This window comes from Netta rufina (genome assembly GCF_964035555.1).
Source record: "Netta rufina genome assembly, chromosome: 6".
NCBI lineage: Eukaryota > Metazoa > Chordata > Aves > Anseriformes > Anatidae > Netta > Netta rufina.
Genome location: NC_140129.1, coordinates 26,232,157 through 26,498,347, shown reverse-complemented (window position 1 = coordinate 26,498,347; position 266,191 = coordinate 26,232,157). Strand labels below are relative to the sequence as shown.

Below are 266,191 nucleotides of genomic sequence, written 5' to 3'. Positions count from 1 at the left end.
CCCCAAATTCTCTCTCCCCTCACCTGAGGTATTGTTTTTTTTTTTTCTATTTGATTAAAAGCAATAAAGATTGCACTTTGGGGAAGAAGCTTTTCTGATTACAGCCTCTCCAGCAGTCCTCAGAAGCAGCTGCCCCCCTTTTGAGGCCATGCACAGACAAAGGGGGGTGGTGGGAGCTTCCCTCGCCACATCTTCACCTAGGGCAAAACAAGGAGTTCCTGGGTCCTGGACAAGTTCCCAGGACCACATCCAGCTGTCCGAGAGCACGGTGGGATGCCCTGGACCTCCTCACCCCCAGCCTTCCTCAGAGCCACCAAACTGCCGCCAGCATCAACCTGGAGGGAACAGAGGTGGGTGGGAGCAAGACTTGGGCTTTTCCTTCTTGCTGGATCAGCAGCCAAACATTTTTCTTGGTGCAGAACAAAAAATAGGAATATTTATTCAGAAGTATACAAGCCCCTTGTGGCCAGCAAGTAAAGCTGACCCTGATCCCTATTCCAGGGGAAAAACAGCTTCGGGATGCGAGCAGCACCAGCAGGTGGAGCTGCGGGATCAGGAGTGGGGACGGGAGGTGCCTGCTGCAGCTCGGAGGGCAAGGCACGTTTGGTTTTGACGGGGAGCTGCAAAGTCTCGGCTCAGTGTGGCCTTCTGAAGCACCCCTCAACACCACAAATTTGAGAAAGGAAACGTTTGTTTCAAGCGCAGGAGGAGAGGCGGGGAAGGGGGAGAGCCTGCTGCTTCCTGCAGAGAAGAGGGATGCTCCGAGGGGGAGGATGTTGAATGGCATTCGGCTGCCAGTCCTGGTGCCACCGCAGGCTTCACATGCAGCCTTGCCCATACTGCTTGGAGACATCTGAAATGGTGTTTCACCATTTTCCAGGTAATTCAGGCGATTTCCAACCAAATGGACCCAGGAGCATCTTTCAGTCCCTGTCCTCCCTCTTTCTCTGGCAGCCCCTTGAAATGCCCTCTGTCCTAAAGCACCTGTAACAGCTTTCATTGACAGGTAATATCAATGTTTGGCTCCTGTTTGTAGCCAAAAAGACAGAGCAACATCTAAAGATCTATGTGACCTGAGCAAGGAAAGGCAGATGGGGGGGCTCCTCCAGCTCCCCAACACATGCTCAGCACACTGGTGCCTCAAGTTGCATGAGATTTTATAAAAGAAATAAAGCAATAACTTCAGCATAGCAAGCTCCCAACACAGTCCTCCTCAGCTTAATTTTTAACTGTGAGGGTGACAACCAACCAGCAGACCAGCTTCCATAGGGAGCAAGCAGATGTGCCATCCCCAACAGACCATAGAGGTGTCCTCCTCTGGGGATTTGCAGTGGTGGCAACCTCCCTTTTTGGGCAGGCCTGCCTGACACCCTGACATCTGACATGGATGTGCTCAGAAGAGTTTTCAAAGAAATACATTTAAGGAAAAGCTGTAGCAATGCTGCTAGATTTCACTTACTGCTTGCTGCAGCTGAGCTATTACACCATCCTGCGAGCCTGCACCAGTGCTGAGCACAGGGCTGGACCTGCTCTGAAGACACAGCAGCTCTGCAAGACCCTGAGAAGTTTGGATAATGCCATTCTGCAGGCCGGATCCAGCCTATCCCAATTATCATCTCATTTATGGGCTCAGGGCAGCTGAAACAGGAGGAGTTCTTTGCTTAGGGAACATGGGAGCCAACATACAACTGCAACAACTTCTCCTCGCTTTCCCATCTCTGGAGCGCTTCTGCCACATGGTAACAGTGGGGAATGAGCTATTTGCTCCACAAGCATAACCACAGCCTAACACTGCACGAAACACGTAGGAACAAAAATAAAAGCATGTTCAAACCATGTTGCAGCTATTGTTCTTCAGCAGGATTTTCATCTCACGGCAATTTCTGAGGGAGTTGAAGTCTTTGTGGTTTCTTGCATTTGGGGGGAAAACAAGAAAAAGAAAATAAAAGATCTAAGCACAATACCCTTGGAGATCTGGCCTGGATGACACTGTCCCCAGATCACTCGGTGGCATGTGACATTATAGCCTGCAAAACAAGCTTTTTACAGGGGAAGATGTAGCTTGGTGCTGGCTGCTCCACCACAGCACCAAGCTGCAGGATGAGGTCCCATCCCTCAAGACCTCTGTCCCACTGTGTGCTGGTACCACCTCGTGTGGGACAGCCAGCCCCTTCACAGCCCAGCTCGGTTCAGACATGCCAAGGAGCAGACATTAAGACATTTACTTGAAGGAAAACCACCTCAGAGCACACAAGCTGGCAGAGTGGATGCCCCACAGCACCCAGCCACCTCTGGGGCCTACACGCCCTGCATGAACCCAGCAGCCATACTGCCAGCACAGGGCAGCAGGGCACATGTGGCCAAGGAGCTGTTCAGCCCTATGAGGCAGGGGGCACAGAGGAGCTTTGTGCCTCAAAATGTCTCCAGCACACCCACCTGCCTGCTCAGCTGCCCCGTGCTCACCTGCAAGCCCCCAGGCAACCTGACTTAGGGTAAATTGAGCCCTCATTTGAGCAGGGAGTTGGATCTGAGACCTCCTGCGGTCCAACCAGCCTAAAGTCTGCCACGATGTGCATAATGTTTGCCATGGGAGGTCATCCCAAGCTGCCGCTATCTCTTCCTTGGTCAAGCATTGGAACGGGCTGCCAGGGAAGCAGTGGAGTCCCCATCTCTGAAATTATTTAAGAGATGTGTGAACAGGGCACTAATGGACATGGCAGCTCACATTGATGGTTGAACTTGGTGATTTTTAAGATATTAGAACATTTTATTCCTATGCACCTCCTATAGAGGCCAAATCATCCAGCTCTCCAAGACCTCATGCAGCAGATCTGCAGCCAGATCTCTCCTGGTATTTAGCTTATCCCTTCTGTCAACCCAGCTGGTACAGATCATTGTCCAAGGTGGATGCAGAAAGCCCAGGACTCAGCTCTTAAAGCCCTATTAAGTTCATAGGGCTGGAGCCTCAGGGAAAAGAGCAAAACCCTTCCAAGGGCAGCCCCAAGATGCAAATCAGAACTTTAAGCTTGGGAACTTTGGTCCCTTTGGTAAATAACCAGGCAGGGATTGGGAGACTGCAGAAAGAGTCCTTTAATATCCTGGTTGCCAGTAAAAAAAGAAAGAATAGGCTGTACATTTAATAACTTTGCATGTTTTATGACATTATTGTCTGTAAACCTTCTTAGTTTCCCCAGTAATCAGAAAACCGACTCCTTTAATAGAAAACATGGTGTACTCACCACAAGAGCTGAGAAGGAAAATTGGTCTCTTATGCAAATAGTTGAATTATAATCAAACACAAACACAGAAAAAGGTCAGGTTCCCAAAAGGATGTCTATTTACATTATAAATAAGGAACTGGGAAACAGGAACAACATGACAGTTTTACTGCTACTGAGTTGTGCCTTGCTAAGGTAAGTGGCAATTTTGTGAGTGGATGAGTGCTCCTGGGAGAGCGAGCTGGAGGCAGCATGGACATCTGTCTGTCTGTTCATCTGTCCTGTGGCTCCTTCCTGCCAGGTCCCTGCCACTGGGTCCCCACAACCAGGCAGAGCAGAGACTACTCCCTGGTGCAACCCAGGATGGTATTATGGCTTTTTTCTTTTTGTAGAGAACTGTAAAAAGGTTTATTCTGTTCACAAAACCAAGAGGCTGATCCCTGGATAAGTCAGCAGGGTTTCCTATTTGGTGTTTGGCTAGATGATCTGAAATCAGTGCAAACAGCTCTGAAGAAAGCAAAATTTGTCACTTAAACTCTTCACTGAAGATAAAACAATTTCTAACATTAATCAAAATCCTCGTGGACAAGAAGAAATTGGTTCCTCTTTATTATTAACACCTTTTGGTTCCCAGTCATAAACTGTTAGCACATTCTGACTAAGACATTGGAGCTTTTTCAGAATAAGAAAACCAAAACCAATAAATATTTTACTATTTATAAGTAATCTGTTACTGGTGAGTAATGTACTCCTACTATAGCTTTGAATTAATGTATAACTTAAATAATGACCAGCCTAGTGCTGTTGTGTTGGTTTACATCCGGGAAGGCTTTAGGCAAAAGTAGGACCTGATGGGGATGGTTGAATAATAGAATATAGAGACAGGGAGCCTAACACAAGGAGAAAAGCAAGCCCAGTATAGGGGAATATAAATACAAGACAGGAAATATAAACCTAAGAAAGCTTTTTATAAGAGAAAGGAAAATATTCCCTTTGTCACTTCCCAGGAGGTGCTTCAAGTTTTTTGGGCTGCAGGCCGAGCCCATAAAACACATCCTGACCCCCACCTGTGTGAAGTGGTCAAGGCTGGAGATGATCTGCAATGAATACTACCTGGGTGTAAAACATTCAGCTGAAGAAACATTCAAATAAGACAGAGAGCCCAGCAATAAGCCAAGGCTACTACAGCACTGCAAATGCAAGAATGACACTGGCATAGCCATCTACGTCCACTTGGAAAGGACGCTCTCAGACAGAAGGTGTAATCTCACACCTCGAGACTCACAACAGCTTCAGGTGAAAAGGCATTCAGGTACACATTCAGCTGGATAAAATAGGAATAAAAATATCATGGAAAAACTGTTGTACAGATGTGTATAACCTCTATCAAGTGACAGAAGGAAACCACTTGAGTCTATGCCTCTAATTCCTGAACCAACTCCTTCATCCCTAATTAATCAGGATAATCTGCAGGCTTTCAGTTCATTAAAATTACATCAACTTTTGCAAAGTTTTCTGAGCACTCCCAGAATTGGACATCATTCCCACTTCCAAACAAGTGCAATAAAACACGCTGCCTAAGACCAAGCTTCTGACAGTGCCCAAAATAGACAGGGTATTTTAGGCTGGAGGGGAAGTTTGGCCCAGATCTGTCTCTGCTCCCTAGTGCAGCCTGTAGCCTGCAGTGACTGCAGAAGGGCACAGGTAGCCGTATGCCAGCAAGAATCTGCACCTGCCCCATCTCCCGCGTTGTTGCACAGCACTGAGGATCCTGCTCTGTCTCTGGCACATCAGACCAAATTGGTCCTTGGCCCAGATGAAAACTTCAGGAAGAGAGGGAGCACACAGCCCCAGGCTGATTTATTGGGAACATGGGGCAGTAAGAAGGACCTGCAAATAACCAAAAATCCAAGCTCTGAAAGATGAAGAAAGGGGTGTCCTGAGGCACTGAGTAATAAGGTGTCTTTCCTCCTATGAGTCTGAAGGAGATCAAACAATCAGTGAGAGACAAATAACCCTGCTCCAACAGAAAGAGGGATTAGGGACTGCTTCCAAGTGGAGAACCCACCAATAAATTCAAAGTGAGATTCAGCAAGAACTGTGGAGACAGGTCTAGGTGACAGCAGTTGTGCCCATACAGACTTCAGCAGGACTCTGCTTTCTTCTCTTCCTCCTACATGTTAAATATTGCACAGCAACAGTAGGTAACAGCTACAGTCCCACATCCCTAGAGGTGACCGCACACCAGCAGGTGAATGTGTGCATATAGCACATTAAACACACACATCCCCCAGGCTAGTCTCTGTCTATACATTAACTATTTGTCCAGGCTGGCTGCATGACCGCATCTGTACAACACTCAGCATCAGTGCTGTACAACCATTTTAAAAGCTGGAGAAAAAAAAAAAAAAAGAAAAAAGAAAAAAAAAGAAAAGCACATAAGCTTTCCAAAATCCTGCAGGATATTTTCACTGTTACCAACAGCTGGACAGGGTTTTGCATGGTAGTATCACAGCAGTCCATAATGCAAAAGAAAAGGAAGAGCAGGGGCCTGAGCTGAGCCACCGGCATTCCAGCATGAAAAGTTATTTCATTAAGGGGCACAAATGCAGATGCTGTTTCTAAGCAGAGCAGAATCCCGGCCCACCAGTGCCCACTGCAGTCACTTGGTGTCAGGATGTCCCTAGCCCATGGTGTGCACTCCACCATCCAGAGTGGTGGAGCTGTTGGAGTCAGGATCCAACCGGGACGCCCAGGACGTGGAACCCATTGTATGTCTGTTAAAACCACAGGCATTCACAAGCAGCAAAGCTATTCTGCAGGTGCTAAGGTTGCTTTCACAAACACTCTACCTCTCTCCATCACAAAGTTAAAGGCTTGCCAAGATCAGCATAATTGCTGAAACGAACCAAGATCTGAAAGAACTTCCTTCCAGCCACACAATATTAGCAGAACCAAAGTGACCCCCCTTGATCAGGTCTTCAGTATTCAGGGGAATGTGCAACGCTCTGCAGTTGTACCCAGGGAAGACATTACAAGAGGAAGAAACGTACTTTGAGCACTGCAAGCTTATATTGTTGCATTACCATAGATGCTACCAACTTTTTTCCACCACCACAGGCAGTGTCCTCACTGGGATCGGCACTGTGGAAATATGGCAGCAAAGACTAATTCATTACCAATTCTGAGGTAAAAGCTATCTCACATGAAAGGTTCTGGAGGGCCACCCCGATTCCTATGGAGCATAGTACTAAATAGCCTGCATTCCTCATCACTAATCCATAACATGGTTATGCATAGCCAGAGCATGAGGATCCACCCAGCAGTGCTGCTTCTCTCGCTATGCCACATCTCTGAGATTTGGCCCACTGTCCAAAGTGCTTCTACTCTCTGTTTTGATTGAGGAAAATGCAGAGAGTGCCTCAGGCTCCATTTGTACCAACCTGCAAAGTGATTTAGTTATAGTTTAACTCCCTCTTGAAAACGAGGTCAAGAGGTGAAGCGAACAAGCTAAGGAGAAGTCCTCCAGCAGGCATGTGGTTATTGGGTGCACTGCATAAAATCAGCTACGCCATCTCTAAGCATAATCTTATGATTCATCATGCACAGAAGCCTTTGGAACCTGGTGAGGACAACTGTTGTCCCTAGAAGTACTGGCTAACTTGGGTAAGAATGCCAAGAGTTCTGTTTTACTGTTAGGTGTCTTCCCCCACCAGATGTGGCACCAGACAACCTGTTCTGCCCCAGAAGAGGCTGAACTGGCAACTTGAAGGTTGCAAGAATTTGTATCCTCTCAGTTCCAAAGCATTGCACATTTTCACTCTGCCAGGGCTTCTGCAACTCTAAACACTTTTCCAGGTATCTGAGATAAAATTTAACAGGCTGTGACATCCCTCCTGGTTCACTACATGCAGGGAAAGCCCTGTTGCTTCATGTAGGTGCCAGAATGTGTTACTCATCCTGAAACGCACAGAAGGCATTGAAAAAGCAGGGGCTTAACCAGTGAGCCTCCTGCTCATGCAATCCTTGTCTGTCGAAGGGGCAAAGAAACTACAAGCCACATTTTCTAAAGCAAGAGAAAAAAAGAAATAAACACAGTACCTACTATGTGGCAAGAGGAAAAGCAGGGCAATCAGATTTGGTGGAACTTCTGAAGAACACTTTCCTGCAAGGGATGTGTGCTGCCCTCCCTCAGCTATGGCTAAGAATAGGACATCAACATTCCTGAAGTTGTGAGGTTCGAGGCTTTCTTTTTTTTCCTCTATCTGATCTCACACTCTGTCACCTTGGTACCTTAGTCCAATCTCAAGCTTTTCTAAGTAAACATTTCCACAGAGCACCAATGGCACGTGTTAGCTCTTTTCATTTGCCCTTTGTATTTCCCAGGGTTGCATGCAATCTCCCATTCAGCAAGGATGAGGAGGCTTCAGTGAAGAGGCAAGGGGAAGCTTCTCAGAGGATATGACCAAGCAAAGTATGTTTTCCATCCCCTTTTCCCTGCAGTGATGGTTCTGCCCTTCCCTTCCTACAGCCCAGTTAGACAAGTCAGTCTCTAATCTGACCTTCCTCTGCCTCCCTCAACCCTGCATATTTCCTGCTAACATTCACCATAGCATGAGAAAAATGCATGGCTCCAGTCAGAAGTCTCTGCCTGACCCACACCTGCCCACGGATCCTTCTCAGATCCTGTTCTCAGAATTGATTTTCTGTAAACATAGGTATTTCAGAAGGCTTACAGCTTTCATGTGGCCTTCACCCATGTCACTGCAGAATTAGTCTATAATCCTTTCCACTTCCTAGGATCCCTGAAAAATGATGGGGATTTGACATTTATATCTGGATGGCTTACAGGATACTTCTGCATCTCTGAAGAGCTATTGAGCTGGGGAAGCAATTGTCAATGTAAATTACGTGTAACTGGAAGATTTCTCCATCCACCCTTCTCTGAACATCTGGGCAGACCTTCAGCTGGTGTAAATCAGTGTAGCTGTGCTGTTACTCCAGCTGAGTATCTGGCACATGTGTCTTATAGCTCTTCCAATATTAAAAACACATTTGCTTTTTACGTGAGTTCAAATATTTATATAATATTCTTTGGACAATTTTACTTTTTGGTGGAGATTAGTCTCCCACACAGAGATGGGTGTAAGTAAAATGGCTGCAGCATTTAGCATGTACTTAGCTCTTGCTTAGTGTCCCTTCTGAATGTTGTTTGCATCACTGTTTTTATGATGTGACACATGTACATGAAAAAAATCCACGTCAGAAAGAACTGACAGGGGACCAGAAGCTGCTCACAGACAAGATTCAAAATATTTAATGAGTTTAATGCCCAGTTAACTAAAATAACGTCATTTGAGTTATACAGGTGCCATTCTAGAGTTTAAGAAAAGAATCTGTACATTTCTAAACTGTGTGCCAGGTCATTGTATGAGAATACCTCCATTACCATCAGTAATGATCTATGTTCCCTTACATCAGGGGATGAGCTGGCCACCTATGGAAGTGTATTAATGGGATTAGACAAAGTTGATCTTCAGTCTTAGGCTACACAAAATTCAATTTAGAAGCTCTGTTTCACAGTAATATCTCAGCTCCTCTGAAGAAAAGATCCAAGCTCTGATGGTCTCCTGCAGCAGCCCTGTCCCCATAGCCATGCAGGGAATTTGGGGAAGCTTTTTTCCCCGACTGTGAACTTCTGTATCAGAAGATTTTTCTCCTGACTTTCACTGCTTTCTACATTACTTGATGACCATCCTTTGAGCACTAGGGCAGACTTGCGTGATGGCTTCTGAATTTTGACTGCAGTTCATCACTGTTTTTCACAATGGTTGCTGAAACAGCTCCATGTTAACTACTACATAAATCTCCCATTTCCCCCGAATGCAGACAGTTTGGAATCCTCTGCTGTGTGACTATAGAGTTTTTTCTTCTCATCAGTCACACTAGAAAAGTTATTAAAAACAGGGTTTTTAATAAACCCCAGAAAGTTATGTATTTCCTGTACATGCCTGGCTAGCAAGAGAGAGACTCCTTTTCAAAACTGCCATATGCAAAGCTTATATCATCCGCCAAGGAAGCTATACCTAAACTCAGAGCAGCAGAAGTGAACTGAAAGAAGAACCTGTGCATATTTCCTTTACCAACCAACCCCCAGCTGCTTCAGACAAATGACTAGGATTGAGATTTCTGCACATCTTTAAAGCCCACAGGATTCCTCTGTCAGCACTAGAAAGAATCCTATTGCAAAACCCCTCTCCATCTTGTCTTGTCTGCCTACAGAATGAGCTGGCTAAGAAGCATGGCTTTCTTGGTCTGTCACAACATCTGGAAGTCATATTAACACATCCAAGCAGATGAGAGCCGGAGACCAGCGAGTTATGTAAAGAATGAACGTGTCTGCCCAACCCTCTTCCCAGACACCACATTATCGTGAGGGGAAATAAATGGAGCCCAATGGGGGAATGCAGGTGCGAGAAAAGGATGGCATTTGTACACATCTCTACATCACCTTCATCACGTCTAAGACCCTACCTTTAATTTGTGTTCAGAAGGACAACTGAAATTTCATACTACTCAATGTGTACGTTCCCCTGCAGCAGGCCAAGGGAGATAGAGGGAAATGCAATTATAAACAACTGGTGGGGCAATAACTCCCAATCTTCATTTTTAGCTCAGCAGCTGAGATAAAGAGTGGTCTACACTACAGAAAGAGTTCACTACCCTGATAGCTGTGGCTGCACTGAAGTTGCTGGTAGCAGCATCGTGCCTTGCAAATAGAGCCCTGTCTGTTGGAAGAAGTATTTCTTCCACAGTGGCTACTGACTGGCAAAATTTCCATGTTTTCCATACTGCCTATTTTCACCACACTGCAGACAGACACTCCAATGTGAACTGCTTATCATCAGTGCTCATTTGTTGTTAATATTTCATCTTTTAGGTCACCAAAGAAGTGTTGCCAGCCTTGTCCTACTGCTTGCATTTGCAGACCACCAGAGCAGCACTGATCACAACTGCCAGGCCTGGGACTGTGACATGCTCTGAAATATCCTATAAATTCTAGCCCACCATCTGATGTGCAGTTTGACGAACAGATGGCACTGATGAAATATCTCTCGAATGCACCAAATATTTGTCAATAGAAAGTCCATGCCTCAGAGCCATCCAACAAACTGGTATATGCTATTGCTTTGCTGACCTTTAACTGGTGTGAAGTTGAATGCCACATTGTTCTGATACTCCACACGACAACCACTGGAAATGCATGATGGGTCTGCTGCTGTAGTTTTGCAGCTCTCCACTAAATGTGCCATTTGCCACTGCCCTGCCACCTAGCAGTGCCTGAGTGACATCTCTGGAGGTTGGTGGCTGCTCAGAGCGAGGAGAGTTGGCTGGTGAAGGCAGCAGATGCCGATCTGGTTACTTGCGTCACATCTCCACTGGCATGATGGAGGTGGTGAAGACCAAGGGCACACAACCTGCAGGACTGGCCATGGAGAAGGGGAGGCTCTGCCAGTTGAACAAGACTGGGACATCTGCCCTGGCACTGACACTGCAATTTTGAGTCCATATGGGAATGCTGAAAAAAAATAAATGTGTAACAATGTCCTCAAAGTTGTCCTTTATTTGTTTAAATAAAAATAATTTAAAAAATTAAAATGAAACAGAGCCCTGCAATACTAGTTGCGTTCTTTAAAATACTATCTTCTGACTAAGGATAGTTTAGGGTTCAGGTTATTCATCAATGGCTTTTAGAGGATTAGAGGGACATGATAACATGCAAGTCTGGGACATCCTACCCCCTGAATTGCTATCTCTGAAACAGAACTGAGAGCAGCATTTGGACTATGTAGCAGCCATGAGATTTCCTTGGAAAAAGCACATTAAATTGATTGACTAACAGCACAAAGATATTTCCCCATGCAGCTGCAGTCACAGAAAAGGGAAATACCTTATTCCACAGATCTCACAGAGAGCTGACTGCTGTTCATGAAGAGCCCTTGCATATTGACTGCTAAGGCAAGTGGCAGACAGGGCAGCCTGGCCATGGTGTGGACAAATGGTTCTGCCCTTCAGTAGGATGTGTCATCCCACATCTTGAGGTCTCTTCCAACCTAGAAATTCTGTGATTCTGTGATTTGTCCAAAACCACTATAATCTAGTAGAGGGATAATTTAAATTCTTCCTATCTGAAGGAATCAAGGAGTTACTTCAAACACATATCTGCCCCCCCCAGCCATGATCCAAAAATGTGAAATGGAAGAATTTTAAAGGCGTCACTCAATGGCAGCTACCCACACCTAGTTACTGCAAGGGATTCAGCTCAGGCACCCACCTAAAAGGAATGAGGGCCAGAACTTCAACCTGTACCTGAAAGATCAGAGATGAAAGAGCAGCCGCTGCATAAAACTCTATAAATTCCTTCAGTCAGATGAGGGACAGGTTGGTCTTGGTTTGACACAAACAGTTGTAGAGCTTTGTTGCAAACTACAACCACACAGGTATTTCATTTGTTTTTACCCTTGGCTGTTATCATCTCCCCAGAGCTGGCTCAGGCAGAAACAGGTCAGTTGGTTCCAGTCAAACCTCTGGGGAGGAGAAGGAGGAGGGACCACTTATTTGCACTGCTAAGCAAAGCCAATCTTTCTATCACCATCTGCCCTGCTCTGTTGCTAGATGGGTTTAAAAAAATGCATAGCTAGGAAGAACAAAAATACGTACCCCACCCAGCCTCCCTCCACTATATAGCTGCCCTAATCGAAGGTTAAAAATGAACTCGGGCCAATGAGATGGAAATAAAGAATAAACATGCAGAAGCATCTGAGATTTACTACTCAGATATGACTATTTTCCATGGGATTTGACTAAGAATTCCTGGCAGAGGAATGGAAAGCAAATCTCACTCTGTCCTTTGAATGGAATGGGGATTTTCAGGTCTTTCTCTGGCTGAGTAAGTGCAGGCATGTGCAGCTTTCTGTGGATGTTAGCAGATGTAAATACCATGTTCAGCAGTCAAAGGTCCGGCACAAGCTTGCTGCTTTCAGAGGATATGAGGTTTAAAAAAAAGCCTGTAAAGACAGCAGGAGCCTTCCTTGTCTCAAATGCCTGACCAAAGCCCACTGAACCAGCAAGTTATCTGAATATGGACAGTTTGCTTGTTCTGAGCACGAGGATTTTTTGCTGAATTTGGTTATGAAGCTTGCAGGGAGCATTAGAATAATTGGGGATAAAAGATGAGTCTCCCCCGCTTCTCCTTCGTTTCAGCTACACAACTCCAGGCCTTAGCAAATTTCTTTCAGCTCTACAGCTGAAACACACAAGAGATGTCTCAGCAGCCGTAGATGTGTATAGCTCTCAGAATATGCCAAAACAAGATCTATGTAGGATCCGTTGTTAGAGCAATAAACCTTTCCCAGTCTGGGAACACCACATCCTAACTGACATGTCACACAGACAGTACATCCTTAATTAAACCCCTTATAATTAACCGGGCTTCTCATGCCACTCCTGGCACCTGAGCCAGTATCTCCACAAGGTGCCACACAAAGAGGCATGGATGCACCAGCCTGCTTCAGAAACCCCAGCCCAGCAAGCCTGATCTCAATTCCCACACACATTCAGAGGAAAGGCAACTCAGCCAACCACATACAGAACAATCCCAAAAAGAGACAAAGGGATAGTGTTCAACATCCCTTCTTCCCATAAAATACTGCTTCTAGTGCAATCTTCTGCTTTCCTGCACCTTTCAGCACCCCTACAGCAGAAGAGTGGGGCTCCTGCTGAGAATGGGGATGCAGGTCCTGGTGTGGTGCTGATGATGAGACAACACCTCCCTTTCCTGGGTCAGGGCAGGGTGCTGGGACTCCCCCAACTCCACTGTCCCTCCTGGTTTTGTACACCTGTGAATGATCCATGTTGTTTTGCTGTACTGGAAGGACTGAGGAGAATCACTCCCACCAGTTAAGAGTGGCACAGAAAAGTCACATTGCAGCATGGAGATGTTTGCTCCATAAGTTATTACAGAAAATATCTGCCTTTGGAGAGAAAACACTAAATGGCCAAGAGAAAGCACTGCATCCAAAGCTGACTGCATTAAGCTTGAAACCCAGAGACCCAAGTCCTCAACTGGTGTAAACTAGCAAGTTCCAGTTACATCACCCGTATATCTAACCAAATTCAGTATATTCCCTGAGACTGCATCGTGCTTGGCAATAGCCTGCTATTCTATATGTGCTCTCAACTAGCACGACCCACGTTCAAAGGATGAGATTTCCAGCCAGATCACTGTCTGAAGGTTGGGATTTGGAGGTGGCTCAGCAAGTGAAACATACCACATGACTTCAGATCACAGCAGTGGTCAGAAGCGGAGCCATGCACTCTGGCTGTGCCTGAGGAAATCCAGAGCAAACAGAGCAAGCAGGCCAGACCTTGCTGAGATCAGCAAAGTGAGGCTGCAGCTCTGTCTCTTACAGCACACTTAATACGTGGCCATCTGGGTACTTCATGAAAGGAGAGAGGGAAGGGAGAGAGACCGCTTAGCCGCTTTTGCTTGAGCCATGAGAAATCTTCCACTCTTTACCTCCTTCCCCAAATTTAAAACCTTAACATAGCTGGTGCTATCAAATTGCTAGTTCTACTGAAGAGATGTTGGACAGTTGCATCTCAGATTCACAATGTGATCTAAAAACTGTTCAAGCTTCTAATTTTACCAGGGCACACAGATTTCTATTAGGAGCCTAAATAGCGTTGTAAAGTTTATTTCAAATTATCTATTTTCAGACCTGTTGAGACAAATATAGAACTAAATATCCCTTTCAGCCTGTGTTCAGATGGTTTATCTCTCAGTTGTGGTGGAACTATTTAGTTTTGATGGGGCATAGAGGGAAATTCAGGCAGTAGCTCTGATCTTGCCACATCTGGGATTCCTGCACAAAGTCCTCACCTGCAGCGAACTCTGTTTGGATTTCCACTGGAAGCATAAAATCATCCAGGTGCTACAAAAAACAAACTGAGCAACAAGCCTGCCACACCTCCCACTGCCCATCTGCCAGCTTTCACAGACAACAAATTTGCTTGGGACAACAAAGATAGCTCAGGAAGCAATCAAACGGGCCTCCTTCAGCCTTTGGGTTCAAATCACCATAATTCTGTAAATGTACGGACTGAGTTCAGGCAGGGTGTGGTCTGAAAGCAACTGAGATTCAGCTTCAATGTTTTTATAAATTATCTGGATACAGGACTCAAATGCATACTAAGTAAGCTTGCATATGACACTAAACTGGGAGGACCTGTTGACTCACTCAAGGGTGGAGAGGCCTTGCAGAGAGATCTGGACAAACTAAAGGGCTGGGCAATCACCAACCACATGAAATTTAACAAGAGCAGATTCTGCACCTGGGACAGAGCCATCACAGAAATGCATAGGCTGGAGGAGGATAGGTTTGAGAGCAACCCCACAGAAAGGGATCTGGTTGACAGAAATTTGAACATAAGTCATCAGTGTGCCCTGGCAGCCAAAAGGGTCAGACATGCACTGGGATGCCTCAGGCACAGCACGGCTAGTAGGTCAAGGGAAGGGATTGTCCTGCTCTGGCTGGTCCTGTGGTCTCACCTCAAGGACTGTGTGCAGTATTAAGCACCACAATATAAGAATGATATAAAGCTACTAGAGTGACCAAAGGAGGGCTACAAAGATGGTGAAGGGTCTAAAGGGGAAGACATAAGGATCAGCTGAGGTCCCTTAGTCTGTTCAGCCCAGAGCAGAGCAGGCAGAGGGGAGGCCTCATGGCTCCCTCACAAGGGGAGCAGAGGGGCAGGTGCTGAGCTCTGCTCTCTGGGGACAACGACAGGACCCAAGTGAACAGCATGGAGCTGGGACAGGGGAGGGTCAGGCTGGGTGTTAGGGAAAGGTTCTGCACCCAGAGGGTGGTCAGGCACTGGAACAGGCTCCCCAGGGCAGTGGCCACAGCACTGAGCCTGCCAGAGTTCAAGAAGCATTTGGACAACTCTCAGACACATGGTTTGATTTTTGGGTGGTCCTGTGTGGAACCAGGAGTGGGACTTGATGATATGTGTGGGTCCCTCCCAACTCAGGGCATTCCACGATTCTATGACTCAATGGACACATCAGGACAAAATTCACTTCCCGCAATCCTTACTGGGAACCATTCCTCAGCTCATATGCAAGAGACAGCCCTGGGTCACTCAAAGGAGCTGACACCCTAATTCTGCTCCCTCTCTTCCTCCACACCAGCAGTTCTAGCAGCTCTTCACACTCTGGCTCAAACTGGTCCCATTCAGTGTCATGGTCACCTCTCCCAGTTTAATTCACTTTGACAAAAAGCAATGTTACTCCTAATGACAGTTTAGGATTAGGATTTTCTAATAATTTAAATAAAGAACTAACCCAGGTTCTACTCTTCCTTCCCCAGAATTAGAAACATCAGACAACGTGGAGCTGAACAAAGGAAAAGAACACAAAATTCAGACTGGTTTATTATAAAGAGCTGATAGAATGTTTTGACAGAACTTTAGAAGTTATTTTAAATACAATAACTAGATAAATCCCTGGTTGTGCTCATTGATATTAAGTTTATTGACACCAGCCAGGTCACAAGACAGTTGGAGCATCAGTCCTCAATTGTTCCTGTTGGCATCCAGCTTCTGCTTAGGTCTGTGTCCTCAGGGACACCTTTGTCTTACTTCGTAGTGGGTTTACCCTGAAGTAAGGAACTTTTGTCCTCATCTGGATTGTTATTGGGTACATCTGTTTGCTGTACCCAATAACAATCTTCTTCCACCACTACTTTCTTTGTGATGTTTGTAACATAAATTCAGTATTAGTAGGTGTTATGAAAACAGATGTGAATGAAAACAAAGATGCAAAAAGCACTATGGTTACAGGTACAATGAAAAAGCAATACCTGGAGAATCTTGTTCAGTTTTAATGTGGAATAAATCTTGAAGTTTTCATGGACATGCAAGGCTTTGTATAGCCCAGACAAGCAATGCTTTTGGGTTGCACTAGAGCAGATAGAAATGTTTGTACACACTGAGGTGTAGCACCCCATCTACAACACCTACTCCGTAGAAGATAGATATTACAGAATTCTAAGACCGCAGGCTTTGGATAGACACAGCCTACCCTTCTGATCCCTGACAGTACTTTTTTTACTGTCATCCCAGAAGAGCCAAATACATCTTTACTGCTAGGATTCCTGAAAGAAGAAAAAAATCCCTTCAGTATATGACAGAATTCCTTAATATAGGATGTCAGTATCATGATTACCGCTTGACAGACAGGAAAACTGAGAAAGAGAGGTCCATGTTTGAAAGAGGAGGTTTGAGCAGTACAGGCTCCTACTTGCTTGCCTGCGCTACCTGTAGCAAGCCCAGCTGTCCTTGCCTGAGGGCACAATGAGCTGCTGTGTGTACCTAGGTGGATGGGAACACGCATGCCCTGGAAGATGCCTAAGGCATGGCTCACCAGATAGATGTACAGCAATGAGGATGGCCTCAAGGCAGACATTGCAAAGCAGATAGCCCATAGATATCTGACAGGCCAGTTCTGAGCTAAGAGATGGACTTCAGCCTCCTGGTTCTGTTCTGACTGTATCCTTCTGTCTTACATTTCACAGGCAATTAAAATATCCCCCCCCAGCTAACTTAGAGCAATTGTCTTTTTAAGATACTGATATTCACTCTGAAGATAATGGTTCTTTATCAGCTAAGAGGTGGATCAGAGTATCCAGTGCCTGTGGTAGCCATATTTTCAACCAACTGAATGACAGAGAACAAAGCAAGGGATGGTTGCTAAGAGCATCTCATCCTCTGTACAACCAAGTCTCATAATGGGTGTATCATGGAAGAGAACTTAAAGACTACGCTGTACCATGTTATGATGCATTTTTAAGTGGGATAAGAAAGTTTTTATTTGTTGTTTTCTAATGACATCATACCTAACATTGTGGAGTGTGCTACAGTACATGGTGACAAAAACTGGGCCATTTACAGTACAGAGTTCAACAAGTGCTTCACACCATTTTAGCCCATAGACTGCAAAGATGTGAAGAGAAGTTAAAGAGCTCTGATTGACATACAATATATACCATTATCCACATGCAAAATCTAAAGTCCTATTACGTAAAGATTCATTGAAGCTTCTTCAAGCAGCATCCAGTGCTGGGTTTGAAGAAGATTGAGGTTTTCTATATAAGATAAAGATGGAGGAAACCCATGACAACTGTAATCTGCTCACATTGCTGTGCTGTAGAATGGGTTTACCCATGCACCGTGAAGATGGTACTCATACATATCATGAGCAGGCTGGAATAAACAGAATCATCTGCCTGCCTCTGAGCTCACAAGGATCATACTCCCATTGGGCTTTATAACATCTGTTGGTAGTGAAACTGCTAAAAACTGTCACCATATGAACCACTTCAGAAAGACTAGGTATCAAAATGCCAGCTAGCAGGAACAAAGACATCTGTAAAAGGTGGAGTTTGATGTTTAAACAGCAGAAGGCTTTCTAGATATTTTTAGATATTCTGAAAGAAATTCTGCTGGTGGAAAAGAGTCAAATAACATACTCATTTCAGCTCCAAGCAATGCTCTTTACGTAAGTCCCTGCTGGATAAGCTACAAGGAATTGCTCATAATTGACTATGGGTTTGCTCTGGAGGCATTGAAGGCACAAAAGAAATCAAACTTTACCAGACTTCAGTCCTACCTGTGTTAATGCATGGAACAAGGACTCCAGTGCTACTAAGAAACTAATACTATTGAGAAACAGACATTTCATGCAAGTTGCCAGTCCTATTTCCTCGATATAAAGTGCTAGAAATGCGTGCATAACACAGATGTCAAACGTGCTACAGGGCTTGAAAGTTCATCTGGTGTCAACAACACTCATTCCTTGGATGTGTTTTCTCCTTGGATGAATCATCCTGGACACAAAGTCCTAATTATCCACCCCAAATCAGATAATGGTCTTCACCTGGCTGCAACAATGTACTAGCTCTTTCCCACATTGAACTCATCAAATTACCAGTGATTCACTCACTACTGTATCTGGTGCAAGTTCAAGTGTAGAGGTTACTCTGAATCAATTCAGTGTTCAAGAAAATTAAAGAAGAAAATTACTCCTGAATTGGAAGGACAGTTATCACAATAGTATTCACTTAATTAGGACAAAAACAGTTACATTTTACTGCAAGAAGTTAGTCTTCTTGCTCCTACACATCTACTTTACCAGCTTGACCTTCACTATTTCATCCGCAAAGATGCCAGCTTTTATATTACTTTGGGTGAATTTCAGAAGGTTGGGTTATACAATCCAAAAAAATTGGAAAGCTTGGACAAGCTACTTGACTTTCTTAAGTCTGCAAGGCCTGATACTAAGTACTCAGTCATTTACATTTCCAGCCAAAAGCAAAAGCACATAGACCTATACAGACAAAAAACAAATGTGGAGGAGGGACTGCAATGGTTACTGGAATTGGTTATGGCCAGCCACCACCATTACTTGTAACAATCAAAGTGGGATTTGCACACTGAAAGACATGGGTGTGACTGCTACCCAAGTCAAAGGGCTTTTCCAGTTGGTTTTTGCCCCAGCTTTCTTTTCCAAGCCAACTCCTTCTTTTTCGGAAATTGCTCACAACTTTCTTCAAGGATTCCTTTGGGAGGTGAAGTTTTCTAGGCTAAGATTCAACCCAAAAGGTTTTAATTTTAGCCAAATTGATTTGACCATTTTTGAGCAGTGAAGGAATGGAAGAAAATACTTTTCCCATATGTTCCAGTCAGTGGAATATGCTTGCAGAGAAAAAAAGAATCCTTGAGGAGACCGAGGGGGAGAGGGGCTAAATATCTCTAAAGGATAAAAATATTCCCAGACACAACACCACCATGAGCTAAGCCCCAACCTTACGTCAAAGAACACAGCAGCAATGGCATTTACATTTACACCAGCTGAGTATCTGGCCCATAGGAATAGAGAAGAAAGCTTTCTATTAAAATTTTGGATAGAACTCATCAGAATCTAAACAACATGGAAAAAGCTTTCTATGTTAACTCCCTTCTTGTTATTTTTTCAAGATCAAGAGATAGCACAATCCTATGCATGGAGAAGCATTGCTGCAAGCCCTGCCTGAACACAATGAGTCCCCACAGCAAGACACCTCTGCTCAGACCTTCAGCAACAGTCAGAAGCTCCCCAAAGAATCTAAGCTAATTAGCCATGAGGGCTCATTAATGGCTGTGTGTTCCCACATGATACGTCTGGCACCTCAGCTGGTCAACCTCTCAGTCAGACCAAGCTTCCTCCATCTCCATCTGTGGAGGCTGCATTGGCTCTTAGCTGTATTGAAAAAACATGAAGTCCAGGAAGAAAATGAATAAAGTCAAACAATTTTCACAACTAGAGTTGCCCAAACCTTAGCACTTCGAGTACCTGGAGAAGATGAATCTCAAAACTGAGGGTTTCTACTTCTGACCATGGAAACTCAAGGATCTATGCTGACAGATAACCTGCTCCACAGTGCTGCTTAAGGCAGAGCTCACAAAGCTTGAAACATCCCACAGCAAAGAGATCTGGGTCTCACAAGAGACCAACTGCAGAGTGTAGCAGTTACCTAGAAATTCAAAAACATAGTAGATTTCTTACCTTACTCTTGATAGAGCTTCCAGGGTTTCCCAGATTCTTAGTTTCTCTTGTCAGGCTCAAGACATTCCAGTTTCTTCAGCATCCATGATGTTTTCATTATGTTACCTCGAAGCTGTATACAAAAAAGCCCCAGAGTCACGAGCAGCACACTCATTTTTATTTAATAATATCATTATTACTATTAAATACCTACACCATAGCTATGTGCAGAAGATCTCAAGAAGATTGCGAGGCATTTTCTGAAATGCTAAGTTGTCTGCCTCAAACAGCGTACAATATATAAAAGTGAATATCAAATAAAGAATAAGTTAGGCAGTAATATAAACAGAGCTACATAATTTTATATCATTTTGCTGTTTAAAAAACTATATTCATGCTATCTATTACTTTTGAATTAACTCCTTCAGTACCTCCATTCAGCTATTTCTAATCTGCTGGTTCTTAATCTTTGCATTTAATACAGACACAAACCTTGGAGGGAAAATAATCCTTTTCACATTCTACTTCTTACACTGTCCTTTGAGCACCTGCCAAAGAGCTCTAGTGGACACAGGCCCCTTATAAGTGCTTCAGTACAGGTGGAGGACACTGAGAATGATTGGTAAGCATTTGATAGGACACAGGTGAGTTGGGAGGACAGAGAAAGAAAAGAAAATAAAAGAAAAAGAAAAAAGAAAGAAAAAAAAAAGAAAAAGAAAAAAAGCAGCAAACAAGTTGTGTAAAAGCAATCCTGTGACCCTCACACTTGGTGCAGATATAGAGACAGGAGCAATAACAGGAAAGAAATGCAAACGGACATAACACCAACACTCTAAATCAGCAGATTTTTCTAGCAGTGATCCAGCTTCCATATCTTTAGCAGTTGTAGTCTGTGGAAGGTTAAATTAGAAAAGGAAAGATATCAGGAGGCTGAAAAGGACCAGGAAGATGAGAAATTACAAAAGTAGAAGGGAGGGCACTTTGAAAATAATAAAAATTTCATTGGGGAAAAAGCTGTGAGTTTTGTTAGAGATTATTTGTGTGTAGCAGGAAAGACAAAAGTATCACATAAGCTGAGAAGTAGTTTTTTAGTAGTCAAGAAGATGGTAGAAAACCAATAGGTTGGTACTTTAATTCCCAGGAAGTCTTAGCTGTAGGTCAAGGATGATGAATAACCTATTTATATTCCACACCACAGACCCCTAGAGACATGAGAGTCTGTAGGAAGAGGAGGTTAGTCTATACTCCAAATATTTCTCTGATGGAACTATATCTCCAAGGAGAAACTAATGATGACAGGTTACCAAAACAAAAAAACAAAAACCCCTCTTGCTGGGACAGTTTAGCCTGAGTGATATAACCTAACCAAACAAAAGGATTTTTTACTGTCTTGCTTTTTACACAGTAACATTTGCTAGCACAACTCCATTGGATTTGAACATTTTACCCTTCTGTCAAATCCCTATTTTTTGTTCACTACATAGGTAGGTTCTTGCAAAATATACCTGTCCCAGGTCCCAACCCTGCAACAAGATCAGCAAAGTGACATTCTAGGAAAGGTTTCCTGTATTGCAACCTGCTAATTTACCTGCTGTTGTCAAGTCTCAGTGATCAAAGGCCTGAGTCATGCCCTGCAAAAGCTATATGTTTAGGTTAAACATGATGGGGTTTAACACAATGTTAGGTAATAAACATTGGGTTTCTTTTTAACTGCCTTTTGTTTAGGGTTGCCCATTGTACAGGTAAGAACTCTGATTACAAATAAAGCTGATTTTTTTTCACCCTGGGAACTGCAGAGCTCCACCCAGCCAGGGATTAGCTCTGCATGTCCCTGGAGCAGAGGTGCTGCGATGTGCACCTAAGGCAGCACCTACAGCCTGGCCGACCAGGCAGCCCTCCAAGCCCAGCTGGGACAGTGGTACTGGCCACACAAGGGAGAGACCCCGAAGCTGAGAGCGGTAGGGTCCTTTTTCCCAAACAATTAGAGAATTCTTGTGACTGGCTCAAGGGGTGATGGCTCCAGAGAGGACCTGGAGCTCCCTCTGTGACCTTAGCTTCTTATAGACCCTACAGTGTTGTGTCTCTGTGTTGGAGTTCCCTATCCACCAAAGGGGATGATGATTCTACCCAGGTCCTCACTGGTCTCTTTCAACTACTCAGAGCAGCTGAATAGTACATAAAACAGGTTAGGGTAAGAGCTTCATGTGTAAATACCATTCAAACATGATTATAAGTGCTCTTTCATTTAATCTGACAGTATATTTAATTTTTGTCTAGAGTAAGCACACTGACAAAGCAGCCAGTACTAAATGTGCAATAGGCAGTACTTGGTTACTTTAAATGTCCTTATGTCTTGTGAGGCATAACCTGTCTCTATATGAACTGTTATAACTGTGATCCGTACTATGACACATCCTCTGAAGGCCTCAAAAGTCTCTAAAATATATATATATATAGGCTACCATGAAGCTTTGTGGATATCCCCCTGAAGAGGAAGCAGAAATGGAACCCATGAGTGGTTCAACTTGCTGATAGGGCACACGCAGCATGCCCCATATTTCTTAAACTACCATATGTCAAGGACTGTGTTGACCATAGAGCTGCTGAGATTTGCAACCCTAATATCAAACAGATGTGGAGAAAATCTGGTCTGGATTTCAAGACTTCACCAGAAGGGAGCAGGAGAGGCCTGCAGAAGAGCTCCAAGCAATGTATGCACTGTGGACAGTGTTGTCCTGCACAGAGCCTGGCTTTGCTGTAGGTGCATCACAGCCAGGCTCCCAACAGATATGACAACTGAGAGAGCAAGAAACCTGAACAACATCATTTTGTGACCTGGGAAATTGTACCTTTGCATTTTTCCCTATTTGTGCAAGGAGTTTGCCTATAAACATGGTCTGATGAGGACAGTAAAAGTTTTCCCCTTCCTTTCCCTCTGCTAGTGTAGTTACAGTTTATAAATGCACATATGCCAGTAGAGTTCAATCTTATGTAAAAGGAACATAAATTAAGTCCAGTTTCACATACTTCTATAAATATATAACTGTACCTATGCTAACTGGTAGGACAGGTTAAGACCAAAATAGAATTCTATCCTTTTCCTACTGACATGGTTATATTGGTCCTCATAGCAAATTTGCAGTTGAAGACTGAGAAACCAAGTCTTAACTGATCCCATGTAAAGAATAGTAAGAAAGAATCTAGTTTTAATAGTACCTAGTTAGGAGCAATGTTTCAGAACATGTTAGAAAAAAAAAAAATAAAAAGCAAGTATGGAAAATGAAACTTTTCCCAAGTACTGAACAGTTTCCTAGACAGCAGTTCATGAACCCCTGCCCTGAACACAAGGCTCCAGCTGCTGGCTGGCTCACAGTTGCAGAAGCAGCCCTGCAGCAAATTTTGCAACTGGTTTCTTGAAGACCAACATTAGCAAAATATGCAATGCAAGTATACCGGTCCTTACCTGCTTGGAGTCCTCTTACCTACCCTCATCTGGCAGCAGCCCTCCTCAGAACATGTGCAGGGCTATCTGCTGGAGAATAAGTGTCCTACATGTGACACTGAAAAAGTTGTGACAGAATTAAGAAAGGTCTCTGATTTTACATCTGGCCTAAATTCAGGGTCACAGTTTGTGGGAAGGCTAAGGACCAGGCACTTTTCCACAAATTCTCATATCACCACTAGTGGATGTAGCAGCCAAGAAACCTTGGACAACCAACCCAATTTGGTTGCACATAATCCACCCACACCTGTAGGAAGCCTGACATGGTGGACATGAAGAGTCCATTAAGCCCATCCTCTCCATGGGTGAAGGTTCAGGTTTCTAAGCTATCATGAATGATTTGACTCAAAACTTGGATTTCCTGGACATTTACCCATTTGCAAGCTGATAAAGGAGTTAAGTAGGAGAAATAGCTAACCAGGGTGCAGGTCTCTTCTCAAGTCCAAGAGCAACCGTCCCTGCTGGGTCCAGCAGGAGAAGCTGTGGACATTTACTGCCTGTCTGCCTGTCTTCAGTCCTTGGCTCAGCACTGGTGCTGCCAGAGTTCACCTGGAGCACGTGGATGCCCCTACCCTGCTCCAGTGCAAGACCAGCACACCACTGCCACCAGGCTGAGGGTGCCCAGAGGAGACAGAAGTCCATCCTCGGCCATGAGAGCCGACTTTGCACCAAAGTGGCTGAGGAGTGCCCACAAGTCCAAGCTCTGGTGTGGCAGGGGAGCCCACCCCCAGCAGAGCTGCAGGTCAGATGCACACAGGCAATGCCTAAAACCCCAGACATCTGCAGGAGCATGGGCTGGAGCTCTGTGGGCTAAGCAATGCATCCTGTTTGTCCCTTAAACTCAAAGCAGAGTTAAAGCTCATCAAGCTTTCCTAGCAGCTGGTTTATATACACAGAACACTGGGTGTTGATGTTTACAAGACCCAGAGCTCATTTCAGCTCTTTCCTATGTACAAAGAACAAAACATTTAGGTACTTTCCGTCTAAAATAACTTTGCCCTTGTCCTTTTGCCTCAGCCATCCAAGAACAAGGGCTGTGTGAGACCAGGAGAAGGGAAATGCTTAGAAATCCTGCTCGTTCGACTGCTGCTGTTCCTTGCTGACATTTAGCCCAGACAATACGAGCACCACCCTCAGCTACACCCAGCTGGGCTCAGTGACTTCACTGGGAAGCCATGGTGTGCCACGGCTGTAACCAACAGCAGAAACTGTCCAAATATTTCTGTGTGGAGCTTGAGATTGTTTGCTAGACTGAACTACTCTTTGTTCAGTATATTTTGACTGCTACATAAGTTGCTTTAACCTTGCTGCACCGTTCCTGGTCCCAGGGATATCAGGATGATAATCAGGACAGAGCAGATGAGCCAGGAACCTGGACTCCCCTCCTGGTGCTGCCCTGGGGACAGCTGTCACCTCTGCTCCTACCTTCTCCTTGAGAAGGAGTGACCTTCACACTGCTTTGTGGGACATGGGGACTAACAAAAGGAGCAAGGACTTGGACTGCTGCTCTGCTGATGAATCCATGTCATCTCAGTGCTGCAAATCTCCTTGTCTCTGAAATGAACCTGGATAGCTGAAATACTAACTCAAACCAAGACATGATGAATAACAAGACATGGCCCTAAGTGCGGGATGAAGTTGGAAGCAGGGGACACCTCCCCACCAACCACTTGTAGCCAGGACCAGGCTTAGAGAGCTCAAAGCCAGAGCGAACAAGCCACCAACCCATGCGCCACAGGAAGCAAACCCCATCCACGTTGTTAGCCCTGTGACCGCCCAAATCCCCACACTGCCCCAGCAAAGGTGTTCCTCCGAGGAACCTCACACCTTGGTGGGGGTTTGGATCACAGTGTGACAACCCAACTGCCCACATGCAGATGCCCAAGTCCTGGCCCTGTTTCCTTGATGGGCAAGGAAATTGCCCATCGCAAGGGCAGGTTCTTCGTGGTGAGAGCCAGCAGCACATCACAGCACGCACTGCCACGCACAGAGCACCTCTCAGCCAGCACCTCCAGACAGTAAAGCCAGAGCTCCTTGTGAGTAACAGCCAGTTTCACTTGCTTGGTCACTGAAGCCCTGCTTTCAGTTCTGGCCAGCCCTGTGTACACGGCGTGGTTCGTGTCGCAAACAGAAGGCACAGATTAGCCTGCGGTGCACGCCTGAGCACCAGGCCTCCGCACGCGTTCCAGCCCACCCGTCCAGCGAGCGCCTCCCCTCACAAAATACAGAAATAAATTTTAAAAAATTAGCAGCCAGAATGTCCCAGTTAATGATTAAGCGGTGACAGTTGCACAACTTCCCCGGGAATGTCTGTTTTGATGGCTGCGGTATGCTGGTGGGCAGGAATGGTAAAAAAAAAACGGATGGTGAGGAGAGGATGGGGCCTGGGTGTGACAGTGGCGGCAGCAAGGTCTGGCAGGAGACAAGCCATCCTTCTGTGGCAGGGGGATGGCGTCCCCATTAGCATGTTTTCAGCCCCAGGCTGCAGAGATTTGGGGCGCAGGGCTGCTGGCAGGTGGCCCCAGCAGGGTGGGGGAGCCCTACCATCAGCAGCAGGGGAGCACAGCGTCACTGCGTGCTTTACACAGCTGGTTCACTTGCAGGCATGGGTCAGTGCGAAGCAAATGCAAACCTCATGCCTCAGTGTCCTTATATATGCGTTTAAAAGCACACAGTACGCTCATAAAAGGGCTGAGTCTCCAGGGCTGACTTACAAGTGCCAGACAAAAATCTGTCAAGATTGATGAGCCTTTTTTTTTTTATGGCGTTCGGCACGTCCGACATTATGCTGGACTTTAAAAAGCTCTGCGGGAACAAGGGCCGTTAAACATCTAGAATAAATAGAGTCAGATAGAAGTTCAGGCACCCAGCTGTTCGTTTGCATGGGCAAGTCCCATACTTGGAAATGCAGTAATCTTTCAAGTCAAATTCCTGGAAAGATTAGCCTAATGCACAGCTCCCAGATCCCACAGCTCATTAGAAGAGACTCCAGTGCAACACCTTCCGAGAAGTCCATGTGTGCTCTGGCAAGGTGGCTTCTTGCAAGCAGTTGTTGGAGACAAAAATCTGCCTGGCCTGGCTGGCCATTGGGTCATTTGGGCTTCAGAGATGTCACCCAGCCACAGACAGCATCCACCCAGATCTTAGGGTGACCAGGAACAGGGAAACCTAATGCTCCCATTCAGAAATGGATCAATGAATTGATTCATAAAGGTGATGGTCCCTGACTGCCACTGAAAAGTTGGCTTGAAGCTGAGACAGGGAGATGGTCCCATGGGCAGCAGTTGGGAAGCACCATTTTCAGGCAGACTCAGACCTGCAAGCCCCAAAACTGACCAATTTTTCTTGTGCTGAAGAAAACACAGGTCTGTGGATGGATATTTGCTGTAAATAACCCATCTTGCACCATACAAACGCCTGACTACCTCACAACCCTTCTGCTTCACGTGGCAACTACAGTGCTGGATCTTACCTGTCAGCCAACAGCTCCCGTCAGTGGCAGAGCTGGTCTCTCCGATCCGTATGTGTCCACATGTGAATATTCCTTTCAGGATTTTGCAGAAAAACTTGCAAAATGTCCCTTGCATCTTCCTATATATTTATTTGATTTGCTAGGATGAGTGATGCCAGTGAAAGTCTTGGGCTGAGAACTCAGTTTCTGTATGTGGTTGTGCTGCCTGAGGTCTCCTTCCTGCTGCTGTCTCCTGGCACGTGGATCACAGAGGGTTGATCTGGTCTATCTGGTAGCTCCCCAGCACTCCAGGATGCTCTGGGCTGGTGTGAAGCCTGGCACATCTCCATGCGTACCCAGGAGTGATTTGGTTTCTAGTAAATTGACATTTGGTTTCTAGTAAATTGACATTACCATGTACAGGGCTTTCTGAATGGGGACATCCCTACCCCTCGTGAAAGGCCACAGTCTTTGGTCACCTCAGGAGCAGGGATGGTGCTGGGGGAGTTGCCAGGATAACTGCACTTTCCCTGAAGAGCAGAAACAGAGTGCCAAACCTCAACAAGAGTTGCAAGATTTGGGGATTCTCTCTAATTTTTCATTCAGGGAGCAGGTACTGCACCTCAGCCATGCCTTGGCCAGCCATCAGACCCTTCCTGACTGAGACTGCAAAAACACATCATAATTAAAAGCAATCATCATTCTGGTTTCCACATTTCTTTTCCAAGTGGCTTCTGCCTCCTCCATGTGGAAGCAATACTTGGAAAACCCTATCTTTGCACGCACTGCATGCCTTTATAACCCCACTTCCAACTGTTGTCTGTGCTGGGAGCCCCAGCTAACCGCCACTGCTGCAGCCTGCAGCACTGCACACCAGCTGCTCCTCTCTGTGGTCACAGGGTTGATGTCTGTGCTACCATTGCAAGGTCTGGTAGGTGTTGATGTCCACCACGAGAGCTGGTAGCATCTGTTCCATATGCTCTACTGCTGGCTGACTGATCTGGGACAGTGAGTGGCAAGCACCATTTGCATTCAGTAAAATGTTACCTCTTCATCTCAGGAGAGAATGATCAAAACTAGGATTTTCTTTCCATTCTTGTGAGTTCAGGGTTTACAGTACTTTTTAAGAGTGTAAAGTGACTCATCCAAGTGTTTGAAAAATACTTTTAACTTTTTTATTTAAAAAACAAAACAAAACTTTCCCATGTTTTGAGTATTAGGCAAAAAGGATTTCCCCTTTCATTTTTTTCTACCATCACAATTGTGATTTATTTTTTTAAACCAAAAGGAGGACTACTGAGTACATTTGCCAAGAGGTGGAGTACAAAAATTCTGTACATCTACAGCGTTAATACCCTGAGACTTCATTTTTGAGAAACATTCAGCCCTGTATTTGCAATGGGCTGATGTCTCATAGAAAGCTCAGGGGACAGTTCTCCATTGCATATCCCCATCCTCACTGCAAGGCACACTCTTCTCCCAAAGAGGGGAAAACAACAAAGGAAAACATGCATATGCACCTCTCTCCCCAGCGAGGATCAGAAAGGACCACCAAGGACAGAAATGTTTGGATATAATGAATAGTGTGGCCTAAGACCTGCAGAATATAGCAAAGGAATAAACTTCAAGCATCAAATTTCAAGCATCTGACCCACTATGTGCTTGGGTCTTTTCCCAGGACTGACCACTGGGCAAGGTATACTGAACTTCGTAAAAGGCATGGCTGAAGAAAAAAAAAAAAAGAAATAAAACAAAAAGCTAATGTCCTAGTGACTCAGATAAGTTAAAGCCAAAGAAGGAACTCTTTTGATTGTCAGTTCTTTTTTTTCATTTATTCAAGTGTTTTTTTCTGCTTAAAATAGTGCCTCAGTGTGACTAACACATACCTTTCAGCAGAGACCCCATCCAGTAGTTACAAAAACACAGGTAATCAACTACGTCAAATGGTAATTTGGTTAATCACCTTCCCAGCCAAAAGTTATGCTTTATTTTTAAGTTCCAGCGCCTCTCTTTGGCTGGCTGTGGGCACTTCGTGTTAACTGCTCTCTCCAGAAGAGATGGCATGCTGCTCTCGGTTCTGCTAGTATGTAGGTGATAAAGTCACCTCTGAGCCTGACTTACCGTAAGTTATAAATGTAGAGGGAGCTTCTTGCACTTCTTACAGTAAGGGGAGGCTTCTTGAATCCCAGTGACATTTTTTCATTACCCTTTTTTTTTCTTACTTTTAAAATGCTCTAGAGGTGAATGTACTCTGTCAGTATCAATCTTGCCAATGCCCAATGTAAGAAGCATAGTCCAGCTGAACAGACAAATGGGTGAAAGAATAAAAGCTACAAATCTACTGAAATTTTGTTCCCCCATTTGTCATTTCACCACCAGTGAAACGGTAGCAGCCAACTTCCAGAAGCACTACTGGTGCTCTAAAACTACACTTCAAATACACCTCTGGTTGTTTGGGCCGTGACAAAAAGAGCGCTATAAAGAGCATAGTAAAATATAGTATAACATAAGATAATAAAGTATAATTACTAGAATTGCAAAGATTAATAACCCACATTTAGAAGGACCCTTTTTGATCTTTGAGTGCCAACTCTTAATCTTTTAACAATCACTTAACTTTATGGTAGTGCCACTACGTCTATGCTACTGTGTGTGACTTAGTCTCTCATACAGCCATATACAAGAGATTATGTTTTGGTTACATTTTAACTGAAGTAAAAACACAAGTCATGCAGTTGTTTCATACCTGGTAGTGTCTCATTTGTGCAATGTCATCGGAGTGCCCCCTGTGAGCTCTCATGCCTGTTAAAGATATCTCTGATGAGCTCAGTATAACAGGACCACTGGTAACAAAGCAGCTATTAAAATTGTTGTGGATGTCTATAACACAAACCGCATTAGATCACAAAACCCCAAGAACAATCTTTTCTAGGTCATGGATACATACGTTTGAAATGACTGTTGGTTCTACCCTCAAAAATCTTTGCAAATTCTTGAAGTATCTCATAAAATCTGTATTTCTCCGACCACTCTGGCAGGGATTTCAAGTCTGCGCTTCATATCATCCCTGAGGAATTCATGAAAAGCATACTTCAAACTGCAAGTTTTTCACTCTCAGCCACACAGTATATGATCCAAATTCATTCTTTTTTTTCCCATGAGTACAGTATAGGAACCAAATCGAAATAATTCACAGCTTGCACTTAGATTAGAAATTAAAGGCAAGCAGGAGCAACAACCAGACTGACAACACACTAATCCCAACAAGACGATCTGACTGCATTACAGGTAAGGTTTCTCTGAAGGAACCTGCAGGAACATGCACTATTTCAGAAACTCTCTGCAGAAACTCCAGCCTTTGGCTTGGTGTTCAAAAGTCCCTATGTATAAAAATTGCTGTCAGCATGCATCGGTGATGAGCCGAAGTTGAGAACATCAGCTGCAGACCACCTTTGCTAGGAAAACAGATGGTTTTATACAGGCATGGGATCTTCATCACATGCACTCTGTGAGTTTCCCAAGTCACACACATGCTATCAGAAAACATGACCGGTCACCTCTGTAACCTGCTGTTGTTCATAGCTTCTCAGAGCAGCTTTGAGTCTCTTTGAATGTGACACATGAAAATCTGTTCATGAGGACTTAAAAACTTAAAACTAGGATAGAGGAGATGTATTTCATAGAGGATGTTTATGTTTATACTCTGATAGCAATTGCATATTGCAGAATAGACTTTCAAATGTAGATATTCTGTAATCTTTCAAAAATGAGTGCCAGCCCCTTGTACAATGAGCACTGTGATAAAGAAAAGATAACATTTTCCAGTCAGTGTCAGCACAGGCACACTGCATAAACTCAATCAAAAAATAAAACAGAAGAATTTCACCAATAAACTTCAGATTAGCATGTCTCTGAGTAGTTTCCAGCTTGTCACTGAAAGAGCAAACAAGGATATAACACAGATCAAATGATCAAAACATTAAAATGTGATTTTTCTGTAGATAATTCTTTGACTCTTGAAAAATAGTCAGGGTTGTTCACAGAGAGCTATATAAATGAAAGTAGCACGTATGTGTGTGCACACGGGTGTATGCATTATGTTCATTATGCACAAACATTCAGTATTTCCTCAGCCAAGTTGGTCTGAGTGTATGCCGCTCCCGTCTCACTATCTTTTCTAAAGAGCATTCCTTGGTTTCAAAACAGTAATAAGTTTTATGGAAAACTGGATGCAACCAGTTCAAACAGGTTGAAAATTACGTCCCTTCTATCAGCAATCAGTCTCTTGCAAGGAAAGCTAAAGGGAAATGATCCTTGAAACATAGCCACTCTGGGTGGCTATGGAAATCCTTTTAATTGCACGCTACTCCCAGCAGTGACAATAAGTAGATACTACTTGCCAATAACTTTGATTGCCATCAATTTGGGCTGCTACACTTTCACACATATAAACTGCATCTCAGAAAACCCATATATAAAAGCACGAGCAGTTGTAAACGTGTCCTCAGCTAACCTCAGTTGCAGCTACCTCCCAGAAAGCCAGAGGTGGAGGCAAGCTCAATGAAGTGGGACAGGTATGTGGGGTTCAGGCAGCACAGCCACGCAGCTTCCCCTCCTGTTACACACACTGCATGTCAGCCCTCCTACTGCAAAACCACAGGCACTTTTCCACAGCTGATACAGAGATTTACAGGTATGAAATCACTGTAATCATCCCATCAGGGCATTTTCTTTGTAATAGGCATGTACTCCATTTTATTTTTACTGGCATGTCACTACCTTGAAATACTGGTAGGAGAAGAATGAGGGTGTCTGACAGCATGCCTCAAGCTGGGCGCTCAAAATCCTCAATCACTTGCCAGTTTAGACCATTTCAGCTGAGCAGACACACTGGAGAAAACGAGGGAAATGCAGAAGTAGCCAACAGCACGCTGGTTCAGATGGTCACACCAGTGCCCACCGTCACCACGTGGCAGGGATCGCTGCACCACGCAGTGGGCAGGGAGTACCTACACACAGCCACAGTGACATGACAAAGCATCATGCCTGAAGGTTTCCAGCAAACCCTAAACTCTGCAGGCCAGTCCAAAGCCTGGCAGAAATCACACTGGTATTACCAGGACTTTTTCCAAAGGAGAATATTATATGCATGCATGTATGTATATAAAATATTACTAATTAAATTTAGGAACTAGGACCTGCCAGGTCAAACACTCCAATAGCCATCCACTATTTCTGCAAACTGCTTGAGATGAAACTAAAGGGAAAGACATTCATGTCCTCTCCCATCCTTTGCCAATTTACTTTGCTCAATACAGCAATAGCGTACAAACAAGCCAAGTTCTTACACTTCCCTGTGCAAAACAGCCCTCCTGTTGTTCTAGTTGTTCTGGGTGTGCTTCTCTGCTTCTGGGCTGCTTTTAGTTAATTTCTCTTGATTAGAAGTCACCAGAGACATCAACCAGAGCTACAGAGGATACCTCTGGAAGTTCATCTATAAATTATTTAATAAACAAGATTGGAAATCTCTGTCCTATAACATGAAACTCATGTGAGGTCTCCTCCTATTCTGATCTTTCTCTGCACCGAGGAAATGCCTCCTTTTGTGTTATTAGTGCCTTCATACCTACAATATTTCTAGAAGCAGTGTTGTATCCACACTTTTTTCAGCATGTAAGTGAAGTGAAGCACATTAAGCAAGGCAGTGTCATTTACTAAACCAGAAAATGAAGTCCATGTTCACTTGCTAAGAGTTTCATCGTTCTCCTCTTGAGTGGCCAAAGTACCTTCTTTCACTATTTATTTTGCTTTTGTTTGCAAAATCCAGCTCGGCTTGACTTTTGACAGTTCTCCCTCTATCCACTGACCTTCTGACCTCTCTGCTACATGTCTTAGCCAATCCATCCTTCCAGTCCTTGCAGGCTTTCTATTTACTGCCATGTAACTTGATTACAATAACCAAGGTGACGAACAATAAACCCATACGTTTACTTTGACTGGTAGATTGTATAGCATGACAGATTTTTTCCTAGCATGCGTGCGAGAGCCAGCTCTTCTGAAAGAAGGATCAAGAGGTCAAGGCTAAGCAAAATAAGAGGAAACAAATGACCAGTAAATTCATGATGAAAATCCAGTAAGTGCTGGTTCTCTTAGTGTCAGGTTTTACTAGATTGACAGCAAAGGTTGGACAGTCTAGAGGAAGTATTGCAGAGAACAACTAATTTTAGCAGCTGACTACAGGAAGAGGATCCAAAATATTTTCTTAGTAGTACAGCATCTGAGAACATCCCTTTCAGCAACACCTTGACGCTCAAGTCTAGACAAACAGTTCAGACCAGGTGAGACCAGTCACGTTTCCATGTCCCTCTTCACTGTTACTCATTTAAACCACTCAGCCCACTGATGCCAAGTGGCAAGCACTATCAGAGAAGCTTCACTCCAGTGGAGGAAACTAAACTGATGTTTCAAATCAAAGACTCCTGCAAAGCATCTCTGATTTTTAGCCAGTCATAAATTAATTGAAGAGTTGAGAATAATGTAAGAGATTTCTTTGCCACTAAGGTAACAATAAATGCTTGCCTTCCCTCCTTCTTCAGGCAAGGAAAGATTGCATCAAGGTGTGTTCACCACAGGCCTCTGTGCAGCTGCCAGTCCCTATGCTCTGTTGAGTTCTTCCTACCCCAGGTATTTCCTATGCCACATGCTGGCACTTTACTTATAAAGGTGCAGTCGAATTGCGTGCAGATAGCTTAACATCACCCAGTCTTTGCCAAATCCTCCCCTCCTGCTCCCTGTGGCCCTTCCAGCTCCCTGCAATCCTCCCACCCAGACCAAAGATAATGAAGGCACCATAAATTATGGGCTCCACGCTTCCCTGCCTGCTGCCAACAATGCAAACCGTGGTGACACGGGAGCTGCCTGAGCAGGCACGGGGAGAGACAGATCAACCCTACAGCAGGGGGTAGCACGCCACCTCTTCCAGTTGTGCTGCTTCTTCCTGTGCCAGCTGAAGCAGAGGAGATGGAGGTTAGACACCACTCCTCACTGCAGAAGGGACCAACAGGAGCTGGAAGACAGGATTGGATCCACTCTAACAATGGGAAGCAGAAATGCAATAATGATATATAGGAATGACATGAATGCCTCTTCCAAACATTTCTAATGGGCTTGGGGGATTTAGTGGGTGCATAGAGATGATGTGCTCATTCTTTAATTTAGAAGGTAACCAAAGAGATAAGGGGGAAGTATTCTTTTTTTTTTTTTTTTTTTTTTTTCCCTCCACAAGGTTTCAGTGAAATCAATAAAACTACAAACACATTTCCACTTCCTCTTGGCACGAAACTGTGGGATTCTGAGGCTGCACTTACTCCTTTGAACACCTGCAAATGATGCAAGAGCAGCAGTGCGGGGAAAGAAACATCACTAAAACAACTTATAGGTTCACAGGGGAGGAAATTTTGGTCCATGACAAGGATTTAAGAGGGAAGAGAGGAAAATTAACGAAGAGCAGTCCCTGCAGTGCTGGCTGCTGATCAGGCGGTCACTCTGGGACAGTTCTGCTGTGCAAAAGGCACCGCAGCATGGGGACATACTCTGTACCTGCGTGTTAATCCTTGCCATAAACCATCACATCTCAGAGGTTTTACTGGAGAATGCTTCTGTTTATGAGGCAATAACCATCTTCTGGCCCAAGTAAATTTGATAACCATAGGCAGAGGAGATTAATGGATAATGCTATTACTGAGCAAACAGAGAGCACTCCAGTCATTGTGGCTGTGGCTAGCTACTAAAAATATCATTTGCTCTGCTCTCAAACCATACACACATGCAGGTTAAGGGAAAAAAAGGCATGCAAGAAACAAAGGAGCTAGTGACACCTCCAGGTATCAGGAACCTATAAGTGTTTTCTCTTCCCAAGCCCTGGGGCACAGGGGAGGCATACAGTACAAAGGCATCTTCTGTTCAGCAGAGGCACTGCTCCAGGATCTGCCCTGACATTTCTGCAGCCATCTCAGATGTTTCTCAGCCTCTGCTTCCCAGCTGAGGCTGAGCGTGGGCACAGCTCACTGAGGTGTGCCCACACCTGCCGCAGGCTGCTGCTTGGCTCATGCTTGGCACTTGGTGTGCTTTACCAGAAGCCATTAGGTAATGTTTGATAGGGATTTTCTTTTGATTCTAGTTTGATTTAAGGAAAAGCCATCAAAGTGTTTGGAGGATACTGGAAGTTTTGAAAAGAGTACCAATGGACAAAGCAAAACTAGCAAAAAGAAGAACAGCATGATAATTCCAAGGTAAGCCCCAGGGAGAGAGAAGTAAGCATGGGATGAGGCAGTTTGGCTGCAAGCAGGATAATGCTGTCTTCAGCATGCCCACTGCAACAGGTAAGGAGGAATACAGGGAGTCCTGAATGTGATAAATGATGTAGGGAGATTGTGTGTCCAGAACAGGAAACCAAAATCTATTTTGTAAGTGTCTGGCAAACTGTGGAGACAAATCTGAAAGAGTCAGAGTTGACCAAGCACCAATCCTCCCGTAGAATGCACGAGTGCACAACCAAGATGTTCCCAGACACACAAAAATGAGACAACAGTTCAGTCCATTTGGAACAGCAGCAAAAGCAGAGACAAGTGATTTGTGTACCCACACTAATAAAAATAGTGTCACTGTGCTGAAATAAAGAAAGCAGCTTTGGCTTAGGGGTAAAAAAAACATTCCATCCTCATGTACAATACAATCCGCTGTTGGTGTATATTGTCAAGTACTGCCCCTAGTTCAGAACTATAGAGATTATGTGCTCTGCAAATTGAAGTCAAATGTGGGGTAGAGTGAGGGACTGAAGAACTTTCTGTATAGGGTTTGACAAAAATATAGGGGAGCAAAGACCGTATAACAGTTATATCAAGAAAAAAAAATAAAAATAAAAATAATAATAAATATATATATATATTATATGTCTGATCTCAGAACAAACAGTGACTGCAATTGCCAGAGATACTGCTGAGAACTCAACAGTAATTAAAACACAGTTGGGTCAGGTAGCATATTCACAACAGGTCAAGGTGGAGGTCACAGTAACAGGCAGGATTTTGTTGAAATCACCAACAAGATGCTCATTAACACATTATGGAAGAATACTGGTGAAAAAGTCCACACAGGTTATTTGAGAATTAGAACTTAAAGAGAAAGTCCCCAGACATTTTTATTGGCCTTAGCTGAGCAGTGATGTGGAGGACACACATCAAGTTTGCAGCATGGGCAAAGGCCTTGCACCAGTAGAATAAGGAAAGGCATTAGTATAGTGGAGCATGTGCAGTCCCTTAAAGATAACAAGAAATTCATCTATATTTATATTCTCATGGCCTTGGGCTGGAGATAACATAAGCAAAGTGATGATTGTGCATGACAGGTGTATTTTTGCTGGAGATGGTGGGATAGCAGCACCTTAGGCTGTAACTCTGATGAGTGGTAAAGACTTTAAGGTGTTTTTTAGACAAATAACCACTTCATTTCACTGCTAGCAATTCAATAAATCACTTTAAAACAATTTCAAAACAATGAAATGCCTCCTTAAAGTATTTGGGGTTTGACTGATGCATGTTTCTCTTCACAGAGAGGGTGGTTGCACACTGGAACAGGCTCCCCAGGGAAGTGGTCACTGCACCGAGCCTGTCTGAATTTAAGAAGAGATTGGACTGTGCACTTAGTCACATGGTCTGAACTTTTGGGTAGACCTGTGTGGTGTCAAGAGTTGGACTTGATGATCCTTAAGGGTCCCTTCCAACTCAGGATATTCTATGATTCTATGATTCTATGTTTAGCCCTGTTAAGGTGTCCCATTAAAACCTATAGACACATTGTGCAATAAAATAAAAATAAAAGATGCATGGAACAGCAGAAACTGAGACCAGAGGAAGATTTGTAAACATACCGAGAAAAGGATACATCAAGCTAAACAAAAAGCCCACCTGAAAGGAGGCTGCAGGAATGCTCCCACTTCACATTGCACATCTGTGCAATGAGCTCAGCCAGGCAGAGACACCCACAGCCTTTGCACAGAGGGACCTGTGTAAAGAGGACAGGAAAAGAGCAGGGTCATTTCCAGCTCCCAGAGAAGACAGGGACACACCAAGGGAGGACTAGACTCAGTTAATTTAATTTCCAGCCTTTGAAAGTCATCAGTATAAGCTGATCAACTAGGCTCCTTCTCCATATCAATGTAGAAAAAAAGAAAACTGATCTTTACTAACAAAAGTTAGGAATTAAATTGTTGTGAGGAATTTAAGTTCGATTATATATATGCTTATTGTTCCCTACCAGTTTTCAACCAGGGATTAGATCTGTACTCCTATAAAATGTAGCTCCTAGTCCAGACATGATGAATTCCTTAATCCTATGAGCAAAAACCTTCATACAGACATGAGCAGTGAGGCTTATTTGGGGTCCTGGCCCGAAGGCTGATGAATAGAACAGTCCATGTGGCTCTGCTGGCTTTGTGCCCATGCAGCTAAGCCCTCTGTCCTGGCATGCTGGGACTGGGCAGGCTGTCTCCTGGGAACAGACCTCGGTGCACGCTTTCTTCCAAACTGCCCCTGTGGCCCTTGCCTGGGATGGTGACACCAGGAGTGACTCAGGGACTGTGCCAGGGAGCGTGCTGAAGATTAGACAGCATGGACAACAGTAAGTCAGAGACTGAGACCAACCTTTGTTGCTGTTCGATTCACCAGGTTTAATCTTTCTTTACTGGTTAATATACATCTTCCTGCCAGCCAACATACCCAGGTATTCCTCTCAAAGAAATCTGATGGTCATGGGCTGGTGTCTGCTGAGATCTTACCTCCGCAAGGCATTGGAACACAACACCATCAGGCACGGGGTCTGGCAGTAACCCACAAACTACTTTTGGTCCCATGTTGCTCCAGAGGCACTACCTATTTTAAGCACTTCAGCTTCTCAGGCAATGGAAATAGCATTTTTCCGGGAAGACAGAGAACCACGTGAAGCTGCATTTCTGAATACAGAGGGCTTCTTTCAATCTCTTCTGTCCATGACGACTCCCAAGCCCCACTCAGCTAGTGAAAGTTATCATCTAAATACATCTAAAATATCTTAAATTCTCCCTCAAGGAAAAACTGCTTCTCAGTACTGACAGTCTCTGATAAATATCTCCCAGGAAATGCAGACTATAGTAAATCTCATAAAAACTAGGAGTTATGGACATTTAACAAGCCCAGATCTTCAGAAAAACACCGAGTTAAAATAGCGTGCTTAGTAACAGCATTACACTGTCACATCCAAGCAGATGCTGTTATCCACCAAAAGCAGTGTCTGTATTCCTGAGTCAAAGGACTGGCATGCATTGCTTTTTGAAGACATGAGGCTAATTCCTCATCCTTCCCAGCAGCCACTAATGTCTTCCCTAATATTAGAAGGTATCTTGTTCCCTTTGCACATGTCAGGCTACTCTCCCTTATTTTCCCCTCAGGAAGGCTTAGCTCCTTCTGTCTGTTGAGCTACTTTCCTTCCATAATTTCCATTGACAACAAAAGCACATCACTAGTTACTCTCATGCTAATAACTCAGAACCCGATCATTGTTTTGCCTATATAATGCTACAATATTTTGTTTCAGTGCTCAGGTCCTGTGATCAGCTTCACTGCTGGTAGGCTTTCCTTCTCTCATTACCTACGTCTTCGTGACCTTTTCTATTTCATTGCTTTCTGGAAGAAGCCGGGTTTCTTGGTCACAAATTTTCCTTCCTTGGAAGCTCTCCAACTGATATTTTTCTACTTCGTTGTGTCCTTGTGTTACGTTGAGCTGCCGTTCCTAAAGCAGTTTTACAGTATTTATTTCTTCCCCTCCCAGGATGAGAACACACAGTCCTTGTTCACATTGTCTTGAATACACTCTTAACAGCACTACATGCATTTTCAGCAGTTTCCTTCACCATAGCTCACTTGAATTGTCTGAGGATACATCCCATAACACTACACATTTTCCCCGTCTTTGTTGGTGGCTGTAGTAAATCCGTGAGACCAGAACTGGCACCCTAACTCTTGCTTACTATACAACATGCACAGACACAATTTATTACGCTAATGGATTTAGCATTCTGCGGTAGAAGATTTACATCCTCAGCCATGCCTGGTGTGCAGGGTTGGCAGCTCCGATTACATACCAGATTAGCAGACCTGAATGGCACAGCACATTCTCAGATCTAAACAAAGACCTTCTCTAAATCCCCCAAAATGAAGCTGTCAGAGGGCATAAATTATCACAGCTTGTGGAAGACAGTGGTACAGTTTCACCAGCTGGAGTTGAAGCTAACTTCATCAATTGATGAGGCCACTAATCCATGCAGTCATTTCTTCTGAAGTAGTTCTATCACTACTTTTTTGAATTTGTTTGCACTTCCAATTCTAATGTTGATCTTCAAGCTGTCAGCTGAACTGTTCTCACTAGTTTCAATATCATCAACAAACCATTTTTGGTAACAGCAATGATTTTTGTCTGCTGGTCTAGGTACTTGGCTTATGCCCTTTCACTAGTACCAAATTTAGCTTTACTGTTATGTTGCAATTGTTGGTTAATGCCATATGTTAACATTCCTTTCCAATTAGCTTCTCTTCTAAACACATGTGACAGAGAAATCTTATTTTCTAAGCACACACTGCCAGACAAAATTAACATACGGCATGGCCCTTGCCTCTTAAGTGAGCGTGGCATGTTTATGGCCAAAACACCAACAAAGTTATGACAACACAACCCAGGAGATTACAACTCAAAAGCTGCCTGCTGGTGCCATAGGTTGTGTTTTCTTTAAATTAGAATTCCCCCTGCCTTCTGAAATCAGGGAAAACCAAAACAAAACAAAAAGTGGAGAGAAAAACAAAGATAAAGGCAAGGACAAGAGAAGAATAGACAAAGGAAAGGGAGATGTGGTACAGTCCAGCATAGGTAAAGCCACTGACCCTGCACGTTCTCCTCCTTTGTTTAGAGATAATGAGATTGAAGGTCAAGGATCTCCTTCCCAACAGTCAGACAATCGAATGAGCCAGTGTCAGATGTGCCAGTGAGAACCGTACTCAGGACAGCTCATATATGTTACTAAAGCCCAGGTCACACCCAGCTCCTTGGCCTCATCCGACCCCAACACAGAGGAAGATAAGAAAAAACACAGCATCATAAAGAAAACTTCCTTCTCCACCCTCTTTTCTGTTCTGGAGTCCTGTAAGTTTACATTGGCCTTTTATAGTAGAAAAGCCTTCTAAAAAAAAAAAAAAATCTTCCCTCTGGAATGTCAGGGCTTTCATATAACTAGAAAACTTACTTTTGTGCAAATGATTTGTGCATCTTTGAATTGGAGTCTCCTATCCCAGGATAAATTGTGCCCAATCATAACTGTCTTCATGAATAAAATCTTGTAAATGAGGAAATGGTGGTTTTGAGGCCTTCAAGTTAACAAGTTACAATACATCCAAGTACTTTGCACCTATATGTTTCACGGGACAAAAAGGCATACATAAGAGGGGAGCACCACATGACTGTCTTTAATTGAATGCAGTGCCCGACTGCATTAGACAGATCCTGAGCATATACAGAAACCAGTGCACCTTTGAGGTCCATGCCCCCTTTCCTCCACCCAAACAGCACAAGAATGAAGAAAGGTACTTGAGCAGGTGACTCACCAGGTCACAGAAGTCCTACAAAGGATGAGTATTTTTGGTATCAAAATTTCCTCAGAGATTTCCTCAAGATTTTCCTCAGAGCCTGGAGTATCTCAAACAATTTCTGAAATTAGATGAGGCTGTGATTCGCTGCCATGATAAACCTGACCCGTTAAATCCCACCCAAACTACATATAAGATACCTACAGGCGTTGATTTTTTCCAAGTCTCCTATGCCCTTTGTCCCATCAGTTTCCCTTAACTCTGTAATGTTTTACAGAGACGAGAGCTGAGCTTTCAGGCTACAGAACTGGATTTTAGCAGCAGCCATAAACATAACACATAGCGCAACACGTCGATGCATCTGTAGCAAATTTTTTATTTGCTTCACGAAATCTCACATGTAATGGATTCAAGTTATCCAAATCTAAGTCATCATTTTAAGTAGCTGCTCATGACAATAAGAATTTAAAATTCAGCTTGTCATAAAATTAAAGGAAGAAATTTAGAGAATGAATAGTTCTCCCCTTTCACAACTGAAGCAGAAGAGACATCTTGATGCTTTGTTTACAGTCACCAAATGTCAGAGGGAGCTCCGTACATACAAAGCACTGTGTTGTTTTGCTGCACGGTCCTGTAACTGTCAGTGAGAAAGAGGCTGCTGGCCCTCTCCCTGAATTTCAGAGTTCAGCTTAATACCAGCAACCATGAGATTGCTCAAGTTATGTGCAGCCTTCTGCCACATCTGCAAGCCCTGTGAGCTAAGGACTCCCAGAAATTAGGGAGGATTCAGCCTGGGTGGAAATGGACTCGAGCTGCAAAATCTGGACACAATCCCGTGCAGACAGTGTCTCTCATGGATATATATGTCTTTTATTAGGAGTCGCATAAGGTGGCTAGACGAGACAGTCTGATTCCCACCTTTTTCAAATCCCGCAGTAGCTTCTTTGAGGCTTCATTACTGCTGCCTCTTGCACAACCCACGCTTTGCATGCTTTCTCCTGTCATGTAGGGCTGAGCTGTCTTCACACAACGCTCGCTACATGGCCCTGGCTTGTGGCCTGCTCCTGCCCCCTATTCACACAGAGCACCTTATATATTTTGGCCCAGGCGCAGACCCCTGAGGAGGCTGAGGAAGCCACAGACACAATGAAGCAGCCCCCAGCCCACCTGGAGGCCCCGGGCCCCATGGCAGTGCAGGAGGTGACCTCTCATCGGCGAAGCAGGCCACCAGCCACTACAAAATCAATCCTGAGATACTACAGTGATGAGCATGTGATGACTGGGTTAGAGGAGAAGGATGAGGAACCAGCAAGTCCAGCACACATGGTGAAAGTCTGCCACACTAGCATTGGTGTGTGTGCCAGGGCCAGTCAGAAACACTGACAAATGCCTGCTGGAAGGCAGACAAGTATTTTTAACATGAGTGTTAATAAAGGGTGAAGCAGAGGCACAAAGGTTAAACAGTTCACTTAAGCCAGGGAGCAGAGCCTAGCTAGGCATCCTGAAGCTGGGCTCAAGCCGCTGTTAGGCCAGCAGATTTCAAATAATCATTCCCACAAACTTCTTCTGTGGTGATATTTCTAAACAATACCAGGGAACATTCCTTCATAAATTGTGCTGTGTTCCAGTTTCCACATTATAGCTATGATGTAACTCAGTAACACTTTGTCCCATCAAGCCCAACAACAATAGATTTAATCTGAGCATTTGTCTCAGAGAGACAATGGGGAGTCCTGATTAATCTGGCACCTAACTCTGACAGTTGCCTATGAGGGATTTTTTTTATTTTTTATTTTTTTAAAGTGTGTAACCTTGGCGGCTCTTCTATGTGCAATATGCCAAGCCTGTGGGCTGCCAGGAGAGCTGCAAAAACACCCCATTGCCATTTGACATGCAAAGAACATACTTCATTTCAGAAATGTAACAGTTCTGCAGACGTACAGGGAGGAAGCTGCTGTTCGGCAGACCTCCCATCAATCAACCACATGAACATCAAGGACATTGCAGTCAGCCACAAAGGACCAGTCCCCTGAGAGGTCGCCAGTAGAAACCATACTGTGGTCACTGAGCACCCAAAAGAGGGGAGTGGGCAAGGGTAACACCGCTCCACTCCTCTGCGATGGGTTGGTTGGCTCCTTTCACACTTCTTTTGAAGCAACTTGGACCACAAAAATCCTATAGGATGATGCAGAGAGGAGAGGCCCCTGCACACAAAGTAGAAGGGGATGAGATTCCAGCTCAGAAGCCAAAGCATCTGTGTCCTTGAATACAGTGACTGATAGACATCAAAGACCCAAGAGCAGAAGCCCGGTGAGATCACAAATGAAGGCATGACCCAATTCTGTTTTTCCAGATGTTTCTGCAACAACTGGGGTTGTGACAGGACAGACTAATCAAGATGTGAAGTGGCCTTAACAACTTGCAAGGCTCTTGATTACACTGGCAGCAAGCTAAGCAGCAAGTGGCAGCAAGCAGTCCCCTTGGGTCTGAAGTATTTTTCAGCTGGGGCTTAGGAGAGATCCTGCATCATCTCCATCCACAGCCCACTCTGCTAACATACAAGCAGCTTGTTCCCGAGTTTGCAGGCAGGCAGCCTCCCATGTCACCTGTCTGTCTGTCCCACACACTGTGCTCACCACTAGTCCTGCTCACATCCCATGGCCAGCCTGGATCCCTGCATGCAGCTGCTTGCCCTGCAGCACTGCAGTCTCAAAAATCGTCTCATAAAGGCCAAGGCTCAGGCTTGTCTTTAAGGAGGATTACTGCCAGACAGTAATGCTTAAGCATTAACCCTAACACATTAATACTTAAAATCCTCAACAATTAAGAGTTGAAACTTTAATGGGAGTTTCTATCTCTAAACAGCCCTTGACATTTGCAATCTAAGAAAATTTGACATGAGGTGGGGAAAGGATAAAATAGAATGGGAGGGGAAGGGAAGAAGGGGAGAGAGAAAAAAGGAGGGTAGAGAAAAAAAAAAAAAAAAAAAAAAAAAAAAAACAGTGAATAAGAAATAAATATAGTAACCAAAGCCTGCAACCAGGTCCCAAAGCAATTATCAAACTCCAACTCTTGCTTCATCCACAGGGTCCTTCCACCTCCTGCTGTCACTGCTTTCACTGCAGTAGCACAAAGTAAAGGGGCTACTTCTGATACAGGGCTCAGAGGAATAAATAGGGCTTCCCCATTGCCCCCCATCAGAGGGAAAAAAATAAAACAAACAAACTTATAAATAGCACGCATCAGCATGGCATCTCCAGCAAATCCTCCTACCTTGGGGAAATAATAAAAAAACACACACACAGCTTTTCCGATATTGTGAAACCAGGTAAAATTCCAGGTTGCCTTGTTCCCACCAATACCCTCTTCCACTCTTATCATTTTGCCATGCTTACGCTCAATGCAAGGGGTACTTCTGTAACTGCAAAAATTTTTCTGTGTGTTGATGCTGGAGCTGAAGAAGCTTCCTCTGGATGAATCTAGTCAGCCAGAGAAGGAGCTTGAGGGGTATTATAAGCATATTACTCATCTTGGCCAGCCTCCGCCTCCCATTCATTTCAATAAAATGTTTATTTTGTTATAAATCTTGTTTTGATTTTTGGGAAGTAAAATGCCCACCTCTGCCAAGAAGAAATGGTACATTCTACATGTCACCACTATGTCTTCTTCTTCTTAAGAGCTAGATGTTGTGAAATAGAAAGATCAACTTATATTAAGCCCAGATTTTTATCAGGTCAACACTTGCAATGGAAGGAATTTTTGTATGGGAAATATATTAAAAATTACTGAAAGTTACTAAAAAAATGTCACTGCTCAGAGCATGTAAACCACCACCTTGTTTACTATATAATTTATCCAGAAATCCCTAACATTCTCTTGAATGTTAGGGATTGTTTTTGTTGTTGTTTCATCCACCACTGAAATACCATCCGGACTCTGACAGATCTGAAACCACACAGGCATATCTTTGGTATACAGCCAGAAATGAAGAAGACGAGTGAAAAAAATGCCTTCTCCTGAGCTTTTTTTTTTTTTTTTTTTTTTTTTAGGGCCTTAAGATATCAAGCAGGAACCTGTCTGGATTCTTAAAAGCCTGGTTCATCACAAGAATGAAATTCCTGCCTTGGAGATGTACAAATGTTTCCAGTCCTGAACTTTTGGAGCCATGTGATAATTAGAGTTTTTCATCCAAGTTCAGATGGATGGAAAATCCTGGAAATGCACAGGCTTAGAAGTCTTGCCCACATGGTTTCAGAGAGGTTTAGAAAGGTGTATTTAGGTTAGATTTCAAATGCCGCAGTTTGGGGGACATGCACTACGTAGACCCTGGGTCTACTTCTTCTAATGAAAGCAGACATACAGAAATGATGTTGAAGTTATAATAGCTCTTCACACAGGGGCTCTTACCTCCTGCAAGTTTGGTTGAGGCCTCAGCACAGTTTTTTCACTGAGCAAGGTGTGAACCACCGCAAGGGAACTATACAATGAAGTTGCTGCCTGCTGATGTAAGGGACCAAGCATTCCCAATGGATATGTCAGAGATCTGGAAAGAGGAACAAATTGGCATGACCTAAAACACAGATCCATTGAAGAGTCAGGAAAAGCTTACACAGTGCTCCTCTAAACAGACGTTGCTCCCAGAAACTATTTGCATCAGTGTCTGTACACACAGTTATCCAGTGCTCATCAGACACTTGCAAATAGCTATCACCTACAGAAAACCAGGGCCCAAAACAGTGATCCCCAGGTTAGTTCATCGCAGAATGTTATTTATTCACCCTTCACTCTCTTTAATATAAGACACTTGAAGTCCATCTTGAGATTTCTCCTTAGGATATGCATTTCTTTTGGAGTCTAGTAGGTTTAATTATTTCCAGACCTTACAAAGAGTGGAATGCTGAAAGAAACCTAAAACGTATGATTAGAACGTGTGTGTGTGGTTGTTTTTTTTTCCTTAAAATACAATGAATAATCCATTACAATTATTTATGTCTTTGGACTGAGTCAAAGTAAGTAAACAACTACGTCATAAGTGACATCTTGATATACCGCTGAGCTGCGTCAATGAAATGACTTTTAGCTTGTTCAGTTTAGGTTCCTGAGAAATCTTATCAGGATTGCTGTTGGACACAAGCCAAAGTTGATATTGTTTGCTTTTTTATGAGTTTCAAATTAAGGGAAATGCAAGAACTATTTTGGGCAGCTCTTGAAGATAACTGATTACTATCTTTGAGAAAACAGCAGTGGCTGGGATTGTCAAAAGACACTGGCAAGGCAGTATCTGTAGCGGGAAGATAGTATCCCTGAAGATGTCCTTTTGTTCCTGAAAGCCAACCTACTTTTTCCAGATGTGCTAATCAGTCTAACAGAAGATGTGGCCTCGAACTGACAAATCTTGCCATGTCTACCTTTATCCTACCTTCTACCTACAAACCTTCCTTTTCTTTCAGGGAATCCAGTTGCTTTAGGTCAAGTGGCATATGAATGAAATCAACTTATGACCTATTTTGCTTTAAGATGTGTGGTCTAACAGTAACCACAGCATATATAAATGCTGCGAGGCTTGCGATATTGAAAAGCATCACACTCCACAGCACATACCTTTCATCAATTTCATAGTCAGTAATTATTGGATTGGCTTGTCTTGATTTCAGCTTTGAGTTTGACATCATGGAATAACTCAAACTACTTTTTTCCCCCCTTACTGAAGAGCTCAATGATAGAGCACACTCCTAGTGAAAACTGGTTCCTAATCAGTTCTCATTCCACAGAACCACAGAATCATTAAGGTTGGAAAAGACCTCCAAGATCATCTGGTCCAACCATCCCCTTACTACCAATGTCACCCACTAAACCATGTCCCTAAGCACCACGTCCAACCTTTCCTTGAACACCCCCAGGAACAGTGAATACTCCTCCAGGAAAATATTCATTACATTCAGCAAATAATACTCTTATGTCAGCAAGAAAATCAGGGTAAATCTTTCAGGTGTGGGAGGCAATTACCCAAATCCAATGTGATTAGCTGTTTTCTGCTTCATTCCTGAAAACCTACAGTTTCCCCATTGCTTCTCTTTTTTTGTTTAGAGTTTGCAAGGATTGCCCCTGCAATCAGCATTTGGGCTTAAAGAGACCTACAAGTAGGCTAGAGCAAGCTAGTTCATTCTTTCATCAGAAATGGTCAGTACATGAAATAGTAAAATCAAAGGATAGTTCGCACTACACCAAGTTCAAAGCAAAGTGAGTCTATCTTCCCACGCATCAGCCACATTTCCTGAAGAAAGCAGCAGGATGGTGACTTCCTATTTTGCTGCACAAAACAGGCAGCAAGTGGGAATGCAGAAATCGGGATTAAAAAAAATGACTGTCCATGCTGCCTTGCAGAATGACAGGCACTCTGGACCATGCCATGTGAAAGCAGTTTTGCCACAGCAGGGCTACCTGTGACGCTGTGATGATTAACAAGCACACGCACTGAGTCTCCCGTGGTCATGCTGTCTTGCTAGAACTTCATGCTGTCATAACTCAACTTGAAAGGGCAGCTTTGATTCAAACCTTATGGAAGAAGACTCTCATAAGAAGTTGTGCAAAATTAGTGGTGCTAGCATTTGCGTGCCACTGCAGGTAAAAGACCATTCTACGCACGCCATGAACTTTACTAAAATGACACATTTGAATTCTTTAATGCGTTGTTTTTGGTTAAAAAAAAAAAAAAAATCCACAGCAAGCAGTTCTGCAGCTTTATTCTTAAAAGCTAATGACACAGTGTCTGTTGTTGCAGATAAAAATGAGAGCTGTGTTTGAGGTTTCCTGGTTTGAGCAATCCTAAACCTTTACGCAGTGTGATGTTTCAAGGGCTCTCGCAAAGTCATCGAGAGACACTGAGGGCTTTGACCATTTTGCAGCTTCCTTTCAAGAGAAAATGAGAAAAAGAGAGCATGAGTTTCTTTGTCTTTTAAGAAGCTGTACTTAGTGGAAGCATGAAAACAGGGAGGGCTTCACTGGGTGCTTGAATAATGGGGTATAGCCAGTAACAGCTCTGCTCACATTTCTCAAAGTGCAAGAATGAGGAGCTGGGGCTACACCACCTTGTGCTGCTCTGTACTTGCAGCAGGAAGCCCACAAGCCACTCTGGATCCATGCTACTGCCTGCCCCTCAATAGACTTTTGTTCTGTTTCTCTGTGGGCTTGTATTTTTAATTATTTATTTATTTATTAAATGTTGTCCGTACTAGTTAACTGCTTCATCCCTAGACGAGGACTTAATTCAGAACCTCAAGCAGTTTTCAACGCCTATACACAAACTGACTATAGAAAAACAGTCAAGATAAAGAAGGGAGTAGGAGACGGCAAGGGCAGTCAATGGTTTCTTCAGATGTCTATTGCCTTGGCCATAGACACCTGTGCCAGCACAACAGCACAGGAGGAAGCCAAAAGGACCACCTCCACCCCACAGTTCTTTTGCTTGATGCACCTCAGTCCTGCGATCCTCTGAACAGAAACAGAGGGCAAGCAGGAAGCCAGCCAGCCCCACTCCTGCTGGGAGCACCGTGCTCAGCTGCGTTGTGTAATGCTGAGCTAGCAGTTGCCTGGTGCTTTTCACCCCTGTGGTGAAAAGGGACTAGGAGGATGCAGCTTGGTCTTGCATACATTCTGGTACGGGGCAGTGTGTGCAGCAGCTCTCTGCTCTGCTTCTTTAACTTACAGAGATGCTTCTTGGAGAAAGATCCCATAGCAATGGAGCAATGATAAATGCTGTCTGCTTAGCAAGCTTCGACCTCTTTATGAAGAAGAAAAAAGAATCTCATTCAGGACATGGTAAATCTTCAGATCCAACCTTACTATCTTCCACAAAGTCAGCATTAAAGATTTGCATAGCCTAGTTTCTCTGTTCTGACATTTGAAGAACAAGATAGGTTCCCATTTTAATTAAAAGACACAGAGGGAAGACAAGAAGTTCCTATTTACAAGTCTTATTAGTCACAGAGATGGATAGTCCTTTTTCACTCATACTTGTTCTGAGAAATTCATTGTTGTGACTTCTGAAATGCCATAGGGCACTGTTTGTTAAGTCAGTGAAGGGGAAAAAGCATTCAGGAATACACAATCATGGCAAAAATACCTGGATCTTTGTTTTCAGATAGTTTCTATGCTAGCAAGCTCTAATTCTATTACACCATGGCCTATCATAGCCATTATGAGACTCATTAAGCTATGACAAGCACCACTTTGAATGGATCCACTACATTTCTGTTAATAGTCTCAACATGCTTTATAAAGTAGCAAGAAAAAATAGATTTTCTCTACTCTTGTTATCAGCTGCAGCAGAACAACTTGATCAGTGCTCTGACCTCCAAGACCTGCAGAGCCAGACACTGTTCTGCCCATTTCCACTCGTGTGCTGCACATTTGTAATAGCACATGGGGCTCAGACATATATAACAGTGCAGTTTTAAGCTTCTGAGGCCAACGTTTCAGAAGACAAAATCTTCAGCTGCCATGCTGGCTTCAAGCATTTACAGAGCCTTCCTCTTATTCTTCGCAGCATCCTTTGCCCTCCTGTTGTGGTTTGCCACTCCCTCAGTTATACGTTAATAAACCAATCAGGCAACTGATTCTGCTTCAAAAAATAAAATAAATCCTGCCTCCAAGTGATCCTCTTGATGAGGTTCAAGAACTAGAAGTTCAACTACCCCTTTCACAAAATAGCTTTAAAATAGCTTTACCACCAGCGGTATTAGAGATACCCTAAGTGATATAGGAAGATGCAGCGGGGCTGAGAGAGCAGTAACAGCCTTGTTGTTGTAGTGCAGTAAGAGTGGGGTGAAGTTAAACCATCACAGGGTTTACTGCAAGAGGCTGAAGGAGATACTGTCAAGGCTGATACGTGGAGATGTGGCCCCTCTTTCAAACTCCACTGGAAAAATACACCAGCTCCTCAGAGTGCAACGCAACTTTGTTGCTGACTGCTCTTGTCTTCAGTTGGACAAAGATACACATTTTTCATTCAAGGATGATACAGTTGTAATTGAATATGCATTTATTTTCCCAGCCACCTCAAACACACTGTCCTGGGCCAATATAACCAGTTTTGTAGCTAGGTAAAGAATCCTATCAGGAAAGCTTCCCAAGTCAAAGCCACTCATTTATTTGTAACCTAAAGCAGTCCCTGCACATGCACCAGCACGCAGCGCAGGCAGCACACCACAGCCCAGGCTGGAGCAGGACATTGGGCAAGAACATGTCCCAGGTCAGTGTGGCAGCAAAACTCTTCCTGGTGTAAGAGCCCATGCCAGGTAGCCCACAGACACCTCATCCTGAGCCAAGCAGGGCATGATCAACACTGGGAGCAGGGCAAACCAAGTGCATGAAAGCTGAAAGGAGAAGAAAACAGAATAAATATATATATATATATATATATATATATATATATATATATATATATGTATATATATGTATATATATACACATACACACACACACACTAGAAAAGAGAAAGCCTCTTTGGCAAGTTTTCTCTGATCTTACCTAGAAGTGTTTAGTGTCAGTGGTGTTGCATCGATGGTGAGTGTTTGACAACACAAAAGCTTGGCTGCAAATATTCACATCAATCATGGGACTGTCTGGCCAGACCACACCCTAACCAAGACAGTGCGATGCTCCCACGTTTGCAAGAGCAGGGAGGAGAAGGGCTTACTCTTATCTGCTAAGAGTGAAGAGGAGGCCCATAGTAAGATCTACACGTGGACTTTACCTCATGGCAGCTCATAAGCTTGCAAAGCCTCTCAAGACATGGGAGGGACAGGCTAGAAGTGTCACCAGCCGAGCTCCAGATGCCCACAGCTCCTTTTTCCCATGTGGAGGGCCCAGGCTGTGTGCTGTGATATGCTATAGCTGCTTGGTGCTCTGCCAGCATTTGTATGGCTTCTCTTCCAGAGCACTAACCTCCATGCATGACCGTCATCCAAATTCACTCTGTCCACCACACTTTTTATCTTCCCAGTCGGTAATTGCACCAAAGGAGGCTCTCAGATAGAGATCAGTAGTAACACTTTCTCCCTCCCTTACTATTGTTCTTGTGTGGTTCAAACAGCTTCAAGTGACAGGTTTGAAGAACAGCCAGGGCTGGTAAAGTGTGGGAATGGAAAGTTTCTGAATGCTGGCAAGTGCTTATCAACCCCTGCATTGTGATATCAGCAACCAAGTGGCACTAGAGCTGTGCCAAATTAGGTGGAAAAAGAGCGCACACAAAGAAAGATCGATAGATTTCAAGGCAGAATTGCTACAAACGCAAATGCTCCTGGATAAGTTCACCCACTATTGCTGCAGCAGGAGTTCCTCCTTGGTAGCATCTCTGAGTATTGCTCCAGTACCCCTTATGGAAGCTGACAGAAACATCCAAGCTTTCCTGATTCAGGACAGCATATACCTCAACTAAGGTGGTTACTGTACATGGGAACATCAAACACTGTACAGCCATGCACTCTGCATCTTTTGACTGAATTTCCATAAGAATTTTTCTGTGGAAATACCCTCCATTCAAACAAAAGAGAAAAGGTGGAGGAGAGGTAGGGAGGAAGATTTCTTTTGCAAGAACTAGGGTATTTTCACCAAGTAAGGCTGCCCCTCATGCAGTGAGAAAACCCAGCCTTGTCAATAGCAAATTTCCCCCCACCAGACATAACATCCTCCTAAGCTGTCTCAAAGGCACCCCATTAAAAGATATAAAAAATAAAACATCATAGACTAGTTAGTAAAGTCAGGGTTTAAACTTAATGCCAAGTTGCTGTTACACTTACAGATCTCCCAGGAAATCTCAACAGAGCTGTTCCCTGGGATGCTGCAACCATAGCCAGGGGGCACTCAGATGTATCCAACATAATCCTTCTCCAGTAGAATTATGCAAGGTTTCCGCACAAAGCCAGGTGCAGCCACAGCAAAGTCCACATTATGCAAGGGCAACCCTGCATACTCATCTCATTCCTCCTCAATGGGAAAGGCTTAAAATCTTGATCCAGGACTGGGCTTTAAGAAGTCCCCTCTACTTATGCCATATCTATGACATCCATATCTTTTGCCTCCAACTGCTGTTGTGTATTTAGTGCTGAGGGAATCGAGACTGGTGATTTATTGCCATGGGAATCAGGAGTTGCTGAATCTGGCAGAAAGACCTAAGCTGAACTGTGGGCACTAGCTAGGACTCAAGGGGCTGAGGACAAACGCCTGCTCTGCCACAGGCTTCATGCCATGGGTAAGGTGTTTCTCCCCAAATTCCAAGTAGTATCCAGGCACCAAACAACATGGAGGTAAGCCAGGTGCCAAGGAATTTAGAAAAATTAAGTCTTAAACTTCTTTGGGATTCTGGTTCCCTCACTGAACAAGGGGAAAGAGCACTTCCTTGCCACCCCAGGCTCTTGGGAAGAACCTGAGAGACGGGGAGAGATCACACAGCAATCTGGTGGTAGAGCAGCGAAGGAGCCATTTCACGATCAAGGACATGCAGAAAGGCAAGGGACAGGAAGAGACTGACAGGCCAAATTGCCTAGAGCTTAAGTAACAAAATGAGCAATGCTTGTTGTTTCTGTACCCTTCCTTTGCTGAAGACACAAGAGACAACACTACCCCTGCCCGAAAATACATCCTTCCTAGGCCAGGACTTATAGCATTGCAGCTGCTGCATGCCAGGAGGTGCTTCGGCCTAGCCACTGGGTGAGGGGCCTTTGAGGAAGACAGTTTGCATACTCCAAGCAGTGAGAACAAAGCGTACAGGCTAAATAACTTAATAATCAGAAATGTACCTTAGGCAATTGGTGTTCTACCCTGCTCTGCTGCCCTTCATTTGCTGAGGTGAACAATGAATTAAATTATGCTTAGCCGAGGGAAAAAAAAAAAAAAAATCTGGTGAATTGTGTGAGAACATCCCATCTTGGACATGAGGCAGGAGTATTTTTGAATAGCAAGCATAAGTTTACCATTGGTTGAGTCACAGTTTTGGAGTAGTACTTTCACCCTAAATATAGATTACTCAAGGGCTGGGGGACAGACTTACCAGATATGAAACAAAAACCTTTCCTTCCTCAAAAACCCTAGCAGACAGGTAAACTGTTTGAGGGAAGTTTAAAATGAAATTCCACGAGAACATATACTAATGAAACAGCGAAGGTGACACAAGAGGGGGAAAAAGAAAAAAAAAAAAAAGCTATACAACACTATTATTTACTCATTTTGGAAAACAAGCTGTTTACTAAGCATTTCAGAAGAGAAGACATTGACATTATTTCCATGTCAATGGACCAGATGCTCAATGCACTAGCTTAGGACCTCTGGACTAAGGTGAAGCAAGGTGATTCCTATCTGAAAGACCTCAGAATACCTAAAGGACATTTAAGTCCTCACTCTTACACAGCTGCTCAGGTTTATTCCTGCATGCAGCTCCTTGGAAGTCCCCATGACTTCATGACTGAGTCCTGCCCATTGTAGCCTCTCTCTTCAAATTAAAACACACCAAAGAGAAGTCTTGCACTTTAATTAACTTCAAGTCTGTAACTTAAGTGTTGGTTTCTCTTATCCACTAGCTCTGCTACCATTTCTCCTTTGACTGCATGTTTTACCATATACACGAAAAGGTGAATTAATGCACCTCCTCAGAGCTGGGTTACATGGGACACCAAAGCAAGTGAGCAGAGCTGGAAATTTAGATGTACAAGATCCTAGCTTAAACACTTCAAGCACTCACAGCATGGGTTGCTCAAAACACAGCAGGCACTACCTTGCACCACAGCACACGCAGGGCAGAATACATCCACACTGCAGCTTCACCCCCAGCTTAAAACCCACCTGAGCACCAACAATCCCATCTCACTGTGAAGCAGCTCTATGAGTTAAACTGGAGATTTGCATTTGCAATTAATATGTGTTCGGTTCCATTGTGACAAGTTATAATATTAGTTGGCAGCCATATCTCCACAAAGAACTGCCAGGCTTAGTAGAAAGTGGTTGTCAAGTTATTTTTTTATTTTTTTTATTTGCTGGGAAAAATTATTAAGTAAACAAATAGTCCCCAAGTCATTTTAAAAATAGTTATTCTTCGTGGATGAACTGAAAGCTAATTATGGCTTGGCATGCCTGTGTTATTTTACTTTCCTCCCACCCAATGCTGGAAAGACAAAAGCTTTTCTTAGTGGGTGCATTAATACATTATCTGAGGCAAAAATTGGGTATTATGATCTCTGGGTGGATTTCCTAGCTAGCGCTGGCCGCAGGCTTCCCCTTGCTGACCCTGCAGGATGCCGAGCAGCTTCTGGACTGGCCCTGCTTTCAGCAGCATCTGGACCACGTCACTTCCAGAGATTCCTTCCACTCTAAATTATTTTAGAAGTCTATGATTTTATAGCCTTTGTCACAATCACAGGTTGATGTCAGTCACACAATCTGGCAAGACACTGAAACCTGATATTAAGACCGGGAGCAAGTTTCATCCATATTGCCAGTTTTCAGAAGCAATTAAGTGCACCAGCTTGTAATTAGTTTAATTTCATCTTTGTGCCTTTCCCACCACTACAAAGCACCACACAACTTGCATGGGGCTGGTAATAGATCAAGGATGCACAGGTGAACCACATCAGGAGGGGCCAACACAGCACAGAGCAGTAGGCAATGCCACTGGATACCCCAAGACTTTGGCTTTGTGGTTTGGGGTCTAAAAGCTGTTCATTGGTGTGACCATGTTTTGCTCTGAATCCCTCAAAAGTTGTCTCATTTATGTAACCAGATACGCAAAACTTCAGGTCACACAGACCCTCAAGGGACAAGGCAGAAAGAGCACATGGAACATCATTCACTAGAAGGGGGCTATCAGGATCACTAGAGGATCCCATCACAAAACTTCTCCAAACTAAGCCATTAACTTAACTTCTAAGGAAGCAGCCCAAATTGCTATGGACCCAAATCCTTGTAGGACAGCCAGCACAGACCAGGCACTGCCTACCCCTAAGGAAATGAGAGGAGACAGCAAAAGAGAGGTAGAGAAAATGCTGCTAGAATTAGGAGAAAATGAAAGCAATAGGGAATTTCACACTGAGACCCTAGTACACCTGGGACTGACTTTCAAGGAGTATAGTAAAGCCGAGCACAAAGTGCAATACACACCAGCAGTTAACATCACACAGATTCAGTCACTCACCTGGGCTGAGGCCCAGCACTGCTGCCCCTGCAGCCACCTAGGAATGGAGGGCATCTGGGTTTACCAAGCCTGGTCTCCTGACCTGGTGCAGGGAGAGCTCTATCTCCATATCAGCAAGGCTGACCTCAGCACAGACCAACCTGATTTAACCTAAACTAACCTGAATTAGATATCCCAAGGGCACCTGCCAGCTTGTTTGCAATCACAAGGGATTTCCAGCCCTGGCTTCCTTCCAAGACCTTCCCAAAAAGTCACGTGTGTCAAGTGTAGGGAGAGAAGTGTCATTCTTAACTAAGGTCCATCATTTTCTTCCCCAAAACTTACTAACAAGAGGCTTCCCTGCCCTCAGCCCACTTGGTACCTGCTGATGGTGACAGGCAAGTGTGCTGAGAAGGGATATGACTCAGACTTGGGGGTTCAGAGCAATGCTGCGATGGGGTTTAGTGTCCTTGTACCAAAATGTCCTGTTAATTTTTTACTTAATTGTCCATCCTGGCTCCAGCTATAAATCTCCACAAAAAGAATCAAGTTAAAAATTGTCTTATGCATAGGGACACTCCCTGAATAGACACTGCAGGCAACACGTGTACTGTCACAATGGATCTGTATATTTAAGTCAATTATTAACTCAGTGATGCACATGAGTGCAGTGATAAACATGATGGAGTTTAAGGTCTTGCCATTCTTCCTGTGCTTACTGAGTGTTAAATAAGATTTTTATTTTTTTTTAATGCATGCCTTTTATATTTATTATGTCTTATTCCACACCTGAGCTCTTCTCCATACATATCCCCATATTCATTCAAACAGGATGGGTGGCAACCGGTCATAACTTTATCACGAGTCTGCTCATTTGGGGTTATCTGAGTTCTGCAATGCTGCTGTGTCATGGGGATTTCATTTTAAAAGCCTGTTTAAAAGGGCCCCTGATGGCCATTCCCTTCTGCCGATGGACCCTTCCCACAGGCCCTTGTGGACCTGGCAATTGGGCTAACTCTCCTCTATAGCCACTGAGCCCTGATGAACACAGAATTTGCTAAGGGACTTGTTCTCAGTTTGGGCTCCTTGTCTTTGCACCACTTGGGCTCATCGGCTTTGCATTTAACTGTGTTTTTAAGGACTTCTTCACTGACAGAGAAAAGAGGCATCACCTGTGGGTGTGGGAGCCTGAAAGGTAATGTATTAATGCTACTTGGTGGTGTTTGAAGGAGAGGAAAAAAAACGTTTCATTGCTTAAAGTGGGGGTTTCCAGGAATTAAAAGGGTTGTTTTCTCAAGTGCTTTGCTTATGTAGCTGTCCAGTATGTGACCATTATCATAAGAATTAGATCAAATCTTCAACTGTTGTATCAAGAATTGGAAAGTGGGAAAAAAAAAAAAAAATTGCATCACACACGTAGGACATAGCAGGATCCTGCTGAGCTGTGTGTGCTGGGCAGGACCACACTGGTTCCCCTCCCTCGGACTCCATGCAGCTCCCTGTGGCTTCTGCTCTGCAGGATGGGCATTGTGCTGCCTCAGAAACAACACAGGAGGATCAATGCTCTTTTTTTCTCACAGGTTGCTTGCTGAGTCATTTCTGGCAAATGAATTCTGAAGTGAGTCAACAGCTTGTTGCCACTTTGTCCTTGTGGTGTTAAAAGTGATTCACGCTGGGGTTTAGGTGGAAGCTAAGTTGCTTCCTTGCCATGCTGACTGTCAGCTAATGGTGACTACCAACTAATTGCTTGAATTTGCCTTGGAAAACCTTGGAGACCACTACTGGGGTTATATAAAACAGGAATAGAACACCCCAGCCCTGCTCCTACTGCTGCAATAACATGCATGTCCCCCCATGTGAACTCCCCATCATGGACAGTCTTCAAGGTCAAGCCAGACAGTTATCCACCATGAACATTGATAGACAACGCCATGATAATTTGGGGGCACATTTGCTACCATCATGGAGCAGAACAGCTACTCTGTCATGACTTTCTTTGCATGAGCAAGGACATCCTTAACCCAGCAGCTGCCTTAACCCACTCTCCAAACAATCCTGGAATAGATCAAGCAGTTACTTGTTTGGGGGAAGATGGGAGTAAAGAAGCAGCATCCAAAACAGTTTGTTGACTGATGATTTAAAATGTGCCCAAAGACAAACCTCTGTGGAACAATCCCACCACCCATCTTCAGCCATCATTTAATGCTGGTATTATGAAGTGGCCTGTGTTGTCCATAGGGAGACACTGTGTCCTCCAGAAACCCGTAAGAAGGGCCTAACTGGAAGGCTTGGGTTCCCTATGTCCAAGCACCCAAGCTAAGCTGAGGAGGCTAGTAACATAATAACTCTTTGTTACCAAACCTGTGGAGTTAATTTGCTCATTTAAACAGCTGCAGAGTAAGGTGTCCTCCTGAGCAGGCTGTCGGTAGGTTGTGCTGCTAAGCAAGGTGCTCAGGAGGGGGACACGTGTTTTTGATCAGTGACAGAGAAGTGTGCATATTTATTTGGCAACAGGTATGCCTCTTCTGCAAGTATGGCAGGGGTCAGCAGAGCCAGGAGGCCAAAGCTTTTTAAAAAGCAAGGCAGAATGCCTTTTCCTTTCCCCACTGGTTAACTTCAGCAGTAACCAAATTTATCCCCATGTTCTCACTTGGGCTTTCAGGCCACACGTGTGAGAGTACACAAATATGGCTGCCTCAGGAAACAAAAGTTGTGGCCACATAGGCCCCACCATGAAATGAGGTAAATATGTTGGAAACAGGAAACTGTGGGCGGTTCTGGAATAATTTTTTGCCCGGGACAATGTTCTTTGTCCTCAGGACAGCTGTGCCAGAGCATGCACTTGGCTTAATGTATGCAGTCTCCATGCTTTCACACTGAGCTTTCCTTCCCTGGGTTGCTGCAGCCACGCAGCCTCAGCCACTCTTTTCTTCCTGCAGAAAGTCACACGCTCGTTTTTCACTCAACTTTTCCCTGATTTTCCTCCCACGGGTTAAACTATTAAGTGATGTCATGGAGATCTTAATTCCCAAAGTGCTGCCAACCTTCCAGAAATGCTTCCTTCTGGGAGATGCTAAGCTTTGATAACACTTTCATGAAGAAATTCCTCCTGGTGTTGCATTTGCTCGAGGCCATCTTACATGTTTCTAGCACCTCTCTTCTCTAAAGCATAGTCATCATTTCACAGAATTTTCACCCTTGGAAAATGATTTCTCAGTCACTAATATTCTTTCTTCCAGCTGTGTTATACTTGCTTAGAACTTGTTATCAGTGAAATCACAATTGAGGCATTTCTAAGCTGCAAAATGGATAGAAGCACTGTTTGCAACAGGATTTTAGGATTAAGAATATATTGCAAAAGAAATTTTTTAGAAAGTGTATATATAAATAATATAAATATTCACAATAAGCAGCCCTTTTAACATGTCTACAGACATCCTCAGAGGAAAATGGAGGGATCGGGGCCCTGTGCCTCTACACCCACAGTGGTAAACAAGCAGATGCCAGTTTAAAAGTCCCAGTGTAAAGACACAGGTGAACTGGCACCTGGGGGGACCTTATCCAGGGTGGTGGTATACCATCTTTTATTGCTTCATTTTGCTTTATTTAAAACATTTTTTTTGTAGTTGTCCTTACTCAACAGACCCCCAAGTAGATTTTACTTTCTGCTATAACTTACCTGCATAGTGTAATATCGAGTATCATTCCCACTTATACCTGAGTCACATCACCACTCTCCATGATATGGAAGAAGAGACTTGGTGGGGTTCTTTGGTTGTGATTTTGTGTGTGAGTGATAGCCAGGACAGACACTACAGCCTGTCCTGCTTCCCTAGGCTCATTGTAGCACTTGGCACCTCAGTTCCTTCCTGAAACAGGGGAGGTTGGTGCATCCCAAAGCCCGAATCCCATCCCAAACCCCTGGCCATGCTTCTCTGGGGAGCTGAGCAGCCTTTTTTCATCAGAAATGCTAGTTTGACCAATGTGGGACAACTATTCTTTGCTGTAATATACTAAATAAATCATTGCAGGGTCAAATCTTTCCTTTCAAAGTAGCATTCAGCTTCTTTCACCAAATGAGCATGAGGGAAGGTATTTTCCTACCTGCTCCATAATTGTGACTAATCCTTTTCACTGAAAGACTGCATTGTTTCATAAATTGGAAAACTAATTCTGAAATGTTTGCTTGCTGTTGAAGATTTATATGAGATTATGCCACAGCTTTGGCTCAGCAGCTCGTGTTAGCCCTTGGCTCTCCTCACTCACGACCAGCTATTTTCAGCTCCTGTCCAGCCATAAACACGGCTGCTGCTGACTTCTGAGTGCGTTCCCAAGGAGATCTTTTCCTTATAAGCTGTATTGCTGTCTGTACCACAGTAATTAAAATGTGCAGCATTACCTCTTTCTCTGCCATTAAAGTCCCTTTATCAGGCAATTCTAGATAATCTTCTGACCATTTTTGCATTTAGCAATGCCTGCCAGCACATGGGTTAAGCTTACAGTAGAGGGACGATTTTGCATGGAGCTCAGTTGGAAGCACCCATGCCAGCAGCTGGTGTGTGCAATCGTCAGGTGCACCTCACGTGGGGTGTCAGGGAGGGATTCACCTCTGTAGTCCCACCATCCCTGGGGATGGCTCCTGCAGGGGATAGCCCTCCTGAAAAATACTCATCCACCTGCCTCTAGAACCATTGTCTTTGCTGTTACACTTCACATATGAACTTACATTACACAGAGGCACATGCTACATTTTCTAGTTTTGTGATTCAAATATTCCAGCAAAATAAAGGAGCCAAAATTTCTCTTGAAGTCAAGAAGCACCCTGATGTGGTAGAATATCCATTCCCTCTCCTTTAACTTAATGGCAAGTTTGGCTGCTGGAAGGTAACATTTTCCAGGTGGGCTCCATCTACTCCAAGTGGAGACAGCAGACATCTATCTCCATCTCTTGAACGTGTGTATTATTAGAGCTATGCCTTGCCCTTAGAGGATGCTGAAATGCTTTCACCCAAACCTCTGGGAATGTCCAGACCTCACTGCCTCTTCTCCGGCATATCTAACAGCTACTGAATAGCACAGAGCATTGCTATCAAGAAGGACATTTTGCTCATCTTTCCTGTCACCAAACACCAGTCTCTGAAATACCTGTGTCCTCTGCTTAGCAAGCCCACAGCCAGCTGCTACCTAACCTAGTTTGTGTTCTCTCTGTTGCTGCTTCAGTAAGAATTAGGCACTTCTCCCCATGCCCGGACTCAGATTAAATGTGATCTGCTCTCTGCATTGTGTTGCTGAGAAATGAATTCAGTCCCAATGAGAAGAGAATGGCTGCAGGACATTTGGCTGTTGCTGACATTCTCGCACCAGCACTTTGCAAACTGCACTCCCGCTGATTCTGAGAGGGCACTCAGCACCTTACAGCTGCCGATGCACGGCTCTCCTGCAGCCATCCATGCCGAGCAATGCAGAGATGAAACACACACGTCTTACAAACAGGTTTATTTGCATTTTGACTGGAGCACAGATTCTAGATACAGATTTCTTCTGCACAACAGTACAATAGCCAGTGCAAAATATGCTTCTTTTTTTTTTAATTCATGTACAAAAAAACGAACAAACAAAAAGACAAAAAGTGTGGCAGTATTTACTCACAACTGGTACGCCTCAGCCTCCAATCTACCCACCTCCACTCACCCTCGCCCATCACGCCAACTTCAGGGTCAGCATCGCCCATCTCGAATGGCTGCATTGTCAGTGAAGAGAGGTAACTCCCATAGCCCTTTGAAAGATAAACGCTCACCCCAAGCAAACTGGGAAAACAGCAGGCTACTTAAGAAAAAGTTAGGCACACCAGCTGCTTACCAACACATCCCCCCACAGGGAGCAGAATAATTTTGAGGGAATGGCCAAAAAAAAGAAAAAAAAGTACAAATCGGAAATGCACAAAAAGCTAGGCACCAGCTTAACCCCTTTTTTAAAGAGAGACAAGGATGTTAGCATACACCTCCAGTCTGCCTTCTGCTATTCACCTGCAGTAGCTATGATCAACACCAAACACACACTCCCCACTTTGAGTACCCTGTGCTGTCAAGCAGATTATAATCTTAAGAAAATATCTGTACTACTACCATAAAGTAAAACCATTTAATAATTGGAGGAGAAAGACAAGCTACAGTCTGAATACAAGTATTTCTCTGAGAACAGTCAAAAACAAAAACAGAGACAAAAAAAACCTGTCCCAGTCATCTACCAGATGATTGCTAGAATTACAGCCAATGCTTAAGCAATACAACATCAAGCTAGGAAAGTCACCGTATGGCTGTTCAGCTTAGGAAGTAGCTTTGACTAATTTACAAAGCTTTGAGCTATCTATTTCTCTTTAACTTATTTTCAGAAGCCGCACTATAGAGCTGCAGTGCTAATGCAAGAATATACTTGTCTTCACCAAGGCCTGGAATTTATATTGCAGAAGTTCATCAAATTTACATCACTCCAAGTGGACCATCTCCAAATCACCTAGAGCTGCTATTATGGACTTTTACATTTCTGCTCAAGGAATGACTGGGTTTCAAAGCTTGACCAACAAGAGTTCTTTACATTGAAATGCAATTAAACAAAGCAGAGTACCAATTAAAGCCAAAAGGACACAAGTACTCAGCACATATATGTGTTGATACAGTACAGTATGTATGTGTATATATATATATATGCATAAATATGTTTATGTTACATTACAAGGAGAGTGCCATTCAGGACTTCTCAACTGCAATAATCCTTTTACCACCTGCAATTCCTGAAAGTTCTGTCCATTAAATTTCACACCAAGACAATTAAGAATTTCAGTGTTTTCCAGATTGGATTATTATTTAGATTTTAGCCAATTAACCAAGCAGGGTGCTGAAAGAACAGGAGCATTAATTTTACAAACACCAGTCCTGCCACCTCAGGCACATGGCACAGGTTTCTATCACCAAATTATTTGTGCCTTTCCTCCCCTGCCCTGAGGTGACATACAATGGGCATTTCATTGTCATAGTCATACTAACTGATCTGTATCAATTTACTTAGTTTTCAGAGAAAATGTAACAATCAATGAAATAATTCCAAGGAGCCAGTATGGATCTGATAAGAACCCAGGCTTGGGCTTTGCAGCCCTGCTTGGAGTCATACTGCTTTTAATCATGTAACAATTCTCCTGCCATTTCATCCCCAGCAAGCCCACTTTTACTTGTAGGTTCTATGCACAATGACAGTTTGGGGTACCACACTACTTAAGTAAGGCTTAGTTAAGACTCCTAAAACCCAGAGCTGATAAAGGTCTGTCCTAAAAATTTAACATGCAGAGATAAAAAAAAAAAAAAGTCTAATTTAAATTACTTTGACAAGAAGGTTTCATTTGTTACTTAAAAAAAAAATAATAATAGGGAAAAAAAAGACATAAAATGTAACAGGCACTTAAGAGCAGTGTAAAAAAAGATCCTTCTGGGACATTCACATGGGGGGCGGGGGAGCTACTTACTTCCCTTGCCTTTAGTCCGTCTAGAACTTAGACATCTAGCCCAGATTACTCATTTGTGCTTGGAGAATGAAAAGCTTCTTCTGGAGGCTGTCAGATTTTCAAATAGGGTGAATGGGTTTCTCCAGGGACACCAGACCCTCTGTAATCACAGGGACAGCCTAAGCCATCAGGCAATCACCTACCACTTACACAGGTGAGACAAGCCACTCATCTGAAGTAAAGCCCTAACATCTGAAGGCTTCACCTGGTTTCTGTACGGACAAACTCACCATCTTCACTAGGCCAAGGGGCTGCTTTTGTGCTTTGGGAGGCAGAGAGGGAGGTTTGTCTGCAGCCCAGTCTCACACTAACATTGCTCTGACCAGTGCCACCACAAGCACTCCTCAGCCACAACGGTTCACGGTCAGTTTGCCCACATACAACAACCTGTTGGTTACACAGCATCATGCAAAACAGGGGCAAAGGGTGCAATGTGTTTTTTGAACACCCAGAGACAAGTGGAAGTAACTCATCATTCATCCAGACACCCAACTAGCTGGTGTCTAGATGTCCATGGGTACGTATGCTACTTCAGCATGAGCCTCCAAATTTCTGTTGGGACTACAGAGGTTCAACAAGGACTAGAACTACTTTGTCAAGTAGGTGTTAGCCTTACATACACATTACAGTTATACAGCTCAACAAACAAGCTAACATAGATAAAAACTGTAGAGCCCACCTAGTAGAACAATATTTATAATCTACATGATTGTTTACTCTGGTATACCTTCTTACAACATAGAAAGAAGAGCAAGATATACTGTCAGATTCATCCTTATATCAATATAAAATTACTCAATTTTTAAAATCTAAATATAACAAAGCCCTAACAGAGTTATTTTTGTTCAAAATTAATCAAGCAAGTGTTACAGAAATAGCATTAGGACTTCTGCATATACTTCTTTATGGGCAAGATTTGTTTCTAAAATAACCAAGAACAAGTTATACTTTGTAAAAATAAGCACATGGTTCTTAGTCCTTAACCACGACAGCAAAGCTGCCTCTATCCTTCCTTTGCAGTGCTGTGTTTATCTATTGCTGTGCCCCCTGAATTGCAGGGCTATCACGTGTGAGTGGATCAGGTACTGACTACACTCTATCTGGCAACCCCAATTTAAATCCCTCTCATCAAGCCAGATCCACCTCTCTCAGTTGCATGACAACAGCAGCAATGCCAGATAAGCAGTACCGGGCCAATATTACAAAATTACATGAAAAAGCGTAGCCAATGTACATCTTCCAAAGCATCTTCTACAACAGAAACCAGACAGCCAGCAGCTCCTGGCACACAGTGGCATGTAGGCCCCACCTATTCACAAACATTTTGGAAGGTAACTATAGCTGTGAGGCCACAACTGGGGCCAGGGGACTCCCCACTGCCCCCTGACACAGGCCGCAGAGCCAGGGGGTGACACAGCTGCCTCTCAGACAGAATAAACCTCTGCGACATCATTCAGCCTAGGCCAATAACCTTAACTTCTGTCATTGATGTACTTAGTTTTCCTCAGAGTGCAGCGACACAAAAGGGACACGAGGGAAACACGGATGTAGCTCAGCAGTGCCTGCAGTACTTGGTGGCAAGTAGCTGCAGGAGGAAGTGAAGCTTGTCCTCCCATCTTTTGGGGAGTTTTGAGCTGAGAGGGTGGCTGCAGGGAAGGAGCCTGCCTTCCACCATGACATGCCTCGGGGCTTACAAAGTTCCTAAGTGCCACAAAGGGCAGCAAGAACAACTCAGTCTGGGTGTGAGAACAGCATGGTTCAGCTGGAAACAACATTCAAAGATCATCAGGTCCGAGTTCCTGACCACTTCAAGGCTAACCAAAAGTTAAAGCGTATTAGTGAGGGCATTGTCCAAAAGTCTTTTGAACACTGACAGGCATGGGGCATCAACTACATCTATAGGAAGCCTGGTTCCAGTGTTTGACCAGAAATAAAGGTTTTGGTCAGTCACAAGCTCTCCTTCAGTGGCACTTTCACTTCAAGGCATGGTCAAGTTTCATGCGGCCTCATCTTCCTCAGAAAGATGGCATTTCCCATCTTCCAAAAAGGCATTTCTTCCCCCAAAGCTACTCCCAGCCTCTCTGTTTGGCACCACCTCACTCCAAGAGGCTAATCACAACTTTTCTCACCTACACAACCTGATCCTCAACCAAGCAGCCTCAAGCTCCTTCACTTCACAGGGTGGAAACTGCCATGTCCCAAACCCTGAAAGTCTCTTTTGGATAACTGCTATGATTCATGGAGCATCCGGGACAGCCAGTTGTGCAAGATCATGCCTAAGTATGCAATGTTAGTCAATTAGATGAGTTGGCTGCAGGTTTTCCCATTGTAACACAGTTTTTCTATTCTAGTATTATTTTTGGTTTAAAAAAAAATGGTGGGTGCTTTTTTTTTTTCTTTTTTTTTTTGTTGCTTTTCTTTTGGTAGCGGGGGGTTTGCACAAAAGTTCATGCTTTTAGTGGAAAAAAATGCTTTTCTCTGTACTTTGCTCTTTATTTCTGTTGGGAAAACTTGAAGCACATCGTTTTTGTCAGAAAAATTATCAGTCCACGTCTGTCCGAATTCCTCCGGTGTCAGCTGGGAGCTCTAATTCACGTTCTGCACATCCCCCTTTCCCAGAAGGCTGGGCTCCTGGGCACCCCTCCAGCCTTCATGACGCACTCCCCCTTTGACTAACCCGCGGTAAGTGCACCATGGGATCTGACATCCAGCCAAGGAGCTCGGCCCCAGGGGAGACATGGCGCACAAGGCACTTTAATGGTAATTTCTGAGGTCTGCGACAGTAGCTAAAACTGATGCTGCTTTAAGGGTCAAATGGATTTAATTAAACGTTTCCATTCCAAAACGCTAGAACGTTTTATTCAGCGTTTTCCAACTGACAATTTCTCTTTTTTTTTTTTTTTTTTTGAAAATTTCCATTCCAGGAAAATGTTGGTATTTCAGCTTTCTGTCTTAATTCAGGGAGAAATGAAATGTTCAAGCAGAAGAATTTGATGCTAGATAGCCATTCAGTTTGGGAGACAGCCTCATTAATTAGCTGCCAAAATCATCCATCCATGCAAGAAGGGTGTGATCCAGTTTGCCTTTGACATCAGCGAAAACCACTTTTTCAGCTTCATGGAGCCTGGATGGCATCCCAAGAGACCAGGGGAGGGGTGTGGGGGTTAACTGTAGTTGAGGCTATTTGAAACAGGAGTCCAGAGTGAAACAGCAAGAATATAAGAAGCAGCAACTAAGATGATCCATTACCTGGGCTCAATCTAAACTCAGTTTTACTTACTTTAATGATTTTCGCCTGCTGTTACTCACCAAGATCATAAAACCTAATTCCCAGTTACAGTAAAGACAGCAGTTAATTAACACTTTATAGAGTAGAATAAATCTGCAATATGAATTTGTCATGAGCTCTATGGCTTTCAATGTTTAAAACATTTCCTCCGAAAACCCTCTTATACTCTATGCAAGGAGACTACTCTAAAGCTAAAGATACAATACAGTACTGAACTGCTTGCTTCAGGTTGCCTGTCCTCCCTTGAACCCTGCAAAAATTGTTCTGTTGGATAAGCATTAAAGAAGCTCTGTCAGGTCAGACTAAGGTCTTGGGACTTCAAGCACATCTACAAATGGGAAGCAGCTAATTGCAGGCTTCCAGGGTTGACACTGTGGATGGGGACTGGGCACCAAATCCATCGTCTGCGTTGCTCAATCTGCTCCTGGATTTAGCCCTAAGCCCTCCACCTCAAAGAGTAAAAGAGGAGCCACAGGGAGCCTATGTCCATCAGCAATGGGGTGTGTGTTGAAAGCAAGAAACACTCAGAACTGTAAATAAAACAATTCATCCAACCATGAGGGGTCTAGAGAATTGGTTTTTGTTTATCTTTCATTTCCCTTTAGTACAAGGCAGATGTTTCTAAGCAGTAAGCAGAAACCTCAACAATTTTTAAGACTGGAGAGGAAGGGAGGAAGGAAGAAACATGTACAAGCTTTGAGGATGTTCTTAACTCCAGCTTCAAAGAAAAAAATGTATATCTGTAAAAGCAAGTTTTTCTTTAAGCTGTTTGGTAATTCTGAGTTCATAGGAGCATTTTATCCAGAAGGTTCTTCATGTTTCCAGTCTAGGTTGTAGCAATCTCAGTGAGGCACTAAACGTTAGGCTGTTAAAGTCTTTCTGTGCAGCACGGTCATTTTAAAATGATGTGGTAGCCATCATTGCTTTCAGCTGTAATAAAGAAACGCAAAACATTTTTTCATTGCTTTTAGAAAACAACACAAACAAACAACTCCAGGCTTTCTTAGGTAGTTTTCACTAGTTTGCACTCGTGTTCCACAACCCATTCATGACAATCAGATGTCAAAACATTTACAGAAAGATACAACATTGTAACCTTTTATCATTTTACCAGAAGGCCTTCTGCTCATTTATGTCAGTGGTATTTGAGTAATTATTTAAGTTTTATAACAGTGTAACAGAAGAAAACACAGATCAATCAGTAATTTGATGCATCTTCTTGACTTACATCAAATTGGATTAGTTTCCTCTTCGGGATACCAGCACTGAGTTTGTGATAAAGTTTAGTCCCATTGAAAGGAGAAAAATATCTTTAGAAACATGTAGTAGGAGCAGCAATGCTTACCTTTTAATGTGCTGATAACAAAACAAGATTCATCTTGGAAGTTCTGCACCATCTGAAGGGTAGAAGAAAAAAGCCAACACAAAATGTTTTTAGCAATTTAATTCAAGATTCTTTCAGTGTCAGTATTGCCTTTAAAGAAAAGTTATCAAATTCTGGTGTCTAGTCCTACATAGTTCTCAGTAACCCTGCCCATAGATCATTAAAAGTATATGAATGATTAATTAGGGTTCTTACAGCTACTAATGTGCTTAAGAGAAACTTACACTGAAGTGCTTGCCTGGAACTGATCTGGCTTGTTCAGCATTTTACCCATCCTCTTTGCAACTCTCGATCCTACAAGTTCTTACAACACTCTAGCTACCTGATTACAGATTATGCTCTTAATTGACTTGAATGGCACTATTCCATTTTAGGCTGGATAAACACAGACCCTCTCCTAAAATCTAGAAATAGTAATACACACACATATCCACGTATTATACACACACATTCAGCAGAACCATGAAGCTCAGCTGCTTTTATATTAGCATCTGGGATAATACGTAGAGATGGTCAGCCCTGAGGAATGAACGCCTTGTTGAATAAAGGAATGTTGCTAACAATGTCATTTCAGAAGTGTCCACCTGGTTATTTTGACCAGAGAGTACTAGAGATGCTGTGCATGCATCTACATTTACCCATTTGTACTGTGTTGAAGCACAGGCATTTTAATGAAACTGCTAAGAGACGAGGCAGATCATGGTAAGATTAGTATCTAAAGCTATCTGAGTTATTGGTGAGAAACTAGCTATTCAGAACATTTGCAGGATCTAGTGAGGCCCCTAACTAAAAGACTCATCTAACTTCAGAACCAAGCTGAACCATTCACTTAAGCTTCATCCACAGTTAATGCTTCATCCCATCCTAGAGCAGCTGTGTGGAAGAGAGGAAGTGAATTACCTTCTGGAGCTGTCTCCTACAGCTACAGCAGAGAGTGGACACCTAACTTCAGAGGGAAGGTGACCAGAACCTATGATCAGCCCAGAAAATCCAGCTTTAAGCAAAACCCTTTTCCTAGCTACTGAACATCATTCAGTACATGCAGTAGAGCTCTTCCAGCTCTAAGTTCTCACATCAAACACCCTTTTCACCAAGACTGATCTCCCTATTCTCTTTTGCCACCCCCTGCTCCTGCAAATCAAACTTGACTGGCCAGTCCATGTGTCCATGTCTAATGATGCATGAAGTACATTCATACAGTGCCTCACTCTTGCCACTATGCTACTAAAACAAGAAGAAAAAAAAAAACACACACACAAAAATAAAGCAATAGACATTGTTAATAATTGACTTAAGTAAATAGTTAAAGCCTTATACCCAAGCTGGTTAAGGCAATTCCCCTACCAAGAGTTGCCTCCAAGCACTTTACATCCATAAAGCATTAATGTTTCAGATTTAATCAGGCTGAAATAGCAAGGAGACTTTAGGAATATGCATTACAGACTTCAATTTAGGCCCCAGTTGAGACCCATGCTCTGCTTCATTTGTTTTAACAATGTTCCTTATATAGGAAGCTCCCTAAGTGATTCTGGTGCATGAATGAGTAAGTCACTTAGTGGGGGAAAAAAGAGGAAGGGCAACTCACTATTAACCTACAAGTTAATGGAATGGACTAAATTAAGCCAACATATAATGGGACACAAACAGCTAGCAGAGGTCCATGAAATCATAGTGTGCATTTACACAGTGCTAACTCTGACCCAGTAGCCAGTCAGTCATTATGTGGCTGTAGTCATTGGCTGAGATGTAAGACTAATTGCCCTACAGATTTTCAAACTTGCCTTCTTCAAAAAGCTTTCCTATTCATTTTTAAAGAAACTCACTTCAGTTCTTCATTTTGGAATTTGTTTAAGCAGCCAAAATGAAAAGGAAACAATCAATTATTTTTTTAATCTCTTCTACAAAGCAAAAATCTTAAAATCACACCAAAATTAATGTTATGAATGAATGATATGCTTTAAATTATTTGTTTCAAGTGTTTGTGATTAGTGACCTTGCAACATTTTCTTGAAAATTCATATCATACTTTAAAAGGTCATTCTAACTTCAAGAATGCAGACAACTGTTTTAGTTTGCTTTTATTTCTTACCTCATTGCTCACTAATACATGGATCCCTGTGGGTCCCTGCCGATAGATTCGATTTATCTGCTGTGGAGAAATGCTGTACAAGTTTGCAATCTTCTCAATTAATTCCAAGGTGGTCAATTCTTCCAAGAAAATTGCATGATATACTGCAACAAGTTGAAAGGAATTACAGTGTAATTATAGGATAGTAATGACAGGTAACACCAAGATGCTCAGTATCAACAACCGTATGGGTTTAAGATCAAGGTTCAAATCTTGACAGTAGATAAGCAAGCTTAGTACCTTCAGAGCAGGTACTAAGCAACTTGATGATTTGTAGACAAATACCTAACATTTGGGTACAGCAGGCAAATGGAACCCATGTCAGTTTTGCCCAGAGGAAATCATAAGGACTAATGACAACGTATAATAGGGTACAAAAAATAATAATCCCTTATAAGGATGTCATTATTCTTATATGATATACTTTACTACTTTTAAATTTTGACATTTTAAAGTAGCTCTGATTAAGCAGTAATACCCATGATAAGATGTTGCACAAAAGTAGTATTTTATTAGATACTTTCCCGTTGACACCATAGGCACAAACTAAAGACTTCAGCGAATCAGATAACTGTAGATGACAATATTTTTTAAATCTGATCCAAATGGTAGGAACAGACAGGTAGAAAAACTGTGTCTAGTTAAAACTATGTGCCAGAACTAAGTAGGATCTTCATTCTCATGTAATCCTACTTCTGGAGCGTGTTATGAGAGACAGTTCAGAGCAGTGAGTCCTCAAAAGCTTTGAAATTCCAAGAATTAGAACCCCACTTTAAGACATACCAGCCTTCCATTTCCTACAACACTTTCAAACAAGCCATATCTACAATCAAATTGTGGATAGGATGGCAGTTTTTAATGCTACAGTAATTGTTAAGAACAGAACAGAGCCCTTGTTATGTCATTGTTTGGATAGCTTGTGAATGTAGCCCTGTAACTAAGCTAACTAACCTAACAGTGTCAGAACAGGAATAAGTATGACCTCTCCAAACACACAATACCAAGCTGTGCCATGCAGAAGCTCAGGAAGAAAGCATATTTTCAGACAAGTGCTTAACAAAACCTATACATAAAAACTTACCGCAAAGACTGCCATCTCCATTTTCTCGTTTTTGGTGGAGGTGGGACCTGTTATGCTCTGGTTCTTGACAGACATAAATTGTCATCTTGGGCCTTACATTTCTATAGATTATTAAAAGACAGTAGTGAGTTATTTAGATCTAAAATTGTTATAGTCAGCCACCAAACAATGAAAGCTGGAATCATTCAGGCTGTGCATAAATAACCAACTAATTCTTGATGCTGGTGACTAAATGACTTAGGGAGGTCTACTAAGAGCCCCCTGGGAGGTGGTGGTAGACTGTAGAACACCTTAATCTCTTCAGGGCCAGATAAGAATAAACAGTATCCAACATTTGCAAAGCAGTTCATCATACTCTCGTTTACTGATTTAAATTCTAAGCAGCTGGAGAATTTACAATGTTATTGCCATCTAAATTAAGTTTTACAGTCATCTGAGACTCCGGGGTTGTTCTGTTTGTTACCTGTGATGGAGATACAAGATGAGGTACTGTAGGCAGCGTCACATATGAGGTACATGGAAACTATCATCTGGTAGCAAATAAATCACTGGAAATCCACATTATGCTGCTTCATTTTTAACTCAGGTGAGTTTGGCAGCATTTCTGATCTGCACTTGGATTTGAATACCGTTGTGATCTCCAGCCTTTAAGATGACCCTCTGAAGTGTTAAAAGGAAGTCTCAGTGCTACAGCTCTAGGATTAACTTCATGTTAACACTGAAAATATCAAGGGATGCTGCCATAACAAGAAAAATAGGAAGGAAGAAGTACAAACCTTCCTTTGATTGCATTAAAGAGCCGAATTCCATCAGCAGGCCCACAGATTTGAACAAAATCTTCTTTGGACATCTTCAGTAAGTCAGCACCTACGTATTTCAGATATTTTTTTTCAGAAGTTAAGCAAATCTTAGCTTCCAAATTTTGTGTATGGTAAGCAGGATAGGGGAGGGGGAGAGAATCCACAAAGCTAAATCAGACAGACTTGCCTGGAGAGGTTGCAAATTGAGAGAGGTGACACTGCAAATGAATCATTGTAAAATAGAGTGCTAGAAGAGCAGTGGTCCATAGGAAGATACTCTAGACAATACTGAAACAAGCTAGCTACTTCACACTCTCCACTACTAAATGTCCCAATTTTCTTTTGCTGCCATGTTCACCAGGTTATTTAAGCATAATACAAGCAAGTCAGAGAAAGGTTCCTCAAAGTTTCAACATCTTAAATACTTCTCTTCCACCATCTTAATGCTGTGTACAACTACTAATGGGAGGGTACAATAAAGTTGGAGCCAGGCTCTTCTTGAAGGTGCACAGTAACAGGGCAGGAGACAGCTAATAGAAGTTGAGAAAGATGGCAAATACTGAATAGGTAAAAGGAAGTAGCTTTTCATTGTGAGCATTGTCAAGTACTTGAAGAGGTTACCCAGAGAGATCATGGTTGGAGATACTCAGAACACAACTGCAAAAGGCGCTATGCAACCTGAGCTAATTGGACTTGTTTCAAGCTAATGAACTCAAGAAGTCCCTTCCAACTTCACTTATTTTCTTTATTTCTACAATTCATGTTTTGGTAAATGCTAACTAACCTAAGAACAAAGTAACAACCACACCAGATCCGACTAGTGATCCCATCAACAGTGGCCAGCAGCAGATGCTATTGATAGGAAGCATGAGCTGCACTTACAATTGAGAATAAAAACAAAATAATTGGACCATTCAAACTCACCCGAAAAACTTGAGAAGAGTCTACAGAATGGAGAGAACCTATTACGATGAAGCCACTGCTGGGCATCTTGAATAGAAGCAGAAGGAAGGAGATGCTACATTGCAAAAAGAATAAGAAGGTCTTGAAATGAACTGTTCACCAGTGTCCTAAAAAAGAAAAGCACCACATTAACATGATCTCAAATACTTACATCATTGCTGGGAGGCAGGAGCTCCACTTGGTGGGTTGGAGAACTGTTGCTAAAAAAAATTATATAAAGTTGGAAGAGAAAAAAACATTATTTTAAATTTTGCATTCAGTGCCCATCCTCCTCCCCCTTCTCTATTTGACTCAACTGTCACAAGTTACATATTGATTTGATTTTTTTCTCCATCAGATTTTTTAAAAGATTTCCAAAATCTGGACAAGTACAAAAAACAAGCAAACAAAAACTCCACAACTCTGCTTTTGTTGCTCAGTTGAGTTTCTGCTCAACATTGAGGAAAAACCCCGTTTACAGACCTCATTCAAGATTTTCCATACAGCTGACTTACTAATGTGACCCCATCTAACCAAGCAAGTTGTGACCTACAAGTGTGGCTAAACTCAACCATTCTGAGCCAGAAATCCCCTAACTAAATCCATTGTCTAATAGTGATTCTTCACAAAAACAGAATAATAAGGGACCTTCTAAATCAGCCCTGGTATTATTTTAAACATACTAAACTGTAGTTTATTACACAACATTTCTAATAGACCCTCCCTAAACACTGACGGGACTGATCTTAGGTATTTCATTTATTTCTTTATGATGGCAATATTAATGAATTAAATGTGCCTCCTGCTTATCCTTCATTCTTGAATGGCTTCTTAGAAACCTGACTGTTTTGCTCCAGACAGCTTCTTTAAAGCCCATTCAATTGGGAATTCAGCACACTGTCCCAAGCCATCTTAAGTCAGAAAAGATGGGAGAAATACCAACTCAGAGGCTTTCAGCATTCAGCATCTCTTCAAATGCTCTTGTTGGAAGATACTGAGAATTGCTGGAACAGGGCATAGTATGTTGCCTGACCCCCACAGAAAAGTAGGAGAACAAATTTATGGCCAGAATTGCCCATGTGGTTCTCTGATGCTCATCTCCCAGCCACCACATAATCAGTGGACATTCAGACCTCTGCACTACAAGGAATTCCTGCCTGTAAGGTCTTAAAACCTTTGCGGAAAATATCTTGCCCCTTCCAGGAAGGGTACTGAGAGGCTAACTGGTCCTTGACCTCTTTCAGGACATGAAATGCATGGATACACAAAACACACACACACAAGGGCTACTGAATCAACGGGAAAAACAGAGCATTTTATTTGTTACATACCCATCTCCAAGGTTGAAGCTGTTGGGAGAACTGTTGTAGCTTGGAGATGGAGCATTGTTCATTTGATAAGGCACATCTGGCCAGGGAGAGCACTGTTGGAAGAAAGGCAGCGGGGATACTTTCATGAGGTTGGAAATAAAGGATTTGATTCTCCTCTCATACCACATTCATGCTGTTGCCACGCCACTAACTTCAGCTCATCACTCCTGCTGGGAGGAGGAGACGGGCCATGGATCCTACGCTGCACTCCAAGCAGGCTGTCAGGGGGCCAGATTGATTCCAGTTGTGCATTCCACATTTCTCCCATTTCACAAAGCCTGTCCCCAAATAACACTGGGCCAAAGTGTGCACAGCTGTAAGTCAGAGCAACGCCAGTAAGTCAACTCAGACTGAAGGCAGCAATGATACAGAAATACCACTGGTCTCAATTATGAATCCCTAATTAAATCCAGGCAAGAGTGACAAATACGCTCCAGTGGCATTGCTTCAGGTTTATACCAGTGAAAAAGCAGAATTTGAACCAGCCTGTTAAAACCTCTGGCTATTAGTTGAGGAGCTCAAGTTATAAATGGATATTACATAGGGAAAATTTAAGACAAAACAGACATGAAACTACTAAAAGCCTTCACAAATACAAGTCAAACTCCATACTCCATCACAGTAGTATCAAGCCAGAGCAACTAGCTAGAATTTGTGACTTTGTTGTGAATTGATGCCACTGTAATCAGTAGAAGAAATCTAGCCCTGTGGAAGCCCCTGCCATCAAGAGCTCAAGAAAATGCTCTGTAGTATCCTTGTTTGCAATGATAAAAAGAAGACAAGCTGTAGCTTTGGAGTTTTATCATCTCCACATAGAGCACTAGCAAATATTTAACTCTTTAGCAACCCACATCTCCCTGTGCAATATGTCAAAGTGTATCAGAGCTAATAGCAAGAGTTTAGGATCTGCCAACTCAGGAGAATTAGGTCTGTGTATACAAGAGCCTTGTTAACAATCACCACGTTGAATTAGAAAACACACTGGTCACTCCTGGCACCTTAAGGAAAATTGAGTGGGGCAAGCTGGATCTCACAAATAGGAAGTTGATTTACTTTAAGGAAAAAAAAAATCCTCATTTTTAGAAGTCCAACAAGCCATTTCAAAAATAAAAAAATGAAAAATAAATCAAACTACAAAACATTCCCACAGGGAGATGGAACGGCACTTTTAAACTACTGTCTTGAGTCCGTTTGGCTTAGCAATTCTATGGCCTGGGGTGAGCTTATACATACATCTCAGCAATGAGGGGACTGAGTGTAGAAACACATGCATCTCTGTACCAGATGACAGTCATATCCACAGAACATAAGACATTCAGATATTCCTAGAGTACAAGCCAGAATATTCTGAGAGCTACCGTAATAGTAGCCTCAAAGGCACAATCACAGAAAAACAGATTGATAATTTAATCAGACAGCCTATTCATCTGTTGAACTGCCCCATCTCCAACATGAGCTTGTGCCAAATATTTCTGAAGAAAATACCTCATACAACTGGTGTCTAAGTATCATGACAAGTGCCCAGGAGCATGGCAGAAGATAGAGAAAACATTTCTTTTAAACATAGGCTGTTGAGGACTGGTTTATACTCTGAAACATAAGAAATTTTGGAAGCTTTTATAAACTTCAACAATGACAGACACGTTATAATTTCACTAAGCTCTCGATTTCAGTCAGATCTTGGCATTTGAGTCTCTACAAGAATCTCCAAGGATAGTTAGCAGTTAGACTGCATTTGCTCTGAAATCTGTTTCCCAATATGCTGAAGTAGTACAACATATGTCTAAAATATTTTACCTCTGTGAGAATAGTTGTCTCATAGGAAGGCTGATACTTCTCCTTCTCTTGGGTGGTCTTCTTCTCCATTTTTTCCCTGTCAGTCTTCTGTTTTCTGTCTGCTCCTTTAGGCTATAAGCACAAGCACAAGCTTTCCCTTATGCCAAGTATTACAAGTTTGGAGACAGAAGCCAACCAATTTTTTCTGATCTGTTCACAGAAGACTCCTTAAGATTTATGGGGACTCTACATATGAGGCAAGACCAGATCTACATTTTCCAGACAAAAAAATAATCTAACATCTCTACTGTTTCTATATCACCTCCCGTTAATGCCTACTGCAATTCCAAACGAGGCTGACCACAATCCTGAGATTTGGTACCAACAGATTTCAGACCACGAGCATACTGAATTATATACTTCAACTGGTATTTGCACCCTCTCTCCTGGAACAGGAAAGACACTGCTCACAGGAGCAAGAATTGGAGCGGCAGATCCTTCAAGACAATAACAACAAGGTTTTTGTAGGCTTAAGTTGCTCCAGGTCTGCCACACCCACATTAGAAGCTTTGGAGATGGACAGAATCATCTTTCTCTCCCCCAGGAATTCTGCAGCAACAAGCAAAGGTTATTTAAGATCTCCAGTTATGTTCACACTGTTCATGGAGGATTCAATCAAAGAAACTGGAGATGCCCATGCTGTCTTGATTGCCTAGACACAATGAAACACAGTAGATACCCTGAATATCATCATTGTAATAAGTTAACTTAAAATGACTTAAACCAGTATCCCATATATTCCTGAGAAAGTGGACCATATAGGTTTTTTTGTATGGTTTATAACACAACATCACCTTCAGGACACAAGCCAGTGAAGGGCACTGCCTTCTTGACACTACTTGTCTACATCACAGAGAAATTTAATTTTTGCAGTGACACCTATCCAATGGGTTTTCATTCCAACCAGTCAAGGCTTGAGTTGTTGGGTGGGTTTTTTTCCTCATTATTAAGACATCGAAACAGCCCAGATCTCAGCGTTTGTATACTGTTCAAGGTACAGTGGACTGGCATCAGTCTCAGTGTGGCTCTTGGGTCATTTGAATGTAACTAGAATTGCTGTGTAGTTCTGAGGTTATGCTGCGTTGTGTACAAGAGGCCTGTTTAAGATTTTAAGCATATCCAGTTAAAAGCCTTTGTTCTTTTATTCTGCAATTAGCACCACTCCTACACAATTTACAGACTGTGCATGTTCTTGTGTCTTCATCTAGTTGATGATAAAGCCAAAACTACTTCATACCTTGAACACCTTGATCTGGCAGCTTGCGGAGTGCAAGTGTTCTGTGTATTCACCATTTTCATTCTGCTTAAAGGTGTCGATTTGCACCCGGAAAGGAACCCCCTTCTCTCCTCCATGTTTCCGTGGAGTAAATTCTGTGCTGATACAATGTACCTGGCAAAACAAAAGCTGGGCTTATCTCTGGAGACTGTTTGAAGCTGTGCAAAACTGAGTTTAGACTCCCTGTATTTGCAGTGTGCCTTAACATGAGGTTTTAGCTCCTCCCTAGAAACTAAAAGAGTCAGAAGAGTTCAAAATATTTTCACTTCTGTTCCCCAAGACAAAACAATTAGAAGAACAAGAAGCCTACAGAGAAATAGGACATCAGGAAAAGCATCCTCTGACTTAAGTAAATCCCACACACAGATTAAAAACACATAGTTGGCATTTGGAACAAGAAACACTCATGAACAAGGAAAGCAAGCAAAACTAAAAGGTTGTGAATGGTTTCCTCCAGACAAAACTCATGCTTAGAAAGCAACATCAATGTGCTTGGGGTGGGGGGGTACTTTTTTTTTTTTTTTTTAATAACCCAGATAGAGCAGATATTGCTTCAAAACTAGCAAGTAAGTAACTAGCAAGTGTCGTATAAACTAGTTATACATAACTGATTTTTTCCTCTTCTTCACGTGCCATCTCTCTCTTCAGGTCTTTATAAGATACCTCACCTTTGTATTTACCATAGGAATATCACTTTTCTCTTACCTGAATGAATGCTGAGGCTCTCTTTGATGGATCCCACAGAAATTCAACAGTGTTCAGCTGTGTGGGGCTGGCCCTGGGATCCAAGATGCCAACTGACAGCGGAATATCTGTAGAAGAAAACCCCTAAAATTTTAAAAATATTAAATTGAAGAAGAGAAAGCATTTCCGTACAATTACAAGAAGCATGTGAAAAGCCAAGCCACCAATGATATCTGTTTGAATGAAATGGTATATCTAGGACCTATAGTCCTAGATCTCCTTTCCTCTCAAGGATATACAGATTTTTCTAAGAGAAGAGGATAAAAAAATAAATAAATAAACACACCATACACCATGCAGCACCTCACTTCCAAACACTACACAAGAGCCATAATGAAATAGTCTCACCTATATCAAGGATGCGGTCCCCAGGCCGACTCCACCTCCAGCCCTCCAGCTGCTGATGCTCTGTGTACTGCAGGCGTCGATCATGGAATACTACACGAATTATACTCTGTTAAGAAAAGATGACAAGGTGAACAATGTGACCTAGAAGCCCTTCTCTTGAGATGACTTTGGCTTTCCAGTGTAGGAGAAAAAGCTGATCTGTTCCTCCTACATGTTTCTGACCCCCATTCAAGAGGGAAGCAGAGGTTTCCCCTAGAGACCCATCACCATGTTTCTCAAATTCCTAAGGGACCCCTGAAGCACGACATCAGCACACTTTCCCCTTCACAGGGCACATTTATACGTCATAACATAGCCCTGTACAGCTTTCTGGGATTTGGTCTGGAAGCACTATAGCAATGTCCACCTAATCTTAGGTGTCATGCCAGGTAAACATCACTATATTGCTTCCACACCCAAAACAGCTCACATGGGGGGGAGTGACTGTATTTAATGTATCTGTACCATGCCCCAATCCCAGTATATCCCACTCTGATCAGAAAATGTGAAAGCCAGCTCACCTGTCCCTGCACTGGTGGAGCTGACATGCCCAGACACCTTGTCAGTGGGAATTAAACTTGATTCCAGCCATTAACCATCAGCCATTGACACTGAATTTGCCTTTAACTTGTGTTTATTTCAGTAAAAGCATGGATAGCAAGATGGAAAACTTGTAGTTAAGTATAGAATAGAAAAGCTACTGTAACAGGGGAACCTTGCATCTCTGGCCTGCAATGTTGCAGCCATGTCAATAACTGGAGACAAATGGCTGGAATAAAGGTAATCCCCATGGCAGACAAGTCCGAAGTATCCCTAATTAATAAATCCTGCATGAGTTAATAACCCCTTATCTCCTGGTTTCTCAATTCCCTGCTCCTACTGGGGACTTCCGTATCAAACGAATGAGCAATTTTTGCCAGTGAACCCGAGAAGGCCCAAATAAAACCCTAGCTCCAAAGCAAGCAAGCCACAGTAGGAATGCCTGCAAAATCAGAATCTAAATCTTTATGCTTCCTGAAATGGGCAAAAGCCAAATGTGCCTAAACTTGGGCAAAAGTTGAAGTCCAGATTGGAATCCAAATGTTGCAATTAAGTCCCAACGTCTCAAAAGAAATCCTATGGCAGAACAGCCAAGAATTTGGTAGAGGAAGGCCTGAAGGCTGGATCCAGAAACAAGATCTGGATCCAAGTTTTTGAATTTGAACTGAAACAACCAAGTTCTATATGTTCAAAATCATGTCTATTACTGAAGTAAACTGGAGCTATGCAGAACCTGTGTGGCAGAGCAATGTAAACACCAGGGTCCTCCGCATGACACGTAACAACACAGGCGTGTTGCTCGGGTTAAGAAGGGAGACAAGCCTGCCTCTCAGCAGTTTTGACCATGTTCACCTCTGAACTTTGGGATTCCCCCGAACCCAATATTCACAGTGAAACTCTGGGGTCAGGATCACAAACAGAACAAGGATTCCCTTGAAGCCCTGTAAAGCCAAGCTGCAGAGTCCCATGGAACTCCAGCACTCAGAGTAACTCCATCAACCCTGCTCCCATTAAAAACAATGGCCAAGTATCTTCCATTGCCTCAGTGTGAGCAAGGTCAGGCCCCCTTCATTAGAGGCTGTATGTAGTAGCAGGAAGAAAAGAAATCTATATTTCTCCTTACCTTTACATATTTTGTGTTTAAATCTTGAAACTCTCCCAATTTCCTATTCTCAAGTAGACGGATTTCATAAGACTGACCTAGAGTTTAAGGAAACATTTCCAAGGTGTTTAATATGTTGTAGCAATGAGAGAGTCATGCTGGCATTTACGTGGCTAATAAAGCATACGTCTGATCAGGGAAAGATCATTTTTGGTAACATAATGCATTTGCCCCAGTAATTGAGTAGGCAATAAAGCACAGCAGAAATCTGAGGGGAAGGTTTGTCTTTTGGCTGCTAAAAGCACTCAGTTAGGCAATCGCAGGCTGTCTCCAAGGGCTGCTCGGCCTTCTGGTCACCCTCCACAACGTCACTGAGGTGTTCAAGGCCTTCCCCCCACCCCGTGCCACACAGCTTTAACAGCACTGCCTTCATCCGCCCCTTCTACTGCAGCAAAGGTTGGGTGAAGAGCTGCTGCACAACAGGTCCAGGCACTGTTCTGCAAAGGATTGCAACGTGGGCCAAATCTCGCCTTCTTCAGAGCGCAGTCAGGTCTGCGAGGTGTTCCAGTGAACCAGCAATACCAGGCCTTAGGTGTGGCTGCCCACTGCACAAATACTCCTTCAGATGTGTGGAGCAGTAATGGATCTGACAGTATGTACAAGGACCAATCCTGACCACTGGAAGGGATTCAGACTCAGGCACCCCACCACCACCACCCCTCAGCGTAACGCTTTTAGTCTGTTCAGTAGAATTCGGCTAACTGGTTTGTGAAGCATCATCAAGTATCAAGGCTGACAGCAGACAAAGGAGATTGCTGTCCCAAAACCTTAGGCACAAATGGCTAAGACAGCCCAAAAACTCATTGAGTAGCACCAACTATACAATAAACCCACAGCTGGTACAGAGGCAGGACAGGAACATTAGGATTAACAAAGCATATATATACTTAATAGTTAGGATAGCTTTTCTTGTTCATCTTGCTATCCCCCCATTTACTGAAAAAAATGCACAGGTACAACAAGGCAGGCACCAAGAGGGCAATCAGTTTGGATCTTCTCGGTCAACCAGCATCTCCTCCAAACTGGCCCTGCAGAAAACTGCAAAGCAGATGTATCTCCCATTGAGTAGTTGCTATCAGCAGACAAAAATGCTACATTTCTGAACCTGGATCTAGAAATAAAAGACTTTTGGCAGCTGATGTATCAACAGGGCACTGCATTTCAGTCAGGTTCCCTTCTTCTGGGTGCTCGTGTGAGTGACCGTATCACTAGAGTACAGAGATACATGTGCATACTCGGCCGGCTGGGGCGGGGGGTTGGAGGACAAGAGGGGCTATGTTGGAGCCTCAAATGTTTGCACAACACTCCTACTGATGTCAATAGGAGTTCTGCAAACAGGAAATGACCCTTGAATCCAGCACGCAGCTTAGGGGATGTGGAGGAAAGAATAAACCATATGAAGTGCCAAATTAAGCACTGGAAACGCACACAGATCTTAACCCATCTCTTCACACATAAGTAAACCAAAGTAGAAAGTGACCTCCCTTTCAAGACTGCTGAACAACAGAAGTGGATGCTGTAAACCATAGCGCTGAAATTGAGGTCTTCTACACTAACTCAAGAAACTCTCTGATATTCCCTCTGATAGAGGTTATTATTCACTTGGCAATTTTAAGAGAGAAGTACATTATCTACCCACAAAATCAATACTACTGTATTAACGTAAAAAGATCAGGCTCAGGTTCACAAAATCAGTGATACAGTTCATTGCCTAAATGGATTTACACAGCCAAGAATCTCTTGCACTTGCAATTTGCTCCCAAGCAAACATCAGGCTAATTAAACATTACAGAAAATTAGTTTAGGATTCAAGACCATGAGCTTCCAAGAGACAGTAGAATACATCTATGACTGTACTCAGATGGTGTAAAAGGACAGAGAAATGCCATGAACTGCGCTGCAGAGGCAGGCAATGCTAGAGCCACAAGCACTTCCAGTCATTCAGTAAGCATCTCAGGACTTAGCAGTTTTTTGGGACAAGTTGATGCTCTGCTATACTCCTACTCTTTGGGCAACCTGATTTGCTTACTTGAAGTTCCTAGGAGACAGAAGAAAATAATCAGCATGAAAACATCGACCATATTCCCTTCAAACTAGCATCGAGCATTCAGAAACTCCTCAGCGTGCATCTTCCAAGCACTCACATGGGACGGGAGCAATTCTGCAACCCAGCGAACAACAAGCACCACACATCTCATTCTGACAGGAGTAGTTCTGCTTGGAATAAGTTAGAAACAGATTCTGCCCACTGGTAAGAAAGAAACTGTTGTGGAGACAGAGTTAATATTGAATGGAAAGCCAAATAGGAAGTAAAATGCTTTGATGAAAGATATATGGGTCATCTGATGTAAGCCCTGGAACTCAGTTTACACCATGAAAAGCCTCATTCAGAATGGTATTTCATGCTAACTGCTTTCCCTTTAGCATCCCAATGTTCAACTCCGGTTACAACACAGGACCGTTATCAAAACAACACAGCTCCCAGCTGAACTTTAAACAGTTTATTTCACTCTGTAGAACTCTGAGTGAGAATTTGGTCCTAATTCCTCATACTTCCTTCGTATAAAAATGTTCCAGTATTGATTTTGAAAAGCTCATTCTCCCTATAAATTATCCCAGCAAATTCATTGCTTCATGGCTAATGTTACCTGTAATTCATAACACTAAGCTGTTTGGGATTTTTTCATTAAAAGCACTTTCCAAACCTTCCAAAGCCTATGTTTCCGCCCCATTGCTACCAGCAAAACTCTTGAAATGGTAAAGTACAATGCCAGTCCTAAAACTGTAACAACTGCAGGGAAGGGAAAAAAAAAAAAAAAAAAAAAAAAAAAAAAAAAAAAACACTAAAGAATCAGTGCTTGGATTCTGGAGAACAAGATTGCTTTGCAAAATCAATGGAACAACAGTGACCTAACCTGAAGAAAGCTGAACAGAAGTTGCCCAAGGCTCTGGTACACAGATCATCCATGAATCCTGCACTACTGACTCTCCAGCCCTAACAAGCACAGGCTGACAGTCTGCACAAACTAAATCATTGTTACTTCAGTATCTAAATCTGTAAAGAAAAATGGATGCTAGCGTGACTAAAACCCCATCTTTTTGTCTTCAGTTCCAGACTGCAGCTGGCTAAGCTCAAAACATGGTGAGTTCCCCTATGCTGAATTTTTCCATCTGCCTCATTCATTAATACAGGTTAGACTAGATATTTCCAAGTCAAAGCTTGGTGGTAAAGCTGAAGTCAGGTGCTGATACTGAGACTTTGCAATGATTCAACTGAACAGTCTGACCTTGAGCAGGGCAGCAGCCAGTCCTCAGCCGACGAGGGTTTGGTATCCACTGTGCTCATGTGGTAGGAAGAACCCTAAGAAAATGTCTGTGGTGATGGAGAGCAGTGGTGGCAGTTTCACAGCAGTCCCCCTTTACCAGCATGATATTCAATACTGCTGAACATTCATCTTAAGCCCAGTGCTAAAGGCCAGCAACCTGCCGAAACCCTCTGTGCTCTCAACACTGGCCGGCCATAGCTGTGCCACCAAGAATTCACAATGGCCCCAGAGCTGGTGACCTACCTGGTCTCAGGCACCTAAAGCCTGGTATTGGTGTCTTTATCACTACCTGAAATGAAGAAGGTGTTTTGAAAGCAAATCCCCAGCACAAATGATGCCACAGCAGCCTCCTGCCTGCCTTCCTGCGCGACCTGGTGCGCCTCGCACAGAGCTTGCCACAACCCTTCTTCCCTACCTCAGGCAGGGAACAGAATGGTAATAAATATTTGGATAACCACATTACATTCCTGAGATGCAATTTGTCTCCTGGCTTCGCTGAAAGCTTTGGGGGCACCAATAAAAACCTGGGCGGGTGATGATACAGTGTAATTTGTATTTTGAGCAGACAGTCCCTGAGCAACAGCAAATTTATGCAATCACCTCCTATGCTAGATTTGAGCAACTCTGCTTCACAAACACGAGTAATATCCAGCAAAGTAGTAACCACCCAGGTCCACAGAGTTCCTGCCTGGTGATTCATAAAGCAATTGTATCTATTCTAAAGAGACTATTTATTCTATGCACTGCTTATTTTCTTCACTTCTATTGTCTGGCAATTAATGTACATTAAAAGCAGGTATGACCAATTAGTCTAGGAAGAACTGAAAGTCAACAATTTGCTGCAGCTGACAAATAATTTGGTTGAAAAAAGGAATGTTTTCACATTCTCAAAAGGTACAAGACATAACAGTTTCAGACATCAGCGACTCTGGTCAGCTTCTGACCTTAAAAGATTATCCTAATTTCAAGCTCAAAAGTTACATTTTGTTCAATGATTATTTGCTACACAACCACAATATCCTGCTTTCTTTTTGTGTGTTTTGGTGTTACGTTTCAAGAGTCACTTACACTATGCATTTTGCGGTTTTCTGCACAATACATCAGTACGATACACTAATTTTCTATTAGGCAGCTGATGTTCCAGACCAGTATGACTCAAGCCTTACTTAACCTAGCCAAGTAGTCTGCTTGTCTTTCCAGCAATTAATTAAAACCTAACCTTATACTAAGCAGTATCTGCGACAAAAGTCAGTGGACAGGAAAAAAAAGAAATTGTGAGTCCTCTTTCTCAGAACGGATCCACACAGCACTAGACAGAACCAGCCTGGAAACTGTTTGATTATTAAGCCAAGCTGACCAATAAAAATTCCATTTAGCAACTTTATATGGACATCCTAAACAGTGCACAGATAAAGGCAAAGGAATGCTGACAGCTGAATACAGCACACAGAAGGAGGGGGGAGGAAAAGGGAAAAAAAAAAAAAAAAGGAAAAAAAAAAGCTTTTCTCCTCCCAGACCAAAGCACATCCAGCAGGTAGGAGGATCACCTTTGAAACAACCAAATGCAAGTATTCAGGGCATCGGGAACACACAAAGATTCTTCTGACAAGAAAGATTAATGAATCCACAGAGTAAACAAGACAAGAGTGGCTGAGCTGGCGTGCTTGATTGCCCACACCTTCTTAGCCTGACAAAAGCAGAAATAAAACTTAGCCTAAGACTTGCCAAAGTGTCCCGTGTATGGACACTCAGCACGAGGAACAACAGCAGAATCCAGAATCCTCCCTTCCCTGGCCACAAATGGCGTTGGATATTCTGCAGTTGCTACAGCCTCCTTTGACAAGATGCTCTAGGAGATGTTTATCCAGAGGATATTGTGAATTCAGCAGCTACACAATAGGCCACCCTGAAAGCTCCCGCTATGCTAGGAGCATGGAAATCCTGCAGAGGAGGACCAACTGTGGGCCAGGCAAAGCAAAAGGAACATAAGAGTCATCCTGACACACCAGACCCATCTTGTCCCGCATCTCATCTTCAGCAGCAGGCAGTTATAAGGGCCCAGGGCTGGAGCAGGGTGAAGACAGCGAGCCTTTTCCTGGCCACAACTCCCCAGTTTCTGGTATCCAGTGTCCAGTTTGTATCCGTATCAAGCTGCCCAGTCAGACCAATGCTCACAAACTCCTCTTTTGCATGATCTCCATCTGAACTGGGGCTATAAAAAAATCACAGTACATATATGCCCTGCTTTAGTATTTGCAGTCTGACCCATCCCTTCACCTGCCTCCTGCTCATTCCTCTTTGCAGCAAAGCTACCGGGGCCCCACTGTGTTTCAGTACCCGTGCGAGTCCAACACCAAAGAGACTTGCCCTACTTGCCATTGCCACTAGAGCAACGTAACAGCCCAGTCCAACAACGCTTCTGGTTCCAATACCACACCACAGAGCTGCACTGCCATCATGCCTTTTCCTGGGGTTCTCCTTTTACAATCTACCCCCAGCTCGGGTGTGTGTGGGGGGGTTCTTCGTCCCCTTCTTTTCTCTTTCTGTGCCTCTTTCTTGTGGGAAAGCCCAACACATGCCTCAGAGCCGAGTTTGCTGGAGGAAAACTTCAGTGCTCGTTTACTATATGAACATTTGGCTGAGCCCTCGTCTTCCCAGACTTTTGAAGATGGTCCATTTTACAGTGGTGACACTTCATAGCTAACAGGCATTAGAAGAAACACTCTTCATTTAGAGTGGTTTCCAAAGAGCGGGATGTATATTTAATTCCTCCAAGACTAGTCTAACTTGAATCAAGGACGCAAAACCAGACAATGAACACAGAAACACTCCGAGTTTCTAAATTCATTGTGTGTGCTTGGTCTTCTCTTGCACAGACCTCACCTACTTTGCTGGAGCTTGGCAACTCACCCCACCTAATCAAAGCCATGGTACATGTTGAGATTTTTAATACTTATTAATTGGTGAAGGAATGACAGACAAACTTCTGAGAGAAAATGGAAAAAAAAATCTGTGTTGTGAACATAATTTCTTCCTGTATTTCAACTTCTCTAGCATGTACTTGAAACACCCGGGACTATCTGGGTCACATCTGTCCAGCTCAGAAATCCCCATCCCCCTCTGTGTAAGTAAAAAAGGCAGGCTTTTTCTGGTTTCAACCTGTTCTGAGTCAATTTGGACAACAGGTTTTATAGCTCTGCAAGACTAGCTTTGTGTGTAATATTTACCTGAGTCCCAGATAACTAAGAAGAATGGTCTCAGGTGAGGGTGCAGAAGAGGGATGCAGAAGAGCTGAGTACAACTCCTGACCCCCTCCAGCCCTCAGGTAAGTCACTTCCTCCACCACATTTCTGCAGTAAGGTAGAGAAAGGTGCAGCAGAAAGGAAGTCCCACAGTACCTGGCTTCTCATTGTGCCTACTGCGCAGTGGGGGAGAGGATGTGATTGACAAATGCCCCATCAAAGCAGGCTGCACCTGTGGCACATGTCATAAATGGGACACCAAGCCAGGACAAGAGAAAGCTTACTGCTCAAATGCGTGCTGTACAGTTTCAGAAACATAAATGCTTGGTATGAAGCAAAGAGGAAAAAGGGTATTTTTTTCCAGCCTCTTTAGAAACAAGGTGTCATGTATACATTACTCCTATACAAACAGCTAACCACATCAAAGCTGAAGTGCTTTCTAAGTTTCTGATTGCTACCTAAAATATGATCTTTTAGGACACCGCAAATTGAGAAAAGGTAGCTGGAAAGCTTACATATCCCCTCAGGCTGCCAAGAACACTGATACAGACATCAAATGTAGGAACTCAGGCAAGCTTCACTCTCAAAACTACAGGAATCTCGAAGTAGATATGGATAATGGAGGAAAGTAAAAAAAATAAAATAAAAAAGCAACATGGAATAGTAGGAAAAATCTTGGCTGTATTATCTGAGTTTTCACAACACTTGTAGCAACTTCTGAGCACTTCCTTCACGGATATTGAAGATTTATGGAAGCAGGAGAACAAAATGCAGTCTAGGGGCTTCCAGTAGGAGTTGTGCACAGCCTACAATCCAGCAAGTTCACAATCCCACTTGAATTTCATCCAGATGTTAGCAACAGAAGTATTCCAGAAAGAATAGAAAACAGGCTCTTGATTAAAAGACAACTGAGATTCTAGCTTCCTAGGGACAACAGAAGTCAGATGCTCTACTTATGCAGAGGTGCCCTGTCATCTGAAGCAAGATTCATAGTGAGCTTAGGGATGGTGTGGTTTGGAGACAGGGTTGTTTATCCTGGGCTGCCAAGTGAAAACGGAGCTGCCAAGCATATGGGGAAATAGCTGCTAGCACGATTCATGGCTTCAGCTGAGACATCAGAACCTATTCAGAGCTGTCTTCAAAGTAAGGTAGGACACAAATTCTTTCTTCAAAACCAAAGAGGTGCACCACAAGAACCAAAAATGCCAAATAGCCAGCCTCAGATGGGGAAAAGACAAGCTTTGTTAGCCATTTCTTGAAGCTATCTGAACCCAGAAACAGAGTGGTAAGAGGTGGAGCAAGGAGCAGTACAGCATCCCACAAGGATCAGGGATCAAGGATGGGCAGCCACCAGGGAGCACCTCACATGCACAGCCTCAATGACACAAAGACACATACGTGCCTGTGATCTCAAGCAAAGGTAAAGTGTATGTTCACATGGGACAGGCCACCAACAGCAGAGGTCCTTGAGATACCCATCTCTGGTCAGTGGCAGCACCAATTGATAGGAAGAGAGGCAATTCTTCAGATGGGACACAGCAAAAATATCCTCACAAACAGAGCTATAATTAAACCAGAAGCACACCCAGTCAGAGCTGGTCACTCAGCCTCCTCTACACTTCATTTAGGCAAATAAAGAATTGTTCCAGGAAAACTACAAACATTCAGACAGTTGTGACCCCATAAAAACTCAATTACGTACGAGTTAACGTCAATACAAAACAGCTTTTTTCATTTACTGTAAATCTCAGTATTTAAAACTGAGTTCTTTGGCTGCAGAAGATTAGACAACTGTATTTGAACTTTAGACTTTTTTAAGGGAGACAAAGGTTCTCTTCTGCCTTCTTCTGCTGTAAGCAACTTCATCTCCTACCCAAGCAACCAGCAATCATCTTCCAGATGTCCTCTTCAGCTGCTCACTGCCCTGTGCTTTCTGCACCTTTCTTGGAAGGGAAATCGGAGAATGTCTGCAGTGAGCTGAGGCAAGACAACAGCCAGCAGATTTTAATACAGCACAGTTTACCAGTTAATGCACACGCATATTGAACCTGGACACATGCCCAGAGACTGATATTTGGGGCTTTCATTCATGTGTGACAGAATGCAGCTAAGTCCATCTTTAGCTTCATGAGGCATCTGTTGCTCATGCACCACTACAGCAACGCTCCCAATATCATCACAGGTCTTCTCGGATGTTAGTGGTTTTCTCTCATGGTTTGGGTTTTTGGCTTGTTTGTTTTCTGAACTGTCTAGGACTGGCAATAAAGATAACTCTTGGAAGACGCTGCAAAGCAGAGATGGCCAGCCTTCCTAACCCTAACCATCTGCATGCTGAAACGCTCCCATGGCTGAGACCCACAAGTCACATACCACAGGTCTGGAGAGCCAAACAGAGCCCAGGAAAGCTTTACAGGCAGGTGATGGCTGGTTACTCTGAAGGACCACTGGGGGCCAGGGTTGGGTTTGGCACACAGCTGGGTCTTAGTGACCATGGCCATCAGCCCGAACCACCCTCTATTTGGAGCAATTTAGATCTCTGGCTCTGAGCCAACCCAGCACTGGGCATGAAACAACATCATGACTTGAGCAGCTCACAGTCCACATGTGGTTCTGGTGCTACAAGCCAGTTCCCTTGGGCAACAATTTTTGCTTTGTGCTTTTTTTTTTTTTTTTTTTAAATGAACAATTTTATTTCCTCACATTTATTAGCATTCAGATCTGCTGTGCAGTGCTCGTTTCCCCTGCATTCCTCCTGGTGCAGTTTCTGGAACCACCTTCATTGCTCCCATTTCTGTCCATGTTTGAAACTGGTTTCAACCAGCCCTGGTCAAACCACACCCCATATGACTGCAGACCATGGAATATGCAACTGCATCAAGACCTCTTGCTAAAGCAGTGGTTTGTAATATGGTTGCTGGTTGATTGTTTGTCTGAAAATCCTTATCCACAAGAGACACTGAAATAGTGCTGAAAGGCGGGCTAGTTCCAAAAACGTTAGGCGATGTTTGTGCTGCAGACTTCTGGACAGTGTAGCTCTGCTGACAGATGTGCTCCCTGACCAAGGAGCAATGCCAGCAGCAGCAGCTCCTCGTAGGAGGACACAGCACCTTTACCAGCTTTGTGGATCAAAAGGGTAGTGGTTTACAACACCATACCAGCACACCTATACTTCCTTTTTCAGATGAATAATCCTCTTGTGGTCCACTAAAGATCTCTTACCTTATAAACTGCCTTCAGGATTACCAAACTAAGATCATGCTCAATTCAGACTTACAGGGCTCTGGCTCCAATTTCCCAAGGAATGTGGAACGCAGGGGGGAAGAGATCAGGGAAGACAAGTGTAATGAGTCAGTCTTTGGAAACCAAGCTAAGGATTTGACTCTAGATACTTGATTTACTGACTAGTTCTAGAGCGGCAGCCAGTGAGCATTCATGGTTTCAAACTGGTGCAGACAAGCTTGGGAGCCTGCCACTGCTGAACGTCCCCAAGTCAACTTAACACAGCGCTCCTTAATGCCCCCTCACAAATGCCCCCCACTGCCCTTGCTGAGAACAGCTTCTCCAGCTGAGGAGTCCCCTTGGATTTCTCCTTTATCCCTGTGGGAGCCCAGTACCACTGACCATCTGTCTGGGTCCACCCAGCAAAAGGCACGGGATGCCATGCTGGTCCACAAGCCTGGAGCCCTCTGTTTACACATGAATGCAGCCACCGGGCATCCCTTCCTCCTCACCCCTGTGAAACCTTTTCAGACCTTATTTAAGGTCTCCTCTCTCTACTATGCAACTTTACCTTCAATTTGCTGCCATTTTTTTCCAGCTTTTCCCCTTCCAGTGCTCCATCAGAACAGAGCTGTCTTCTATCCCTTTCTGTACATGAGCTATCTCCTGCGTTGGTCCAACTCACAAACCAGCACTGAACTAGTAACTAGTTGTTAGTAACTAGTTGTGCAGAGTGAGCATGGGCACACAGCCACTTCAGTGACAGAAGGTCAGCTATTGAGGGGTGAGAGCTTCAGTCAGGAAGGAACATTTGGACAGCAGGTGGCAAAAATCACCCAGCCAAAGCGCTAGGAAGCCGAAAACCCCAACACAGTCTTCATAGTTTGGCTGTGTAACTGCACTGGATGTGAATGGCTTTGTTGGAGCTGGGACAGCCACTGTTCCTTTGTGTCTGTGCAACCAGAAGCCAGCTGTAACTGCTAGAGGAACAATCATTAATAAAGTTACATATTTCCTCAGGTAACCTGATTCAAAACTCATGCATACAGGGAAGAGGGAAAGTTTTGTGTAGCTGGCCAGATGCAACAGGACAGAGTGAGGGTAAGATGCAATCGGTGTCCCTGTGCTTACAGGGAGTGTAAGGTGATGAGATGTAGGGTAGCAGTCCGAACTGCTTCATGAGATGGCATGGTCACAGCACACCGGGGTCAGCTCTTCTGCCATGCCATAACCAGCAGCTGCGTCAGCCTGAGCTGCCTTGAGCTTCCCTTCGTGTACTTCCTCAGGCTCATACAACACAAAACTCATAGGAACTTCAGCACCATAATAAATTAACTTACACATAGCAAGATCATTGAGAATAATGTGGCAGCACCTGTATGGCACTCCCTGGTTTGTGCTGAATAATTTTCAAGCCATAAGGAGTTGTAATAGTTTCCTCTGGCTTCAGAGGAGTAAGGGGAAAGAAAAAATACCTATACAAAAGGTACCTACTGGGTAACTATACAGCTCATGAATCAGAAGTAGTTCCTACAGAAGAGTTTGTTCTGCCTCAAGCACTTTGATTTTTTAATTTTACACAGACATCCTATTTTTTATTCCAGAGGTCAATAGACAAAGAACATGCTTTTGACACAGATGTTAAGAAAAAACACTAAATACCCTTTTATGTAGATGTTCCTGAACACAAAAACATCTTGCAAGACAAATCCTCATTGCTTTTTAACCCCAGGCCACATCTTCACTAATACTGCACCAACAGAAGTCAGACTCCCCAGTTCTGACCACAGCTGATTGAGATGTGTGCCCAGCATCTTCTTCTCCCCATATGTAACCATCCTCAGTGATGACAAACTTCTCACAGCAGGCCATATCCTCATGGAAACAGACTCCAGTCCCTTCTTCCTAACTAGCACAGGCAAGGGATTTTGGTCTAAGGGACATAGCATCAAGCTAGACTACAAGTCAGATGACTTTAGGGCCAAGGCTTGCCCTTGCTACCAGACAGGGTCAGTGCTGGGAAAAGAAGAGCAGCTGCTGGTGTGGAATATGAGGCAACCTGCTGAAGTAGAGTAGAAAGGCTTTTACAGTAGGCACCCCACAAGATCTCAGGAAAACAAAACACCACACACCACATACAGAGAGCCACCACATCCATCTACATACAAGAGAGCCTTGGCTTTGAACTGAATTTTGAGAGGATCTCAAAGAAACCCAGAGGATCACAGTGTAAGATGAAGATGAGTTGCCTGGGAGCTTAAAGAAATGAGGCGAAGATGCTGATGAGAAGGTGGCAGGCAGTTGTGGTGCTCCTGCCAAGAAGAACAAAAAGCAATGAGACATTCAACTCAGAATGAAGGAGCAGAGGCACCACCTTTTACAACTAATTACCCCTAAGACTCCCTAGGAAAGCCAACAGCACCAGAGTTCCCATACTTCTTACCCCAGCCCCTTCCCAGCTCTACCCCACTGCATGGCTTCTGCCAGCCTCATGCCTGCTTCATTCTTCCAGGCCTGTTCAGCCCCGAGGACAGGTTCTGCAGGGACACATCCCCGCTTTTCCCCTTGAAGTATAAAAGACAGGTGCAGAAGATACCTGAACTGGCCTACCAAGGAAATAAGTCGGTATTGTGTCAAGATGGAAAAGGAAATAACTTTTTGCGATAATAAGCCTAGCACAACATAATCTTACCTACAAAGGCGGCAATAGTCTTGATTTTCGTAGTAAAACCTGGACTGATCTAGTCACACGGTTCCACTGAAACTCATGGTATTGTGTAGAGTTGTGTATTTTTTGCCCTTCCAAGGTTTAAAAAAAAATAAAATAAAAAGGTGCTGCCTGAAGTATGCTAAAGTATTTGGCAGTCAACTGCTTCTCACAACAGATCTTTTACTCTGAAACTGGAAATAATTTTGTGTTCACAGAAAGATTCATGCTCATCTCACTCTTGATATGCCCCATGCCACCTCCTGAGGTTTGCTGTATTTGGATGGGAATCTGAACTGGGAATACACAGGCACGAACCCCAAGCATCTTCTGATGTACAAGACATCTGGCTCCTTGGGTAGAGCCTGCAGCACGGGGCAGATCTTTCTAGTGGGGCTCTATTGATCTACCAGTGAGCAACACAGATCCAGCAGCCAGCTGCATCTGTGCTAAGAGCCCCATGGAGGTCAGGGCTCTGCTTTGTACAAGCATTAAGAGAAATCCATCCTGAGACACTCAAGTGAGCTTCATGCTCGGTGTTGAGCTTGAATAGCTGGGACAATATTCAGAAGCAGGAGAGGACATCAGCAACACGGGGCAGATAGCCTTCAGCTCATTGCTAGTCTAATGCCCTTATTTACAACCTGGCAGGCAGCATAGGAAGTTTTCACATAATCTGTGCCTGGAGAGGTCTGAACCCTCTGGGACCCACACGCAGGAGGTACTGCAAAATAACAGTCAAACTCCAACCACAGATGTGTATGCACAAATTCTGCCAAAGAGGAAAAAAGCATAGAAAAAATGCAGCGTTTGTTTATCCAGGAGTAAAAATTAGTCTATAAAGTCATTTATGGATGACCTAACTATGGAGAACCCCAGCAATTTGTCAAGCTATGAACTCAGCAGGGCAGAGCCACGCCACCCAGCCAGTAGGAACAACATCACGCTCTGCCCAGACCACTGAGGAGCCCACAAGTACTCCCTAGCTCATCCTCTGTGGCAATACCCTCCAGGAGCACTTGAGGACTTGCAGTGTTAAGGACCCTCCCCAGTCCGGAGCTCACCCATCTGCTAAATTCATCTGGCCTGTCAAGATGAAGGTAGGAGGCTGTATTCCAAATTGTTGAAGATCAAGCCAGTACCTGGCCACATGGTGCATGCTATAAAGCTGCTTTAAGTCAACAATTAAAAATCAGTGGTACTTCATCATCTTACATCAGTGGACAATCTGGTATACAAATGTGAAAAATTAAAGATTCCTCCTTTCCTCCATCCCCCTCCCCATATCTTTCCTTCTTTTCCCCTTCCCACTGCCCGCCCAGCAAGGTACAAGTATTGGATTCATTCTCTTTCATGAATCATTCCCAGGGAGTTTGCCCTCCTTCATGTAGTACAAACCCTACCTTGGTTGAGGTAGGTCAGGGTTTCTTCATGCAGTTTCACAGCAGGTGATGTGGCTGTGCAAAGGACGTACTGAAACGGAGGCAATTTGGCTTCATTCTCAGGAGACAGCTGAGGTTCTTCCTGCTTGAAGATCGGCAGTGCAAGGACATCTCTGAAACATACAATTCACACACATTTAGTCACAAAGACTTTATGGAATATTCTACTCTCAATCTGGATTTGATTCTCGTGCTCAGCAATAATGGAGATGATCTCTGGAGAAACACTGAGTTATGATGGCTAAAAAAGAAAGAATTTGGCCTGCATAATGTAACAAGGCAGCTTCTGCCTCTAGGATGTCAACACTGGACACAAAAGAACACAGCATTAGCAAAACAGAGTATTTCTGAAAATTAAAATGTTTTAAAAACATAAGTTAGATTTACTTTTTAGTTAAGCAGTTTCCCCTGACAGAAGTATCAGAATGAGTCCAGATGAGGGCCACAATGATGATCTGGGGGCTGGAGCACCTCTCCTACAAAGGCAGAGGGAGCTGGGGTTGTTCAGCCTGGAGAAGAGAAGGCTCCAGGGAGAGCTTACAGCAGCCTGCCAGTACCTAAAGGGGGCCTAGAGGAAAGGTGGGGAGGGACTCTTTGTCAGGAAGTAGGGATAGGACAAGGGGTGATGGCTTTAAACTAAGAGAGGAGACATTTAAATTAGATATAAGGAAGAAATTCTTTTACTAGGAGGGTGGTGAGGCACTGGAACAGGTTGCCCAGAGAAGCTGTGGCTGCCCCATCCCTGGAGGTGCCCAAGGCCAGGCTGGATGGGGCTTTGGGCAGCCTGGGCTGGTGGGAGGTGTTCCTGCCCATGGCAGGGGGTTGGAATTAAATGGTCTTCAAAGGTCCCTTCCAACCCAAACCACTCTGTGATCTGTGAACCCACCTCTCTGATAAACTAAAGCCTATCAGAAGAAAAAAAAGAAAAGCAAGAAAGGACGCTATTTTGACAGCTAAATGTCAGCTTAGTAAAAGTTCTGCAAGTATCAGCGAAGGGTCAGAAGCCAACATAGGCCTGTTGTAAAAAAGGAGCCGTGCAGGTACCTGTCATGGACTGCTGGATTACTCGTCTCCTAACATCTCCCCACACCTTCATAAACCTGGTCCTGAGAAACAGCACAGCCCTTCAGACAGACTACCCTCACGAAAGCCAACAGGTGCTCAGCAGCAGCTTCACAGGGAGCCGTGCAGTCCCAGCTCTCCCTCCCTTACAAGCTGTTTGTGCTGCCTTACAGCCACACGGATCCCAGCCCGCGCTAATCCCCAAGCAGAACGGATGTCAGCGAGGCTGGCAGCACAGCAGAATGATTAGCACAGAAAGATGCCAGGAACAAGCACCCTCATCTCAGCACGTCTAATGCTGGAGAGCCCCATTAGCCTTTCCTGCATCTCTAGCATTTCAGATCACTGTATCTACCTGCTTAAGGCATTAATACCCTTCCAAATTAGGAGGATTATATTGAACACAGACAGTTCAGAATACGTAATCAGGTTTCTTTTCCTCTGCTTCCTCCATATGTGTGAAGACTCCGAATCCCCATCACATCAGCTGCAGTTCTGCTCCTTTCAGTAATCCCCACACACCAAAAGCCTCCAGAAAAGCTGCTCGGGAGAATGCCAGTGCATATAGGCATGCTGCCTATGGAAAGAGCGTCAAGAATTTTTCCTTGCCTGTTCAGTTAATGATCCACCTCGCATTCACTCATAACACCCACGACCTTGAAGGCTACCCAGGTCAGCAGTGAAATGGTGCAGCAGTTTATAGCAAGCTGCTGAAGTGCCTGCTTCAGGTGCTCCTGTTTATGGAGAAATAAAGCCAGAGAGCAAACCGTGCCACTTCACGAGAAAAGAAACACCCATCTATTTCCATTCCCTCTTCCAACTGCACCTCCTCCATATTATCACCAGCTTGAAAGCACCCAGCCCCGTTCGCTTACTGGCATTACTGACATAACCGCTGCTCTTACCCAACTGCAACCATAGAGAGGTTGTGTTTTTTTTCCCCTTAATGATGATTTACTACAGTAATGAAGTGACAGAAATGCCTCCAGTAGATTTCTGAAATAGATACCATTGCTCCACAGACACGCAGGATCTGACACTGCTCCAGCCATCTCGCTCACCCCGGATGCCAACATTTGCTCCCAACGCACTCCTCTGCGCAGCGCTAGAGGAATGCACGCTGCCTCACGGGTGAGAGCAGACCAAAAGCTCTCAAGCCTGAGCGCTTCTGCAGCTCTGCAGAAATAAAGAGCACGCAAAATCTGGCCCAGGGTTAACAGCGAGGTATACCAATTCCTCCCCTTCTGCTGAAACGGTTGAGAAACTTAGACAAGGGGAAGTTGAAATCCAAAACACTGTATTTCATGTCAGGCTCTTAACACCCCCACATTCGCCAGAACAGCTGTCTGATAGTTGATGACTGTAAGCACTGACAGATACGTGATTTAGTTGCTGGACAGCTTAACCATATGAAAGCACCAATGAAGCCATGCAGATAAGTCACCTTCTTATTCCTGTAGCATTTCAGCCACTGGTATCCCGAACTTTGGATCAAACCCTCATGAAACATTTCACCTTACTAGAACTGTTTGGAATGTAGAATACATGAACAATAGGTCAAGGGTTAAAAGGATTTCTAATGTGTAAGCAAATAAGACACCAATATTTGTTCAACTCCCTTCACAAGAGCTACAAATCAAGTTTTGGAAAAAGCCATTTAAAAAAAAAAAAAAAAATCCTTTTCCCCCTGAAAAATCCTTTAAAAATAGGGCAGGGGGAAGGAGGAGAACCTTAAAACTCTCCCAAGTTTCATCTTCATGCTAAAGCTTTAGTGTTCTCGTCTTCACTAAAGGTTGGTCCACTTACCTGGGGAAAGGGAGAAAGTTTGCAAGATAGGCGGCTCAGCCAGCTGGCAGAGCAGAGATCAAAATAGCTATGTTTCTGTGAAAATGAGGAAAGACTTGCAAGGATTTATCTGTAGCATTGTCTTGCTGTAATTGCAAATACCCACTGCAACCGCATCACACTGAGGTATGCCATAGTTTACACAGATGTCTCAGATAAGCACAAAGCCCTTGATCCTTACAAAATTATAATCCACACAAACTTTTCCCATAGCTACCTCAAGGACTGTACTAGTTCAGCTACCCCTGCACAGTCTCAACCAGAGGGTACAGACAGCCCTCACAAAGTCACAGCCCAAAACAAAGCGTCCCTCTCTAGAAACATGCCTTGACATCTTCCCATCAGTTAGTCAGAATTAGAGGTCTCCACAAAAAAAAAAAAAGTGCTTTGTTCAACTGACCTTCCCTGAAATGCCTGAGGCTATCACTTAACGCTGCCATAAATCTGGTTGTAGGGCTTTTAGTCCCAGATCACAGTGACAAGTGCTCACTAAAGGTGACACTTGTTGCTGGAGCACCGGCAGGTTACCTGCACACCAGCAGCCTTCCTGCCAGACCACAAACCCCACAACTGCTAGCATCAAGCAGAAATAACCAGATGTCTTTTCTGGCCAGTTCAAAGGAAGCTGAACTGTGGGCTCAAGCCTGACCCAGACTCGATGATCTTGTAGCACTCAGATGCCACAAACCCATAGCGTTGGATCAACCTGAGCAGCACAAGAGCTATCACAGCAGCTGCAAGCACAAGTTGCAAGGCTGAGGCTCGCCTGCTGCTGCTGCTCTCACTGTCCTCACCAGCTGTGCAAGCACAAGACTTCTGCCCCAAGCACACGGGTAAAATATTCACTGGGGTAGAGGAAGGAGGCAAAGCACCCCGTATGAAGAAGCGAGGAAGGCTGCTGGCAAGCAAGAACCTCACGCTACCCTATCATTTGATAATGGGGAGTGATTATTAGGTTGAAAAATTCCTTTGCAAGTACTGATAAGGAGCAGGAATTGTAACGATTGCATGTCGCGTTGAAAGAGCAGCCTTATCAGTGTGTGAGATGCTTCGCCGGACAAGCTAGCCGTCTCTCGGGAGCAGCTATTTGGGGTGCCTTTGGAAAGCACAGCTCTTGGGCCACCGCCAGAGCCTCCTCTGCTGCCCGTCAGTGAAATGGGGCTCCAGCGGAGCGGCAGCAATCGACACCAGCTGAGAGCCCGGCCTTATACATCCCGAGAAAAATAATTCGTAAGCACCCAGCAGAAAGGAAACTCCCAAAGTTGCCTGCTTTGTTGTCTTCTGGAGGGAGGAAATACGAGTTCGCGCTAACACATGTTGCGGACTATTGTTCGGCGGCCCTTGTGCTTAAATTAGGCACATTTAATTAAACGCGCCTGTGTGGAGGCAGGAAAAAGCTGGTTTAGACAAGTTCAGAAAGTGAAATTAAGAGCTTTTCGCTCCTGGTCCCAACAAGAAGAGGCGGAAAGCCCGTCCTGAGCAAAGCGGGCGCCCTGCGAGCCCTTCTCCAGGCTCCCCCCCGGAGCCCAGCCAAAGCCCCCGGGGCGCAGGGAGCCGGCGGGGGACTCGGGGCGAAGCTCCCAGCAAGTCGTCCGTGGCGATGTTACCGTGGGAAGGGGACAGGAGCAAGAGGAAGCCCGCACCTCGCAGAAAGAGGGTTTTTTGTTGTTTTTTTTTTTCCTGCGGGCAAAGCCGCGCTCACGCCGGGACTCACCGCAGGTAGCTGCCGGTGGAGTGCTGGTTGTAGTGCTCCGGCTGCGTGTGCCAAAACAGCATCTTGGGCGGGGAGGGGGCCCGCTGCTGGTGCTGGGGGAAGGCGGCGAAGGCTGGGGGCCAGCCGGGCTGCCCACCCCGAGACACCCCGGGCACCGCTCCCGCCAGCTCCGGCCGCGGCCCCGCCGGCTCCCGGCGCTTTTATGGCCCGGCCCCGGCCGGCGCGGGTTGGCTGCGTTGGGCGCTGGAGGGCGGCCGAGCCCTCCCCCGGCCCGCCCCGCTCCCCTCCGCTCCGCCTCGCCCGGCCGCAGGTGGCTGAGGGCGGCGGCACCGCCACCGGCAGCGGGAGTGGGAGCGGGAGCCGGAGGAGAGGCGAGGGCGGCCCTGAGGAAGGCGCTGCCCGGCCGGGGAGAGCGGCAGCGGGGGCCCGGGGCAGCCCGCTGAGGGACGGGGGAGAGCCCGCAGCTCTGTCGCGACATGGCAGCTGTCATCCGTGCCCTGTCACAGCGACCGCGGCGATGTCCCCGCTGCCCTGGTTGGCCTCAGTGAGGCCAAGTGTGAAGTTGAGGCCCCTGAAAGTCCCTGTGCTTTGAATTAAGGACAGATGATGGGTTTCAGTCCACGCTACCTCATACATGAGCCTTGCCCTCATGTTATCGTGAACGTGCCTTCAGCAGGCAAAGTGCTGGTGCAGGACCAGCCTCATGGCCACAGGACTAATCTCAAGGCCTGAGCCCAAGCTATGTGGTATCACAGCCCCATCTTCCCATACCCATCACGTCCCTCACTCACGGTGCCCGCTCATTGCACTTCCCTGTCCCACCGATCCTTCGATTGCTGGGACAGGGGGAGCCAGAAGGTGGAGGGGGGGTGCTGTTTGGCCATGTCCTATTGCCTATCCGCCAGCAGAAATGGAAAACAAACTCTTAATTACTCCGAGTCATTAAACATCTTCTGATCTGCTTTGTGGAAGGCTTCCTGGTCAAGTTTCAACTGAGAAAAAGGCAGCTGACGCACGTAACTTGCTGCTTGCAGCAATTTGCCAAGGTAGCTGTCGGCATACATCATTGTGGACTGCCATGCTTCACAGCTGAGCTAGCAACGTTTCATTGTCAGGTGGAATTTGTATTATCCTGCCATGATTAGAGTATCTATATTGTCACAGCACCCATAGATCATCATTAGGTCCAGCCCCAGAAAGGTAAAAGCAGTGCACCTATAGTCATGTGCAACTGATATCCACGCGCATCACAAGCAGAACAAGGTAACCTGAAGGGTAACCAAGCAGTTTCACAGAGGTGCTATGAGTCTTCAAGTATTTAAGAGATATTATTTAAATCTGCCAATCTTTGTCAGTATCAGACTGAGAAATAGCAGAAATAAACATACCTTTAAGGTAGTTTCTCTTTCCTCTGCTACTATACAGCTACTGCTTCTACACACCTGCTTTTTTCAAAGCAAAATGGCTCAAGTTATGTCGTAACTGTCTCATACCCTTAAAAATATTTAGCTCTGCTCACACAACATCTGTTTGGACCTCAATTGAGCAAAGTGCCTAAATATAGCCTGGACAGAGAAGCAAGACAAGGTTTGTGGAGGTGTCCAAGGACTCTCTAAACAATAAATATTCTTCCACAGTTCTGAGCATTTTGCTGTGCTGACTGGAGAAATATGCAGTCCAATTGAAGAATAAATGACCGTACTGTTCCAAATGAAGGATCCCATCAAGTCTGGCATGTCAATATTTTCTTTGCTCTCTTTCTAGAAAGTAAATGTGTTGGAAGGAAAAATGGCATTAAAATGGCTTTGTTTCCTCTCTGGTCTGTGCTGAATGTAGAAAATAAGGTTAGGTCTGCTAATTAATTTCACGTAGTCTCCACCAGCACCCCCATCTTCGAAATCTTCCTGTAAGGACAAATCTGTTGATAAAATTACATCTTTGTTCTTTGTCTACCTCTTCTGAAATAAATCTCAGCCTTCTTCTGGTTTAACTTCTGCTCCTTCTCCAGTGTGGAATTTTGCATTGCAGCATCAGGAACCCTCTCCTGATTTTCAAAATCCACCACATCACATGGCCCAAGTCCTTCTCTGCTCCCTGAATCACCCAGCATCAGCTCTTCCTCCTTCCTTACTACAGCCCCTCAGGAAAGAAATCTCCTTTGCTCCAGCTTTCTCACGTGAACCTCCCTTCACTCTCCTGCACACTCCCAGATGAAGTCTTTCTTTCCCTCTGCTGTGCTGTCTGCTCTTCATCTCTCCTTTTAGATGCATGTTCAGTTGGCCACAGTAAAATGCTTTGTTCATATGAACAAAAGTGACTGAGTGAATATTTTGTTTGATGAACTTTCTATTTGAGGTAGTACTGTGAAGGGACTTTGGGGTATTTTTGCATGAAAGAATATTTTAAAAATAGGTATCTTTTCATGTGGACATTTGTGCCTGGACACACAATTGCCATGGCTGTTAGTTCAAGCTGACATAAAGATGAACTATGTTTTTAAGCCTGTAAGTCTTTTTGACTTAAAACAAACAAACAAACAAACAAAAGCTTCAAACATTCATATGTGCACTTGCAGTTTAAGATGTTATTGCCCCCCCAGATTTTGCTCTGCTACTTTGCTAGTCATTACAGTCCCCACAGCTGAGCACTGAGCAGAAAGCACCTATGCCCTTCATCTGCTTTGCTGGGAAGTCAAGAGACTTAGATCAGTTTCTTGGCACTTTGAGCCAAGCCAGTAGACTTTGTGCTGAACTGACTGAGATACAGCCACATATTCTTCTTTTTCCATCTAGGAAAAAAAAAATAATAATGTGGGGGGGAATCCTTTAGCCAAGAGACTAAAGGGAGGTGAGCACGGGAGCATTATAACACTGCAGAGGTGGTAAGTAAAAGCTCAGACTGGCAATAGTAATTAGTCCCTTAACTGCCACCAAATTTGAAGGAAACAAAGCATCCAAATACCTTTGTGGATCCTACCACAATTATTTAAATTCCTTCTGAAAAATCCACCATGAGCTCCTACCTCAGGTAAGCAATTTTGTATTCAGAAAGACCAAAATAAACTGAGTTGAAGGATCAAGGTTAAACATTACACTGTCTTGAAGAGCTTCCAAAAGCTTCCATTAGCTTATTATGGCATTAGTCAAGGTTATTCAGGGATTACTCCAACTCTCTCCTTATGCATGGGCCAAACCGTCTGCTTCTGCGTGGGCCCATATGCTCAAATATAATCTTGTATGTAAAGAGGAAGAGCATTCCCTCTCCGCTCACTGTCCTCAGGATCTCTGTATGACCGACTCTTTGTTTGCCAAATACATCCTTAATAGCTTTGTCCCTGGCAAAGAGCCTGTACAAGCAGAGAAGCTCCCTGCCTGTAGGCAATGCGGTGCAGGTGAGGACAGCTGCAGGACTGCTATGGTGCGAGGCAAAGAGTTAATCCAGGCCAGTGTCTGCCAAGGGAAACCAAAAAGGAAAATGTGGCCCTGTTCTGCTTGCCCACCTCTGAGCCACCAGGCCCAGACCTTAGAGCTGGAAACTGTCTGGATGAACTGCAGGGATCCGAGATGATCTGCAGAGCCTTGGGAAGGCTTTCTGGGTGGCCACCCAAGCACTGAATGTGCTTGAAGGAAAAAGTGGCGTGGTGTCTTTTGTGTTGCGTGTAGTTTAGCTCACAGGTGGCCAGCTTCTGCTCTGGGGATCTTTGAGGGAACTATGCACTGTATCTAAGTAGGCTCTGCAAGATAACCAAGAAAAGTGTCTGGTTTATTTCCTCTACTTTTCCTGGAAAACACTGAAGGCACCAGAATCTAGAAAAGATTGAAAACCCGTAATTCTAATCAGCTTTGATGTGTAGTTATTGCAATGAGCAAGCTAGAGAATAAGAGGTCATTTCCCTACCCTCTGCAGAAAGGTGAGGATTATCATATGACACTTTCTCCATCCCTATTTTCTAGATGTATTAAGACTAGACTTTTCTCCCTAAAAAAAAAAAATATGTTCTGTCCTGAACTGCAAGGAATTCATTTAAGTCCTGTGGCCTGTGTGACAGAGGAGAAGAAAGATGCTCACTAGGATCCTTTCTGTCTTTATGATCTCTGACGTTGCCTTGCCAAAGGCTTCCAAACTACTTCCTATTACAATAACCTCCCTGTTCTACCTTGTGTGTCTAAGGTGATGTATCTCCTTCCCAGACAGCCAAACACCCAGCAATGCTCATATGCCATGATGCTTTGTCAACACAAACGTCATGACACAATGAAAACTGCATTAACTGGACTTAATAGCAAAACAAATATCAGAAAGAATACTACACAGACTGACTTATTTATTTTCTTATTCAAATAATCCATTAAAACTCTCACCATTTTCTAGCTTATCAGAGGTCACCATCAAATTTCCAGTTGCCACTGAATTTCCAGGCACAACCAAGCACTGATGAATCCATGCGTTTTTTGTTTGTTTTTGTTTTGTTTTGTTTTTTGCCACTGAAATTAAGCCTCATTTGCAAGCTTTCATCAATGTCACATTAATCATTTTGACTGTCCTGATTTTATCAGCAGAATCAATTTTTTTTTTCTTCCTGGTGAACATTTCTTTTAAAGTCATTTTGTTGTGGAAACAAAAATATTTACACAATGAGGATGATAGATGATTGGATGACAAACTAAGAGCTTTTTAAATGCTCATTATACATCTATTGGCATTGGCTTTCTCATTGTGAGCTACAGGCTGCAATTACCAGGCCGGGCACTCTCCGTGTGAGCAGACACAGTAGCTGTGTGTACATTGCAGCGAGAGGTGAGCGAGGACTCCAGAGCTGCCAGCCCTGGTAGGAAAGCAGCACACGTCTTAAAAGAGAAAAGAAAACAACGACGACAAAAGAAGAGCATGTACTTTTTGGCCAGCAGCAGACCCTGACCCTGCTGACTCTCCAGGGTTAGCTATGATCCCGCTGCCTGAGGTCACTGCACGGAGCCTCCTGCAGCCGCGTGGGCTGTGCGTGAGTGTTTGCTGTCTGCTTCTTGCAAAGGCAGCTGGCTTGGCTTGCACGACCTAACTGCATGGGGTGCTCGCACACCCCGTGGTGGCAGAGCGAGGGGATGTCACCACCCGGCGCTGTGCGGGGAGCAGAGGTGGGAGGCGAAGCATCTTCACCTAGAGCCAAAAGCAGCCCAGCTCTGCTTACTGCCAGAGGCATTTTGCTTCACAGCAGAAAAATGTGTAGCCGGGACAAAAATATCTGTGACGGCTGCGTGCATCCCACATCCGCCCACCAATCTGGTTTGCCAGCCTGCCCCCAAACAGCTGTGTCAGCACAAGTGGGGAGGGAAACGGGAGGGAAGGAGCGGCCAGGGGCCAGGCTGCAGCACTGCTTAAACCAGCTTTGCCAGAGAGAAGTGTGTGTGTGAAAGCACAGGAAAAGGTGCCAGAAGATGTCTAGCCTTAGATCCCACAGACCAAGGCTGTGTCCACTCCTCATGGAGAGAGAGTCCTAAAAGCCTGAGCAAGAGATGGAAGGCACCCTCTGCAAATGTTTAGGTCATTGCGAGGTGAGCATCAGCACTTCAACAGAGCAGGACCTTGGAAAACTTCAGGCTGATAGAAAGAGCATGAAGTTAAGCATAGACATGGGAAGTACTGCACTAGGTTGAAATAACCCCATGTGCCAGTTCAGGCTTGAAAGCAACTGGCTGAGAAGCAGCCCTACAGAGAAGGACCCATGTGTTACCTTGAAAGCCAGCTTAAATAGCAGACGACACAACAAATGAGGCAAACCACTCCTTGTCATGCAGGAGATCAAGGGAAGTTCTTGTCTGTCTCACTGTGCAGTGGTGAGTCTCCAGTTCCAGAAGGATGTGGAGAAGCTGGACAGGATCCAGCAGGTGAGCTGAAAAAACATGCAGGGCCTAGAGCACTAGTTTTGGAGAGATTGAGGGCATTGGGCTTGCTGGAGCTGCTGAAGATGAAGTGAAGTCAGGACCTAATAGCAGCCCACAAGCTATGCAAAGACAGTTAAAAAGATGATGGAGCCAAACAGCAGCAGCAGCAGTGACCGACACGATGGCCACAAGCTGTGGTTTGTGGGGGTAGATGGAACACTAGGAAAAAACTTCAGTAGGAGTAAGTGCAACACTGGACCATGTTACCAGCCAGGCTGGGGCATCTCCACTTGTGGAGTTATTCTAGATTCAACCAGACAGAGCCATGGTTGACTTCCCAGTGTAGACTCCAGCCCTCTTTTGAGGTGCTGGATGGATTAGAGACATCCAGAGGTTCCTTCCCACCAACATTTCAGTAAGTCTGTGAAACCCTGCTGCAAGGGACGCTATGGTCCTGACAGGTTTTGCTGTACATGCCCCACCGTACCGCTCCTGCTCAAGGCAATATCCAGGTCTCACCACACAGGGAATGTGCGCTAGGTGACCCTGCTCAGCAGGGGGGTTGGACTAGATGATCTCCAGAGGTCCCTTCCAACCTCAACCATTCCGTGATTCTGCAATGCCCAGGCACGTGGGATTGATTCCCACAGCTTCTGAAGAGACTCACAGTCTACATGCTGCTCTACTGCATGCACTCTCCTGCCCTGTTGAGACTTCTAAGCAAAAAACATATGAAAAGTTTTTGTTGTTGTTGTTGTTGTTGTTTTGTTTTGACTCTGGAGAAAAGACGTTACTATAATTTCAACCTGGCAAGGCAAAGCAACAAGCAGACACATCCTCTCCAAAGTAAACTCCTCAAATGCGAACTGATTCCAGAATAGTAATTAGACACAGTTGAGCATGTAGAAGGATCTGAAATGCTCCACCCCAGGGCATTTATCTGTTGTAGGACAGCATTAAGCCTGAAAAATTACATCACACAGCCTTTCATCTCCCCTTAAACACTTTAGAGACAGTTTAAATTCCTTGAAAGGAAAACATTTTAAGACCCTTCATTTACTTAAATGTCTTTCAATAGCTCCTCAGAGAACCCTTTGTACCTTAATAGTATCACAATTGACAGCTCACACGACTACTAGTCCTTCACAAATAGTACAACTTGTAAAAACTCAAAGTATGAGAAAACAATGAGCATTACAATTATAACATTTAGTCTTTCCTTCAAAGCACTCTTCCATCAAATTATGTTTTCCATATAGAAATGCTCTAATTAGATGATTCACAAAACAAATTCATAATGAAGAAGAAGATAAACTGGAAAAGGAAGTGTGGTTTCTGCTTATTAGCTACATATAGTCTGACTGTCATTATTCTCAACTGGTATATCCATACATAAATGCAATTTACAATGACAGTAATTTGTACAATTATTCTAATAACATGTTATTCCCTTAATTTTTATAAACCCAGTTTAAGACTCTTTTTTATTTTGTTTGCACAGTGATTCCTAAGTCTGAGTAATGACACCTCCCAAGTCCCCTGCAAGGCAAGGAAAGGTGAGTAGAGACTGATCTCTACTCACAAATGCATTTATTTCCTCAATATTCCTTGCTCTTGCTGGTGCAAGGTGTCACCTCTCATCTCTGCAAGTCCTGTGGGGAAAGTTAATCCACTTGCATTAACTTCATACAGTGGTGAACACTGTGGATCTTGTCTATACAATAACCTTGACGAGATCTGTAGAAATTTGCTTGACTAAGGTTTGACAAATTTAACTCATTCCCACACAAACTGGAGCAGGCATCCTTATGGTGGTTTAAGACTGTTATTTCCAAATCTTTTAAGATAAATCAGCACCTATTTCAAGTCACTTTAACACACAAATCACCTGATTGCTGAGGTTTCCCTCTAGTGTTTGTAAAATTTCCAGGAGCAGGATGGGATGGCAGTTTGAGGGCATGAACCACAATGAGTATCCTCAGATACGATGATCTAAGCAATCAAAGCTCAGAGCTGTCCCAAACCAAGGCTTGCTGGTTTGTTTTGATAGTGAAAAAGCTAACCTCACTGCAAAATCCTCCTGGGCACCAGTGCTCTAGCTTTTCACATGATGTAGTTAGGCAGGGTCAGCAGCAGTTCAGATGCACAGTATTCAGTACTGGTAACTCTATCGTGGCAAAAGCTACCTGCTTCTTGTCTCCTTTTTGTCCTGTCTCCTTGTTGCAGAACAGCTGATGGACTAGTGACACGCTGCACACTGAGGATGTAGCCAAGGCACAGTGTGCCAAGCAGAAACTGTTGTCTGTGATAGGACTTCATCTCAGGCTTGAAGAGCTCCCTTATTTCATAGTAAAGGCAAGCCTCAGACTTTCGGAGGAAGTTTTCCTTTGTTCTATGTTAATCAGTATCAATTAATCAACATTTAGTTTCAGCTCAAGGAAGTAATAATTGTGTCCTGAGACAGACATCCCACCAGCTTCTCCAGATCCTATTAATAACCTCAGATAAACTGGCAATCAATTAACGGAGATTAAAAAGAGAAACATCTAACACATAGACCATCTTCTTTACAACATTCTGTACTCCCATCTCCACAGCACAGACAACAAAATTACTACCTAGCCTCCTCTGTGTATGTTCATATAAATTCAATGTTACTTTTTCCATATATCAATTTTAGTGGTTCGTCCCAGGACATGGGTTTCTCTGACATTAAAATACAACATGGACTTGTTCCAGGCTGTCCCTAACCAAGGAACAGAATAAGATACTTCTTAGGTGTCTGTTCATATGGCATCAGCTAAATATCTGTTTTATCACAATAAAGTTCAATCAAGTGTGCTATAGGTTCAGGTTGTCCATTGTAAAAGAAATGTGCATTCCTGAATACAGGCTATTATAGATAGACTAAATAATCAAAGATGTGAAAAATAGGAATACTAGTGTGAAATAGGAGGAGAAGCTTGTCTCACCTAGTTTTAGACATTTACAAGGTATAGCTCTGCCTTTCTTACTTGACCTAATATAAAAATCTATTTAGGCTAGGATGCAATATCCTTGACTCCCTGGACTGTGCAAGTGAGATCCCACTGCCTATAAACATTAGAGGTTAATCAGGTGAATCCTGCCAAACATCTGCTTTCATTTATCACAACAAGGTTAAGAAACTTGATCACAGTTTATAAACATCTCTTGGGGAAGGGACTCACCATAACACAAACTGACCTGGGAGCTGAACCCAGCCCGCAGAGGGTCCAGTTCATAACATCTGGTGCGAGCAGTAGCAATCACAGAGACTATTACGTGAGATGACACCATCATCTTTCATATGAATAAATAGAGTAAACCTAAAGTGACAGTATATATTTGGCAGTGTTAAGGAGTCAGATTTATATCTAATTTTCATAGCTGCATTTCAATGTTCTCCATTTATTTGGAGATCCTCACATTTTGGTTTTGTCTTTACATATATAACTGGTGCTTTTTTTTCTTTAAAAAAAAAAAAAAAAGTTTTGGCTGTAAGTTTCCTGTTTGGGCTTTTCTAACACTAGCAGAGAATAAGATAACACTTTTTTAATCCAGCAAATCCTAGTGCTGACTGCATTGATGAACAATCTGTAACACTGGTGGGGAAAAAAAAAAAAAAATTACGCTCAAGGGGCTATCTGCAGAGGAGGTCATAGGAAATGTTTGGTAATGATGATACAGTAAATTTCAGGATGAGATTTTGGAGGATGAGAAGGGGATTTTGTTTAAAAACAAGCCTGCTTTCATTCACCCTCTTGTGCCCACATACTCAAAACCAGTAAAGGTGTCCATTATTCAGGTACCATGACATGTGAGTCCAGGGTCTGCTCCAAATCTCTTGAAAAGACACAGCACAAGGTCCTCGTCCTGGCTCCTTCTGTGGCTGGTGGTCACTTGCTGCTTTGGTACGTGCGTTGTGAATGCTGAGGCTGACAACAGCAGCCCCCTTTCTTCTCTCCATCCTGCCCCACCTCTGTAAGCCAACAGAGTGACATTGACAACATGCTGATGCAGGTGCTATTAAGCCATGCCTGCCTTGTGCCCTTCCTTCTGCAGCTACGATCCCCTGGCTTCTCCTGGATGGGTGCTCAAACTGCTGCAGAGGACCCAGAGACCTGCAAGGGCCCAGGCTGCTCCCCAGGCGTCTGTGAAAAGTGACTGCACTGAGCCAGCCAGCTGGCTATAGATCTGACTTTTTGGGGATCCCCATCTCTACTGGAAATAAAAAAATAATAATAATGTTGAAAACCATAGAACTAGATAATGCAAGAGCCTTCCAGTGGCCCTGAATGTGCTATTCATTGAGGTCGGAAGCTGCTATGGAATTTTTCAATGCATAATTTAATCTCCACAGCCTCAGCTCCAGAAGTGGAGGGAAGGAGCCCAGGAGCCAGCAGCAGCCAGGCCCTGGAGCTAGGAAAGGGAGCAGTTCGGTGGCATTTGGTGGAGGCATTGGCCAAGTCCCACATGTTACAACATCTCACTGGCAGCGTTGTATGGCTGGAAACGCAGCGCCAGGTGAGCTGCCTGAAAGGGCAAAACCGTTCCCTGTGGTGTGCTCATGTTCAGCCAGCTTTCTGCCCCTCAAGTGCCAGCAGCCTTTTGGTGGGGGCCTTTCACTTTAGAGACTCACCAGCCCATGTATTTAGAGTTTGCACTCAAAAACACAGAACTGGTGTTAAAGCAGAAGGCTCCATGCCGTGTCCCATGGCTGTGGTGGGCCTGCCAGTGGGACGGGACCAGGCCTCTGTGCCATTACATGAGAGCCACCTCAGCATGGGGAAGGCATCACACATGGGCCTGAGAGTTGTTAGAAAATAACCCCTATGACAAACAGAGCTGAAGGGAAGGCAGAAAATCATTTAAGCATGCCTTAGCAGCAGGGGAAGGCCACGTCTGAATGTGTGCTCTATCTCCCTGCAGATACGGCATCGCTGCGGAGGGCCCTGAGAGCACAAGGAAACGAGAGGGCATTGCCACCCTCTGGGTGATGGGGTGGCCTTGAAGGCAGACATGTGTTGTGTCCCCAAATACCTCCGGGCAACATGGTGGGGCTCCACACGGCCATACAGGTGCCTGCACTGAGCACAGGGCCACAGCCATGAGGAGTGGAGCATGCCGCGGGGATGGCTGGGGTGACACCACGTCCCCCATGGGCACTCTGTCTGCTGCCTCTGCTCCCTGTGCTGCAGTGTCAGAGCTGTGCTGTCACCTTTCTCACCTGCAGGCAGTTTCAAAAATTTCAAATCTTTCAATCAAAAGTTTTTGTGGCATTGAATTGTTTTGCCCTTGCTAACATTGTCATTTTGGGTGCAGCTTGCTTGCACCCATGGGCAAGGCATGTGTGGCCTTCCTCAGGGAAGCACCTGGCCAGGCCCCGTCCTTTGCCTCTGTTTCCCCCTCTGCGCAGCCAGGGAGCTGGGCTGTCCCCACAGGGACACGGGGAAGATGGAGCGGTTAATATTTGCTTAGTGCTCTGGAGATAGCACTATATAAATCTAATTACATTTTGTGCCCTCATGTGATAAGGATGTCATCTTGGATTAGAGGGGATTAGGTGTTAATGACATTCCTGTACATACTGGTCCCCTCCAGGGCTTTGATTTCTGCTGAGAAGGTTTTTCACCCTGTGTTCAAGTCAGCAAGCTCCTACTGATTACACTAATCAAGGAAATCAAGTTGTTTTGGTGGCTTAAAACAATGCTCAGCAGATACCTGGGTATGTCTCAGCCGCCTGCAGGCAGGATCTGGGAACGCTGGATGACTGTGGGACTGTGTTGGCTGTGCTTCAGCAGCCCTAAACCCTTAGCAGGGCTGGGGGATGCAGGCTGAGTGCATCCCCTGCCTGTGTGCTGGGCTTCAGACGCAATGTCAAGTTGTTAAGTGCAAATCTCCGTTAATATTTAGCGTTCACAGAAGACATGCAGATCACGAATCCCAAAGAAAATGAAGTGAAAAAACACATGCAGTCACTGGGGAAAACCCTATAGAAATGATATCCCAGCAACCCCCACCAGCACGTCTCCAATCTGCAGCAATGTTCCAAAGTGATGGCAGGGAATCTGGCTCCCAAGCTGCACGGTGAGAGGAAAGTGAGTAACAGGGATTTTGATTTTCTAAGCCCATCCTGCACAGCATCCACCCATACCCTGCAATGACCCCAACTACTCTGGGAGGGTTCTTGGGGCCCATGCCCCTCTCCCCCAGCAGGAAGGGAGCTGAGCTGCCCCCAGGGATGCCTCCCAGTGCTCCCACCTGCCCTAAGCATTGGCCAACCCCTAGCATGGGCTGGATTTCAGCCACCCACCTGGAAAGAAAGGGGCTGCTCTGTCTCATCCTTTTGACCAGCATGGGTTTGAACCAAAGGAAGCCCTGGACCTGTCACCTATTGCTGAATACTCTAGATAATCCAGGAGAGCGAGGCAGGCTGCTATCAGCAGAAGGAAAAGAGAGGGGAAAAGGAAAAGGGAAAAGGAAAAAGCAAAGGGAAGAGGAAAGGAAAGAAATGGAAAGAAAAAGGAACAGATGCCACCTCTTGCCTCCAGCCCCAAGGTGATGGAGCAACTTTGGCTCACCAGCACTAAGAAAAAGCTCAGGGGAAAGGAAAACCCTGCAGGGACATCTTAAGCTACACTGAACTTCCAGAGACAGAGGCTCATAGACTTGCCATGGTGTGGCAGCAGCAGCACCCATCTGAGCGGAAAGATGCCCCCAGAGAGCAAGGTGGACTGCATCATATCAGAAACTGAAGATGTCAGAAGGGCTTTTGGAGAATGCTGTGTACCAGGGAGCTGAGGCTACCACAGCTCTGGAGAGCACTGGTGAAGAGAATGAGCTTGTGTGTACCGCATGTGCTGTGACAAGATGCCTGGTCCAAGCAGGCATTAGCAGCTGAAGAACCCAGGTGCCATGGTTTGAAGCTTTCACAGGGATGCTGGAGGACAATTAGAAGCCTAATTAGGCATCTCAGAGATGAGGAGACAGCTTCACCGTGGCTGTTGCCATCAGGTCAAGCTCAGCGCTCCCTCTCCTTCCAGGGCAGGAGGAGCTGGAGCACAGCTGGAGGCCTCCAGCACAACGTGCTCAGCTCGGGCCAGTCCTGCAGGGCAGAGCTGAAGCGGGCCAGGAGACTGAATTTTCACTCAAAAGAAAAAAAAAAAAAAAAAAAAAAAAAAGAAGACTTTGAGGAAAAAGAGGTTAGATCAGTGTCTGAAACAGGCTGTGTTCCCTGGAAGCTGACCCGTGGCACAGCCAGCACTGTGGATGCCACCAGGGCTCACAGCCCATCCAGAGCCGCGAGCATCGCACTCCTTGGCTGCCGGGACTGACCTCCTGCCCGGCTCCTCCAAACGCAGGGCATGGTGCCAAGCCAGCAGGGAAGCCGGCAGGGTCCCATTAGCAATTTTTATCAAACTCGATGCTTTTTGGCAGAACATTTCCATCTGGGTGAGTCAGCAGCCTTGGAAAGCCGCTGTCGGCTGCAGCAGAGCTGGAGCCAGGCGCGTGGGGGAACGCCGCCGGGACACGCACCTGACCCGGCACACGGCGCTCAGGGGGAGCCTCGCAGCGAGCTGCCTGCCCCACTCATCTCTGCTCCTCGTCCCCCAGCCCCTCATCCTCGCAGGGGGCAGCCCGGCAGAGCTCCCCCAGGCTGTTTTCAGATGAGGTGGAACAAGGTGCCTCAGGTGTGCTGATGACTTCAGGATGCACTCACAGACTAAGTCGCCCTGTAAGAGCTGCCTCCCTTTCAGTGTGCTGGATCACATCGCAGGTTTGTCAAGATCAGCCCTGGAGATGAGGCAACAAAACCTTCATCACCCCAGGAGGGTTTTGCCCTACCTCAGCCCAAAGCCCTGCAGGAATGGAGTTTTCCCCCTTCCACACAGTTTGTCCCAGCACTTTATTGCAAGTTTTCCTCTCAGGCACTCTGCCAGCACCGTGTTTGGTCTCTCTCCCCTATTTTTGGAGATTTTTTTTTTAATGAGGATTGGTTATGGGGAGGTTGAGTCCTATGCATGGGCCTCTCCCACAGCGCTAGGGGAGCGGCGGGGCCGACGGCTGCCCGGGGCTGCAGGCACCTCCCTGCAGGAAAAAGCAGGAAAAAACTGGCAGGGAGTGGAAAGCAGTGGCAAGCAGATTAGGAAGCCAGCTCCTATTTATAGACTGGCAGCGAGAAACTGCCCCGGCGGCGGGGCCACGGGTGTAACCCTTCCAGCCCCGAGCACCAGCCCCAAGTGAGCTCTGCTGGTGCCACATCGGGGCTGGGGGAAGCAGAGGAGACCCCACACAGTGCTGGGGCTGGAGGCTGCACTTTATGGGGGTCCTAAAAGGGAAGAGTGTGATGGCTGAGGGCTGCGTTTCTCCAGGGACAGAGGTGAGACGTGGGGCAGCTCCTGGAAAGGCCTGTCCAAGTGTCTTGCTACAAGGTGGCCAGAGCAAGCCAAAAATGTTTCCTCTAAGGAAGAGACAATGAGGTTTTTGGGGCGATGCCAACTTTTCCAGCCTCATTTGTGACCCCTGAGCTCTGTCAGGGTTGAAGGTAACGGGTGTCAAGGGTTTGAGGGCCACCACATTTGCATCGCAAGCAAGTGGCCACCAAGGCTCCACCTCAAGGGAGCTGCTGCAGCCCTGACCCCGCACTGCTGCTCGCTGCTGTCACCCCAGAGCTCACGGATGAGCTGATAGCCAGAAGTTGTCACCAGCTCCTTGCCGAATTCACGGCGTCAGAGGGCTTTCTGAAACAAGGTATCTCTGCTTTTTGCACAGGAGCCTCCTCCAAGCGTCTCTTCCTGCAGAACAGTGAGTGATTTTTTTTGTTGTCATTTTAGTTTTGGTCAAATCTATTAATGTTGCCAAGGAGAGGTCACACAAACGCCAAAACCCACAGAATTCAGATCACAAGTGCCCTGCACGCCCACAGGCCCTACAGCACATCTGTAGGTCTGAGGAGCACACAGGTACCATCCTCCCAACGCTCTGCTTTCACTGCTGCACTACCTGCTGCCATTTGTGTGTGCCTTCACGCCATAAATCATCATTAAATATACAGATTGAGCATTGCCAGCTTGCTCAGCGCTCTGCCTTCCCAGGCCTGGATTTCTCTGGGTGCTGTGGCAAGCAGAGGCACGTCTGGGGAGGGAGAAGCTCCCCCAGGCCAGTCTCATCGTGCAAAAGCCCCAGTGCCGGCCCCTGGGGCACCCCAAACAGAACGAAAGAAGAGCTGTTTGGCTCTGCCATACTCTGTTAGACCTCAGCACAGCCCGGTTTATCTACATGAGAAGGTAAAGAGCTACAAAAAGGCATCAAAAAGGCATCAGAGCTGCTCAAAGCTGCCGTGTGCCCCCAGCATGCAGACAGCTGGGGCTCAGGCAGGCTGCACCACAACTCCCTGTCCTGTAAGAACCAACACACCCCTGATCCCCCCAGCTATAGGTCTCAACCAGTTGCTGCCTCCTTCCCAACAAGATTTTCCAGCCATTCTCTCACTATCTTGTGTCAATAGCTATTTTTTACAAGATTTCTTTTCTTAATTGATCTAAATCCTTTCCCTTGGCTTTCTTGTTAAAGGTGGATTTAAAGAGGAGCTCATTATCTCGGCCATTTTCATGTCATTATTAATTCTATCCCTCTGCTCATTAATTACTCATTACCCCTCACTCTGGCAGGCTGCTTTGTCCCCTCCCGGCACCCTGTAATCCCCCCAGCCCTGCGTTAGCTCGTTCTGGTTTCCGCTGCCTTCGCTTTCCCTCGCCTGCTCCCATCTCCTCCACTCCCAGGCGAGGCTTCTCCTTTCGTCTGCACCCAAGTGGCCACGTCCTGCTGAGCTCCTGGCCCTAGGAGAGGCACCTGCCCCTGGTCAGGGGCTTGGCACTTATCCTTGGGTAGGGTCCTGGGTTTATTGGGCTGATATTTACCAAGCCTTTGGCTGCGGTCAGATCCCCAGGGAGGACCTGCCACCAGGCTATTTTTTCCATGCCTACGTTGCCCCAGCAGCTCACCAAAAGCCTCACAGGCCATTTTTTTCCCTTTGCAGCAGGGAGATGGGGATTTACAGCCCCCAAGGTGAGTGCAACGTGTGTTCATTTCCACGCTGAGCCTCCTCCATGCATGGGGACACGCCGGGCAGGGCCCTTCCCAGGCTTCACTGATGCACACCAAGAGGCAAAGCAGGAAAAAATGCATTGGGCTGGTAAAGGGGAGAGGGGGTGTGGTGTTTGCTTGGGGAGGCTAAAGGAGGGTTGCACAAGCAAGTCATTGGGTTGCACAATCAAAAGCAGCGGAATGACTGTAACTGAAGTTGCCACCGATCAGCTGAGTTGCACTTTCCCAGGGGCGTTGAGCAGAAAAGTCTTATTCTTTAACTGGAGGAAATTAAGATAAGGTAACTAGCCCAGAAGTGCAACTCTGGGCTTGTGCTAAGCCACCCCTTGGCGCATCCCTCAGCGGGAGGGAACTGGTTGCAAAGTGCTGGGCTACTGAGAACTCACAGCAGTTGGGAGCCTCCAGGACAGAGAAACAAACTGAGAACTGGGCCGTGAGTGCCCAGAGCAAGGAAAGTGCCAGCAAAGTGCTAACTACCTTTAATTGCTGGCATCACCTCCCTTCCTCCACCATGGGGGAGAGCCCAGCGAAAGCATCCAGGCCAGCAATGACATCCACTCCTCACTTTCCATCTGTGAAGCAGTGGAGTAGTTTGGGACTGCAGGGGACTTCACGACAAAAGAGCTGCAAGGACAGACACATGGAGACGTTTCAGAGAAGAAACGCCCCCTTGTCAGTGTGCTGCAGCCTCCTCCTGAAGGACGTGCTGCAGCACGTGCAGGAATCAAGGACAGGAGCCAAAGACTGAGCGAGATTATTCTCTTCTGCTCCTGTATTTCATTTGGAGAAACTGCTCCAGGATGCTCCTGTTGGACTGCCCACTTGCTGCAGTTGCAACACCCCAAACCATTGCCTCTGCCACGCTGCTCCTGTAGCTCCTGTGCTGGTACCCCTGGAAATGAAAGTCTCCGCACTGAAGTCCATCTCTGTTTCTGCCAAGGAGATCAGCAGGGAGAAAACAACCTCTGGGTTGTTCTGTGTAATGTGCAACAGAGCAGGGAGTGGGCAAAAGCCAGTTGCAGGGTCTGAGGGATGCTCTCTGGCAATGGAGTAGGCAAACGCCCGGCCTCCTCCAGTCCAACCCTTGCTGCCTGGTGCTCTGAAGGAAAAGGAGACCTCCAGCCTTGCAAGCAGCCCCCCACGCGGGTCTTGCACAAGCTGCCAGAAGGATCTATCTCTGCATCCGCGGGATGTCCCTCTCCTCAGCCCCCACGAAGGGCTGTGCAAGGACTGACCGTTTTAAGCACGTGTCAGTGAAACCCAGCTCCCTGCCTTGGCTTGTCTAACAACACATTTGCAATGCCTCAGACTTCAGAGCTTTTCCCAAGTCCCCAGGGCTCTAAGGCTAATTTAAGCCAGCATCTGGAGTTTTACAAGGCAGGGAGAAGATAGCACTCTATTCATTCTCTCTTCCCTTTCTAGTAACCACAGGTACCTGGCACTGCTCGAGAAAAACCACGTGGGAGGTGCTCTGGGAAGAAGCTGGGGTCACTGGGCATGGCTGGACCTTCCCTTGTACTGCTCTGGTACGTTGCAGGGTCAAAAAAAACCCTGCCAGCACAGGGGGAGAGATGGTCCCTCTGCAGCAGGGAGAGCAACCACTGCTCCTCATCCCAGATGGGCCCAGACCCCAAATTCTTCACGGGTGGCATCCCACATGGCAAAGCCCTGTGGCTCCTCCCTGGGCCAGGCCCAAAGCCCTCCTTAGGAGGGAGGAAGGCATGATGCCAGAGCGGGCTCATGCCCTGGCCCCTGCAGAGGCAGCACGTTGGGCGGGTGAGCAGCTCCGTTCCCAGCTGTGGGTCCTGCCCAGGGCCGACAGCGAGCTGAGCTTTGGGGCACAGGGGACAGGGCAGCTGTCTGGAGCTGAAGGACAGCGGGAAACATGACAGGGAGACAACAAGATGCTTCATCAGGACAGAGCAGCTTCTCCAAAATGTGCCAAGCCCGAGCTTTCATAGCCTTGCGTCCAGTCCCTGAGAGATCCGTGAGTTTTCCCCTTGTTCCTCTGCACACCATGGGCAGGGGCATTTCCACGTTAGCTGGGCAGCAGCAGCCACTGCCACAACCAGACAGTCCTTGTACCAAAAGGCTCACCGTGTCCTCAACAGAGAGCAAACCCGTTACCAGCAAAGGCTGCTGGACTGAGACGTGTTAGATAATGCATCCATCTTTATATTTCTCCCCTGAAAAAACAAAAACGAAACAACAACAACAAAAACACAAAAACAACTTCTGCTTTTTCTAGGGCAAACTCAAAAGGTTTTATTTTAATTTTTTTTAGCAAATTCTATCACGTAAATGTTAACAAAAAACATCTGTACAATTGCCATGATACACTCAAAAGTGAAACAAAAGATATAAATACAGATATGGATGTAACATGACAAAAGCGGAAAAAATAGAAAAAAAAATCCATGCGCATGAACACGGTGCCAACAAAGTCATTTCTCATGGCTGGCATTTTTCAGAGCATTTTTTTTCACTTCCCATTTAAAACATTGTTAGCAACGTCCTGCTGTATTCTACAAAGGTCTATTTCTCTGTCCCTTAATATGCAATATTATGCTTGATAAATAAAGGGGTGGGGAGAAAAAGGTTTCGATGACAAAGATGTGAGTTAGGTTACTGATACAGGTTATCGGTAAGCTAGTAGTAAGCAATAAAAAAAGACAGTCTCGTATTGTATTGTAATCCAGGCAAGCACACATAGTGTACCTTAAGAAAGCCACATGCCTCGATAATTCTGCACTACATGAGAACTACAGTACGTAGACCGGGGGGCAGATGGATCCGGTATTCGCCCATGCCCATGGAGCACTGGTGCAGCCAATGGCAGAAAAACACATCCACATCTGAGGTTTTCGGCAACCTTACAGCCAGGAGCCGCTGTCTGCTGAGAGATTTCTCCCATTCAGACTTTTAAAGCATGGTGGGAAAACAAAAAAACATTTTTTTCTTTTTTTTCTTTTTTTTTTCTTTTTTTTTTTTTCTTTTTTTTTTCAAAGGTATGAAAAATTGAAGCCCTGCATAACGGGCTGCAAGGAGGAAGAAAAAAAAAAAAGGCAGCTGCAGTAGATGGCTACTGCTGGGAGAACGTGAACACAAGCTTCACCGGTGCGGTGAGGCACTGCCAGCATGCAGATCGTTCTCTGCAAACGTGCGTGGACACTGTGATTTGTAGCCAGAGAGACCTTTATGCTTGCTGAAGAGAAAACAAAACGATTGTACAGCTTTTTGAAGTCAGAACGCTGGAGATCAGAGAGGTGACATTCAGAGCTAGCCCTTTGAGTACTTCAAAGGAAAAAAAAAAAAGGGATCAGATCATGTTCAACATACTAAACAACCTTACTATGTACATTATACGCAATGCTTTATAAATACCTACGCAGAATGCTCCCTACTGTATACAGGTATAACATACGTCTAGAGTACTCAAAGGATGAAGGGTCCGCGACCGACCCACGTAACGAAAGGAAGGAACACCTTAATGAGCATCTGGTGAAAAACAGGAACGGGGTCTGATTAAGAAAGTAAGGCCTGGTTCTACCATTTTGCAGCCCCAAGTGTGCCAATAGTCTCTGAATAATACGTGCTCATCTCTGTAGCCTCAGATCAGCACCGGATTTCTCACCTATTGCCCGAGGATGAGCTGTTGACTCCTACTGTAGTGTCAGCGCACGTGCTGGGGGCAGTTCAGGGACGTTACAGTGCGTTCACTCTCAGTGCATACTAACAGGATTTTATAAAACATATAAAATCGTTTGAGAAGGAATTCAATTCCTGGAGATTTGCTACAGTGTGCCATTCAAAAAGGAAAAAAAAAAAAGCGAAATTAAAAAAAAAAAAAAGCAAAGAGTGATGGACAAAGCTCCATCACAGCGGGGAGGGACTAAATGCCACCCTGTCAGCTATGCTGACCTCTGAACCCCAGAACTGGAACAGAAGATGCTGAACTGAGATGGGGAGAAAAAGAGGCATAAATACTAAGCAGAATAAAAATAAAATTAAAAAAAAAAAACTACTAAAAATTCAAACAAGACAGCTAACTGCTGCCAACAAGTCGGCTGAGTATTTCCTCAAAAGGGAAAATAAAATCATGTTAAACTAAAATAATTTTAATAATTCAAAAAAAATTAAAAAAAAAAAAAAAAGAATATTGTAACAAGTGTACTGCAAGATGTTGAAAAGGAATGGTCCACGGAAAGGGAGACACCAACCATGGAGCAGCCAATCCTCCCTCTAGCGAGGAGAGAGCCCGGAGGAATCCCACTGCCAGGATCACAGCCCCTCCTGCCACGGCATTATCCACTGGGGAGCGTGAGGGAAACCAGCCCTGCAGCCAGCAAAAGCCTGGACACATCCTCAGGAGCAGGTCACATCAGCCGGGAAAGGGGCCAGGAGGCTCTGAGCCCAGTCCTACAGAGCCCTCACACACCTCAGCCCCTCCTGAGCAGGGGACTTGGAGCAGAGCTGGCTGCCAGCACAGCTCCCTGGGGCTGGGCCACACGAGCAAGGACTGACAGAAAGGGAGGACAACAAGGCCTCGTCCTCCCCGCTGCAGTTCTGGCAGCTCTCCTGTTCCCAATGTGCTGCCGAGGTGTCCCTTCAGCTCCTCCAAGGGGAAAGGAAGGAGGCTGGAGAGAGACTGAGGCACTGAGAGAAGCCAGGGAGCACACATCTATCGACACAGCGGCAGGCCGTCCTCCTGCATCACTGGGGGACAAAATCCCAGTTCTGAGCCGTGACAGGTGAGGGGCAGGCCTGCCCACCAGCCAGGATCCAGCTTCAGGCCGAACACAGCACTGGCATCCTGCTGCTTCCCCCGGTTACAGGCAGAGGCAACAGGATGGGGAGCTCACCCTCTGCGCCCAGAGGGGTCTCCCTTCGGTGCAGGACGGTGCCATCAGGTATCTGACTGCTGCTGGCGTGGCTCTGACTCTGTCTGTGTCATCAGATTGCAAAAGGATTTGCACCGCGGCACCCTCAGCCAGCACAGCACCCCGAGCACCCTCCAAAATGCAAAGCACCCAGCAGGGCTGTGCCTGGGCTGGCTGGCAAGGAGGTTTCCAAAGGCAGCAAACAGCACTGCAGGCTCTGCAGGCACAGGAGGGGAACTGCAGCAGGTGCCCAGCACCACCCCAGCCAACCCTCAGCTTCCGCGGGGTCATTTTGTCCAGTTTCAGATTCCCTTTCTGTCCTCTGGGATGAACAGTTTGCCCAAAGCACACAGGATTTGTAGGGAGAAAGCAAGCCATTTTTTTAATATTTTTTTTTTTTAACAACATCGGCGGGCCCGGTCAGAGCGGCAGGTCAGCCCTTTGGCGCTATGGGCTTGGGTAAAAATACATCCAGCCACGCAGGGCAGCGCTGCGACACCGCCCTGCCAGCTCCGAGTGCCCACCCGGGGACGCGCTCTGATCCAACACCCACCGAGCTCCAGTGCCTGAACACGGGCATCAGTCCCAGAACCGTGACTCAGGTTGCCTTTGGGGAGTAACAAGTAACCTGAAGAGTCTTTTTTAGCGCATGAAAGAGCCAAATGGGTTGGGAGAGGGGAAATATTTACACGGTCAATGAGAGGAGCGACAGCCCAGCTGCTCTACACAGCGCAGCTGGCTGGAGAGCAGTTACAGAGAAATCAGCCCATCGGAGGTCTGTCAGAAGAACTATATACAAAAACTCAGATATTTAAAAAGAATCTACTTTTTCATTACTCACTTGATATCTCCTTATTAAAGCATCAAAGGCTGGAACCACAGCCACACTGGCAAAGATCTCCTCGTGGAGAGCCCTGCACGTTAGGCAAGCTGCGATGGGAAGTACAAAACAGGACCACGAGACTTGTGGAGGAGAACCTAGCCAGAAGGGCTGCGGCCGCAGGGAGAGAGCGGGTAACTAGAGCACAGAAAGCAAAACTGGGTATGATCTAAAACAAGACTTGTTTGACCTTTACTCACGTCCAGGTTTTCGGACTGTGTTTTGGAACGCTAACCTAAACATATTTCCGAGATTTCAGCAGGCTATACAAATATGTTTAAGTATGGCTTTCTGTTGTTCACTTTTAATGAAGACTGCAACACAGACCTTGCTTCCTTTACATTCAATACCAGTAAGATTCTACATAAAAGCTTTAAGGGACTAAAATACTGATTGCAATAAATATCTGCATGGCCTCCTTTAGCTGATGGAGCGCGCCAGTGAAGAGTAGCAGAAAGGTCTCTGAGAGGCACCGTTGATTGCTTCTAAGTCTACACATATGTCCACACATCTCCATTAACTGTGCGTTGAAACATCTGAAGAGGAACTGCTGTTGCTGTTGGTGGTCTGGGCCCTCTTTATGTACAAGTTTAGTAGTTTCATCTGAAAGAGATAACAATGATTAGGAGAAGATGCCAGGAAAAACAGGCGGGCTGCAAGCCTTAAACACAGACTCTGCAGTGATCTCTGTTTTGGGCAAGCTGGCACCAGGCTCTCCAGAGGAGAAGCAGAAGCAAAGCTGAGCATATTTCAGAACATGCAGAAATAGGAGGGGAGGCCTGGTCCCACTGAAGTTACAGCCAGATTTAATGGGATTTAAAAAAAAAATCCAACAACATTTGTTTCACTTCAGCAGCTGTCGGTTCTGACCTCCGTCCCAGTCTGCTCTAGGTAAGCAGGATGCCAACAGAGGTCAGTGGGGCTGCAGGTAGGCCCTGAATTCACTCACACCCCAGTAACCCAAGAGCCATGGTCCCTCCTAGGAAACACCTGAGCTCTCCGTGCTTAGGGAGTAAAAGCAGGATGGGTTTTGTTCTTTACAAAACGTTCATTTTCAATGACATTTATCTTCATTAACTTGGGCCATCTAGTGAAACTGCAGCTGTTATGATTATCCACTTCCTTTGCATGGGTTTGTTTTCTTATTCCGCCTTACCACCTTAGCTCCAGATCCTACAGTGACTCACACACACACTTAACTTTAAACATGCAGGCAAGTCTGCGTAAACTCGGAAGAATTACTCACATGTTTATAGTTAGTTATGTGGTGGAGTAAGTCCACAGCACCTAGGATACTGGGATAATAAAGCCTCTACAGCATTTTATAGGGGAATTTCCCAACTGCCTGAATATAAATGAGGTAAATCTCAGCACCCGGAGCTCTTTTTCTTTCCAGAGCAAATGGGAGGTGCAAGTAATTTAAGGACAAATCAACTCAATTCAGAAATAAAATCCAAATGTTCTCAGTCTCAGATTCTGTTTTGGCCTACACCACAATTCCTACCCATGAAAGAAACCATCGCTTCAAAACAACCAGATGAAGCTCTCTGAACTAAGTAGCTATTCACATTCAGAGACATATTTCAGAGACAACAATGCAGAATTCATCCTAAAACTGCAAAGAAATGTCAGGTGTTAAGACTTCAAACAAGAGAAGTCTTGTAACAGCTTCCTGAATGCCAGTTCTTGTCTGAAGGACAAGAATGAATTAAAGACCTGAATTTATTTGCAGCATCAGGTCAGAACATGAGTTTTGCTTCTCACATGAGCCCAGGACACAAAGGCTTCTGAAAGATCGCTCAGACTTGCTGGTGTCCCAGGAGGAAAGGGACACATCTGCCATGCAATTAGGAGTGAAGCTCTACCTGCACTTCTACCAGCCCTCATCATGACCTGCTGCTGAAAGGAGAGGTGCTGCTCTCCTCCATCCTAACCATGCATTCCCATCACTGCATTAGGTTAACATCTCAGCCAAAGAGCAGACTGAAAAATAATTAATTTGTATTTCAGATTTGTTTTTCAGCTGGAGAAGCCAGCTGATCCAATTCACTGCATTGTTATCCCCTCGATGCAATGCAGAAGGACCAAGGTAACCATGGCTGTAGTGGGAAGAACCCGCTCAGAAGCAGCTCAGTTACACAGGATCAAATGCAGCAAGAAATCAAACCCTGAACCCCATTCAGAATTTGCTCTGCAGGGTATGAAATGCTCGCTGCTGAGCAGGTGTTGCCTCATTCTCGTGGTGCTTGCCACAGTCAGATAGTCCAACTCATTCGGATTTAACAGAGCACAGGAACTTGACCCAGAGCTACCACTGCTCTTACTCCTATTAGGAGCTGGCTGTTACCAAAATACCAGAGGCATTACTCCCATACCTTGCTTCCTGTGAGTTGTGCGAGATGAGGTTTCAGTTCTTCTCCAATTACTGAGTAAATTGCCACTAGGCAAAATACACTAGCTTTACGGACACTGCTCTCTGTGTTATCGTAACCCTAGGAAACAAGAAAAAATGGTCACAGATCAAACAGCACTTACTAACATCCTTACAGATCAATATACTAAAAAGCTGATTAACTTTTTGCAAGTGTGGCTACCAACCTAACAAATCAATAGAAAGGCCTTGCTGAATGTAACAGTTTGCAATACAAATGCTCAAAGAGCAAGAAAATACAAACATCCAGCACATCCTATTTGTTTCTTATGTTATTACTGTAAGTTATTGATATCTTGGGGTTTTATGTCATTGAGCAGGAGCACAGATTCTCAGCATAGGATTCTATCAGATGTACAAATTCCCATGTCCAGTTCAGATGACCACAACGTGCCGTATGGGATGACTAAGACTTCTTGGAGTGGAACAGCAGCATTCCCAGCTTGCCTGCAGACACGTCCTTCCTTTTAACTGAAAGTAAATCAGTTCTACACCTGAGCAAAGTTACAGATTGAAATGTTGTTGTTTTTTTTTTTTTCTTTTTTAGAAGAATGGCCTAATATTTATATCACTGAGAATATGAAATCCAGAAAGTTTAGTGAAGAGATGTTCTACCCAAATAGGTATTTGCATTGAACAGCTCAATCTAGGCATTAGAAGCTGCAAAAATCATTGTCATGGATTATTTTCCAACCCTTTAAAAGCACTGGGCGTAAACGCTGTATAGAGCAATGCTACACCCATGCTAGTCCATTAAATCAACTGTCTTCTGTAACCAGGAACTTTTATTATTAATAATTTTTATTACTTATTAGGTAGGAAATACCCTGGAAAAGAACGTGCTGAGAGACCCCTGTGGGCGTGCTGATCTCTGGCAGCTTCTGCAGCTCAAACGAGCCACTGGATCACCCAGCAGCTTGTGCCATCAGTCCTGTACTCAGGCAGGGACTTATTGCTAAGCAGCAACCCCATAAGAAACCCCACACATCTTTTTGGTGTGTGGGATGCTGGCTGCCCTGGACGCAGCATGACCTCTGCCAGGAAAGCCATGGAAGGATGGCACATGGCTGGGGCCGCCTGCCAGCAGGGCTGATGTTCTGGCTGCAAGGCTCAAAATACAGTCTGAAATGACTGTTTAAAATCCCAAAGAGCACGGAATCCCAAAGAGTAGGGATACACCTGGGTGAGCTCAGAGAAATATTAAGCTACGGTGCTCTTTGCACAAATCCCTTCAGCTGGAAGGATCCCCAAATACTTTCCAAACACAAGTAGATTCTGTTGATCACTGTGACTTCCTAAGGTGGAGAAATATCACTGGCTGCTCCAAGATGAAAAATCGCAAACTAGGCTCCAAAATAAGATTTGTTTTAAGACATTAAAGCAATCTAATAAAACACATACAACCGTGTTTTTAAAGGCATACTGCTCCCAAACTTTTCTGGTGCGAAGCTACACTGTCCAGATTGTTGCCACCAACAATGAGGGCTAAGAACTTTTCACAACAAAAGTTTACATCAATACAGAACTGCCCGATTCCCAGAGGTTGAAATACAAGAACACAATTGCAAGAACAGACACGACAACATTTGGACAAATGCTAAGATGCACAAGGGAAATTTCTGACTTTGCTCTTGTCCATCCACTCTTTACGCTTCACAGTGAGGCAGCTTCTTTATCCCAATTCTCTGCTTCAGTCTTACCACCCGAACACATTCAATTCTTTCACACTGACTTATTTGCTCCTGTCACAACCCCTCCCCAGTAAACACACCCACGTTCTCTCTCCATTGCTGCTACCTCCCCTTATTTCCATCGTGCTTTCAGTCTCATCCCAGTTGCTAGCACTGCCAGCTGCTTGTACAAGGGAACTGAATACAGCCTCACTACAGCCAGCACCGAGAGAGAAATTCTCTACGGAAGACCAAGTCTTAGCACTGGCAAAAACACAGCTCCCCACCCGGCTTGAGAGGGTTATGAAAGAGGCTGAATGAAGTCAGTGAGCAGTTCAGTCCTGATTTCAGAGAGAAAATAAGAAGGACCATCCTGCCTGCTGGACTTCAAATTGAAGTGCAAAGTACACCCAAAGTGCACAACGGTTCCATGATGGTTTGCACTCAGGAGCATTTGTGATGGGGGATTCTGTACCTGTAACAATCCAGGAATGATATCAGGGAGGAGCTGATGCAACGATTCCTTGGAAATCCTCTCAATAACTTTCGTCTGCATTTTGATGGCAGCTAAATTGATTGGATAATCCGCAGTCTGAATGATGGGGCAAAGCACCTTGATGCACTGCTCAGGGTGGATGGAGCTTGCCAGGGTGGAAGCAGCTTCCTCAGCAGCTCTGACGACCTGCAATGAAAGCAGAGCAAAACCTTACATTAATGAGGTCACACTTCACAGACAAAACCACCTGTGTACACTGGGATTGAACGCCAGGAAATACTCAGGGATGTTTATTAACAGATCTGCAGGAGGCTCTTCTGAGAGGCAATCAACTCCCACAATTCGTGTTCTTCACCTCCAGTGACATTTGTTCCCACCAGACAGCGGTACGCAGTTCGTCCTGCCTGAAGGGACTGGGTCAAAGACGTGGCTAGTTTGAAAGTGTTGATTAAGAAAAACAAAAAAAAAAGAGAGTATCTTTGTCACCCAGTAAAGGTAGGCATTGCTATCCTAGGAAAACCAAGAGGAAGGTACCTCTCTAGCCACTGTCAAGGAACCTAAATCCACCAGCTTAGATTTCAGTGCTGAATGTAGCTCCTTAAACATTACACTGCCACACACTGCCTAGACGCTGTCGTACTTTTCAATATGCATCTGCCCTGCTGAGTGCTTGGGTGCCCAAGCTGGGACAACCGTGCTTGCACAGGTGTGTCCTGCCGTGTCCCAGCTAAGCACTGCTGCACTCAAACCCAGGCTGCAGAGCCAAGCAAGCTTCAGGATAATCAACGACCAGGCAAGAGTGCTCTGAGCACGTCTAACACATTAAGGCAGTGCTGGAACACAATGAAACATGGGAGGAAGAACAAGTGGAAACAGGGGTAGCGTCCACCTTTTGTTTTTGTGACTAGCCCACCCTGTAAAGCAGTCACACAGGATGAAGGATCCAAAACTCGGTTCTACTCTGCACCCACCTAAGGGAAAGCAAATCCACACCTTTCACACTTCTCCCCAGCAGGCAGGACAGCAAGCTGCAAGAGGAAAGACCTGATTCTCTCCTCCCATGAGAGTTACTCATTTCACACTCCACAATAATTGGATAAAAAAAAAAAAAAAACACAGGATGGGAAGCAGGTTTTCTTTTTTCATGTGTCTGTGCTAATTGCCAGGCAACATACTGAGGTTCTCCCTTGGCTACACTCTTCCTGCCCTCAAACCACACGCTCCATACTCCCCATGTTGTTTCAGTACACGAGATGGAGGATGCCTTTGCCCACCACATCCCCTCTCTTCTCTTTTCACTGTTTACCTTCAAGGGAGGGTAAATCCTGTGTGGACTGAGATGCCCTAGTGGACAGATTTAAATCACAGACCTCATCTCTAAGAGAGGAGCATTCACAAAGCCTTGCCCTTAGAGCATCTCCAGCTTCTCCAGTTCTCTAACTCATCCTAAGCCAGACTCCTCAGCGTTGTCTGAAGTCAGTATTTTGAAACCAGCAAAGGAAAATCTGTCCCAGACAATACACACAAAAAAACAAACTCTCTCACAACAAATAAATAAATCGATCCGCAAGTCTCCCATCACTTAGCCTCAAGCCCCGGTTGCTGGATTCTCTTCATTCCCCTCTTCCACACACTATCGTGGTACCAAACTCGGGGATTTCTGTTTGACTAAAGCAATCCATGGACAGCTCTATCTGCGGGGAATTAATGTGGACAACACATGTACCAGGAGTACTTGGAGGTTTAACCCAGTCCTTACTAGGACAAGAACATCTCCCTGCCTTGGCTACAAATTATTTTCCAGCAAAGACTAGTTGATTTCAAGGCAGAAGCCACGAAGAGTGAGCAGCTCAGGCAGACTACTGATGTAACAGAAGAGATCACCCCTGCCTACACAGCCTGTTTCACCCACAGTGAAAAAAACATATTCCATAATTCCACGGTATTAAAACATATTCCATAAAGGAATGGTAATCCACAGCATGGTCAGTGTTCAAAAGATTTCATCCTGAAAGCTCTGTGAATGAGTAACGAAGCAGAACAGTGCTTGTTTAGGTCTTCCAGCTATTTCTTGGCTAATTCCTTCTCAATTCCACACATGAGAAGCATGAAGGTTTCCATGTCAGCCACCTTAGGAGGACGTACTATGCGACTTTTTAAGAAAAGGAGAGAAACATCCAAGTACTTCAGGAAACCTAATGCCATGGTTTGGAACCATGGCACTGAATTGCTGGAAGGGATGAAGTCAGGAGCTCCCAGGAGGTCTCCATTGAATCTGAGGAGGTTTCCTGCAAAGGAATTCACTGCTTGGCACTGCAGCTTCTGACGTCGTCGTTACTAGTGCTGAAACACTGCTAGCATCAAGCTCTCACAAACAATGTGGTGGATAACAGAGAGTGTAGGTTATCTTGTAATCAACTTAATGTTTACATGCAAGTCACTTTATATATATGCATGTTAAAAAAAAAAGCCTCATAACTGTTTGGGCACAGGCCATTTGAGGATTTTGCTTTTTTGGCAACTCCAAATATGTTTAGTTAATGTTATCAGATACTGTGAGAAAGAAAAGCTTGCATGTATCACAACTTCCTAAAAAAATTACTTATTTTTTAATCCTCATGGTATCTTTCTTATAATAGAAAGACAGTAATATTTTAGTATACACCTGGAGACAGACTGATCTTAAAAATACTACTGTAAATCTGGGAGTAGGTAAAACTTTCAACAATTCCTTTTGCATTTAAGTTCCACATACTGTTTGCATAGTTTACCGTGCACATTAAGTTGCAGATATGAGGCTAGCACATGAGACAAAACCTTTATTTTAAAAAGCCTATTATCATTTCCAAGCACCAGGGATTAAAACACAGCTCTAATTCTTCACAAAATGATCCAGGATTCCAATTGCAACAAAGGTCATAATGTATTCTGCACACTGTAAGGTCAGCAAGAAAAGCTGTAAGGGTACGGTACAAGATTATTTATGCCTGTGCAAGTCCTTCTCTTCCAGCAAAGCTGCCCATTTCTAGCCAGGATCTGGCAGCATGTGCGCAGCAGTTGGGTATTTCACATTGCTGCATTTCCTCTGAATACAGAAGGGCACATTACACATGTCCAGTAGGGCTCCTGCTGATCCTAGCTAGTAAATGTGACAACACCAGGGAGATTTCCATGTCTTCCAAGAGCACATCTGGCAGGCAGCATCTGCATCCCGGCCACACTTCAGCAACCCCCTTAAGCGTGTGTTTAGCTTTAATAACATGCTTAAGTCTCACTGACGTCAATGGGATTCAAACATGTGCTTACATGCTTGCTTGAATCAGAGCCTCGGCAGGTAACTCGCTGCCTTGGAAAGGAGCAGCAGGGGACAGGCTGGAGACAAAGGGGCAGGCACGGCAGTACCAGCTGGGAGCAAGCCAAAAGGACAAGCTCTTCCCTCGTTTGTGTCCATTGGCACTGAAAACCAAAATGCCACCACTCTGCAATGCAAGTAGCAGCCTTGCTCAATAGGTCTTTCCTTCTGGCTTTGGCAGAATAAAGCATTTCACCACCCAGACCTGCATCCCATGAGGGAAAGCTTGTCTCTGAATACTTGCACAGCACTGTCAGTCACATTCACCTGGTACCACCAGAGGAAATCGGCAGCATTCCTGCAGAGGGGGAAGTACATTATCAAAAGATATGAACTGCCAGGTCATTTGGCAACGAGGGTACACAATTATAGCTGAGTTTAGTGAAGATATTTTGCCCTGAGGCACAACACCCATGTCTCGTAAATTATACATACCGCACAATATCAAAAAAATCAAAAATCTTTTTTTAAATCAGGGCTTCAACCTGACCAACAGAGTGAAACAACCTTAAAAGGAGTGGAAGAAACAAGCAAACTTCCAGCAACAGCTCTTCCGCCCATCTGTGGAGGGAAGACTGGCAGATACACACTGGGAAGCAATAGGAACGGCTCCATTAGGCTCAGACTAACAGCATACACCACAAGAAGTGGTAGCTATGAAATACATCCTTTAAATTTGAGAAAAAGAGTGCTGTTCACTCTTCCGTTCAGGCAGACAGAACCTTTAGTTGGGGAAGACTGTAAGCTTCAGCCAGCAGTAAGGAGGGAGAATGCCCTCACTGAAGCATCACTGCATACTTCCTAGCTGTTGTCTGAAGCAGGGTATGAAGTGAAGCAAAGTTCTTGTTTAACCTAGTACAGTTATGCTCAATTACCTCAGAAACATGAAAGAAAACTAGCAGTTTTCAAACAATTATACCAGCTGGAAGAAGCAAGTTCAAAGGGGTGCCTCTGAAGCAAGACCTGCAAGACTGGAGAGCCTGTAGTGCTGTGAAAGGACTGACACTAAGCTGTGTGTAAGGTATGTCCCAAACACAATTTTACCTCCTAGTGAAAGTGTAGAGCAAACCATGGCTGGAACTGGAGAGTCTGATGCCACTGAACACAAGGCAGGTAGCCCAGGAATGCAGATCCAGAAGATAGCACTCTGCCTTACAGGAGCAGGTTTTTCTCCTTTCCAAAGCCTTACTTTATGTTCTACACGCTGCAGACTAGATCCATCCTGACTTGTGCTGGTATAACATAACACTGCGCTTTCTGGCAGGCTGGCTCCTTGAAAGACATCTGCAGCATGTTAAGACCTTTCTAGTGAGCTCTCCCATGAAAGAGAAATAGTTGTAATTCCACCCAGTTTGCTCAAACCGGCTGGGTGCATCAGCCACACAGACGTAGTGGAGGTAAAGAGCCCACCTGTGTAGCAATGTCTTTCTTAATGCTGTATACAAAGGAGTACCCTTTGAGGTAACAGGTCAGACAGTCCCAGGAATATAATATGTGCATGAAATGCTTTCTGATTTCAATGGGAGGGGACATGTTGAAGTGCAGCGTTAGGAACAGCCACCTGTCACAGATCCCTTTCTTCTAGTAGAGAAGCATTTTGGCATCACTGACACTACAGAAGTTGCTGGACAGAACTCACCCACCGGCTTACCTGAATCACAATGCACCGCAGCCTTTGAGTGCTGTTCACTTAAGACAAGACCAAACCAAGAAACCAGGACTGCATCCCTTCAGCACCATTTCTTCTGGTCAGCCATTACCCTCAGTGCATTACAGATGTTGCTTGCTGCCCACTGCTGCAACAAGCAGCTTGCCTCTGGTAATCCACTCTTGGCTTTGGTCAATACACAGCAGCTTTCCAAAGGGTTTTGATGCTTTCATTTCTGCTTCTAAATGACACATGCTGGGCAAATAAGGAAAGAAAAATATATGCCCTGATTCCCCTAAGGCAGAACGTGCCAGCTGCATGGGCTGTGCAGGGAATCAGCGCAGCGTGCTGGGATCTGAGCAGAGCCGTGCTTGAGAACCTGGGCGAGAGCTGTACGGGACTGTGTGTGAGACCACAGGCTGGAGTACTTCACCACAAATGCTAAGCTGCATGGTCTCTGCAGAAAGTTGTAGGGAATTAATTACTGTAAAAAACCCGACCAACAAACAACAACAAAAACCACAAAAAAACTTGGAGGCTTTTTTTATTCCAGTGTGAAATATGCAGAGCCCCAGAAGTTTACTAAGCAGAAAACAAGGTTTTGCTCTGGGGCTTACAAGGCACACAGCTATGTTTTCGAAACAAGCTTTGCTATTTAGAGGTAGTTACTTAAAGCCTGCATAATTTAGGCTGGAGGGAACGGAGGCTTACCAATACCTAGCCAGGCAAACTCCCATCCCTGAAGGGTACACAGTCTGATCCAGACAGGAACAAAGAACTAAGCACTACGTTTCAAAGCAGGAAGTGGACTCAGTAATGGGGAGTGCTAAGCAGATGAAAAAAAAAAATTTTGTTTTTTTAAAGGGATTCAGAAGAGATGAAGTAGATTAGGTTGCTTCTCCTGTGTACTAAATATTTCAAATGTGTTGGGAATTACAGAAAGCACAAACGCATACTATAAAACATCAACAACTGCCAAGCTGCAGCACCTGACAGCTTCCAGCACAGACTATGCATCAATTAACCTTAAAGACTGATCATTTGGTGCTTTTCTTTAGGAAACTACATTTTACAGAAACAGATACAGACTGTACTATAATCATCGGAGAACAGTTGCAAATGATCTTATAAATGTCAGCATCAATCTAAAAACACCTCAGCAAGATAGTAACAAGTAAAAAAGTCAATGGATAGCTGTGATTTGTTCTTCTTCACTTTCTCTTACAGAGTTAAAACAGGGAATATTACATCCCAATTATGTTTATGGGCTTCCTGGATAGCGAAAGACCAAAATCAGGAATTTAAGACATGGGACAATATCCTTTCCTTGCCCAAAGCACCGATCGGTTATGTCTATAGGCTTAGTTGCAGAGAAAAACAGAGCTGCAGAGAAAAAGCAAGGAAATTGCTATCCAATGATTTTCACTGGGAAAGATGTTCTGCACCAATTTCCCAAGATAACTATTTCTGTTTTACTATCCTCAGGAAGAACACACTCATTTTGCTGGTATGAATCTGAAGGAATGCCTTATCGATGGCATTGGGTCAGCAGACAGCATTTCTCCTTAGTTACGGGTGAGTAACTACACTGGAACAAATGAGTTAATATTAACTAATTGGCAACAGAAGGATGGTTCTCTTCCAAAAAAATCCAAACAAAGAGTGATAAAAATCAACAAGATTTAATATTGTCCACAACTCTAATTATGTTCTAATAATCCAGAAGTAAGTGAAAGGCATTTACGTGTCAAGCCCCCTAAATATTTACAGTTATTACTGAGGCAGGCTTGACTCTTCACATCACCCCATTCAAACAACAGTATTGACTAGACTGTTATAGTACAAATAGCACAAAAACAAGCTAAAGTTAAAAAGTGCAAACTGAACATGGATCCCAACCCAGAGTCTTGTCTGTAGCCCAGGGTTAGAGGAATTTTGAACCCACATTGAGGTCAGAGCTTTGCCAATCGCCTGTGTTTGCATCCACAGGACACAAGACTCTGCATTCAACTGAGTTTTCCTCCCTGGTGTCCCAATGAAGGAGTGCGGGTCTCAGCTGTGCTGCTTCACTGATCCTACACCTTACCTTCAGCAATGAAGGCAGAGGAGTTCTAGCTGTAGCAAAGATCCAACCATCAAAAGGCTTCAGCTTGGACTTGGAAAACATCCGATTATCCAGGCATCCCAAGATACCAAACTATGCTAACACTACGCTTTGATGCTTCCAATTGTACCATCTGGGAGCAGGAAGAGAACAAAAACGCATTCTTTTTTGTTTCAGACTAAATCTTTTAACTACATATTTGGCACTGAAACGGAGGAAGGGATGGTATTTGTCAGGTCATGAACATGGCGATTATGATTGCTTACTTGAATGTTCTTGGCCATGCTGAACAGAAGCAATATTGGAATCTGGGAAGACAAATTAACCTTCCTGTTAAAAAGACACTCCCAAAGACGTGTCTCTTGATACAATGGCTTTTTGGAGACAGTGCCTGAGCTTAACAGTTCGTCTGTACTGTGATTATTTTCAAACTCCTCCTCTTTTGCTTGGTCACTTTACACTGATTGTCCGTGGGCTCATACACAACAGAAATTGGGAGCAATAACTTGGGGGCAATTAGCAATCCCCGTGCTAAAGGAGAGACTCAGGTAGGTAAGAGTGAAGCAGATACAGATCGCTCCAAGCAATCACTTTCTGCTGATTTACGCAGCCCGTTTCAAAGGATCTCAAACTACAAATCAGGGTCACTCCTGTCTTACTACAAGGCAAAAGCAGACCTGAAACAAACCCTGATGTGACATCCTACCAGGGGCATTACTGGCACAAGGATTAACACTTTTCTAACCCTATTATATAGCAGCTTTCCTCAAAATAGTTTTTATAGTATAAAGGAAGATTTTATTTACTCTAAAGACAGTATAACCACTGCCTTCAATATTACTCAGTTTTAGCGAAGGAGAACACTAAGACAGACCACTGCCATCTTCCCACTTCGCCCTCCAGCTGTTCTTTTAAAATGCCCTTCAGTCACAGACCTGTGAATCTCCACTTCACCTCTTGCTGCGTGGGATGAAGTCCGAGGGCAGCTCCTCCGCAGCCCCTGGGGAGAGCAGTGCCACCAGTCAGCGCTGACTGGGAGCTGGAGGGCCACCAATTTGTGACCTCCTGGCCCAGGGCTATGAGTTTGACCAACTGAGCCGTACCCAAATGGACCCAGTTAATTTTTCACAGGCTTAACAGAATCAGCAAGCCCCAGCTAAAGGTAAAAATACCTGAAGCGTTTTCCCGGGTATATCTTTAGCCTAGCTCACGTAGAGACCCAAGTGCAGACTGGGAAGTTTTTCTTAACTTCAGGAATGCTGATATTCTCAAATTACTGACCGACAGACACAACTTTCATGGGTTGCCTTGTGGTTCTGAGTCCCATTTACACAAGTATCAGAAAACACATACATGGAACAAAAAATCCCATGTCTTGGGGCAACACGTCAGATAAGCACTGCAGATAAAGTGAGCAGAGGAATAAACATAATGATTTTTAATTATTTTACTATTTTTTAAATATTAACACAGAAAACTTAGCACACACTTCCTTCAGCATACTCTGGGGAAGACCAAACGCCCATGGCTGCAGATTGTTCGCTCCTATTGCAGCACCAGTGCCACCACTTCATACAGCTGTGCAAACAACTTTTTAAAAGCAACAGACAGCAAAATGGGACTACACCTGCAGCATCCTACGACAGCTGTCACCCAAAGGTCTCATCGCAGCAGTAAATCTCATCTTTTTTAATGACAGAGATGTTATGCAGAACCATTGACAAATCAAAGGAATGCCACATGTAGTGTAGCACAGCAGCTACTTGCTGAGAGCAACACAGCTCTGGCTTACTCTTCTGTAAAGAAGTGCCAGAGCTCTCATCTCTTCATTCCTGGCCTGAGCTTTGCTTTCTGTTACAAAGAGTTATTCTTCTCTGCTTTTCCTCAGGAGGCATCTCACATGCAAATCCTGAGGAACCTTGCCATACTACAAGCATGAAGAACATGGTGTGGGGAGTACAGAAGCATAAAATGCCACGTTTTCAACATTACACCTACTTTCTGAAAAATGTGCCAGTCACACAAGTGAGCTCTGAAAGGGCATCAAAAACAATGTCAGAGCCCATCTGGAAAGGTGCTGCAGCTTTGGAGGACTTTCAGAAAAAAACACAGAGGGCACTGAGTCAAGGTGAGCTGAGAAGTATGTAACCAGGAAAACCTGCCAATAAAAGGCACTCCTTCAGAACACAATGTTTTGTCTGACTACTTTATCAGGAAATCAATTTACAACTGCTTATTACTCTGAACTGAAAATGACAGGAGTGCAAAGGCTTTAAATCGAGGAGAGGAGGATAGGCAGCTTACAGCAGTCTTCATTCACTAAAGGATTAAACTTTTTCTACTTCTGCATTGTAGAGATATATCCAGCCTGTTAGGTTCTTTCTTCCCTGGGGGTGTTTTTGTTTTGTTTTGATTTTTAAACAGTACATTTTTGCTGTGCGCAGGTAAAGTAACCTTGTGTCAGTTATGCAATGCCCTGGAGCAGCCTGATCTATACAAGGATCTTTTTCATGGCCAAAAAAGCTCTCCAGAGATACCTAAAATTGCAACTTTAGGACAAGCCTTTTGCAGAGAAGACTAAGTTTTAGATTGCAAAGGAAGGAATTTGTTACCAAAGTGATCACAGAAATGTGCAGAAATGTACAGAAATTCACGTGGTGTTTACCATGGTTCAGTTCAAACTTGCGACGTGCACAAGGTAGAAAAGAAGATCCAGCTTGGAAGTTAAGCTGTAAAGATTGATCTTTAATGTAATTCGATCCACTTTGTACATAACTATCACGTCCCCATATTTTTTAGTCTAGAAGAATAATTTCATTTCAGTTTTGCATACGAGTTCTCTCACATTATGAAAATGCAAAATTCACCTTTCCCCCAGCTTCCTCCTCTATTCCCCAACCTTCTTTTCAGCAACACGCCCTCTTTGTCTACTTTCTGCTGTTATTCACCAGTTCTGAGTACTTCATCGTGGCCCAATTTCATCATTGTTTTCACACACAGCTCTGTTAGAACATGGCCTTTGTGTTCATCAGTACATTTCCTACCCTTCCCTGCACAGATGGAAGGACCACTCTGCCACAGGGCTTCAGTCTGCCCCAGAACAAACAACCAAATCCTGGAAAACTGATGGCCTGCAACTCCAGATAGTTCCAAACACACTTACCAGCTCTGTCAGTCCCACATTTCTTCTTCCTCCTTCAGCAAGTATAAACCCACCCCCTTAGTACTTGTGAGACTTGCTATCAAATTGTTCCACTGTTGAGATGAGTCAACGTGCTTGCTTGTTAAATCTCCCATTTCTTCAATATTGCTTTCCTAGCAGTAACACTGAAAGGCTCGCTCACCTCCTTGTGGGAATCCTTATGGGCTTCCAGTGTTTTCATGATGGTCAACTCCGCATAGTTTTTAAACCTTGCTGGCTGATTCCGTAAGATCTCTCTAAGGACTCGCAGTGCCAGGGCTCTTATTGAATGCTGCGTCAAGAGAAAAAAACATTAGAAAAAGTCATTTCTCATCTAAATTGTATTTTGAAGTAAATTCTCAAAGCTCCCTACACCACCAGAAGTCTTATATAGCTCTACCAGATCCAGCAGAACAAGCAGTATGCTCAATAACTAAAACCAGAATTGGTCTCCATCTCCTTGCTTTCTTTTGCACAAAAATTCACATGACTGTTCTCACTGACAGAAACAGAGCTTTTTTTTTTTTTTTTAAATCCATACTCTCTTGGCAATTAAGTCCAAATTTGTACCCAAAGGAGCACATTTCATGCTTTGCTCTTCCTCTTCTGCTTAGCTTTGCAGATTTCAAACTGGGCTCCATCCATGCAACAAAGCTGTTTCTCATGTACTGATGCAGTAAATCAATGCTGTTCCTGTAACTCCTATGGAAATTACTTTCAAGAACAGTCAGTCATTGTAGTCACTACTGACCTATGTGTTAATCCTTTGTATCAAAAGACCATTAGCAGAAGGGATTTATAACACCTGCTTCACTTTCACAACTGTTACATTAAGTTTTTGGCCTGCAGCCATTCCAAATAGATTCTATCATTTCAGCAGAAGAACACTTTACCCTAACACAACCTTTAAAGCATGCCCTCTGCTATTCATCTGCAAAACTCAGATTAGCACAATTTATTTTACTTAAAGTCACCAGATCTTCATACACGTATGATGCTGTTATGATTAAACATGTAGGACTACAGCAGTTCATGCCAATACTAAGAACGATTGTGAGAGTACACCAACCATTTACACTGCCTTGGAATCACGATTTTATTTCTACAAGAGCACCATATACTTTATAAGCAGTATACAAAATACAATTGATTTTGAATCAGATTAAACAGAAAAGAACTGGGAGTGCTTTTACGCCTACATGCTGTAACATTTAGATGGAGCACGGCTCTGATTTGAAGGCACAGCCAGGGTGCTGAGCTTTTATCAAAATGTCACAGTGCTGCAAGCTGAACAAACAGCCCCATCTGGAAAAAGTAAAAGCCTCTCCTGTAAAACACCGCTTTGATCAACTACCAAAGATAAAGCTGTGATAGTAATGCAGCATGAGTTCCTCCTGTCTACATCTGTAGCTTCTTTTAATACTTTAGAACAAGATCCCCTGTAAAAGCAGTTTGCTCTTGATGAAATCCATCCTCTAAGATCTAATAGCCTGGATCTTTAACCTACACAGAGAAAAAAAATATTCATCTAGGCTGCCTTTACTCTCCCTTTTTGGGGAACGGGTGCAATGTGGCTAAGAGCTATTATTATGGAATAATGTGCATGCATTACTTTGTATATGTATTAGGTAATAGTATTCATTATTATACTATGTATTATGTGCCACATAATATGTATTATGTAATGATATTATGTAATTTCATCCTAATTTGGAAGTGAACAACATTTTAAATCTTAATTCTTACAAAATTGGAAAATAACTTCCTTTCCGACTCTAGTTCAATTTCCTAGTTATTTGCTACTAAACACTCTGAAGGGAAGGGAAAAAACTGGAACACTTCAGAGTAGCTTGAAATTCATCACTGAGCACACTGACAATGAAAGCAGTCAACAGCCTTCAAAGGAAGAAAAAATGAGCAGTACAGCATCACTGAAGAGTTGCAATACAAACACAATAAATTTGATTTAATCTAACTTGCAGAACCTATCACCCTAGATAAAGGCAAACGAGCTAAGAAGAGCTGAGACAAAAATCTACATCTCACATCTTTGTCTCCAAGTGTCTCCAGCAGCAGGAGCAGAATGGTTTTGAAATGTTCCTCCCAAACTCCGAGATTATCTTCCCTTGTGATCTTCAGAAGTTCCAGGAGAGCTCCTTTTCGCTCCTCCACCCGTTCATTGTGGTTAGAGAGCTCTTTCAGAAGGTCAGCCACCAAATCCGAATGGTCAATGGGTACTTCTAGGACAAAGGGCAGCAAATCATTTGGGGAATGGGGAAAAGATCAAAGATGCCCATATTATTAATCCTCTACAGAACAAAGTGCACACAACAAGCCCCCCCTCTCCTGCCCCAGTCATCAAATCCCAAGTGGCCTAAGTTAAGCAGGAAAAAGGACCTGACTAGCCCAAAATTTCACTCAAGTTCATAATACTGCTCATGAGTCTGCACACAGCTTCTAACAAACGAAGAAGAGATGATGACTGTATTTCATCCAGTTCCAATAATTACTTCTACAAGACGAGAACCGCCAGAGTTTGTCCTAGACACTCACACCCAAAACCAGTGATCACATGTATGACATTTAGATCAAAGTAGAGTGAGTCATCAGTACACTGCAGAGGGATAAAGCTAAGGTGCAGCACCCTTTAAATGAAGTGGAATGCTCAATAACAGCGAGCTAATGAGTCATTTCAGTTTAGAGTAGGAGGTCCCCAGAGTAGTGTCCCTTACAGATGCATTTAATTTAGACTCTTAAGGGACTAGTTTGAGACAAACTCCAGGAGGAAGAGAAAAAAACAAAACCCACATTCAAACTGCAATTTAACATTTTCTTAATTGCCACAAATCAGGTTCTGCTGTTACATGAGAACACAGGACATTCCACGCCAAGCCTTGACTCAGGTACAAAATAATACTCGACATACACATTGACAGGCATGTACCTGAGGAGCACTGCACGCATACAAATACCAGGAACAGAACAAGCTGCCTGCAGGTTTACAAGATAAGCTAATACAAACCATCCCGAAGCTGATCCATGTCATCATCAAACACTGCTTCCTTGAGGGCAGTCTTGTCATAAGTGTTAATTGTGTCGGAATAAGGATAGGGGTTATACTCTCGAGCACGTGGCCCTGAAAAGGCGCGGGGAGGCTGGGTGTTCAGTAAGGAGGTTTTGTTATCTAGAGCCATCCTTCCTCCTTCTACAATGTCACTGCTTCCGCGGACATCGCTAGTAGGTACCGCAAGGCCACCATCTCGAGACACCTGGGGATCCAACAGAAAAAGTCGTGAGACTCCTCAAAACCTGTAAAAGCTGTAAGCCTTTTTGAATCCATTCACCATAGGATCATGCATCAATTAATTTTGTATAGAATCCTTTATTTCTGCATTATTCTTGAATAAAACTTAGATTATCACCTCTTTCCCTAGCTTATGTAACAGAAGTATCTCAATCACAGGGCAAAAAGCTATGCTAACAGTCCTGAATATAATGTCCCAAGCTCTGGGTAATGACTAACTTACTAAGGAAAAGAAAATTAAGAGAATCAGTATCTTTCTTACGAAACCTCATGACCAACTGATAGAGGAAGCTAGATGATTGCCATTTTTGTTTTTCCCATGGTTGCCATAGAGGAGATTAGATGATTGCCAAGGGAGATTAAAGGTTGGACTAGATGATCTTAGAGGTCTTTTCCAATCCTATGGTGCTTAGCAAGCTAATGTGAAAGGGACAACACAAGAGTCCCAAAGAAAAAATATCAGACCACCAAGAATTTTTTGCTTTGAAGGCTAACAATCTACCAACCTGAACTTGTTCACCCGGAGAGGAAGCAAAACTACCATTTAAAATTGACACAAATTTTGAATTCCGTATATTTGATTAAAACAAATGGTATCTCATGTAATAGGTAATTCTGTAACCAGTGATGCAGCGTAAGGCACCACATGAGTTGGGCACTCAGAGTGATTTCTTCATACATGAGACTTGCACAGTAATCCAGTAAGTATATTTCACAGGAGGTTAAACAGTTGTAAGGCAGCAAGGGACTACATTACTGGCAACCCAAAATTTAGGGACAGGAAGTTAGTAACCAGAGACTAACACCTGAAGGGAAAAACAGACCAAGAATAACTGGATTTTGTATGTACACTAGCTAACAATCCAAAGCCAGGTTTGAAAACAACGTTGTGAAACTTTACCTATCTCCAGATATTAATCAAACCAAGTACTTACAATGTCACAGTCTTTCTTTCCATCACGTTTAATTGGTTCATTCAGATCCTCTTGACTACGGAAACTAAATTTTTCAATCGCTTCTGTGACTCCACGAAGAGAGCTGTAGATTTCATCAGAATTTAGGTTCTCCGTGTCATAATCCAGCATACTAAAGACCAAACGTATATGAAATGTTACATATGAAATTGGAAATAACTTTTCACTTAATCAATAAATGTCAAGTTGGAGACAGATGATTTGGCGTACCATTTCTAACAGTGATTTGTAACAAAACATGAATGGAATCAAAGCAGACTTCAGGTCTGAGTCTCCCTTCAAACTGAGCTAAATCTAGGAGAAGCTCGACTGAAATCAGTGGTATTATATTGCTGTGATTGAGGGCAAATAAGATCCACTGTTTGTTACATTCCACAGCAGTGAGTATGCTAGCTTCTATCAACCAAAAACCTAGCGCCATCATGGTAATGGTGTTATTTAAAAAGAAAAATAACCACTATGAGAACTCAAAGGGTTGTGACAGCTGGTGGAAAATAAATCAACAAACTAAGTTTCATAATATAACAAATATACTCTGTCAATGGATTCAAATGCAATAGTTTTAAATGGAAACAGAAATGTACCTTGACATAAAAGCTTAATCTAATATATTCCAGTTTTCACTTAGAGAGTAGAAAAAACAAAACTACTTGCAAGATGCCTTGATAAGAACTACTGAAATATTGAGCCTAAATTTGAGAATTCTCTCACTCAAATAGAACACTTTCTTGCAGCCACTTTCTCAGAAATTCCTCATCAGCGTAAAGCCACACGAGTTTTGGGATTCCTTAAAGAGTTACCCAAAATTAAGTACCATGAAAAAAAATGCCTAGCATGCAAGGGCAGATGATACAAAAAAAGACGTGACTAGGAGGAGAAGCTCCTACATGCTTGGAGGAAATTACAAAGCAATATTGGCAGGGCTTTGCTCTATTCAGGGAGAAGTTGAGTTTGCATGACAATCAGTTTTCCAAGAGAGACTTTACGAAGAGACCCAGTAACTGAGAACAATTTCTCTGGGGGAGTGTTGGATCTTAATAGAGCCAGAAGCAAAGAAACCAAAAGAATTTAAGACATTTACATCAAGTTGTTTGTCAGTAAGTGGCAAGAAGTGGCTCCCTACAGGGGTGAATTACTATTTCTTAGCATTTTGGGAAGGATTACAGGATGGGCTTGGAGAAAGATGGCTGAACAAAGAGCCGTGCTCCTTTCTGTCTAAAGAAAGATTCCCTGTGAGATGGTGAAAAGATACTTTTCCCTGTGAAAAGTATCAAAAATAAAAAATCTCCTTTGAATCCTGATTACACAACCATTATTTTCTATAGAACTGAAAGTAGGATGTTAATTATCTAGAACTACTACTATTTTTTCTGGAAAAAACTCAAGAACTTTAGACAAAGGGTAAAATTGGTGTTGCCTGATTCCTTTGGGATTAACACACTGAAAATAGCCATAATCCCTGGCTCCCAAGCAACGTGCTCGCTCTACAATCACTCAAACCCCAGCACAACGTATTCTGGCAGAGAAACCAAAGAACAACTCCCTGACTTTAAACAGTGCCTGTCAGGCCAGGCCTGGCTAGGAAGAAAGAGAAGCCACTTGAACAACAATCAAGACCAGGAAACAAAAGCTGTTTATAAACCTACAAAAGTCAGAGTATTTAGGGCCTTTCAGATAGCTGAATGAAACTAATGCACAGACAAAAAAAAAAAAAAAAGCGGATGCAGATCTTTGATTCTTTTTAAGTTATCAGTCAGGGCTAGGACAATATTTGCTTCATACCATCTTGAAAATATTAATTTTGCACTCAAACATATTTAATTCACAGATCTTGAAGGGTTCTTCATACAATGCTTAAGTGAGCAATGGAAGGGCCATTACTGAAGGTATATATATATGACTGTAACTGTGTATCCACGCCACGAGATGAAATGACTTACCAAAGGCCACACAATTAAATCCATGGAGAAAAATAAAGAAATCATCACAGATGTACTGACATTAAATCTTCTGCTAAAGTCACTGCTTCTTTCATCAGGAATGAATTTTGCCCTATGCTGCTCCTAAAGTACAGATGAAAGTATATACTCTGCAATGCTAAATGACTACAGAAATTTCTGAATGAAGAACCACTGGATCTAATGAGTTTTCCAAAACCACCTTTTAATAAAATCTGAAGAACCCAGTGATTCCATATGTCAAGAATAAGCCTGTGTAAGAGATCACATTATGGCTGTGTTTTATACAAAATAAAACTCTACATGTAAACACCCATGTCTACTGACAGCATGCGTGCTGGAATACTTCACAGACAACATGATGGGGGAATAAAAAAATAAAAAATGGAGCTACACCCACCTGCCAGGGGTGAAAAGGCACAAAAACAAAAGAGTGATGCAGAAAACTAGAAGAAAGTCACAGGGTGAATAGGAAGTGAGTAGAGATGAGTAGTGTTTAGGGATGTCACAACATTATTTTCCACGTTGTGCTGCACTAAAACAGTAAGCGCTCTACAAGTTTGTCAAGACACAGATTTTAAGTTTTCCAGTCTGACATGAAACGTTTTACTTCCATAAACTATTATTCAGCTCCCAATTCAAAAAACGTGTAAGTAATCAACAGTTTAGGATCCTGAAGCAGTACACAGTAACCCACCTCTTTGCACTTTCAGGCTCTGGGCTGGAATAAGTACCAAATTATTCCAAACCTGTCAGCTAATGAAATGAGGGAAAAATTATTCTAGACTAGTTTAACCAGAAAAATCAACATGCATCTCTTCCACAGATTTTTCAGTATTCTAGAACAGAGTCATAACATGGATTTGATGCTTTAAATCTGCTGGTGTTCTTAGAATCCCATATTCTGTATCTTTATATTCTTTTTCAGTTGTCACAGACTGCCAGATTTTCAGTCCTCCAAGAGCTATTTGTTTGGGTTTGTTTCAATAGTTTACATTTAGGAACAGAGAGACTGCTGCCAGGGTATAAACTTAAAAAATAAAATCCAAGAGGTCTGAAATTAAATTTGGATTCAGATTGGTTTTTGATTAAAACAGTATATAGCTTTGGTCTAGTATACTGATTAAATACATAGATGTTAAAATTAGCTGTCAATAACCTCTAAACCTTGTGGCGAGGACATAGGACTACAATTCTAATTCCATACAACCCATTTCCAAGATGTTCCACAATACAATCACCGTGCAAGCAGCTGGTGAAATCCCATACATGTCCCCCTCACCGTCCTATCGATGTTCACTACTGCGGTTTGAACGTGTTCACGTGCCACTTCCACAGCGGATTGAAGGATGTTGCCTGCACTATCACAACGCAACAAGAGCCTGCAGAAAGTGCTCAAGAACTGTGTTCTGCGTCGGAGTCTAACTGTGAAACCTACACCTGTTCAGGAAATCCAGCAGGAAGAAGTCAGCTGGAAAAAGTCGCTTGGAGTTTCTCCACTCGTGTGCCGCATCTTCCCAACCGAGTGAAGAAGCAGCTGACTGCCCTCTCCCCGCTCTGAGAGCTAACATCAGCCCATTTGCTTTTTCAACCAAATCCTCTAAAAATCATTTCCCACGTCTGAACAAATCCTGTGGTAGGAAAGGTAAATAATGCTGTGACATCTCAGACAAGTTGGTTTAACAGGTAGCTTGTTACCTGGGAGAATAAGAGCGCCTGAAAGTCTTGTGGGAAGGAGCGGTGGGGATGGAGTTAGGCTGAGAAAGGGGAGGGGGGTGCTTCGACAGCCCGTCTGCACTCCAACCCCAGAACCGACTGCAGTGATCAGAGGAGAAACGAAAGAGAAAAAACAGAGAAAGGAGAGGGAGAAAAAAAAAAAAAGAAACTATAATCTGAGTGGCTTAGTGCTGTCATGCTGCCTTGGAGAGAGAAAAAAATTAATAGAAACAAAATTAAGCAAGAATACTCCATTGAGCCCCTTAAGTCATTGCTTTGGCCTTTATTTCTCAGTTCCACTTTTTTTTTTTCTTCCTCTAACACAAGGATATGGATCACACAAAAATAGTCCCTGGTAAACTGCATAAATGGATATAGTCTCTATAAACAACACTTAAAATGCTCTAAGTGAACAATCCCTGACCATGCATCTGTATCCAAACGCTACACAGATATTTGCAATCAACAGAATTTCCTGGAAGAAAGGAAACCCAGAGTTGGACTTAATGAGTAAATGAAAATCAGTCGCTAGTGTTAATGCATCGTGGAAACTGGGGGCTTGGCCCTGGTCTTCGTAGACAAACCTGGGAAGACTGAGTTAAACCCAGCCTCCAAGTCAGTTCAAATTTCTTTTCAAACTTCTGCGTGGGCCTTTGGCTTACCAAATGATAACATGCCTTTGTGTCGAGGCATCGGTGTGAATTTGTTTAACTTTTGCTTTTGTCCTGTTCCCTTCGCATCACAGAGATTTTCCAAGTCATCATCTAAGCAACAATGTAGACGCTGGAGATGGTGGAATATTCAGGATACCACTTTGTTTCTATTAAGTACGTTTATCTCAGAAAGTCACATTTGTGTACACACAAGTGAAAGACACAAGGAGATTAGAAGTGGCAAACAAGCCAAGAATTGCTCCAGAGCAAATAGCAGCACTGCCAGTTGAAAACCCATCTGAAGTGTGGTGTCAAGAAATGCAGCTGTTAACCAGAAATAAAAGCCAGCTATTACAATCAACTATTACAGAAATACACATGACAGCCAGACTGCTCCCACAGCTCAGATCTCACCTACCTGCAAACAGGCCACTGAACAATGCAGGCTTGTCCTTATTGTGTAAGGTGGGTGGCTTATTTTAGTTCTTTTTCCACACCCTGCCTTGCTCAACTTAATACAAAAACCATTGAAGTTTACTTTTAATGGTATTTTCAATTAAAAACAAGCATGTAAGCTTTTAAAGCCAAATAAAATTATGTGGTTCCTATGACAAAAATAAGCACAATCATATGTAACCAAGTTTTCATCCTTTTATTTTGATATATTTCCTCTTGGAAGAATGAAATTTGTTCTTTTAGTAATTGGAACTACGTATAGGTTTTTGAGCTACCAATGAAGGCAAACTTATGTATTGTTATTACTTCAAATATTCCTAATGAATTCTAAGTGAAAATTCACAACCTGCATGTGACATCTTGGCTCAGAAGATCATTTGCTCATCAGAATGGCATTCATACACTGGAGCAATTCACAGCCTGGTATTTTTCTTTTTGTCATACTGTGCCACTTACTAAATCTAAGAAGATTCTCTCCATCCAACACAAACTCATATCCATTCTTCTGAGCATTTCCCAGGAAACTGTCTTCTTAGTCAAGAACGTTTTTTTTGTTTGTTTGTTTGTTTTCTCCTATTGTTTTCAGTCTTCCCAAGTGCCCTCCCCGATTTTCTTCTTCTGAAAACACTTCCTTTCTCTATGACTCCTCTCCCCCAGAACTATCAGGACAACAAAAGCAGGTACAAATGCAGAAGCAACTCACAGATGCAGTGCGTATGTCCTAGTGACCATGAAAGCAGAACAGTATGGAGCAAATGCAAGCAGAAAGAAGGGCTTTGTCCAAGGCCCTGAGAGCAAGTAATCCTTCTGAACACACTAACAGCAGGGACTACACGATGTGTGGAGCACACATGATCATCTTGGTCAGCAGTTTAGCTGGTGGCATCAGCAAAGTCCACTTCAACCAGAACATTCACTACCCAGGCAGTTCAAATACATGTAATATACACACAAAACTAAGTCACTAGGAATTCATTTGGGATGGCAAAAATACATGAGAAGTAATGTGACCTGAGGGCAGTTGCAGACATACTTGCTATAGATAGTATCCATAAAGCTTTGCTGATTCATACCGAGAACATGGCTCACAAGCCATTAATTATATGGGACAGCTCAGCAGCTTCTTTTTTTTTTTTTTTTTTTTTTTTTTTTTTTTTTTTTTTAATAACCCTACAAAACCCAAACTATCCTTTCTACATGGGAGGCTAGATATCCCAGCCCCCAAAACACAGTCATCTTTATACATGACTCCTCCAATCTGTGTATCACAAGGAAGTTCAAAGGAAAATGTAATCCTCAAAATCAATGCTGGCATTGATTTTTTCTGTAACCCCAAAACAAGAACTGGAGCTAATCTTTTCAATCAACTGCTCTTGAGCTGCCTGTACAAGGCATAGGCATGGACAAGGTAAGCAGAGCCTGCACACAGGATACCCTACCAGGCTAAGATACTCAGACAACCTTCATACAACCCTTTGGGAATGGGCCCCATAAAAGATATGGCAAACCTGGTTTCAAAGAATGGCTATACAGAGAAACAGCAGTAACATTTATCCTTTTACACTGCTACCAGAATGACCTGGAACAGCTCATTTTTCGGGTTTGTAGAGAGAAAAGTCATGTTCTACATCACAAGATGAATTGCAAACCACAAGCATTTAAAACGGGAAGATGACATGCATGACATGAGGTGATAAAAATGTAAAGACAAACTGAAGAGCAGCAAGTGAAGTGGCAAAAACGAGTTGTGTCACAATGGCAAAACTCAAAATGTACTGTAAAAGGTTGTGAATTTATAAAACGTGCCACATGCAAACATGGCCAAAGACTCAGTCATTGGGAGACATATCTCAGTTTGTAATTCCCATGACAAATATCAATCAGCACTGCAACAATACTCAAACTAGCAGAAGAGGAAGCAACGTTGTTGGAACCATTCCCCTGAAACTCTACCACTTAATTTCTTAATGAAACCTTTGTTGAAAAGCCTCAAAATAGGCAACTCGACCTTGGCTTGCAAGCTATCAGTCTAGTTTTGGATTACAGCAGATTTAGGGTCACAAAGATGTATTTAGATATCCAAAATTTCCTCAGGAAACTGTGCCTTCCTCACATGCTGCTGGAATTAGTCTAACTGCTGCATTAAAGGCTAACAACCTGTGTTTTAACTGACACATGGAACTCAAATGCCTAGGCATCCCTCCAGACAAGGTTTAGCAAGTCACAACAGGGCTGATCAAGAGATTTCAGCACCAATTACTATAAAGGACTATGAAATGCAGTCCTTGCCCAGCATGTTTCCTTCTGTCTCTCCTTATGACTTAGTGAAGTGATGAGGCAGGGCAGGCAGACAGCAGCAGCTTTGAAGTATCCTCCAATATTCCTATGGCTCCAGAGCACACTGTTTAAATCCATTATCTCTTCTGCTCTCAGTTTTTCTGTAACCCCAAAACGTACATTCCAAACATTCAAGAGTCCGTGTTTACTCAGCACAAAGTTTTGGAGTGGATTAATGTATTCTCGCACAGCATCTGCAGCTTCAGCAAGACACCTAATTACAACAGGCACCCTGCCCAAAGGATCAAGACACTACTCTGCTAGTGAGCAACCAGGAGGGTGATTTGCAAGTTGTTCAGCAATAAAATACCATCTCTGCTTGTTCTGCATCCTTAAAAAGCACAAGAGGGGAAGAGGGGAGACTTAGCATTTCTCTCAGCAGCACAAGAACTGCACTAGTGAGATGAATTACAGATCACTAGGGTATACCTAAGAAACAGATTCCCAAAACCCTTGATACCAAACCTTTCATGTACTTTGTGATATCTGCAGCCTAAACAAGACCTCATTTCTAATACTGCTATTCAATATTACCTTTATTAAATCCACAAATGTGATTCTGGAGAAGGCCTAGCTATGAAAGAAAATTAATATAAGAACAGACTTTAAGGTTACGCAGATCAGCACGAGGACTCAAACACTGAAGGCAATCACCAACCATGTATTACCGTGTTCAAAGCCTGTTCCTTTGGAGCCATTTACTGTAAACTTTTGGTGTCTCATTTGTTTTCAAAGTGAGTCATATTTTGAAAATGCATGCTCAGTGTTGAAATCCTTTAATATTTTGTAAGTGGTTTAATTAACCTGCCACATTACCTTGGAGACAGCCCACCATGGGAACAGTTGGTAGGTGAAGTTAAGGGGCTGGTTCTGCTGCTGGAGTGCCGGGAAGGAGTCCGACCAAGGGTATTGCTGGGAGAACCCTGGCACAGATGCAGGAAGACAGGGATTAGCAGTGTGTTGCAAGACACAGAGGAATACACAACAACAGCAACAGGTCCAAATATTGCCTTTGTTTGTGCTAGACAAGCTTAGAGAAGTTTTGGTTCTTGCTCCTAACCTAAAAGTCTGCAACCATGGCTCATGTAGTCAGAAATAAATTCTTGAACCTACTGCTAGAGGATCGAGAAGCACATGCACCCTTTTCTACAATCCAAAGAAACTGTAATTTTATCTCTGCAGCATGCATGCAAACATAGCCAGAAGAATGGTTTAGCAATCCACCAAGCTACCCAGGTTCTCAGACACTATTTTCCAGGCTCCAAAGTATGCAGACCATTACCCTGGCAATTTAACAATTTAATTATGCAGCTATTTTACGCATTGTCTAACGCATTGGGATTGTGCTTGTTATGAGCATAAGCAAGCAATCCAACTTATCATTTTTCCACTGGCCTGCATAATCATTTATATTGCAGCAAAATGAGTAGAAACCGTTCCCAATTCTGACTTAATTCACATAAGAGGAAGTTAAACGAGGTAGAAGGGACTAGAGAATCCAGTCCTTTCTCCTGGAAGCTTAATGCTGTAATTCTAGCTGACACAAAGGTCTATTTGTCTTTATGGAAGGGCAAAGATGGGAGGGTTCAAATTCCAGCAAATTTCACAAGATTTCCACATTAAAAAGACAAAAAAATATCCTAATCCTTCCTGCTCTGAGGGGAAAAAAGGTTTAGAAGCACAATTTAATTTTCTATTAACATATTCCCAGAGAAATTAAAATATGCAAGTTCTCTACATAAAATCAAAACAGAAGGTAACAGTTGTCAGCTGAGGAATGAGACCTCTTAGGTTCAATTAAAGATGCTGCAAGCTTTTGTAGGGACAATATATCATCAAATGAACTGATTTTAATAGTAGCAGTACACCCAGTAAATCTGAGGGATCAGGGCCTCTGCTTTAGCCAAAAGGTCATTACTGGCAGAATTTTCAAAAGCACCAATGACTTGGAAAGCACAAACCCAGCAAACTTTCATGTGCTTCTCAGCTTTTTTTTTTTTTAAATCTACATTTGTTATGACTGTATTAAACTTAAAAATAACTTAATTATTAGTTTTAACAACCCCTATTAAAGCAACATCAAACAGAAGCCTCCAAGACAACAGCTACGGATAGTTTATGCTACTGAACATCTGCAACAGCTTATCAGGGAGCTTTAGTGCTCTGCTGTTTGCAATAACACAGGCTCTCACCACACTGGTGTTACTGGAGTTCTTGAGGTGGTTGTGCAGGAGCTTGGTAGCACCGTCCTGGAATGTTTTTGGCAAGGCACCAAGTAACATGGTAAACTCAGGAGTGTTCAGTTCGAAGAGGGAAATCAGGACGATTTGCGCTGCCTGAAAAGAAGAAAAGAAAAGATCACCGGTCTTTATTCTGAGCATGCATTCTGTTGGCAACAATCCTTATGGCAAATACATGTTCCATTAAGAAGATTCCCATATTAAACTTCTGACACATTCCTCGCCAAGCGTCACAAGGAATTACTAACTGCTATCATTACCTTTTCAGTTCTTTGAGCTTACAATACACTTTGGTGTTTGTATCATTAATTTATATCAGTAATTTCTCAGATGTGTACAGTGTACTCAGGTGTGTACTATCTCACAGCTAGTGAGAAAAACCTTATGCTCCTGTCCAGCACATATTTTCATTGAAAAGTCACTGCAAAAATGTTCAGATAAGTATGAAGAATCTAGAACTACAATTTGTCATTCCCATACTATTTATTCTAAGTGCAAAAGGGACTAAAGTTCTCTTCCCATCCCACTTCCCTTCCTAAGGATCCAACAAATTTGTTTTATCAGACAATCCCTGCTCCTGTTTTCCCACCTTCCCTTGCCTCACCATTGAGGCTGTTTCAGCAACAGAAGTCTGGCTCAAGTGGAAGATCTACCAGGAGGGGGAGAAAAACCTTTCCCTCATCCCCAGACATCCCTAAAACCCCACCAGACTCTCTAAATTTAGGGAGTGTAACCAGCAAACCACCAAAACAACTGGCAATTTCACCATTACTTCCACTGTAAAGGGTTTTGCTGTATCTGTCTGAAGAGCTGCTGGCAGAACAGGATCTCCACTAACTCCATAAGTAAACATAAAGCTCTGCACGTCCTGAACTAAGACAATGGGATAAAATGGGAATGAAAGCAGAATAAATCACCAAATACAGATCTACAAGAGTAATTAATACCACGTGTTCCTAACTAGATTTCCCCAGCAACATATAACCCACGTGGATTGCACCAATCCTGCTTCCTTCTGCCCCTGCCTTGAGAATATATGAAGATACAATGCAAAAAAGCGATTGTAAGGACAGTAAAAATAAAGCAGTGGTGGAGGACATCTGCAGTGCCACCTTCTCCAGCTGTGGTCTAGCCATGGACACACCAACGTCCAGAATATGTATCTAGATACAAAGCTAACAGACTAAGAAGTGAGGCTACTTGTGCTTTTATTTTGGAACAGCACACAAACAGGCTTAGGAAGAGCAGACACTTGTGTCTTACCCTTTGGGAACTTTCCAACATTTCCTAAAAATGAAAAATAACTTTAAAGAGAGCAAAAATATAATTCACTATTGTGGGGATAACTGTACATTCATTATTCTCATCAGCTCAAAGGAGAAGGAACTTTTAGTAAATAACGTGTTTGTAAAGTTGTGATAATTAAGTGTATCTGCAGTTCCCTGTGAAGTGGAATCTGTTAGCAGATGATGAACTTGGGTACACAGAAACCCTTTCATAGTGGAAGAGCATCAAAGCACCTCATTGTTTCAGTATACAAATTGCAGTTCAAGCTACACTGGTCCTTCTGCTCATCTGGTCAATTTGCAGCAACACAGCTTTGTGTAGAAAAACATTTTCCGTCTGTAGATCTCAAAGTTTAACAAGTAACATCCTTTCCAAATAGCCAACAAAGAAACTGAGGCACACAACACTCGACTGGCTTCCACGGACTGCAACAAACAGGTCTTCAGACTCTTCATTTCAGATAGATCACGCTGCCTCCTGCCAGAACTCCCACTGACTTGAACAGAAACACAGCACGTCATTATTCACTTCGCACTAAGATCTACAGACGAGAAGCAGGGAGATAATTTTTCCCTGTGGTTTTCTTAATCCCAGACTCTATCATCATCTGGCCTGAGTTTTGGGCAGCTCTGTCAGGAAGCTTGCATGGTATCCAACAGGCAGGTGTATTTCTGTCAGTCGTGATCAAAGAACTTTAAAGGTTTCACCAACACACTATTTTCTGTAATAAAAATATTACTGTGAACAAGATCTCAAGATCAGCATGTTGAACTGAATGCAGAGTGACAAGTCATGCCAACATACAGTCACATTTGTGAACGCCATGCACATCCTGAACTGTTAGGAAATGGACATGCGGATCTTGTGTCAGAACAAGCAAATCTCACGTACATGAGGATAAAAAAGAAAAAAAAAAAAAAAAAAGGAAAATTGATCAAGAAGGTTCCCAGGTTTAAAAATTGCTCAAAGACTAGAATACCTGGAGATATTCTAGCAGTCAGGTGCTGCCCACGGCACAGCAAGGCAGGAAAAGATTTAAGATACCTTTGCTCCACACGTGTCATCAATGGGTTAAAAATAAGATCAAACTTGGAAAACTCCTGTGTAAAAACAGCAAAAAAAAGCACAAGAGCATGTGCTCTCTATAACGCGGTATTCTGGAGGTATCTTTCTTGTGGTGTGCCAGAGGGGTCCAAAAAGCATCTCACAGACCTCTGAACAAGAATTTCACCAAAGCTCCTCCAGAGACTCTGTTCCTGTGGCTTCATGTTGAAGCAGAGGGTTACCTAACTGGTACAGGTTAGCCCTGACACACAGACACCGACAGCACCAATGCTGCACTACAGGAATCGCTGAAAACTTTCAGCTCCCATCAATCAGCTCAGTTTTGTTTCACTTCTTTGTCTTGGCTGTAATGAAAACAGAACTGTGCCCACCCTCCCTCTTTGCACAGACCACAGCTTGTTTTTAGCCCTGTCTGCCAGGCTGCCAGTATTTTGTGTACACTGTGCTCTCCAGTAGCTTTGTTACTGCCTGCAAGTAGGTCATTGGGCTTTGAATGGGGGGCTGCACAGTGGCTCACAACGTGCATACTCTCATGCAGCCTCAAAGCACGCAGACCTATGGTCTATACTATTTGAAATAAAGCCAAGGGCTACTACAGCCTGTGAGTGGTGCTCCAGTAAAGCTCTCAAAAGCAAGGGCAGAGCTATGCCGGTTAATCTTGGCTGTGTTGTTTTTAAATAGTCCTTATTTAGTATACATTATCTAGTTGAAGAGCTTTTTTTCCCCTTCAAATAGTCCTTTGAGCTTTAAAATCTGTGAATTCTCAGCCTGTGACCGATTAGAGAACATTTTCATAATCAGTGGTCATTTCTGAAAATCTCAGTCCTTGTTTCACTGGATTACTGAAGGAGTAGATTAAAACACACCAGTAACAAAAATCTACTTCTGTACATAACGTACAAACATTCTCCATGCAACACTCATGCTTGATGACATATGATTTGAAGAGAGCAATACCTGAATTTCCCTTTGCCCTTGCATTCCCATACCATTACCATGGAACACTAATCCATCTCCTTTCAGCGAGAAATAATGTAGACCCTATAGATTATCTAATCTTAACGAGGCAGCTCTCTGCTGGCTCAAGCTAGAGAAACCCCAGTAAATAGCCTGCCTGTGCTAGTGAGGGGGTCTGGCTCCATGTCAGGTTGTTGAATCATTTGCAAAGGATTGCTTATGCAACTTTATTATTTTCCTTATAACAATGCAGCAAGAGATCAGGTTCCACAAGCTGGCAGCAGCTCCCAAAGTTTCATATTTATGCCAACGCAAAAGTCATGCTGTCTGACTGCCAGCTGCTGAAGGGACACAAGTGCTTTTGCAACTTGGAAGGTTTTGTTGCCGTTGTTGTTTTGCCTTTTTTTAAAATTATTTTATTAGAATCCAGTAACCTCTGCAAATTAGTTGAAATATATTAAAGACTTTTTGAAGCAGCTTGGGCTCATCATGCAGAATGCAGGCTAACTGGAAAAATATTAAGGGGGAATACTGTCAGTGGCCTAAGCTTAATACAAGCACCTTATGGTTGCTGCTGCAGCTGGTCCGATAACAACCAAGCAGAATGAGCAGCTACTTGCCTGAACTATTTGAAAACAGTTTTCAAGTTACTCAAACCTGTATCAGCGATGGGCTCACTACATTATCAGCCCCATAAAAGGGGAGGACCCCAAACTGTTAAGACACAAAACCAAAAATTAACAGAAAAGCATAAAGCCAAAAATTACTTGACACACAGACACACTTTCTTCAAGCTCCTAGTCAAGGTCTCTTTACACAGCTAGACCATTGAGACTGCAAACTAGATTAGTGTGATTAGTACACATAGCTTTTAGTCTACCTGTTTACATTTCTCTTCCAAGTTTCCTTCACCGGGCCCTGAGGAAGCCGCAGTTGTCCTAGCTGGCAAATCCTCACCTACCCAACTATGCATGGTCTGGGTTTGACAAACAGGAAAGTTGATATTATTTAAAGAAGGCATTTCAACTAAATCATCTAAACAGTACACATGCTATCTTTTTGCAGAAGAGTTTTAATCAGTTGCTTGCTTAACCTCAAGAAACAAAAAGCATTAATACTTGATTTAACTACAGGAGCATTCCTTTCAGCAGAGGGCAGCAGTGACTGAAAGTTATATTCAGCCACAATTCTCATGTTTACTGATCGCCCATCCCTTAGAGCTCCTACGAGGAGCTATGGCAGCTTCCTGATGATCTCCATAACTGCTTGAGAAGCCCTGCTGAGGTGCAGAGCCTCAGTGGCATGCTGCTCTGAGATGGCACCAGGGCATCCCAGGAACAGGAGCCTGCATCTGCCCGTGCCTATCCTTGCAGATGGGTGTCAGAGTTCAGAGCAAGATACAGTTGAGAACTTGCAAACTCCTGACTCCAGCCTGGATGTCAGTCTAATAGACCAACATTGTCTACAGACACCTTCTGTAATGTGATTAGTCTGAAGAAGGTGCGCGTCTACTCACTTTTGAAAAAATATCCTCTGTATGCTTTATTCATTTCACCATTCAGCCTAGGGTAAATGTGGTTTTGGTAATGTAAGGCATACTGGAACAGAGAGACACTCATTTCCCTTGGACTTACACTAATCTGCAGATCAAATATAGATCCACAAAGATCAGGAGGCAACAGAGACACATTAGGCAGCTTGTATTAGCACACATTGGCATATGGCAATGCTTCGATCCTCTGATGAGCGCAGCTGATGTTAAGTGAGTTAATTCACTTCCACTGAGTGTTTAGGGGCTTTAAACAAGCATTATTGAGGTGTACTTTCCAACAGACAATTAACTGTGATTGGGCACTAAGCTAAAAAAAATGGCTGCCAAACAAGACCGCCTCTTTGTTCCCTTTTTGGGTCTATAATCAGATGAGAATAGCCATCCACATTACTGATATGGTAATATGAAACATCATTGTCATCAGTTTGTACATAACTCAAGCACGTTAGCTTGATTTCCAGTTTTTAAATATACAAATTCCCAAGAGATTTGTATTAGAATATGCTGTTTACATCCATATCCTGAAAAGGAAGAAATTGTTTTTAAACAGATTTACATATAGAATTAATATACAGATTAAATCCACACTGTTTTATACAGCACACAATATATCATGAAAGGTTTTTACAAGTCCCAGATGGTTGCATTACATGTGTCAAAGGCATCTCAAACAAGTGCCAACTAGACCTATGCAGCACTGAATCACCACGTTCTCATTACAGCTGTAGGATGGATTAAGATTCCCTATGCATGTTGTTCTTCTGTCACCTGGTCACAGCAAAGACTTGTAAAAATGTTCAAATTACTTCAGGAGAGCCAGATATTATCCCAGAAGTCAAGCTGATGAAGGCTACACTCTGAATAACTGCTCGTTATGAAATGGCATGTGAAGTAGAAATGGGTTGAAGGAGCTCCTATGGTACGCCTGGCATGATGTAGGTCTGAATTGAGAGGGTGATTCCCACACGTAAGCTAAGGAGGAAGAAAAGTTTCTGAAGACTGTAACAAAAACATGTCCTTTAAACTGCAAGGAGTTTCAAATCCTGATTTTCAAAATAGACCTGTCACTTATACCTACATAGGTGCACACATATTTTTCTATAGATGACACGTACACAAAAATATTTTGCCCATACACATAGCATAAGCATGAATATTCACATTCTGTGAAGCAATTTCTTACAACATCAGGCACTTACAGTTTGAAGCAAACTGAAAAAAAGTAACTACTTCTATTAAAAGCTAAGCATCAGAGGATCCTATAAGGCTGTACAAATCCAAGAGATTCACTTTAAGGAAATCTAGCCCTGAGACCATGTTTCCAACAGGCATGCCATGATTTTCTTGCAACTAATGCTGGGAAAAGCAATTTACCTTACACTGCGTACAGTAAAAATATTTGGGCTCTCATAGCTCTCTAGCATCAAATTCAAAACAAACAGAAAATGAGGGCTACTGTTTTGGAAACAGAGTTAGGACACCAAGATCCTTTTTGTTCTAACAGCATTAAATCAAGTAAACACTGAAGTCCACCGAGTGTCAGTTTTGATACATTACACTATTTTTCCCCTAACACCAACTAAGTTAAAATGCCTGAAAGGAGTTGCTCTTTGCATTTAGATCTTGTCTGACTTCTTTAGTCATCTCCTTTGACTAAAAGGCTCGTCTCAGAAGTACGGACACAGTCCGTAAGCCTGAGATCAAACCCTGAGGCCTGGTTCTCTGGTAACTCGATCCCTAACGGAGTCAATGAGACACGCAAGTTGTAGGCATATTGCAAAAATGCTGGAGAGCCCTCCAAGCCAGAGAGGCGAGGCCCTGCCTACTGGGGAATATTAAAACGATTTGCCATTCAAAAGCATTTGTGTAAATGCCCTCTCCGCCACTGCTACTGTAACAGGCCATGGTCAGCAGTATTCATTGCCCAACGCTTAAGGATGAATGATGCCATGTCAGCTCACCAGGAGTCTTTGGGCGTGCTTTTGCAGTGAAATTTCTGTCACAGAATTGCTCGACTCAGCCTGACACTAAATAGAAAATTCGAGCTCCAGCAGAGATTTTAGAGGTTTCGTGACATCAAGCTGCAAAGGAGTCCAATTTCATTTCCTTAGTAGTGTTTGCTTTTCTGTTGGTTGCTAGTCCTGTTATAGACACTGAAGCGTTATTTTGCCCAAAGTTTCTTCAGGTTTTAGGTATTGTTTCCTTTTCAAAGTGACAATATTCAATATTTCTTGAGAAACAACATCTGGGACTACTAGTTGAAGAAATATCTGTTGGTTGTTTGAGCATATGAAGAATTTGTTGCTGCAGCTTTCTTTGAAATCTTCCTCATCTTCTAGACTAACTCAGATTCTTGACTAATCAGTTATTAAAAAAAATTGGTCCCAAACACATTTTCTTTGCACATCTCCAGACTTCACCTGCAAGCTAAGTGACAATCCAAGGACCGCCCTACTACCCCTTGGTCTGAGGGGAACTTGATCTTCATGAAAATACAAGTAATATAAGCACTCTACTGAGCTTTTTGATTCACTATGACATGTCTAGTTTCTTACCTAGTCCCATGCACCGTCTGTACTCAAGGGCAGCTCAGCCAAACCCAGTTATAAGGGTGACGGTTGGGGGAAAAAAAAGTTTCCCCAGTTACGTAAGTGGAAGGCAGAACACGATGTGCACATGACACGAGGCTGCCCATAACGTGTAAAAATAAAATCAGGCTTGTAAAATAAAACTACCATATGAATGTTTCATCAACAGAGAAGCGAGGCAGGATACCTGGCACAAAGGACAATTTCTTCTTCCCTGAGATTTGAAGCCCAATTCACAATCATGCAAAAGTGATCTTGTCATTTATTAAGGGCAAGCTGATTGGCAGGACAGTGGGCAGTGGCACTGGCCCTTCACCTTGGGAGGCCTTGAACCCCTTCAACCTGTGCCAAGTCCAAACACCAAGATCCTGCACGTCCTCACAGACACCCCACCCCTCTGCGACACTGAGTGCTCGTGTTTAATAAAAACTTCCATTCACCCGAGCCCTGGACACGAGGCTTCCTTAGGCTTTGGCCTGAGTCAAATTAGAAGCCCTCATTCTGATTTCCACTCCTATATTGATGTCTCCTTTCCAAAATCGAAGTATTTTCTCACACAGAACCCAATCCTGTAATCCAAATTCAGTAAGAATTTTACATTTATAAGGATTGCAAATTAACTTTGCTAGCAGTATTAGTGATAGCACAGTGCAGTCACTGACCATGACCATGTCCTCAGACCAGTCATTAACTGGGTTACCATTTTGTGCTATTTTTCTGTGTGGTAATTAACTGGCTTTTGTAGAATGATTTCACGAAATCATATATATATGTGTGTGTGTGTGTGTGTGTATTATATATTATATATTATGATATATTTTTAAACAAAAATTCAACATAATTTACACCCTGTCAATAGAGAGGAAAAAAAATTCAGACGCGTTTAGACACTAGTATTTAGTGTCACATAGATCTATGCCCTGCCCGATGACATGTTCTGCTCAGGGAAAAAGCAGGATTCAGCTGCATGTGTACAAATCACCAACAGGTGCTCTCACTGCATCCGAGGGCAACATTTGAACCCCATCTTAGTTTGCTGTGCAATGCAGCGCAATCTGTTTCTACCTAATAGCTTTTGTTCAGCATAAAGGACAAATGTCTTTCACCTTTCTTCTACTACTGTTTGCAGGAAGTGAACCTTAACTTAAACGCATGGTAAACACCCAGAAGTATTAACAATATTTAAAACAAGACAAATATTTACCTCTGACACACTGCAGATCACCTCATTTACAACTTTAAAGCTTGACAATAATTTTGACCGTACATAATTCATTGCTATTTTCAACAGCTTAAACGGTTTCTACCCTGAGAGGGAATCAGTACTCTGTGTTCACAGTATTTTTTTTTTTTTTTGGGTAACAGAGTTTACGTTGAGCTAGATAGATATTATTTAATGAGAACATAAAGCACTTCATGCACAACAGCATTTCCTTTGACTAAGTTTCTTTCTGATTTCCACTAGCTATAAAACATAACCCATAGTCCAATCAGACATCAGACAGGTAAATCATGCCCACTAAGTGTGCTTAAGCAGTCATCATAGGAATATGCAAAGTTTATTAATAAGATGTATTGTTCAGTTTGAAAAAGGTCTTTGGACTAGATGCCACTTTTTGTTCTATTTTTCTCCAGCATCCTAACGCTACGGAGGGCTGGGATCTCCGTGACCATCACATACAAAACAGTAATGGACACTGATATCACTAGTAGAAGGATAATCATACAATTGGCTGATAATATAACCCATTTCTTGAACAGATTCATTGATTGCTACCATCGGATAAAACCTGCATGACAAATTGCCACGTGCACACAATAGCCACACACTTTATATATTAATTGACAGCAATCTTTTCTATATTTTGCTACTAGCATGAGCAAGCTTATTTTACCTTCTCTACTGAGGCAAAATCCAGACAGGGTAGTATGGCCACCACACACCCAAATGCTACTTGCATTAAGATAGCATTCAGTAATTTCAATCTAGGTAAGAACTACAGTGCCGGTGTGACTAAGTTTCCTGTAGGAAGAGCTGCTGCCTTCACAAGCAGCTGAGCACCGGCATTGCTGTTCTATCATCAGCTGCAGTGGTATACAAGGACTAGACTATGACAGCCAAGACTGCTCAGTACCCAAAATAAAGTTGGCTCCTGTCTTTATAGGAGCTGAGTCAATTGCACGAATTATCTCAAATCCAGATTCTATTGAAAAGATATTTTATAGTTGTTACAGGCCTCCTGTAGTACCTGAAACCTTGTAGTTTTAGTTGGTTCTCCTTCTACCCATGTTTAGGCTATGACAATGTTTTTAATCGCATGGCCTGCTCTGCACTTAGAGAACCTCAGACCTTGAAGGTTATCTGCAGAAATCCCTTCCACGACAATAAATCTTCTTGATATAAAAAGCAGTACTTTTTTTTTCCAGGTTGTAGCCTCCAAAAAGGACAATTTTAATTGTGTTCTTCAGAACATTTCACCTGTCTGGGTTAGCCCTTATAATCCTGTTCGTTACTGCATAATGAATTTATTAGTCTGTTAACTATAGTCCTGACAGAGATTATGGACAAGGATTGCTTATAAATCCTTTGTAGCAGTGTTTCTTCTAAAGCCTTTAGTTTGTACTATGCTCTTAATAAAATCATAGTACAGCAACTGTATGATGAAATAGAGATCACCTGGACATTCATTTTTAGTATCCTACATTAGCCTGACTGCACAGTAATTTGAAAGCTACAGACATCAGAGGCAAATCCAAGTCACATGCAGACTTAATAAAGAGAATTTGGATTCAGTAATCTCTTATCAGCCCCCAAAGCACTTCCCCAGGTACTGCTCAGGTGGAGCTGGCTGGAAGTTTTTACCAGAGTTCTGCAAGTCTTTGAGACAGACAGACAGACACTGCACTGTGAACACACACTTCCCACACCATAACTTCACAGCTAACAGCCAAATTTTCAGCTGCTGCAGAGATACCGTTCACTCAGCTTTGCATGCAGCAATGATGACCTCTAATGGTGGAATATTTCCTCTGCCGAGAAACATGCGGAAGTTTTGCTATTTGCTTTTCAATGTATTATTCTAGTTAAATTAATTTACAACTCCCTCTTGCCTGCCACTAGCAGAGTAAACTGCTAGGGGTTTACTTGAACTGTAAAAGGGAAGAAACTGCTCTTTTGTTACTTAATTCTTTCTGACTTTGTATATGAAAATATCAAAAGAAAAATGCACATTCCAGATTTAACTCTATGAGTTAAGTCACCCTTTAAGGACTGAGACTACCTTGTAAAAACAAATTGCAGTCATGCTGGTGCAAAAAAGCCCTGGAGAAAGTCTTCTTAAAAAATAGATGAGACATTTTTCTCTAGATGTAACCAAATCTATGCCAGAAAGCAAAAAGCGTGCACACAAAAAGCTTCTTTGAAGTCTTGCCAGCTATAAGATAATGAATATTGAATATCCTATATATTCAATTCATATATATTCACATATATTGAATAATCAGGTGTGGTGCCTTTGATACCTAATCATCAATTCATCAGAATCAAACAATCAAAATAATTTTATTTCTAAACTTATAAAATACTAATATGCTATTCTAGTATTAATTCAATTCTAAGTGTATGTAGAGCATAACATTTTCACACAATCTGTATATTCTGATACGACTTTTTCCGATTTATTTATTTATTATTAGCTGGGGGGAATTGGAGGTAATTTTAAGTTGCTACAGATGCCAGGGACATCAAACAAAGTCTCATTTTTCTCTTGGGAGAGATAAGTATCACTATGTGCTCCATTTTAGCTTACCTGGCACTCGTATCTACAGCAAGGAAAAAAAAAAAGAACACGTTAACTGCATTATCTAGGACTGACCTAAATGTGCCAATTTTTTCCAGGTTGAGATAAACAGTTTTTAAAAGAAAAGAGTTGAGAACCCTTGGCAGCTTACTGATTTGTTTAGTTTCTTTTAACAATATTGCAATGCAGAAGTTGTGCTAGGTTTCATTTCAGTCTACAAAGCACTTAAATAAACAAAAATCTATAGATATTTCCAGACTGTTCAATAAAAAGCATATTTTTAAACTATGACCCCGTTGTGTGGTAATAGTTAAGACAGCTGAGTACCTAACTAGAAAAAAATATTTATGAAGAGATGCTTCAGAAATGTGTCTTTACTGAATAGGCAATTCAGTTTGGAAGGCAAGGTACATGTATGTACAACTCAAACCACTACATTTTTAATTACCTTTATGACTTTTTTTTTTTTCTTAAATCTCTTTCTCTTTTTAGAAGGAATAACTACTGCCAATATTTCAGCATTCTGACTTACCTTTCTCACATCTGAGCTCTTTGGTTCTGTTGTCCAAGTTATAATTCTAGATACAGCAAGTCTTGTCTCACTGGAGTTCACAAAGTCTGTTGGATCCATCTGTCTTGCCAAGGACTCGATATACTTCAGGATAGCAACTTTTACCTGAGAAGTGAAGATGTATTTGTTAATCCCATGAGCTGACAAAAATAGGATTATCCTATAATAAACACACATTGGTGCAGATTGACAAGACTTATGTCTTACTTGGGAAAAGAAATCCCTGTGCCATGTCTCCATGTCACATTTCAAAACCAAAAGCAACTTTATACCCAGGAAAAGTTTTGTGTAGTGAGTCTGAAATGGCAGATCAGAACTGGCTTGAAATATGTCCTTTTGTGCATTTGTGTAAGCAAATCACCACGCTGTTTCCACTCGTATTGAATATTTTAAAGTTTTGCAATGTGCCTCATGCCCATGGTTACTGTTCCAGGTGCTTCTCATGAGGCTGGAGCCTCAAAAGACTTAAACTTTGGGACATGGGAGAAAGAGCACTAGTAATTTGACATCCTGTATATTCCTGTCTCTGAAACAATTAAGTATCTTTTCCAGAGTTTACAGTGTACCTATAGCCTTGGAACAGCAACCTCCTGAAAAACAATCTGCACAACAATATCCAGTTAAGAAGATTCAGTAACAAAAAGCTCTGTTTCTTCCCCAAACCCTACATGCATTATGCATGTTCTGTGCAACAAACACTTGTTTAGGTGTGCTTAGGATCTCAGCTCTCTAGCTGTCCAGACTGAGCCTGGTCCCTGCAGTCCTGCAGGAACAGCTCGCTTCCACTTTAATTATACCTGCCATGACAAACTAAGATAACCACGTTTATGCTTCAGCAAAAAGGCCTGATACTGACCTTGAGGTTTGGTGTTTGGGTCTGATCCACAATAAACCTCATCAAAATGTTAAATTGTTGATCAAATGGAAAAGAATCCCTGTCCAAAGAAAACAAAGGCAAAAATGTAATGCTACACATGCTTCCAGGGCTAAATTAACTCAATACATAAAAACTTACATAACAGAGTTCAGCACCTATCATGCTTTTCTTCTTAAGTTTACCATCAACTATTCAGAGAAACTCAAGTTTAAGTGTCACCTGATTACTCTTTTAATACTGACAAAACACTGCTAAATCAATACCTTTATATGCTGTTACTCAAACTGACTTCTGTTCACTTAATCCTGTTTTTGGCACACCTGCCCATCCCCTCTTCATTTCAGGCTGTGCTTTCTTCCCTTATCTCTAGCAGCAGACTGGTTTCGCTTTCCCTCAGAGCTCCTACCTGTTTTTGATTTCTCTCTTCTTCCTTTTTTCTTCTCTATCCTGTTTCCTCCTGGATAACTATCTATTCCTACTAGTACACTCTCTTCCTACTACTACTTATTCATTTATTATCTCTTTTCCTGGACAAGCTGAACTTAATTGTAACTACATCCTGTGCTGGACATCCTTAGAAGAGGGCATAGACTACAGAACTAACTGGTGTGCAAAAAGCAGTAGCTTTCAAGGTCTTATCCTGGCGTTAACATTATTGTTTGAACACACGCAAGATGCTCTGTACTTTGTGTTAAAGCACTGTTCATATTGTGAACACCGCAAACAATTATTTTCAATCAAAAAGAAAACTGATATCCAAACACATATCCAAAAAAAACCACCCACAGACTAACAAATGCAATCAGTTGCACACTTTAAGTGTTATGCTTTACAGTTATCTATTAAAACCAAAGGCCTTTTTAATTCAATGCTTTAAATATTGTAACATAATTTCGTTCTCATTTATACTGGTGTTCCTTAGGATTGAGGCCTCAAAATATACGGCTCTATGGCTTTCTAAAATGTTCATCAGATGCCCTTCTATCACCCTGTAAAAAGCTACACAGTGTTTGCCATCTGAGTACTCTACCTGGTAACATCCAGAGCTTTTTGCACTTTTGCCTGCACAGACCCCAGCAAATCTGCTCCCATTTTCTTTAGCAACTGTGTCAGGAGAACAAAAAGCCAATCCTGCAAGTCATCTTTATGAATGATGATGAAATCAACCAGGGTTTCCAGAAACATGCTGAAGACCTATGAACAAAACAACTGTCACAAAAAGGAAGGCTGTGCTTCAAATAGAAAATAATCAAAGGAGAGGGATTTAAAATACAAGTTGCAGAATGATTGTTATAGACAGTTTCATGAATGAATGATTTTAGTGACTACATTTTTCTGAAAAAAGAGACAATACACATCTAGAATGTGCTGTATTAAAATACCACATGAAACAAATGAAGAAAGAGGGTAGAATACACTTACTCTCTGTTGTGAATTCCACGGCAAAGCAGGCCATGCAACAAAACAAACCACTCGTTAGCACGCAGTGATCAAACACGATTGTTCAGATGCAATTTGTCAACATAAAAGATGCATTCATCGAGAGTTCGCATTTTCTTAATATAAAATACCTTCTCAGAGTTATTTAAAACATTATATACCTTGGATCAGATCTACTTTCCTCTCATGAAAAGTAATGCCTTTAAAGTCAACAAGTCAGGAGAACCTGGGGGCTTTGTACAATTGTATACCCTTCTCCATTCTTTACCAAGTCCTTTCCCACTTCCCAGTTTATTCTGACTTCCAAGACACCCGTTCCGCATATGTCACCCCAAATACAGAGCTCAGAAAGCATAGTGGGCAGAAATGAACCCTGAATTTATAGCAAAGGACTAAACTCTGACTTCAGTTATATTGAAGAAATTTAGTGGCTGATATTTACACTTAAAACTAATGTATTTGCTGCAGTAATTCTATAAAGGCAGTGAAGATGAGAGATCACCGCTGTCACATAGCACATATGTTGGTCAAATGTGTAATAAACCACCACCTTATCTATAAATGAGAAGTATTTTGCAAACAAATAACTATGGGTCTGAACAAGGCTATGGGCCCACCTTCTCCATTCCCTAACCTGCTTCTTTCTAAAAAATGCCTGTAAATTCCGGGCAAAGCCTTCAACTTCAAAGGACAATGTTAGAAAGAAGGCAAAGTGTGCATATTGCTGTTGTTTTAAAATAAATAAAACAAATCCAAAACAACATCTTGTTGAGAATCCATACTGCTCGCAGGTATATACAAACCCCAGGGAACAAGATGCTTAACTATGGTTTATTACCTTTTAGACCTCACTCTATTGCGTACCACCAAGAAAATCCCTAGAGAAGTACAGATAAAACTGAACCTCTCACTTAAGGAGTGACACCCGAAAGGCATTAAGTTTTTTTGGGGAGCACGGAGTAAGATGTTCTTAGCAAGAGGAGACAGATCGAGACACTTGCCTTCAGAGTAAAACAGAAAAAAAACTCAAATTTATAAATGCCAGTTTTCCCCAGCAGATGGCAGGGGTAGAAATAAAGAATATTCATCTTGGAACGACGTAAAACATGGACACATGCTAAGTCAAGAGAATGAACCAGCCTTTGTGATCTTACCTTGCTGTGAGGGTCAGCAAACATGCGAGTAAATATTTCACATAGCCTTTTTAACTCGACTCGGCTAAAATACATAATAAGACAATAATATTAATGATAAAGCTCTAGTTACCAAAAATAGCTAATAAATAGTAACAGCTGAAAGATCTGATTCTGTTTGTTTAAACATTACTTAAGTCACACTTCTAAAAACCCTCTATCTAGGTGAAGCCTTAACTGGCATTCCACCTGCTGTGATCACCAGGGTTATGACAAGAAATGCAATAAACATGTTTTAAACTCATGAAGCCAGGCACTTTATTTTCTGTTGCTTCCATTTTCTTCTATAGTCTGTATTGCAGAAGAGAACTTGAAAAGGGAGTACTTGGGAGACATTTTCTTTCTGCATACATGCATATCAAGGTTGCTAATGCACAGAAAAACTGTGCTTTTGCAGCTTAGGAATAGGTTTGTCAGGCTTCTTTTCTGTCAGGTATTTCAGTTTTTCAAGTGAAACCAGAACTTCCATGCTATTTGGGTATATACTAATCATATATATTTTAGTAATTCTCAGTAGCTTCAATGAAATCAGTCTAGAATTGCATTGTATTAACAGCAGAACTGACTCCAGAGACTGAGAGCAGAGAAATATATAGAAATTGAAGACAATCTATCAAGTATGCAACCTACTAAATCAGAAGATCATTAAACTTACTTTACTATTAGTAGGAGATTAGGTGCTCAGTAATACTCTTTTTACACAATTAGTAAAGAGTGATCTATTTGTAAGATACCACGCTTGAGTCAAATGCAAAACTGGTGCCACAGCTCTTATTAGCAATGTATTGAAAAACACAAGTCCTACTCTTGCTGCAATGCAAACTGCCAAAGAATGCCGAAATTTTTCTTGTTTACTGTCCAAATGAAAACAGAGCAATAAGGTAACATTTCCTGCGTACTATGGATGTGATTAGGTATTTTTTGCAACTACTGTGAAACCAGAGTAACTACTGAAATGCACACTGATTGCTCAGAGGAGAGCTGCTTAGATTGTGATTATATATACCTTCCATCCAGAAAGATGTTAATTTACATTTCACCTATATATTTTCAGATATATATAGCCAGAATGTGAATAGTTTATAACTGTTTCATGTTAGCTTGTTTATAGTAATAAGTTGTTACTGTAAACTGTTATAATACTTTATAGCATAGCAATGTATTTTTCAAATAGATTTGTGTGTGAAAGTCTAATCAAATTTAAAAATGGCACAAAGACAATGGTCTGCCCAAGAGCTTGATGTAAAGAAAAAGTCCTCGTAACAATGCCAAAGCAAGCTGCCAGCTTCATTCAGGATGAGACTGCACTGCCTCTAAACAACTGCCCTGCCATGCTGTCTTCATGCAGACTGCTGCTCTCAGAATGAACTATTTATTACTTTAATGAAATTTCTTTGGGGACAAGGGTTATATGAAGACCGCATGTGTAAGCATCTGTCTTCCAAAATCTTGCTGAGGTGACAAAGCAAGCGCTAAACTAAAAAAAGCAGTGGAATAACATTTCCTTAAGGGACTTGTTGGCCTTGTGTTGTTCGGAAGGCCTGGCTGGGGAACCCTCAGAGAACTAGGCCACACGAAGCCATATGAAGCAATGAGGATAGGTGTGAGCTTTGCAAGCTCATCTTTCTGGATATATAATTCACTGCTAACACAGGATCCTTCAGATCCGAGTACTAAAGAAAACCTAGCCACATCACTGCTTTATGTTAAATTTGTTATACCACAACAGAAGATATCAGGTTTAATTACAGACAGACAGACTTGCCACTTGGACTAATGACCTTGGTGATGTTCTCCATGATGCCGTGAGAACACGATGAAGCAATCTGATCATTAGTACAGACACCAAAACAACCCTGAGCCAAGGTGTAAGCAGAACAAAAGCAAACTGAAAGGAAATATAAAGAACTAAAAACAGTATCAAATTTTCAAAAAAAAACAACTCTGCAGGGTGTAGTTTCTGGGAAAGGTTTATAAACTATTCAGGATTGATGCCAAGAAAACTTGCTAGCTTAAGGGACTAGTGACAGCAGCACAGTTCAAACACTGCAACCAGCAGAAATGAAAACAACAGTTCGGTTCTATTGGCATTTCTGCTAAGAATTACTAATGTGGATAAACAGTCCATCGCCCAATCTTCTCAGTATTTCCTGCCTTGGAATTATCACCCAGCACATACAAAACCTTGGTTATTCTCTTGCACTTCTGTGGCAAAAAAAGAATCTCACCCAACTTTTTCATGCAAGTATATGAGGTGCCACAGTTTTTTCAGACAGCTTGTTAAAAACAAAGGAAAAAGAAAAAAGACAGCATTCATGTAGGAAGTATTTTTTAAAATACTCATAAACAGACCACATCAAAAGGCATGCCTGACCTAAGAATTCTAACTACTATATTAAAAACCTGAAGTGCTTCCCACTTACGGACTGCATCACATCATGGGAAGTGCTAGAATGTATTTATGATGGCAGGAGAATAACCTTTCTAGACTAGCTCTCAGTGCATTTTTATTCAGCCTGTTAACAAAGGCTGTAAAATATTTTCAGCTACTGTGAAGACCTTTTAAAATTGAAACAATTGCACAAATCTAAGAAGGTAGGCAGTAAGCTATTCGACAATCACTTATAAACTTGGTCATAATTTAAGTTTTATATAAAAAACGTATATTAAGTTTATAATATTCATAACAAAAATTAAAATGTCAGAGCTATTTGTGAATGCTATCTTCAAGGGAGCAAAAGAAGCAACTTGTTTCCAAATTCTTTCACCATAAACTTAAGAGTAAAAAGTCTGTAGCATGAAAGCCAGTTAGTTAATGTGATTTGGTGTCTATAGCTAGCATGACATAGCTGTGTGAAGTTTCCCTATGACTACTGCGTAATTCTAAGATCTGTTTTAATGGGTGTCATGCCAAAGGTGTTTGAAGGGTTTATTTGGCTTTCTACAAGGTCAAAATGTCTCTCTCCTACTACAGTTTCAGAGTTGGTACACCTACTTCATTGCCTTAAGAAACTTCCCTCTACATTGTAAATTACACCATTTACAGGAGACTCAAGCTTCTGATATAAGATTTTTCAAGAGTTACAAATAATTAAACCTGATGTGCTCACAAAGAGTCACAAATAATTATGCCTAACTCAGCCCTCATAAAGAGCCAAAGAACACCCAACACACTGAGAACATCATTTGATCTCATCTTTGAAATACACACACCCTGAGTGGTTTTTAGAATAATGAAGTGTTTGCTTCACCAACTAAGCTGCTGGGAAAGAAAATTTACTGAAGATTCAAATGGTCTAATGTAAAAATAGTACCACCCTTGGAGTAAATTTACATTGCCATCATTGTGGGAAATCTCACTGTGCTGCAACAAACAGGAGGCAGAAGGCAGAGCACAGAAAACCATATGCCCGAGTCCCATCTACATTACTACTACAAATTTCACACAAACAGTAGTGATGACAGCTAAATTCTTTCTGAAAGTAATTAACTCCCACACTGTGGAGACAACTTTCACAGCTGTTAAAGGTGCTATGTCTACACGAGGCAAGTACATATACTGACTTCTGGCTATAGCCATCTCCCTTGAATGACAGACAATACAAAGCTACGAAGGTCACCTCAGCGTCCGCTGGCTTTTCAGTAAGTTCTGAAGACCTATGAGCCCCTCCTTCCTTTCAGACCAGTTGGAGCTGGCACAGTGGTTCAGGACCTCAGCCACATCTTCAGTCTGCCGCAGGTAGTGCGGAATGCCCCCGTTCCTGGAACCATAGGAGCGCTCGGAGCAAGCACTTGATGCATCACTGTTAGCGTCGTCATCTGAGTACATCCCATAGGGTTCATATCTTCTTCTCACAGGCTTTTTCTGGAAGAGGGGAAACTCAGTGTAAGTAAATTATATATAATTACATCAATTCCCAATGAAAAGTGTTCTATCTATAACTACTAACAAAGGAAGATTAATGCTATTGTTATAGTGGCATACATGTATATAGATAGATGTCACCGAGCACTGCCTGCTTACCTCTCTCAGTAGAGCAAGACAGATCCCAGTGATTTCAGTGAGAATATTAAAATGAATGGGGGAGCAAGGACTGCCTTCCCCAGCACAAGAACTAGATACTTATGCCCAGAGGAATTAGCTACAAGTAATGAAACACATTGTTTTATTGTAAATAAAGGTCAGTTTCATTGTTACAGGTTGTGACCATACAATCTCTATTTCAAGAAAAAAGATAAGGAAGAAAAAGCTGAAGGAATCTGTGCTGGCATGCACAGTCACTTTGATATTGATAGTGAAGTGACTCTAGAAATGCACTGGGATACAGGCCATCACAATTCTCTGTTAGTTTGGGCAAGATTGTTTTTTTGTTTGTTTGTTTGTTTTTTAAACAGAGGTTCCTAAGGGAGTTGAGTAATCAAATCCCACTCATTTCCATAGCATGGCATAAGGGGACCTAATTCCCTTAGGTAACATCTTGAACAACCTCAGTACTTACAGAATGGATGTTACAGTAATTTTGATAGCAAAACAAATTGTATACTACAAAGTAAACTCTTAAGTGAACATTGACAGAACAGGATTGATACAACCATGTATCAGAGAAGATTGCCTATATTCTACAGTGTTTGCTACAGAATTCCTTCCAGTGTCCAGTCCTGCAGTTCTCAGACTTGTGAAGCCAGCAGAGTTTTGCTTCCACTAGGACTGCAGGAATGAAGCGTAGAAATTAACTCAAGTGCAGTATCATGGGTGTTAGCAACAGGCTGGGGAAAGTTTGAAAGTAGAAATAAAAAGTCAAGAAAGCACTAGTACCTTGCTCCTGGAGTCTCCTAACAGCTGTAGAGGCAGGAAAATATTGAAGGGTGGGAAAAAGCATAGAGAATTATGTCAGAAGCTTATGTAGGGTTTTTGTTTTTGCAACAAAAATGTATAGCAAATGTGTCTTAGCAAATTAAAAAAAACACAGTTTACGCAAAATAAAAGTGGGTATAATAACGCCTGGCATTATTTCCTATCTGCTGCACTAACACATATATCCTACAGTTTCTATTAGAGAGCTTGGAAGTGAAATTATCTGTTAATAAATTTCAGATGGCAGATCTAAACGCAGCACCTCTCTGCCTGCTTTTCAGAAACATTGCTCCTGAAAGAGACCAGTCTTGGGGAGTGATTTATTTCCCTACACGTTATCGCTAGCTTTAGATTTTAGAATCTTAAAGAAATTCTGATGTCAAGGAACCACTATCTACAATACAGCACATTTAATCAACTTCACTTAACCAGATTCTCTTTCATCCCACAGTTCTTACACTGCGCTTTTTTTGAAGCTTAGCTCTTTTAAAGACAACCTGGCTGGCACCAGTGACTTAAAGGCCTTAATGCCGAAATTTCCATCACCCTTTGAGCTTTTCTGACAGATCCGAGCACTGATTCACAGTATAGACAGTGTGCTTTTAGGCCAAGTCCAGCTCTTGAACAGAAGCAGTGGATCCAATGAGAACTGTAATGCACGGAGCAGAGGGCATAGAATGACCCGCTGTGTGCTTTGTTTAAACTTGAGTATTTGGCCAAGGCCATCTCTGGAGAAGTTCTTTTCACTTCCTACTGGAGGAAAAATAATACTTGTCTGAGAACATGGCTCCTGGGTAAAAGCTGGCACCACACTACTCTCTCAAAAGGAGCCCAAAACCAGCTCTGTAAATTGTCTGTTGAGAGAAGACAACTAAGGAAGAACAAATTGGGGTGGTGGGAAAGAAGGGGTAAATAAGATCGTATCGCATCCCCTGAGATCATACCAATTTAGACTGATCAGCCAAGGTAACAGAACTACTTACTCTCCAGCTAGACTCAAAGCTTTCCCTTCTAAATGTTTAACTCTTTAAATAAGATTTTAACATTGCAGCATAACGTTACCTAGTTTAAAAGAGTACAATATTTAAAAGACAACTCCATAAGCATGGCTGCAGATTAAGTCACACCGAGAGATCTTGGTGACCAGCAGTGAATTGGAACACCACCGTGATCCTCTTCTCCCACAAGAAACCAGTATTCACCAGCAGTTCACATTCTGGGATAAGGTCTTGTTTCATTTACACAGGCAAACCATCACCTTTAATTATGCTGTGAAAAACTACAGTGGCAAATTTGAGGTGCTGAGAGCAGAAACTGGCACACAAGCCGCTGAATTTGGTAATGAAAATGCTCAGCTAAAAATTTAACCCCCTAGAAGTAACAGAACCATCTGTGATATGCTGTCCTAACTCTGCATGATTCACAAGCACTGTTTTATTCTTATGGAAAGAGATTTATTTATTTTTAATGACACTTCTCTGAGTACTCTAATAATACTCTAGAAAAGGAAGCGACGTGAGCTGGTTGACAATCAAATACAAAAAGGCAAATGATGTTAGCCATCATCAGAGAAAGTAAACTAGGAAATGGAGAAAGAAGAGCATCTTTCACAAACTATGGGGCAATATTTTTTTTTTCTTGAGGGAAGATCTGAGGTATCTGCCTTGGATACACCAGGAAATCCTTCCCTCAGCTCAGGTGTAGAGCTGAGGAAGACCCAAGGTACACTGGTACCCAGACAATCCTGTAGAATAATTGCACCTGCCTCTATACACTTTCTTTCCCCCCGAGACAAATGCAAAAGCTTGTGATAACACCCATCTTCAGAAGAGCAGAATACATTTTCTGGGTTCTGCCCAAGAGATTTTATACTACAATAAGATTATACAGGACAATAAAAGTTAAAAAATGGTAATAAATCACCAAATGTTTAGAACCACTGGGAGCACACTACACAAACACACTTCAGTTTAACTGCATGAGATGGTACCAGCTACAGACAAGCCAAGCTATGAGCCGGGTGCAAGTAACAGAGCAGGAAGTGGCAGAGCTCTCAACTCTTCTTGAAACTGAATCCAGAATTGACACTAGAAGAGAACACTGCGTTTTCCAGACAAAATCCTCATGCAGTTAATGAAATTAATGCAAATCCCTTCACCACAGGCACTGAGCACTCCTATGTTGCTGCATACGTCTTCCAACAGCAAAGTTAAAGCCAAACAGCTGACTCAACCCATCCCGCAGCTCCAGCATTGAGCCTCGTCAGTCTGTTTGTTAATTGCGGAGAACTGAGGTGGAACGAGGAAACGAATGCTGCTGCCAATATACCCAAACACGACACAACACAAGGTAACTAACTCTACAGCATCAGACACTGGCACATTCAGAACAAAGCTACTTAGAAAGAGGAGAACGTACGTACAGGTAACTTTAAGCCACTTTCCGGTGTCGGAAGCATTTTGTATTTTTCCTCTTACCAGTGCATCAGCCACAGCAGCCTCCAGATCTGTGCTTGTGCTCAGGACTCGCATGGCATTCACAGAAGCAGGCATCCTGCCTGGCTGTCCGAGTCCAAACCGGTCTGCACAAAAGACAACATTGAAAGGGACTGTTAAATGAATTCACATTCACTTGGAATCCTAATCAGGTGTCTGAGCAGCACTCCCCAAAGGCTCTGGGAACTCTCAGTGCTTTTTCATTAAAGACTCTTTTATCCACAACTCTACGGAGTCTGCCATGACAGCAAGAAATAAACTATTGTTTGGTGGGTCCCAGAGACAATTCCAGGTCCTCGGGGCATGTCTTTTTTTTTCTTTTTCTTTTTTTCTTTTTTATTTTTTTTAAGCTGGGAAGAAGGGTATCTATTTTGTGTTTCCTTTTAACAGAAGTTGTTTCAGTTTTATTTTAATGTCGGAGGCAGACATGCAGGTCCCAGTCTGTCTCTCTGAGAAATGAGCAGAAGACTTCTCATTAACTTCAGAGAAACAGAATCGTGCCCAGTGTCAGGACATGTTAATACCAGAGCACTCATCCATCCTGCAGCTTTTTCTCAGGCAAGGACGTGAGATTAGCAGCAACAGATTAGCCTATTTTATGTTGTAAGGCTTGATTAACCAGTAGAATATCACCCTATGCCCCCCAGAATAAAAATAAAAGGCTTATTATTTGTTTGTGAAGTGACTCCAATTTTTGTTTTATTACTGTTCTGGTGAAGCAGCTTAAATGTACATTGGACTGAAACACAATTTTGAAGTTTTGAGAAACCAAAACTGCTTTATTTTTTTTTTCCTAATCAAACAATACCATCTTTCTCCCCTTGAATTTGATGGCAAAGCTCTCAATGGCATCCAAAGCAACAGGATTGGGTCCAAAGTGCCATTTACATTCCCAGTATTAATTAGCTTACTCATCATTTGCCCAGAGTCTGAGAGAAATGTTACTGAAATGAGTATCTTTGAGCAAAAGCCAAATTCAGAAAGCCATCACTAGCAGGGACATGGCAGAATCAGCGACTCGAGGATCACAGGGCAGGCTCTGTCCGCGTGGCACTTGCGAATTACAGGAGATGAGATGCACTATTTCTGGATTCCTGGCTCGTCTCTAACCAGAAAGAGATGGTTTTCAGCAGAGTTTTTGCTTCTACCAGGGGCTGTCTTTGCTCACTCCTGGGACACACCTAACCCTTGTCACCTGCCAATAAAAGTTTTGCCAGCAATTTCAAAGGTGAACAAATCAAGACCTTCAGCTGACCCACACTGAATGCAGTCATCAAGCAGACAGAGAGAGGGATCAAGTCTCTTAGGTCTTTTATTAGTTCATCTATATTTAATTTTATGAAGGAAAATGACTGTTTCTTAAGATACGTAACTAATTGTGGGTTTCCACAAGAATGAACATTATATTCAGCAGCTCACTGTATTTATTTTCAAAAACTTACCACAAAGCATGAAGCTTTGTGATAAGATAAGGCTCTTTAGAAGCCTACTGCACTGAGATCTCTTAGGGAAATCAGCTCATACTGACCTGCATCAGTTAAATCTGAGACTGAAGCTTGCCAGTCTCCCATCCTAACTTTAAAGCTGTACCTGAGTATGTCAGAGCAAGGATTAAGCTACTGAGGGGAAAATAAGAAAGATTTGATAAACCTAAAATATTTTACTGAGAAAAAAAAATGTAGATTAGCATGTATTTCAGAAACATTAGCAAAACTTACTGTTTCCCAGCTATGCAACCAGACAAGACATTTCTGATTTACAACAAAAGCACATTTTCTACAAAACACATTACAAGAGGAAAAAAAACAAAAACAAAAACAAACATCTTAAAACTACTGCCAAAAAAGTAATCAAATCATGACATTTCACAAAGAAATAAAAGTTGTGTGTGTTATTACTATCCCCTTTTTTAATGCACTTGGGTTGAAGATTGTTTCCAATATTTAGTTGAAACAGCACTTCATCCCTAATGTGGAAAGATCTGTATACTCTTAATGGAAGCACAGAGAACATGGCAATGCATTCAGTCAGATTGAAGCTGAAGTCAGTGCTACAGAGATGAATACTATAACGATGTAGAGAAGACAAGTACTTTCCTATGTGCAAATTAAACCTGGTATAGTACGAGAGCTGCAAAGTTCTGGACTCAGTTTTATGTTTAAACCCAACTAGATGACATTACTCAAGCCGTCCTGAGATCAGAATTTGGCTTTATAGCTTTGAAGTAACATAGCATCATATAATACCATTGTTACTCGTTTTCACGTTAATTTAGCATTACATTAGAAAAGGGAAGATAGTTTGTTTTTTTGTTGTTTCGGTTTTTAAATGAAGAACAGAATGACAAAGTAATTCAATTGTAGATCAGTTTAAATACCCAGCACAAAATAAAATGAAGCTGTTTAATCAAATTGAGTAAGTATAATATGGCATGCTGACTTTTATCTGACCCCATAGCTATCAGGATTTTTTTTTAAATACATCTTTCAGTGATGTCTGAATTCACAACACCCAAAGTCACCCTGGGGTTCTCCCACACTGCTGCCACACCTGAATGCAGGAATTAGATCTTAGGAGGGACCTCAGCATATCTCTAACGTAGGGATGGGGACACATTTGACTCCAGGAATAACCAGTATAGGCAAGCCCAATCTTAACGTCAAGATATAAGCTGGGCAGTGTGAGCTCTGACTACATTTGCTTGTCTCCCTAGATAGATTAATTACACTTGTTACTTGGTGAAAAATCACAAACTTCTTTTTTCCCCCCTGAATTTGGCACTTTCTAATTCACATTCTAATTGCTGCTTTGAAAAATGCAAGAGTCAAATCTGCTTGCATCATTTCTGCAATTACCTGATAAGAGAAATGTTTTTGAAAGTTTTAGTTAACTGACACAATTTAACTGCACTTAAGAGAAACAGAATATTTTTCACTCCCTACCTGAGGGGGGTTAATTAAGTAACTTTTACTGTCACTAATTCCTTATGCAATTTTAGCATCCGAGCAAACACTGAAGCCCTCATTCATCTTCTACATCATCTTTGTCCCCACAATTAAGTTCCCATTGACCCCAAACTAGCAGCCCTCAATTTACTTTTAAGACTTCTAGTGAAATACCCTGATTTCAAGGGAGCTTCAGGAACTGCACAACTGCAAATCCAGCACTGGGGTGGGGAACAAGGCAACTGGAATCTGCAGATTTTTCTCATTATATCGATGCATTAATCTCCAGATGCAGTGCCCCATGAAATTAATGGAAGCATTTTTCCCCACAGCTTCCATGCTCTTTGGATAAGGTATTCAGTATTATGTGGAGAATGGATCATGTATTATACTCCAAAGTTCATTTTGAAAGCTCGTCAGGTGCTTAATTCTTGCTGCTTTTGTGAATTTTGGACAGGATCCTGCAAAGCACTTCCATTAACAGAGACTGGAGTCTGAAAAATTTCATAATAAATGGGTTAAGACCCACTGGGATCCGGTCTTAAACACTGGGAACTGCTACACTGCTTAAGAGGAAATATAAACATAAATTGCAAGGACTCTGCATCATTCGGGATTTAGCCCATGCTATACAACTGATCCAATTTACAGGAGAATTGAGAAAGCCCTGGATGATCACCCTTTGTTTAAACACTGCTCACAACGTTCCTATAATACACAAAATTAAAAAACATTCAATAAAAGAAATTCAAAAGAAAAAGTCACGTTGAACAGAACAGAACAAAAAGCCTCACAGCGGTGAGAAGCACATGCCAAGTGCTGGCTGATGCACATGACAGCAAATGTTAAAATGGTGTAAAACAAGACTACATATAAGAAGCAGAGTCATGCAGTTAGCGCTTGTTCACCTGACTGCCCAACAGAATCAGCAGTGGAGAGAGCACTAGTGGACCTGGAATGACGTCGAGAAGCTGCAAGTAGAAGGAATGGCAACACCCACAGGATTAACATACATTTAACCCAAGACAGAAAATGCCACAATCCAAGGGGGATGCAAGTGACCACTACCAGTAAACGTGTCTCGTAGCGACAGGGAAATGACGCTGTATATGAATGCATAACAGATATAGTGCAAGCCCCACAGTGATACCTCCGTCTGTAGCTTCTCCTCCCTCTCCCCCATGACCATAAACACGATGCATGACAAAACTCATTTGTAACTGTTCCAAACCCGGTGCAGTTCAGCAAAGAAAACCAGTGTGCATCAGTCCCATTCCAGAAGCACAGGTCTGGAAGATGACACCATGAGAACGTGGAGCATATAACCACAGAGCAGGATTTAGATTTGTCTGATCTAAACCCCACAGTGAAGCCATGATAAATGATTAGAAATTGTGCTTGCAGCATTTTTCCAAAACACTGGAGCCTGTGCACAAGAAAACAACTTTTACAAAGAGAATGAATAACCACAGAAGTAGGAAGAGTGCAAGGAGTCATACAGGGAGGCCACTCAACCACTGCCCATTAGGTGCTTTGGTTTGGGCTTTTTTTTTTTTTTTCCTTCAAGTAAACATTCATACTGTAGCTGTTGCTACTACCGATGGTCTCTTGCTTTAACAAATTTTGCATATTATTTCTTTATTCTAATTATATACCTATGTGCCTACACAGATATTGATCAGAACACGCACGTGGGAGCATCTAGAATCACCCCGTTTGTAAACAAACTGTTAACAGCAACAGAGCAGGCAGTAGCACAAAAGTTGAAGCCAAACATAGCTCCCACTTCAATTCCCAACTGTCAGCAGCAATGAATTACAAAATGCCTTTGGAGAGATTCTCAGTTCTTGGATTCAGCATAAAGGTGAGATACTTATGAAGGCAAATGGGAAGCCCAGCCATTTCTGAATTTCAGCAATTTAGCTTCTCAAAAAAGTTTTTGCCTGTGTCTAGCAATGATATGCTCACTTAACTCAAAGCAACTGACCCAAGAAACTCTGCCCGTGTGAGCGGTTTGTCATCAGACTCACTGGAGGCCTTGGTGCTTTAACATCATGACTAATACTGTCAAGAAACTGAGAAAATGAACCCAAATCACCATGTAATACAAATAAGATTTGTCAGTAGTGCATATACATGTGCAATAGAACAGGTGTAATGCAAAGCATCTGCAAACAAATACTAATATAACATGAAAGAGAAATTAGCAACATGAGAAAATTCAAGGTCTCTCCCAGCTGTGACAGCTTGGCTAAGAGCTCTACACAATATGCAATGTGGTCTTTAAATATGTAGAACACATGCGTTTATTCAAGAAAACGATCCCACTGACACTGTAACTTAAGGAACATTTCCAGGATCAGTGCCGGATTACAGACTGAACCTCACAAGCAGAACTCTGAGCTTGCGATTGCTTTCTTCTGCGCCATCCAACTGTGCCTCTGTGGCTGTCACTGCAAGATCAAGGCCCAAGAAGGAAGAGCCATAATAAAATAAAAATTAAAAAATCACATCTCTGCAAGGAGACTCAGTGTACAGTGACTCTTCGCTGGTGTTTCCTAACTTCAAAAGCAACGTGTTTGGTGCTTAGCCATGCCTATTTGCACAGCAGCCTTGAAAATAAGCAATTTGCAAGGCCAGGATGTCAGTGTTGACACTGATCATAATAGTGCTAAATGCAAGAATACTGTCATTTACATATAACTAGCTTCAGTATAATTCACGTACATAAAGTTAATCTTATATTAAGTTATTCCAGCATTAACATAAGATGAACTGGATTCTAAAAATATTGTAGTGGAATTGTCCTGTTTTAGCTGAAATTGCTATATATACACACACATTTCTGTGAGATGAATTACAAGTTACAAAATTAAGCTGACATACATTGAAGCTTGCAGCATTTCAATGAAAACACAAGAAAAAAAGACAGCAGGATAACAACAATACTGGCATAATATTATATTGATACTTTCTCCCCACTTTCAATCCTCCCTTCCATTAATTACTTCTCTAACATCTGCATTTCTAAAAATGCAATCATCTTCAGATAATTAAATATCATTAGTTAAAAATGAAATGCTCCTCCTCCCACAACGAAATTTGTTGCAACCACTGTAATAGACATCTGTAACTGAAATTTCATATTCAGTGTACAAGTCAGACCCCGTGGTGCACCAAATTCACACCAACTGTGATTCTGGTACACTGCATTTATTTTTCAGAGTAAAGGCCCAGAAGACTGTATCTCAATTAACGTATTTTCACTAATATAGAAGAGAGACAGTACAATAATAGAATATTAACAAGTTAACCCTGAAATCCACATGCCTACACACACACTGGGTGAAGAAAACAGCCTCACTGAAACAAGACAGGTAACTATAAAAACAAGCATATTTACCACCCCTTCATGGCTCTGGTATTAAATCAGCTTCATTTAATCAAAAAAAATTAATTAAACTACCAAAAAGAGCTATGAATGCAGTTCTCAGTACTACTCCACTCATTTCTCAACAAAAATTGTGATAAATGCAGATAAAGCAAATCGATTTCATAGCTCAATAGATTAAATGAAGTTTTGAACCCAGAAGCCTCTTGAAGATTCCACTCTACATCACTGAAGTCAATGGGAATTTTGCCAATGATTTCATATGGATGAAGACAATGAGCCTCTCCACTGATAGCATTTGAAGTTGAGATGAACACATGAATGACAATAGCTATGTAGATTTAAACAATTATGCAAAATACAGAATATTTAACTATGAGAACCAAATTGGAAATTTTTGTCCATCTGTTCGTATTTTTCATAACCTTCTCTATTTGATTTGTTGGAGAATTAGGCCCAAAATGCTACCTAGACATTACTTCTTATAGCTGTATTTTGTCTCTGTGCAAAATAAATCTTGTAATAAATTCTTCAATCTTGACCACATCTCTAAGAGCTTCTTTCTCACTTTTAATACCACATGCACATCTATGAAATTACTATGTAAAGGAAAAGGGCCTGGAGATAAACTACATTTCATTATGTCTGAGATGACAAATATTTCGTACAACAAGCAATGTATTTGGTTGAATATATATGATATGACATTTGATCAGAAACATTAACTATTCTGTTTTCAGCCCTGTGCAGAATAAAACTTCTGCATATGTTAAGTGTAATGAGATTTTCTATTTGTACTGTACACTTAAGCTGCATGATGATGCTCCTTTAAAACTTCATCTTTTCCACGATTTTAGTGTGCTTGAAAGCTTCCTGCACATGCAACTTGTTAAATTCATGACTGACGTTGTATAAAACCTCTACAAAAAGAGAGCTTCCACCTCTTTATTGTAGGATTACTAAATTCTAATAATAGAAATGAAACTTTTGCTGTACTTAGCTTTAAGAAAACCAGATCATGAATAAATTTACCCAACAATAGACTATGATGCTACTGACTACTTCACTGTGACCTAGAAAATAAAGGCTTGCTCTCCCACAGATTACCATCAGTGCTGTAAAGTGAAGCACAGCAGCCCCACACAAACTGATTTAATGAAATTGAAAAATACAATTCAGGCTAAACTATTTTCATTCTAACCATAAAATACTGCGAATCAGAACTGAAGCATGCAGAAGAAAACAGAAGGGAAACAGGGTTGGAAATAGGGATTGTGTCAGGAATCCAACAGAGGACAGAAAACAAGCTCATTCCACCTGGCAGCATCTTGAAAGGGCAATAAGAACAAGGGGGGGAGGAAAGGAAAAAAATTGACCCTTAGAGCTCCAATGCCTACGTGTACTCACCAAGTGGAGGAAAGCCCCGAGCAGGGCTTGTATCTCGACTGCTCTCACGGCTGGTATCGCGGCTGCACCCCTGACTCATGCTGGGTCGGGGGATACGACTGCTCCGTGCTAGCATGCAGCATGGAGAGTTTCAGAGAAGGTGAACAAGTTTAATGAGGACAGAAAAGCTCAAAGTCAAGTCACATTTCTGTTAGTTATGGTAATTATTACATTAGTAATTATCACTTGCAGCAGCCAGCTCAGGCCCTTACAAACCGACTACGTTACACGCTGAGCTGTGTTTGTAAGGTGAAATTTCAGCAGTATTAAATGTCTGGTTGACGGTATCCTTTTTTCTTAAACAACCTAAGTTCTGTCATTCAAGTAGAGCAGGAGATCTTCAATCATTTAGGGAAGCTCTACAATTACAAAGCATGCAAAACAGATGGAGGTAAAAGAAACCCTTACAGAAGATTTTTTCCTTAATTATAAGATAAGACAAACACCCTTCTGGAACAAAGAAAAAGCTCTTTTAACCAGATTAAAAAATGCATAAGTCACAGTACCAGTATAATATCTTGCATAGATTTGGCTTTTGCAAGTATAGTTTTGTCATGAACAAATACCCTAAGAAAAAAAAAAGTGTATTGTACAGACTTGGAGAGAGATTTTTCCCCAATTAAAAATAATGGGGGAAATCAAGATCCTAAGTACCTGAAAGGTAAAAAGTGGTTTGAATTTTAAGAGTTTCTTTTTCTCTCTTTTTTTTTTTTTTTTTTTTAAATGAATGCTAACTTCTGATCCTCAAACATTTCTAAAACCTTGTAATTATGGTTTTATATGCATGCATATTGCAACACATGCATACTTAAGGAGAGCCTTTATATTCTTTACTTTTACAAAACCCTGCATCAACAGGGCTTATCTGTGGTCTGGCAGCTACCAATGTTCAATTTCCCACAGCCTACTGGGCTCCTGCCTGTCAGCTGTGTCACAAACTCATATGCAGTCTTCATTTGGCCAAATGCACGGTAGAAAACAGAATATTAAGCTGCTTTCATAGTGAAAAGCAATGCCATTGGCTTTAGCTGAAGTTTTGTCCAAGAAGGAAAAACAGAACTAGACCCTTAAGAAGGTTACTTAACATTAAGGATTTGAATTTTACAATTTTATAAAGGGTATTTAAATTTCATGTATTTAAATTGTAAATTAAAAAAAAATAAAATCCAGGTATTTAAAACTGGTTTATTCCTCTGCAACACTTTTGTATGTAAAAATGACAATTGTCCAGAGTATATCTTAAATTCTTTAAGTGCTTCTGTGGGCTCATCAAGAAAAGGAATCACGCACATTCATGTGGCTCCTCTTTTTGATAAGAACATTTATATACTTGAGAAGAACCACACCAGAATATAATGCCTAATTTTGAATGGTCTGTTATACCCTGGGTGTGTTAGTATCCTTTCAAGCAAAACAGTACAGAACCAAATAGAAACCTTCATATTTAGGCTTTAAAATTCAAATATAAACTACTGCCAGATTCTTTGTCAAATCCCTCCCAAATTTGTAAACCCCAACTAATATCTTAGATGAATTAATGGTTCTGATGGCTGAACTTTGATGTCAGACAATACAAGATGAGATATTGACCAAGTTGGTTAGATCGCCATGTCTAAAACTTCTGAGTGAATTACATGGCCTTGTAATAAGACAGACTAAATAATGAAGTGGATGAAATTAGGGTCCACAAGTACAATAATCCCACCTCAGGTTTACAAGAAAAAACAGCTGTCAGGTGAACTACAGGTGAAAGTAATACTCTGAAGTCTTCCACACAAATACTTGCTTGAAATTGAGGGCTCTTTAGAAGCCAACTTCTCATTCTTGGGTCTCATGCTTCTATGTAGATAATGGTAGCCTTCGCATCACATTTGCACAAAGTCATTTCTCTCAACAGAGAATATTTTGTCAATCTCTCTATAACACAATCCTACTAAATCCAGCAAAGGCTCTCTAGAGAGGGGAAGATGTGAATGATTAAAAAATTTAATTAATGTACATAGTACATCCTTGTTCCATTACTTATGATAATAGAAGTATGAATTTAATGCAGTTAAAGTGCATTTAGAAGTCTAATAGGACAATGCCACAGATGAAACAATATCGACTCCACAAACAGAGGGAATACAAAACTCAGTAACGTGTACTTTATGAGCAGTGGTCAAACAAAGATTTGCATGTTACTGGATAGAGATATAAATGAAAAAAAGAATGGATTGAAAAAAAAAAAAAAAAAAAAAAAAAAAAAAAAACACAGAATGATGAGTCTGTTGTGGACTCCCAGGCACCTGCCCCATGTTTTGTGTGTTGTGTAGAGAAGGTGAGCTATCAGTGATTCAGAGCATTTCCTTTGGGCACTGCTAGAACTAAGGGCCAGCAGTGCTGTCATTTAGACAAGTTTCTCAGAGCCTGTGTTTGCAGAACAGGCAGCAAAGGTAGACAAGACAGACATAAATCTCAATTTCAGAATTCCCAAACTTCAAAAGCTGAACAGAAGTTACGTAAATGAGTAGCAAAATTAATTAAAAGGAGTAGGCAAGACAGAAGCCAACAACAAGCCAACAGCCAGCTCTGGACTGAAAGCCTAGAACAGGAACAAAGGTGTGTTGTTTTCAGTAAAATCCCAGCTCTCCAGGTGCGTGCTGTACATCTGGGTTTTACCCATTTTATGCAGACAGGCAGAGGAGATGTGGTTCACACCATTATTAAATCACACAGTTAGGCTGTCTTACACCTGTGAAAACCAACAAATGCAAATACTACCAGCAAAACTTGATCATTCACCTGTTTTCCAGCCTACCACTTGGAAGAACCTTCCACTTCATTAGAGTCTGTAAAAAAGAGAGTCGGTAACACTGCCAAAGCAGCTAATACAAAGCTCTGGAGCAGGGTACACCCAGCAGAGGCAAGACAAGGACGGCCTTCTCGCTTTCCAATAAACACACGCAGCATAACTACTTGATAAAAGTGCTGCATGTCCTGGATAACTAACTGTACCTGTCTGCTTCACTTCACCACAATACCAGGGAGGACACACAGCTGACTGAGGATCCAACAGCATCCAGCTCCAAGGCTTCCAGCAAACAGAAGACACACGGATACCTGAGGTCAGCACGGAAATTAAGCTGGCAGCAATCTACTGATGCTTACAGGCATCCACTTGCAGAGGCTCTATCAGCTTATCACTGCCATTGCCTTCCAAGGGGCCAGGAAAATTGTCCAGTAGGGGGCTTGTATAAAGCCTGACTGCACACGCAGACTTACATTTGGTGTGCTTACTCTTGCACACACAGCACTGGCCCAGCTGCAACACCTAGTCACCCCTGCAAAATACTACGCAATGCATCAATGGGTGAGTTCTGAACAGGAGCCAGGAGTTACCCATTTCTAACAGCCTGGTCTGCAAGATTGTTCAATCCCACTGCACGACAACATGAGCACACAGTTAAGGGATGCTTCAGGCCGTGGGTTAGGCACATGCATGCAAAATATGTCAATAGTCCCACAAAGTCTAAAGCACTGCACATATATTTCTGTGCCATATGTGCACTCAAACACTTCCTTGAACCAGAGGATGAAAAAGTCAATTGATATACTTAGGACCAAGGTGAATGGGAGTCTATAAAATGAAATGAATGAGAAAAAAATGCCAAGAAAAGATGGGGACTGAAGCAATAAAATGGAAAACAAAATACTATAGCTACTAAGTTATGAAGTCATAAATACAATGGGATAACAGTATAAAGATGACAGCGCAAAAATTATCTTCATCCAAGCCAATATTACCATTTTCAAGATTCAATAGAGACAATTTCTGCAACTGAGTGGTAAAGCCAACAGAATCGTCAAGACTGTGGCTCCCACGAGAGCCTGAAAGAACAGGCTTCGGTCAGTCATCAGCCCGGGGGGCAGCTGGAAGTCACATCTGATAGACGTCAGAGCGCTCTCTCACTCCCAAGGAACAAGCACTGTCTGTGTTCACAGGGAGCATGTCAGAGCAATCAGATATAAATCACACTTTCAAAAGAATGCAAGGCTCTCATAATATACCTGAAAGCAGTCAACCCAAGAGTGAGGATTTTATACAAAGCAATTTCCCTTTAGATGCTAAACACTGTTTCAAATCAGACCACGTAACGTGACTATAAGCTCAAGCACATGTGCTGGTACTACCCAGCATTCCTTGTTCACTTTCAAAAGTGTTCTTTTGCAGAAAAACTGCCTCTAATATTTGGGAAACACTAAGTTTTAAAAGTAGTGAACAGAAAAGCACAATGTATTAAGACAGAAGTCATAGAATAGGTCAGACATAACAATATTGAATTTGGAAAAATAATCAAAATAAACATGCAATATTTTTATGAATCATTACCGTAGGTACACTCAGGTGCTTTAAATGCATTTCAATGCACTTGAATAAGCCACTTTTAACAAAATGCTCTAAATAAAAAGGTAGCTTAGATTTGAAATACAATTGCTAAGGCAATAGTTAAAAATCAGTTGACAACAGTAAGGCTACAATTTCAATCAATTTCATTCTAGTAGTAAATTCTTTGAAGATACAAAGCACACTGAACACCTTTTTACTTCAATTCAGACAGAAAAGTTCCTATATAATGATGCTTACTCACCTGTTTTACATAAATTACCCTGCTGATAAATTATTTACATAAGTATTTACGTAACTGTCACTAGGACAAAAATACTGGAAGCAGAATAATGGAAGTCTAAAATTTCACCTAAGTAAGTGGCTCCAGGATATTCAGGACAAGAGAGGCAAACCACTTGAGCTGCAAAATTTCTGAAGTAATCCCAGAAGGTGCTCATCGCCCTTCATTCCAGCTGATTGTAAAAATTGCTCAACTCATCTTAGGACTAAGCCACTGGTGCCAAATGAGGTATTTTTGTTGTGATGTTTATTCATGGCAACTGTTCTTGTTGCATGATCTAGTAACATTGCTCATGGCATGTCTTGTGTTTGAAATTCAACGTAACAGCTTTAGGTCTGCTTGGAAACTATGGCTCAACCTGGAAAACTAGAATTACCCTCCAAGAAAGCACAACCAAAACCAGAACATTTCTTGAAATAGATCCTTAACTTGCCAGAACTCAGAAGAATGACAATAATACATATACATGCTTCCTAATAAACAGGAAAGCCCCTCCTTTTAGCACACTGCAGTGACTATTCTTACCTAGTCCTATTCTGTTGGGACTTGTCTCTCGACTGCATCCCTGGCTCCGAGGGATCTTGCTGCGCTTCTCTGAAGATGATGGCACTGGCTGAACTCTGGATGTTCCACCACTCAAGCCACCATAGGCGCTTCCTAACAGCTTACCCGGAGAACTAGACCGGCTACCAGCTAGGAAAGAACCAGAGATAAAGAAAAAAACAGTTAAATACAGAATTTTTTAAAAAGATCTTATTCTGATAGCAAAAATGGAACACAATCAGCTCTAATAATCTGACCTAAAGCACAAACAAAACTAAACGGAGAGATTCCCAGGGGCTTTAGGAGGAATACTGAGGAAAGCCCATGAAAAATAAATACTGACATCAACAATCCTGCTTACATGAACAGTGCTGCCCAGTCAGGATCAAGACCAACACAGACACTGCAGTGCAGGAATAGTCCAGCTGGCTTTCTGTGAACTTGTGAAGATGCCAGGAGCAGCCTTGTTGCAGCAGCATGGAATACACAGCCTGCTTTGCCTCATCAAGCAGCAAAAAAAAAAAAAGAAGCCCACATGGAGCACTGTGCTGCAGAAAGCCAACTTCTGGCACAGGTAGCTGCTGCAGGGTAGCTCAGGCATCTTCACACTGTGCTGCAGTGGTGACATTGCATTCCTACAACAATCCAATGAAGAGCAATTAGAAAAAGAATACTGTCTCAATACTGTCTCACCAGCAGCAGATTGCCATGTTAAATGGTAAACCAAGTAACCCTGCCACATTCGTAGAGATGCTGGTTTACTTGGGTCTGACTTGTAAAGGATAAATTATTTAGTTATTTTTTAGCTGGAGAAATTTTTTTAGAAAGTTGAATTGTTGGCCTGGTGTATTTTTCCTTGTCTGTTTGAATAGTCCATGGCAAGTTTACATTTTTTTTAAGCCGTGTTGTCTGCAAGACAGTCTGCTGACTGAGATTTATTTACAACATCTCCTGCAGCTGGAATGTAAATATTTCTATGAAATATTCATGCTGTCAAACTCAATGAGTTGAACAAGATCATTATTTTTTTCGGTTTATCTCATTTTGGTAATTAAATCATAAGAAACATGTTAAGCAATGTTAAGCTTAAAAGGTAACCAAAGAACTGTGAAAGTATGGGATTAAAAACCCTTCTTTGCTTCTTTAGGTACATAAAATAGACACGGAAAATTTGCTGCTATTACCATTCCTGGCATTCAAATTCTTAATTAAAACCACTACAAAAAGCATACCTGAAAAAGGTTGCTAAAATATACTCAGGCAAGGTCATGTTTTAAACAAATATTCGAGTTGGTTTATTTCTAAAAAACATCAACAAATCTCACATATTTCAGTCCCAGACACTTATACAACTAGTAAGAGTTGAAGGCTGTTCTGTCTTAATTTAAAGGTATGGAGTTTTACTAAGCTGATGGACAATGCCATAAAAAAGCATGTATTATTTTAACTTATTTACTTCCTTCAATTTCTTGGGCAAAGCCATTCTGAATTGATCAAATCATGCACTCCAATACTGTATGTTATGCTGGGTTCCCAAAAAGCAAGAACGCTTGTGAAAGATGCCAGTCTCTATCACAGAATTTACACCCTGAAAGCCAACACTCCCCTCAGTTACACTGCTGCAATCTCACTGATGTTGTTGGAGTTGCACTGAAGTAAATGGAAAAGGAATTTAGCACCTGGGGTTTAAGCTGCAGGAACTTCCCTGCAATGAGCCAGCTTCAATACACAGTGTATGCTTACCATGTTTGGTTACTATGAGAAAGATAAATCGTTTACCATACACATCTGTTTTTTTAACTTCAAGAAAATGCTTTTTAATTGATAGCCAGGAAAGAGTGAGGGAAGCTAAAAGCTTAGCAGTTAAAAAAAACTGAAGGAAATAACGTGAGAAAGCAAGAAAGGGAAAATGTTTCTTACCACCAGCGGGATTAGCTGATCTGGATCCTTGATTATGAGGGCAGACGAAAGGACAGGCAAAAAGTGGATTAAAAGACAGCAAGACAATACAGCGTTCAGCATGCGGTTTATGCTATACACAATACAGACAGCTTTATTCACAAACATGTCACTCCTTAAGCCTCTGCAGAATGCAGTGAGTTAACATGCAGATGCAACTGACTTCATTTCCCCGGGTTGGTCAGCTTCTCAGCTATGTATCAACCAACACAGGGGCCCAAGTTCTGCTGTAAACTAGACCCCAAGCCCAGTCTGTAAAACTGAAATGGGCTACCAGTGTGTGGGCATGCAAAATTTGGTCCTGCAACCGTATTATGTTTGAATTCATTAATTACTTCATGCAGTGCTTGGCTTAGGAAATTAAAGATCACATCTAGATGGTCTAGGCTAGAACCAGTATTCCACAATCTAGGCCAAGACAGCAGGTTCAGATGTGACTGTCCTAAAGCCTCATAAGACATTCCATAAAAAAAATTAAGCCCAAGATGTTTGAACTACTCAACTGTTCTTTAAATATGTCTGAGACTTGTCTCATCTGATCTGATCACACCACAAGAAAAAAGGCCATTTCTGGCTTCGGATCAGTTTTGGGTTCAAAACAATAGGCATAAATTCAGATCAGAAAACCAAAGCCCCAATTCCTTCATGGCCTTGATGTAAAGATTTCCATTCAGCCCCATCCTGAATACATCTTCAGCTCTCTCAGCCTAACTTAATGCTCTAACTGCTTCCCCATACCTCCAGCAAGACAGAGCAAAGCAGTGACAGCATGAACAGAGGAGAGCTATTAAACAAGGGTGCAAAGCAAGACAAGTCCCCAGAACAAACCCCCACCGCCTCTTACTCCCCAAGCTTGAAAGTCCTCCAAATTTGCATGGTTTTTCCCTCTACCCATTTTCTCCTAAAATCTGAGTGACAAAATTCTCCTTAGACACACATGACAAACATGTAGCATCACTGTTTGCATGTCTCCTAGGGGGAAATCATGCCTTGCAAGGAAGCCAGAGAGCACATATGTGCCATGTGAATCAGAGCAGAAACATCTCCTCTGTATCTGCACAAAGTAGGCAATGCCCTATTTTAAGCTGATGCCAACACATGAACTTCAGACAGCTCACGTTACACATACAGAAATACAGTAACATAAGCAGGAGAAGCTCGGCAGGGCAAGAGCCCAGGACAGCAACCAGCAACAGACATGAAGGGCATCTCAGTGAAACCCAGTACAGGTAATTTATATTATTTTATATATATGTTGCAATGACCTGAAGTGCTGCTGCACAACAGGTTAAAAAAGGCAGCAACTAAGCACTCAGATTTGGGGCACTATTTATCAGGGAGAGCTACACTGAAAGCTGGCTGAGTGGGGATTCATTTTGTTACAACTCCAGATATTATTCAGCAGAAGTGAGCCCAACTCTCAGCTGATGCTACCACAATTCAAAAGAAATTCTTCTCCTCGCCCGGAAACAAAACACTTCTTACGTTGGGACTGGGAAACCACTTTAGCCCGGCTGCGGCCTCGGGTATCCGCAGGCGTTGAGGTGACACTTGTGGCACTGCCAGAGCTCTGTCTCCTTGTACGAATCCGACCTGGAGGAATGCAAAGACAACAAAACTGTTAATAGGTTTCTTCCAAGGGCAGCACCAGCTTCTAAAGCACCATCTGTTCCATGCTTGAAGTGCTGCTATCCACAAAACTAACCAGGGTACAGGAAATAAATTTTAAAAGGAAAGGCAACTTTCATTAAACCGGCTGATGATGAGAGTGAGACACAAGTCCAGAAGTCTACAAGTTCAAAAACTTTTTAGCTTTCTGTTACGCTATCAGCCAGTTTAATAAAAAGAACATATTACCTCTCTAAAGCCTTTGCCTCTTTTCTGTAGTAGCTTCTTTAAAGATCAACCACAAAAATGACAGTAGCCTAAATGCCACTTCCTATATTAAAATTATTACTTTCTGAGAAGGCGATCACCCTTTCGGAGATGGGCACAGCAGATGCAGCCACAAATTCCATCGCTGGGATTTCCAAACAGCAGCTCAGCACTTTACAGCCTGCTCTCCATGTGCACGCCAGCATGTACCACCGAGAGTCTGCCAACACAGCCTGGCTACACTTTTATTTCAGGCTCAATTTTCCCTGCTGTTTACAGATCCCTCAAATTTATACCTAGATCAGTGTAACTTGTAACGGTGAGTCTCATTTAACACAATCAACATCGTGGAAAAAAAAGATTCCATGTGCCTGGCCTTTCTTTAAGCAGAGAATGGATATAAAGTCTCAAAGTGTTCTTGGTCCTTTTTCTGTCCTTTCCTTATGAAAAAGCTACAGAAATTTGAGCTCGCCCAGCTCACGAGGTCATCAGTTCATCCCCTTCCTGGGGCAGGGCTCTTTCCTACAGAATGTTCTTTCCAGTGCTAAGGTTCAATTATCTGTCTCTAGCTAATGGGAAAGAAATGATAATTAAGAGTAACACAAAGAAAGCCTCCACCAGCACTTTTCAACAACTCGGTTCTCAGCCAAATCTGAAGCCGTTTCTCAGGACTAATGCCAGTGTTACCCTGCATTCAGAGGATGATTTCAAGTTTCAGGCAAAATAATAAAAGGGAAAAAAACAACACCACAAACACATAACAGGTAAGAGAATAGTCTTGACAACTGCATCCACCAGTTACAGATATGTATCTCCCACCCTTTGTCTCCACCATAAGCAAACAGAGAAACAAGAACAGGGAGATGTAACTTCCCACCCCAAACCACATAAGGTACACATGCAGAACAAGACAATGGCAAGCAGCCCAGGCTGACCAGGTTGAGAGCTCTGTTCCTTGGTCTGAGCTCTCAAAATATTTGTAACACTGCCTGCGAGTTTCTGACAGACACAAGGTGACAAGGAAATGTGTAGCTGTGAGAAGGAAGCCTAGACTTGATTGCAGGAAAAAGGCCTGAAGTACTTCATGCTGCACCACCAGCATCTAGTGTTAAAAAATATCACCAGGCTTCCAGAGCTGTTGCAGCGAGCTAAGGTGCAGTGACCCAAGACACAGATATCTGCATTCACACCACTGTTTGTAGACACAACAGAAGAAATGATAAGCACAAAGCTGGGAAGACACCAACAAATCACTATTTAACCACTGACTCAGTCAAGTTCTGAACCAGTGGGTCCAAGGATGATGGGCCTGGCTGCTAAGGCACTCCTACCAACAGAGCAAGGCGGCAGCTTTCCTCGGCTACAGGACATTAGCTGCCCCTTGCACGTGGCCAGCCCGATATACAGCCCTTTCCTGGCCCATTCCTATCCTTCCCAGGTTTCACACATGGGCAGCTACACGCAGACGAGCAGTCACGGTGTGCCTTGCCATGAGGCGCACGGCCCAAATCCCACCACAGGCCTCAAAGGCACGCACAGGGAAAAAGCAGAAAGCTGAACAGAGACCTAAATTCCTTCCAACATTCACAGCAATGCATAGCAGCACCGTGGCTTCATACACACGTGCTGTAATGGTACAAAGAGTGTGACAACACAATACATGGTCACCCTAGGAGCAATTAAATTCTTGGAGCGTATGGTGTAAAGCAAAAGACAAGGAAAAAAAATCTCAAAATCATGTTTGAATTCTTCACACTGTTACAAAGAAATAATGTCACCTGGTATCACTCACGTATTCCTTGAGACCCGAATTGCTAATATACATTCTGATTTGTTAGTTTCCAACTGTTTTTAATACAGCTGTTTAACCTTACTTGCAGCATGCAAGTGGTTCAAAATGATTAATTCAAAGATACTTATTTTTAAATAAGTTTCTATTTTTTCCCTATCCAAATACAGCATTAGCTGTAAAACAAGACCAAATGGAACTCAAAATTGCTTTAGGCAAATCTGTATGAGACAGAAACACAGAGAGGGACCTGGGATGTTTCATACATTAACTTCTGCTCGCATGTGCATGTACCAACCTTAAGTTAGTCTTATGACATCCAAAACATACTTGCTTTACAGAAACGTAAAATGAATCCATAGTTAATTGGCTTGAAAATCTCAAGGTTTTTAATATATGCTATTCCACGTATAACATGCATATATAGTCGTTCATCTACATAATACAAATGTCTTTATTATGTTCCCTTAAGCATTTCATCTGCAAACAAGAGTCTGCATTCATATCCGGAAGTTACTTGCACACAGGAATATCTATCTGTGCATCTTTATTCCTATCATTCCACCACAAGCTGAAAAAATAATTTCAGGCAAGACTGGAAGTAATATAGCAAAGAGGTTACATGGGCATTTTGTTGTTAAATGCAAACAAACGCCTCCCCTCCCATACACTTTGCCTTCAGTGGGGTTTGTTTCCACATCTAGCTCAAACCACAGATGGAAAAACTCGTTATTTCGTAACTATAATTTTTCTGCTCCTTTTAAAAAGATTCCTTTATCCTGAGAGCAGCAGCACAGAACAGGAACAGATAAAGACAGCCCCAACTAGTTTCCAAAAGCACTGAAGTATTGCCATTTTAAAAAGCCTTTGATCAGAATTTGACATGTGACACTTCGCTGGTACAAAAAGCATTTTGAAAGACCCCATAAAAATGCTTAGTTTTAAGAATTCATTTGTGTTTTGTTTTTAGAGCTTTTTTTTCCTGTTAAAGTTACTGTCATTTTTACAGCAATTAATGGATCAGAATCAACTTTGAGATGGCTAACATACGCTTAAATTTAGGAAAGTCTTCTTTTTAAAAGAAAACAGCAACAACAGAAGAACAAGCAAATAAACTGATTTTTTTTTAATTATTATTTTTTATTTTTGCATTACAGAAGGCTTCTCTTGGCAGTGCTGTTCTAAGCTCCTCCAGGTAGATAGCACAGCACCTCTACCCCAGCTCTCAGAACAGACACAGGCTTTGTGAGATCCAACCTGTATACTACACTGTGAAGAAAATGGCTTTCAAATACTCTAGAAATGGTATATAACAGCTCCATGACTGAGTTTACTGAGTTTAATCAGTTCCATGCTGTGAATAACGATGCCTACAACCATGGAAGTTACATGTAGAAGCACTGGGATGGCAATGGTATCTCCATGAACCAGTTAATGCAAGCAAGTTCTCAGCACAAGGTTTCTTCCCTACTTGGAAAAAAGAGAAAAAAAAATCTGAGTCTCTAGGGCCCACCAGCTGTACACATCAATTGTTGGTGATACATTTGCAAATACACACAATTAAAAATATGAATTGTATGTAACATCTGTAAACAACCCCTTTTGCTATGGTATGGATTTAATTTGTATTTAGCACAAATCCAACATTGCTTGTACAAAACCAGACTTTGCACTAGTTTCCTGAGATGCACTCTACCCATACCATAAACCACCAGTATACGCTGCTTTAAAAAAAAAAAAAAAAAAAAAGTCTGCCAAAGCAGAGTTAAAGGAATGACAGTGGCACCACGCTGCTCTACACCAATAAGCACAGGGAACCAAGCCAGCACTTCCAAAGACCAAAAGAAGAAACACACTACCCCAGCATTTCAGTTTAAGTTAAGTTGTTCAGTCAAACCTTTGAGCCAAGCCCTGTCCTTGATGACAAAGGGCTTTAAAGCAAAGAAGAAAACAGGATTGGTGACTTCTTAAAAGTGTGTTATTCCTGAAGCCTTTGTTAAGGCTTTAGATGTTCAATCGCACAGATAAGCTCTTTAAGCCTAAGTTATCTGAAAACTATGATATATCAGAAAGATTTTATTTCCTTTCTGGTGAATATTAAAAATACTAAGTATTGTGCCACTGTTTCTGGAAATTGCTGATTTGTTTTAAACTTAGCAGTCCTGGGACAGACCAGCATTTATGGGTTTTTTTTGTTTGTTTGTTTGTTTTTGGAAAGGCTCATTTGAAAGGCATTTTTATGCTCACTTTGAGAAAAGTTGCACAGATAACAGAAATGCTCTGAACCATTATTATGTACTGAAAGTCAGCATTACACACAATATTTAACTATTCCTTTAAAAACTGTTTTATGATAAAACAAGCAGAAATTTTTCTGAGGTTTCCTTTTAATTGGGTATAACAAACATGGACACACAGCAGCTACTTGCATGGCACTAGCTGTAATACCCAGATCAAAACTAAAAAAGGTTTAAAAAACTAAAAAGGTTTGGATCTTACAGGCTTTCTGCCTACAAAACTCTTAATTAAGTTCCTGAGACACTCATGCACGAAGGGTCTGGGCAATCCAGACATAACTGCACTGCACGAAGACACAGCCTCACAGCATGGTGGCAGAAGACCTACGCAGATCAAGGCTGTACACAGGTTCATGCTACCTTCCTACAAGAAGTGCATTTCAGCAGCGTTTGACATTTGGGTTGACACAGCTTAAAACCAAAGAACCAGTACTCCGCTCTTTGCTTGCCACTGGCATAACCCACTCGTGTCTTGCTCCTCTTTTGAGACACCTGGCTCAAAAACAAAGCACTGAGGAGAACCGATGGCAAAGCAGATGGGAACTGCCAAGTTAGCACAATGCTGGCTCCCAGCTGAGGGGAAGGTGCAGAAGTTTTACACTGCTGCTAGGGAAAGTCACGATGGAAAACAGACTGCAGATTAAATGTCAAGCTGAATTACACAACAACACGGATTTATTCTTTAAGTAGCTAATGGTGACCTGCAAAAACACAGGGATGACTCCTTCCTGCAAATGGAACTCTTGCTTTCTGTTTGAAGACCACCTCTTGCACACACAGATATTTCCAGAGCTCGGTGATACTTCTCTCCTGCCCTGCCTTCCCCTGCTTCATTGATTTTTATGTTTATGTCGAGAATATAAAAGTTCTGCCTTCCCTACAGTTACCTACATCTCTGAAAGATCAGAGCTGGCAGAAGAGCATTCTCAACCCTCACCTGAAGGAGGCACTGAATGTTGAACAAAAGGCTGCTTTTCCCTTAACTGTCTCAACAGACAGAAACAAAGATGATGAAGAGTTTCAAACAGTGATTAAACTCATCCTTCAAGTGCTCTGTGGCTGCTACGTGCCCTGTTATTATAATCCTCCACTCCTCCCCACCACAAGAGAATCCTACAGCAAAAGAAGAGATGAGATCTGGTATTTAACATGGAGGGAGTGGAAAACAAATTGTGAATGTTCATCTCTCAGCTTTCCCCCCACAGGTGACTTGCTGGTTTCTATTACAGACTTACAAATCCAATCTGCTTCCAGTGCAGATGAATTGAAAGAAAGTTGCTAGAAAAAAAAAAACCTTTTGCATGACAACAATAGAACATTTAATGAACTAAATGAATTAATGAACTAAAAATAAAGGTATGCCAGAGGACGGCTGCTGGAACAGGCTTCCACAGACATTGTTAGTCTAGGAGAGGATTTGTGAGTTGTGTGGGCTAGTTCAGAAGATTCAGAACATTCAACATTGCTATGTTAGTCCAAAACCAGAAAACTTTGAAGACGGTGGGGAAGGAGAGAAGTGAAAAAGAAGGGTTAGCAGTGAATAAAAAAAGCTAAGGATTGCAACAACTTGGATCTTTCATCTAATTTGATGATGATTTAGAAATACAGGTGTTAAGACCAACTCCATGTTCCTTATCACTGACAGATCACAAACCATAAGCATCTGGGCATGATTCTGAGCCAGTTCATCTTTAAACACTAGGATTAAGTACCAGTTCTGAAGATGGCAGACACCTTTCCCTCCAAATAATAAATCAGTGCATCAGTAATAGGAAGGAAAAAACAAAAACACGTCACAACAGCACAGTGGCACTTCTCAGAACACCACATCCAAATACAAGCAGCCATCAAGGATACGAACACAGTCCCACAAAACAGTAATAGATCCCTTGAAAAGAGACTTGCAACAGGAAACAAATGGGTTTGTTTGGGGGAAGTTGTCTTCATTATGTGTTGAAGGCCTTCTTGTTTCCAGTCCCTGTCTACCTCAGAAAAAGCAATTTTCCAGTGATCTTTTTTTGCTTGAGAAGTAAGAAATAAAGAACAAGCTTTGACAAAAAGCCAGATAACCAGACTGGGAGGCCTCCCAGACTAGCAGGCTCAGTGTTCTCAAAAAGACTTTCCTCCAACTGTCTTAGTTGTAAGCCATCACACTCAGACAGTTAACAATAAAAAAAAGAGTGAGCTCAGGTTTAAAGAGTTTGACTAAATATTCCTTCCCTAGAGATCATTGTTTACTGTCCTCATTTTTCTGCCATGTGATCATCTCATTCAATTCTCTTGCTGCCCAGGCTCTTCCTGAAAGCATTTGGCAGTTGAGACCTGAGCTTTGGATGGAAAAACACAGCAAACCTTTACACGTCGTGGAGCAAGAAAACACAAGCCCTGTTTTTTTAATCTGTGCACAGGTCACCTTCAACCAAAAGTACTGCTTTAATTAGGGAGACCCACATACAACTTTGTGATCAGGAATCAGCCATAAAAAACTAAATAGTGCCATTAATAGGGAGGAGCCTGAAGAGAAAGTGAAGATCACCCCATGGCATCAAAATGAGCAGGACAACCATGCAACACTTCATGCACGTCACCAGTGAACATGGATGAGAGTCGGGTAACACTTTGAGAACAGGTAGGGTGGTACGACTGCAGACACACCTCAGTTACACAGAGAGACTGCTTACCCTCAGTTTTAGTGGTAGTACCATCTTTAGGCAAATTAAAAAAAATAAGGAAAGGGTTAACAGGGATGAATTAGTAACATCAGCAGAAGTGGGCACTATAAATTAGCTACAGAAGTTTGCAAAAGAATTAACATAATTAAGGAAATGAAAAAATTTGAGTAGCAAATCAAAGCTTGATGCATTTGAAGAACAAGGCTACAAGTTTTTCCTTCCAACAACATATCTAACCCTTTGTCAGACCCCATTTTCTTCCTTTGCCTCACCATTTCTCTCAAGGAGACACACAGGTGACAAATTTCCCTGCTAGCTCAAAAGGAAACAGACTCCTTTAGGAGCAGCCATGCATTACTTAATGAAATGCAGTGCATTTCCTGCTTTTCTCCTTCAGTACATTGAGATTAAGACTAACACTGTAAATGGTCACCTGGCTTCAAGGACAAAGCCATCTTTAGTATTTTCTTTCCCCCTTTCCTTTCTTCCTCACAGCATAAGATGGTACAAAATCACTTTTGCCACTGAAGCAAGGACACAGCACGACTAAAAACGGCTGCTTATTGAAGTTTTGAATGCACACCATTAAGCAACCAACTCCAACGTCTGTATTGAGTTCACTGCAACGCATCTAAATCTTGAACCAAATATCAACATGCAATGTAAAACTGAGTAAAACATGAACTTGTGCATCAAATACAACCAATACATTTAAGACATAGTAAAAGACTTCAGATATAAAAACAACATATTCACAAAGGGAATCTATAGAAAGCATCCCTATGTAATTCACCAGGAACTTAATCTGACTGAAGACCCAATGCTGAACACTAAGGAGAAACTACTTTTCAGCTGACTCAGTGAAGATATCGGCACAGCTTAAATCAAGACCACTGATTTTGATATCTACTAGGCATCTGACTTTTCTCCCTCTTGTAAAGGTAAATCAATGAAAACTCTGGAATTAGACTAGCATGAAACCAGCAGAATGAGAAATTACACTGTGTCTGTCACTGCCTTGCATTTCCTCCTTCAGCAAGTTGGCAACATCATCTCCAGGAGAGAAAACGCAAAGTTTGTTATAAGAAACACTGGGAAGGTATCTGACAGTGATATACAACGCTCTAAGAAAATAATGGCAGTAATCCAGAGAGTCAGCAGAAGAACAGATACTTATATCCTAAGCACATGGTGAAATGGGAAGGCCTGCTTCTCTCTCTGCTTCTACATCTTTTTCTCTTTTGTAAAACAAAGTAATCAAGCTCAGCTAAGATGTACTATTCAAAGCATAAAATAATTCATGGAAAACCAGTTTCAATGAAGGAGGAAGGAGGGAAGAGAAAGGAGAAAGAGACTGAGACATGTTAAAAGTAATGGAGCGGTAAGAAATTTCCTCAACAGCATCTGCTTTTCCCCAGAAAGAAGAGACAGCGACTATCAAAGCAATAGAAAAAATAAGATGTTGCTGCAAGTCAGTTCCTATGCAAATTTTTTGCTTAATCCCAGAAGACAACAGAATGCACGCTGATGCTGTTGGCCATATCAGAGATATGTCCTTCCAGTTCCAGAGTTTTATATTCCAATCAAATTACCTAGGCACTACCTGGTAGTAAAGAAAGCTAACTGCAACAGTAGAACGTATAGATTTACCTAGTGATGCATATGAGCCTGGGGGCAAGGCTGCAGCAGAACTGAAGGGGGTAGATGCTCCAGAAGATGTCACTTTCGACTTGGCACTAGCTGCTGCATTCACATCAACGTCACTGCGGGACCGCTGCAGAGATCCTGGTGTTGACACAGATTTTGTACTTACTGTAGATGCTGCAGATGGGAGTGGGAGACCCAGAATAAGGAAGATTAATTTTTTGAGCTGTGTTCTTCAGAGAAGAAGCTGTGTGTCAAGCAGTTTAACGTACTATTTTTAACACTCTTTACTTTGCACTGGAATATTTCAACTAAGAATGCTTTATCAGGACAACATGGGCTTTCCCACAGTGCCTGCAAAGATATTTCAATGCTGACCTGATGCCAGCTCCAAGAACTTTATTAGACACTAACCTAAATGCTGAGATCACTGCTGGTTGCCAGGCCAGCAATACAGAAAAACTCAGCTACAGTACCCATCACCTGCTTGTGAGTTGCTTTAACCCAGGTTCTACGCTTTCCTGCAAGTTTTCCTACCTGCCTTCCCAACACCTCATCTTCTCATGAGGACCACCGTTCCCATCACTTTTTAATGTTTACCCTCTTAAGCATAATACTTGTCTATTCAGGTGCAAGCAGACATGCATTTGCAGGCACAATAAAGTAGGCATACTTAAAGGTATACATAAAGGTATCATCAGCAGAGTATACTGATAGGGCTAGAAGGTGGCTTACCATCTACTAACAAAGCTTTGTCTGTAATGTGGTATATTAAAATTTACTATTTAGATTGTTATATGCATTTACTTAGGATAGTACAGCTGCCTGTACTTGTCAGGTATATAGGCTTGGGTACATGAATCAAGAGAATAAAGATGCCTATTAAATAAGCAAGCATTCATTCTTACATATTCCCTTGCCATTGCACATAAGTCTTCTATGAAGTAACGTCAGCCACTCCTGGCTACACCTGAATATTCCATCTGATGTTAAAAACAGACTGGCAAGATATAATTTAGCACTGGAGGACTTTGTGCAGACTATGCCTCCAATAAGTGCTGAAACCACAAAAAAATAAATGAGAGAAAAGCTGAATGCACCAGTAGGCTATGCAGCTCTATGTACTAGCATCAGCAGAAGTTAATCCCAGCTATTTCACAGCTAAACATATGTTGACTACAACTTTGAAGGCTTTTTAGCCTTCCCTTCAGGTGCAGACAATAACAGGTTTACCAGCTTTCAAAGGCCTTATTACATCAGAGGTTGTTGTACAAAAAGGGGTGCACAACCTAAAACCAATTAAAAAAATTACATAAGGTGCCATTTTTAAGGAGCAGTAAGCAGCAAAGTTGTCCATGCAGTATCAAAAATTCTCATTCTACTTCATCACATTTCCTCAGCAACACCTCACCGTATTTTCAGCTACTACTCTCACCTCTCGATGTAGTACTTCCAGTAGGACTTCTTTTGGCAGACAGTGGACGGCTAGAAGTAAATAAAAATATTTATTAAAACAAAGCTGGTATTTCACAATCAGCAGTAATAGTACTACTCTGTTCCCTCGATTCATAATTGAGTTAATAGGAAGTTATTTACATTCAGGAATAGACTGACAAAGCTTATTGTGTAAAAATAAATAGAGCACCACCATAAAATTCTTTACAAATACACTAGGAAAAAAAAATTATATTATTTGAGCAAGAAGACTTCTTTAAGAATGCTTTCTGTGGATATAAAGAGTTGTGTTAGTATGTTATGGGTATTTTTCATATGTGTCTAACACTTCAGCTGCAGACATTTGCAGCTTAATTGACTATCTCTTCAAGAGAAGCTAGTAATATGAATGTTTCAGAAAAGTTACATACTGATTTTGCAATTACAACTCAAAGTTAGATTAGGCATTTTTTCCTCTTATACAGCAAAAGGCCATCTCGCACCTCTAAGATGAATGCTAAACAAAGAATTTCAATCCAAGCATTGTTTTCAGCCCATCTGGAAGGAATGGCTAGCAGTGTCTTCCAAGCACAAAAAGCACACTAAAAGTTATTTATGGTGTCAAGATAATTTTTATTTTTTAAGCCAGTAATGGAGTTTTCCTGCATTTTAATATAATGTTAACTAAAAAGAAAATTTGACATAACCAAGTGTTGAGGCCAAATGAAGACCAGATGAGACAAGCATAGCTCAGAGTACCCAAAGCAGCTCCCCTGAATTTGAGGAAGCCATGGTCATCTCTGCAGTTCTTTAGACCAAGAGAGGTAGCGATGCTGAAAGACTTACTTGAGACTCTCCTGGGAGCTGGAGGAGGAGCGATCCGATTGTGGCAAGGACACAATGCTGTCAGAGTTCTTCAAATGCGACTGCAGGGCCTTCTGGTAGGAGGACTCCAGAGTGTGGTACAAATGCTCTGCCTCTCGGCTGAAGTGACTGTGGAAACCCCAGTAACACCTGGAAACAAGGCACAGCGCTAGTAATATTTCCTTGCCATATTTTTATGGTCACTGGAGCACAGGTACAGTCAGAGCCTTTTCCACTAATGGCATTAGCGGGCTCATTAGCTTATTCATTGCAGTCACCTACTGCCTCCATGATGTACTTCAGACATGTTGCTGAGTAGCACAATAGGCTGGGGGAACAACCCCAGAGAAGACAAAGCAAACAAAACTAAGAGGCACACCATTTGTGACTTTGTGAAAACACAAGTAGCCAAAAAAGCTTTAAGAGAATGGAAATTGTTGTATCTTTGTCTGTCTAATGTGCATAGGAGATAGACCCAGACTAGACCCATAACTAGCCTGATGCTAGTTTGAGACTACGTCCTCAAAGCTACTCTTAAAACAAGCCAAAAGCAGAACACACATGCATGGGCCTGGTTCAGAAAAAGCACCAGCAAGTATTTCTTAAGTTTAACAAGCAGCTCTTATACATGTTGCAGAGGCAGATCTTCTGTAGTGAGCTGAATCTGCTGATTGTCTTTCGGGAAGAAAAAGAATGAGATGCTCCTACAGACTTCCAATCAGTGTCATGCTGAAAGTAAAAGAGCACTTCAAGATGAGGGAAGGAATTCCTCTCTGGAACAAATCTCCTGGCTGATGCTAAAACACCATTCACTCTCATCACAAAGGAGATGAAGGCTCTCAGAGCTTTTCAGGAGGCAACTAATGGGCAGTTTATGAGCGAGACTGTTAGCTGAAATGAATCAAGAATTGTTTGTATGTGCCAGTCAGTCCTCAGAGAAGTCACATGCGTTCTCGCATCACTAGAAGGAAAGAAATTTGTCTCACAATCAGCAACACCTAATCAAGAAGCATGTGAAAAGAGAATTAAGCCTGTTCTTTAAAGTCTCATGCCATTCTCCTTGCTCTCTGTTCACCTTAACTAGTCACCTGCTGTGAAGTCTCAGTGCATACCGTGTTTTTCAGTGATGCACATTTTCCCTTTCAAAAGGATCTAAACAGTCCTACCATGAAATAGCTCTGTTTATAACATGGTGTTTAGATTAACAACATTTATTTAGTGATTTAACAGCACCCTCTTTCTGAAAAACGTTCCTGTCATCTTCTGTTCACAAAAATATGATGATAGTATAGCAGCACAGTACTTTAAGTGCAAACACATTATTGGAAATGCAAGAGAACTTCAACAAAAGAAAAATGCAAACGTAGAAGTTTCCTATAGATGTGCAAAAAGATCTTATTTCCGTGTCAAAATATTTCCTTAGTTTACAATACCATTTAGCAATGTACTAGCACAGAGACTTCTGTTTCAAGAGTAGCAGATGACCCAGTCTTGCATACAGGCCAAAAAGAAAACACATAATTGTTGTTGTTGCATTGTTGTACTAAGTAGAAGAAATCTCAGTTAAACCCAAGCATCTCAAACATCAAATGACAAAGCTACTAGTTATTGACACTAAAATCTTGTATGTTAAGCCCAGGTACATATTGTACCTGCTCAGGCAGGTAAAAAGACAATAAACAACTAGAGAACGAAGCAAAATAAGCACCGCTAGAAACCAGGAAACACATATATAACTGAGCCCTATGTGATCACTTCACATGACATCTCCTGCTAAGACCACACTCCCTCAGCTTTAATGGAGTGTTAACCTCACCTGCCAGCAGAACATTGCTTGTCTGGACTTAAGTTTCCAAGATGCAACAGCTTAAACTTGCAATATATGGGTATAGAAGGGGAAGAAAAGACACCAGTAGCTTCTACTTACTTTCTTGCCTCTATCCTGGCTTCAGAGTCTGCATCATGAATTCCCTTCTTTATCGTTTCAGCTAACACTGATATGTGTCTGAAATAAGAAGGAAGCATTATCCAAATGTGAAAGATGAAAATCACAGAAAGAAGTGCTACACTTACAAACAAATGAATAATGTGATTTTGCCTCGGTCTCAATGAACAGAGTTCATCACATCCTCCTGTTTCCATGCAAAAACCTTTGGAGCCTTGATTTATTTACGCTTATAACCCAGTTTTATTTCACTCACATTGTTGAGTACGAAAAGGCAAGCAGCATTCTTCATAGAACGGTCTTTAGTTGGTTAGTTTAAACTATTTGGGTGTAAAAATACTCTCTTAACCCTTAAAGAGTTTGGGCAGTCCAAGGGCTAAGGAAACTGGACTGTTCCCAATTGTATCCCCAACAATTCCTTCCACTGTTCATTAGCGTGAACTGCTGTACAAGCCTGAGATGCTCCTGCTAGATGTGTAGCAGCCTTTACCTCATCATCTCACTTTAGGGTGCAAATCTATTAAATTCATAGATTCATTCAGACAGGTGTTCCAGGGCTGGCATAAAGAGATTCACTGAACTCTGCCTGCCAGAACTACAGGGATGAAGAGCATGCGTGTACGTGTCGGTGTTTTTCTTACCACAAAAATCTCTGCTACATGACAATCTCAACTCCACGACTGCCCTTTCTACAGGCCTAACCTCCCCAGACATTAGTAGGTGAGAATCAACCCACCTACTTGTTTTCAGAGCTTACCTTTCTAGGGAGTGAGTTTGCCACTCCTGCAGCAGCAGGTCTAAAAATTCAAAACAGCGCCTGAGAAGAAAAAGGAGAAATGCTGAGTTCTTTTAAGTTAAGAAGCTCTCTGAATTCACTGTACCTGCCTCTGCACAGCAGCAATCGTTTGTTATGACACTGCTTGGGACATTAGATTTCAGTACAGACCCCAATAAAAATAGCAACATCTCTATAAATGCCATCAATAAACAACGTAATTGGAGTCACCTCTTTATAGAGAGTTCTGATGAGAGGGTTTTACATAAAGTAACAAAAACCCCCAAATCCTGCTTCTTCATTATACAGGACAGATGTGGAAGATGCAAGTTAATCCTACTCAGTACCCATTAGTTCAAACTTCATATGGAAACTTCATGTTTAGCTTCTCTACAGTTTCAATCTCCCTTCCTCATTTCAAGAAATGAAGGCATTTGTGTGCCATGACTTTTTTCAAGGCTTGTTACTGAATTCATCAGCTTTTCATTTAACAAGAAGAAAATTAATCTGTATGGCACAGGCAAGAATCTCCAAGTGAGGCAGCTGGACTGGAGCACACTTGGATTTTAAATGCAGAGAGGACCATTAGCAGATAAAGCTCAACTTCCAGATGACAATTACCACTGAACATTACTTCTGCTGACTGACTCAAAGAATACATATCACTAGAAAGCTAGGTAGTGGGGAAGAGAAACATGCCTGTAAAAAAAAAACAAACACAAAAAAAAACCCTAATATGACATTATAAACAAGTACAAAGATTAATTTAAAGAGCATTTCTTTGAGAAAAAGTGTCTTTTCTTATCTGCAGTGCTGTGTCTTATGCAGAACAGCTGACTTTGTATTTGATCCCAACTCACGGGGCAGAATGAGGTGCATTCTCTGCAAAAATGTCTATAACAGCCCTTTTCATAAATAAAAACAGATACATGAACGTTATCAAAAAGTACATGGAACCTATTTACTGTGAAACAATAGAAGAAACTCAAACTAAATGCTCACCTTCTAACTGCGACAGACTTGGAGGTACAATTACTGGTTATGATGGGTATTAGTCGAGGGATGTGCGTATGCTAGAACAAAAGGAAGAACAAAAACAGGAAGACAGCTTTACATTGCAGTTCCATGGAATGAAAAGCCATTTCCTCTAGCCACCTGAGACCTATACATAAATATTTTTGTTCAATTCCTAAAAATAGAACTGCCAAATAAAGGAACACTAACAAATATGGACAGATTTTTATTATTAAAAATATATCTTATCTCTAAAAATATCCTTAAAAATTTTTAGTTTCTTCTATAATGACAGGCTCCAATGAGTCAAAGAGCTGAAGTCACTTGAGGAGGATCTAAACTGTCAGTGATTACAACTTAAGAGGTGTCAAGCTATCTACAGCTTACTCACTGCATCATTAGGCACAGTCATCTCTGCAACCTAATGGTTTTCGGCAGCAGGTGCTGCCCAAGAGGAGTTTTATAGCACAATTAAGAGCATAAGTCTGTACTGTAAGTCAGGTTTAAAACCAATTTAAAGAAAAAAAGTTTGCTCACTTCTGAGGGATATAAACATCTTACTCTGTAAAAAAGCATTTCTCCTACCATTTCTATTACTTTTTCCTACTAGTTTGTAAGGACTGATCTATCATCATTAGTCTACACAAGGCTTCACAACATCTAAGGCAGACAAGCTTAGCATAATCAGAAAAGCAGATTTGGCATTTGATCTAATTTTCCTTGCAGTGACATTCATACTTTCTCAGAAACACCACAGCATTTGAAATTGATAATATTTTGTTCTCTTTTGACTTATACTTACTCGAATGATTAATCTAACTGCTACAACACCAGAAGTGGCCATGACTTTGGCACTATTTGGAATTAGATTAAAAATTGTTGGCATAATGGCTTCTGCCCCATGGTCAAACTTGTTTCCCAGAACTGATGACAAATGTCTGAAAAACAGAATGAAGTCATGCTGGTAAGTGTGCTGAGGATTAAGAGTGTCAGGTTGTACAGAACATCTGACATTAGCATATTTGACATCTCACTCTTCACAACAGGCACCTCTTCCCCAACTCCAGAGAACACTTTCAGAAATAGTTCCTTGACTTTCATTTCTTACATTCTGCATTCACCTGAACTTTGACAAACAATAAGTTTGTCATGAAATAGAGTAACCTGTTCAGCTAAACAGTTGTTAACAAACAAGAGGTACAATGCTGAGTACAGGTATTTCTCTGAAATTGTTAGTTTGTATTGCAGTTTCTCTGAAGTTATCGTTTTTGCCTTTGTATGTACGAATCCACCCCAATCTGCTAGAAACACTGCAGCACCCTGTTTCTTGTTAAATGATTTTCTCAGAACATGAACACAAAGCTTGCTCATTCATTCAGCATATCTTAATTAACATAATTTAAAACTCAAGAATACAGGTTTGTACACCTTCAGTTGGTAGCCTACATAGTTTTAAATGGCTGTAACAGAATGTCCTGCCTATTAGTATATATTACTAACAGCGCCAGTCACATCCTTGACTGTGTTTTAATCAGCAGTTGTTCCTGTTTCTACAACACATTTTAAGTGTGTTTAGAAAGTAAACTTACCCCAAGGTGATACAAGCCTCTCGCACTACCTGAGACCGCAGGTCTTTAGCAGATAATTTAAATGCTCCATCCAAGAGTCGCAAGTGTTGGAAGAAGTTATCATATTCTGCAGCTCCAGCCAGGAGTAAGGAGCGGATCTTTTTCAACTGTTAGTACCATAAAACAAAGCAGTGACTGTTAATGAGCAATATACACAAGGACGGTTATGTCCAGGGTCCCTGTACAACTACACACGTTGAGGAACACCACTTTTTAAATCAGTCTGAGCAATTTTTATTTCAGATCTTAACATACTACGAATGCACAATAAAATAAGCATGCTAGCTAACTGCTACAGGAATCCAGAAGTGCTGCATACAGCTACTCCTACTTATCATTAATAACCCAAACATTACTTTTTAGACCAAAAGTTCTCCTCTGCTCCCCCTTAATAACTTAAAAGACTTGGTTCTTACTCAGATCTGAGTTACACTGATGTATCTAGAACATGTCCATTGACTTCATTAATTATCTGGCTCTACTGGAAGCGCAATCCTGACCTCATCCGAACAGCATATTTGCTATTAATACTGGGACCAGTATTAATACTGGTCATTTCATCATGGAGACATGATGAATTTCATCATGGAGACATTTTTTCAGATAACTCCATAGGTCCTCATGAATACTGATGCATACGTACATTGCCTCAGTTTAAGCTCACTGCTCTCACTAGAGCAAAGAAAAATGAAGTACGCTGAATCAGCACAATTTGACACTCAGATCTGTAATATATGATTTGACAGACATGTCAAAGTTGCTATACCAATAATGAAAGTCTACTGTATATAATATTTATACTATGGAAACAGCTCACGTCAGAATATAAGACTGAATCTTGCCATGCTTATAATGCCTGATTTCACACTACTACATTTCCCACGGTTGTAGTCATTTATTCAAATTTTTAAGTGTGTAAAGTTTCTGAATTGTTTTGTATTTCCTTTTTGCAGAAGTATAAATAAGCTCTCTAGGCAAAATGACGTTCTGCCTCATCAAGAAGTTTTAAGAGATTCTGAATCCCACTTCTGACATTTTGATTTCAGCATCTGCTAGCAAATTTCTAGCTTTACATCTGGAATTCCTGCATGACTTCCAGCTCAACCTGATGTTGTCTCTCCAGGTTCTTTCTATATCAAAAATAGCAATTTCCTCCACAGATGTGGTTTAAATTCAGTCTCATAAGGAAACATTTCCCCCAAGCTTGGGGAAACATAACAGATGTTCACCACTTACAATGCATTTTAGCCTTACTCTGAGATTTTCCCAGTATCCTCTTCATGGGAGGAGTTCAGTGTAGGAAAACCTTGTATTAATAGAGTTCGTATCAAAGATCACTACTCACAGCAGATACTCTTTGTTCCCAGTCATGCTTGTCATCTGATAGTATCTCTCTTATTTTGTTTATGGATTCCTCAAGATCCCGGCTAGAATAAATCTGTAAATTTAAATACAGAGTAGCAACATAACGTGAGATTTACTCCAGAAAATAAGATCATTTCCCATCTACATTCTTTTGTCCTCTACCCCTCAATGCTCAACTGTCACATGCTAGCCTTGGACACGCTAGCTAGTTTTGCATAATGAAAAGAATTTACATACTTCCTGCAATCAAAAATTATTACATGACCACACGAAGATCAAAAGGGTCATCTTCTGTTATTTTACTATAGTTTCACAATTTTAAGCAGTATTCCTGGAGTGCCTAGCAAAAGAACAAAAGTCAGTATGAAAAGTTAAAAGTCTAATGCATAACTCAAGCTGTGCTCATTTGTCCCAACAAGTAAACTCCGGTGAAGCAGAGAGGATACACATTTCAGCTACCCAGGTAAATCTGCCAGCAAAAATGTGCCATCCTGTCATAGCACTCACAACAGTGATTCTGGAAGTACAAACCACCTTTACTCCTTTCAGTTTGCATACAGCACAGACGAAATGTAGGGAGGCTTTTGCTGACTTAAGATTTTGTTCAACCAGACAGTGCTATTCAACATGCACATCCAGTTCCAGCTCAGCGTCCTCACTGCAATCCTCCTACCCCCTTTCCCTCCACTTCTAAGCATTTCACACACACTACTGGCAGCTACTACCACTTCAAAGTTGCCTCCCTACAACTTTCAGCTTACCTTCCCCTTAAGATTTGCCAGCAGTCAAGTGAAGCTCAATTTGTCAGTGATTAGATCCTACATCCATCTTCTGCTGTTTTGTGTTATGTACTTTAGCAGACAGTTCTACTTACCTGAACTGTTGGGACATCTTCAAATGCCTTAATGAAGTCTTCTTCATCCACAGCACCTGCTCCCTCTTTGGCTGCTGACATGCATATGAAAAAGCCTTTTCAATTTTCTTATCAACAAGAGAATCAATTAAGAAACCACTAGCTATCTATCAAGGCACCTAATCAAGAGAAAGTTCACTACCCACACAGCCTCCCAGTGCTGCAAATGTAACGACAACAGAGGCAGGGAAATTCAATGCCAGTTACAGACTGCACATGCATGGCATCCTTCAACTCCTAGGCACAGAGGGCACATTATGGAAGTCATTACAGTAGTCACTCAACAGTTAGAGGGGACATTCTGAAAGATGAAAGGGAATATTTGCTCTAATTACACAGGAGATTTTATTTTAAAGGATTTAATCCTATCTATAATAGATGAAGGTGCAGATCTCCTGACAGGTACACAAATAGACAAATGATAACAAAGATAAATAGACACTGGAATATTAATCAGATTAGAGACTGGGGCACGGGGAACTTCCTCTGCTTCTCTGGATGTTTTGTAATGACATTTAGAATTATTGCCCACATTCAGAATTATTGCTCCCTTTTCTTGCTCACATTCACTATGAGCTATGCCCAAAGGTCTTAGAAGAAGCCAACAGATCAGTTGTAGGTTGCACAGGCCAAAGCTTAGCACGTAGCTGTAAGCAGCCTGCCTCAGTCCAGCTGCAGAGTTGCAGCTATATAAAACAAAAATTCACACCCTGCATCACTGACATGATTTTCTCAAAGCCCTCAGTGCACAGCTGCACAGTTCCAACCTTTCACAAATGCAACAACACGCATTACAGAGATGCAGGGGCTGCTTGCTGTGTGACCCTCAATGATTGTGGCATTTCAACAAACACACGTGTAACAAATGGTCTCACATGAGGGATAATCTATTACTGGATCCTCAGGGCCAATCTGAGAATTACACAGCCCGAAAGTCCATGAAATAAGTTGAAATGTGAAAACTACATATACTTTGCATAAAGGTAAATTCATAAATACTATCAGCTTACTTGAGGACTTGGATCCCAGAGGCGCAGACCCAAGTCTGCGTGTAGTCCCCATCCCAACCCTGCGTGAGTTTGCAGGGGTCTTTGAAGATGTAGAGGAGCTAGCTGAGGAAGGTCTGTTCCCATCCACAGAGTCTTCATCATCAAAATTTTTATCTGCCAAAAAAAAAAGCGTAGTCAACCGTAAGTCTGATGAAGCAAAGAGATTTCACAAGGAGCACACCCACTGGTGGCAAACAGATTACATGGTCTACTGACGCTGGAGTCAGGTCTGCTCTGCCAGTTCCCACCTTGGCGGCTTCTTCATGCTAGAGCCCCGGTTATTCAGGAATGGCTGCCAGCCACTGAGCCCTCTCCTACGCTACTGCAGCCACTGCATTATTATCCTTGAATGCATGTGTCCAGACAGAAAAAGAAAACCACAGATTTACAATGAGAAGATTAGCCACAGCTAATAACTTGGGGTGCCTACAGTCTGTATCTGTTGTTTTTGCTTCCAAGAGCTATTTCCCACATGGGTTGCAGTAAAACCAAGAACACGAGCAAATCCAAGCATAGAAAGGACCAGGAAGAACTGGCTGCCCTTTCACACCATCCTAACTGCCTGCATGAGATGAAGAATAAAGAACAGACTAACCCAGGATAGATCACAGGGCAACACCTACGCTGTTGGTAAGCCACAGATTTTTCTCTTTGGGACCATTAATCAAAAACCCAACCCAGAGCTACAACCCCACGTTAACTTTTTAAACTATCAACACTTTGTCTACAAGAAAACAGCAAAAGTTACCCTAAATCAAAAAAAAAAAAAAAAAAAGTATTGTGTTAATTGAAGCTTAATGAATCCTTTGTATACAACTAAAGAAAAATGCAGGCCCCACTTCCAGACACGAACATATATTAACTTGAAATGAGTTACAGCCGCTTCGGTTCTTGCTGAAGGTCACTTCAATTCCAAAAGAGTGCTTATGCTGCAGTTTTACACAGATTAGCTTTCCACTTTGAAAACTGGCCTTAGGTTGAAGGGTGACAAAACATTTGGACAGCTGATGTAGACGGTGTGTATATTTTACTGAGGCTAGACACACACACATGCAGTCCCCCTCACTTCGCTTCTCCACACTAAAGCTTCATTCAAGACTTGAGACCTGGTGCATGCCCATCTCTACCCAATAATCCAAGGTATGCCCCCACTCTCTGCTGTTTCAGGAATATTTCCTTCGTGAATATCACTCAGCAAGTGACACAAGCAGGTGCTTTAATCCATCCCTGTTCAGGAAAGCACCTGGGAGTATCAAGTAACCAATACTGGCTCCTAGTTAGACGCTAACAAGTGAAATTCAATACACATTGAGCACTCTAAAAGTAAGAAAATAAATTGATAACTGTAAGACATTCTAGGGAAGGCAAAAAGAAAGAGTCATGGAACAGCTTGTATTGACCTCAGCTTTCACTCCCCCAAATGGCTCACTAACAGCTGGGCACAGAAGACCTGTAAAGGATCATCTAAAAACCTAAAACCCCCATTTGAGAGCTGCACACCCACGTGTTGCCATACTCCAGCCACAGCACTGAGGCAGCAGGCAGACAGCACCCAACATGGTCAGGAAGGTGCCCAAGGACACTTTCCATTACTGCTCATGTTCAAACAGTCTGGGAGTATGAGAAAGGGCTAGCAAAAAACATAACTTCTAAAGGCAAGCAGGGGTAATAACCTCAACTATTGTTCAGGCAAAAGTGAACACAGGAACTTTATCAAGAAACGTCAGGTCATACAGCTAAGGAGAAGAACAGACACATTTAGGATGGGGGATCTATCACAGTACCCTAAAGCAGCCATGCAGGACGTGCTACCTCCCAATCGACACTGATAACCCTCTGTTCTGACATGTATCACTCCAAAACAAGATACATGTCTAGACAAGAGCTCAGGGAAGAGCCATGAGAACGATAAAAGGACTGGAAAACGTGTTTTAATTAAATTAAGCGAAAGTTCACTGCAGGGAATGGTTTAGCCTGATCTGATGCGTAACAAATCACTTGATTGTATGGTCAGTAACTGCAGACTCAGTAATATACTTTTCCAGTGTGATTTATTAATAATGTTTCTCTAACAGAAAATATCCAACAAGGTGACCAGATGGAATTTATAAACAAATCAAACACTTTTCTGTTTGTTCTTTTGTTTTGTTTTGTTTTTTTGTCATTTTGTGCAATCATCACAGGAATTACTACCCACAGGTTACAAGGTGTCTTATCCATCATATTCTACTACAAGAAGTTATTGAAAACAATTTTTTTTTCTCCCCTGAAAGATACAGTCTAGTTCAAACAGGAATTATTTCAAAAACATTTGCTCAGAATTGCAGGGAAGGTTATGGCAGATCAAAATAAGACTTTAAAATGTGTAAGCTCTGAAGCCTATAGGAAGGGGTTTAATGATGCAGATAAACTCGTACAGACCTCGAATACAAAATCTTCCAGACAAAATTTGCCCCAGTTACATTTATTTCATATGCCTGCATTTAGATACTAAACAAACGACTATTTATCATATATATTACCAGCCAAGAGCATATCAGTCATACTCAAAACATAGTTTATTACTTCAAAATCACTTGCAGCTGGTAACAGAATCCTCCATCAGTCACATTACAGCCTACCTAGACACTCTCATTTAACTCCCTCCCTCTTGTATCTGCATTTTTAAAGCCTCAGCCCTCCAAAAGGAAAAGAGGGTGTGGTTTGCTCTTTTATGTAACACATACAAATTCAGAAAAACATATTAAAATGATTGCACTTCAGTAGCATTTTAGCAATTAAATCAGTATAAAATAGGCTTCTGAGTATTAACTAAAACAACAACGCTCCAATAAAAAAAAAAAAAAAAAAAGCAACCAACTAGCCCACAGTTTTGGGGATGTTTAGGTTACAATCACATCTTCATTAAGTCTATTAAAAAAATAAAAAAAAAACAGTTATCTAATATTCCTTCAATAACCAAAGAGCATTTTCTGATCTGAGCAGCGCAGAATAACAGAGACATTCACAACTGCACACCAAGTCTTTCAGCAGCACGTGTGCAGGACAGAAAGAGAAACAAAGAACAGAAAGAAACCTGAACGTGGGAGTTCAGAAAATAAGAGAAAAATAAGCTACTGCCCGTTATCTTCAAAAAGCCTTTCCCCCCCCCATCCATTGACTCGTGATCACAACAATCAGTTCAGCTAGGATCATATTTTTTTGCAGCCCGTCTACAAATCACGAGGTGCCAAATTCAGCATGGGTGTAACTCATCCCTCCAGCAGAGGTGCACCAAAGCAGAATCAGTACGACGTTGTACCATTAAATAACCACGGATATTCTCCCACGCACACCCCCCGTGCTCATTTATAAGGGACATAGTGCTCTCCATCCGAGACATGCCCCTGTAAAAGGGGCCTTTGTCTGCTCACACCACTCTGCTGTCTTAGGGAAGCAGAGAACACAGTTTGCTTTAAATTTTTCAATCCCTTTACATTATTTAATGAGAAAAGAATAGCTTACAAGTACATATCCTTCTGCAAATAAGCTTCCTCAACATTCCTTCATATTTTCCATAGCGTGCCCAGATGTAACGGTGCTTCTCGGAGAGCCGCGGCTTTCAGCCCAGAGCATAATCAATCATTGCCCCTCGGATTCATTAGGCATGCTGTCTTCGCACATGGATTCAAACAGCCATGGCTTCAGTCCTCTCCAGCGGCTCCGCAGGATGCTCGGGAACACCCATCTCAGCCCAGGAAACTTCAGGGCACTTCTAGGAAGGAAATTCCCTGCTCGCGAGGGGAAGCCGGGACGAACAATCCGGCTGCAGAGGAGCTGCCTCTGCCTGGCTGGGCTGGCTGGCGCTGGGAGCCAGCCTGACTTTATCCCCTGGGAAGCGCTAACAGGAGCATCTCAACAGCTGTCATCGTTTGTCCATGACGAATAAATTTAGTCATTATTCATCTCAAAACGTAACCCCTTCACGTCTGGCCAAGGTGTTAAAGAGGGAGAGGAGGCTGCGCCGGCTGCTCGGGGACCACAGAGAATAGGAGCCGGCATTTTCCCTGCCTGAACTATCAGCCTGGGACCTTTTAAAGCAAAGTAATTGGGGCTCAGATTTCCTCTCTGATGAAGTGAGATGCTTTTTGCTTTTAAAAACATTACGACGCCAGACTGAAATCTAGTTATTTACCTGTACGGCTTTAGAGGAGAGAGCTAACTGTGCTGACTGGAGACGGGGAAAACAGCTGACAATTATGTCTGCTCGATCACAGACGCCCTGCTATGGCCTTGGGGCCCGTCTCTGCAAGGTACTTGGTCTTACTTGGTCTGCTCTAGCCCCACTGTGCCCATTTATCACATACCCCACGTCCAAGCTGGTGCAGCAGAAGGCAGCAGGCAACTCGCACGAACTTCCCTTCCCAGCACACAGCCTCCCTCCACCCCTTCAGCTACTCGTTTAAATATAAGCACTCAAAATCTCTAGCTTGATACCTAAATGGGGTGAAGCACCGAGAAGAAAGAAGCAGGATCTGCAGCAGCACTACTTACTCTCTAGGTTTTTCCACCTGGCTTTCAGCTCTTTACCGCAAACAACCTATTTATGCCATCCTAAAGGAAATCAGGGATCTCTATTAGAAAATATTTTAAAACCACGTTCAAAAATGCCAACAGCTACAGAAATGAATCCAGACGTTTTCTCCTGTAAATCCCTCGCTCCGAGACAGCTGTGAGGTGGCTGTGCAAAACCACTTGGCTCCCTGGCACCTGCAGCGAAGCCCATGAGCTGATTTTTGCTCACATACAAGCAAACCACCTGCACATCCCTCACCAGTCCTCCCCCCACATACAGGTGAGGCTGGGCAGTACCAGAGGAAGCCCCTGCACAGGTCTGACACCAGGAGCACAGCCCCCAACGCTGAGGCTGAAAGGTTTCAGCACACCACAGCCCCGTGCTCAGCCCCTCTTGGCAGGCAAAGCCCAGCTCCCTGGAGAGCCACGGAGCCTCTTTAGATGCACAGGACACGCAGCATGCAAATGCACCGATGCCAAAGGCCATGCAGGATGCTTCTCAAGCCCCTCCTTTCTCCTCCTTTTGGCAGATGTGACCCCACCTGCACTTAGTCCATGTTTTTCAGGCATTCACCCTCAGACACCTGTGTATCACCATCACTTTGGCTTTCTTCACTTATTTCTTATATGTTGCCCTTTGCAAACTAGAAGAGAATTGTGTGGGAGAGTTGTTCTTCTTAATAAAGGTTCCTACACTGTAAATAAAGACAATATTTTATGACCATAATAAATATATTAACACAGAGACCATGATCAAGCAGAGATAAGGTGGTGCTCAGAGCCAATCCAACAACATCAGCACAGAGTCACAGCGTGCCAGGTAAGTGAATGAATACTTGCTTTTTATTTTAATAATCCTTGGCTTTAATCCAAGGGTTTCAGTTTTCCTTTCTTAGCTAGGAAATGAGATTCATCGCTTTAACTGCTGCCTCATTCTGTCTAATTATGAGCTAATGATGATGCTCGTAACCTAACGGGTCTTCAGCTGCCACCACAAAGAGTAATAATATTCCTGAAAGCAGTAATACTTTCAATTGTTTTGTGCTCCACATAGATCATATTTATAGGCAGGCAATTGTTTTGATATACCTCCTGCTCAGTCTATCAGCACACAGCCACTGCAATCTCGCAGCATATTGTTTTCTGCCATCCCTCGAAGCAGAAAAACAATCTGGCAGTAACAGCAATAAGTCACATTTTTGGTGAGACAGGAATCTCACATTTTTTAAACCAATTCCAGCATAATAAAGTTAACTGAATGTACACAGACCCTGACACAACAGCATCCAACAGACTAGGCAGACACAGTCTACATATAGAAAGTGAATACTAACTTAGACCAAAGAGGGTAAGAAATAGCCCCTGCAAAATGGAAATCTGTTCTCAAGTACTAGCCTGACAAATCAGACAAAATCTTCTGGTAGAAGACCAATCCAAAATCATGCTGCTCATGAATGATTCAAGTCACTTTTCTGAGGGATTTTATAATTTCCAATCCTGGAATCAAGCGGTTCCAATGTAAGTTTTATCCATGATAACAGTAGGGACAGTTGAAAACAAGAGCCTTAAAGATTTGAAAACTAGAGACTAATAAAAAGGGTCTAACCATTATGAACTGTTTTGCTTCAAAATATGATTTTTAAAGCTGTAAGTTCACAATATTTTGTCTTCATGCTAACAACCCACACCATGCACTTTCTAATGGCATGTGTGTTAACACAACTAAGAATACAGCAGCCAAAGAACTTCTCAGAAACTTCTGTTCATCAGTTCCACTGATTATTTTAGTGCAATTCATACAAATAACTAAACAAGAATCACAAACGTATTTGTTAGCGGCTGCACAGAGGCAGACTTCTCTCCATATGGATTGAAATAAAAAAATTGAGACAGACACAGACATGCACACAAGGCAAAAAGCAAAAGAGAAAAAGATTTGTTTTCCACGAAGTCACCCTTGGAAATACAATACTCTCACAGTGCCCTTTCCAGCCAGCCACACACAGCTTTCCACCAGACCTCAATTACATCAGGAAATCCACAACACACACCTTGCAAAATAAATAAATAAATAAATAAAAATAAATAAATAAATAAAAACACCCCAAAAGCCCACGTGTTTGCATTCAGTTTGGGTTTAAAGGGCAAAATCAGCTTTTTCCTATACCACACCTAGCCTCCCTGCCACCCAAGGCAGGATGTTTGACCTCTCGGAGCATAAGCCTGCAGTTCATAGCCCAGCTGCCTGTACAAAGATAGGATTATCTCTGACCGCAGCTTTCCACACTCACACCAATTATTTCAGCCCATCACACGCTCAGCACCATGGTGTCACTTGTTCCACTGCTGCAGCTCTCCCTGGTGCCTTTACCTGTGGGTTCTGCCCCTTTTTTTGTTCTAGACCCCGGAAAACACCCTTTAAATTGTGCATAGCAAAAATTCGCAGCAGTAGCTGCAAGCAAAAGACCTTACACCTCCTCACAGCGGTCTTGCTGGCATAATCTTCACAGACAGAAACATAAAATGGGTCACATAACCTCAGCCCTGGAGATACCAATCAATGAGAAAAGCTATCTACAGGATGGACCACTGAGATCTTTTAGAGTTAGGAAATACCTTTTTCCAGAAGTGTAAGAATTAATCGCCTTACTGCAGGTCTAGCATAGCTGCAGGACAGTTGCTTGATTTTTGAACAGCAGGTAAAGCACAAAGCGTGCCATTTAACTAGCATTAATCCTCTGTGCTGCACAGTGCCCATGGTAAGGTTTCTCCTCGTCCTTGGCAAAGTTTAATCATTTAGGCAAATAATTCTAAAAAAGGGATGGAGTTATTCTGCCTTTTGTTCACTAGGCAGCAAAAATCTATCCCACAGAAGCACAGGAGCTCCGTTGGGCAGCACCTCCTCAGGCATGCATGGCAGCGCAGCTCAGGTTGAAGAGCAAGGCTGAGAAAGGCTGAAATCCTTAGGGCATTGCCAGAATCTGCATTAAGCTCCATTCTGAAACACAACTTTTTTCCTAAACCACATTTTCTCCCTCCTACTAAGTCTGGGAGCTGTGTTCCAAATATTTGCTTATTTTCCCAATATAGTTTTTAAAACTGGTTTACGTGTATTCAGACAGGATATTTGCGAGTGGCTCAGTGAAAGTGGAAATCACATCGTAAGGTACTGAAGTTTTAATTTAGTTGTTGACAGGTTACTGGAAGCTAAGCCTGACTTGGAACTGAGTTTTCTGTGTTTCCTGGGGTTGGTACCCAGCAATGCTATGAAGGCCATGCTAAACTGAGCTCCCAGGGAGACATCTGCTGGTCAGGGCTCGGCTTTATTTGCCAAAACCCACGTGAAAAAGCTGGTACCTGGGGAATCAATAGGTGGTTTTGTTTTACCTCAACTGTCTGTATCTTCTTGGAATGAAGTGAATTAAGAGGCACACCAGGAATCTGAGGCCTTTAAATGGACAGCTGCTTTTCACCCAGGCAGGCCAGGAGAGCTGCGCAGACTGCTCAGGTGCCGCCAGCCCCACAGAGCAGAGCGTGGTTCAGGTTTCCAGCGATCAGCACCATCTGCTGCCATGACATCATCCCAAAAGGCATCTTCTTCTCCAGCCTGCACGCCCCAAATGGCATTCCCCGTGCAAATCCCTCACCCACCCCAGTAATTATCACTAAATGTAGCTCACCTAGGCGCTGGCTGCTCTGTACCGCGCATCACTGTCAACAAAAGGAAATTGCATTTTATCTTGCTCTCGCATATTGCTTCCTGAAGGGCTGTTCATTTTCTGTAACGCGCCACACCGAGTTGTGAAGTGGTGACAACTAATACACAGAGCGGTATTAGGAAGGGAAGAGCATCCTGACATTTTTAGGACAAAGCACTGTCGCAGAAAGGCTGGAAGCATCTTATTGCCTCCAGTTTCCCAGAGCACATTTGGGTAGGAGAAAGGCAGAAATGCTGCAGACGTAAGCTTCCTAAAAATACCTCCAAAGAGATAAAAATGACAAGCCACAGCCCTGTTTCCTTTTGCAACAGGTCTCAGGATAGCTGGGTCTGTGAAGTCAAGCCAGTATGGTGTGCAGGAGAGCCCTGGGGAAGATGTAGGTCTGGCCTAGTCCAAGACCTTTGTTTCATCCTACAAGAAGCCGGGGGCATCCAAAACTTTCCAGGCAGACCCCCCCAAGCCAATAAATGCAATGTTTGCAGTTACGGATGAACAAGAAGAAAAGCAAGGCCATCGGTCTAGTCTCATGGAGCCACAGAAAACAAGAGCCAAGGCTTCTGCCCCAAGGCATTCATCTGCCTGGTTAAAGGCTAATGCAAGAACACAGATACTACAGCTGCAGAAATTATATGGTGCTATGCACATTACACATCAGTGATTTCCACCCAGAATGCCTGGCCTGATGCATAATTAATAGACTTTAATTAGTTAACCATTTAAAATACTGTAAAAATGCTCAGTGGGCCAATAACCATGAGATTAGACGGTCTAAAACCACAGGTGGTTGCCATAGAAGGAATAACAGGGAGCAATGGGCAGCATCTTGAGAAGGATTAGCAACTACAGCAGGTATGATGAGAATGAGGACCAGCAATTTCTATCATAAAGAAATGTTTCATCTTTTTAAAGGAAGATATTACTACAGCCTGCGAAGGCATATATGCAAACAATAAAGTGTACAGATGAATTTTGCTTTATTTAAAGATAACTCCAAAGATGGATTTTATTACCAAGCACGTACTCTAGATCTACAAGCAGTTACCAGAGGTTTGAGACACTTCTGCTGATGGGAAGCGTGACTGGCAATGGCAGCAGGAGCTCCCGGACAACTGCTATTGAAATTACAGAGTTGGCTGTATGCTCTCTGCAGCAACACACTGCAACTGTTGGCAAGGGAAAGGGATGGGGAACCTGGGGATTCTGCTGTGGAGAATGGTTTGCCACGAGTCAAGCCACCTTTGTTTCCTCTCTTTTGATACAATTAAGTTAAAAAAAAAAAATACAGCGACTGAATAATTAGCGTTTTACATTTCCCAGGAATATTATAGAGAAATTAGGCTCAAGAAGATCAGTGAATTCAACAGTAACCTTTAAAAAATATTCTTCTTTTAAAAGTAGAAACCAGAAGGTAACAGATTATGAAAACATTTTGGACTCTAAGTACCAGATGGAAAATAAAAACACCCAGCCTCAGAGCAATACATCATTTCTTTTTACATTTAGTGAAGAACACCTGTTTGGTAACTTTTAGAAGTTCCTAAGGCCTTTCAATCACAGAATGGTTTGGGTCGGAAGGGACATTTAAAGCCCACCTGGTTCCAACCCCCTGCCATGGGCAGGAACACCTCCCACCAGCCCAGGCTGCCCCAAGCCCCATCCTGTCTGGCTTTGGGCACCTCCAGGGATGGGGCATCCACAGCTCCTCTGGGCAACCTGTTCTGGTGTCTCGCCGTAGAAAATAATTTCTTCCTAATACCTCATCTAAATCTACCTTCTTTTAGTTTTTTATTTCTAATAATACGTCGCACAAATTTCTTTCTGTATCACGTGGATGGGATAATCTCGATTTTTCAACACATCCTTGAAACAGGCAAAAAAAACACCCAGAACCACAAGACTCCAGGTCGTCCAAAAAGATCACAACCTGACCAAATGGCAGAAGAATGCAAGTGAACACGGAACTCAGCCTGGCTGGTTTTTAGACACCAACATGTCAGATTTCCTTCTATGATTTCACAAATAAGCATGGAGAGGTTTTAGCAAAAGGGTGGTCTATTTGCTGCACGCTTCAACAAAGTATATGGTTTCCATTTGGTTTGATAACAGAAGCTGAAAGAAAAAATATGTATTCAATATGGCTTCCAATATTAGCATAGTTTGAATTCCTGATCAAAAAATTGTAAAGCTCCAAATCTAGACACCAATTTCTTGGGCCTTCTTCACCCACGCCTTCAAAGCTGCATCTTAAGTAAACCACTGCCTTAAGGAAAGAAGTCATTGGGAAAAAGGCTCCAGAGCCAAAAAGATGCCAGAGCTTATGAAATATTAACAGTATGCAGGGCTTCTGTTTTCCCAAAGCTTGTTTGCTTCCCCCCTAACTCCTTTAAAACCTAAGAGAGATCTAAGCACCTTCCCTCTACGTTCCTCCCTCAGACAAAATCATCATCATTAGGTAGGTACATCATATTCAGGGGGTGGGGAAATACAAAGGGGGAGCCGAGACAGTGTTGAAACTTCCTTCCCTTTGTCATTAATGACTTCAGACTACTAAATTGATATTCTTATTTCAGAGGCATTGTGAAACCCTGAGCAAGCAGGAGATTCATATGCTACAAAGAAGAAAAAAGCATCTTTCCCAAAGAGCTTACAATATAAATAATGCAAAGTATAGCTGAAAAGAATTACTGTTATTCTGACTTGATTTATAGAAAAAATAAGCTTGAAAATCCTCCTCCCTTTCTTTTAAAATAAAAAGAGCAGTTAAAAAATGCAAGTCCTTGTGTCTTAATCAGTCCAATTAACATAATCTTGCACCCCTCATTCTTACTCGGCCCCCATCTATGGTGCTATCGCTTTCTCCCCATGGCTCAGTGCCCTTTTTCAATCACTCTCAGGTCTCTGGGCTTTAAGTAAAACCTGAGCTTGATGCACAACTACCCCAAACTGAAAGTTTATCCCAAACTGGACTTAATAATTTGATGCCACCAGTGGGCATTTCAGTTCTTTGGTAGCCTCCCATGTGTTTTGTGTGTATTGGCAGTCTCCCTCATATGAGGCTACTTACTGAGTCACTTGAGTCAGAAGAAGTTAGGAAATCAGAATTGGAAAAATGTGTTATGACAGACCATTACAGCGGTGATTCACCTGACCTGAATTCTGCCAGCTCCTCTGTGGTCCCTCTACCTCTTGACTGACCCTGGGACCACCTTTCTCACAAGCCACGTGAAACACAGGGACTAGGTAGGACCATGGGCAGGCTAATTTTGACATAAATCACCTGCTTTAGATTGAAGTTCAGAGCTTGTAAGAGGTGGTGGAAGCTATGAATAAGCACAGTTACAAGCAGGCAAAAGATCTCTAGTACAAGGACAAAGTCTGTCGTGTAAAACAAAGGATGAATTTGCCTCAGGACTCAGACTCACAATCAAATTATTTCAGCTTAACAAGTTATAAGACACCATCTGAGCCACAGAACCAGCCCTTGTGCTGCTCTTAAGCTGCAGCAAATGCAAGGTAATATGATTTAACTTAGCCCTAAAGAAAGAAGGTTAAGCCAAGCAGGATCATTCGCATTTACCAGAGACAAAGAACACCAGCAAGAATTACAACCCAGCGAAACATCTTACCCTGCACATAGCCATTACAGACTTCACAAAACAAAAACGGACCTCAGTGGAATTGGAGACAGTAAAATATGAAGAGATTTCCATACAAAGGCTAGGAACTGACTGCAGAACCTGCATTAGCTGTTTGCATGACTGCTGTTAATATATATATATATATATGTCACTTATCTTTCCTTAGCAGTGACACTTTTTCATAGACTACTCTGCCAGCCTGCAGTAGCTGTTGGGAGAATGGGATTCAAAACAGGTGGTGAGCACTGCTGGACTACATCCTACCACCCTCACTTACTCAGAAAAGCCACTGAAATTGTTAGGTGGGGCAATGTCAATAACCACCATTTGCATTTACGAAACTGAACATCACAGTTGTGAAAAACTGTGAGGAGTCTCAAATCTACTGTGCCAATGCAGAGAAAATCTTCTGCCCAGTCCATGCAAGAATTAAAACTAATCGAGTCGGAAATAAAAAAGAAAACGTCACCTCATCAATATAATAAGGAATCACTTTCTAAACAGCTTAAGGTATCTCCTCTCCCTTTGGCAAGCCTGGCTTGCACAGCCATTTTGTACATCTGTGACCCTGAAACATCTCTGCATTGCTAAATCAAACCAGCACATCAGATAGCAACTCCTTCCCTCTTGCACTGATACTTCTATCCTGTAGAGAGCTCCTTCCCTTCACATACAACATCTCCATTTTATTCCTAAATTGCAAACTGTGAAGAGTAGTCCATAGTAAGAGCCAGCTCCCCAAAACAAGCTTTGCCCTTTTCAGCAAGCTGTTTATGCTGCAAGCAGAAGCCATCCAGGCTGCTGCAGCCTCCATTACACCTGTGCTTCTGCTTTGTGAAATACGGCCTCAAGTAGTAAAATGTGTCATAAATACACACGCTGGAAGATAAACAGTTCCTAATTTCATTTCAGTTTTAGGATGCACAGTCTACACTAAAGTTTATACTTGTAAAGCTTAAAAATTAGCTAATTCAGTGTGGGGTGAGGCTTTTTTTTTTTTTTTTGCCAACAGGTAAAAACAGAAAAAAAGACACTCAACTAAGTGATTTTTGCTGCCAAGACAGCAGTTATTTTTGGTCTTGCTGGAGGGGGTCAAGCAGTGCACATAGCCAGGTAATCAGCATGGCATTCAGTACAATGCCTGATACATAATGCCTGAGTTCAAGTTTTGGGAGATGGAAATAGGCACTGAAAGTACCAAGGAGAGATAAAAATCAAGTTTCTAAAACACAAAGGGTAGTTGGGATGTGGGGTGGAGAAGGGAAGCCATGGAAATGACTGCAAAAAAAAAAATCGTAAGTTAGATTTCATTAGCTGTGTGTTATGAGACATCCTGAGAACTGATGCATGTATGTCTCCTGATGTCAGATTGACTCTTATGCTCAGCAAGGAAGATGCAAGCATCACTTCCAGTCCAGTAATTCAATTAAATACTTCCTAGTAAATGAAGTCACGATCTCCTAACCTCTATTGTTATAACATCCCTTCAGAGAGTTTGATGTTAAAAGTGACATTCTCTCTCATATCTTATCCAAGTGATCATTCAAATATCCAATCATCCCAACAAGAATGCCTTTTTGGTGAATATTTTCTGAGCTGCTAGACACACAGGTTAAAATCGCAGGATAACTATCTAGGATGAATCAAGGATGACCAATTTAAACTTCCTTTTTTGTCCAGATACATTGTGGTGTGTCATTTAATGCATGAAGACTGTCTAGCCAGGGCACAAAACTTCAGCTCCATCTACTCCCTGGGACTTGCAAGGTTATGAGGCATCCTGGCATTGGTTCAGGTGTAGATGGACTGAGAAATCAAGATAAAGTGGATTCATAATACGGTAATAACCAAACAGTGAGGAACAGAACAGAACACATAAGCAACCAGGCAGCAAAGCATTTGAGCATAAATCCTAATTAATTAGGACTGTCAATAAAAATTAATAGATTGCTTTAATCTTATCCAGGGTTCTTTAAAGTTATTCATCAAATTAAAATAAATAAGCCAGGCTGAACTCTGAGGCACTTCTACCTTGGCAACTCCATACTGGGTTCCAGGATGGAGCTGTTCACTGTAACGATCGTCACCCCGAGCTAAATATCTGCAGCTATCAGGCCACAGGGAGGAAAGGGGAGACCCGAGGGAAGAAAAGCTCCTTCAAGCACCTACTGAAAACAAAGACAGGAGGAGGCTGCTTCCTCAGGTTTGCTTCATTTCCTATAGCCCCTTTTCTACTGAATCCCTATTTTTAGATGTTTTTTTTTGTCACCTCCTCCTCACTTCGCATTCTTACCCAGGAGAAAAATGCATGACTTGGAGCAGAATAGGTAGAGAAGAGTATCCTTTCTGCTTCGCAAGAAGGTAAACTGATTATTTTCTTCTCATCCAGTGAGCTCCTGCAGGTTCTCACCCAACTACACAACACTCGGTACAACAAAAAGGCCTAGGTTCAGTGTTACTAAAAGCACTCTGCATCACATGCACCCCAAGGCCTCCAGATGTACCTAGAATTCACATTCTTGAGGGTAGAGAGCAAAAGAGGATGAGAGATGTCAGAGAACTGAAAGTATTTGATTTTAAACACATTTAATTTCAGATATAGGGTCAAGCCTGTGGCAGAGGAACAAACTTTACAGTGATGATGCACTGAGACTAAACTGGCTTGGGTCTTCTTTCTAGCATTAATATTTAAAAGTTCATATGAAAAGCCTTTTGGAACATGACTGCTCCTTTTACACGTATCAATAAGGAGTATATGAAGTTGGGAGAATAAGTTGTTTAAAATGAAATACATTTTAGACAGCAGAAATCTAACGAGGAAAGTAACAGTCCTTGTGTATCATTCATTCCGCAATAGGCATTTTTATTATTATTGTAAGTTATAATACTGCTTAGGATCAGCAGTGGGGATCCCAGCCTGTTTTGCATTTGCTTTCTGTTTCCACGGATCAGAGTGGAAGGAGTGCCCGTGTCAGTGCTGTGCTGCAGGCAGCCAAGTGTTAACAATCCCCCCGACAGGCAGGCTTACTATGGGTTGGCACAGCCAGTAACACTCAGCCTGCATCACTCAAACACTATCAGGTACGGAACTGGTAATGGCACGGAGGAGGTGTGAAAGTGGAGGCAGAGCTGAGTACCAAATTAGCAAGTTTTTATTATTAGCAGCTGTTTCCAGGCATTGCTTAGACTATCCAAAGGCTCGGGATGAAGAACTAGCATTAAAATAAATTTGCATAAACAACTGACTGCAGTCTGTAAAGACACAGACTGGAGGAAAACAGAAGAGCATATCGCTAGTAGCAGCTCAGAAAATGTCAGCAGGCAGAAGAAAGCCCCAGAAACTTTTCTCCAGCCAATTCAGTAACTTTTAGCATGCACCATGGACGGCTGCTGCCTTAGCTGCAAATAGTGGGATGCTCGCAGGGCACTGCCTTCTGTCAGCAGCTGTTACCAAAACCAAGCACGGGACAAGCCAGCAGCTAACAGGACACTGCTTCCAGAAGCAGCCAAAACTAGAAGGAAAAGGAATAAAAGTTGTGGGAGAGTGTCATTTCCAATCCCCCAACCCAAATTCTGCACTCCAATAGACCTTTGGCATCTCTGGAGAACCAGAGTGCCAGTTACAGTTTGGGGGCCCCACTGGATCACCTTGCTCCTTTGGGAAGCACGAGCATGAATGCCCTGGGAGCCTGCAGGTACCCCAGAAGCACGAGATTTGGTCTGTGGATAACGACTCGTACATGGCCCACTGCTTTTCCAGCTACTGGTCTCTTCACAGAGCAGAGGTTTGGGGGCTCCCCCAGGACATGAGAGCAGGATGAGCCTGGTTCACCTGTGGCTCACGAGTAAATCACTTGGGTCACTTGAGCCACCTGAATAACTCACCTCAATTCCACAGCACTTCATTTCCAAGCAGCAGCAACCATTATTTAGCCCAGACTGAAGCCGAGCAGCTCAGTTACACAATGGCTGGCAGTGGTTCACATCATTGCGGCAGCGAGATGCAGTGATCCTCCTTCCAAGGAGCAAGAGGATGGACCCAGCCCAGAAGCCTTCAGCCTGCCTGAAACACTTCAAGAACTCAAAGCACCTTAAGGCACAGCAGGCAGTTCCCATAAGACCACCCATTGCTAACAGAAGGACTTTGGGTTTCTGTACACAACGGATCAATGGAGTAGAGCAAGGGGCAACGGGAGGACAAAGCTTGAAGGAACAGCCCTCCAGTTCCCATAAAATATGTTCCCAGTTCCCAAAAATATGAAACCATGCTCATCCTGCCCCTTGTCTCTCCTTGGCATCATTTACTTTGAAGGAAAGGGGGTGTTAATGGATGCGAAGACCTTTCCCTTCTGGCACTACAGCGGGAGGAATCTATAATCGTCTCTCACAAAGTAAGGCAAGTCCCACACTTGAACTTCTCCATGCGTGCCCTGTTCTCATTTCAGCCCCACAAACAGGAACGGCTGCTTAACAAGGCTGACCAAAAGGTCAAGCAACACACTGCTAGAATGGAAAAACCCATAAATAAGTCCCTCTGCAAAATAAAAAAATTGAAAAAAGGAACATAAATGAGGAATTTAAACGGAGAACTAAAAGCAGTGACATCAAAGCAGTCTCGAGCCCATCCAAGTCTGACTCCTGCAAGCACACCACCATACTGGCAAATCATCTGGTTCCTTTTAGCAGCCATCTGTGCTTGCCTTTCCTTACAGACGGGTGAGCAAACAGAGGAGCGAGCACATGTGAAGCACTGCACGTGATGCACAACTATATTTAGATTCCCTTCGCTCCCGAGTTTGAAAACAACTAAGTTCAGGTGTTTTAATCGACAAGCATGAATTTTAACTCCACCTTCACATACCAGCATTAATAAAAAATCAAGAGTCCAAGAAATTAGCCTCCTTTTTATACCTGTTTGTCATGCCTTCTTTCCCATGCAAAGATTCGTGGGAGCCTACTATCACACACCCTCCATTTACATAGGAGACTAAATTGAAGTTTTCACTGACAGACAGACCCCGTGAAGACAGAACACAGAACATCGGGTATTTCCCAAAGAACTTCCATTCCTTCCTGTTTTCTAGTAGTTTTCGTTTTATTTTTGTTTAACAGTAAAGCCCAGGATCCTACTAATCCCTGCCAGCCCCAGGAAGCCCCCTCCCATTCACACAAAGAGCCACCGATAATTGCTGCCTGGAACATGGGTGGGTTTGTCTGGGGAGGTTCCCCCCTGCTTTGGGCACAAAGATTATATTTAAACCTGGTTTACTTAGCTTCCTTTCATAAACATGACAGAAAAGGGTCAAAAAATGAGTCCAGAAATGTGTAGCTTCTCTACATGGGAAACTGGAACACAGAGCTCAGCAACCCAAAGAAGCCTACAATTAAAAATAAAGGTTCAGAAGACTTAAAAAGGGTATTTTGAAGTACGGCAAGAAGATTAAACGGAATGAAATGCAGATTCAGCCATTAATATGTAGCAAGCAGATCCGCTGATAAATAATTAGAATATATCCGATGTTTAAATATCAAGCTTTAGGTTTTTCATATTAAACTCAAAGCATAATCTGCATCTTAACTCTTTATTGAAATACTCCCATGCACAACTCGACAGCCACGCTGACAGCAGATCAATAAAACCAGAATGAAGCATTCTCATCAGCTCTCGGGTAACATCAGCTCAGCAGAGGCTAATCGGCAATAAAAGATACACGCTGCCATTTTCAGAGGTGCCTCTGTCATGGCTTGCAGGTGTTTTATGCTGACACTGAGCTGTGCTGTTAGTGGAGGTCACATTTTTCTTTTTCTGCCTTTAGCTCTGGTATCACTTTGGATAAGCTGCGGTGCTCGGTAAGAGGTGAATGCACGGTATCAAATGACACCAGCAATCTTTGTCTCCAGCTTACTAACACACACTGCCATAAAAGTGCCGAGTCAGAAACATCCGATTAACTCGGAGATCTTAGATAACTACTGTCTCCTACTGAATGAAAAACAAAATCGGAGTAATTTAGGTTGAAAGGGGCCTCTGGAGGTCAGGTGGCCCAACCTCCTGCTCAGAGCTGTACCAGGTTGCTGAAGGCCTCATCCAGCCAAACCTTCAAAATCTCCAAGGACTGAGATTCTCTACACAATCTGCTCCGGTGTGTCACCATCCACAATACCAAAAAACCCTATCAGATCATGGAGAAAACAAGCATAAGGCTGTCCCCTCCCAGCCCTGCAGTACACAAGCTACTGCAACTTGCATAAAATAAAATAAAGGCTCCATGTTTGCCTTGAACTCTTCTGCAGGATTTAGTGCAGCTATGTCCCAAAATTTCCCCTTACCCAGTATCCTACCCACGTGCTCCGTCAACAGCACGCACAGGGCTGCTTATGTGACACTCCCAGAAACAAGAAATAGCTTGTACAGAAACAGGGACAAAGCTGAACACATAATAATAATAAATAGGCTTCAGGGAGCAGGATGGAAGGGAGCAGTACACAAGGAGCACGCTGTATATGCATAAACAAGAACCAACCCAGACCCAGATTCTTGCAGGATGCCTAGCATAGCGAGGCAAGGGCCAGCACGTCACGAAAACCACACATTTGAGGAAAGCACTAGGGACAAGTATGAGGCTTAAGGGGGTGAGGGACTAGAGAATAAGTTTCAGGGAGCTGGTGCATAAACATTTTGCCCGTGGAAGCTCAGGATCAGGTCTTATTTAAGTCTCAAGTGAAAAGGAGCGTGATTGTCTCTCTGCATCATAAAAGCTCGTGTGATAAGAAATCTCTGCAGATTCAGCTCCTGCCCAGCGCAAAGCTCAAACAGCAGGAGTGTAAATCAGAGCTGAAATGCACTGGCAGAGCTACAGAGGGAGAGAAGCATGCCCAGCCCCTGCCTCTCCAGCGCTGGCTCCAGGACCGCCCCTGCTCTCTCATGTTCGCAAGTAATAATTAGGGTGGGGGTGCAGTGGGAGAAATCAAATCATCAAGAACAAAGTTAGACCCCTTCTTCATAAAGCAGGCCTAATTAGAAGTGTCAGGTCTCATTATGAGCCAGAGCTCCACTAGATTGGAGCGCCGTTACTCAGGAGAGATAGGTGTATATGTAGAAGACGTGCATCATTTCTTGGGAAGACGGGCGCACCTTTCCCCTACCCACACCGGACCCATGAGGAATGGTGGGGGGCAGAGGGGGCAGCAGCAACTCTGCAAGAGCCACGGCCAGTTGCAGAAAGGAGACATTAGGAGAAATGGTGTTGACATTATTTCATACATAAAAGTGCTACTCTTCTTCCCCCTGAAAGACTTAAAGCAATGTTGCCTAAAACATCCACGCAAGGCTACTATAACACAGTCAAACAGCACTTTACAGAGCACCCTGTTCATTAAAGTCACTAGATAGATCTGTTAATGTCAAAGGGAGCAGATCTGGAGTCAAGAAAGTGTGAATTTGTCTTTCCCATGTCTGCACATAAGCGTCCAGCACTGACAAATTGCTATTCCAGAGAAATCCTGGAATATTTCATATTCAGTGGACACGAGTATTAATACCTGCAGCTATACCAGACACTTCCAGGGCAAGCATCTAACAGCATTTGTTAGAGCTCTGAAGAAAAAGGAGCTGGTCTGGAAACCCAGCTGCTATTTTGCCACTCCTAAGACAAGCACTTCGAGTGATGCTGCACAGTGAATGAAGATGTTTATCTCTTACTCTACAGCCCATTGTGTGCACCAAGATTCACCTGGCTCCACTCAGAAGCCAACTGCAATGAAAATGTCATCAGCATTTTTTCCTCAGAGCTTTGGCTGCAGCGAGCTCCCTGCAGGCTACACGTACACTGTAAACCAAGCAAGGATTATTCAGGGCTGTCTGTAGTCTTGGGCTTCAGGGGAATAAACAAATAAAAGATTCAAACCGCTTCTCACAATGCAACAAAAGGATTCCTTTGACAGAGCAAGCAGGGCAGAATTAATTCCTTCAGCAAGCAAAAGAAACCCGGTCATTATACAGCATTTGCTGTCTTAATACTACAAAAAATAGGACGCTTCTTACAGTTTGGTCTTGCTCTATTTCACATCACTGTATCTGAGCAGCAAACAACATACTCCAGCCAAACATAATGAAGGAGGAGGGCAGCATAATGGTAGACCAGAGCCAAGTACGCACAAGGCATTAACTGTACTTCATGCTGGAGTAACAAATCAGCACTTGTCCGCTCCTGTGTTTAGCAGAAAGCTCCTCTTTATGCCCCTGACTCCCAGGGCTGTAACTGCAGTTACTTGTTGTACAGCTGTATGTTAAAACCGGGCACACCATCTGTATCAGTATGGCTTTCTCTCAGAAATGAACTTGACAGCATAATCAGTCTGGTCCAGGATAAGATCACTTGCTTGAATATGGAAAATGAGACTCCACGTAAGGCTAGCTTTAAGCCTGCAAAAGCATCGGCTCCTAGGTTCTTTAAAAACAATGTTGTGCTCTTTAATCTAGACACTGGAGCACACTTGAATAAGATCTCATGGTTCTGGGAACTGCAGCTGCTGTGGGTACGCTACACAAACTCTGTTCTGCGAGGGCAGGGATGCTTTTCGTCATGCAGGGATGCGTCTCATGCTCTTATTTCTGCTAAAAGCCTGCCCTGTAGGTTCACCAGTTACCTGGGGATGAATGGTTTCTCCATCAGAAGCTGATGATTACAGCAGCCAAACTCAGTTCACTTGTTCAGCTTATGCCATGCTCAGCCTGAAAACAAATCTCATCAAATAAATGGGAGCAGCAGCACAGGAATTCAAAGCCACAAAAAAGGTGTGAGAAATTCCACCTCCCCCGAGCAGTCTTTGGTCACTGCTCAGACTGCTGATTAAGGCCAGCAATTTAGCTCTAAGAGGGACAGTGATCCTACATAAAAAACAGCTTACAAGAAGTATCAGGAGACTACTTTCAAGCACCCAGTTCCCAGGCCTGGCCGCAGAACCAGCACATAAGGACGAGATAGGTAGGACAAGCTCCACCATCAGCTGCTGTTTGGGGAGACTCGTTGGCCAAGGGAAGCCAGTAGTTGTAGCCTTTCTGCATTTCAGCAAAGATTTTGATACTGTTCTCACAATATCATTCTGGACAAAATGTCCAGCAAACAGACAGGCAAAAACATAACACAATGGGTGAACACTTGGCTGAGTGGTCAGGCTCAAAGGGTTACAGCAAATGGGGTTACATCAGCTTGGCAGCCAGTCACTAGAGAGGTTCCCACAGGACTCTACTTTAAGGCCAGTTCTCTTCAATGTTTTCATAAATGACTTCGATGCAGGGCCTAAGGTATGCTAAGCAAGCTTGCAGATGGCACAGCGACAGGACCCGAGGGCACGGCATGGAGCTGGGACAGGGGAGGGTCAGGCTGGGGGTTAGGGAAAGGTTCTGCACCCAGAGGGTGGTCAGGCACTGGGACAGGCTCCCCAGGGCAGTGGTCACAGCACCAAGTGCAAGAAGCATTTGGGCAATGCTCTCAGACACGTGGTTTGATTTTGGGGTGGTCCTGTACGGAACCAGGAGATGGACTTGATGATCCTTGTGGGCCTCTTCCAACTCAGGATATTCTGTGATTCTAAGCTATCTGTAAGCCTCAGGCAAAGTTTCCTCCATCAAGAACAGTTCTGTAATTCTTCCCTAGCAGGGAAAAATGTGATACCACTGCTTCTGCTCAGTGAAGTACTTTAGTGTGCTTCCCCAGCAAGTGCTGAAGCCAAAGGGTATAAAATACATAAACACAAGCCCAAGAAGCTTCACAAATCCAGAGCACATGACCATGGGATGCTTCTCATTCATACCAGCTTGCCCCTAGCACATCAACCTTTATATGTGGTACTTGAGTAATTTATACTCCTGACTCTCTTTGAGAACTGAAAGACTTCATTGACAGACAAAGACATCATTGCTGCACTCAAAATGATCGAGGTGTAGACACGTGTATGAACAATCCTACTGACTTCTGAGTAATACATGTAAAAACTAACAGATCAGAAACATGAGATTTAGAGTTAGCCCTTTTACCTGAAAATGTCACTGGAGTTGATACTGATCCAGCCTTGACCCCTACCTAGCTCTCTCTGGCAAAAGTGCTAGGGAGTGCTAGCTGGGCCAGTGGCTTAAAAGATCCTAGGAGACTGGTCCAGAGATTTTCAGGGCAATAGCTGCAGATTTGAGGTTTTGTTTTAAAGATTAAATCAATGTGACACAGAAAGATACAAAAGAAGATGGAGAAAAAAAGTACACAGTGCTTTGTGATCATCTGCATAGCTCTACCAGATGTTACTGCAGTTTCCATGGGAAGGGTATGGTATTACCTGTAACTCATTCTAAGTTTTGTTACAGACACCGGACTGCAGGTTTGACCTTGCAATGTGTTTCAAATTTGATGTGGCCTTTAAAACAACTGCCGAGGTCTGGCTGATCCACATGGTATTTACACCAATGGGAAAGAGACTAGGCCCTGCATAAAGAAGTTCATCTCCAAACGTGCAGGTTATTTATGCTTTTACCTTGTGTTAGTATTAATGGAATTGTGCATGCTCATCTTTTGTTCATGAGTTCCACTCTAAACAGCAGAATCTCATCATTTAGCTGGCCGATCCTTCAGCCTATGCTTCTTGCAGGGATGTTAGAAATGCCATGAAATGCAATGGTGAAGTGGTTCTGTTTGGTTACACCAAAGTTTTGCCAAAAGAGTGCTTCTGTATCCATATAAAATCGCCAAGGGTTATGACAGTGATGACAGTGGTAGACATGCAACCAAAGTAACTGGTCCACTGCTTCCTTGCAAAAGAATCCTATTGTCTGAAGAAGGTGCCATCCTCAAGGTGAGAGCTCCACTGAGCTTACTCACATTCAGCCTTTACCTAAAAACACATTGCATCCACAGAATAATACATGTGTCAATGGAAAAGCCAGTAGCTTATTCCCAATGCATGAGGTAGGTCAACACGAAAAGCACTCTGGATTCAGTCCAGGCGACAATAATAGCCCTAACAACTCCTGTACTTACTTTTCCTCTGACATTATCAACTATTATCACAGCTCCAACAACCAATGGCAACCCGGAGGTCAGATACTTCCAACCAGACACTTCCCTTCCCAGATAAGACCAGCTGGACTGTGACCCCAGGCTCTTCATGACAACAGCTAATCCTTCAAAGCTGAGAAGTTTCCAGCATGAGGACATCATTGTGCTTCATTAACAAATACGTGCTTAGTTTCTTTAAAAAAAAAAATCTGGTATGTACATTAATTCTTCAACACACAATTTCAATTTTAGAAAAAAAAAAAAATAAAAAAAAAAATAGATGTTCTGAATTCCTCTCTTGTCACCTGCACAGGAGGAGACAGAAGGAAGAAGGTATCTCAGCTATAGACAGTAACGTGGCCCAGTGACAGGCAATGTAGTTCACTGATGAGATTAAGAACTGACCAATACAGGTTTTTGCATTTTGGTTCCCAGAGGTGGGAGGCATTAATCCACTGTTCAGAATTAACACCACATAAATGCATCCCCTGCCTCCTCTGAAAAAGCTGCGTACTGATTGCCTTGCAATAGTGTTGGCAGATCACAATATTACGACAGGATCTGAAGACTAAAGAGCTGGGTGTAAAAACAGCAAGTAGGCTCACGCAATATCAATCCCATGGTATTCAATTTACCCAGGTGATTTCCACCTCCTAAATCCAGTACAAGAGCTGCCAATTAACTCATCTTGAGAGGGTAAACAACACAAACCCAACATCCATGCAGCTCAGATGCTGGCAATCTCAAACTTGCTCAATTCACCTGCTCTATCCACAGCACACCAGGTATTTCAGCAGGACAGACAACACACACACTGAATGGAGAAAATGCAGAAAAAAAGACAGCTTCTGCAAAGACGGCTAACAGAAATCAATTCCTCTAACAGCTAAGATGAAAGGCACAGGCTTACAATGTACCCAAAATAAACCCAAAACATACTTCCATCCCATAAATTAATTCTTCACGGGTGAATAGATGCAGAGCTCCTCTGCCTTTCAATTTCCATTCACCTCGTTCCCCCCTGCCCCTCTGACTTGCACAGGTAGCCTTTTCTGTTACAAAAATGTAGTTAATACAAAACTAGAAAAAAGCCGGTGGTATCCCCATTCAGCACATTGTTGGAACTACAATTCAGTGTTACCTCAAAGGGAGTTACATCCAATTTAAATAAACTTCCCAACTGATACTGCAAAAAGAACCACTTCAGAAATAAAAGCTTTACTGACCAAACAGCACAAACCAGCAACGACATCTGAAAATACCTGCCCTTCACCCCTCTCATGGCACATCCTGCATCCTTACATAGACATACTCTTCCTTTAACCCTGTCAAACAGATCATTTATCATATTTTATAGAAGCTTCAGCTGAACTCGATGTCACCGTGCCACAGATGCTTACAGGCTCTTAGTTTCACTTCTACTGCAAGATTGCTTCAGTCTCTTCACAATATTAAAAAGAAATTTAACATGCAAATATTCGGATGCTAACAAATAAACCCACCCACCCCCGTGGCATGTTCATTAGCACCTACCTTTCCCTGTAGTCATTATCTGCAGTGCTCCTGAGATGCTGAGGAAGAGCACTGTGCTCCGAAAGCAGCCCTACAGTACATGGCTCTCCATAACTTAACCACCAGCAAACTCTCCACCCTCCTAAATGACTTCTCTGTGTGACCTAGCAGATGATTGCCACCTCTCCTCCAAAATAAAAGCCTGTTCAGCACTCAGCTGAGCACCATTTGTCCTCCCCTGCCTGTTTGCTCACATCACTCCCCTTTAAATTTAAGGATTTTAAATCTAGAGTGCGGCAATGTGCTTATTTACAAATTTGTGTAATAGGAAGGAAACCGAGCTGCTCTTGCCCATTTATATCTTCCACAAGGATGTGCAGTCAGCTGGTAGCACTGATTTTTGAATCATAGACACTATTACTTTCTCATCCCCTGTGGGGATAAAAGGGTCTTTCCTTGCTTTTTTTATAGCAAGGGAATGCTGAGTCAATTTAATTTCCTATTTCATTTTCTATTTCAACTTGAAAACAAAATAGAGAACAAGCCGTAATGGAAAATTAAATTGCACAACGAGGCATGAATGCAAGAAGCACAGCATGGTGTTTGTCAGTTCAAAACCTCTCTGTGATATCACAGAAACTCACCCCTCCTTCCACTCTAATTCTGGTGCTGGGATGTGTGTTGACAAACAAACAATGTCCCACCCACAGGCACATGGCAGCACTTGGTTATTTTTCTCCTTAAAATAAATAGCAAAGTGACACCCAGTGACTAGCTTTATTACTAGCGTGACATGGGAATCTAGAATAGGTAATTTTCAGCTAATTGCCTCTGAGCTGTCAAATTTCTCTTAAACCAAAAGAGAATCGACCCAACAAGTAGCATTACTTATCTTAGAGTAACAACACCTCAAATACAGAAGTGGTTCTGTCCAGGAATAACTCTGTTCCTTCTTCTCAGGCTTTCAGCAACTGGAATCATCATTTCTGCTATTTAAGCATCGTTTTAATCTGCTTACTCCTAGAAATCTAACAAAACCAGGCAACAACTAAAGCTGCATCCTCCTCTCGCCTTACTGTGTGTAAGCATACGTGGGGGGAGATCTCAGCTCCAGACTGCTGGCGTTACATCTCCTGTTTCATTTCCTTGCAGCCCAAGCCCGCTACCACCTCCACTGTTTTTAAGTCTTGCTCTCCTGAGCAAATGCAAAATTCTGTGTAGAAAAGGCAGTTCGGTCCCCTTCATACTGACAGGTCCCACGTTACTGGCACACCACTGCAGGGTCCCTGCACACACCTGTGTCGAAGGGCCTCACAGAAATCACATCACGTAAAATAAACACATACATGCAAATATCTCACGTTAACACATGGTATCATGATACCATAATGATCAAGAGCATGAAAAACGCACCAAAGCAGTGTGGTTATTAATAGCTCTGGTTTGGATCATTTCCTATCCATCTGTATCTCTCAGCAGATCACTTAGCACGTCCCTAATCTTGAATACAAAGTTCTCCAGGCTCCTGGTAGACTCAAGAGAATTCAAACCCACGGAAAAAAAATTGCATGCTTTATGCTCAGGTCATTCCAGACACGAGGCCGAGGAAGCCTGTGCAGCATGAATTTCCTGGAGTAAATGAAAGCCTGTTTATGTCCACTAGCCTCTCCCCGTATCACATCCAATTAAAGATCATCACGCAACGCCACGCGAAGACAGCAGCTGACTCGCTGGCAATTATTGGCTCTTTCATGCTGAAAACGTATTTGTCCCAGGGGAAAAAGGCATCTGCATAATTAGCAAAAGCAGTTATACAAAAAATAATTAGCTTGCTGAAAGCCTGAAGGGGGGAAAAACTATAATTTTTGCTTCAAGAGGCTGACTAATTACAGGCCCGATAACAAAACAGAGATGCACCACGAATCATCGAGAAACCCAATGTGGATTTTAACTTCATATTCCAGACACCAGGTCTGCTGGTAGCCTAGCAACAAGCAGCATACTTCAGCATACCAAAACCTCCCTCCCTCCTCACGAAACACCTCGCACAATGCGAACCTCCCCCACCCCGCCACTCGCTTGATTCTTCTGTTATCCAACAGTGAACACAAAACCTAGCCAAAAAAATCAGCCACCAAGATAAAGCCAAAGCAACACTAATGGACCACAGTAGACAAAAGGAAATATAAGGAAATAATTCCTAGCTTTGGTTCTTGACAAAGCTCGCAGCCTGATTAGAGCTGATTCATTTGTTTTACAGATGGGATCAGAACACATCCTGTTCTTTAAAGGACTTTCACTAGTAAGCTGAATAAAATGTTCACCTGTGTATGTGTCATAGAAAGCATCAGTTAAAAGAAGTCTTTAGCAACTTACAGGAACCTTACTAATCTTCAAATTACTCCTGATATACAAACAATGCTGCTGCAGTTACTTTTTTTTTTTTATTTGAATCTTCAGTGACCAGCAGCACTAGCATTGATCCCACTCACCAGAGGGAGCAGTCCAGAAATCTCATCCCAAGCAGTAACCTGAAATCTAAAGGATCAATCTTAACCCAAATTCTTCTTTGACCAGATATGTTGGCACGCTTTACCCTTTCAGAAAGGATTCTCACCTTCCCACCTGCCCAGTAACGCTGTGTTGTGCGAGAAGCCAGCTCTGCCAACCATTTTCAAACCCTGCTGTAATTAGCACACTCCAGCTGTCCTGGGCCAGGGCTCAGTAACAAACTGCTTTTATTCATGCAGGGAGCATCCAGGGCAGAAAATCCAGCGTGAGCAGGTGCTGCTGCATCTTCTGCAATGCTGACGAGTGCTTACAGAGCTGCAGGCTGCACAAACATCTGCCTGTCTGCTTCCCAAAACCTCTGGGACACGAACGCAGGCTGTGTAGAGCTGGAAACAGAACAAGGTAGGTGCAGAGAGGCACTAACGTGAGTTTTTAAGACCTGGTGGAAATCTACCACGTTGCCTGAAGTGATCCCATCCAGGCCATGTAACGTCACTTACCAAGGGCTAGCAGCGTGCTCACGTGTTTGCTGCTGCTGTAGGCAAGGCCTGGGAGTTACAAACCAAAAGGAGTGCTCCCAACACTAACAGGTAGGCATCCTCATAATCGATACCGTGCTCTGCCAGAAGCAAAGGACTAACAATGCTGAGACAGCTGTTGCCTGAGAAAGGCTAATCCTTCGGTCATGCAATATTTATCGTTCTTCCTGGTGACAGATGCTGAAAATGTCACCTTTGTTCAAAAGCTGCAGGAGGCATCAGGGACACAGGAAACCCTACAGGACTTGCCTTCAGGTCATAACAAACTTGTGACCATGGGTGAAGATGAGCCTCATCACTGGCTTACACAACCTCAAAGAGATAAACTACCGATTTTCTCATCCTTGGCAAAAGATGGAAAGCATCCCGGTAGACCAACAGGAGAGCCTATCCTTCCTGCACCTTGCAGTGCTCCTCCACGCTCCTCAACCCCTCTTTCCCTCTGCGACTTTTTGGTGCCCACTCAGGAGTTTCAACAGAAAAGAAATGCTAACACACCAGGGACTGCATCCCGCCACTGCACAGGCAAGGACGGTGAGACATCAGGTTGGGTTAAGCAGAGTGAGGAAGACAAAAGTATTTGTGCTGGGAAGCACAAAAAGATTGTTGGTAGAGTCAAGGGCATGAGACAGGGTGTGTAAGGTCCTCAGCAGTGCATATGCAAGGGATTTAAACGTCACATTCATCAGAATGGTGGCAGAGGAAAACTAAATTTTCAGTAAAGCCTAAAAGTAATAAATCTAATACAGATAGATGCTTTACTTTCTTGGTTGTTTGTTTTTTTTTGGGGGGGGGAAAAAAAAAAAAAAAAAAGAAAGGTCATGTTCTTAAGGAATCCTTCCTTGACTGAGCTTTAAAACATATGGTCTGCTTTCTTGGAAAGAGATGGCACACCAAGAATCATCTGCCTACGAAAGGTCATCCCTATTGTCCCATCTTGCTTCTTTTGATGTTTTCAAGATTGCCAGCAGCTATGAATCACGTCATAACATATGCTGGGACATTCAGTCTGGAGACCAGAACCACCTCTCAGAAGCCAACCATTAGCAAGTGACGGCTCTGGTACTGCTCAGGATCCTGCATATCCTAAAATAATTGCAGAACTAAAACTTGCGTTGCAAATCCAAATTAATTCTAGCTTTTCACTCTTCAGTGAAGTTCAATTCTTACACGTTACCTCACCTCTTTCATATTAATACTCTTCTAATCAGTTGTGACATACCTGACTTTCTACAAAAATCTCTTTCATTTGGCTTTGAAAAACCCTGAGTAAATTTAGCTTAAATTTAGCTAGTGGCACCATAACCACTCAAAACTTTTCCCCTCCTCAGAGAGGAAAGACCCAGCAGAAATCCCACCCACAGACATCATCCCAGCACGTCATTTGTTTAAAATGACAAAGTAGCAACACATCTCACAAGGCACAGAGAACAGCAAGCTACACGGTATGATACACCAAGTGAACTTTTCCTGTTTTGAAAATCCAGTCCATTGCACTGCCAGCAAAACAAAATTCCTACCATAGCCTAGCCTGTGGAAAGCCTGGAAGTTGGATCAAGAGCAGGCTTGTTTCAGTTTGAGCTAGGATTTCAGAATAAACATCTAGAGGTTGTAAACCTCAAGGTGTTTGCTAAGGGATTAAATATTTACTTTCTCCTTTAAAAAAGTACAAGGAGATTTGCACCTCAGCTGCACTCGTGAGCAGATGAGGCCACTCTAAGCACCATCTACGTGTACAGACCGTATTTTCCTACATCATGCAAAAGCACGGAGGAGTTTTAACCCATTCCAACACAGAGGAACCTGTTACAGGTTTTCATCACTTACAGATGTAGAAGGGAATATCATATGACATTTTGGAATAACCCAAAATACAACTTAATTTTCAAATAAGTCCATTTTATTCATTCCTGATGAATAAAATGAACCTGCAGCACTGAACCCGCATTTTTCCACCTCTGCTCTACTCAGCTCTTGGCAGAAAGATGAATTCCCTCCTTTGAACCAGAAAGCATCTCAAAAACATTTCTAAAAATGAATGATATAAGAAAAGCAGTAACAAGACACTTGTTCTTAAAGCAAGCAAAATTCTGTGCTTGGACAAGTGCAAAAAGAAAGCTATTATAAGAGCTTTCACTCTAGTTACCAGTGATACTCATACAAAGCATACAAACATAGAAATTGCAAAATACAATTCCTAAACTGTATGAATATTAAATAGGACACTACGTTAGTATGTACACCTTGTGCTTTGTAGGGCATTAAAACTGAAAAGGCTTTTTCTCTTAATTTACTATTTATTTTGCTATCAATTTAAAGAAAGATGCCCATGGACTTGAAAACAGAAGTTGTATTTTGCTAATGGAAGTCAGGAGGAAAACAGAGTTAGCAATACCTTCTGTTCTTAAAATTCGCCTTAATACTACCAGGAGCACAGAGCAGACTAACTAAATGTCAAATCAAGCTGTGTGTATATTTCTGAATGATCCCCATATTTGTTTTTTCCTAGCAGAATACTATTTTTCCATCCATAGTCTCACCAACTGAAGGCACCAAAAAGAATGCAGGCACTTCTACTCACCCCCTGAACTCTGGATCATGTTTCCAGACTTTTGGACCTCGTCGAATTTTGTAAAAATTACATTCAACCTGTTTGAAAGTTAAAGAAATTAATCTACAATCAGTAGTTGAATTTAACTTTTAGGAACTTTCTTATTTAAGATATTACAGGACAGATTTTGCTTCATTCACATCATTGGAAACACCATCAGAAATGTCAATGTGGAAGACAGTTGCTTTAAAATTATTAAAAAAATCACAATGTCCAGTAGCTGATAAAGAAAAAAAACAGTGATACTATACAGACAAAAGAAATATGATCGGAAATCCTGCACTGCTGAAGATATGGCAGGTCTCCTTGTAAATGCATTTCCAGTTCATTACTGCTTTGCCTATTTTTAACTGGTTGCAGAAATACAACAGGAAAAAAAAATGCAAACTTTGCACAATGTTCTTGTTTGCCCATGACATTTCTTTCCTAATCATGTCATGGGCCCAATAGAGCAGATCTTTACCCCATCTCATTATTCCCTCCTAGAGAGCATTCCCCTTCAGGCCATGGTGCAGCAGATGCTTTCACTAGAAAACAAGAGGCAACAGTATCACACCCCACCTCTGAAACCACCTCTTTCCCTGCTGCCTTTTTGTGCACTGACACACTGCCATCTCCTCCATCCTCTCATCTAACCATGTTTGATCCTGCACACTGGGAACGGCAGCAAAACTAGAAGCACAGAAACAAATCGCCACCCAGGCAGCTGCACACACAGCCCAGGATGCAGCTGGGGAAGCTGCAGGCGAGGTGAATAAAGGCTCCCATGCAACCACCTCACACATCAGGTCTCAGAAAAGCACAGGCTTAAAAAACAAAACAAAACAAAACAAAACAAAACAGCAAGTTCCTGGATTTCACATTGTCAAAGATCACAAGCCCTACACTAAGCATCTGTCCCCAACAAGTCAACTAGCACTGACTAAAACGTTGAGTATGATTTAGTGGCAGACACAGACAGCCTGTTTACGTTTGCCTTGTTTGTTTTAATAAAGCCTTGTAACTGATGACACTGACTACAGGGTTCTCCAGATGACAACCCTGTAAGTCACATACACCCAGGCTACTTTAAATGCCCTCTCTAGAGAGATAGGACAAACACCACGTTACATCTCAACTCGGGTAACTGGTTAGCTTTCAAGAGATGCCGTGGCCATAATTTTGAGATACTTAGACAAAGGTACAGGATCCACGTTAAACAAAAATCCCAGGTAGGTGCATGTAAGGATGAAAGAAAAACTCTGATCCCAAGAAATGGTTCAATCATGCAGCACATGAAGCCTTGTAAAAAGGAGGGTTTAAAAAACAAAACAAAACAAAAAAAAACAACAACAACAACACAAAAATAGTTAAAACATAAGGATCTTCTCAACTTACCGAGACTGGGGTAATCCTTTTTTACTGAGATCAGCCCTTACACGTTCACCGACGTGCCTGTAGATCTCCACAAGGCTGTTTATTGCTGCATCTCGAACCTGAACATCGGATAGGAGAGAAATCAGTCATCTTTATAATTTAAATAAATAAATCCCTGCCCTACTTTGGAGAAAGAGATTTGCATATTTCCCAGCAACAACAGCTGCCCCATACACATGATCACAAAAGCCTCTGCTCCTAGCGGTATCAGTGTATTCCATTAGCAGTATCAGGAGGGCTAATTTTACCTAACTTTCCGTGCCGATGATAAAATATGGAAGGAGGGATCATCAGGCACCTGAGTCACCACGGGAACACCTGAGTGAGCTGCCAACGGAGCAGTTTCCCAGTCAGAACCCCCAGACCCACTGCTCCTGCACAAAGCTGGTCCTGGGCTGGATATTGCCAGCAGAGGAAGCAAAAATACCACAAGGGTCAAAGTACCAAAAGCATCTGACTCTCTGGCCAATCTTTACCTGATGATAAATGAAATTCACCCTAACAGCACAGCAAAGCAGCAGCATGAGGCCATCAATAGCTGCACACCCCGTGCTTTACCTGCTGTCCAAGGTAGCTCAGCAGCACCAGGAAGGAGCACAGCCTAGATTCCCTGCTGAATAGCTTTGCATGTTTTCCACACTCATTTGCAAAACTGACTGCTGGGCATATCTTACCCTCTGCCTCCCACGGGAAGAGCTGGCCCCCAGTGCCCTCCCAGGGCAGCCCCGAAGGGTTGCAGGTTTGTGCCGAGCTTCGCAGAGGTCTGTTTGGGGACGGGGTGAACCCCACAGGGGGTGAGGCAGGCTGCCCCTACCACCACGCTGGCTTTAAGCTGCCACAGCAGTAGCAAAACGTCAGGGCTCAATTTTATTTCTCAGGAAGTATAACAGGATTTACATGATAGCTAACTGCTGCTCACCGTGTTACATAAGCTCTTAATTAGATAAAAATAAATAAAAAAAAACACTCCATCTGAAAATGGCAATCAGAAGCCTCTCACATCCCCAACAAAAGGGAGAAAGACTGCGCGTGCCATGGATCTCGCTCTGCACCACGTTTCACCAAGAGAGGGCAGCATTGACCGAGCATCAGCAGGCTGAGATGTCCCACGGCTCAGAAGGCACCCTCGCAGCAAGAGATTTGTATCTGACCAGCTCAGGCACAAGATGATTTAGCAAGTGGAGGCCCTAACAGCCATGGAAATATGGCCAACACAAACCCTTTCCCCAGGTGCCTGCCCCAGAAAGTAGATGGAAGTGACAGGCTCTTTTTTTCCAGTACGTCTTTTTGACTTGTTCTGTGGATTTAAGGCTCCCATCCAGCTTAGCTCGCTTCCAGCCCTTACTCACAACCTCCTCACACAACTCGTGGCTAGGCTGTCAGACTGGTCCCATTTTGCCCTCCCTGCCCAGAGGGGTTCATACCTAAAAGGTGCTCAGATGCTGCACTGAGCCCAGAGGGATCCCCCAGCTTCCCCTGCACTCAGGTTTTTGTTCTGTTCGCATCACCTGCAGACCAATTCTGTTCTGCTGAAGTTCTGATGCGATTTAGATGTTGTTGGAGACATGTTTCAAACCTTACCCATTCAAAATTAACCAAAGGATTCCCAGTCAGCACTCACCGAGGGCAGCATGGCCAGCTAACTTGTCAGCCAGAACCCAGAGCCCCAATTACTGATGAGGATAATCAGCACACCTTTAAGAAGCAACTCGCACCAAACACTCACCTGGCTGTTGGGATCTCCAAGCAAGTTACAGATGTGTGGCACTATCTTACTCAGCGTTAAGCTCTGAGCTCCAGATCTGGCAATAAAGAACAGAAGGGCACCAGCATGAATCCCAGGGCAAGCCTGCGTGCACAGCTTGGGTCTGCGGGAGGCTGCACTTACGCATTGAGTGTTGCGATAAGGCAGAGGCAGATCCCTTCTCTCGTCCGGAAATTCTTGTGTTTGAATCCTCCTAGCATCCTATCCCACACGTACTGCGGAGGACAAGAGAAGGTGAGACAGGGAAAAAGGAAACAGAGCAGACACGCACTACAACACCCCTGGAGCTCATACATAAGCTTTACATCAATCCCAGCAGAACGGGACAGGTGGGAAACCATTTTTAGGTGTGTCAATTCTTTATTCTTTGCTGAACTCACCCTAACTCACTGCTAGCTAGAATACTTTTACAGAAGCAGAAGATGAGTTTTGGACAGGAACACAGGGGAAGAAGCCTTCTGATAGAAGGAAAAGCTGGAAAGAATTAACAACCCCGCAGAGCACCAGAGCATTGAAACCATAAGGTCTCGAGCAGCTCCTTGCTCAGCAGCCAGTCACTCACTTGCACGCTGTGAAGGTTTGTCAGGCGTACCTGCGGGTTAGCAGCTTGATCCATGATTTTCAGCAGCAAGGTCTGGTCCTGCTCCCTCACCGAGTCTTTGGAGTCTCCCAGCCGGTCGAGCAAACTTGGCAGCACTGCAGGAAGAGCACAGCGACACCCCAACCTCTCAGAAGGAAACCACCTCAACGCCCCTTGGCTTATTATTTCCTCCAGTTTATTATTTTTATTTTTCCCCCCGTTACAAAGGCTCAGCCTCTTTCCAAGCTGCATTTCTGCAGCCCTGCACCCCCGTACCCTGTGTGCGGGCCCCTTACCTGTGCCGATCTGGGCCTTGAAGCGGTCCTGCAGGCGCGACACCAGGGCGGAGAGGATGTCGATGCCCAGGAGCACCACCTGCAAGCAGAGCACGGGCACGGCTCAGCCGCGGGGCTCCCCTTAAACCTCTGCTCCCCGGGGTGCCCGCTGCCTGCAGCCCCGCCGGGTGGCCGCCAGGCGGCGCTAACGGGCGCCTCCCGCCGCCGATCCCACCCCTCCTGGGGAGACCACGCCCCCTATGCAAATCAGCTCCCCGCCGGCGCGGGGCACGCTGGGTAGCGCCTCACCGGCCCCCGCCGCGGCTCCAACCGGCGCCGGGGAGGGGCGGGGCGCGAGCTCGGGGGGTCGCGGGCACGCGGGGCGCGCCCCCGAGCCGCGGGGACGCGCGGGGGGCGCCGGGCCCGCGCGTCCCCTCGCCGTGACCTGGGCGGCGCTCGGCCTTCCCTTAGCGCGGGCGCGCGGGGAGGCGCCGCAACCGTCCTTATCTTGGGGTTGCGCGGCCGCTCGATGAACGCGTGGTGAGGGCGGCACTGCTAACGCCAGGCAACACAACTGGCGCCCGCTCCGCGAGCGAGGCGCAATTTTTGGAACCGCGCCGCGGCACCGCCTGCCCGGCGCAATGTTAGCAACACGGCAGCACCGCAACGGGCTCTGCCCACTCAGCTACCCCGGGTGTGCCTGCACCCCTCACACACCTGGGTCTTGCACTGCAAAGCTCGCTTCTGGTAACTCATAGCACCTGCCCCCGGCGCCTGGGTGGCACTGAAAGGCCTGCAGGCAGCTCCATGTGTCAGCGTGGTGGGCTTGGAGTCTCAGCGGTGCAGAAAAGAAATTGTACGAGAATTCAGCCACAGAATCAATATTTTTAAATACCCTTTGATAACCTTCAATACGCAATGGCCTGGAGAAGCACCGATGTACTCAACAAATACAACATACGGGTGAGAAAGAGCCCTTCCCAGGCAGCACAAGCCTCAAGCACAGGAGCCATGGCAGCACCCCCAGCACTGCCAGAACTCCTCAGGGCACAGAACATCCGCACCCCCAAGATCCAGCAAGGGATGCTCCCTGCGCTTGCTATTTTTTAGTCCTGAAGCCAAGCACGTGTGTGGGGGCAGGGGGCAGTAACACAACCCCCAGCAATGGACGAACGCGAGACCCCAGCCACGTGCGCTCCCCTGCCAGCACACTTTGGCGAGCACCAAAAATGCAGCAGCACCATCGGTTCCACTGGCACAACCCCATGATGTGGCAGGGGGAAGAACCCTGGTCTATCAATTCCAAGTCTCTCCAGAGCCACACGATGCCATCCTGCCTGCCACACAGCACTTTCAGAAGCCACAAGCGATTCTGGCTGTCGGGCCATCGATTTGTCATTCAGTACAGCCGCACCTCCAGGAGCAGCTGCCTGCTCGGGATGGAAGTTTTGCCACTGGAGCGTGGCAAAACTTCTTCTTGCCACTGGAGCGTGGCAAAACATTGCTTCTTCTCATCCACAGACAGATTCTTAAATACGCAGGATTTAGAAAATTTAATTAATTAGTGTGGGAATTTAAGTTTCCAAACAGAGGGGCCCTATAGTGACTTTTGTTCTGTTTTAAGGTACCGACAAGAGGCCAGACATCTGTTTTGGATTTCAGAGAACAGGGAAAAAACACAGAGCTCGAGCATTTCTCACACCTCCAACCTTTGTTTGTAAGAACCCACCGAGCAGCAGCACCTGAGGAGCACCGCTCAGCCCCCGGTCCAGCCACCAAGTCCATCCAAAGTCCACAGCGCCTGGGACAGCCACAAAGGGCAGCAACGCCCACGAGCAGAGCGACTGCCTGGCAGACAGCTGAGCTAGCAGCAAGGAAACTGGACAGCGAGCAAAAGAAATGGTTAACGAATGTCCTCCTTCATTTGCAGGTCTGGGAGGAGAGGAGCAGCTTGGTAAATAATGCATAGCTCGAGAGTGGAGCAAACCCCAGGGGCCTCAAGTCTAATGCTGGGAGCATTAAGGAAAAACTCGTCAGGAGCGAGCACCACGGGGGTGGTTTGTACAGCTACCGCTAGGGCACGAGGGGACCTTTCTTGCTCAACAGCAGAAAACCCCAGGAACCATTTTTCTGGGTCCAGTAAAAAAAAAAAAAAAAAAAAAAAAAAAAAAAACAGCTCCAGCAGCAGCACCTCCAGGATGCTCAGCACCTTGTAGGTGGAAGCAGAAATGCTTCTGAGGGGCCCGACAGCATCCAAAAACGCTGCCATAATCCCCAACACCCCAATGACCCAACAACAAACTCCAAAGAGAAAACAAGAAGCATCCGAGATACCTCTGCAAGCTGCAAAAGGAAAAACCACGCTGAGACCACTGCCCATGTAAGCAAGGGCCTGAATTCTGCCCAAATCCCAGCTCGGGTAAGCACAAAATCCCTGCCTGGAATTCCCCCTTGGTTTCCGCCAGAAAAGGCTTTTTTTCACTTTCTGTTGCTAAAGAGTGCTGGGAAGTGCTGAGGAGCGCAGCAAGCAGCCAAGTAAATAAACAGCTGATGTTATAGCTGCCAGAGAGCCTCCACGGTTCAATGATTTAGAAAGAACAGCACGATGGATTTACTGGGCAGTGGAGCTGCAGGGAAAGGTGCAAGCCAGGCTACATTTAACCACAAAAAGCAAGGCAAAGAGGCCTCTCACGTGCCCCTCACCTGCAGCCACGGCTCTGTGCTACCAGCCTCTGGGCACAGCTAGGGCTGAGCCGGCTCTCCCAGCAACTGGCACAGCAGCTGGCAAAAGGAGCATCCCAAAAGGAGCATCCCAAAAGGAGCATCCCAGCCACGTTTTCACACAGAAGAGCTGTTCTTCCAGCACGCTCAGCAGATCTTCACGCAGGTTTTAGCCACAAGAGATGAAGCAGGTGCTGACCACGTGTCTGATAGCTCACGGACAGCTCTTCCAGTGCGCAGCATCACAAGAGAGGAGGATTTCAAGAGCTGGTGTGACAAAACCGTACGTGCAGGTGGAGAGCAGACGGGGCACTTCCAAGCCCAGTCCCACTGCTGAGCTGCTCGCCTGAGCGAGCCCCTGAACGCAGAGGGTCAGTGCTAGCTGGCGGCGATGCTTTCCACACGCCAGAAGCAGCCAGCACGTGCCCCAGCCGCACAGCAAACGAGCTTTCTCCTCCTTCCTAAACACATCCCCCTCTTCAGCTCCCCCTGAGCCATGCGTCTGCCCCTGTGCCGTGCTGTCACTGCCGAGATGCGTGGCGCCAGCTGGAGCACGGCTCTGCCAGCTCCCACCCCAGCCCCAGCAGCTGCAGGCGGGCGGCCTCAGCCCCCTCCCGCAGACACAGCTACGGGACAGGAGCGCAGAGCAACGCATCTCAGCTCGGGAACACCCCCAGGCCACGCTGTGCACGGAAACCCAAGGAGGTTTTGCCACCTGGAGCAGGCTATCCTGCTCCATCCCGCGCTGTGTGATGGAGCCAGCGTTTTCTGAAGGGGATAGAACGAGCTCAGAGAGTGGCTGAGAGCACGAGTGGAAAATTATCGGGACAAACCGCACGCATCCTGGCTTCTCCAAGTACTCCTAGGAAGACATTTAAGCAGGTGAGGCCAATAGCTGCTATCAACACTCCCATGTCTCAGCTGCACTGGACGAGCACTCAGGCTGGGAGTCCACAGAAAGCATCCCTCACCTCTTGGGGGTTAACGCTAGAAGGGAATTCAGTGTTTAACTGAAGCACCAGCTTGGATTAATTATTTCAAATGGTTTACTTAAGAAACAGGAATACACCAGAGGAACAGAAGCTGCACCTGTACCGCAGGAACCCACCCAGCTCAGCACAGAAGCCAACAGGGCAGCTCCACCTCGTGGACGGGCTCTACTCACCCCCACTGCCTTCACCACCCTCTGCAAGAAATGAAGCAACTGAGTATAGGACAGTAAAAAGATGGTGTCACACTACGGGTTGAGGCTGTTACAGCACAGATCTGCAGGCTGCAAAGCAATGCTGAAGAGGAACTACAGCCTGCTGGCTACGGAGGCACAAGACAAAAGCCCTCCGAGCTTCAGAGCCAGAAGAGGGCTCACCAATAAAATCAGGTTGCAAGGGGGCTCCAGAGGCCAGCAGCTCAGCGTGCTCCCCACCCCTGCTCCAAATTAGATCAGGTTGGGCACGCTTACACAAAGCACTTTGGTCTGTTTGGGTCCCACCATCTAGGCCTTCAGCTGCCACTAATTCCAAGAGTTCATTAAAACTCGCAGGAGCTTGATGCATTCCAGTTAGAAGCAGTCCTGTTAATTTATGAATGGATTTAATGAGCTGCTGTGTCACCACCAAGACCTTGCTGGCAGGAAGCGAAACAGCAACAGAGATTTTTTTTTTTTTTGGATCCTTCTCCAGGCACAGAAGCACAATGCAGACGTCTCTGCGGGGTCCCTGAAGGCTGCAGCTACGTGACCCGACCCATGCCAATCCTGCATCGCAGCGGTGTCACACAGGGGAAAGGAGGCACGACATGGATCAAGTGGCAAGAACAGCACGTGTGTGTGTGTGTGTGTGTGTGCAGAGCAGCAGGCTTTTGGTTTATTTCTCTAGGAGTTTTATTTAACTTGACAACATGCGATAAAAGTGCAGAGTTCAGAGCCACGCACAGCGATAGGCTCCAGTTGTTCTTCCTCTCCGTCGGTCTGTGGCAGCAGCAACGTCGCTCGGGGAGCAGGAGAGCTGCTGCCTGCGAGCCCCCTGCAGCCCGTGGCACGGAGCCTGCGGCAGGAGAACAGGCAGAGTTACACACATCGGGCCAGGAAACATCGCTCGCACAAAGAGGAGCTCAGATGTGGCGATGCCCAGGGACAACACCAAGAAATAAAATATCCTGATAGCACTGCCCTGGTGCTGATTAGAGAGCTCCCGTCACTGCTTTTGCTTCAGCCCAGACGTTGTCGGAGAAGTCTAACAGCTCAGCTGCTGAGCCTCCACAAAAGGAGCAGCATCAAAGGATTGCAAAGGGAATCCAACTGCAGTTACGCCTCTTGTGTGCCCTTCATTTATTTCCTCCTGCAAAATAGGGGCTAACAGCACTTCCCTGCACCCTCGCAAAATGAGGGAAAAACATAACCTGGTGGTTTGCAAGAGCTTTCACATCCTCCTCTGGAGCTGCAGAGCGGTACTGCTATCATAAACTTGTCACGGTGAGATCCAGCAGTGCAGTCTGTATGGTGGAAACAGCCTGATCTGGCCACCCCCCAGGGGCCTGCCTGCAGCGCTGGGGCTGTGCCAGCAGCCCAGGCACACAGAGGGGCCAGAGATCCATACGTGCAGGAAAAATGTCCACACAGAGCTCCTCTGTAGGCTCACATCGCCATTTAAAGAGATTTCTCCTCCCTCCTCCAAAAATATTTTGAGAGCACACATGCACGTTCTGTGCCTTGTCTTTCCCATTCATACATCAAAGGTGCCACAAACACGAGAAAAGGGAAGCAGCGCACAGATTCTTCTTTAACTCTTTCTCTGTAGGAAAGAACTGCAAGAGAACGCAGACCCCGCACTCTTTTGACACGTTTTTAACTTTTCACCAGCCAAAGCTCAGGGCTGGAGCTGGATGTGGCCCTCACACCCACACAACACTGACCTGAGGGCAGCTACTGCACCCACACCTTGTCCCCAGGAGCTGAACAAGACCTCGAGGCACACGGGGTTGTTACCTCTGAACAAGGAACTGGATGAGACATTTCCCAAGGACCCCACATTACAACGCCCGCAGAGCCTCCAGGTTTCTTCCTTGCCACTAGAAATACAATTAACAGCAGCAAAAAGTGCATTTACCAGCTGGTGAACATCCTGCACAAACAACAGAAGGCGAACAGGCAATGGACTCTTATTAACGACCCACTGCAGATAGAAATGACACTGGCAAATCAAAGTTACCCCCGGGCAAGGCTGACACCCTGCTCAGCCAGACTGTGCAGCACTGGCTTAGCTGAAGAGCGATGGGCAGCCACAGAGCGGGGACAGGCAAGGTAAGAGGCAGAGCCCTTCTGCCACGCCTGACACCCAAACCCACCCTTTCCTTCTCCGCAGGACCCTTACCCTACACCAGTGACCCTAACCACAACAGGAGCACGAGCAGGACTTGCTTTACACAACCATTTTGGGCCCAACTCTGGGAAGCTGGAAGCATGCACACCAGGAGATCTCCTGGAAGACCGGACAAGGGAGGCTCTGTCAGAGAAGCCCTTCTTTCCCGCTGCAAGAGGTGAGCAGGATTTGGACTCCCTCAGGCTGAGCTGCCCCGAGAGCCAGCGAAACTCCTCATGCTTGGGACATTTGCTATTTCTGTCATTTACCAGCACACAACAGCTCTGAAACTTCTGGTGATTCAGAAGAGCTTTCCGATCACCCGTACGTCTAATTTACAGCCCACACATGCCAGGCACTGCATGAAAGAAGGAATTAACATTGGCACATTCAGGCCACACAACTCAACATAAAGCTCACTTCAGACCCTGCGCTTCAGTTGATTAGGGCCACGAACTGCCCTCCTGCAGGCACAGCCACCTGCTGCTGGGGCCACCGGCTCAGCCCCTTCCCCTCCTGTAGCTCCTGAGCGAATCCACCCTGGTTGCTTCAGGAGCTGGGCAAACAGAGCAGCCCCAGCTACTGGGTCCCACCAGCTCGCTTCTCCCTTCTTTAAGCATCCTCCTGGAGCCCTGGGGGCACAAAGCATCATTAACTGGGAATGAGAGGCACCTGCATGCGGCTTTAGCTCCAGCACCTGCACATACATGCAAGCAGGAGAGAAAACACCTTTTCCCCCGGAGCTAACCCCTGCAGGGCTCCTGCTTGCCCAGCAAGCCTTTGCAGCAGGAGAAAGGTGCTTCCTACCCGGCTCCTCATGGTCCAGCAGCCCAGCCAGACGGGCTCTGGCTTGTAATCGCCATCTGCAGAGGGGCACACAGCAGGCAAGAGGAGAAGAGGGTGAGAAATAGGCAAGGATTTCCTCCTGGCACAGCATCTCTGGGGGCAAATGTTCTCCTCACACTGGTGCTGTGCCTCTCCCTCCAAGCAGCCGTGATGGCACCGCACAGCGGCCACATCCAGCAGGCCGAGGAGGTTCCAAAATCACCCGGTACGTGAGAGCTCCCCAAGAGCAGGGAATGGCCAGCAACAGATAGGAAATCCACTGGCCTGCCTCCAGGTTGTTTTCTGTCGGATCGCCTTGCCACACAGACTGCACACCCCCTTCTGCACCACTGCCTGGTGACTACAGAGCACGCTGAAGTGACGGGTGAGCATGCTAAAGCGATGGGTTTAGCCATTTTGCTGGTTTGAGAAGTACTTCCAGATCCTTCTGGATGAAAAGCAGAGTTAAAAAATATATATATTAATCTCATCCTTGCAAAACCATTTTAGTTTCTTTCTTTTGATCTCGCATCAAAGACTTTCAGGATGTGCATAGCATTACGGATGCCAGTCAGCAGCTCCAACCCAGCCATTTCCAGGATAGGTGGGGGAAAAGACCGTGCATGAGGGATTTCTACATCAGGTCTTGCAAGACTGGGGAGAAGCAGGGGTTCCTCCTAACAGGCAGGACTTGTTAGGAGAAAGGGGTGTTTTTTCTTGTTTTGTCTTGGTTTAAAGACACCCAGCAGCACCACCTGCACTGAAGGAGCCCCCAAAAGGCTCCAGCACAAGTGTTTGATTCGGACACGGGCTGTGCCACGTGGGAGCACTCCAGCAGCCACAGTCTGAGACCCAGCAGGCCTGGAAAACCACCTGAAGACCAACAAGTGAGGCTCCAACAGCCCTGCTGCAGACTGATCGCTCACCATTCATCCCTAATAAAGGAGCAGCAACCAGAGGGAGCCCCGCAGCCCCTCTGGGACCTGCACATTTCGCTCCTTGCCTCTCCCCCGGCAGACTCCCGTGCCCAGACACCGACTTGCTCTCAGTGAAGAGCTGGAGCTTGCTGCACTGGGAGGAAGATGAGCTGTGCAAGTCAAATGAACAACGCACGCTGCTTTTCAAGTTGCCTTTTCATCTTTTGATGCCAGATAAAAGAGAGAGGAGCCATCTCGCAGGTACGCAAGTGTTCCTAAATTGAGCACTGAACAGCAGAGGCTCAGGACGCAGCCACAAAGCTGAAAACAATCCCCACACGCAGCTGAGGTGTGCCAGCCACAAACACACTGAGCCTGCCAGCGAGGAAGGGAACAATCCTGTGGCTAAGGGCCCCCCGCAGCCTTACCTGGGGTCCGTTCCCATCTCCCTCCCCGCACTCAGCCCCCGTTCAGAGGAGCAGAGCGCACCTCCAGGCCTTACAGGAACCCGAACCACACCGCAGGTAACCCGGTTGTGCTGGGAGCTCCTCCACATGCCTCATTCTGAGCCCTTGTACCTGTTACAGAGCAAGAGCCCATCTTAACCTGATTTAAGATCTTTGAATCAAATAAAGGCAGAAGATGCGAGCTCGGAATGCTGAGCACTGCTTTATTTCTCATTACCCATACAAGCACCGCACGCAGCGCACCAAACGCAGACGTGAGCGGTTTGCTCACCTGCAGAAGACAGGATCCCTCCCACCTTCCCCCTCAAATTACGTGCAGTGGTTTTCTTGTTTCTGCAGCGTGCTACCTGTACGCCTTGCTGGTGAGGATGGGGGTTATTACAGCACAAACGTGAGCCTACAGGCAACAGCCTCACTTCTTTTATAGCTCCCCAGGTGATAATCTGAGTTCCACGGGGCCGGATCACAGGTGGATGCTGGTGCACTCCACTGGGCCACAAACATGCAGAGGGCTCACGTTGTCCTCGTGGCAATTCTGTGGCAGCCCAAAAAACACCACAACCACCACAGAACAGACGTAATGGATAGGATTTTTCCCCACCTTCCGTTTCATAACGCTCTTCACACAGAACACACCAAGATGCCACATTCACACAGCGCCCGCTAATTGGCATGGAAGTGCTGAGCCAAAGCTGCATTTAATTGCCCATAAAAAAGCTGCGTTAAGAAAAGCAATGTTGTTTTCACTTCAAAACCATGAAAAGTATCACAAGGAAATACAGATTCTTGGGCTTCCAATAAGGAGAATGGGAAAACCACAAATTTCAATCACGCTGACTTGTGTAACAAAGGGGTAAATAGGATTAGTTACCCCCGGTACTTACTGGTACTTACTGCAAGCGCGTCAAGAGTTAAACCTAAGAAAAATAGGAGGGGTCTTTCAGAAGCTAGCTGTGCTATTGTTATTCACCCCAAATCATGCCCCACCTCCAAGGAGCCTGCATTTGGGCATGTGTTAAGAGCAGGTGGGGTCCGTCTGAGTGTTGTCTGACTTTAATGGCAGCAGGAGCTGCTAAGGGCAGCAGACTTCCCATTGTCCCAGCCCCACCACACCTTTCCTGATTCAAGCAGGCAGCTTTTAGAGCATTTTTGCTGCTGCTCGGCCAAGCCTGGCTGTAGAGCTGTTTCCTGCCATCCCTTCCCTTTCCCGAGCTGCTGCTCTCCCTTGCCACAAGCGCCCATCTGATGCCCCAGAAGCCACCCCAGCACCACCTTTCTTTTCCCTCCTCCCAGCCCGAAGACGCCAGTGCAGACGTCTGCTGGTGGCTTTGAAGTCAGCAGGAGCAGGCTCGAGTCGCCTCCCTGCCCTCCCCGAGGTTTTTCTTGGCTCGCCTCCCGCCCCGCTGAACACCAACCACCTCCCCAGCACCCTGGGAACGCACCACAGAGCTCTGCAGGCCGTCAGCTACCCCAGCCCTACACAGGGAGCAGAAGCAAAGTGCCCACCAGCTCTGCCCACCGCTGGCAGGGGCGAAGGCACGAGGAGACACCAGGGCTGTCCCCAGGGGCACCCCTGGGCACCAGGCTGCAACCTCAGGCACAGAGCCCTGCAGGCAGCGTAACCCACACCCCACAGCCCCCAAAACAGCCTGCTCCCTCACCGTGTCCCACTGCCTGCGGTCCAAATCTCCCTCTCTGATCTCCTTTCAGCCAGCTCGCCCTCACAGACCACGTCCACCTCCACTTTCACAGTGATTCCAAATCAACAGTGACAAACCCAGGAACTGACAGCTCAGGAGCAGACCGTGTCACCTTACCCGTGCTGTTCGCCACCTCCTGCATGGGACAGAAGCACGCCGCAGGAGAAACGGGACTTCTCCGAGCCGAGGGACCCCAAGGAGGCCTCCTGAGTTCAGCAAGGCTTTCCCAAAGAGCGCTGTATCTGAGAGACAAAGAGCCTGGCCATCCTGCACGGTCACAGCTTTCTGAAGGGACAGCTAAGGTGGACGGCAGACTTCCAGGCAGGGCAGCTCCTCAGGCCTGGGTGAGAGGCTTTAGCCAGGCAGCAGATCAAACATTTCAATCTTTTGGTACCTTCTGGAAGCCCCGTGCACTCCCAGCTTCCCACACAGCACCAATTACTGCAGGAGAAATGCCTCCTGGGGGCCAAGCAGCTCAGGCAAGCACACAACAGCAGCACACCAGCGGCACCCCTCGTCCCGCAGGGTGCAAGGCTGTGGGTGCTCCCTGCTCCTTCTCACCTACACTGAGGACACAAAGCCCTGCTGAACGCAGGCGTTTGTCAGTGCCACTGCATGAACTGTGATGCGCTCACTGCAACTCTTCCCTTTTAGACCCAAGGTGACTGTACCACCTGCTATCAGTCAGAGGGAGCCGTGCAACACGAGGCCAAGCCCAGCAGAGCTCGCTCATGTCCAGTTAAAGCTCTGGGCCCACTCCCACCAATTCTCCTGCAGCTCATCTCCCAGCCCCACCACTGGCGAGAAGCTGTCTTGCTTTCCACGCTCTGATGACCGCGACTCTTTGCTCTGGTCCTTGAATAGTCAAATGCTGCTTTGTTTTAAAGCTTCATCTTTGGCACGAGTGCAGCACCAGATGAGGAACATAGCAGGTCTTGTCTAGTTAAAAACGAGATGTGATCTAGGAGGAAAGTAATGAACAGCTCGTGGGAGGCAGCATTCACTTGGAGAGAATCAGAGACTGCTCGTCTCCACCGTGACCCACCCGCTCCCTCCTGGGTTGAGCAGCCGGACCGTGACACCGATGGGGTGGATGGAGCTAGGTGGCCCCTGAGGACCCTTACGAACCAAATTATCCTCTATTCTCATGAACCATCCTCCAACACACAGAGGATCTTACTGCTCGGTCTCAAAAGGCCACAGGAAGGCTGCCGGGGCCAGCCACCACCGTGGAAGTTGCCCTGCACCAGACCGCCTCGTCTAGTGGGCTGCTCCAAGAGCGAGCACAGCTAAGGACAGAGCAGAAGTTCAAAAACTGAGCCAGGATTAGAGAAACACGTGTACTTCCTGCACATCAGGGATTTTGCAGTCTGATTTTTAAGGAAAAGCTGCTTATGTAGTTGTATTCTGCATATATTATTCAGATGCTCTCCCTCTCCCCGTAACTTTAACCAATTCCATCAGACACGAGGAAAAGCGCAGCGTCAGATACCAACAACTCTGCACAGCGAGAGCCAAAGGAAATGAGGCTCGACAAAAACAACCCTGCTTACAAAACAATTTAAAATAGAGGCAACCAGATCCCACTGCCAGGGGGATTCCTAGGAGGTGATTTTTCAGGCTTCAAGGGTGAGACAAGAACGGCTTCCAGGTAATGATCCTCAGCCAGGAACCCCCGTGCCAGGGGCAGGAGGATTCCCCGACACTCAGCCCGCTCCCTGCAAAACCCAAGGGGAGCTGGATCACGGGCACTAACTCTTCTCCAGAGGTAAATGCATTGCTCCAACAGGCACGTGGCCTCAGGCGCAGCATGGACAGGCTCTGCAAACCCCCATGGGCTTTGTAAGGACCAGAGCCAGCACGCATTTTCATACATTCACGTTTCCTCAAAGCGTTATGGCAGTTTCAGGCACTCCAGAGAGACAAAGGGCTGAAATGGACTGCCGCTATACGCACGGATAATCCTGTTATTCTATAGAGAATATAACACGGAATAACAATAAACTACTCAAAATGATTGTAAGATCAGTCCTAAAACCGAATGGATGTCTGGCTCATCTCTATTCCTCTTCAAGCCTTCTCGTCTGTCAGTGCTCTTGCTGCATGAAGCTTTCATCTCCCGGGCAGCCTAAATTTACTCGTGGCCAGTCTCTACCCCCCTGCTCCCGTGCTAACCTTGCCCTTTAGCTTCAGCAGTCGCTGCCCCTCCCCGCCGTGCCCCTCTGATGTATTTATAGCCAGCAGTCACGCTGCCTCTCAGCCTTCATCCCGCAAGCTGAGCAAGCCAAGCTCCCCGGCTCCCCTGGCGGGCCGGGCTCCCCAGCCCCTGACCACCACGCTTGCCCTTCCCTGCACCTGTCACAGCCCAAATTCCTTCCCTGGACACAGGCAAGCAGCACCACACGGCACATTCCCCAGCAGGGCCCCCAAAGGCCTGGCACAGCAGCGTGCCCCCATCACCGGGGGCTAACCCCCGTGACCTGCCCCTTCCTCAGGGGCACCAGCTGCAGCCAGCGCAGGTTTCCCAAGGGCCAGGGAGCCGTGCCAGGGCTCTGAACAGTCTGTTTGGGAGCATGCTGGTGCTGCAGCTGAAACGCTACCCCAGCATTAGGGGAATAGCTTTGTCCTCTCAATTTAGCAAGCAGGAGGGCGGCGAGCCCTGGGGCTGGCTGGCTCTGTCCCACACGGAGCAGAGGGCTGGCCGCCACACAGCCCGCACACACCATGGCCACCGCTCTTGCCCAGGGCCCATCCCAGCACTTAAACCCCACGGGAAGTCAGGTTTGGGCAGAAAGCAGCAGCAGGGGCTCCAGTCCACAAGGCAGAGGGGCATGCCAAGGGGACATTCCCTGTGTATGCAGGCTTTCTGCTCACCTCTGACCACGGACACCGAGCTGGACAGACCCCCAGCCGGACCCAGGGAAACAAACCTCTGTCCTGTTTAGTCCAGCACGGGGGCTCTGCTGGACATGGGCACTGCTACCTGGGAAGGAGTGAGACACATTCGCAGGGAAACCTTGGTGCTGATTGCCACAGCAGTTGATTTCTTCCTGTCCTGAGCACCAAGGACAGAAGCTGCCGTCGAGTTTGATCTCTCCCAGCTCAACCAGCGCCCAGCCCGCACTGCTGCCACCAGACAGGTAGGAGCTGCAGCACGATCCCATAGAGCTGCCACGCAGAGGCTGGAAGGGCAGGCACGGCTGCTGCAGACCGACCCGACCCAGAGGGCAAAGAGGCCGTCAGCTGGAGCTGCTGGGAAGTCACAGCTTCAATGCCTGCAGGAAGCTGGACATCCTGGAGCCAAAGCCCTGCTCCTTCCTAAGCTTACGGCAGGAAAACCCAGCTAGTAGGAGCCCCACAGCACTGGAGTCCAGCACTGCAGGATGGGGCACATCCTGCACATATAGTCTGAGCCCAGCGAACCTTTAGCCCTTCCTAAGGCAGCACTTCTCCCCACCCCAAAGCAATCAGAGGCTGTTTTTGCTAAGTTTGCTTTTGCAGCACAAGCACACAGGAGGAAAAGGCACACATCATTCATCTTCTCATCACCCTGGCCCCCAAATTCAGCAGCTAACAGCTGTCTGGAAACCCTTTACTCTTTTCTTCTTCCCAAGACGGCGCAGTCTCTCTCTGCGCGCACTAAATATTCAACAACACGCACACCCACCAGATTAATGCACCAACCCAAACCCATGCACATCTGCTTCTTAAATGAGGGCTTCTTCCACCGAATCCCAACCCAAACAAACACGGTACAGAGAACAAACGGGTGCTTACAGCGAACAACCACTCATCAGCTGAAGTCACTCGAATGGATTCCACTTTAAACGAAGCCTGCGCCATCTGTTCTACCCCTCAATTAGAGAAACCCAAAAAATATTCAATACAGAGTTTGAGAAAGCCAGCTAATTTATCTAAGTTCTACTTCTCTTCAGCTCAGCCAAGCATGCTCTTGCAATGCCTGATATGCGGACAGAGATAAGAGTGGAAGGCTGCCTTCCCTAGCACAATTACGAGCTCTGTCAGGGGAAATAACATTTCCCTGCAACTCTTCACTATATATTTCATTTTTAAGAGCGTGATCCCTCTGTAAGTAACAAAACCCATTAGGAGCTAAAAGAATCGAATCAGCAGTCCTGCACAGAAAAGCGAAAATCAGCACTGGGACACAGCCCTGGGGCAAAGGGATTGTCCCATGCAAGGGTGAGGTGAGACCTTCCCCTTGGCCAGCACACCTTGTGCAGTGAGTGCCCCAGATGCCCCAAAAGCAATGCATTTCACCCAGTTAGGTCTTTACTGGGACCCCTGCCCGTTTTCACTCCAAACGAGCCTCTCCTACCATTTTTCGATATGAGAAAGTGCCGAGGAGAAACTTTCTTCAAGTAGTGGACCCCAGTCCTGGGTGTATAACAGCAGTGTATAAAAAAAAGCCTAAAAATGCCAACAAAGACCATGCCTTACACAGCTCAAATCAATTACCTGAGCAACTTGAAGCCCTCCCTGTAGAAGCAGAGCAGCAGCAAACGAGGCTCCTCTCAGTGCAAACTGATGTCTCTCGAGATGCCCTTTCTCTTTGTTTCACTGATGTTTTCCCACCGATAACGTGCAACCCCCCTCGCACAGCCCTCAGTGGGCAGCAGCCACAAATCACCTGGATGTTCTCCCAGCTGCGGGGTCTGGAACCCCAAACCAGCCTCCCTCTGCGAGCACACCAACTGCTAGGAAATTCCCGGCTTAAACCTTGACCAAGGAAGCGTAGTTTGACACCCCAGAGGACTGCTTTAGGGCACTGATGCCGGGCCTCCCACTTTTAGGGCTGTTGCACTCATCCATGAGCTGATCAGGTTGCCCTCCAACAGCTTTGGGTTGTTTCCTGCATGCCAAGCAGCTTCCACTGCAGTTGCTTGTTGACAATTATGAAAAGCAAAAATGCAGCCGTGCAGAACACATTGACCAAGATACAGCATCCTTACCATCAACATTTCCATTTAAAACAGTTGCAATTAATCTGAGGGTGTTCTGCTCCAACAGACACACAACCTGCACAGTCAGCCTCTCCTTCACTTCTGCGTGAGAGCACTCCAACAGCTCCCAGGAACGAGCTTCACCACCACGCCTGTAGGAGGCTTTACTCTCAAATTTTCCTGGACCTACCATGAAGTACCAAAACCTCCCGGCCCTCCCTGTACAAGGGGTAAGTAGCCCACTAGCTTTGGGAAAGGACCAGGACAGGACTTTCCCAAACCACAGCTGTAAACCCCTTCCAGTGAGGAAGCCCCATGGCAGCAGCAGGACTTCCTTACTAAGGGCTGTGGGGAACGAAGCAACGTGACAGGGATAACAGGGCCGCGGGGTTCCACATCCCATAGCTCATGCCTGTGGATGCGAGATGGTTACGTTCAACACAACACAGATTTGCTCATTACCTTTCCTCAGCAAGCTGCAATAAATCAATTGTACTTAAATTACCCCTGGACAGTAGAAAAAACATCTAGAAAGAACTAATGACAACATGAAAAAGTAGTGGCTGGATATGCACGCTTTTTTCAGCTTTACATACCGTTTTTTATAGGGCAGGAAATCATCAACACTGCCAAGCAGTGGGATGATCAAAGAGTCCCACAGGTGAAACAAGGTAGACAAAGAAATCGGGACAGCACAAATTGCGAACACCAAGAATAAAGCCAATTGGCTGAAGTGTTACTGTTATGCATCCTTGCTATCACACCAGTTATTAACTACCAAGAAGTGGGACACGGCCGGTTGACTCAGCGTAATTACCAGCTCACAGGGCAGCGTATCAGAAACATGCTGTACAGCTTCCACTTAGATCAAGCATCACTTGCCCATGAAACTTCTGACTGTAATTAAATCCCATCTGACGAGCCTTACCTTGTAATTGCTGGAATTGACCCAGGAGGTGGCCAGTCCATCAACCATTTTATCCAGCATAGTCTGATCGTGTTCGAGATCAGCTGACTTCTGCTTATCTGAGAAGTAATCTATCAGCTCCTGACCAACCTGAAGCCTCTTCCCGACATCCTTCTGCAGCACCTGCGCTAAGCAGTACTCCATACTGGGCTCCATGGTGTCTTAGAAACACAGCACCAGCAAGAAAGCTAGAGGGCAGGCGGTCCGACAAATCCCTCTTCGAACGGACACAGGAGGTCGCCTCTTTGTTCGATGAAGGTTACGGAGGGTCTGGGTTTCAAAGATGCAATTCTGAGAATGGCAACAATGCACCATGTGTGTGTGAACAGCAGCTGACGGGATATTAAAAGTCCAATTTAAATAACTAGCAATAGAGGAAGCAACGAGCAGTGCCGTACTGTTGGGTCTGCAATAATTCCCAATTCAGCAGTCCATTCTGAAAGAAATAAAAAGTATTACAGGTTAAATTAAGAACGGAGGAAAGAAAAAAAAAAAAAAAGACAAAGCGTGTCACAAAATAGGTTACTCGTATACAGCTGCGAGGCTGCGATAAGCTGGATACAAGCAGCACTGCTCTATTTTAGGGCATCAGACGAGGTAGGTCAGGACAAAAACCTCTGGTTGTGCTTCACACCAGCAGTTACCCACCCAGCAGTTCCCTAGAAGGAGCTTTAGCGACAGGCAGCAAATCTGGGGCTTAACTAAGAGCTGATTAGTAATCAATATTCGCGCAGCTACCACCATCAGCGCCCGCCCACGGAGGTGAGGACAAAACCCTCAGGCAGGTCACTGGGAAGACACAGGAGCCTTAAGGAGTGAAAGCGGGGAGCCGTCTGGGTCCTGCTTTGACTGCTGGCCTTCAGCCATCCATGCCCTCGCTGGCCTGCACGGTACACGGCCAACGCTGGGCTCGGGGGATGCACAACGAGGGGCTCAGGGTGCTCCCAGGCTGAACCCTGCCCTGTTGTAGCCCAAAGCAGGGCCTGGAGTGTTTTTGCTTTTGTTAAAACAAGCGTGGCTGGATGACTGGAGCTTGGTTATGCTCCCCAACCTCAGAAGCCTCTCCTGTCCTGGGACTGCATTAGGCACCCAGCTGATGCTTTTTTTTTTTTTGGATGCGAGGTCAGGGTCCCTCCCTTTCTGCAGCCACACAGCCCTCCCAGCAGCACCACGCTGCTTCCCAAAGCACTTCCTCTGCGCAGGTTAGCTCCTGCAGGAGGGGGGGGAGATAGCGACGCAGCACGTCTTTTTGTTTCCCAGCTAATAATACCCAGAGCCAGAAGCTGCCCTACTTTCTTTGTGCGCACAAGGAAAGCGGGTCAAGCCCCGTGCACGGGCAGGGGCTGCGGAGCACACAGCTGGCCCAGTAAACAACTGGAGGGGAGCCGGAGCCACGCGTTCACCGACTGGAAGCGCTGGGGCAGCGAATCTGAACGCCTCCTGCTTGAGCAAACAAAGCCCGTGATGAAAAAAGTGGCTGAGACACGCGAGATCCCCAGGCTGGCAGTGCCGGAGCCGCTCACCCCCAGCCTCTGGGGCCGCACCGGAGAGGCGCCAGCCCCGGCACAGCTCGGAGCTGGCCCGAGCGCCCGCGGGAGCAGCCCCCAGGTCCTGCAGGGCCGATGCAAAGTGGCTGTGTGCAGCCAGGGAGCCGCCCGGCGAGCCCTGCCACCAGCCAGGAGGCTGCTTCGTGCCCCGAGACTGAAATCCCAGCAGAACCTGACCTTCCTGAGCGGCAAGGGAGCGGCAGCTGCAGGCAGGCAGGGCTGGAAGGCAGCGCCGCCAGCTCCCTGCGAGCACTGCCCCGACCTAGGGGTGCCTGCAGAGGACACCCAGCTCCCCCGGATCTGCAGGGATCCAGCTCCCCACGGCAGGGCTCAGCGAGCCTCCCGAGGAGCCTCCTACCTGCACCTCGGACTGCTGGCCCCTGCCCTGCCCTCCGTGAGCACGGGGAAGAAGTCCCCTGCCTGCTCTCAGCATGGAAATGGGGAGCTTGCTTAAACTTGAAAATTAATTCAGGCTGCAGCAGGGTGTGAGCAACTTCATTACCACAGAATAGCCATTTTTGATTAACTTCACACACAGGCAAGCCCCAGCAGATCCAACAGCTGTATGAGCGGGCCACAGCGCCATGAGAAAGGAACACCCCGAGTTTCAGGCCTTTCTTCTAGGTGGTTTCCATGTACGAGTACCTGAACTCTGCTGAAGAGCACAAAGGAAGCTTCTCAGCAAGCTAATTTAAACAAATTTCTCCAAGAGTTCCTCATTTTTTAAAACATGTGAAGGAAGACAGGATCAAAATCACCCTGCACTACAGAAGAAGAGGCGTGTGACCTGGACGTGAGGACTGAGCTCTAAAAAAGATCCGCTGCGTTGTGGCACCACCTTCAAACACCTCTGGGGGAGAAGAGCACGAACACAGGTCCCTCTCCCCCTGTTAAGCCCTGAGAGCTTGGTGCTTACCCAAAGCCCCCGCCAGCAACACCGACATTTTCCACCAAGAGCTACCCAGCACAAAGCCAGCAGAGAGGCTTAAGGTTAATGCGGGCTTGGAGCTCAAAATGGGGAGTGTAAAGGAGAAAGCTGACACCGGCTGCACAGCCCCAAGTTGCTCAGCCCCGATACCACCACCCTAACGCCACTGGAGCTGGTACAACCCACTGCAAGGCAACTGGCTCGGCGTGGGGAACCAGCCAGCTCAGGCAGTAACAAGGAAACGCTCGTTACCTAAGATGGGGCAGCATTAACCGGGGTACCCAACTCAATGAACTTCTGGCTGTGCGTAGGAAAACCCAAACTGAAGCTGCGTTATTTGTAACGCCCAAGTAAGGCTTCATCTTCGCCTACCTTCACAAGAAACTGCATCTTCTCGTGCTTGCAGAGGGGAAGAAAACCTGAAAATGTTTAAAAAAAACCTGCAGCACTGCTCTCCTGGGGGCTGGTCTGTACTCAGCTCATCAACAGCTCTGCAGTTACACCTCCCCTTCCCTAGATATGCAAACAGCAGCAGAAAGCATCTGCTGTGACAGCCTCCAAGCCTTCAGCACTTTGTTGTTCAGCCTCCAGAGGTGGCAAGCACACCAGCAGCTGTCCCACCTCGCAGGGACACCTCCCAGCGCTGGCAGAGGGGCCCCCTTTTGTTCACCTGTCTCCACAAGTGGGAGATGATCTTCCTTCAGTGCCCAGGGTATTTCACAACCACTCTGCTGGAAGCTTTCCTGGGTCTTCCCCCCCTGCACCAGGCACACTAAGGAGGCTCCTATGAGGCTCTGCCTGGCACAGAACCACCTCCAGCCCCAGGGCTGTAAGGCCCCTGCTGAGCAGCAGCTCTTCTTCTGGCCCGCTGCGGTCTGTGAAGGGGCTCAGCCGGTAACTGAGCCACAGCAGCACGCGAGGAAAACCGAGGAGGCAGATCTCCAGAATGAAGACGTCTGAAAGATTTCCAGGGCTTAAGCTAAGACCTCGCAGCCCCCCTGCAATCCTTCCACGACAGATGCTAGGCACGAAAGTTGTCTTCCCCTGGCCTGGTAAGATGAGAGATAAGCTTCAGGTCGCAGGAATTCCTGTATGCCTCCACAAAAAGCCTGCACACCTGACGCAGAGCTGCTCCTGCAGCGAGGCACCCACCTGCAGAACCCCCGCAGAAATGAACCCACAGCAGCCCCAGGGCACTTGCAGGCTGAAGGCCTCAGGGTGACCCCAACGCCCACCCCAATGGCTCCTTCGCTCTTCCAGAGCAAGGGGGAAAACCAGTTTCATCATCCTTTGTTTTGCTAACACAACCCCTCTCTCAGATTAGTCTGGTTTTAATTTTGTCTGAGGCCAAGGACAAGTCTGGAATGAGCTTTCCAGGTCTCCTTCCTTTCGAAGGGTCCAAGTGCTGAGATGCAGCTGAAAATCCCATAAGGTCAGGAGCTGCCCTGGGCACGCCCCTCCTGTGGGCATCTCAGCCCCAAGGCCTGAAGTGAAAGGCTACCAAAATCAGAGCGCACATCCCACCGCCCGGCTGCTCACTAGGAGCAGCTTCCCAGCACGCAGCACAAGCCTGAAACCTGCCCCCGTACTGCAGCAATGCCAGCCCCTCGGCTGCTGTCACCCCTGATCCTGAGGACGGGAAGCATCTCGGTGGAAATGAAAGAAAAAAAAAAAAGGTGGGAGAACAGCAGGCATTGCACAAGCAGGAGCTGGGCACTGCCTTTCCCAGACTCAGGGCAAAGAAAGGCCCCAGTGGCAGTGGGAACCAAGGGCAAGCCAACACCTTGGGGAAAGGAAAAGCCCTATTACCACATGCTGGGTACGGGATCTGGATAATCCAGTTCCAAAGAGCTCAGCGGGTTTGCGATACAAGCGCCGTACCCCACAAGGCCTCCGGGAGCTCGCTACCCCCAGGAGCCTCTCGCTGGGTAGCGGCACGGAGCAGGGAGGGAAGGCTTTATGCACAACCCAAGCCAGAACCACCCTGGAAGCTTTTTTTTCCCATAAACTGCTGATGATGATGCTTGCCTAACAATTCATTTTGCTGCCTGGCTCCTCGGGGAGCCAGCTGAGCAGAGGTTTAAGTGACAGAGCCAGACAGACCAAACGCTAAACACCAATTGAGATCAGAGCTCCCGGCAATCACCTCTGGCCTCTCACACCCCAGAACCCATCTGCTGCCCTTCTGTAACTCCAAGGGTCAGCACTCATCCGATGCGTTTGGGGATTTTTACTGCTAGTCCTGCCAAAAAGAGGCAAAAGCGAGCTCTCATGTTTACAACAGAGCCAGACACCAAGGGCAGAACGCCAGGGACCCTGCGTGGCTGCTGGGCTGCCCAGTGCCTGGCTGTGCAAGGACTCTGCTGGCTCACACTGGGGCTCCAGGTAGCAGGTTGGCCTGATGGACGATACCCAAACCACTGGAAGGGTTGGAACGAAATGAGCAGCAACCTGCAGCACCCAGCGGGTCGATGGAAATGCAGAATGCGAGCACGGAACAAGATGAAACCCTGGGGACAAGCTGCAGCTGCTCTGCACGAGGCTGCCACGAACAGCAGCCCTTCATCACGGCAGAGCCGAACCCCTCAGACTGCTTGTTTACAACTTCTTCAAGTCACAGCCTGAACAAATTAACAAGATAAATTGGTTTTGTGCATTAACTCAGCTGCAAAACCCTTTTACACTCGGCAGCATGTTTAATGCACGGGCAGTTATGCTGGGAGGTGCCCTGGCCCTGTCAGGATGCAGAGGAAGCTTTGGCCACAGGAATCGAGGAGGAGGCGTTAGCAGCAGCAAGCCCGACCCCGAGGCACAGCAGCCAGATCTCAAACCTTGGCCTGGACATGCTGGGAGTTAACAAGAGGCTCGGTGTGACACAGGAGCCCGAGCCAAGTCATCCGAGGCCAGCTGGGTGCCCGAAATGGCAGCTCAGTCTCCACAGGCACGCCATGCTCCATCACTGCCCACACAACGAGCAGGGAGCTGCCGTTCCCTTACCTGTCCCAACACCTTATGCCCAGTCCAACTCAGGCTTTTTCTCATGATACAGCACACCTGGCCCCATCACTGAGGTTGCTGAGGTAGCACCGACCTCCTCATGCTGTAACCCACCCCGGGGCAGCCGGACCTGCTGCCAGCTCCCATCCTCCAGCTGCTAACAGCCCTGACTGACCGGCCCCACGGAGAGGGGAGGGCTGATGAACACATGGGAGGAGGGCATAAATCATTTGGGTTGGACGTTTGTTGTTTAAGTATCTGGCGCCCACAACCCTGCAATTGCAGCTCGGATTTAAGATTCCTACAGGACTTCAAAGATGAAATATCTGGAGGAATTAAGTATCTGGAGGAGCAGCTCATTCTCTGTAGGCATCCTCTCCAAACGTCCCTCTAGGGAATGTCACATGAGGGAGAGAAACTTATTCCCACCTCCCGAGCATGCTGCCGCCTCACTTTTAGCACCGTCTCACTGTTATCACCGAGTGAGGCAAGGCCAGAATGCCCCCACGGCATTTTTCTCCTTGGAACACACATTTTTGAAGCTGTCTGTCCAGCCCCAAGCATTTCCCAAGCACATTGCAGGCATCAGCATAGAAAAGAGATCCTATTTGTGGTGGTCATCGTTTTTGTTAAAAAAAGGCAACAAAACAACACGAAAACACAGCAAAAGGATGACAATACAACAGCGGCTCGCCCACGGTGACACGGTTAGGCACCGCTCCGTCCCTCTGGCAGCTTCCATGCCCCATCCCGCTCACCGAGCGCAACCCAGGCTCTGCCCAGCCGGGCCCTGCGGCACAAAGGCAGCTCCCACAGGGCGAGCGGCGCTGCCACAGCCCGCAGGGCCCGGCCGCCTCCCCACGCTGCGGCCCCAGCCCCGGGCCCCCTCCCCCCTCCCACCGCCCCCCCCCCCGCGCTGCAGCTCCCACAGGAGGCGGCCGGGGCCTGGCCGCGGGGCTCGCGCAGGGGCCGGGCCGGGCCCGCAGCCCCCCCACACCCCCCCCACAGCCCCTCGACGAGGCCGCGGAGCCCCCCCCAACCCTCAGAGCCCCCTCAGCGCGGTCCCCCCCGGTCCCCCCCGGTACCTGGCGGCGGCGCGAGGCGGGGCGGGCCCGGCGGGCTCAGTGCCCGCAGCGCTGCATGGCTGCGCCCGCCCCGCCGCCCCGCGAAGAATGGGGACCCGCCGCGCCTGCGCCAGCCCCGCGCGCACTGCGCCTGCGCGGCACCGCCCTCGCGCCTCTAGAAGGCTCGGCCCGGCCCGCTGCGCGCATGCGCTCCGAGAGGAAGGGGGTGGGGGCCGCGCCCCGCCCGGATCATAGAGAGCTGGGGGGGGGGTGGCGCTCGCTGCTGCTCTCGGTGGTAAGGGGGGGTGGTGAGGTCAGCGCGCGCAGTGCGCATGCGGAAGGGCGGAACCCGCGGGGCGGGGGGGCCTCGCTTAAACGCTGCTTCCGCTTCCGGGTGTTGTTGCCATGGCAACGGCCGCGGGAGCCGCGCGGGCGGGGCCCGGCCGCAGACCCAAGGCCCAGCCCTGGCCTCGCCTCACGGCCCCACGCATGTGGGGCGCGTTCGTTCGCTCGTGGTAATAAAAATAAAAATAAATAAATAAATAAATAAATAAATAAACCAACACATGGCCCCTGCACGTCCCTCAGCACCGCCCTGTCTCACACCATAACCACCAGGCGGGGGGCGTTCCTCATTTCTTTATACTCCTGGTGTTGCAGGTTCAGCCCCACAGCCCGGTACTCCATAAAGCGGCGCTGAGGCGCAGCTGGGTGGGCTTAAGGACCTCCTTCTCTTTCTTCCTAAATAAAAACTGCGCAGGAAGCGTAACTCTTTATTCTTCCCTTATGTCGCAAGGCTTCAGGCGACTAACGCATCAAACTTGGAGGCTCCCCTGTTGCGAAATAGCAGCCTCTCGCTGCATTTTCTTCACAGCTTCAGTGTAAAACAGGCAGACTCTGCACATAAATAAATTCCTTTGTCATTTAATCAGCTTCAGTGTTTCGGTGTTTTTGTTACTACATCACCATTTCCCTGCAGGGACTTTCAGGATAGCTCATGCCCCCGTATTTAAGATAACCCCATTGTATTTAAGATAACCCAATTGTTCCATGAGCAGCAGGACGAATGAGGCCTGGTTTCCTACAGATTTGGGTTCTTTGTCCCTCTAATCCCCAGGGCTTCCTCAGCATCCCTGCCTTCCTTTGTGCACCCTGTGACACTCCCTGCAAGGAGGGGACACCACAGCAGGTGGGGTTGCTGCAGAGCCCTGCACGTGTGGGGATCGTCTGGTGCTGCTGCCAAAGGAATCACTCCATGCCTGAGTTCCCTCCTGCCTTCCTTCCCTCCCTCGAGGCTGGCAACGATCTCTCTCCTCCAGTTCTCATGAAACCTGAGATTCTTTCCTCAAAAGGGAAAAGAAGGGGATGAGCCTGACGGCTGAGTAGAAGCAGACAGACCGCAGGCAGAAGCTTCGCAGACAGAAAAGAAGTCTGAAGTAATGCTTTAGAACTTGCAGATTTTCTGCAAACTTTAGAAAAACATGCAGCACAGGCACTGTTCTGATTCTTCCCCTTTAGAGTTCTTAAAAATCAAATCACTGCTTCCCATAGTATTGCAAACACTTCATCCTGCTTTCTCTAATAATAACACTGTCCCTTGATGGACGTTTTTTTTTTTTTTTAAGCTTTCCTTTGGAATCTCACAGCATCTCAGTATTTCTCACGTCTGCTCAGAGATGGCTTTTCTTGATGGAAACCTATCAAGAAGACACATCAGGACACTCTGAGAGGAACCAGATCTACACTTCCTGATATGATCAAGTCTAAATGGATAGCTCAGGATTTCTCTAAATTTAGGTGACAGCATGTTATTTCCCTACCAGTCCTTGGCCACTACAGCCTCATTTCTGAAAGACCCATTTTACTCACCTACCTCACGTGTGGGTCTCCAGCACAGGCAGGAGTAGCGCAGCAGGAACTGCTGTCTCCTAAGGTTGTGCTGTTCCCAGTGAAACAGCACAGATCTCTCTTGTCCACCTGCAAAATACACTGTTTTCTGCTTGTTGTGAAGAGGTGCGTGCCTATACGCATGAAAAAAATACAGTCCATTTGCAAGGTGAAACAGATCAGCTTACGGACATCTGCAGATAGGGTGCAGAATGCTGGAAGGAAGGGCAAAGTCAGAAAACTTTCTTCATATAAAGGAATATAATGATATATGAGCTTTCCTTTAAAACACTGCTCTTTCAGACAAAAACATCAGTGAAACAGGACTAGTGGGAAGCAAATGGAAGGGCTGGGAGGAAGAGAGGTTCTCTTATTTCAGTAGGAACAACTCACTCGACCTGAGCAACCTGCTCCTCCCTTTACCCCCAGGGCCCTTTTGCAACACGTCTGCTCAGGAATGCGAGACTGAGTGCTCCAAGGTGCAACGTGTTCATTTACAAATGACGCTATGATAGGAGCTGCCCTCGATAGCACAGGACTGGAGCCAAAGCCCAAGTTGCTTTCCTAGAGCTGAGTGTTGGAAAGCCACGTTTCCTTTGCGTGTTGTCCCAGCTCCACTGCTGCCTGCAGGGATGACGGGTGGCACAACTGAGCTGGTTCTCCGTAACACTGCATCTCTGGCGCTCACATCTCATGCCCAGATCACTTGAGCACACTTGTGCTGTGCTAAGGAGAAAGCTGGGCTGCTCCAGCAAAGATAAATCGCAGGGATTAGCACAAGCTGCTGACCGAGCTTCTGAGGG

The 266,191-nt window shown here is 44.0% G+C and overlaps 2 protein-coding genes across 12 annotated transcripts; both read right to left on the bottom strand.

Moving 5' to 3' along the window:
• Positions 1-66,380: 66,380 nt before the first annotated feature.
• Positions 66,381-97,757, bottom strand: TFCP2L1 (transcription factor CP2 like 1; the record flags this gene model as incomplete). Its single annotated transcript, XM_084289181.1, has 15 exons — positions 66,381-66,418; positions 66,834-66,885; positions 68,962-69,104; positions 70,082-70,182; positions 70,858-70,948; positions 71,806-71,899; positions 71,996-72,044; positions 73,155-73,246; positions 74,991-75,101; positions 76,267-76,419; positions 77,011-77,117; positions 77,398-77,503; positions 79,100-79,176; positions 93,036-93,187; positions 97,696-97,757. The coding sequence occupies 15 exons, from the start codon at positions 97,755-97,757 to the stop codon at positions 66,381-66,383; spliced, it is 1,428 nt and encodes a 475-aa protein (XP_084145307.1).
• Positions 97,758-115,947: 18,190 nt separating this feature from the next.
• Positions 115,948-263,640, bottom strand: CLASP1 (cytoplasmic linker associated protein 1). Of its 11 annotated transcripts, none has more exons than XM_084289009.1 (39): positions 263,523-263,640; positions 256,927-257,401; positions 241,070-241,148; positions 240,786-240,889; positions 240,317-240,408; positions 240,155-240,230; positions 238,390-238,487; positions 236,983-237,050; positions 206,842-206,994; positions 205,793-205,866; positions 204,899-204,991; positions 203,515-203,660; positions 202,728-202,863; positions 201,914-201,984; positions 200,894-200,953; positions 200,119-200,196; positions 198,174-198,341; positions 197,329-197,378; positions 195,900-196,070; positions 187,102-187,209; positions 183,640-183,807; positions 174,516-174,578; positions 170,645-170,748; positions 168,129-168,152; positions 166,933-167,177; positions 163,274-163,337; positions 161,710-161,873; positions 160,659-160,737; positions 159,764-159,907; positions 152,172-152,267; positions 147,935-148,078; positions 146,559-146,665; positions 138,584-138,734; positions 137,367-137,613; positions 136,391-136,584; positions 134,508-134,636; positions 124,039-124,245; positions 121,838-121,954; positions 115,948-120,065 (listed from the first exon to the last, which is right to left on the bottom strand). In XM_084289009.1, the coding sequence occupies exons 2-39, from the start codon at positions 257,119-257,121 to the stop codon at positions 119,979-119,981; spliced, it is 4,554 nt and encodes a 1,517-aa protein (XP_084145135.1). In that variant the 5' UTR covers positions 257,122-257,401; positions 263,523-263,640; the 3' UTR covers positions 115,948-119,978. The 11 variants fall into 11 exon arrangements, with proteins under 11 accessions (XP_084145135.1, XP_084145138.1, XP_084145139.1 ...); XM_084289012.1 differs by having other exon boundaries at positions 136,391-136,581; XM_084289013.1 differs by having other exon boundaries at positions 205,793-205,863.
• Positions 263,641-266,191: the final 2,551 nt, after the last annotated feature.

What these genes read in the sequence shown, in the direction of transcription:
- CLASP1 (XM_084289009.1), bottom strand. Translation starts at nt 257,121, where the DNA reads ATGGAGCCCAGTATGGAGTACTGCTTAGCGCAGGTGCTGCAGAAGGAT. An exon ending in TGATTCTGTTGGGCAGTCAG is followed by an intron (nt 170,749 to 174,515) that starts GTGAACAAGCGC and finishes TCTTTTGTGCAG; the next exon opens with ACCGGTTTGGACTCGGACAG. An exon ending in AGAGCTCAGATGTGAGAAAG is followed by an intron (nt 152,268 to 159,763) that starts GTAAGTCAGAAT and finishes TGTCAAACCCAG; the next exon opens with ACCATGCATAGTTGGGTAGG.